General features: G+C 36.9%; 10 protein-coding genes, 3 long non-coding RNA genes and 1 other non-coding gene across 19 annotated transcripts in view; 7 read left to right on the top strand and 7 right to left on the bottom strand.

The window, feature by feature from the left end:
• The first annotated feature begins 23,680 nt into the window (after nucleotides 1-23,680).
• Nucleotides 23,681-28,131, top strand: LOC115926593. Of its 3 annotated transcripts, none has more exons than XR_004065149.1 (5): nucleotides 23,681-23,945; nucleotides 25,161-25,251; nucleotides 25,808-25,929; nucleotides 26,577-26,691; nucleotides 27,834-28,131. It is a non-coding gene; the product is annotated as an uncharacterized LOC115926593 (long non-coding RNA). The 3 variants fall into 3 exon arrangements; XR_004065148.1 differs by having other exon boundaries at nucleotides 25,158-25,251; XR_004065150.1 differs by lacking the exon at nucleotides 25,161-25,251 and having other exon boundaries at nucleotides 23,683-23,945.
• Nucleotides 28,132-37,105: 8,974 nt separating this feature from the next.
• LOC591949 (vacuolar protein sorting-associated protein 53 homolog) lies at nucleotides 37,106-53,166 on the bottom strand. Its single transcript, XM_030991425.1, has 19 exons — nucleotides 53,066-53,166; nucleotides 51,443-51,523; nucleotides 50,728-50,844; nucleotides 50,165-50,251; nucleotides 49,703-49,818; nucleotides 48,867-48,986; nucleotides 48,368-48,446; nucleotides 47,951-48,018; nucleotides 47,432-47,647; nucleotides 45,696-45,927; nucleotides 45,433-45,524; nucleotides 44,843-45,085; nucleotides 44,304-44,466; nucleotides 43,490-43,572; nucleotides 42,640-42,718; nucleotides 41,962-42,110; nucleotides 41,310-41,465; nucleotides 40,687-40,843; nucleotides 37,106-40,280 (listed from the first exon to the last, which is right to left on the bottom strand). Exons 1-19 carry the CDS (start codon nucleotides 53,162-53,164, stop codon nucleotides 40,116-40,118), a joined length of 2,502 nt encoding a protein of 833 aa, XP_030847285.1. The 5' UTR covers nucleotides 53,165-53,166; the 3' UTR covers nucleotides 37,106-40,115.
• An 815-nt stretch (nucleotides 53,167-53,981) lies between these two features.
• Nucleotides 53,982-59,507, top strand: LOC591926 (39S ribosomal protein L18, mitochondrial). The gene is made up of 4 exons (XM_030991424.1): nucleotides 53,982-54,156; nucleotides 55,704-55,962; nucleotides 57,482-57,713; nucleotides 58,376-59,507. The coding sequence occupies exons 1-4, from the start codon at nucleotides 54,057-54,059 to the stop codon at nucleotides 58,481-58,483; spliced, it is 699 nt and encodes a 232-aa protein (XP_030847284.1). The 5' UTR covers nucleotides 53,982-54,056; the 3' UTR covers nucleotides 58,484-59,507.
• Nucleotides 59,508-61,712: 2,205 nt separating this feature from the next.
• On the top strand, nucleotides 61,713-66,513 carry LOC756155 (cornifelin homolog B). The gene is made up of 5 exons (XM_030991423.1): nucleotides 61,713-62,074; nucleotides 63,163-63,276; nucleotides 63,758-63,845; nucleotides 64,459-64,595; nucleotides 66,203-66,513. Exons 2-5 carry the CDS (start codon nucleotides 63,166-63,168, stop codon nucleotides 66,308-66,310), a joined length of 444 nt encoding a protein of 147 aa, XP_030847283.1. The 5' UTR covers nucleotides 61,713-62,074; nucleotides 63,163-63,165; the 3' UTR covers nucleotides 66,311-66,513.
• A 5,515-nt stretch (nucleotides 66,514-72,028) lies between these two features.
• On the top strand, nucleotides 72,029-114,252 carry LOC585727 (myotubularin-related protein 4). The gene is made up of 16 exons (XM_785543.5): nucleotides 72,029-72,147; nucleotides 82,767-83,426; nucleotides 84,759-84,974; nucleotides 91,680-91,762; nucleotides 95,546-95,730; nucleotides 99,465-99,558; nucleotides 101,450-101,563; nucleotides 101,969-102,168; nucleotides 102,722-102,844; nucleotides 103,275-103,389; nucleotides 104,268-104,463; nucleotides 104,920-105,105; nucleotides 105,814-105,984; nucleotides 106,349-107,794; nucleotides 108,195-108,388; nucleotides 108,900-114,252. The coding sequence occupies exons 2-16, from the start codon at nucleotides 83,424-83,426 to the stop codon at nucleotides 109,078-109,080; spliced, it is 3,507 nt and encodes a 1,168-aa protein (XP_790636.4). The 5' UTR covers nucleotides 72,029-72,147; nucleotides 82,767-83,423; the 3' UTR covers nucleotides 109,081-114,252.
• LOC115926981 lies at nucleotides 85,409-85,516 on the bottom strand. Its single transcript, XR_004065397.1, has one exon. It is a non-coding gene; the product is annotated as a U6atac minor spliceosomal RNA (small nuclear RNA).
• Nucleotides 114,253-115,286: 1,034 nt separating the features above from the next.
• On the bottom strand, nucleotides 115,287-126,975 carry LOC585743 (replication factor C subunit 2). The gene is made up of 9 exons (XM_785557.5): nucleotides 126,770-126,975; nucleotides 123,223-123,334; nucleotides 122,734-122,840; nucleotides 122,073-122,174; nucleotides 121,269-121,434; nucleotides 120,802-120,894; nucleotides 120,215-120,280; nucleotides 117,218-117,412; nucleotides 115,287-116,749 (listed from the first exon to the last, which is right to left on the bottom strand). The coding sequence occupies exons 1-9, from the start codon at nucleotides 126,871-126,873 to the stop codon at nucleotides 116,636-116,638; spliced, it is 1,059 nt and encodes a 352-aa protein (XP_790650.2). The 5' UTR covers nucleotides 126,874-126,975; the 3' UTR covers nucleotides 115,287-116,635.
• Nucleotides 126,976-131,876: 4,901 nt separating this feature from the next.
• Nucleotides 131,877-149,272, top strand: LOC756125 (protein spinster homolog 1). 3 transcript variants are annotated; one of them, XM_003723441.3, is made up of 12 exons: nucleotides 131,877-132,421; nucleotides 134,156-134,364; nucleotides 135,409-135,560; nucleotides 136,489-136,555; nucleotides 138,406-138,545; nucleotides 138,951-139,073; nucleotides 140,247-140,442; nucleotides 140,894-140,959; nucleotides 141,583-141,681; nucleotides 142,088-142,265; nucleotides 144,064-144,113; nucleotides 147,013-149,272. In XM_003723441.3, the coding sequence occupies exons 1-12, from the start codon at nucleotides 132,046-132,048 to the stop codon at nucleotides 147,022-147,024; spliced, it is 1,668 nt and encodes a 555-aa protein (XP_003723489.2). In that variant the 5' UTR covers nucleotides 131,877-132,045; the 3' UTR covers nucleotides 147,025-149,272. The 3 variants fall into 3 exon arrangements, with proteins under 3 accessions (XP_003723489.2, XP_030847278.1, XP_001193605.2); XM_030991418.1 differs by having other exon boundaries at nucleotides 144,064-144,117; XM_001193605.4 differs by lacking the exon at nucleotides 144,064-144,113 and having other exon boundaries at nucleotides 131,878-132,421.
• A 1,211-nt stretch (nucleotides 149,273-150,483) lies between these two features.
• LOC756117 (TBCC domain-containing protein 1) lies at nucleotides 150,484-161,012 on the bottom strand. The gene is made up of 17 exons (XM_030991420.1): nucleotides 160,892-161,012; nucleotides 159,828-159,961; nucleotides 159,047-159,171; nucleotides 158,526-158,617; nucleotides 158,071-158,179; nucleotides 157,455-157,530; nucleotides 156,858-157,027; nucleotides 156,365-156,431; nucleotides 155,944-156,061; nucleotides 155,550-155,607; nucleotides 155,126-155,174; nucleotides 154,728-154,807; nucleotides 154,259-154,381; nucleotides 153,492-153,667; nucleotides 152,850-152,947; nucleotides 152,165-152,314; nucleotides 150,484-151,591 (listed from the first exon to the last, which is right to left on the bottom strand). Exons 2-17 carry the CDS (start codon nucleotides 159,918-159,920, stop codon nucleotides 151,517-151,519), a joined length of 1,659 nt encoding a protein of 552 aa, XP_030847280.1. The 5' UTR covers nucleotides 159,921-159,961; nucleotides 160,892-161,012; the 3' UTR covers nucleotides 150,484-151,516.
• Nucleotides 161,013-167,943, top strand: LOC100893631. 2 transcript variants are annotated; one of them, XM_030991422.1, is made up of 5 exons: nucleotides 161,013-161,086; nucleotides 163,323-163,894; nucleotides 164,228-164,342; nucleotides 164,789-164,934; nucleotides 165,379-167,943. In XM_030991422.1, the coding sequence occupies exons 2-5, from the start codon at nucleotides 163,323-163,325 to the stop codon at nucleotides 165,542-165,544; spliced, it is 999 nt and encodes a 332-aa protein (XP_030847282.1). In that variant the 5' UTR covers nucleotides 161,013-161,086; the 3' UTR covers nucleotides 165,545-167,943. The 2 variants fall into 2 exon arrangements, with proteins under 2 accessions (XP_030847282.1, XP_030847281.1); XM_030991421.1 differs by having other exon boundaries at nucleotides 161,020-161,108.
• Nucleotides 167,944-169,843: 1,900 nt separating this feature from the next.
• Nucleotides 169,844-173,932, bottom strand: LOC100891945 (uncharacterized protein K02A2.6-like). Its single transcript, XM_003723446.2, has one exon. The coding sequence runs from the start codon at nucleotides 173,930-173,932 to the stop codon at nucleotides 169,844-169,846; it is 4,089 nt and encodes a 1,362-aa protein (XP_003723494.2).
• A 10,840-nt stretch (nucleotides 173,933-184,772) lies between these two features.
• On the bottom strand, nucleotides 184,773-192,728 carry LOC585239 (thioredoxin-related transmembrane protein 2). Its single transcript, XM_030991417.1, has 6 exons — nucleotides 192,474-192,728; nucleotides 191,760-191,934; nucleotides 190,705-190,781; nucleotides 189,484-189,656; nucleotides 188,770-188,899; nucleotides 184,773-187,833 (listed from the first exon to the last, which is right to left on the bottom strand). Exons 1-6 carry the CDS (start codon nucleotides 192,627-192,629, stop codon nucleotides 187,714-187,716), a joined length of 831 nt encoding a protein of 276 aa, XP_030847277.1. The 5' UTR covers nucleotides 192,630-192,728; the 3' UTR covers nucleotides 184,773-187,713.
• Nucleotides 192,729-195,966: 3,238 nt separating this feature from the next.
• LOC105446488 lies at nucleotides 195,967-199,427 on the bottom strand. The gene is made up of 4 exons (XR_004065146.1): nucleotides 199,146-199,427; nucleotides 197,544-197,641; nucleotides 196,959-197,098; nucleotides 195,967-196,029 (listed from the first exon to the last, which is right to left on the bottom strand). It is a non-coding gene; the product is annotated as an uncharacterized LOC105446488 (long non-coding RNA).
• A 30,543-nt stretch (nucleotides 199,428-229,970) lies between these two features.
• The window catches only part of LOC115926592, a 1,067-nt gene continuing 478 nt past the window's right edge, over nucleotides 229,971-230,559 (top strand). Inside the window, exons 1-2 of the long non-coding RNA XR_004065145.1 lie at nucleotides 229,971-230,020; nucleotides 230,533-230,559. The exon at nucleotides 230,533-230,559 is cut by the window's right edge and continues 478 nt beyond it. This is a non-coding gene — a long non-coding RNA (uncharacterized LOC115926592). The remainder of the gene's footprint in view (nucleotides 230,021-230,532) is intronic.

Here is a 230,559-nt window from a genome sequence, read left to right as displayed (position 1 = left end):
TTCAATGCAAATTAATTTACATGTCAAATTTGCAACAAAGGAATATTTTCAACAGTTTGTGTTCATTGTTTTCTTTCTCTTCAACAAAAAAGACTATTGTTTAGATTCAAATGATGTTCAATAAATGTTCATAATTCAGTCTTAAAACTAAAAACAGAATGCATAATTCCATGAAGACTCTGAAGGAGAATACCAAAACAATTCAATATAAAGTAAAGTATGATCTTGAGACAAAATATACGGGTCTCTATGGTAGTGACTCAAATTTAAAAACAATAAGTATCTACATAAAATTACAAGCACCTGTACAGTAGATGCTTAGAAAATTATATGTATAATTTAAAAAAAAGAGGTTTCTTAGCTTGTTGTTAATTTCTTCAGACAATCCTAAAGTGTAATGACACAATAACAGATCAGCCCACCAGACTGCTATAACTATCCTTATCCTGACGGACCACTACTGGGTAAGCCATCTACTCCAGTTTTATAATGATATCAATTACTAGGCCTACATGTACTTCTTAAAATATATAACCTACGGTAGTCAAATAATTAAGGAACATGATTTCCTAAGGGGAAAATGTAAAGGTATTTTCCAATTTAAAGATGTAAAATTCTATTTTTATTATTGATATATTCTTCTGGCATACATGTACAGCATCAATAATCAAATGAAACTAACTTTGCTGGATGTTGGAAGTCATGGTTTAAAGCTCATTATTTTATTACTTTTACATCAAGTTTCACACTAAAAATATATGTTAAACATGGCATGAGACTTAGAAAACAAGCCTATCGCAAACAAGTCATTCTTACATAGCTCTCTGATACTCTCATCCTGAAGTCTACGCAAAATCATGCTACAATCTATTTAAAAGAAATTAAAGTTACCTCCCCTTTAATACAAGTTCATCAAAGGGTCCGAGGTCTCAGCCCAAACAAACCATAATATTTCTCTGTAACCAAACACGTATGATCAGAATCTAATAATGAACGAGGTAGAAACTGACAAGAAGGATCATCCGGTCTGGTCAACGATGCGTCATGCTGTTTGGGATATGTTTAATCGGGCTTAGAAACCGAATACACGGAGGGAAGTTTAGCTGGATCAAGCTGGGATAATCAAAATATATCCATGGCTTTAACCTCTATGCACATGTGGGTCATCTTAATTCATTATTGGTGAAACTTATAGTGCCTTACGTTGGCCACAGCTAAAATGAATACAGAAGCATGTAGTTTTCAGGATATCCTTCTTCTTTCACAACACACTTAAGATTTGGTTTATTAATAATGGGAAAATCAGACTACTGCTTTAGTTTTTGTTCAATATGTATCAACAACAAAAAAGCTCAAAACCAGAGGAGATGAAGGTTAGTTTGGTATCACATAACATATACTTTGTGTATTCAGCAGAAGTTGCAAGGCCAGTGCTATGCTTTTTTTTTTTTTTTACCATTTGTCTTTGATAGGTTCTAAATTATTTTTCATCTTCATTACAAAACTGAAATACCAGTATTGAACCAAAAATTGACAAAATTTCATGTTCGTATCCTTCTGCCAAGGACAAACAAATTTACTTTACCAGTATCAGAACAGATTACACAAGTCAATATTTACTGAAAGAAATTTAAATATACAGAGCCAAACTGCATCAGTCAAGAAAGGGGCAAATCAGATAATATTCTTTGAGGTTTACTGTAAATACAGAGATGATGAAGGGGCAGTTTGAGTAAATCATGTAAACTAAAGAATCACAGGTTGAAAAACTCTTCAAATTGCTTCAATTGACTGAACTGGAAAGAATCCCCTGCATTATACATGGATCTAGCCAAGACAATTAGTGAGAAGCAAACCTGAGAAGCATTGCTAAATTTCCCACATATCAATCACACCTAGCAGTATAACATTTAGAGATCTCCGTAAGCTAATCAGGCAAGGATGAGATCCAACCAATTGGATACACACTGGTTCAGTGTACTGTGTGTACAAGATACTAGCAGGGGAAGATGTGAAATTGGTCAGCTCTTCCTCTCTCGATGTACATCTCTATACAGCTCTCCATCTCTCTCTCTCTTTCCCTCTCTTTCCCCTCTCTCTATCTCTCTCTCACCCTCTCTATATATTTCTCTCTCTCTCTCTCTCTCTCCCCCTCTTTCTATATATTTCTCTCTCTCTGTCTCCCTCTTTCTATCTCTCTCAAGCGTTGTCCATCTCTTTGTCCCCTCCTCTCTCTCTCTCTCTCTCTATTATATTCTCTCTGCCAGCCTTCCTGTCTCCCTCTTTCTTTCTTTCTTTCTATCTCTCTATCTCTCTCTCCCCCTTGCTCTCTCTCTCTCTCTCTCTCTCTCTCTCTCTCTCTCCATCTCTATTCTATTCTCTCTACCAGCCTTCCCCTTTCTCTCTCTCTCTCTCTCTCTCTCTGTACATCTTTTCATCTTCTTCTTTTTGTCTTCTTATCATTTTCAGCTCCACCTCCTCCTTCTTCCTCCTTGCCATTACACAGGCCTACTTCCATAAATATGAGGTTAAACCCTCTCATTCTTTAATATTACCTAGATTCCATTTTGCTTTCTACATCACAGAAGCAACTGAAATTTTTTCTCAACATCTTAATTCCACAGAAAACAGACAGTGATTAATTCAATGTTAGCTAGTTAAATACAAGAATGATTTTGCTAGTGACCTATGTACAATCATTTAATTCTAAAATAGAATATAACTGTAAAGCTAGGTTTCGTAGGTTTACCTATCTGTGTGCAGAGAGATCACAGCTCTGGGATATTTTGCATTTAACTGTCCACTAATTTGGGGGACAGATTTAGAAATATAAGATGATCTTTTGTCCTCCTCTTCACAAAAGTGGGGGAAGCAGGGGTGTGTGAAAGAGATTATCCTTCTTTTATTGAAAGGATTAATCTTGAAAAGAACAGTTTATACACTATATCAATAAGCTGGCAATTGAGGTTGATAAATAAGTTTACTTTTGTTCAGAATCTCTTATGCATGATAAAGAGGAAAAAGTTGGGATATGCAAAGGACCCATTGGCCTATATCTTGCATCAAGAAGGAAGAAATGCTTGTCTAGATATGGCTTCTCCTTCACATTTCCTTCAGTTTGTCTTCTTTCATCTTTCTTTTCTCATCTTCTTCCATCTAATTTCATTGTATCTTTCCACCATTCTCTCAATCTTCCCTCTCCTCCTTTTAGAACGCTCATTCCCCATTACACTAATTTTCATTCCAGCAGGATTATATAAGCAATACTTTATATTCGCCAAATCCTCTTTGTAAATCAATATCAAGTTTCTATTTCAGAATTAAGCAGGGTAATTAGAAACCCATATTTCTCAGATCTTTCAAACTGGAATTAGTGACACAAATTGTAAATTGAACTATTTTAAACAATGCATTTTTAATAAATCTTTGAGATGACATTTGAAGCCACTTCGGTATTTTGTCCTTCTATTCTTCACATAATGTCACCTATTACATTCAAGATCATCATCGCATCAATCTTCTCATTTTCTTAATGACCCAGTCTGTCTCGATGCCTTGTTAATCACGGATCTGACGAAAGACCGCCTCGGGAGAATTCTCCATTCATGTGAAGTTGGAAAACATGTTCGGCTGTCAGCGAGAAGAGACGCATCAAAGGGGAAATTGCACGGAACAATGCCTTGATAATGATGGATAACATGCAAAGTTCAATTTAAATCTGCTCCTCCAGGCTCTAGGCTCGGGAATGATTTATTGCACACCTATGACACTAGATAGTTTTCATTCTAAACCTCTGTACATGTACAAGCATATGTCTGTCATACACACATGTACAAGTGGAAAAAATAGAGATCTAAATTTCTGAAAAAGGTTTTAACAATTAAAAACAAATGGTTGTTCTCACCTTCACAGTCTGTACATCTTTTATTGCAATTTTAATTACTTAATCAGGTTATCGTCTGCTGAGAGCCAGAAAGGGTGTATGCTCATAACAATTCACATACAAGTACCGGTAGTATTATCCCCCTTCTGACTCCCAACCAACATATGAAATTGTTTGGGTCTAGAAAGGCATTAACTTACATGTACTGTGGTTGTCGCTGGTCGCGTTAGACAGGTGGTCATTGTGGACAGGTTTTTAACTACATGAAATCTCACAGGGGGAATTCAAGTGGTCGCTACAGACAGGTGGTCGTTAACTTACATGTACCTAGTTCAATAAATGAACATGAAAATCAGTGACTACCTACATGTATATCACACATTCAAGAATTCAATTCAATTCAATTCAATTCAATTTATTTCATTCAGTTTTTTAGACAACATTTCATATAACAATCAGTTATATAACATAAAATACACATCAAGAACATATTGGACAAGGACATCAAATAAACTGAATAGGTTACAACCTGACAGGAAACATAATCCTTATATAAAGGTTGACCCTTTCTTTATAATAAAAATATGAAATATCTTTGTTACTATTGATGAACGAGGAAGGCAGCTTAATTAATTAAATGTAGGTCTCAATTTTCTAATAAAATCTGCCTACCAATAAATGAAAGTCTCTACTACATAAGAACATACATCATAAACAGACAACAGATGATGTTCGTATTGATCCAATGATATTTCATGCTGATCCCTCCCATACACAATTGAATCTTACTAATACAAATACATATCCTTGAATTTCAAAATTCAATTAGCCCTCTTGTCTTGTCCTTGTCAATGAACCTGTTCTTTCATCCGAATCAATGTGAGACAATATCAAATTAAACCCTTGTCTACAGGAACTGGGTTGTTCCTGTATTAAGCCTACATGTAGTCAGTAGGTTAACATATTAACACCAAGCTATACCCAATATACTAAATGTATGAGCTGTATTCATCCCTATTATAATACTACCTCAATAACTACAAGTACCGGTATATTCTTTGCTGGCTGTTTTCAGCAGTTAAATCTTGCTACCTAAAAATGTATTTATAGCCAGTTACAAAGTACATGCATATTCAACTTAATCACCTTGCTACGTCTAAACTTACATGTTGATAATCTTTTTTGACTTTGCATTTTTTTTTAAACCTTTAGACCTGCACAAATTTATTTGAAAGAAAAGAAAAATAAATTTGTTCAATGGATAATCTGTAACACTGTATTACCATTTGGTTGACAGTCTGCATAATTTAAAATTTAGACCTACACATCTTCCCAGAGGTACCTGTATGTGATTAGATTATCACTGGGAAATTATGTCAACATTTGGAAATGACTAATCAATCTGAAAATATGGCAAGGATATTTGTTGCATTCACTGCAATATTCAAACCTGCACTTCAAAACTTCAAATACCATAAAATTGTATTTACATGTACAAGTATGATATTACAGTTCAACCTTACAACTGACTCCTTCCCAGTACATACAGGTGATCCAGATTTGTTTTCACATCATATTTTACGCTGGTTAGAGTCACCTTACAATGACAAATAACACGGAAGAAGAAAAAGAAAGAGAAGAAAACAGGTCGGACAATCAAAAGAAATAGAAGAATAGGATCCAAAGCAAAAACTTCCTGAGGTAATAGTCAATAAGCGACCCTGGATTTTTTGTTTGCAAAGATGGAACTTCTATGTACTCTTTTTGACCTCCCTCCCAGCCCCCCACCCCCCCCCCCCCAACTTTTCTTCCTCTAGGAGTACACAGATAAGGTTGCTAAACAATTCTCCATCAGAAAGAGACCAACAATGTACAATAAGGAAGATGAGTACATGTAGCTTTGAAAGGAGTCAACAATAATACCTGAAAAACAGGAAAATGTCAAGCCAAAAGCAACACATGTACCAAAATCTTCTCTGGATTGAGGATATACATCAAAATTCTTCTTACAGAGCTGATAGGGTCACAGGACCACAATTATGCTTTAAGCAACACAATTGAGAAACTTTTTAGTTGATTGGTGTCTCTTCCCTAACTTTGGGAATAAACGACAAACCTCATTTGTGAATTCGGGCCAATAAGTTCTGTCTTCTTCATTAGAAATCTACAGTGTACACAAAATCCAGACATGTACTGCTGTTGAAAAGATCCATCAGATCCACCATTATACAACATTATATTCCCACAGAATCTATTGTGTCTCTGCAAAAAGCTATATATACTTTCAAAATGAACACCTGACCTGTACCCCAGGGAAGGATTCGGTAACAAAAAATTCAATTTCCTCTGCTTCATGAGAAATTACAAAATGAAAATGAAAGTAATGGTGATCCTTGTACAACATATGCACATTTTAGATACATTTAAAATAATGCCAGTCTGACAAGAGGTAATATTATGGCTTCACACAAATCAAATATAAGGTATGGCTCAGTGGTAGGGTAATATCCTTGTGGCCTGGAAGGCCCAGGTTCAAAACCCTAGTTGATGCCTTAGCGCCATTTGGTAAGACATTGATTTTCATTAGACCGGTTTTCATATTCCTATTTTATGCATACCTTTTAAACCAAGATTGTTCCTGAAAACCTAATAGCTTGCCCGATATAGCAACAAGTAATTCACATAGACTGTATTTCAAGTAGTTTAGTTCATTCATTAAAGTCCCTCTAAAGTGTTGGGAGCCCCAAAAATTTGATTGCAAAATTTCACTTAAACTGTATCTTAACGTGAAAGAGGATGTCATTTAAGACACACTTCTACAAGAATTTTCAAAACAAATGTGTTTAAATTTGAATGTTGATGAAAGAATAAAAAAAAATAGGTATTCTGCAAACAATACGAAAAGCCAAAATACGCATTCTTTTATTATCATTTGTCTTGGGGGGGGGGGGAAATCTTTGCAGAAGTGTGTCTGAAATGACATCCTCTTTCACATTATGGTACAATTCATGTGCAATTTTGCCATCAAATTTTTTGTGAATTTGGGGCTCTGAACACTTTAGAGGGGCTCTAATAACAGGTTAATGAAATAACTCATCACTAGGTCCCCAGGAAAGAAACATCCATAAAATTGAATATGCTAGTAAACCAGTCTACTGCTAAGTCTCTCATATAGGACTTGAATCTGTATGCATTCAGGTATAATTATCCAAGCATTCACCTATTCCTATTCACAACCAAGGATCAAGATGAAATGAAGTTAATCCACTGTAGGCCAGGATCTCATTTAAAGGCTATTAGTTTATTGAGGGGCTTATGTGATGTAATAGCAAAACAGTCAGATTCTTCCAAGGCTTCACTGATTAAAAACCCTCTCCATCATGATCTATTACAATATTTTCCAAACATTTGTTGCCTTTCTACAATACCCAAAGAATCTGGCAAATAAATCCTGATTGATGATACCTTAAAGTAACAGGTCCTAATCTCCACCTTCATCCTCCTATAATAGATCCTGGACTGACTTATAGACCAATTTGCTCGACTAGTTTTAAGGTTTCATATGCTTTCAGTATCAGTTGGTATACATTGTAGAAAAAGATGGCTATACATGTAGTAACCCAGATCTTAATTATTTTTTAAAAGAATTTAATAAGGTCAGAAATTTCAAATCAAACAGATCATAGATGGTATCACATGAAAAGATTTGAGCTGTGATGTTAAGCTGTTGTCATTATTTTGGATTTAATTTCATTCAAAGCCAAAAATATACAATGTACAGTATAGCAACTATGGAAGTACTATGGCAATTATGGAAACACTACAACGCAAAATGGAAAAAGAAAATGCAATCAATACAACATGAAAAGGCCCTAATAAAATAGGGGTCACTATACACAAGTTATAGAAAAATAGCCTACCGGTATCTATCCCCCATGATAACAGAGAATGGGAGCTGAATGGGAGCTGAAATCTCAGTTTACTGACATCTTTGACACATTGAATTCTCAGTCACAATCTTCAATTGATTTCTTTACAATTGAATAGCTCTTTATTAAAGATGGGTTCTAAAGCTTTTTATGGCTTCTCAGCGCTCACCTCTCCATTGCTCCAATAACCTCTTTCACATGAATGAAGAGGGTCAGACTTCTCTCTATTGTAGTTCGTCTGGAAAAGAGAGTTTTCGTAATCCTAAGGAAATTGCACTGCATTGTAGCCTAATTTTATCAGCTGTAGAGAATCACACACACACATAAAAACCCTCAAATCACACCTCCCTACTCTAATGTAACAATGACATGTTCATCATTATTTGCTAGTGAGGGAGAAAAAAGTAATGGATTATGTTTACCTGAATGTTTGGTTAGGAATCCAAAGTTTGCTCTAACTATATTCCATATTTAAAGGTACTATGTCCCATTTGCAGGCCAAAAAAATGAAAAGGATAAATTCCAACTGCATTTGAAAGATAATACTAATTTAGAACTTCCCTAAAAAAGGTGGGGCTTGAAAATGTCTTCAAGTGGGAAAATAACGACTATTAGTTGTCAAATCGACTTTAGGGCTATAGAGCCCAAAAGTAATAGTCTTGATTTTCAGACAATTGTACCGAATGGTCATACGTTTTATGCTGCGCAAAGATTCAATCAGTTTAATCTTGGCCATCACAAGAAGTGGGTTATTGATGTAGACAAATGCTCATGTACCCTTTACAACTCTTTTCATGTATGTTATTACCAAAGAAGAAAAAAATCCAGTCAGTCACTCAATAGTGTCTGACAGTGAAGTCTAGCAAGTAAACGAGTTTCCTTGCATAATTTGAAAATGAGGACACTGCTAAAGTTTAAATTTCACAGATAGGACATACATGACATATTCATAATTCCTGCAAAGTTCTACAAAATTTGAGGTTGGCTGCAAAAGGGACATAGTACCTTTAAAGGTGCAAATTTTAACACTTACCCGGTAATCTGTTTTCCCACTTTCACAAATAAGGATACTACAATGTATTTGTTTATAATTCAAAAGCAGCATAAGATCAAAACAAACTTTGAAATGAATAAAAGTTAGTTTTAAAAATAACAATTAAATAAAAGTACCGGTACAAGTATGCAAGTGGGCTATAACTAATAAAAAAAAATTAAAAAGCAGAACAAACTATAGAACGAAACATGATTAAAGATTCAGCAAAAGAAGTAAAGTTAACAAAACACACACAAGGGAACATTCCAAAGAACAAATATAAGAAAAGGTTACAAGTGGATGTTGAAATTACAGATTTACGTAGAACATCACAAACAAATTCTAACCTCAATCACATAATTGCCCAGTCCACTTACATATACAGGTACATTACTTTTATCAGTTAATCATCAAAGTAATTTGACAAGTTATCCACAATGACATCATCAAAACCACACCACAAATCTCTTCCTCAAATATGCACCTTTTGACATGTTAAAGGGAGCAAATTAGAGTGGACAAAGAAAGAGAAAAAAGCTTGGCTTCTTGATAGGTTCAGCACTGCAAAGTATGACAGTCTGGTCTATGCAGTCTAGTAAGGAAATCACTGTGTCAGTTCATGGTTAAATAGTGCCTTTAAACTCTTATGACAATCTAACCACATGACCACATTGCCTTTATTCCTTTGTTTCTGACGTAGTTTGATGTCATGCATATGGTTCAATCACGACTTAAAAACATTCTCCATAATGGCAATCTTAGCTCAACGGTCATACTTAGTAATTAGAGGAAGTTGTGTAAACTAATAGCAGGAACAAACCAGTTATCAAAATCGTCCAAGACGTGTCTCTTCCTTTATAGATTCTTCTCTTTTGAAAAAAAATCTTGAAAATTGTTTCATCTTTATATGGTAACATTTTTTCTCTCTCTTCAGTTGAGTTCTGGGCTTTGGCCCTCAGTAACCAAAACTGTACATGTAAGAGTAACCATAAAAAGAACTTGCAAACCTTTGATCATGTTTGTATCCAGGTGAGAGTGGTACGAGAAGTTTTCTTGAATGTTTGGAATGTAAAATGTCTATGAGTTCTGAAACCCCCTAAAGGTGTTCACACTCATATCATTTTACATAAATGTGCCCATTTGGCACTCAGCATGTGCCATCAAGCCCACGACTCTTGAAAGCATGGAAGGTTGTCAAGGCATTCAAATGTATTATAATGTAGAGGTATGCAACTTTAAGTTGCATATAACCATAACATGACATGCCTACATGTACACTTATATTATTGGTTATTAAATAAAGGTGTGAGTAATCTCTATAAATATAAATATATTCGCAGCTTAAAGGTAATACAAAGTTTTGGTATGGGGTCATGAATTTGGTTCAAATGAATATATTGGAAGCATCTGCGATCCTACAATATTCAGTGATTGTTGTCACGGTTGTAATCGAGTCTAAAGTTATGAAATTGTAAATAATAAACTCTGGATGTTGTATAGCTCCCTCTCAAGGTCAAGATATTAATAAAGCTATAAAACAATGTTTCTTGACTAAAATCAAGCGATTAGCTATTCCCATTTGGAAATTATATATCACAACTACATATTCTGAAATTCTCACGGTCGCAGCTACCATTTTACAGCCGGAGGCGCTATTTGAAATTTATCAAAATTTACTGGGAGCACCAGTAAATTTGTATATTCAATTTTTCTCAAAAGCAGTAGTGTTTTAGAGGTTACATTTTCTAGTGCTTATAATACATCCACAGGGGCATCCAAATATATCAAAATTGTAAAGAATCACTATCCACCCAATTTTCAAAATTTCCCAAAACTTTGTAATACCTTTAATAAGATTATTTTAGCAGATGTTTTAACATAGGTGTAAAGTCAAATGATTGTATTTTGCATCTGATTTAAGTTATTTCAGTGATTTCATGCAACTTAAAGTCACTATTCCCTTCACAAGAAACTGTTACCAACTTTTCATTTTAAATTTAAATTTAAATCTTTGTATTTAACTGAAGAGAAAGATGAAAATTAATGGTTCACAGTTGTGAGTTGCAATACCTGACAGCATAGACCAACTGTCTGTTTCCCCATGAATAAATATTGACATCTCACTTCTGCTTTTTTGTGGGTCAAAGGTAACATTTATGACTGTTTACAAATCAAATGTAGACCTAACAATTGGACAGGAAGGACAGAATGTTACAACAAGCATTCCATGTCGTAAGACTAAACACATTCACCTGTTTGGGAATGTTAACTCTATTTAATCAACTTAGGAGGGGGAGGGGGTCAACAGTGGCACGTGCTCCCCCCCCCCCCCCCCCCAAGAAAAAGCAGAAGGAGAAAGAAAGAAAAGAAGAAAGAAAGAAAAAAGAAAGAAAAGAAGAAAGAAAAAAAAAAAAAAAAAAGAAAAGAAGAAAGAAAGAAAAGAAGAAAGAAAAAAAAGAAGAAAGAAAGAAAAGAAGAAAGAAAGAAAAAAAAGAAAGAAAGCAAAGAAGAAGCATGGGCTGATAACATTTCTTTCTTTTTGTGCTTGGTAGAGAATTTTGAACTAAATCCTGGATCCGCCACTGATAGTGATAGCTGGGACCATATTTGTCCATAAAAACCCTACAGTATTTGTTTTGTGTTTGAATGCACAAGGTTTAGGCCAAAAGGCACAAAGTATTGTGGAACCTCACATACCAAAATGATATAGAGTTATTTTTTCTTACTTTTTCAAAATGACAATCATAAGAGAAACTGCCATGCTTTTTATACATTTAAATAGTACACAAATCATAGACATGAATCATCTTGTCAGGATTCCTCAGTAGCAACATTAAGAGAAACATTAAGTCAAACAAGTTAAAGGTATTACAAAGTTTTGGTATGGGGTCATGAATTTGGTTCAAATTAATATATTGGAAGCATATGCGTTCCTACAATATACATTGATCGTTGTCGCGGTTGAAATCGAGTCTAAAGTTATGAAATTATAAACAATAAACTCTTTATGTTGTACCGCTCCCTCTCAAGGTCAAGATATTAATTAGCTATGAAACAATGTTTCTTGACTAAAATCGACCGATTAGCTATTCCCTTTTTGAAATTATATATCTCAACTACATATTCTGATATTTTCATGGTCGCAGCTACCATCGTACGGCCATAGGCGCTATTTGAAATTTATCAAAATTTACCGGGAGCACCAGTAAATTTTTATATTCAATTTTTTCTCGAAAACAGAAGTGTTTTAGGGGAAAATTTTTTTAGTGCTTATAATACATCTACAGGGGCATCCAAATATATCAAAATTGTAAAGATTCACTATCCACCCAATTTTCAAAATTTCCCAAAACTTTGTATTACCTTTAAAGGCCATTAAAGTATAAACTGTCTCCATACGAACAGAATCAGTTATCTCAGTTGGGGAGCACCTTCTTGTCTCTTTTCATTTAATAGAATTTTACAGAATTCCTGAAAGTACCAAGTCCAAATAAATATTATATAAGTAGCCATGACAACAAACATCTGGAAGCAATATTTCTTCTCTTTCCTGCGATTGTTTAGTCATCTTTTCATCTCTGCCTCTCTTATTTTCATCATCAGCTGAGAGCCAAAAGGGCATTAACTCTTATAATATGACACAGAGTTACTGCCCTTCTAACTTTAAATAAATGATTTTGTCTGTTTGGAGCCAAAAGGGCATTAACTTTGTGTCAAATTATATGAGTAAACATCCTTCTAGCTTCAAACAGGCAGTTTTTGTATCATTTTCTTTTAAATGCAGCCAAGACTTCAATAAACTTTATCAAGTAAAATAAAATAAATAAAATAAATAAATAATAGCCTAATAGTCCACTCCCAAATTTTATTAAACCGAAACAGAAATTCTTTTTGCCCAATTGATCGTGAGCCCGGCAGCCACTGAGCAGCGCCAGATCAACGTTGCTCTATCCCTTACTATTGAACGCCTAACAAGGTAGCAACAACTCCCATCTTTTAACGTCTTTTGGTATGACGCGCGAAGTAGTCTCACTCTTTATCACAAACCACCAATTTTTCAGATATTTCTGGAATTTTTATCCATGAAAACAAGGACCTACCCACCCAAAAGTCTTGGCCAGGCCCACAAGTATTGGTAAAGCCTTATTTGGAAAGAAGAGGTAGAATTTCCTGACCATGAAAAATGATATGAACAGGTTGATAAAGTAGTGTTTGTAAAGGACGTCATTGTTAATTTGTTTTCTCAAAATTCTTACGCAGGTCTGAAAATCTTGTAATTGACTCAAGTATTGATTTCAATCCCTCTTCTGTAACAGCAACCTGTCTACTTTCATCATAACTTTTGCGGTTTTATCTTTGTGAAATTATTTGGTCTCTATTCCAGCCTTTTCTACTAGTATTTTGTCCTGTTTTCTATTAAAGACATGTTCTTTCTCTTTCAAGGGAAAATTTGCACAGAAATGCTAGATAATATTACTCTTATTTTCAATTGTAATGACGCTTACAATTTCATTTATAATTTACACTCCCTTCTCGCTATCTTCTGCAAAGTTATGATTTTGTTGGATAGTTTTAATCATTATACAATAAGATAAATTTTCTTCGTGTAATTTAACCAGCATTGTTTTATTAATTTTGACATATATATTTAACACACCAAATATAGAACTTCCATGTTTTTGCATGTACAGTACCACCATCTGTTTTCACCGTATTTGTATACCTACTTCTATAGAAATACTATTTTGACTATTCCCTTTAAAAAGAAAATCAATGTGAGCTAGGAATGCCCTTGACATTGACTGAAGTTCAAGCAATCCATTAAATCTCTGTCAAACCTCTATAAATTGCATCACAACTTCATCATGTCGTAAAATTGTCACTTTGTGTTTACAGATGTTATGCACATGCCTGTGGCCTTAGCTGTACATTCTGACGCCCAGAGTGGTGATGAATAGTGCAATCTACCAGGTTGCTGAAAGCCGAATCTCATCATTATTAAAGTTATCAGCCATGCATGTAATTAGTATTAGACCCTCGCTAGCTGTCTGCCATGGACCAGTGAGGTTCAAAGCTGGTCATAAGTCTTTTAAAAACAGCAGATTAAATCCAGGGTAGTTTTTATTCACTTCAGATTGGAGAAGAAAAATGAGCACTGGTAAAGTCACTTGGTCAAATCATAATTCTCTTTTAATCCAGTGCTTCAAGTTGATTTTTCTTTTCTTCTTATTTCTTTAAACAAAATGACCACCCTAATCTGCTTACATCAATACATGCTAAATGAAACTAAATGATAATCTTGTGTGATTATTGTTCTGGAAAAGTTTTTATTTGGGTTTGCAATACAAACTTGTACTTTTTTACTATTCCTTTGGCCCATATTTCAAATTTTTGCTAAATTGTGGGCGAATTTATTGTGGTGGTGGATATTTTACCTAAATGCCAGGAGTAAGATAAATAAATCATCTGCTGTGTGTGATAATGAGGGTTACAAGTTCATGTTCCTATGGCTTTCAGCACAATCAAATGTATTGCCTGCTGAGCGCCAAAAGGACATTTACTCTCCATGTATGTTAAAGGATATGGTTAGATGCCCTTCTGGTTTTCAATGGAAGTGAAAACAACAAAGCCATACACGGAATGAATCCAATGAATATATTCAGTAAAATAGTTTTCAAAATGCCCTTCTCAATAACCTCCTGCCTCTCACATCCCACATTTAGATGAAGAATGTAGATGACCTCTGTGAAAGGCAAGTGCTTTGGTGTTATAAAACAATACTTCTAACTAATACATGTACTCATCACTTCCAAGGCTGGTACATATGATGTTTGGTGATTCCTAAGGGTAAAGTGAAGGCTACCGATTGAGTACAAGCTCTCACGATTCAGGTACAACATGGATGACCTTTGTGAAACTTAACAAAACACTCATTACATCTTCTATGGCCACTCTATGCAGGCCATATAAAATTTAAACATGTGAGTACAGTTCACAGGATTCTACAATTGATGTACATGTGTAGGTTGACCTCTACAAGAAGCAATTGTTACAAAACATGTCACAAAATGGCCATTCTATTCTCTATGGTCATTCTAAGGTCATTCCAGGCAAGAGGAAGGTTAGACCAATGGCCTACACAGGTCAAGAATAACCAAGGATTCATTGCAAACAAGAATGTTTCATATTCAGAAAGAAGGTCAAAATAATACCAATTACAAATATCCAGAGATTCCATTCCCCAATAGGCCAAATCAAAAAAGCATATACATGTATACCATATTTACATGGAAAAGGTCTTGCCTTATTTCCAGGCAAGAGGATGCAATGTTTGCCACATCTACATGTACATCAGTTGCCATAGGTACTGTTTCCTAACCTAATCACCTTTTGGGTCAACTAGAAGCAAAAAAAAGCGTAACGAAACAGGATGTATTCCATATTTACTTCTGCCCTACATTTTAAATACAATAAGACCAAGTAAAATTGATACCTAGTTTTTTTGTCTGGATATCTTTTGAAATGAGGAGAATGTTCTCTGTTATCTGATGCTTGATGTTTCATCATACAACTGCTGCATTTATGGGGTCAACTTTTAAACACATATTTCTTCTTAATATCAAACAAATAGAAATAACTCTATATGTATATGTTAATTATTTTTTCCGGATTCATATGATTAATTCTCCTGACATTGGTTTATTCAACATCACAAAAGGGGAACATTAATGTGTACATGTGTGACATTCAGCATTCATCAGCTCTGTGTACACAACGTGAATACAGAGGGACAAAAACACGTAACCTCAGACTGAATTGACCTCCATCTTGAGGTGATACCCTCATCTCTTACTTCTTCCAAAACAAGACGTACATGTAAGAGACCGCTCAAAGATCACGTTTTTGTGACCGCGGTAAACGAAGGAAGAATATGAGCCTTGGTGTCAGACTGACAATAATGAGTGAATGGTACTGGTAGGGCATGGTATAATAGATTTAGGCAAGATTAATCACATCATAATGCACACAATAAGTCATCTTCTCAATCTCACTCTCATTCAACAGTTCATTTTTATTCAATACTGGTAGCTCAAAGAGTAGCTGGTGGAAATGACAGGGTAACAAAACTCAGAAGAAAAAAAACTTGATACCAATTTACTGCATGGGGGAATCTATCCATGACATTTTGTAGACAAAGTGAACTATCTAGTAATGAAAATGTGTCATTCACCTTCAACAGAATAATTGAATCTAGAAGAAAATTCTTTTTAAAAGCTCTCAAAGGCAATAACAAACTATCTATTAAAACATACCCAACCCCAACAAGAAAAGCAGATAGCTTTACACTAAAATCACCCCAAACTAATTATTTACATCTGTAATATAGGCCTACAACAATAAATCAAATTAAGTAATAAATCAAAGCACCAGAGAAGATTTTTCTCGCTCAGAGAATAAGACAAAAACAATTTACTCTCAGGTACATGTATAAACATTGACCCTGCAAATAAGTTCTTCTTAAATTCCATCCACACCCAAACATTCATTATAGAAATGCAGGTAACAACAGTCCAATAATTGGTCATTAGCTCCCAACCCTCTGCCCTGTTAAAAGAAAAATCCCTTATTCCCTGGTTCCGTGCTTATTACTACTTGGCTGTCGTTTCGGATTCCGGTCTCTGGTGTTTCGTGAAGACATTGGCAGCGGGGTGCATAGTTTTTCTCATTCCTCAGCCAGTATGTGGTCTAATTGGTGTTTTTTAGCCCTGCCTACCGACTTGTGCATACCCCTTTGAGGTAACGGCTCGTTTACAGGTGCTTGTAATGAGTTACAGCACACATACCTGACCAATTGTCTAAAGGCTATGTGGTAAGGCCCATGCTTTCTGTATACCTTTGTGAAACAAATGTTCTAGTCTGAAATACATGTTCTAGTCTGATACATTTATTGAGCTTTTACTGCAAGATCACACGCTAGCAATAGCATAAATATGAAGGAAAAAATAAGAATTACAACAAATTGAAGACTACGTGTATCAAAGAAATTACTGTATGGAGAAGTAGATCTTTCTCTTTTTAATTGCCTTTACCTGATTAAGGTTGATGAGGTAGCTTGTCTGATTGATTACAATCTAACTCAGATATCACCTGTTAAGAGCTTAAACTCTACGTTAAAGTAATATGCACTCACATGTATAGCAAGTAACTCCATTCTGGCTCTGGGTTTCATAGCCAGATGATCAAGATAGAAAACTGATAAATCATCAAATGTTTGGAGCTAAATGTGAACAATCACTGACCGCATTTACCTTTATGGTCATGAGAGCATTGAAAATTTAATTCAATTGGAGAATGTTTGTTTGATCTTAATTGATGTCTTGAACAGCTGACTTGCACATGAAAGAAAAAATAGCTGAATGTTCTTGAATCTAAAAATATTCCTTGATACATTCATGTGTCACACGTTTCAAGGCCAGAATAATAAAACGCTAATATCAGAACTGTTGGTTTGGGCCTGAATGAAACTGCAACTTTTTTCACTGATGGATGGAACAGAAATTTGAAGCTGTAAATAAATGTTGACTGTGCAAATCATTAGAGCTGGAAATCAATATTCAATAATCTATGTGATTTCCAGAGAATCTTTGCAATTCTTGCAAGGGTCATGAATATCCATAACATGAGATTTTGACAAGAAGTTGTAAAGGAATGTTGTTGATTATCATATCATGGAAAGCAACAACACAAATGGTTCATGAAGAAAAATTGGGATAGTTAAATGTAAAATTACCACAGTTCAATGAACCTTTTAATCTCTGCATGTAAAGAACTCATGTACATGTACAGTATCTCTGTCAATAAGAGCAGAGGTCTTGACATTCAAAATGTAGGCTACTCCAAACTTCCTTGATAGGCAGTATTCCTCCCACATACAATGTCTGACCAGGCTAGTAACTTCTTGGTCTGACTAACATCCAACATCACATCATCACTATTTACTGGCTAAGAAATCACAAGAGAAAATTCTAGTCAACCACTCAACACCTTCTCAACTGCTCCAAATTCTGGCAACTCACTTTCACTTCTGTCTAATATTCCTGGAAATTTTACAATCCATGCAGTCATTTATACGAATAAACAAAAGTTTGATGTTATGTTATGCCTATAAAAGACATCAAATTCGCCCACTACTGTATACCAACGCACCACATTGTCTCAATTCTCACGGTACACTTTATGTACTGAGTAAAGTTAACCCCATTTTCAACCCACACGGAACCAGGAAATTGTGGGAAAGTTGAAAGAAAAGAAAAAAACTGTATGTACAGTAGTTGGTGAGGACTGTGCACCATTAAATGTCAGTTTCGCTAAAACATTGCAAGCAACATTTACCAAAGTCCATATGAGATTTTAAAAGCACTCTGTTGTAGTATTCTAAAAAGTTTGGAATTGGAGAGTGAACAAAATAAATTGCTTAAATAGCAATCATCTGAAAAAGTTCTGGTTGCAAAAGGACAACATAACAACTTATTGAAACCAATGATAAACATTAAACAGTGTCCAATTATCCATCCCTTTCACACATGTACCGGTATGCATCTTCATGTTTATGATAATCACTGTTCTCAATTTATGAAAATATGAAGTATGGACCTTGTGACAGATTAAGCTCTATGCTTAACAATTTACCCAATAAAGTCTACAACATGTTCTTTTATTACGTATCCCTCTTGTCTCTTAATTGATATCATGAAATGTTGACATTTTTATGAAAGTCCTGGCTTTGAATGAAATATCAAGTCAACATGCTGGCAGTAAGAAATGAATAGATTGAGCACAAGAGATCAAACGTTGCATAATTGTTCCGAAATCTTCTTCTAACTGGTACCCTGCAATAAAAGGTAGTTGTACATGCATGAAGCTTAAATTCACAAGTTTTGTGAATGGTTATGGAATCTCAAAAGTTTCTTGCCAAAATAAATAATGGTCTTTGTCAATCCTTGACACTTTAATGTCACAAAATTGTCTTGTTTTTACAATTTGGCATGTTCTTTTCTCTCCATCTGTGGTCTTTACAAGCAATATATTTTCTGTCTACTACACTGGTATGGGTGGGTACCTTTTCTTTCTTTTTCTCACACTCCCGGAGGAGAACTTTTGACATTGAAAATAAACGTTGTGAGTTCAGGATCACTTAATGGCTCAACTAGGAACTTACAATCTAAACAATAACATGATATGGCTGTTGTTTTGATAGCAGTAAATCCATTATAACCGTTCCCTAGTATCAAACTTTTGATGTAAACTTTCAAAGATTCTTTATCTCCTGCACTGTCCCAACTTCTGTGTGATTTTCAAGCAAAACTTCTGGTCAGGCATGAAATAGTAAGATGTGAACTATCCTTAGATGAAAATTTCTCCTACATGTATTCTATTGACTCTCAGGCTCTATCTCCCTAACACCATTTTTAATACACACCACACACACAGGAATTTGAACCCAACCACTACATCGCAGTGCTCTGCAAGTGTAAGCCTAAAAGTAACATGCAATTTACCATGAAACAGAAAATTGAAAGCTTTTAGTGACCAAAGTGATCCCATTTGAAGGGATAGATCTAAGAGATAATGTCAGATCAGTTACCATGGTATAATGTGATTATCCTGTAAACCCACACCTGTCCAGACTCGGAAGGTTTTCTGAATTTTCTTTAAAGGTATCCTCAAACCTAGAAAAACAGAATAGCAGAAAAACATCAGCAAAATATGGCAATTTTCACTAGATTTAACAGAATATTACACCTCGTCTTATCTACATGTACGTACCAAAGCCAGAAAGGAGGGGGGGGGGGTTCACTTGATGTACCTGTTTAAACATAATAATCTTATGTTCAATCCATCTATGAAATTAATCTTTATTTATCAGGCATACCAAATAATCTCATAAACTTAGATAATGATACTATAAAAATCAAGCCTAGCACAAAAGAAATTCCATCCTTTAAATATCAAAGGACACAGACCTGAACGAAGTTCATTTATCCATCATCGGGAACACACAATTTCTTATAATTAATGTTGGGACTGCAGATGCATCCCTTTAAACAATAAGAGAAATCCTGAAGGTTTGAGAGGAAGAGATAGGGTAACATCTTGGGTAATAGAGGAGCATGTTCTAACCTCTTGTTCTCACGGACTGTATTCCATCATCGCCACGGTAACCTGACGGAGGATCATCCCAGGCATACCGACAGGGAGATCTTTTCGTGACGAAAATTAATTTGTCACGATCCCCTGGACCAGACGCTCTATGACAGTAGTCTACCATACACACTTTACACAGACTCTGATCTCTTAGATAATTATTGCACAAAAGAGATATATATGCAATAAAATAAGATTGGGGATAAATCCTAGATAATTCTGAAAAAAGAAATTCTCTCACTTTGCATTCGTAAGATCTGCAAGCCTTCATGGAAGGTGCTTTAAAAGTTTAATACTGAAAGCTATAAATTTTACTTAAGCATGTTTTAGTTCTGTTCATATTGATTTTACATGATAGCATTTTTTTGTGATGACTTTATGGCATAAACAAATAAAGCAATTCATTATTCTAATTAGGGAGTACTTCTAATGTGCATCAGCACTTGAACCGAAACCATCAGAACATTCATGTGCATAACAGTCACACTAAGTGTACACAATCATAATAATAAGAATCAAAAGGCAATTAGACCGCATATTAGTTGTTATGAGTAATAATAACTGGCAAGCATAATGTTATCATTAAGACACTGTGGGTGAATAAAAACCAAAATAGTCTTGGACTCATCTTTATTTTAAATATAGTGGACTCCGGGCTCAACCAAGCAGGCAACCCATCTATCAAACCACAGGTTGATTTACAATTTTAAAAAATTGAATGGGGGGGGGGGGTCTAAGAAAAGAGACTTAAAACTTCTCAGTACAAGTGTACAACAAACTCATGGTTGAGTGTTAAGCCTGCATCTATGGCAGTGAGTAGTAGTAGTAGTAGAAGTAGTATAGTAGTAGTAATAGTACTACCCGGTACACAAAGATGAAGAGATATCTCCATGAAAATAGCATATTTATTGATCACACTGATTATACTATCTAATTTTAAATGGTCTGAGGGAGGAGACTAACCCTTCTCAGTACAAACTCATAGCTGAGAAGCAAGCCTGCAGGGATGACAGCGAACAGTGGTAGTAAACAAAGATGACAAGATCTATCTACACTACATCAAAATAGAATATTTATTGATCAGATTATCCGATTTTAACTTGTACGACAACTTCCATATCTCTACACTGCTTTAAAGCAGGCTATGTGGTGGTAATGGGGGTTCATGGTCTATAAATAGATGTCTTGAAATTAGACGATTTACAAACAATTCTGGTAGGCCCATAGACCTTCTAAACCCTCTGTTTCAATATGTGTGGCTAAGCCTAAAGAAGCTAATGCAAAAACAATTAAAATATTGGCATCCCAAATAACGGATTTGATTCTGTGACATTTAACCAATGTCCAATAGATATACTCAGCCATAAAATAAGATAAATGTAAAGCCTTTTATTCCTGAAATTGGAATACAGACTAAAAAGTTGCAACAACCTCCCAGATCATTAGTATTAGTGAATGAGAAGTTAATGCCACACCTCCTGTATTCATCATGACAGTTAGACCTTCAGACAGTTCTTGAATATCAATGAACCATGTACACATCTTCAATACTGAATCTCTCATGCATGAGCAATCTCATTGCTGATGATCCTTTCAGCAAACTTGTAATTATATGCTCCATTAAGTCAGCCTAAAATAAAGTCTGTGGCTTTTCATGCACCATGGTGGTGCGGCACAGGTGAGTACCACAGACACCTGTATTGATCAATCGGTTGCAGGACACTAACATTACAAGAACGGGGCAAAGGCCATCCCCCATTTTATGAGCTGCTATTGTGCAGTGAATGAGTCACAGGTAGTGACTCTCTTATGAAACTCATCACTGCCTTGATTAAGTCTAGTCAGCTACAGTAAGCAGCTGACATCTCATCTTCCATTAGCTGCTAACATTAAAAGACATTCAAGGTCAGCAATGACAAAAATTAATTCCACAGAACGTAACACTTACTCAGAACATTCATGACTAAAAATAGATGATGTGCACTAAAGACTTAGAGAGAACATTTATAATAGCTTCAGGAGTACATGTATAATGTCCCAGTAAATATTGAAGAAATCTAGCTACATGTAGTATTCCCGACCCACATTAGACTTAAAAGGATACTTTTAGAGTTAGACAAATAGTAACCGCAGCATATCATCCTTTAAAATGTACCAATGTAAATGGACAAAATGCATGAAAATATTTGTTTTCAGTTAAGAAAAACTATGCTGGCTACTTATTTTACACATTCCATCCTCATCTGATACACATAACAATGACAACATCCATGTACATGCACAGTCAGTAGTGGATTTTAATTTGCTCACTACAATGATATATTTGCCATTGTGTGCTAGAAAGTAATTAATTGTCTGTCAGGCAGTCACCTACTTTTATACAGTGTTAACAGATAACTCTATCCACGGAGTTGCTGAGAGGGAGACGCTTATTTTTCAATTATGTAGATTGATCTGGATTTTATAGTTGATCATGTACATGTGGGTTCAATCAACTATTTAGCTACTTAGAACCTTGTGAACATATTGTACACTGACCACATTTGCAGGCAGGCAAAAACCTCATTGTAAGGCATCACAATTATACATGTAGGCTACAGCTTTAATACCAGGCAAGAATAACTCCCTCATAATACTAGTACAAAAAATTTATATTTCTAAGAAATCAATGAAATCAACTATTGGTAATACACAAATGTGCAGATTATATATATAATTCCAAAGTAAAAACATCTCTCTTACAGTACCAACACCTGCAAATGTATTATAAGAAATTAAAGTTCATGTCATAGTAAATCAGGGCTTCACACTAACTTTTTGGAAAGGGGATCCGGATTTGAGTTTTAAAATGTCTTGTACATGAGCCCTATAAAAGTTTTAGAGATTTTAGGGGTACAGAACTAGATTTTGGGCACCCAGGGTAAACTATGTGTAAGTTCATTCTACTTTACAGTATTTGCCAAGCATCTCTCTTTCTCTCTCTCTCTCTCTCTCTCTCTCTATCTCTCTCTCTCTCTCTCTCTCTCTCTCTCTCTCTCTCTGTCTCTCTCTCCCTCTCTCAGACAAGCAAACAAATTGCATGTGTATCTTACATACAGTGTACATCCTGTTTCTCTTGGCAAGGCTACTGTTGTATCTCATGTGATAGCTGCTTCATTAAATTCTTCAGCCAAAAAGCAATTCCATCATTCACCACCATGCATTGTGCAACATTTCAAGTATTTTTTTCATCTGACCTGCAGGCTATACAGTCCTGCATTCTATGGAAAGCACATAGTAGCTTAGCACATAGTATTATTTCCTGTTATTACAGTGTAGTGTATCAACACAACTTGAAAAGGGAAACATTTATACAATCTACATGTTTGTAACTTCAATCCTGTTGCATTAAACCTTTCATTTCCCTTCCTGAACCTTTCCTTCCGCAATCATCTTCAACATTTCCTCCCGATCAACTTGACTACTCCTTCATTTTCTCTTCTAGATTTGAAACAGTACACTTGTTTATTGTTTATTTGTCCATATAAGGCATACAAAACCATCTCTCAACTTGACCGACCATTCCTATACATATCGTCACCGTTTTCACGAAGTGGCCTCAGTGGCCAAAATCGTTGAAATTTTTAATTTCGAGTTTTGATCGTTTTTGAGCAATGTATATAAATGTCTACAACTTCAGTAATTTTCAAAGTCTAATCTTGCTTAATTACGTCATACGTGACGTCACGAAACGTATCACAAGCGGTACAACTGGCAAACACCGTTTTCACGAAGTGGCCTCTTACGCGCAAATGTAGTCTGCTATTGATAATTGTACAGGAACCGGCTCCGCGAAGCCTTTGTCACAGATGCCGGTGCTTCTGGCGGAATTGTTAGAGGAATCTGACAGCCCTAGGTAATTATTTTCACTTATTTTAAAACAATGTTATGCATCGTTCAATAATATCGTCTGTAGCAGTATAAACAAACTCATATTCTAAACGGATATCAAGTTACGAAATGGCGAGATAGGTCATTACAGTCCCACGCACTGTTTTCTGCGTGAGTTGTATTGTCGGTCTACTAGTATGCAGATCTAGTAGTACTATCAACAGAGTGCTACTAAGTATTAAGTAACACAGTATCTTAGATAAGCTTGAACATGTATAAGTGCAGGAGCAGTTACATGCAATAACAAGTCACAAGGCGAATTCGCTGAAGAGTGAAGCCCATGCCAGGGCGCGCAATTTTTTTTTACACGCTAGCCTGGCCATTTCTATGATAAACACCATTGAAACGACTAATATTAGTCTAGCAGCCTACATGCGAGGAGCATGATGATAAACATGTACATCGTGCATGACAATCATCAGATAAAGACATAGCTGGCCCTTTTAAATGAGACGGCCATCTCAGCCATTGGGCGATGGAATTCAAAAACTTAATCTATTTTAATTTAATTTAGGAACTTTACATTAATCTTGATCTAAGCTTGAGACACGAACGACCGAACGTTCAGCTAGAGAGCAATCAAGTTAAACTGCGGTAGGCCTAGTGCATGCCTATATGTAGGCTTTACCTCCAGCGCACTTTTACTAGTATTACGGCGAAACTGGCCAGACTAGCGTGTAAAAAAAATATTCGCGGCCAGGGCAGGGGAGATATCATTAATAATAATTTTACATTAACTATGTTAACTGATTAAGCAGTACCAGCCCAAGCCTCCAAGGCAAGGCCCAATTAGCCAAGGGCACATTTTGGTTAAAATTCAATGTCAATGTTGATATGACAATGCCAAATCATAAAATGGCAATTGCGACGTAGGAGTTGAGTCTAGGCTCGAGCGCGAGCCTAGAGTCTAGATCTACTACGTTAGTACTTACGTACTCGTAGTACTAGATTTAAATGTTACATGACCCCCTCGTAAGCTCTTTCCATGTTCATGTTATAAATACGAGACTGAGACTTGAATAGTAAAGCCAGGTATGCTTGAATGAATAAACAATTTTGTGCTTGCTAATAATTTAAAGGGAAATCCAACCATGAGAATTGAGATGAAGTGGCTTAATTTCAGCAAATGCAGAAAAATGAAGCAAATACATTTCATGTTTCTTCCCGGTTTTACCAGTAGAATAGCCGGCTGAGAGGACCATCACTAGCACTCCCAGTGGCTGATGTCTAAGTAGGAGTTTGACGTGGAGAGCTTTAAGCATGTTGTTGAGGTACTAATGGATGGAGGGGGGGGGTCAACCTAGCATAGGCTGGAGCGGCTTCTTATACACTCGGCTTTATGCTCATAAACGCATGCCTGCTCTTAATTAATTTGCTTTAAAGACAAAGATACAGCTGATGGTATGGGAAGACGTCCACTACAAATTCCTCCCTCTTTATTGTGCATGATAATTTCATTTTGCCACCAAAGTTGTGGTTGAGCTACTTAAGGTGTACCTTTTGCCTTGGACTTAGACGATGACAGGCTTTTTGTTTTGTTGGGGGGGGGGGGGGGGGGTTGCCTATAATAATAGTACTACCGTAGTTGCTTCTGGTATAGCGCACATGTCCGTCACGTTGTGAGGGGGGGGGGGGGAGTTAGCACTAATTTGGGTTGTTTCATCCCATGTTTGCAAGACTGAGACTTAATTATGCAAGGTCTTCTTAATTGCTTTAGATAATGATGTGCTTGCTAATAAGTTAAAGGGATATTCAACCGTGAGATGAAGTGGCTTGTTTGAACAAATGCAGAAAAATTAAACAAATACTTTTCATATTTTTTCATAGTTTACCAGTAAAATAGACAGCTGGGATACGCAAGAGATGAGGGACCACTAGCACCCCCAGTGGTTGATGTCCATGTAGGAGTTTGTGCAGCTGATGTGGAGAGCTTTTAGCAAATTGACAAGGTATGTGTGGTAAGGAAATTAGCTCCAAAAGAAAAGTTATAGATTGGGAGCTGGGCTGGCGAGGGGGAGGGGTCAATCTTTAGCAAACAAATGAACTATTTTCATTTACATAACAATGATCCATGGACAAAACTATGCTGGGAAGTAAATTTCTAATGTGCGCAAAGTGGTGGGGGTGCTAGGAGGGCCCTCCAAAGATGACGGGTTCCCAAACACTCAATTTTTTTTCATAAACGCATGACTGATCTTGCTTTGAAAGGTTTTAGGCAGTTGATGGTATTGTAAGGCATCAAACACAAGTTCTTCGCTCTTTAATGTGCGTGACAGACATTCATTTTGCCAACATGTCATGTTTGAGCTACTTATGGTGTATCAACTTACAAGATGACAGGCTTCATCTTATATTTTGTATTTTTCTTATTGTCTTTTTTTCATAGGGGGAAGGGGGTGAAAAAGGAGAGTTACACTAATTTGTGTTGTTTCATCACAGAAAAAATAAAATAATATGCATTAACCTGATGCCTGTAATTTTTTGAAGAGATGCGCTTTTAAAATCATATCATCCCAGTATAACTTCCTGTACGAGCTGTGTTGGGGGTTTTCTGCATCCATCATGAGTTATCAAATATATTCTCCTTTTAACCCAGCATCTTCACCCTCTGCCCTTGAACTGATTGCTTTTCCAATACCATGGTTTGGAGGTCAGACCAAACGACTGACAGACCGACCGACTGAATAGCTAAGTCCCCTCAGTCATCAAAGGTAAGTTTTAACCTAATTTGTTACATTTTATATTGTTTATATATGAAATATTTTTATAATTTTGACTGGCTTTAATGGGAATATGAAACTATATTGCCCAAATATAATCATATTGGCCGGGTCAAAGACGAGGGCAATATGGTTATGTTGAGGGCAATATTGTCTCATATCAACCAAAATGTGAGCCAGTCAATGTTATTATTATCAATTATCCTCTTCTTATATTTCAAGTATCACTTATACATGTATCATGTACAAGTACCCAGATGTGAAACGTATGGTAATATGCTCTTATATTACCCGCTGCTACATCACGCGTGTCTTTATGCGATAATTGCACCATAAATAATAATGAATGATATTATACGCTTGACTAACTTTGAATATTGATCCTTATTGAGTGGTCTTTCTGAAAGTTGATATAATAAAGTTTCTTTCAATCTGACAGACAAGTACATGCAAGTGCATTCATTGTTACTTACTGGGTTTACAACATTCATCACAAATTTGCTGATAACCTGCAGATTTTATATCTTCTTTAGATATGAACATATCAATTCAATGAATGACAACAAACCCAGTAATACATATGGAACCCTATCATATCATCTTCAGTGGTTGATAAATACTGTATAGATGTCCGCTACATTTTTTATTGAAATGGAATACAATAGTACCATACAGACCATGGAGTATGCTGTCACAATTTTTTAAACAATATACCAATCCTCCCAACCTAAAAGGTTGAACACAGGAAAGCCATTCATATTTTTAAATAGGAGTTATACCACTCTGATTTCCTACCAGGAATTTAGTGCCACAATGTCACAAATTGCATTCTAAGTGAATAAATGGTGCAACAGTATTTATAAAACAATTGCAAATCTGCTTTTCTACTCGGTGCATGCTTCGCTTTTTTTCTGTTAAAAGTAGACCTTAAATTCATATTCTGATTTTCATTTATAGTTACTGTATATTTCAAAATATCAATTTAGGACAGAGTAAAACCACTTTTTATTTAATACCCGTTTCTAGGTTTCATTCCTGTTTTATGAAATAAAATTACTATGTCCTCTCTACTTATCATTGAACAGAGTTATTGATAACTTGATTGTAACAATCTTTTGTCAATTACCTCTTAGGATGGACAAAAATACAGAAGTTATTGTTAGGTGGGATCGTGATGGAGAGATCAATTGTGGCAAGAAACGAGATCTTCGATATAACGGAAGGCTTAGGGTGGGTTCAAGAGTCACTATGAGCTAGATGGATGTGGACTGGACGGGGACTGCAACGCTGACAGGAGACTCTGACTCCGAATGTGCCTCCATTTAGAGGTTTTGTGGTCTAGTGGATAAGTCGTTGGACTGTGGATCACAGGATCCATGGTTCAAGTCCCGCCACAGCAGTAATGTCTTTTGGCAAGATATTAATCTACATTTGCCACTCTGCTGTGAGCACCGAAAGCGGCTGCCTAGCAGAGCCAGGGTAATAGTTGGAGCGCCTTGAGCATATTGTTATTATTATTTTGACAGTGACAACCTCCCTCCTTCCTCACTAAGAACAGCACAGACTAAGGTCATCCATCATATGAAAGTTGCATGTAAGAAGTTTTAATCCCATAAACTTACAGTGTTAATCCCATAAACTTACAGTGTTGTATGTTTTGGATTTGGCATGTAGGACTAATATTAATTGCTAATAGTTTATATTTCAAAGGGCAATCCAACCTTTGTAACAAGTTGATTTATGTTAAAGCAGAACAAAATGAGTGTAATAGACTGGGGAAAGTTTGAAAGAAATCAGACATAGAATAAGAAATAATGTTTGAAAAGTTAGATTACAACATCTATGTAAATCTCAGATCTGCAATTTTATGAGGCAACAGGGACGTATGCAGCTGACAACTTTGTATGTCATACACAAAAAATATAAATAATTAATGATTTTCTTTTAAGCTCCTCTCCCATTGTGGCAGTACTCAAACTATATTGTAACCCTCCCTCCCCCTAATCAGTGGCCTTGTGAATTTGCATTTCAGAATACATGTTGTATTTTTTGCCATGAGTGTGGGCTACAGTTAAATAAGTTGCAATTTTGATATTCAAACATGATTCATTACACCGGAGTGTTGGCTCAGTCAGTAGAGCGTCCGCCTCACAACTGGGAGGTCGTGGGTTCGAATCCCGGCCGCGTCATACCAAAAGACGTTAAAAGATGGGAGTTGTTGCTACCTTGTTTGGCGTTCAACAATAAGGGATAGAGCAACGTCGATCTGGCGCTGCTCAGTGGCTGCCGGGCTCACGATCAATTGGGCAAAAAGAATTTCCGTTTCGGTTTAATAAAATTTTGAGTGAACTATTAGGCTATTATTATTATTATTATTATTATTATTATGATTTATCAATTTTTAATGATTGTACATGTAATTGTGAAATGAACTGTACAAAAACGATTCCAGTTACTGTATATTGCAAAGAAATAAATGCAGTCATAATCAAGACGAAAGTATTAATCTTAAGATTTGATTGCTTTGTGCTATTCAACGTTTATTCTTATTTAGTTAGATTTGTTTATAGGAGAAATGTGTCTGAGAGAGTAATGTACTAAAATGATAATGACTTATGTGACAACAAAGAGGGGTAATAAACGACAAAAAGAGAGATAAAGAGAGAGAAAGAAAGAGAAGGAGGGGGATGTTCTTGTTTGCATGAGAGAGCTAAAGAGGAGAGAGAGAGAGAGAGAGAAAGAGAAAGAAAGAATTGAGAAGAAGTTGTACATAGTGCTTGGTGTGCCCCCCCCCCAAACAAAAAGTATGCAAATATGCTATTGATCATTGACAAAAATATTCAATTAAACTTAAATCACATATGAAGCAGGACAGTATATACAATTTCCATAACAGGCATTCAGAGTCACTAACAAATTATTGCATTTCCTGCATTATGTGAAGGATTCAAGATGAATTTCTGGATGGGGCAGAGTGATGCGAGTCTAACATTGAATATAGTGCTGTGATTTCGAGGAAACAGAATCAGCTAGGTATGACAAATATATTTTTATGGGTGGGGGGGGGGTACGCAAATGGGCATTGCTTTGCATGTAGCGCGCACGTCAACTGGGACGGTTCGTAAAAACGAAATTTCACATAACCAACGGGGAAACGGGGCCGCGTAAGCTGCGGGGCCACTACGTGAAGACGAGCCTAAGCGTGGATGTCAAGTTTTTCGTTTTCACGAACCGTCCTCTGACTGTCCTCTGTGATTGAGGTCTAATTATTGTTTAAATAAACATTATTTCCACGTAAAACTTATATCATTTCATTCTGTAGATAGTGTACTATCAAGATATCCAAAAAAATGAATACCATCACATACTTTTTCCCCGTGAAAACAGCGATTGTAAAAAAGTGAAACTTTAAACGCGTTTATCTCAAAATTTGTTTCTGTACGCTAAAACGCTCTTGGGACACTTCGTGAAAACGGTGACGATATAATCCAACAACTTTTCTTTTCAGTGAATGAGCAATGAGATCTTGGGGGCAAACACATTCTATCAATTCATCTGCAAACAATGCAGGCCTACCTAATAGTCGTATACTTTACTACTTGTATCATCTATTCCTGGAGTACTTAATTATATTTGATGCAAAATGTCAGTGAGTTCCAAATCCAAATATCATAGAATCATGTCAACTACATTCAGATTTCAGAATGATTCACAATCAGGAGGTCATCTCAAAGACGGGTCGTGATTATAAATCACAAACCACTTCTGCCCTTGGACTCTCCAACTCCCACCCCTCCCCTCCCTCAGAATCTAACCCCAACCTCCTCCAAGGAATTGATGCCCTCTTTCATTGTCTTGTCTCCCCCCCCCCCCCCCCCCCCCAATTGGATGTGCTCCTTCCCCTGCTTCACCCCGCTACCAAGTAGTACCATGACAGTAGGGTGGTTGGGGGTTATTTATAGTCCTGTCTGCCCTATTAGTGAACTCCTGTTCAGTGTTCAGGAATTAGAGTAATAGAGGTAAACATATAACATGTGTACCACTCAAAATCATATTAGCAAGAAAGCTGCATTATGGAGAGAGAGAGAGAGAGAATCTAGGCTCACTGATAGCTTCTCATTAGTACATTGTGATAGTCATTGTGTAAAATTGAACAATTAACAGCCAAGCAGAGCCATCAATTTCATCAAATTATGGGTCATAATGGGTATTGAATTACTTCTAGTTTCTGATCTAGCCTTAATGAGAGAGGAAATCTATTGTTTATCAGCATGGAACAAAATATGAAACAATTATCATTACTTATAAAATCAGAAGTGGTTTCAATTTGTGCTTACAGTTATACTTTAACATATCAAATTATGGCAAATAGCTGACATCTTTGCTCAAACCTCTGAAACTATTAAGTAATATTTACAGTGTTGCTTTAAACAACATTTTTTGTAATACACTTTATCAAAAATGATTTATCCTTACATGATTGATTACAAAAATAATAAAATGTATAACATGGTTCAAATACAAACAATAACATTTAAAATGTAATGCCAGTCATAAAGAATGATATATACCAGAAATATAAGGAAGAGAAAGTAGCAGATGAGAGGGTAGATGATAAATAAGAAGAGAAGCAAGAGCAATTAAGAGAATCAATACAAGAGTCAAACTATTAAAGATGAGAAAAGAAGAAAAGAAACCGCAGATAGGAAAGATTGTGTAAACTGGAGAGAAATAAGCTGTAAATGTCTTCAAATGTTTGTGACATTTTACCATAATCATCCGATTAGTTGCATAAAATAAAATGCTAGTGCATGTATTCGTATGTGGAGTACTTTAAAATCAATAAAAATGACATCTGTCAACCTTCTGGCCTTTCCATTTCTATCTACCAGTAGATTTTACCACTAGATCTATAAATATTGTGATGGGGATACATCCAAATTCAGTTAAAATATATAACCTGCTTGTAAACAATTCATATTGCACGTAGCAATTACTCCACAATCATTGTCATTGAAGAGCTCATTTTAGAACATAGGATTTATAACCAAACAACGCAAAGAATATAGCACGAGCTGAACACGGAGAACGTGAAACACCTGCCGCCCGAGTTACCGGCATCATCTGCAATCAATGGTTCGCCCATACGGCCCCGAGATATCGAGATTGAAGGGCATCACTGACTGATTGTTACTGGAAGTTCACGACTTCTGAATATAGGAATGCTAAAATGTCATACACTTACCAATTTTCGAAGTCCTATCTCGTCTAGTCCCGCATAGGAAGACATCTTGCAGGTCAAATCGGGCAAATTATCCTAAAATAATCGAAACAAGTTTTTAGTACTGAGTTTCTAGTTCACGAGAAGTTCTCTGCTAAAGTTAACGGGGAACAGGTTTATTATCACCAACAATAACACCGTGTATGAGCCATTCTTTCTCTGTGAGCTCTTTACACACTCGATAGAGTAAACACGGGCCGTTCCTTTGTGTGTATTGTGTGTGAGAGTTTTTTGAGTGGCGCGCCGTTATCTTTTCTTATTTAAATTACAGACATGGACGAATCGACCTGAGGTGTCGGCGGACGTCTTCACAGTTTAATCGATATTGACTGTTTTTGTTTTCATCTCATTAATATGAATACACTCCAGGCAAAAACAATGTGAAATCAAGCTTGACATTTATTTGCTGACTAAATATTTGGCCTTAATGATTGTGTGGTGAAGCGACGAGTCTGCGGTGGCTAACGGCTTTCGCCCGCTACCCACCCCACTCCTTAGTGAACGAATCCAAAAGTGGGCGTGGGGAATGAAGTTGGAGAAGCAATCAATCCATCTCAACCTGCGAAAAATCTCAGCTTCCTTGTCAAATTTCGCAACGCTTTTGTGCAAATCTCATTGCCACATGCCCTACTTTTCAGGTTGTATCTGTTACATTAAAAAACTGATGAAGTGTCAAGCAGACGGATTTGAAATTGAGTGTGACGTCATGCAGGAGAGAAACATGACCTCCACGCATCCGACTGTGATCGGTGAACATGAAAACATGTGGTTTAAGAAAACGAGAAGGAAATCGATGGAGCAGAAAATGAGTCTGACATCGAAAGAGATGGATTGTCCTGGAATGTTATTATCCATACATCAATGATTATACTGTCCATCCAGAAAATTTGGGAAATTCATCACTTTTTGAATAACTGCTCAGGCTCTTCTTCCGACTTTGGCATGCCTCAACAACAATTACTCAATGCGCCAAATCGTTATCAACTTTTGAACTCTCCATCATTTTGACAAATAGCCTGATATAAATTAATGTTCGAGATGAATATGAACTTTCATCTCCCTCCTTCGTCTCCACCCCTCCTTCTCTCGTTTTTTTTCTCTCTCTCTCTCTCTATCACTTATATATTAATAATAATAATAATAATATGGATATTTATATAGTTGTTTCATTTTCAACAGAAAGAAAGATAAACAAAGTTTTTACATGTATTATTACAGAAAGTATGAACAAAAATGTGTGAACGTTATTGATATTTTTCTTGGTAACTATACAAATACTCTTTACACATAATTAAATTATTACAAGAAATTCATAATTTCTAAGAAAATGGGGGGATCCACTTAAAAGCAGTGCTTGTAGTTTGTGGATCCCCCAGAAAGAAAAAAATTGTTTCAAATTGTGCTTACGAATACTTGGAAACGCACTCACTTACTCACTCTTTTTTCTATCTCTCTTTGTCTGTTCTCTTATCTCTGTCAGACATGATGAACAAATTTTTAAAAAGCTTTCATTCAGAATATGTGTCAAAAAGCAACAGAAAAGGAGGATATTCGATCAAGAGTGGGATAGAGGATGGGATCTCGTTTACCTATTAGTCTATATCTTCTCTCAACCCCCCCCCCCTCTCTCTCTCTCTCTCTCTCTCTCTCTCTCTCACTCTCTCTCTCTCTCTCTCTCTCTCTCTCTCTCTTTCATCTTGCTATTTATAAACTTGTGAAATTGAACATCTCAGTATTATAGGCCTTTCTACGCAATCTGTACAGTAATAAAACAACAATAAACTCGACAGATCGAAATTATTGATTAATTTTTGTTTTTATTTTGTTTCCCCATTTAATTTTTGATATTTTATTTGGTATTTTATATACATGTAAACAATATGGTACAGAATATTTGGGCACTATCTCCTATGCATGGTGACAAGTGATAGTTGATATTTTTTATTAGTTATAAATCAACTGCATGTTGAAGCCGATTACAAAAATGGCCGATGAAAATGTAATCATTCGGAACAAAATGTTACACTTGAAGCAGAATATTGAACCGTAATTAGACAAGAAAGGTTATTCTTAATACAGAACTTGATTTCACGCACGCAAGCGTCCAATGCCGTGAAGTCGGGCTTCAGGTTCAATTATTCCATGGACATGCCCCCCCCCCCCTCATTTTGGTTTTCTCTCTCTCTCTCTCTCTTTCTCTCCCCCCCCCCCCCTCTCTCTCTCTCTCTCTCTCTCTCTCTCTCTCTTTCTCCCCCCCCCCCCCCCTCTCTCTCTCTCTCTCCCTCTCCCTCGCTCTCTCTCTCTCTCCTTTTCTCTTCACTTGTCCCAGTGTCGACAAAGTTTGGGTGTATTGAACCTTTTGCTCCCCCCGGCCAAGTCACCTCCATGCAAGCCTGTACAAAATTATGTCTGTGTATAGGTGTTTCATCTTCACCATCTTCTTCTTCTTTTTCCTTTTCTTCTCCTTCTTTTTCTTCTTTGTCTACTCCGTCTTCCTCCTTCTCTTCTTTCCCCATTTGTCTTCTACCTCTTCTTCGTCCTTCTGTTTTCATAATAGAAACCCCTTTGGACGAAGTTGTTGTATTGCCCTTAAGGTGCCAAAACACGGGTAGGTCGGTCGGAAATCTGTTTTTGTCTTCTCCCTCTTTGGGCTATAATGTTTCTCAGTTTTGAATGCTCCAATATTTTTTTCAATAAAAAACGGTAAAAAAATAATTCAAAAAATAAAAAGCCGACCGTAGTTTTCAAGATTTTGGGGTCGGTCGCAAAGGGCAATACATAATTATTTTTTTTGTAAAGGCCTTATATGAAGACAGCATGACGTGGCTGTTGGTATTCGCATTTGTTAGATCTTTCTTCAATTCCATGTTTATTTAATTTCGAACAAGACGAATGCGTTGGCGTTTGACAAGCAAGTTTTTGAATTTCACTTTGTCAATGTCATTCATTGAACATTCTATTGTGATGTTCTCCTCTTGAACTTATAAATACAACCCCCGATAGCGAGTAATTGATATGTCATTCATGTCAACGCTACGCGATAGCGCGGTCATCATATCTCAAATATAAATTTGCACTTTATGGATTGTTCAAATATTTGTTCACTGTCTGCAGACGACTGTGCTATGATAACATTGATCTCGTTTGGCTTGTACTGAAGTGATTGAACTATACATGTCTTGTTCTTGACTGAGTGACTCTCTGATGTAAGAATGCCCGTCAATGGATAATTGTTTGTCTTTTCAATATTCACATGAAAGGGGGAATTCTTATTTTTAAAATCTTTATTGTATATCATACCATAGGTCGAAGTGTCTTCATTTCAATTTTGTTGAGACATCAAGGAGGGAAAAAAAGATGCAAATTATTCATGCATAGAAAATTTGAGCAAGGTGTCAATGGAAGCATCGATGTAATATCAAACAATAATTGATACATGAATCTAAATTGTAACATGCCAAGTTAAGAGGTGGAAAGGAGACGGGAAAGCGAAACAAATCCCCCCCCCCCCCCAAAAAAAAAAAAAAAAAAAAAAAATGCAACCAAATGTTCTTGAAATAAGCAGCTGGTATTATACAGTTCCATGAAGAAAGACAATATTTTAAATTGCTCGGAGCTTTCTTCTCTGGCGGAGGGAATGGAGAGCCATCATTATTGCCAACTCAATTTGAAAAATCCTTTTTGTCCCTGGTGGTTCCAACCCCCATACCTGCTTGCTTCGACCATTTTAAATCACAACGCGTTCAGCGCCTCTTCCGTTCTCTCCCCCCCCCCCCCCCCCCTCCCCAAACCTTTCTATCACCCCCTCTCTCTCTCTCTCTCTCTCTCCCTCCTTTCCTCTCCCTCTCTCACAACTGAATCAAATTTAATATCATTCTGTAACTATATATACATTCGTACACCCAACGAATTCTGTTACACAACCGAAATTCAATCAATTCAATATCACACCTTGCTGGCTATGAGAGCCTAACAACATTCTCATAGTTCATCGTTCGATTGCACTCGCATAATCTCCTTTTCTCTCTCCCGACACCCATCCACATTATTACTTTTGGTTCATGAACCCGGTAGACCGTGCTTCATCTCAAAATGTCAGACGGGATGTAGGATAAAAATAGAGGAAGAGCTTGGGAGTTAAGAGATATGTTCCCTAATCGCATTCGCGCGGCGCGGTGATCCAATAAATTCCAGGGTGTAAATTTCTGGAGCGCGCCCGCGAGCGAACATGATTATCACAAGCCAGGTTAATGTACGAGAGATGAGCAATATAGCAGGTAGTTATACAAATTGATGTAGTAAATTGTACTGTAATTGTTGTCTTCTTATTTAACTGAACGACTGAACTGTCTGACACAGATGGATAACTCTATCGTTTATCTTGCATAATCTGTCAAAGAATAATTTATTTCTGATTTATTCACCTTCTAATTAGTTTTCTCCATGTTTTATATTGTCTACATTTATTGTCATTATTTATTTATTTATTTATTATTATTTATTTATTCATGTTTTATTTATTACAATTGGTAAAACAGTGGAGGGTAGTCCGATTCAGTTAAAAGAAACTGCTTTCCAACGGAGCCCTCCACATGATACAAACAATAACATAAAACATAAAAACATAACATAAATTGAAACATCAATATAACTCAATATATAAAAACATTTATACATTTGTATACTATATATACATGAGGCGCACGTGGGATGCACGGCGAGACCCCCCCCCCCCCCCTCCCAGTAGGCCAGGTTCTCGTGTGTTTTTTGTTTGTTGTTAAAGCATGTTAGAGAACTGTTGTTTCATGTTGTTACATTGTTTCTTGGAATTGTTTAGTGACTTGCAATTTTGGACGGGCAATTTATGCTACCCTTGAATTTCCCATTCCCACTCGTTCACCTTTTTGTAAGATTATTGTATTTCCTCTTTCATCTAACCTTTTCTTACTTTCACTCTTATTCCTCACTTCCTCTATGTTTTTTCTTCCAACTTCCAGTATATTTTTCTGTATTTATCTCCATTGTTTAAAATCTACCATTTTCAAATACTTCACAGTTTCATTAAAGCCAGCATTGTGAGCATACACATCACACACTAAAGATACAATACAGAGATAGACCTTGTTCCTTGCATTATAGTTCTGCTTTAGATTTCATGGTTTTAATACTTATTCATTCTTATCTATATACATAATATTTGCACAATACACAGACGAATGAGCATATCTAAGTACCGGAATACATACCATTTACCCTTTTTAAAACAAAAGTTGCTCTAGAAAAACCGAAAGCTTGCCCAATGTTTGCCTGTCAAAGCAACAACTGATGTAGTGGATGTGGATTGATCCAATAGATACATTTATAAATTGGTCCATTCCCCCAAATTTTTACGCTGTATTACTTTTTAGGATTTTTTAGGATTTTGTTTCTCTCTCTATTTATTTAATTCAACTCGCACATCGGCCAGACTTGCACTTTAACCCATTTACTACTATATGTTCTTATTACCACATGCTTAATACAGGAGTAATCTGGTTCCAGGAGGGAATGGGTTGGTAAGGGTCAAGCAGATTTCTCACTTCTGAATGGTTGATGAGATGTATGGTCTGGGTAATAAGCAGGCATCCCAATATCTGCTGAGAGCCAGAAGGGTGTTGACTAATTGAATACTTAAAGACTCAATTAACCCATTGCTAACCAGAACTGGGTGGTCCCTGTGTTAAGCCTATGGGAATTAGGTAACTCTGTAGTCAATAGGTTAACTCACAACATAGTTTTAATGCCCTTCTGGCTCTCAACAGATGATATACATGAAGTAAGTGATATACATACTATACTCAAGATGAATACTTCATACAAGAACAGATGGCCAGAGCTGCCAACCTTGTACGACCAAAAAAAGGAACCACGATGGCAAAAAAAAGGAATTCATTAAAACAAACTTACAACCACGACAAACTTCCATTGCAGAAATGTCCATTCCTCATGCTGTTTTTTTGTATTAGGACCTATAGTTACAAGTAGGTATTTTGTTGTTGCTATTTTTCGTATTATCGGCGTTTAATTCTTTTTGAGAATATGTTTCTCTTTAAGTATGTTTTGACGATAGTTTCCTATTGAATTTGTGATCAAAATAAAATTTTAAGGACAGTTGTTTGACCTGCAGTATGTTAAAAAAAAAAAAAAATTATAAACAATTATTAAAAAAAAGCATTTTATGAAGAAAAACGTACTACCATAATTTAGAGGAATAAACAGAGTAATTCCGGGAAAAACGGAATGGTTGGCAGCTCTGGATGGCAATGACATAATCTTGGGGAATAAGCATAAATCTATTAATACATATATGATTAGTTCTATATAGAAATATATAAAATACATAACTTAGAAGGAATCAGCATTGACAAATCTACAAAACATAATAACTTTATGTATGGGAAAAACATATGTACAACAAGAAGCGTTTAGAAAAGAGCGCATTGAAGATATGATAATGCAAAGTAATAGTAAAAGCATTGAAATAAACAAGATGGGATATTAACTTCACTTACTTGTACTTTTGTTGAATGTCTACATTGTAACATGATTGCCCTAATATTCAACATCATAAGTCTTAAACTAGGGGTTAGTGACCCCTCCATTCAGAGAGTTTTGAGAGGGGTCATGGATGGATCATCTCCTGCATGAGAGCTGAACTATACGTAAACAAACCTCATTGAATGCTTGTTCGGCTCGCAGCAGCTGAAAAATTCAGCTTTGCAATCTTAAAAACTGTAAATGTTACTATTGGATAATTAGGTTCATCTATTTCTTGCCATTTACTAACTTTTGGCATTGTCATAAACCGTCTGCCGGGGGCCAGAAGGGCGTGAACTGTAAAATCAGTCTGAGTAAAATCACCCTTCTGTCCTTCAGTAGCTACAATATCCAATTGTTTTACTAAATAATATTGATTTATGAAGCTTGAACAATTTTATTAATACTTTCTATATGTATATTTATTTATAAATTCTTGTGGTTTATCATACTTTGTTTCTGTTGCTGCCCGCATGTATGTAACCTCCACAATACCTGAGCTCAATTATTTATCTGATATGCTCCTTTGTTCCATTTTGATGTTAAATAAATTGATGATTCATAGAAAAGAGACAATCCTATTTGAATCCATTACAGTTACATTACATGGAGTAATGGCAACAATGGAAAACTGCATTTAGGTTGGTAATGGCACAGACACGGAATGTCAGATGAGGTCATAGGGCCAGAAAGTTTAAGATCTACTAATCTAAAGAAATTAGTTGATGCATGTGCTGGCTTTTCCTTGAGATAAATGAAATTAGACATAACATACATTACAGGTAGATGAGCATTGTTTACAAAATTTATATATTTATATTTATGTAATAGTTGTCCAGGGTGTAGTCATTATGATACACAATCTCATAACAAATTACTGATTTACCATATACATATAACATCAAATCTTGTGACCATTTTCATTGGAATCATGTCACATGATGGTAGTACTATTCATTTCATTGATAAGATCAAATAAGATCAAAATAATTTACAACCGTCACAGAGCTATTTCTCTAACACTGCTGGCACATTTGCACTTTACCCCATAATCAATTTGCAATATTCTCTATTCAGACATGGGAAACAAAACCAAAGTTATTTTGTACGAATAAAAATATTCTAACAAAGTATGTTACCTTCAGCAACACCTCAAAAATAAATATTGAAGTTCTGAACTTAAAATGGAATCTCAGCGGAACATCATATTACTTGAATAAATCTATGAGAGAGAGAGAGAGAGAGAGAGAGAGAGAGAGAGAGAGAAAGAGACAGAGACAGAGACAGAGAGACAGAGACAGACATAGGAGGGGGCAGAAAGACATTCAGAGAAAAAAAAGTTAGTGTAGATTTTAATGTTAGAAAGCCAAAGACGTTATTATCTGCATGTTTGATTCAAACGGGAATAGATATAATTCAGTTTGAAAAATATGGCCAAAAAAAGTAAGTGAAACATCTTTGAGTGGCACACATTTATGAGATGTTGGTTTTCTCAAACATGCTACATTGTCAACAAGATGGCTTAATTGCAACTAAGAGTTCTTGAAGATTGTGTCTACTACAACTTTCTCTTGATAATTTTTTCAAGTCTTCGTATTCTACTGAGATCCTGTTGCTCTTGTGATGACGAGACGACTACTACATTCTGACCAGGATGATTGGTCGCTGACAGACGTGCCTTGAAGATATCCAGCATGGCATTCTGGTCGCTCCTCTTCAAACCCTGTGCAAATCAAATGGAGAAGAGATAGAGGACTGTTCAAGAACCAATGATAGCACATGGCCTACCTAGGTACAGATGAACAATGTGATCATGAGCAAATAATGATTCTTATTTTTGGTCTGTAAAAACAGATTCATGCAGTTAGGCACTGGTGAATAGAGTGAGAACAACACTGTATGATCATATCTTGAAAAACTCTTTGTTACTGCTTTCATCAAGTAAATGTACTTCATTTTAATCAAATCAAGCATCTATTAACAAAAATCCTTTTTCCCATTTCTGTTATGCTTTCTTTAGTGATAGTCATCTAAGTAAAGCACTCTGAGATTATAACTTTATTTTGCTCAACACAAAGCCTGTATTCATACCAATACATACAGCATAAAATGCTGTTTAAATTTCTTACCTTCATTTCTAGAAGTTTCTGGAAGTTTGAGGTGTCTGTATCAGCTATGAGTTTGATGTAGTTATCAACGAATGCTTCAGCAGGGTCCTGAGGTGACATCACAACCTTGAGGATCATCTCTGCTTTAGTCATGCCTTTCACAACTATTTTGGTATAGCTGCAGAAGAGATAAAACAAGGATTCATCAAGCTTGGGAGTACAAGAGGTCAGAGTACTAGCTCAAATTTTACCCCAAAAATATTGTTGACATTTCAAACATTTTTTGGTACATTGAGACCTTTACACAAGTTTCTAGAAACACTGTTTTTTAACAATTCAGGATTGGAATCTCCTTGTTCTCAGACCACACACAAAGTCATGACTTCAAAAGAGGTATTAGATAATCATGGAATGCTTCATCAAAGGCATTAATAGCACATTGACTTCAGCACCAACAAGTGATGGATATTAGGTCTACAAGCTTGATGGATAAATACAGGTTTAGACAACCTTTTACCTTCCATAGTCTCAGACTCTCGGAGAAGAAATCTTACCTATAGGGAGCTTTCCTAGAACCTCTGAGCCAACAGAAAGTAGGTGTAAATTTAACAATTTGAAGAATATGGGTCTAGAAGAACCCTTACCTGGCAGGTGCTTTCCTAGATACGTGAGATCCGATGGACGGTAGGTCTAGAAGCACTGTCTTGAGGGAATGTGTGTCTAAGAGAAGCTGCTCTGCACCCACTGTACTGATGGGTTTACATTTATAGATGTGGCTGACGAATCGTGGAATGAAAGAACTGAGGAAAAAGACAGAGAATGAATGAAATATAATAACAGGAGACACTGTTGGTTTGACATGTAATTGAACAAGAGATAAAAGAAGGATATATATTCTTTATCAAGAAAAAAAAGAATGATAAAGAGAATTAAATCCTATTCTGTAATGGCAGTACCTGTCTTGGACCACTTTTCAATTGAACATATGTAACATATTTTATCTTTTAGATAGATTTGTTTCTGCCAAATCCATAACATGAAAGGAAGGATTATAAGAGAATTATGGGGTAATCTGAACAATAATCACCACTATCCTGGACCATTATGATTTAAAATCTTTGTAAAAAATGTACATTGATATTAAATAGTCAGATTTGTAATACTATAATTTCTACATCACATGTTTTTTGTTTCACAAGTGTGTCTTGAGTATTTGCTTTCAAATGAATTCGGGGCCTTAGGTATTATTAATTACAATGAATAAATTACATAGAGTACAATGATTTCATGTCTTACTTGGCAAATTTGATGCAGAATTGAGTGAAGTATTTTCTAGCCGATGCTAGATTGTCTCGTATGACTGGTAATGCTTGTTTGATGTGTGTTGTAATGGCAGTCACATAACCACTCTGATCACCTACGGTCTCTACGGAGGACCAGTTCACCTATAGAAGAAACAACAGATAGTAACTTGTGTCAACCTTGTGTTATTCACAGTTCAATCATGCATCACATACACATTTTAATGATTCAAATAAGAGTTTTAAGTCTCTTGTTACACAGAGTACAAAATAACTTCAGCCCTATTCTTCTTTGTGCTTCAAGGAGAAAACCTCTTTACTTAAAACATGCTGAAAAATTTCTTCATAAGTTCTTCTTTATCCATCTCCTGATAGGTCATTAAATGGAAGCCCGTGTAGAAGATAGTCACCACCTTTGCACGTTCAGAGACCACTGCACTATTCGTATAAGAGTAGGGGAAACCCCTGTGTAGTGGTCCACCTGCAAACCCCAGTATACCAGTATACGCAGATGGACCTTGTGGAAGATTAGCCCTGTGCTAAACAAGTTATCCAATAGAGCCTACTACTACTTGAGTTATGAGAAAGTGTAAGTGATTGCGTAGTCAAATTCAAATGTACCTTTCTCTTTCATATTAAGATTTAGAAGAAAAAAATTAAGGTACATTCTTACCTTATTCATGGCTGTTAGAGCGGGATCACATGCTGTTTCTAGATCTTGCACTAACAGTTGAATACAGTTTGATATCACACTGAAGGATATAAATATAGAAACATAATGATAACATTACTAGTCTCTAGAAAACAAAGGCATAATGATAACATTACTAGTCTCAAGAAAACAAAGGCATAATAATTGACAGTTTACGTCAGAAGTCATCTTATCAATATCTATTAAGTATTGATTGGCATGCCAGTAACCACATATCTTAGGCATTCACAGTCTAATTACTTAACTGTTTCATGTATTCCTATACATACATGAACTGTTCACAAGTAACAAAATATTTGGATACCCACTTGTTGATTCTCCAGTTAAAACAGAAATGCAAATTCTTTCATTATCAACCATTAACCCTTCAACCCAAAATGTTTACATTAGATATTCATTTCATTCTTGACCATCTTATGTTTATCACAACATCTTTATGAATGACAAAGAAGTCATTAGATATTTATCTTCCATTCATTCATCAATTAAGTCAACCAATTACAAACAATTCCAGGGGGGTGTTTCACAAAGACTAAGATCGATTTTAAGTTAGACTTAACTATGGCAGGCCATTCATGCCCCTGGCTGTTCTCACCATTGGCCTCTCAATTATGATCTTTAGATAATATTTTTCCTTCAATAATGAACTATCAAAAAAGGTAAATTCTGTAGATTTGTGACCACAATTTATACGTCCCATGCCAGGAATGGTTTAGAGGAACTAGTGGCATGAATGGCCTGCCATAGTTAAGGCCAACTTAAAGTTGATCTCAGTCTTTGTGAAACACACCCCCCCCCCTGAATATCTTACTTGTGAAAGACATCCATTTCTCCATTGAGGTCTATCCTGCTAGCCATTGATGGGTTGATCTTTTCCTTTAATTTCTCTTCCAGCTGAAAACAAAGAAATAAAGTCATTATTTCAGAACTTCATAAAATGCATTGGCCCAAACTTATGACAAGAATGTTCTTTCATATCTACTTAGTGTTCTTTCAAAACCACATTTGACTATTGATTTTGTATCATGCTAACGTCAAATGATGTGCATCTGTGCAGAGTGTACCCTTCCAGCGCTGCAATACGTAAACGATTCTAAAATTCAAACAGTTTCTCAAACTTTTTCTCAAAATGTTACAGATCTGTTCCTTTGATTTCTCCTCTGCTTCCATTTAAAACAACTTGTGATCAAGGTTAGATTCTGCTCTTAAAGATAAAGCTAAGTTGTGGTCATGCGATTGCATTGTGAAAGAAAGGGTGTGGAGTCGATCAGAAAAGGTTGATCATCTAGCATATAAGTATTTGTGTGTATTGCATGGTTCTGGAATCTTCAAAATGATTTTTTTTTTAAATGGCCAAGTCTTGGTAAAGTTACAATCATTGTACATAGAAAGATGTATATGGGACTACACGAACACGTGGCGTAAAAATCTGTCCCGATTTTTACGATGTTACATGCCATATTTAGAATACGAAGGCATTTGAAGAGCCATGCTTTTCAGGGAGCATGTTTTATCTGATGCACTTGCATAATAACAGTGATAACGTTCACAAATTATTTCTCACCTCTTCCCAGAACTCAATCTTCTTTTTAAGGTCTTTTGTTTCATATTTCATAATAACCTACCTGCTGAGTAGTATCCAGACAGTACTCTGCTGTACACAGTATACTGCAAACCAAGTACTGTTCCTCAGGAGTAAACTTAGGTACATCTGACGAGGATTCTTTCAAACCTTCTTTGAGCAAAGCTGAGATGTTCAGACCACCAGCTGGAGTTGTAGTTTGTGACCTGTGAAATAGGGGCATCATACAGAGTAAATAAATGAGGTTATAGAAACATCTAATGAATAGCCCTTAGCGGCACATAATACAGAAATAATTACCTTAGCATAGGACCAATGTGGGTACAATCACAATAATAGCAAAGTATCATCCTAGACTTGGGTGTCCTTCATGTGACACAATTTGTTTATCATTTCATATCACACGTATAAAACATAATTACATATGTATACTAATAATGTCTACTATTATGTTAATCAAAAAATTGTATACGATTATCATGAACAAATCTCATAACTCATAACTCTATTTCCATGGATAAAATTCTTATCACGACTTGCGAATGACCATGTTTACAGGGAATGTCCATTGTCATAACTCACTTTGGTAGATTGTTTGTGAGAAGCCTGTTAGCAAACACCCTGAGGTATTTCTGGAAGGTTTGAGTCAAGTCCAGGAGCGGTGTACCCGTACTAAGCTGAGAGCACTGGACCATGCAGTTCTTGTAGTACACAAACAGGTCAGCACATGAGGGCAGCACAGCTCCGCTCTCTTCTGACTCAATTCGAGGAGGACCCTGCGTCTTGAAGGCCTCTACAAATCGATTGATCAGGTCTGATAAATTCCTGAAGATGGTAAAAAGTAGGAATTAATGACAACCTGTTTGTTTATCCTCACTCATGAGATCTCTCCTCATAATTCCTCATCAATGACTCATTAATCTTGTTTTATGTCTCCTTCTTTACCATACTGATTGCATTCTCTGAGTCTGAAAAATGTATCTCTTTCATGTACATAAAAAGAAGAAACTGTCTAAAATGAAACACTACTTTTCATATAATTAGTTAAAAAAACATTATTGTTAAAGATATAGTGATCATCATCATCATCATCATCATTAATATCACCATTAACATCATCACCATCATTCTCATCTTTATTATAATTTTGTTCATTATTTTACGAGACTTACCTATCTTGTGACTGGATGTAGATGTGAAGATGGGGTTCAAAACATTGACTTATGATACCTTGGAATGATGACAGCTTGGGTTTGGCTAAGGTCTACAAGAAAGCAGGAAAGAGAGAAAGAAATAAAAAGCATATTTTTTTGATATCTCATTTCACATAAAGGAATAAAGTGGATACCAAAATATATACATGTATTGATATTGTATCGCATACATTCATAATAAACACTGAAGGCTAGCCTGACAAGTGAATTGACTCTCCTACCTTCATTTCTGCTGGTTCCTCTTCCATCTCAAAAGGATTTGTTGAAACCATGTTTTCCTCTGCCGCTGTCACGTTTCCCGCTGAAGAGGTTTCACCTGGAGGTTGTAACGTGACACCGCTGAACCGTTTGGCAATGATGGTCTCAAAGTTGGTTGTTCTCTGGATGGCAAAGAGCAGTAGCTTCACGTCAATCTCGGACTCCCTCTTCTGCATGATCTTACCAAGTTCCGTCCTGTTGGAAGTACAAATGAATGGGAAAAACATTTGGATGCAGATTCTACTAATAACAAAGGACTGTGTGACTAAATCAATTCAACAAGGCATGCCTTCCTTGCACTAAGAAAGCACTGCACATGATAACATGAACAATTGTTACCCCTCACATTGCATGAGAGCATACAAGCCCCTAAAAGCCCTGGAAATGAGATTTCATCTGCCAAGAGAAAGCATGGTATGAACTCTTACTTTTACAAAGAGTTAATGCCTTCTGGCTCTCACCCAAAAACATATGACCTTGCAGAGACAAGAAGAAGAAACTAGATGGAACTTTGACTGCGCGCAGTCAAAAATGATGCCTCCGCCATAGAGCAATTTTACAAACCAAAACAGAAACAATTTTTAAATTCAAGTTTGATTGTAATCCATCTGTGGGTTTTAATGATAATGCATGCACAAGCTATTTTTGGCATACATAATGAGCCATGTGACCTTTGACCTTCGACCTGGTGACCCCAAAATCTAATCAGTTCATTGGCTCTGCAAGATACATACATGACTTGAGTTTGATAGTAATCTGTCTATTTGATCTCATGATAATGCGATCACAAGCTATTGTTGGATACATAAAGACCCCTGTGACCTTTGACCTGGTGACCCCAAAATCGAATCATTTCATTGGCTCTGCAAGATACATACATGACCTGAGTTTGGCAGGAATCCATCAATCGGTTCTTGAGATAATGCGATCACAAGCTATTTTGCATACATAATGAGCCCTGTGACCTTTGACCTTCGACCTTGTGACCCCAAAATCTAATCAGTTCATTGGCTCTGCAAGATGCATCCATGACTTAAGTTTGGCAGGAATCCATCAATCAGTTCTTGAGATAACGCGATCACGAGCCATTTTCGCATACATAATGAGCCCTGTGACCTTTGACCTTGGATCTCGTGACCCCAAAATCTAATCAGTTCATTGACTCTGTGAGATACATACATGACTTAAGTTTGGCAGGAATCCATAAATCGGTTCTTGAGATAACGCGATCACGAGCCATTTTCGCATAAATAATGAGCCCTGTGACCTTTGACCTTGGATCTCGTGACCCCAAAATCTAATCAGTTCATTGGCTCTGTGAGATACATACATGACTCAAGTTTGGCGGGAATCAACCAATCGGTTCTTGAGATAACGCGATCACGAGAACGGGACGTACGGACGGACGTACGGACGGACGGACAACCCAAAAACATAATGCCTCCGGCTACTTTGTAGCGGAGGCATAAAAAATATTTTGTTAGCACACTATGAGCTTGAAACTATTATCCATTACATGCAAGTTCGAGTTCAAGTGCTTGTTCCATCGATTATCAAAATAAAATGAAACATAAATCATGAGCGGCAGCCAAACAAAAAGTTTGTTTTCTAGCATAATTGATGTACCCTTCAATACACTGTATAGTCCCAAAAATTATAACCATTAATATTGTAACATAATATAAAATGGCAAACCTACCTTGAGACATTGCAGAATTCCACACAAATCCTTTCACTGACTTCCCAATCACGAGGGAACATATGGCCGTACTTTTCCTCAAATTCAACTTGCGCCCTCTTCAGCCAAGCATAGCGACGATCGATCTTGTCCAGCCAAGCAACATCCTGGCTCTCTTGGAAAAGCACCATGTACTCCTGGAGTTGTAGTGTCACAAACCACTTCATCAGATCTTTCCTAAATTCAAATGGGCCAGAAAAAATTCAAGAAAATGTAATCTTTTTAAACTTTAAGTAAAATAATAAAAAAATTACAACTTTAAAATTTTTAACTTTTCTATTAAAAGCGGGATTTATTTAGAGTGATGAATTTAGCACAAATTACAACTTTATATATTCAGTCCATAGGCAAAAAATAGTTGCTTGTTTATGAAGGTATCAATAGGGAAAACAAGCAATTTCTTTCAGACATAGTTTAATGGCTGACTTGAGTTTATCTTGTCATGTCTTTTTGTGAATAATAATTTTTAGCCATACTTACTTGACTTTGGGATCCAGAACCTTGACAACTAGGCATGCCTCTGCAAGCTCTCGCATGTTTCCAATTGGCTGCAAACAATCGTACAAGAGTAAATTTATATTTTTGTATTAATCAATTTTAGATGAAATCTGACAAGGGCATTGAAGAAAGTTGCTCTTGTGTATCACAATTTTGGAATATGTAAATATCTTGCCTTAAATGAAATCTGGTTTGATAAATTGATTACTTCCATAATAATAGTTATAACAATATTTTAATTTATTTTCAATTTTTAAAACGTAAGACATCATTTTTGTGTGTATTTTTGTGTGTATTTTTGTGTACTTATAGTTTTTCTTCTCCATGCGCCTCAAACACATTAGTCATGTGAAGTTGGTGCATTACAAATACTCTATATTATTATTATTATTATCTTACCCTGCTTCCTTGGTTGGCAAATGATTCTTCAAAATCTGCTAGAATCTGAACGCCAAGTTCAGACTGAATTTTGCGAACTCTGAAAAAAAGAGGAATGAAAATAACCATTCAACACAAGTAAAGTTAAACTGATATTTCAATTCTTTCTGAAGATAATTTCAAGTCTAATGCAATCCGTTTATAAGAAAAACATTAAACGGCGGTCACTTAAAGTATAAAATATCAGAATCACACAGTAATGAATTTACAACTTTATGTTTCGTTTTGTTTTACTATAAATCATTATGTTTCTATAAATTGTAAACATTAATAATTATGGAATTTGTATATGAAAAAATGGTAATAAATACGGTAAAAAAAGAAAGGCCTTCAGTTAAATATTCAGTAAATGAACAATAATCAAGCATGTAAAAAAAATCCTTGCTAGGGAATAATACATTAGTTAGGGGTTTTCTTGCGTTTGGTTCATAATCACTTCCTTTCCTGCATTAGAACTTACTTATCGCCAAGTTGTCTGATCTGTTGTATGCTCATGTATTTCTGGAAATGTTCCATCACATTGACAACTCCCTGAAGCAGATTAGCCACTTCACCATACTGCCTTCTTCTTGTCATGCTCCTGTTTATAAATAAACAAAAACTTTCTTTTCAAAATCATATCACAGAGAAAAGTCAAACATGACTGAATGTGCCACAAAGGTCAATCATAATAACACTTTGCATTGCAGATACGAGGGCAGTTTTCCTTAACTTTTCAATTATTTTCTAATTCTCAAAATGTAAAAGGAGTGTCTTTGGTCTTTTAAAAGAGTTACTTCATTGGTTATACAAAAAATAAAGTAGACAAGTAATTAGAGAAATTCAACATTTATTCAGGCAAACTTTGCCACAGGCTTTATCTTGTCATGGTTATGGTTAGGGTGAGCACTAAGAAGTGTTGGGTCCTGTTTGGAATGTGGGTAGTATAACGGTTTGTTTGCAAAGTGATTGTCACCAGATTATGTGTTGTACAGTAGACAGGTTAACTTACATATTCAAATTTCATGTTTACTTTTTTTAACAAAGGTTGTTCTTGATAGAAGCTTGCCTAACATAGTAATATATGCAGGCTGAATACCAAATATCGTAGTTCATTCATTAATAAGAGGTTAATGGAATAACTTTTCACTAGGTCACCAGGAATGAAACATCCATAAATTGGAATATAATGAATAAACTGGTCTATTATTTATCATATGTCCACATTACATCCTATGGACAGAGGTATGAAGATGTGCAATGTGGGAATCACTATTGCTTGAAGTATACATGTACAATGTTTTTTGGTCTACTTACTCTAGAGAATCCACTCCTCCTACAAGCATATGAAGATGATTGAGGGTTGTGATGGAAGAGGTCAGGTGACGTTTGGCATGGTCTAGCTGCTTGATGTCTCGAGTTATCTCTTTCACCTATAACATCAATTATATCAATCTTACATCATTAACGTTAAAAAGTCATAGGGTAAAGAAGGCCTCTGCTATTTGTATTGAAATTTGTAATGAAAACAAATACCACAATTTAATGTGGAACTATCCCAGAAAGATGAATTTTGATACATGTTGTTTTTAAAGTCATTTTCATAATTTTCATTTATACAGCACCATCGGGGGAGTTGATACTAATACATGATACGTGTTGTGTCATTTACATTAATTCCAACATTATCACCACCTATCAAAACAAAGAGACCAAAATAATCACTATCATGCATGTACGATTTATGCAATAAATGGAAATTGGATATAAGACACCCACCATCTGTTCAGACTTGTCAGCCTTTTCTTTGATGTCTTTTATCCTTTTGAAGAGTTCCTGAATGGCCTTCTGTGCTTCCTTGAGGGCCTGGAGGGATTTATTAAAAGAAACATACACAGCATAAAGAAACATTCCACTGCAGAGTTAAGCACAGTTACTTTACTTCACATAATAATTAAGGAACTATTGATGTTCAAACCAAATTAAAAAAGATTTCTATTAACCATTATAAAATATGGCAATGTACAAAAACAGAAAGTACAAAAAATAAACCCAAGAAAATAAAACACTTTTTACTCCAAAGTTTTTCTCAATTTGGCCCTCTTTAATAACTTTTACATTCATGCAGTTCAGATGTCATGCAATAGGTGAGTAACCTCTCAACATGGTTGATGAGGATCAACCATGAACACCAACATCTCTTCACCTTTCTATTTTACTATACAGTCCCAAAGTAATAGCATGCACCACATATATATATATACTCCATTAAAGCACACCTGTATAAGATCATGGATAATCCACCATCAAATCTTACAAAATGTAATATTTTTGAGACTTACTTCTCTTCCATCCTGGCCTGCTGTTGTCTGTCCTCTAACCACTGATCTGATTTCATCATCCAGACGACGTATCTTAAGCCTCATACGATTCACTACTTCATCTATGTTGGCAAGCGACTGTAATAAAACACATGAAACGATATATTGTGCTGTCCTATCATTGTATTTTAAAATTAACCAATCATCAAATTAGAGACAAAATAATGTGTGCATCTTTCAACAATAATTCAGACACGGATTTTAGTATCTAACATTGTAGGATACCAACTAGAAAATCAAAATATAATGAGCAAACCTTTTTTTTAATAATTGGATTGTTCCCTCTTAAAGTCTCTGATATAACATTTTAACCACTTCTTTTCATCTTTACTTTTTCAATTTCAGATAAATCATAGTCAGTCTGCATGACATCTACACCATAATTTGATCACCCAATTAATCTTTCATATTGAAGTGAGACATCTCTTCATCCTAAATTGTAGTTTTCCCAAAAATATTGCTAATCATTCTGGTGTAGTTATCTCAACTTTGAGTTTGACCTAAGTCAAAATTGACACAGTCCTATATAGATGGTACCATGAGTGCTGTTATTATGCTCTAACATTCAATGATTTTTCTCTTTATGCTACTTCCATACTCTTTTTCGTACTTCACTACTTCACAAATATAAATGATTGTCTTGCCTAGATCAAGATAGACAATTAAGCATTCTTACTTGTTCTGTTGGAAACAGATAATTGATGTAATCCACAGCATTGAAATCAGGTCTGTCCAATGGGTCTGAGGATGGGAGAACCTGCAGTAATAAGAACCATTGAATGGAATTGAAGGAGGAACATATGATGAATCCAAGACTTGCGTAGACAGAGGAGGCACAAAGCGTAAATGAAAAATCTCTATCAGCAATACTACAGTCAAGGCAAAAAAAAAATCTGACAGAATTTGAGCTGCCCTCTATGTACTACCGGTGCATATACAACAAGTAAATGCAATTTAATTACATGTGTGACTATGATGTAGGTTTGTTGCAGACTAGAGACTGGAGCATGATCACTTTCTTAGTAGGAGAGAGCAGCGTTCAACTGAGGTTTAAGAACTTTAATTAGTCTTTGACCCAACAAATATTTTCACTTTACAGTGGCGGGTGAGAGCAATTTTGTATTTGTAGTATGAAGGGGTGACCAAAGTTCGCGGACATTTCAGAACATATTACAAAATGTGATATTCGATCTATGATTTCTACACAAATTTATTTATTTCAATTACTACCAAATGGACGGCAAAGTTTTTTACTACAAAATTGTTCAAATAGAAAATTCATCGTCAAAGGATGTCGGAGATATCGCGATCTAAAAATTCGATGTCCGATCGTGTGTGCGCGCTGCATCAAAAAAAGTCATAAAAACAACAAGACCTAAGTTCACGCACCGGGGTTTACAGTTGATTTATCAAAAAAAGCGATCCATCAAAAATAAGGTAATACCATAATTTGCAAGACAAGATATCATACAATCAGTTGGTACCACTTTTTACTTACAATTTTGAGGAAATCTGCTCTCAAACTGAAGATTTTCAGACCCTTATCAGTAAGTTGATAATTTTTCGGAACGGACGCAAAAGATTGCAAAATTTGCTGATCTTTTGTCAATATTTTCACAATTTCGTACCCAATTCCGAAGAAAATTTCAATTCTGGGTAATTCTATGTTCCTCTTTCCATTGGTGATATCAGATTTTCGAAATCTTACTGATTTTTCGAGATAGCGAACTTAGGTCACGTGCGAACTTTGGTCACACGTCCATACACTTTTGTACGATACTGTATTCATCTTCTGTAAGCGCTACTTCAAAAACGAATTAGAGGGGGGATGCGTCTTTTCTATGATTTAATATATTACAAAACATTTATATTTCATTCTAAGTATTCAAACGAATTCTTTTCAATCTTCAAAGTAAAACAATTTCCTTTTTTTCAATTCAGAAAAAGAATATATCGAGCCTAGGGCTAGGCGCAGTCTAACTCTAATTAATTGGAAGCTAGGAAAGCAACATTGTTAATGACATTAACTTTAAACTTGATGATATATGTTATAGTCAGTCCCAAATAGCTCAATATCTATAATGAGACGGCAATGTTACTGTAGCTGAGCGAGTGGGCGTGACAATTTTCTGTCTGCCTACAAATTTAAAAACAACACAACACGAAAATGAATGCACGGGACAATGTCAATTCAATGCACACACAGTCAAGGCACACGTAAAACGTCTTATTTCAACTGCATAATCTCCCATCATAACATTCTTTTCTCATCCTACATAATCCTTAATAATAGCTTTACCTGTTCGATTGCTTGCTGTACATCTGTAGGGAAATTCAACAGAGAATTTAGGTGATCATCCTCAAATATCTCAACCTCATCTTCTTCTAAGGTAGCCATTTTGATACGTAATCAATCAGGGCACTGATCTGCTCTAATAAATAATTCAAGTTTTGAAATAATGTGATTATTTAAATGAAAAAATTTGTTATTTTTAAATAAAAATATATTATATCTTTTAAGATAATTCAATGCGTTTTTTAAGGCATAACACTAAAATATAATGCTTAGCTATAATGGAGCAGCGTGATCCGATTCAATCGAGGTCAAACCTAGACCGAATTTTCCGTCTCTTTCGTTCGTTAGCCTCTTATTGGGGTAGGGTCGGCTCTCTCTTTAGAGACGGAAGCCGTTTATACACATGTCCTTGCTAACGCCACGGCCAGTTCTGGTCGTAGCGTTTTGCCCCCAAAATCCCCCAAAATGTCATTTTACCTCGAGCATGTTATATTGTAAATTAGGCCTAGGCTATAATAAATCAGTTCCACTTACCAACTTGACTGAAATAATCAGTTTAATAGTCCCTTTTTAGGAAATTATGGGTCAAAATCGAAATCCATTTTGAAAATCTTTTTCAACATGGATTCCGATTTTGACCCATAATTTCCTAAAAAGGGACTATTAAACTGATTATTTCAGTCAAGTTGGTAAGTGGAACTGATTTATTATAGCCTAGGCCTAATTTACAATATAACATGCTCGAGGTAAAATGACATTTTGGGGGATTTTGGGGGCAAAACGCTACGACCAGAACTGGCCGTGGCGTTAGCAAGGACATGTGTATAAACGGCTTCCGTCTCTAAAGAGAGAGCCGACCCTACCCCAATAAGAGGCTAACGAACGAAAGAGACGGAAAATTCGGTCTAGACCTAGGTCAAACCTTGACGAAAAGTGTGTGGAAACGTGCTAATAAAAATACATTTTTCGTGTAAGTTTGACCACAAAGATAAAGATGGGTTCGATAAAGACATTACAAACACTTTTGTGGACGGGACTTGAGAATGGACTGCAAGCAAAAATGGCCAGGCGTGAATTTCTTTCCTTCAGAAAAAGTAAGTTTGCAATCCTCGTCACTTGAGTTGTGAGCGAATTTTCAACTTCGAGAACGCCCATCTCGGCGGCCTGGAAAGTCTGGTACGTCGCGGAGGGCTAGTCGCATACAGTTGATTTCACAAACACAGGACAGATCAGTCTCATCTCAGATTTGCTTTGCTTTATTTAGCCTTAATGCATCAATATTCAAATTATATGATTTGATTTGCCGAGTTTTTCATTTACTTTTGATTTTAGGTTTAGCCTTTAGTTGTTTTTTTGCTTTCAAAAATTAAGCTTTGCTCTTTAGAATCTGACAATGACATGTTAATCTCCAACTATCATCATCTTCATCATCATCTATACGGGAGTGTAGGATATCCTGTAGGTCTCCCGGTCAGATCACTTGGTACATTAAGGTCTATAAATCAGTGCATGTGTAGATGTCGGACTAGATCTATGCTATAACAAAGTGTTTGTTAACTCCGGGAAGCTCCAACACCAGCGCCGCAGGCGTCGGAGCTTCGGGTGGTTTTGTTGGTTTCTCGTGGGGGCTAGTAAAACAGCCGATAGGGTGATATTATCGTTAAATCTGCAAAGGGAGTACTTTCAATTTTTACATCATAGGGTGCACGACTCCTCAGGGCTCAACTCCAATCACTTGAATGTATAATTTGAAGAAGTCTTCGATGGGAAAAAAAGGTTAATTTGGGGTACTACACCAACGATTCTTCCATGTCGCAGCGTTGATTCAAAATAGCGATGAGAAGGTACGCATGCGCGGCAGTGGCGAAGAAAATATGAATATTCATGCTATCGAGCGCCGATCGCTCGAAATCGCTGAATATGCACGAGGTTGAGAAGGGCTCTGTTTGTTCGAGTCGTGCATATTCAGCGATTTCGAGCGATCGGCGCTCGATAGCATGAATATTCATATTTTCTTCGCCACTGCCGCGCATGCGTACCTTCTCATGGCTATTTTGAATCAACGCTGCGACATGGAAGAATCGTTGGTGTAGTACCCCGAAAGAACCTTTTTTTCCCATACATTCAAGTGACTGGAGTTGAGCCCTGAGGAGTCGTGCACCCTATGATGTAAAAATTGTAAGTACTCCCTTTGCAGATTTAACGATAATATCACCCTATCGGCTGTTTTACTAGCCCCCACGAGAAACCAACAAAACCACCCGAAGCTCCGACGCCTGCGGCACCGGTGTTGGAGCTTCCCGGAGTTAAGTGTTTGTATGACCAAAAAGAATCCAAGCTGTGTTTAATGAGTTGATGCTGGTAGCAGTTGCTAGAGACACTGGTAAACTGTTTCAAGACTGGATGACCCGTTTGCTTAAAAAGTTACTCCTGACATTCAATCGACAGCGAAAAGTGAATAACTTCAATGAATGGCCTCTTGACGGAATGTATCTTACTCTCAGATAATCTTGTACGTTATGAATCAATGATTCATCCCTTTGTAATTTAATTGAAACTTTTAATGTTCTATTTTTATTTGACTTTACCACAAAAAAGTCCCCAATGATAATTGCATTTTTACCCTTTCATTTTTCATCAGTTTTGGGAATGACGATGCCAGCAACATCATGCAGATGTTTGCATGCAAGCCAGGCCAATTTAAATTCAACAACACCACCACTACAGCAAACCCATGCTGAGCAAAGTGAGGAGGAGAATGTTTCAGAACAGTTGTCAGAGAATGATAGAGTAAATCCACACTTCATCAACCGTAACCCAAGGAATCTTGAGTTGATGACAGTGGCCAGGAAAGACAAGGGATGGTCTCAGAGTTACCCCAGGAAAGACTACTGGCATAAGTATGAAAATTAATTTATGTCCATGAAAAACTTATTCCTAGTTTCTCGTCCATAACTGCTCTCCATTTTTGTCAGCCCACCAGATTTTATGAGTGAAAAACAACTTTAGGAAATCTAGATATTAAAGGTACTATGTCCCTTTTGCAGCCAACCTCAAATGCTGTAGAACTTTGCAGGAATTATGAATATGTCATGTATGTCCTATCTGTGAAATTTAAACGTTAGCAGTCTCCTCATATTCAAATTATGCAAGGAAACCCGTTTACTTGCTAGACTTCACTGTCAGACACTATTGAGAGACTTACTGGCTTTTTTTCTTCTTTGGTAATAACATACATGAAAAGAGTTGTAAAGGGTACATGAGCATTTGTCTACATCAATAACCCACTTCTTGTGATGGCCAAGATTAAACTGATTGAATCTTTGCGCAGCATAAAACGTATGACCATTGGTACAATTGTCTGAAAATCAAGACTATTACTTTTGAGCTCTATAGCCCTAAAGTCGATTTGACAACAAATAGTCGTTATTTCCCCACTTGAAGACATTTTCAAGCCCCACCTTTTTTAGGGAAGTTCTAAATTAGTATTATCTTTCAAATGCAGTTGGAATTTAACTTTTTCATTTTTTTGGTCTGCAAATGGGACATAGTACCTTTAACATAAATCATTAATGCTCTCTCTGCATTCTCTAATTGTTTTGAGCCCTTGTATTATGTTCAAACAAATTGAAATTTATTTGAAATATTGTTTTGAAAAAATATTAAATCAGATAAGAAAATTAAAAAGAAACCTCATAGCCCCCTCATGAAAACATGAATCAGTAATAACTTGGTAAGAATTGATATTGTAATTTGGAAATATTTGGGCTTTATGTGATTGGAATTTAACTGTATTGGTCTTGTTGGTGACAATAAAATAAATTGCAGCAGTATCTTTGAAAATTACTTTGTGTTCTCACATTCATAGTCCAAATAGTAAATGGGTTATTGTGTATTGATCTTGACACTAACAGTCATCTGGGATACATTCACACCCAAAATGTCAGTCCATTCTCTCAAATTTGAAACTTTTTTTTCATTGAGCTCATTCATAAAGACTCTAGAAATCTAAATCAGATCTCTTTCAAAAGAAGTTAGTGTTGAGCTCTGATTTTTTTTTCTCTTTTCTTTTCGATAACCCTTGATAACCTTTACTCTATTTGGAATAATCCCTAGCCAGGAGAATTATATTAATGATTTAGTGTGTGCACCTTAGGTATATGATTGTCACCATAAGATCAAGATAAAAACGGTGGAAACTTAACGAGCTGCATTTGAAGAATGGGAGATTTTAAATACTAACACCGAGCATAAAAAATATGGGGCCCATATTTGGATGTAGAAATAATTTTGTAATCTGGGTGTGGCCTTCTAGATAATTTCAATATGCATGCCTATTGACTAATTCAAAGTGGAAAAGAGGAAGAAAAATGATGTTGATGTCTTCAGAACTAATCCATTTCTATCCCCCTCCCTCAGGTTATTTGTTACCAAGACCAACCGACACATCTCAGCACGCATTGAGCACATCAAAGGCGACATAGTGGTGCAGGCATCCACCAAGGAATGGGCCATCAAGAAACACCTCTACTCTACCTCAGATGTATCAGCCTCTGAGAACCTTGGTAGAGTGCTTGCTGACAGGTGTCTGGAGTCCGGTATTAACTTTGTACATAACAGCATGAAGAAGACGGATAAGGAACAGGAAGGGGTATGTCTTTCTCATCACTGCTTTTGTGACATAATTATGTATTAACAGTGCATTAATTATTCATATTTATTTATCTATTTATTTATTTCTTAACTTGTTCTGTACTTTGTTTGCTTTTTTAATTGTTTATTCATCAATCAAATTTCTTTGTCTGTACAACGAGGGAAACTTTGCCCTTTATCCAACATTATGGTATATTATTACTGAAAATATCAATAATTTCCATTCCAGAAATTGTTTTTATACATCGTTTTTTAGTTCTTCTAATATTTTCTTGTTCATTTGTTTTTTTCTAATAAAGTTGTTTAATTGCTATGATGACGATTCCTTTTCAAAGCTCTGTTGGAGCTGTCAAGGGCTCAATGACTCTTGTCTGTTTTGATTTTATGAGATCTATAGTTGTAGCTCTTTCCATTTAGTACAGTCAAACCTGCGTTAGTGACCACCTATCTACAAAGACCACCTGTCTACAAAGGTCACATTTGTTGTTTCCCTTGAAAATGGTTTCTCATTGAATCATGTAGTAAAGGAACCTATCTACAACAGCCACTTTTTGAGTTTCCCTTGGGCGGTCGCTATAGACAGGTTTCACTGTACCTGCTTTTGGCTATTATAAGAAACAAATCATTACCTAGCTGTCTGTCCTTTTATCTTTTTTCCAGATGGCAGTGTTCCTCGGTGCACTTGAAGAAGGAGGTTTGGTCCTTGGCGAACCCAGATCGATCGTGGATTTCAGACGGCCAATCAACTACTTTCCAGAAGTGGATTGACAAAGGATCATTGAAACTGATGAAACTCTATCTATTTTGTACACATGAACTGAGAGTTTCTCTGTTACAAGTTTCTACACTGATATTTTTTAAATGGATGCAAATTAGGAGCCCCTTTTGGGTCGCAACTCCAGCCTATGATGCTATCAACCATCCCCAGGGGGAACAGGGTAAAAGGATTCTTAATCCTCCTGGCTTGTATCATTGTAAAGTTGGTCCTGAATTAATGAATAAGTGCAGAGCTTTTTACAATTTCATGAATTATAATTCTAAGGGTGTAAATTGTCAGTACAACTGTGTAATCTAATGCCCACAACCATATTTTTCACTGAATTTTGAACCATTCTTCCAAATTCCAAAAGACCTAACCATTCAGGTCATTGAGGCCAAATGAGGGGGGGGGGGGGGGCAACACCCTAGAATCACATATACATTATTCAACATTCTTATGTGATTCCTTGTGGAAGGAACAGGAACCCATTTCACAAAACCTTTCATCAGTAACAAATGACAGTTTTTGTTATAAGCTCATGAAATCCTTGCTTCTGATTGGTTATCAGCAAATTTGTCACTGACTGTTGTCATTTGTTACTGAAAAAGGCATTGTGAAACGGGTCCCTGATTTTAGCAGTTGAATGTATCATTCCCATGTCATCCCCAAACCATACAGTAAGCAAAGATATTTACCAACATATTTTACAATTTCTTTGCACAATTATACCGTTATCTTGTTATTAGTCTACGGTAGTGAAAGTGATCATGAAGAACCATGGATAATAATGCTATATCCAGGGCTTTGCAATTACTTTCTACCAGAGGTTCTGGAGACTTGTTTGCGCTAGACCTCTATTCACCTTTTAACATGCGAGAACTTGGGAATGCTCGTTAAATTTTGAGAGTTCCTGCATAGCAGACATCTGTTATTGTGAAGCAGTTCTTGGTTTCGTTTTCTGAGTGCTGTAGATAAACAATATGAACATGAAAAGAAAAAAAAAACCATGACAATACCATCATGAATACCAAATAACATGGTTATGTGTTTATGTTTTACTGAGTGTGGAGGTATGTGTTTGCTTTTGAAATGAGATACATGTATACTGTTGATGAGGTAGTCTAGAGTTAGGTAATGAATTATTCTAAACTGGCAATCACGCAGTAGTATTGTTTGTCAGCAAAATGAAAACTAATAATACAATCAGAAAATTGTCTACACATTATATTTAAAAGCACCAACACAGCTAGGTGTGTAAAGGACTACATATCTTAAGATGGTCAAATCTTCTTGTTGTCCAGCAATGGCATTTATGGCATCTGTTCATTTGTAGTCTGTAATATTCAATGGGCCATTCCATGAGAAGAAGGACATGACATCAAAAAAAGAAATGTACCTCTTATGTTAATTCTTTGATTTATCACTAACCTTATGCCATGGATGTTCATAAAACATTAGGGCCTTTCAAATTCAATACAATTTTTTTTTCATTTTTGTTGATTTCCTAAGATCTCAAACTATCATCAAAAACGTACATGTGGGACTGTAGCTGAAAAAAAACAATTTATTGCAGATTACACAGGATTCTTGTAATATTTTTTCCTGAAAATTTCGCTAAATGGAAAAAGATGAATATATTTCCATATTCTAAGGGGTCCTGTGATATTTAATCTATTACATAGGGGTGAAAATGGCCTCCGGACAAAATGTAACGCGAGTTACCGTAACGTGAGTTACCGACATATTTGCTTCCTGCATTTTACTAGTCCATTGTTTCTTATCTTTAATATTGTGATCTTATAGTAGTAAGTCACAACCTACTATCAAATTAAAGTAGGAAAGATTTTGTCAAGATTGTCTAGTATGAGGAGAAAGAGGGTCTCGTAGAATTGACCACGTCCTTTTTTTGTAACGCGAGTTACCGAAATTCAATAATCCAAGAATCTAAAAATGTTTGTTCTTCAATGTTCTTTTTTGTTTCATTCAGTTGTTCTATATCTACCCTGTCCATGTTTGAAAAAAGTATCTTGTAGATCCTAGCAGTTCTAAAGATATAGGCACATTATCGTGTCAATGTACCCATTAAGTGTAACGCGAGTTACCATGGAATGGCCCCAATCTGAAATTTGTCATTACCAATACTCAAGACTAATTGTGATGACTTAAAGGGACAGAGGGAGAGCTAGAGAGAGACAAAGAACTAGTATGGCAGTGAAAAGAAAACCCCAACTGTTGTTTAAATCAGGTTTTTTGCAAAATGCAGTAATTGCCTTCAAATATTAGTCTCAAGAACAGTCCATTCTGCGGAAATGGGATGTGGATAATATATTAAAAGAAAGAGATTGAGAGAAGAAGTGCGAATTATAAGGATCAGTTAAGGAGACACAGGATGCGATGAGATGAAAGAAGAAAGAGGAGAATCAAGAAGATAGAGAGAGAGGGGAGAGATGAAATAAGGGAGGAAAGAGAGAGAGAGATTATATGGATATGGAATTCACCTAACTCTAGTACATACCGAGGACTTAAATGATATAAATTCTTTGAAGAAAAAAAGGAAGATGAAGACGACATATTTGAGAGAGGAGGAGGAGGTTGAATAGTATAGGGTAGTGTTAAAATGATCCTTTGGAACAATAAAATACAATTAGAGAATGGCGGGGGGGGGCGGGGTAGCTACCAGACTAGACGATCTGAATACACTATCGACATTTTCAGATTTATCTAAATATTCATTTGGCATACACACTTAAAAATATTTATCATTATAATTATGCTGATATAAGTTAGCAAATTATTTCAATTATATATTTGATGTTTTTTCTAACCAGACGATTGTCTTTTTAAAACTTTTGTTTAATTGGGGGGGGGGGGATAATTGACACAGCTCTCGAAGTGGGCATTATATCAACTTTATATGACAAAAAGCCTTTAGCCCTAGCAAATTGAAACTGGTGGAATGTATAAAATGCTCTGGCAGCAAACAAAATAATATATTGCTGGTCGTCGACAAAGGAGTTACAAAAGAAATAATACCCCTCACCTCGTAACGCCCACTTCCCCACCATTACAAGTATGTATCTATTCTGACGCAGAAAATATATAAATCCCTTTTCAAAAGAAACAACCCTCTTCGCTCCAGTGACGGAGAAGAAAGACCAGTGAATATGTTTGACGTCCCTGGCTGTGCGCTATTCACTTTCTTCTATTGTGTTTCCTGCAGAAGAATAGATAGATTTACACAAACAGAGAAGTAAAAAGATACACCTTCGCATGCAGGTCTGTTCGTCTGTAAAACACCACACAAACAGCTTAGAAGTGCTCAGACAGTGAAGTGGATGTTGTGATTGAAGTACCTCGAAAACAGATAGAAGTATCAATATTCTTGACGGGATAAAATGATAAATTGACAGCTAGAGAACGATTCTGAAACTTGCTTTAAGTGTTGAAAATATTTTCAGGTTGTTCATTATTATCCATTGCTCATGTTGTCCATCTTTTCGTCAACGCAATAACAATCTGGAACTTGTATACATTGGATAGAATACAGTGAACACTTTGTATCAAGCAACGAGTCTGTTTGGCTATTAACTTCGGAACCGGTAAGTGTACTTTATTCGAGTTTTGTATTTGCTTTTAGCCATCTTTAAGAGATAACGTGTGTATATACACCCGTAGAACTATACAGTTCCTATAATTCAGCGGTAAACAACGTTTCATGTGTTGTAATATATTGTTATTCTTCAAAGCATATATACTACGCGCATCTTTCCATTCTCATATCTCCCCTCCCTCACCCCTCTACCTTCTCCCCTTCCAGTGGCGGATCCAGGGGGGGGTTGGGGGGGTTGCAACCCCCCCCCCCCTTGGGCGGCCCAAAAAAAAAAAAAAAAAAAAAAAAAAAAAAAAAGAAGAAAAAAAGAAAAAAAGAAAGAAAAAAGAACGCACGCTTGAGAGAAACCCTTTCAAGTGCAAATATTGTGAGAAGATATTCAACTCATCTGGTAACTTAACCAAACACATGATAACTCTGGATATAACTATGTATTAAACTGTTACTTGATTTAAAAAGACGTTATCATGCACTGCTTTTTATGGTCTCCATTGTGTTAATAGATGCCAGGAAAACATCACTTACGGGGTTCAAATAAACACCCCCCAAAAAATCGGCTCGCCGCTTCGCGGCTCGTGGACGATGCTCCGCATCGTCATTATTTTGGTCAACCCCCCCCTTAGCAAAAAGCTAGATCCGCCCCTGCCTTCCCACCCTCCCACTCCCTCATGACCTCTTCTTTTTTCTCCCTAAATATCTCTTCTCTTTCTCTCTCTCTCTCTCTCTCTCTCTCTCTCTCTCTCTCCCCCTCTCTCCCTCTTTCTCTTTCTCTCGCTTCTTGCTCCATAATCTTCCTTATTCGTTGTTTGGCTTTAAACATGATTTAGCCAGTCTCATTATTTTTGGATAAACATGGAGAAGTCAGTCAACTCATTCATCCTTCCTTTGTGCTATAATTGGTTTCTCGTATCTGTCTCTCGTGTTCTTTTCTTTGCCGAAATGAAATCCAGAGAAACTGTCGCCCTAGCATAAGTCGGAGCACTAACATTATATGGTGCAAATTTGAGCCCTTTCTTTGTAGTGTTTTTTTCTTCTTCTTACAATCCCCCAAGTTCATACCTTTTGTTTTGTTTTTAGTTGATGTCGTCAGTAGCCATGTCCTTCGAGTGGCATCCGATCACTGCTCAACCCAGAAGAAGCCAAGAGCAGGTTGATATGTCACAAACATCTATAGATCGGCAAACCAATGAGGTAAACACAAATTACATTTTGTGTATTCAAAGCATCTATTCACAGTATTATATTCCAAAGTATGAACTTAATCAAAAAATGCAAAAGGTGTATATAGCATGAAAGACAACACTATTAATATGCCGCTTAGAGACTTCGGTGGAAATCGCTTGATATAAGCACCGTTTTTATTTATTATTATTGTATTGCGCAAACAAAATAATCTACAGCAACAACAACAAAAAATAGAACGATGGGGTAACTGATATGATTAGATCTTAGATTTTTCTATGATAAATGTTATGACTGATAAACACAAGCTGGCATTTAAAGATATTGATATTCTAATACTCTGATATTTGGATTAGCATGGCGTGTTATCCTTATCACCGCAATTAGTAATAATTAATGTTAGAATTGATGTAGACGAGACCATCTAGATAATATCTCTAATATCATACATGTCCTTCAAATAATTATTATCTTTTGTTATATCTTCTAGACCCCTCTCTACCCGTGGACATATCCTAATGGCAAGCGAAGACTGTGGTCTACTGGGCTCTTCAGTTGCACTAAAGATACGAACACATGTAAGTAATACTAAAAATGTGTTTTCAAGAATCATCCTTTTGCCTTTCTTTGCGTCTCTTGTTCTATATTTTTGTTATAAATTGAAGAGACGTCTGATCTGACGGACCCCTTCCTTTTGAGAGATGCTTTCTAGGGGAAGCTAAATTCTTTCCAACTCGTTCCCGCTGGCCTAGAATTAGGACATTTGAAGCGAATTCACCAGGAAAGAGATCACATACAAAAGCGTTTTAAGGACATTCATGGCTGATTTTCGGGGAAAGTATGCCAACATCAAGGGCAGATTCCTCAGATCTCGACACTTTTCTAAAAAGTATAAATATAAAGCTTGCAATTTTACGGACGAAAAAGATCGATTTGCCAACCAAAAATATTGGGTGGGGATTTAGCTTATGTAGCTTTATAACCTTATACCCTTACCTCTCTTTAGAGCGGCACCAATGTTTATCCTTATGAAAATTATATGGAATCTTATATTTTAACTTTGTGCTTTTTGTTATACCTACATGCTCTTAAACTACAATGCTTATATAATACTTGGTATTAGTTACTTTTGGGGCCTACATGTTAATTATCTTAAAACATTGTTCATGATACATTTCGTTTCATTATCAGGTTTGATGGGGACGTTTGTACCCTGTCACATGTGTTTCATAGCCTCATCGATGGGGGAGAGTCTGCTAGCAGGGGCATGTGTTCCTTTCTCAAACCTGATCCTCAGGACACTACTCAGGGGGCGACACAACATCGAGGTGAGTGCAGTGCTAGAATGGCGTCAAATTTCATGTTTGAGGTCGTGAAATTGGGCGAATGTATAATGTAGCTTCTTTCTCAGTCTGTTGTGGAAAAAGCAGATTGTTTCTGTCCCTCCTGTACTAAAGTATAACTCTCTTGTTCTGACATTTTGCTCTCACGACAATAATATTGCTTTGGGCTTTATGTCGTCAGAAGTTTAATGTCTGGGTTGGAGTTACCTTTGGGTTTTAAGTTAGGTTTAGGGTTAGTGTCGGGTCCAGGGTGAAAGTTAGGATTTCGTTTGGTGTAGGAAATTACACTGAGCGATTGTCACAGGAGCAATTGTCGTTAAACACCGCTAGGCCTATGTCTGCATGTCATAGAATATAGTATTAATGACTGCTTTGAGAGAAATAGTTGTTTTATTACGCTCAAGGGAAGGTTAGAATTGTGCTATTCCCCGAGGCTTGCCGAGGGGAATAGCCCAATTGTAACCTTCCCGAGAGCGTATGAAAACAACTATTTCTCGAATATTAAAGCAGTCATTAATACTTTTATATGCCGAAAAAAAAATAGACTAAAAAATAAAAAATAAAAAATACTTTTTTTTCTTGTCGAAGGTGAGAGTCGAACTCTTGCGTACAATGAGTGTTGAATCTTACAACAACGCCTTACACCACTCGGCCATCGCGCGCTATTCACATGCAAGGCAGTTTTGTACAATATATACATTAAAATGGATTGAAACCGGCTTCGGCGTGATGAATGCTTCGCAAAAGCACCCTTCTTTTACTTTTGCAATGCATATTGGCACGAACTTAGATCAAGATCTATCGGCAGATGTTGTTTTTTTTGTTTTTGGAAGTTTATTTTCGTCTTCATGTCAACAATGCAAGATAAAATTGTCGGTAAGATCGATCGAGATTCAATTGTATTGAAATTACCGACCAATCCTTCGCACACATACGGTATCCTCGATCGCTCAAACCATTTTTTAACATGTAAACCTATGGGGTAACCATGGAGGCTGACCTATTTTTTTAATAACCATGGTTATTAAAAATATTAAATGTTTTATGCATGGTTACCGGGAATTTTACAGGAACAGTTGAAGTTTATGAATGCAATTCGACCAATCAGATGGCTGGATTTCTTAAGTGAGGTATATAACATTTACTCTTGTATTCGATGTGTAGCAAATAGCAGCTCTTCTTAAAAAGTCATTAAAAGGGTATCGATTGTTGGGTGCATTCAATTACTTGATTCATCGGGTTTACATACTATTCAATGTTTGATTCTGATCAATGGGTGTGCTTCCTTCCAAGGTTATGAAATTGATCGACGCCCCCGAATGGGGATTTTATCTTTCCTTCTTACTATCATAGCTCAGTTCCTTTATTGATTTGTTCAATATGATCATCTTTCTTTCTATCCTTTTTCTTCTTCTTCTTTTTTTTTTTCTTCTTTTTTTCTTCTTCTTCTTCAATGGTAGTAGTTGTTGTTGTTTTTGTTTTTGTTGTTGTTGTTGTTGTTATCATCATAATTATCACCGTCGTCGTCAACAACAATCACCATTCTGTTATACTGTCAATCATATTCTTTGAATCTCTTTCATCATATCCAGGGTTCTGTAATGAATGACTGCGTGGTGACCACACTGTGTCCCTGCTGCGCTCAGTGTCAGCTGGCTAGAGAAATCAAGATGATACAGGACGGTGATGCGTTACCATAGCAACGGCACATCTTCACCGATGAATGACGTGCATATAGGAGGAGTCTCCTATAGCTCAGTGACCAAAGACATGTTCAAAGCTGTATTATTCTATTATTGTTTATATCTGACACCACTTGTACTCTCCTGATACAGAGGAGTGGGAATCTTCTATTCAGGACGGATTACTTCCTTTGGGGTTAAATCCACTCCAAATTATGCCGGAAACCGAAGTAGTGACTGAATTACTCTTTCGAGAGTGGATTCAGTAATTATGTGCGCATATTTCCGTTACAAGTAAGGTGGAACCCCTATTTATGTCTTTATATTTTGTTTTGCTTGTACATTTTGTATTTAAGCAGGGCTCACAAGGCATGTTGGCATCTTGGAGCCCTGGCCAGTTCTGTTTAAAATAAGTTTATAAATGTATTTATTCGTATATCTTTTAATATATATTGATTTATTATTGTATTCAGAACTGAATAAACGAATAAAATGAAGTGACCCCTAATTTGAACTACCCCCCCCCCCCCCCCACAACAAAAAATATCACCAATACATACAGAAAGTAGGATAAACCTATGGTACATTTTGCTTTTGCCGCTAACGATGTTGTATGTATGATATCTAATGCTATTAATGATTTGAATTTTAAGCAATTTTTTAAAATCAAAATGGATCTCATATATGGGATAAATATTATAATCCACTATATATAATACCGCATATGTACACAATATTAAATTGTTGCCTTCCACATTTGAGTCGAGCATATTATTTCACAAATGCAAGTTGATAACTTCAAAATTTGTTTGGCTTTCATGATATAATAATTCCTGGTGCGTAATGAGCATAATGAGTATATCTCCTTTACCGGTACCAAAAGTATTATGAAAGCTCATGTTTTTGCCGCAAAAGTAAGTATATGAAAAAAAAACAATTAACTAATTTCCATACTACATTAAGAACTCACATTACGTTTACAATTTATACAAACTATATAGCAATATCTTTTTCGATCGTTATGCCATCAGACAAAGTAACTATGAATTTCAAATTCTATAATTTAAAAGATCGTTACCGTGCTTCGTTGTACTTGGGCTAAGCCATTTTGTCCCATACGTCACAGACCACATCTAAGATTTTAGTATATCTGGGGAGTGTTCACAAAGACACAGATCGACTTTAAGTTGGACTTAACTATGGCAGGCTGCATGTTCATGCCACCACTGATTGCTCCGATTTACTGGTATTGGTCTCTCAAGGGACGTACAAATCGTGCTTCCAAATCTACAGAATATACCTTTTTTGATAGTTCATTATTGAAGGAAATATATTACCGTAAGCTCATAGTTGAGAGACCTGGTGAGAGCAACCACTTGCATAAGGTCTGCCATAGGTAAGTCCAACTTAAAGTCGATCTTAGTCTTTGTGAAACACTCTCCAGATCATTGCATTAAGTTATTTAATAGCCCTAATATATACCACAGCTGACCGTAATGAAGTTGAAAAGACACTTCTGATGTCAATTTACGTTCAGAATTCTACAGTGCTTGGTATCGTCCCGGGAGTCGTACGGAAAACAAATGGCCGTGGACTGGCCCGCTACAACTTCTTCACACCTATTCTCAAAATTAATGTTGGCCCAAGCGACAACTACACGATCCGACTGCGATCCGATTTTGAAAGAATTTACAACCGCATTTTATTTGAACATTAATACATCTTAATGACCGAGGAACGGATTAGTCATGTGATTAATAATAATCTACATTTTAGGGGATTTCAAGCTACCTTGAAGAAGGGGGGGGGGGGAGGGGTGATCTAAATCGGCTTCAAATCGTAGTGACGTCAGATTAGTAGTATACGATTTTCTACGATCTGAAGCCGATTCGGCATTTATTCTGTCTAGATAGATAGAATCCATTTTTTAAATATAGTATTCTTAACATTATTTACAATCTAAATCAAAATTCTTTGATCAGATTTCCATAGCTAATGCGATTGGAATTTGAATTTCTTCAAGAATCGGATCGCAGTTGGATCGTGTATAGTGTGCGCCGGGCTTTAGTCATTTATTGTTGAAGTGTTGGTAACAGTCGGTGTCATCGTAAAGTCCCATTTGGTTTTGCATTGCACTTTTCGCAGAAAGGGTATATTGTCTTTATTTCTTTTTAATCAATGGGCCTATTATAAAATAGTTTATTGAGTATTAATTTTGTTTATTATTGTGTATGGTCCGAAATTTATATCGACTTCACCGTTACTTGTTAGTAAAGTACACTCTAAAAATTGAAATGTTAAATCACCATTTAAAAGGGCCGAGGAGTGACCACTCTTTCAGAATGGCAGATTAACACTTTGAACATGCTGGATCCAACACTATAAAGGTTAAATCTAGCAGGTTAAAAGAAACAATCTGACATTTTGAAAGAGTGGTCACTCCTCGGCCCTTTTAAATTGCCATTTAACATTTCAGTTTTTAGAGTGTAAGTAATATATTATAGTATTTCGATTCTTTTCGTTATTCTTGCCCGTTTTTTTGTAAATATTATCATCGCGTATGCCTAACCAATGTGTTTTTATTAGCTAAACCTGCTGTGAGATTTAATGTGATATGATTTCGTATTTTTATAAAACGGTTTCATTAAAAAATCTATGAAAGTAACTTTCTTTCAATATTTTCTTTGCGTTCTGGCTTTGAGTTTTATAAAAATGAAAATGATTGAAGAGTATTTGATAGATTGAAGCACAACTATGATGAGAGTGACACAATATAGAGACACAAAGAGAGAGAGAGAGAGAGAGAGAGAGAGAGAGAGAGAGAGAGAGAGAGAGGGATAGGGGGATGTTAAAAAGGAAAGATGCCCACATCGATGTAATTAGTACACATAGTTTGGCCAACCCCAACATCAGACATTATAGTAATTCAATAATGTTCTTTAGTTATTATAACTACAATAGTTACATGAAATTGTAATTGGCCCGTTGTGGCCACAATTATCATTAACATAATTCATTCAGTAATAAATTTATAAAATTTATTTTTCTTTTCTTCTGTGGAAAAGTGCTAGCCCAATAAAGATAATAATTATGTTTACATGATTGTACGTCTTCTTTATTGTTTACGTTATGCAGGGCCTCCAAGTACAATAGTATTTTAACTACTAACTAGTAACTACCCTGTTGAAATAATACCAAATAACTAAATAAATATAGACAACCGAAAAAAAATGGAAGCGAGATGGACAATAGATGAAATTACACTCTTCTCTTTGAAAAAGGCACTTGTTGACTTTGGCTGTTCGCAATTCATGTTAAAGATAGGAATAATCGTACCTTATTGGAAGATAGAAAATGATCACATTAGGGAAAATCTCTACTTTCCTTTATAAAAAAAAAAATCATACGGGACAAAACGGCTGCCCCCTCCCCCGCATTGACGGCAAAGAAGAAGGGGAGCAAAAAGAAGAAGAAAGAGAAATGGAGAGAAAGAGGAGTGATGAGAAGAGAGAGAGAGAGAGAGGGAGAGAGAGAGAGATAGAGAGAGAGATAGAGAGAGATAGAGAGAGAGAGAAAGAGTGAAAAAAAAGAAGCTGTTTTCAAATTTCAAAATGTTCCGATGAAACATCCACCCCGGTGTACAGTGCTTTCAACAGTTTTCTGTCACATCAAAGAACTTATATGACATAATTACTTTATCTCAAGACTTTCTCAAGGCAGGGCAGGCGGGGTAGGACTATGTATACCTTACCTATATGCCTACCACTGGCGTCCTGGTGGGGGGGGGGGGGGGGGGTGAGGGGGCTTGGGAGGCTTCTTTCTCTAATAATTGAATGAAACGGCAAAGCTTCCGCGCTTCGCGCGGAAGGGGGGGGGGGGAACTGAATTCAGACTAGGGTTAAGAGTAGAGAACGGTAAAACGAATCGTCTTCTTTCTCTAATAATTTAATGAAACGTGAAAGCTTCTGCGCTATGCGCGGGATGGGCGAAAATGATTTCAGACAAGGAGTAAGAGTAATAATTAAATGAAACATCAAAGCTTCCGCACTTCGCGCGGGATGGGCGAAAATGAATTGAGACAAGGATAAGATTAATAATTTATTGTAACGTCAAAACTTCCGCACTTCGCGTGGGAGAGGGGTGAAACTGAATTCAGACAAGGATTAAGAAACGAACGGTACAATGATTCGTCTTCTTTCTCTATAATAATTAAATGAACGTCATAGATAATGCGCTTCGCGCGGGAGGGTCGAAACAAGAATTAAGAGTCGAGAACGGTACAACGGATCGTCTTCTTTTTCTAATAATTTAATGAAGTGTCAAAGCTTCCGCGCTTTGCGCGGAATGGGGGTAAACTGAAAAATAACTTAGTTCTTGGCCCCGGGATTATAGGGTTAAATTTGTAGACATTGGGACATTGAAATTAATATATTTGTCGGTAATTGGTGGCTAGATTTGTCGGTAATCGGTGGCCTCTACACCCCCCCCCCCCCCCTGGCGACAAAACACACTTTGTACACTTAAAATAATTTTTGCAAGTACTACTGGTGAACCGGATCACCGTCTTTGTGCATTGTGCAGTAACGAAGCATAAACGTGACAGATCACTTTTCTCTAACTTCTATCCAATCAGAAGGCCTCGTTTTTTCTTCTTCCAGGAAGTGCTAAATGTGGTTCTCAAATTACAAAAGATCCCTACTGTTGGAGGGGGTAAGAAAAAGCAATTTTACGTCATATTACTCCAGGAAGTGCCTGAAATACGTCTAATGTGGTTCTAAAATTGCAAATGCTTCCTACTCTTGGAGGGGAGGGGGGGGGGGGTGTCCCCTCCCAGATCCACCCCCGCTTGGTCGCTCCGCTCCCTCGCCGCTAAAGCCTCGCTCTGTCGCTTCATCGTTTCACATATATTTCCCCCTATATGCCATTTTGTGCCCCCCCCCCCGGGTAAGAAATTCCTGGAGATACCACTGATGCCCATACCCCTTGGGGCTCCGCTCCTTGACCCCCGCCAGGGCTTTGCCCCTAGACCCCCGGCTTTGAAAAATGTTCAGCGGGGCCTTCATGTAAGAGTGGGGTGGTGCGGATTTTTCGTCTGCCCCCCAAAAAAACGTTTTTGCCCATTACGCCACTGATGCCTACCCCCCCCCTCCGTTTATTATACATAGTCTTTCGTTAGTTCCTGGGACCCTTTTAAGCTAAATTTATTTCATTATAACCTCATTTTTTTTTATAGACATAATATGTCGTTTGTAAATAGAGTCTAGGTCCCCGACCTCTAATTAGAGCAATTAAATAAAATATAAAAAATGAGCATAAATGAAGAGATAATAAGTAAAAATTAGACTATAAAAAATGTATGACTTACTTTTGACAAAGTTTGGTTGATTGGTTTATCAATTTTCAGGGTCTTTTCAAAATGATGATTGCCTTATATCCAGATCAGATGAAGATGACAGTAATGATGTTGATTTACATGTATCCTGGAAGGCAGCACTCCGATCATTTTGTTCTTCTTTTTTTCAGCTGACTTTGGTTGCTTCCCACCCTCCCCCTTTTTTTGTAAGAAGACATGCGAAACTCGCATGCGAACAAAAGAAGATGAAAAACAAGAGTTATAAACGGCATGACAAAGAAACTACTTTCATCGATTTCTGTTTCTAAGAATTAACACAACAGTCAACAAAGAGGGCGTCGTAAGAAAAACTCGATTCGCAGCTCAAGAGACTGTACTCCTTTCTTATTGTAATAGGTGCTTGATAGCGAATGCTCTGTAATTATCATAACGTGATATCTGACACTCTTCGGGTCATCCTTCCGCCATATTCCGTTCTGTTGCTAAAGTCGAGCGAAAACCGGTAAGTTTAACCATTAATATTTCTCTCTTTACAAGTCTCTCGGAAAAAATGTTTTATATCTATGCGTAGATTATAATTTGTTAAATCTAAATTTCTGGTTAAGTTTAGTTTAATTTTCCAGAAAAGGTGTTTATTTTAAGCAATTTCCCTGTATTAGTCCGGACATTTCGCTTCATGTTTATTTACATTGCTGTAAACACAACTGTGTTGTGATGTTGAGAACGGAAGCGATTACTTCATTGAATCCGAACCAAAACATGCCCCACCCCTCTCACACCCCTTGGTATTCACCTTTCCTAAAAAGTCTTGCTTTCGTAATGATTTTAGCTAATGTTTTGTGTAATTAGGTAGGTTAAGAACTTCAGATTAGACTTTTATTCTGGTAGGCCTACAATACAAAGTGATTTGTCCTTTTCCATCCATCTCGCACTGACATATACAGTTGTACATTATCCGACTCGGTAGGACAGGCGTAGATCTAATTGGAATGGCATCATTTTGGACTCTCCTACTTAAGCTGGGAATCTCCCATATTTGAGATTTAGTTTACAAAAGGACAAAAGAAACAGCAAGACAGTTTTTCCCAGCCAAATGTTTGCGTCTCCCAGCCAAATTTTTGGCTTTTCTGAGGTCAGGAGCCCGTTTTTTTCATGATGAGTCTGCTTATCACCTTAAAAAAATTGAGCCAAAGTGGGCCTTTTACATCAAATATTGATAAAGGAAATTGGTATCCAAATGGGAGAATATTTCCCAATTTTGCTAGAAAAAAAATCAACTAATTATTTCAATGACAGGGACTGAGATTCGAATGCAAAGCAGTGCAGAGCTCAACACTTGATCTAGATCTAGATCTATAGTCCGGCAGCCAAATGCAGATTATTGGCCTAACCTTGTTTTAGGGTCTATAGTTTTTTTTTCAATGGATTTTGATTGCCTAGACCTTCTATTTCAAGAATCCGATTGCTGACACTCTGTCAGCCTTGAGCAATTTAAGATATATGACGTCATACAAAATGGCCGCCAAAGTACATGATTTTCCTTTAAAAATGAATAATAAATATATAATAAGGATTTTTTCTACAATTTTTGGCAGCCAAATGTCTGTATCTCTCTAGGACCATCACTAACAAAATGTTTTGTGATGTTGCATGGCCATAGATGACCAGCTTATTTGCATATTTTGAAATAGCGCCCTCTATAAACATATTAATTTAAATAAAATATATGTACCAGCCAAATGCCAATTTCTTAAATCTATGTCACGTTGAAATCATATTAAATGCTTTTTTGGGGCAACAATTGCAGTTGTGCTGCATAATCTTTCATCGTGTTTGGTGCAAATTTAGATAGGGTAGGTGTGGGGAATGGAAGACCCTAAAGCACATTTGCATAATTTACATAAACATGAACAATGTTACACATACAGACATTTTTGTATTCCCTTTAGTATTTTTTCTCTTTATTTTGTAACGAAATTGTGGTCATGATGTAACTGATTAATAAGATAACAATGATTAATGACGTCATCACCAAAGGTCTCTCATTACCTACATGTGTAGGTAATAAGGGACAGTTACAAATCAAGACATTTTAAATACAATTAGAATGAAAATGGGATTTATATAGTTAGTTCAAACATTTTTTGAAAGAGATATATATGGAGCCAATGAACTTACTGAAATTTTGAAACGATTTTAAAACAATGTGGCCCAAAATATTTCTGTAGTTTTTGTTTACAGTAATAAAGGTGTTCTCAATTATGTTAAAATACTTTCAGAATAATGTTCTGGCAATATGACTTTTACATTGATCAAACTCACAGCATAGAAACAACTTCTTAAAATTGAATGCATTCAAATTAGAATGGTGACACGTACGACCAAATATGTTTCATGATAGTGCCTTTCAACATGAAATGGACAACTGGGGAGAAGTAGGCCCCCATCTTGGACCTGGTGTCCCCAATTACCTACACACATTTCTGATCAGACACCATTCATAATGTGAATTGCAACACCCATTCACAACATACAATGGCCATAAGCTTTCTGTGATGGTTGGCACATTTCATAAACTTCCTTTTAAAACTAATTTTTAAGAGCCACCCCTAAATATCTGCATACACCACAACATTCAGTGAAAATTGTGTTTTTATATCAGAGCAAATTTTTACGATCAAAATTGCTAATATCTTGGTCAATTTTGCCAATTTTCTCGGAGAGAGAACGCATTGTAGTCTTCGAAATGAATTGGATATATGCAGAAGTGTTGTTTAAGGCCACATATGTCGCCATATCAATATTGGAGCCAACACGGACAGACAGTGATGGGTTCAAGCTTGGTGGTCTCCAATTCCCTACACCTACCCTACATATGTCAAGAAAAAAAATGGCTATGAAAGAATTCATTTTTCATCAAATCGGTGAGAAGTGGTTTTACGGCACACATTATTATTCAATTGATAGGCTTTATTTAGACCAGCATTGCTCCAACGTCAGTGAATGTGGATAAAGCAGTTGACATCTATACTAGACAGATGCATGAATTTCAAAAGATATTACCTGGTGGATTCTATGACACAATTTCCAAGAAAGTTCAAACCATGGCTGCCATGAAGAAGTCAATGTTGCGATACGAAAATCTATGAAAAGTTGATCTACTCCAGAGTAATAGGACTGCAGACAAGTTCAAGAGAGGTCAATATCAAGGACATTTTGTCATAAGAGCTTTCACCAGTCCCAACAGCACTTTTTGATGATTCTGGAAACGAGCACTCCCATGTCAAAGACGGACTTATAGAATTTGACAAAAGTTGAGATGTCAGCCAGGCATGAGACACTGGAACAACCTTGTACAGTCATTGATGGTTGTGCTCTGCTGTGGATGAAAATCTGATGATTTTTGCTTGGTATTTGACAGATCCGAGAGTATCTAGAGGTCATAACGGGTCGAGAGTCTTCCAACTGAGTCCCGCGTCACTGCTGCCCTCCAAGAAACTATCTCTTACTATTCGTCGTCGTCGTCGTTGTCATATAGATCATGGCTCACCATTGTGACCCGTTTGATGAGACCTTTTGATCGGCATCTGTCTCCTGCAATCCGGTAGAGTGTCTTTAGTATTTAGAGGGTGGCTAGTGATTTCCCGAAGGTCGTCAGTCCATCTGAGCTTGAGTCTTCCTTTGTTACGTGTTCCTTCAAAGGTACCTTGAATGATAATTTGTCAAGGTTGCCTCCTGATCTTCTGCTAACGTGACCAAACTATTGTAGCTTGTACCGTCAATCCTGGTAGCAAGTGGCGGTTGATCTCCGATGATGGACATTAATTGTGTCCATTGGTGTTGTAATCTCTTCATGATATCCCAAGTAGCTTCCTCCAACACCACAATTTAAAGGCAGATATTGCCGAGCTTCCACCCTGCTTGACAATCATTGACCCAAGAACATTATATAAACTTGTCCACTTGATCAACTTCTTCTCCATCAACCACCATGCTCTGTTGCATGTAATTAATTTCCACCAATCATGATCTAAGTCTTTTACCCATTGAGGTAGGGTCCAAATTATTCACTTGCATCCTTCACTCTTTTTTAAAGAGTTCTAGTAGTTCTTCTGATGTTCTTGTTATAAGTGTTGTCAGTGGCATACTGAGCAAAAACACTAAGAGGGGCAGAAAAACAATCTGCATCACCACCACTCATACATGTTACATGCAGGCCCCGCAGAACTTTTTTAAAATCGGGGTGGGGGGGTGAAGTATTTACGATCAGGAAGAGAGGAGCGCAAATTGGCGTGGTGTTCAAGGGGCACAGCCCCTGGAAGCTCAAGGGTTTCAGGCATTTATTAACTGTAAGATGAACATATTTTGATACCTCATTTCACCTCGGGTCCCTTTCTTTCTTTCTAGTTCTCTTCAACATACTTTATACAAAAAGTGAGGGGGCTCGAGTCCCCTGAGCCCCGCTGTTCTGCGGACCCTGACATGTAGGCTTTTAAATAAGCATATTTTTTGCTTGACTGTGAATTTAGGATTTGTCATTTTCCAACATACGCTTAACAAATAATAATTTACTAAAAAAGTGAGAAAAAACCCAGGAAAATCATGTCATTTCAGCAACATTTGTAAATCACTGGTATCGAATATATAGAAAAAACAGTTTGAATTTTGTTTGGGGGTTTAACTGTCCCCAACCCCCCCCCCCCCCCAACCCTTCCCCATCAATACGCCAGAGAGTGTTGTATTGTCGGCGTATCTTAGGTTGGTGATCGTTCGTCCACCAACAGAAACTTGACCATAAAATGCCTTTCTCATAATGAATACAGCATAGATGGTGATAGGATGCAGCCTTGACGGACAACTTGACCAATAGTGAACCTTTCGGTGTAGCCATTCTCTGTTCTTACTGTTGCTTCTAGGTATTGGTAGAGCGACTGGATGAGTTGAATTATATATGCTGGAAAGCCCATCCAGCTCATAATCTTCCATAGGCGTTTATGTTGTACGCAGTCAAAAGCTTTGGAAAGATCAATAAAGCTAGGGAGAGAAGTTGTTGAAACGTGTCTCTAGTGTTGCTAATTTCACTATCTTTTCATGACAACAAACTACAGTTGATCGACATCGTAATTATATGCGCGAGTCTGCAGGATGATTGGGTGCTCAGAAATAGGCAAAAGCACAAGCAGGCCTTTACCGTCAAGATGAGGTTCCTGTTGAAGTGATTCCAGGCAGTGATGTCGTGGCAAGGAAAGGTCTGTCCACAACATAATTATGATGAAGCAGGCAACATCGAAGTACAGCAAGCGATTTGAATTGATGCTAATGAGAAGATGTATGTTAGGGTCCTAGTGGATAACACAGACGTCTACGTACTACTTTTGCATCGATCATTATCTACATGACGGACTTATAAAACGCCAATGACCATGGAGACGCCCCTTCACAAATTGAACTGTTATTGATGTTCCTGCTAATGTAGACAAGTTAGGAGATATCATTCCATCGATGTTGGCAGGACATGCGTTGACGGGATGCGACACTCTTGGGGCATACTTTGGCATTGGATAGGGTACAATGCTGAAAGTGATGAAGCAGAAGATTCGACTCCCTTAGGACTCAGTTGGCAATGTTGATGCAGCATGGTCATATGTCATCACTCAACCTACTCAATGCTTTGCTTCATGTTATGGACAGTCAACAACCAACTGAATGTCAGAGGCTCGTATCAACGTGTGGCTATCAAGGGTCCGAAGACTAGGAGCTCCAAATACCCCCAAACCTTGCCTCACTACCTCAAACTACCTCAAGCGTTTGTAGAAAATGTTATTAAAAGAGAGCTCATTTGCAAACATGCGTGTGGAAGCACGCATTACAGTCACGACCTCACTTTGCAGAATTAAGTGTTAAATGACACCCTCTTCCGCATGGAATATTTTAGGGCTCCCAACACTTTAGAGGGCTTTTAAACAAATTTCAAGATTTTGAAGCAAACTTATAAACGGATATAGTCCTGTATCGTATCGGTAGTTCGTAATTTGTAGGTTAATTTAAAAGAATCTAGTACCTTAGAATACAAATCTAGTTTCTTAACGCTGTCACTGAAAATGGGCATTTATCACCATATGCCACCTCATATCTTTGGGACAGAGAGCATAAAATTCAACCATGTTTTCTTCGAGTATAAAATTACAAAATAAAAATAAATGTGCAGCACAATTTTTACTCACTGTATCCAGTGCATCTGACTCATGACATATGATAATCTCATGTTAGAAATTGGTATTTGACCATCATTTTGAACTATTCAAGTTAATGTGTTTATAGAGGGCGCCATTCCGAATTATGCAAATTTGCATATCATTTGTGATCATACAGCATCGCAATTTTTATTTAGTGATGATTCTAGAAAAAAATTAAGATATTTGACTGCCATTTAATGTAGTAAAATGCTGTTAAAACTTTTTATATCATTAATTTTGGTTAAAAAGGGGATTTTGGCGGCCATTTTGTATGACGTCACATATCTCAAATTGCTCAATACTGACAGAGTGTCAGCAATCGAATTCTTCAAATTGATGGTCTAAGGAACTATAATCCGAAGAAAAAAAAACTATAGACCCTAAAACAAGGTATATCGAGATGGCTGCCGGACTATAGTTCCATGTTGCTAGTTTAATAGATCTACCTGTCTGATGCCTGCATAGCTGGCAATTGGATGTGGGTAAGCTCTTTGCATACTGTATACTCCGAGTTCATAAAAACATGAACCGAACCAAATATAAAAAGATATCCCCCAATATCCCCCAGTTAAACCGTTAAAAATCTTAAGAATTTTTCTATTTATTGTACAAAAATATGACTTGCCGACCTAAAAAATGAAGAGTAAATCTCAAAATCTTTGAAATGGTGCAAATTTACAAACAATGGAAATTGCCTATCCAGTTACATGTATAGTGCTAGCCGGAATCGATATGATATCGGCAAAAAAAAAAAAGGCAAAATAGAAATGAAAGTGTGCCGGTGGTTGGCTGCAAACGCCATATTTATTATATTTCTATTTTGTCTTCGATGTCAACATGGATATTCTTTGAAAAACAAACAATCTTAAGATCCATTATATCCCACAAGGCCACATATCAGGAATCTTGCAACAAGAGTGGTCTACGAGTGGTCTACAAGTGGTCTATGTGAGGTCAGGTCACATGACATAATGATAGGTTGCTTATCTTGACGATTGCAGTGAAAGTAAAAACTATCACAGATATGATGGTATTTTTTCGCTGGTGCAGTGTATATGCTAGGAGCAATCGGTCATGGTTTTGTGAAATACACATACCTGTAGGCTATTATGATATGTACATGTAAATGTAAGGCAGTGCGTATCCTGCATGTATCAAGTAGAGGTGCCTCGATTCAGTATTCTTAAATAGGTCTATGTTATGGGATAAAGAGCAAATAATCACCTCCTTAACTCTGACAGGTTGACAAACTATTATTGCATTGGTGATCTACCCCGAGATCATCTCTGCGATGATAGTTTGTCCCATTGCCAGAGAAGTCTATAATCATTTAATGGGGGGGGGGGGGGGGGGGGGGTAAAGATTCATGTTGAATGATGGATTATTTTGTACAAGAACATGTATTTGCATTTTGCAGGATACATCTTTTAATTAGTAAAGATCATAAAATCCAAAGAAAATTATGTTAAATGCACATGTTAGCATAGGGCCTAGATATGTAATGTTTTCTGCATACAACCCTAGCATAAAGTACAGTATTTTTGACCACATTTTAACATGTAATGATATTATGTATGTGTATCAGCTGTTAAGCTACAGCGTGCATGTATTGTACTTTAAGTTCTTCAAAATGTCTTATACATGTATATAGCCTATTACCCATTCATATTTTTTCTAGCGTCTATTAAGTTATTCCTGCAACAAGGTTTTATCTATCCATCTTTTATGATCTGGAGAAGTAATAACAAAGGCTGTCAATTCAGGGAGAAAGGGCTTTTCTAAACTCAAGATTATTTGGATGAGCAAGGTGACCTAGAATAAGGTCTTTTATATCCTCAAGGATGACTAGTTTAAATGGCCCTTAAAAAGGCTTAAGACTGAATGACATATATGTACAAGTCATACATGTACATGTATACAGTATGTTGATGTACAGTGTAGTTCTATTTGCAAGCTCCATGTACTTTTTGCAAGAAAATGTAAAATTCTAGTACAATTCATACTCCATTACTCCAGCTGATATTGATCATAGACACAATCTTTGACTTTTCTCCTGTACAGTCTAGACTCTGCAGAATTTCCCTGTAAATACCGGTAGTGTAATACATGTTACTAAAGTGTACATGTACATCTAGCATACTGAACGTACAGTACATGTCTCTACATATACATGTACAGCTGTTTAATGTGTGTGCTGTGACTGATCTCCATGGAGACTTTCATGCAAGTCTTTTTGTATTAGATTCATTACACCATCAATAGTCTTGGTCTAAATTGTAAGAAGCTATTGTACATGTATGTGTATTTGTGCGTGATGTCTTATAATAAAACCAAAAGAAAACAAAAAAGGAATTAATAGATAATGAGGGAATTGAAAAGACTCGCATCAAATTATGCAACCCGTAACTTGCAGTTACATGTACAACGTCAACTTTATAGTCAGTGCTGTATGGAATTACTTGGGAAATCCCCTGCTAAATAGGGATTCTCCAAGTTGGCATGTATCATTCTAATGTCTCGTGAGAATGAGTGATGATGTAATGAGAATGCCCAAGTACTTTTACGCACCAGTTGTGTTGCAATATTTGAACTTGTGCCAATTTTAATATTCTGATTTGAAACATGATATGTACTGTATGTTTAGCATGCTCCATTGTGCATGATCTTGTATGCAAGTCATTGTCATCCATAAACAATGTTGTTTTTTGTAAAGAATGTTATATGATTTCCTGGAGTTAGCTGATAATATTTGATACAATTTATTTTGTTATCATTATCAATGAAAAATCAACATCTTTTTATCAATATCAATAAAAAAAAAAATTATTTCATGTTTTTTATTTATCATTTATTTTTTATTTCCATCAAACATAATTATTACCAACCATTTGTTTCATATCTTCCTAAAACACTTGATCTTCCTATTAAGACGTAAATTGCAAAATGAAATCTGCTAGGGGAGTTCCACACTTACCACAAGTACATAAAATAAACAACAAAAGCAATAAAAATGATACACAATGAACTTGTTTTGAAACCACCCCCCACCATTCTCACAAAAATAGATCAATTGTTCGGAAGTGGACGATTGTTATTGAGCAACAATTCTGTGTGTACCTGAACAGCGCATGTCAGGTTACATTTTGTTCACACACACATCAAAAGTGCTTGGGAATCCCAAGCTTTAAATAGACAATTGAAATACAATTATAGAAGTTCTTGAAAACACTAATCTTCACTCATATAGGGATTGTGACTCTCAGATTGAGGGTGCAATATAACCAAAACAGGTCATATAAATTTCTAAAGTGTCTGAATCATTGAGACGTTGTTGTGTGTACTACATGTACAATGATGTACTGTAGCTGTTTAGATGTGTTGTTCACTAAATTTCAAGTTGCTCTTGTACAGTACATGTAAGTATCAAATCTTTTATACATGCTACTAAAATATGAAGGCCTAGACATACAATGTACAGGTATGTACATGATGTAGCATTACGTGCCAAGGTTATATGGCTTCTTTTATTTCATAATGATTTAAATCAATGCACGGATATGTTTTGATGAATATAGTACATTCAGACTATGGTACCTTGCCTTCTGATTTTTGCCTAAACATTGCTGATGGTAAAGTCTTACCATGGACCTTCTAGTTTTGTTTTTCCTTTTCTTTTAAATAGGCTCTGTGAGAGAGTGTACAATGCACAGTACATGTACATTGTAGGTCTATCTCTTAACATAAAGATTTGGGCTAAAAATTAAAAATTCATGCCATCTACCAAAATATGTTCATGTTTTATATACCACAAATTTACAATACATGTTTACATGTAAAAGAAAAGGGCACTTTGTACATCATAATTTCATGTGTTAGTATTCCATGAAATGATGATAAGGAAGTAATTTGTGTTTTTGATGTGCACAGCTAGACTACGGAGAGGGTAATGTACATGTAGTCAGCTAGGGCAAGGTATGTACAATTTTGCTGGTACTTGCAGATGGTTATTGACATCATGTTAACATAATCTTTGTATGTACAACTGAATTATATACCCTATTTGTGCAAGAAATGTTACTTTTATTTTAATGTTTTATTTTTTTCCTTCAAAATGGACATACCTGAGTCAACATGTACAGTAGTACATGTATGCCTACTTCAGACTTACAGCATGACCTACATAATACATGTATATTGTGATATGTACATTGTAGACGGTAAACTTCACTTGACATGCAGTAACTGTGTTACCTGACACCGAGCCCAATCTCAAGTGTATATTGATACTACATGTACATGTACGTGTATGCATTTTGATTGATCATGTGTTACAAGCTGGTCACTCTGTGTCATGAATGATTACCACTGCCTTGAACTGATCCCATTTTGTCTGGTATTGAATGCATGCATGCTTGCACTGCAGTTAGTTCTAAATACCTGCAAGTTTCACAGATGTATATCCACAGAATTCTGAGAGCCATTGTGCGTACATTTACAATTACAATTGCATAATACAAACTACTTTCTTCAAACTTTTGCTTGTAAATACATTCAGGTGTATTTTATGAGTACCGATATGGTCTTTTGCGTTGTACCTGCTGCTCTGCTTGGACTTTGTGCATGTAGTTGCCATATCAACAAAAGCGACTGTATACTGTTTAATCATTTTCATCAATAGATTTACATGTACAGTAGGCAATCATCAATTGTACACTGTTAGATCATTTTCATCAATAGACTTCGGTGATCATCAATTGTTTGAAGTATTTTTTAACTATTATCAATGACTTGTTAATGTCATAAAGGCTATTCAAATGAAAGAATTCCTAGATCATCTTCACTGACTGAACTTATTAATTTATCTCTTTGTTATCATCCTGTGCAGGTATTGAGGCCTTCTTTAAACCAACTTTGTCTACCTCCTTGCTCGGCTAACGCCAGCCAAGGCAGGAGTAGCACCGCAATATCGAGTGGAAACAAGCCAGCGCTGAGGGAAGAGATCACTCTGCAAGCCTGAATGGGATGTCCGCTTCATTGCAAGCTGCATTTACACTTTCTGGAATATATCGTTTTGGAAACGTCTGATTATTTTGGAAGACGTGTCTGTGGGAGTGTTCTTTGTATTTGGGACTTTTTCACTGAGAAGACTCAGAAGAGTCCCTGTAGTTTTGCTAAGAGGGAGAGAGAGGAAGCAGAATTGATCAGATAAATCACAGTGCAAACACACCTTTTCTTGATAATCAAGAAGCTTGACTGAGGAGAGGAGGAATACATGTAGAACTGAATTGAAATTTGTTGTATTCACAAAACATTTCTTCATCAACTGCAAGGATAGCACATACTACAGAGTGAACTTGAAGCACATTGCCAGCTGTGAGATTGCAAAGTGATTGGTTCTGCTATAGGACTTATCTGTCCAATATCTTCATCCGAGTTCAAAAGTTTCTACAAGGAGGAATATTTTTCATCTTGAGACTAGGTTCTCAGAACTTTCAACTTTAAATAGTAGTAGAGAAGTTTTGCTTACATCACTGACACTGAAATGGTGAGTATTCATGAGATTTCATACCTCAGCTGTTTACACTGTTTTTAGGAAATTTCTTATAGCTTTTTAAATATTTTTTATACTAAATGTTTATGGCAAAATGAAAGTAAATGGGTGACTTTCTATTCTCATGCTAAAATATGTTTTTTTTGTATTTTTAGTGTTATTGTTCCAAAATGAAATTCAATAATCCAAAAGTGAAATGAAAGAGAAAGTTGCTCATGTGTGAAATCCAAGATAGTAATATTCAATGTACAGCTGTAGTACTGTGTGTACACCACATTCTAACTTCCTGCATCCAGGGATGTGTCCTTTACCAGAGCCTTGTTTATTTCCATCCTGAAGGCCAAAACAAGTTTCAATTTTACAGTTATAAACAGCATCGGTAGCCTTGTATGAAGGAAGTCTGATCAGGAAATACCTAGCTATTTTATCTCATTTAGCAGAAATGACTTATTGACCTATTAATGATGACCTGAACTCATTCTTCAGTCTACCAATGGGAGCACGTTATTTTATAGGCAGGAATACCAAAGTGTATCCCTGGGAAGTTTGTTACCCCTGAAAGGCCGTGATGCTTTGATGTGGTTCCGCTTTGCTCGCTTTGGTTTCCTCCTATTTATTTTTTTAATGAAGAGTACATTACATTTTTTTTTACAGTGGGGAGATAAAAGAGAATTTGCAAGTCACTGTACATTTCACATGCCTGGGAACTGACTCCTGGGAGTTGATTCATGCAGCTCAAAACATGAAATTCTTTCGTTTTAAACTTGTTTTTGAACATTTACAACAGTACATGTACAGTACATGTACCAAGGCTCCATACTGAAATTGGGCATATTGTTTCTTATTTTACTTGTTGTTGACTTGAATAGTCTTTTTGAGCTACAATTTCAGTTTAAATTTAATTTTTTTGAACATAGGGCATACATTTGTATGCATAATGTTCAATTCTACAACTATTTTCATAGTGCACAATTAGACATAGATGATTCAGGCACACATACAGTAACCGTGCCATTTAAAAAAGAATGCATCTGTATACATGTAGCTACAGGTAATATGTATTTCTGCCTTTTTCTGGTATGTTTTCTAATAAATAGTTAGGCTTCCACGCCTAGAACTGAGATTCCCCCAAACATATATTTTGATATACGGTACATGTAGCGCTTAGAGACATCATACATGTAGATGTATCAAGTGCTATATAAAAGCAGAATTATATGCTGACATTTTTATATGTATAGATTATGTCCTGAGCTATTGTAGGTATAATTTTCAAACACAAAATTGGGTCTCAATTTATATTGTATACTCTTGTTTATATTGTAGGCTGAGCCATTAGAGGAACTGGACAGCTTGGTGCATGTGAACCCCAGTGAAGCGTTCCCTAAGCGCCCCCTCCACAAGGATAACCCTTCCTTGGAATGCCCCTTCCCAGAGCTGTGTGGAGAGGGGGTAGAGTTCATAGGAGAAGCATCGGACGGTGCTGTCATTGTGCTCTCAAACTACAGGCTTCACATCTGCTATGCTAAATCATTCGTCAATGTAAGTATTTATAATTGTCTGTGGAAAGGGAAGGGTGCTTCAATGAGTATAATAGAGTGAGTGCTGTTGTGACTGAAGTGAAACCTTGTTAGAGTCAGAAATGTGTCTTTAAAGTTACTGTTTTTTCAATTATCTATTTTTGCAATTAGAAACAACAATACATCATTAAAAGATTCCTAGACTGTGAGTCAATAATTTCATCACCCTGTCCTTTTTCTTTTGGCTCTGTTATCTGTGTAAAAGAAAATACAGGAAGTATTAAAAATTGAATGGCAGGTACATGTACATGTATATGCCTATCAAGACAATTGTACAACTCCTAGAGAACTGGGTCACGTCACCACAATGCAAGATGGGTGATCAGACATTTGCTCTGGCAACGTTAGCTCAAGGATTTATTTCGCTAGAGTTACATGTATGGTTACTTTATTGGTATAAAAACGAGGTTAGATGCAACAAAGTAAGTGGCAATGCCTTAACCATTTGAATGTTATCACCCAAAGGTGAATTCCGTCCTTATAAATCAAGGGTTGCAAACTTTCAATTTGGTTTTTAATAGGCTAGGTCTAGGGTTCGATGTACATGTATAGTTGTTGGGTCCAGGGTTGAAGTTAAGAATTTTTTTTTAGGAATTGAACTGTGGATCAACTGTTGCAGGAGTATGCGTTATAATACAACCTACTAGATGATGGTATAGGAAACCTGCCCTCTACATGGATGGATGTGTCTGTCATTAGTTTGAAATTATCGACCAGTTCCACATTGGGTAAACTCTATTTACTTTCCTGAAGTCAAGCAACGGCCTCTTTGATTATCCCTCTCACAAGCTCTTCACATAAACAGCAGTAGACCTTCGTAGGTGTACAGGTACATGAACATATACTCTTCTTCTTCTGTCAAGATGTTCTGTATGATAAACTAACCCAGTTGCAGCTCGTCTGATAGAACCCCTCCTGTTCGTTGTTTATGTTTTCAACTATATATATTTTGTTTCTTTGATTGATTTCTGAAAGGAACCAGTTCATTGTACTCTTTGATTTGAGAGAACAGGGATTGGGTATGGGTTATCAGTCAAGGGATACACTATACAGTGTTTGCATATTAAACTGAACCATGTGCAGTTGAATTGATATTGTTTACGTACACACTGTAGTGTATGTCTTGTAATGGAGACAAGTTTGTTTTTTATTTTTTTACAAATCTTACAATTTTCCCTTTCCTTTCAGTGAATAAGTACATGAGAACAGAGAATGATTCAATTCTTGAAAGAGGAAAAGGTGCTTTGAAAATTTTATGTGGAAAATCCACAAGACCTCTTATGAACAACAACAACCAAAACAACGTTTTGCAACTGATATGAAGCTTGTGAGCTCATCAATTCCTTTTCTCACATTTTTGACCTACATGTACTAGTTTGTTTGCTACATACATGTAATGTATTAAACATACAGTAGGTATAGCCTAGTCAACTGACATGTACTTGAAGGGGATCAAGCTCAGTATCGCTACACTTAAAATTCTTTCCATTGAAATGTCAAGATGATTGGAAACAGATCATAACTCACCGCAAGGTTTGCCTTTAAAACCACCTGCATTGGCCATGGTGGGGAATCACAATGAAACTAAAGTCAGCTAAACACTGAGTATTGGATCTAACCACATTATTTCTATGAAAATGTTGACAGATACATGTAGGTGTGCATGTATATTTGTTGATTACTTAGTTATTGAGCGTAATGTGCGGTGTCTGCCTACCCAGTGTATTCAATGCAACATGTACAGAATAATCATACATGTAGCATGAAGCGCGTTTCTGTCTATTAAAGGGTTAGTTGAGTTCTGTTTACAGACCGCAAATGCCTTCAAAGTGCATGTTTGTTGCTCTTATTCTTATCTATGACATTTGTAGTGCCCTTTTAGGACCTAAAATTGCTATGAAGGTAATTTTAGACCCCGAAATGTGTGAAATTTAGCCAATACGATCCCAATTCAGCTCCACTTTCAAAAAAATATGGTGACCATTAATTAATTAATTGATTAAAAATAACAATACATGGGCCGGCTGGTTGTTATCTAATATTTGTGGTGGTACACAAGTATTACTATTAGAAATCGTTATATTTATGGATATTTCAGCTGCTCTGAACCGATTTTGAACAAACAAAGATGATTTTGTTATTTAAATTGTATGTTCTTTCGAATTTGACACTCAGTTTTTCATTATCGCAAAAAATTATTTTGTGTAGCGCCCTCTGCAACAGAACTCAACTATCCCTTTAATGTTAAAATTACACCAATGACTGTATCTGTCAGTTTGCTATAAGGAGGCATTTTCGTTAATGGTATAAACTTAGAAAAAATTAAGTGTTGAGGTTTGGAAAATTCATCTTCTATACATTGTAGTTTGAATTGGAATATGGCAATTACAGAGTACATGTTAGTATAGTAAGACTAGCCATCACCCCTACATGTTCATGTACATGTACTCATTACAGTGCAGCAATTTCATGCTCCAAATGCCCCAAAATTCCAGGTTTGTGATTTCAATTCCAAATCTATTGACTTGCTAAAATGGCATGCTGAATAATGAAAGAGTTCTAATTTCATAGCAAACACAATCAAATTGTAGTGCAGCACATAAAAAGCTTGACAAATTCTCACTCTATTTGAGGGGGCTGGGTTCAAATTAAGTGGGTGTGTCTCAAATAACAGGTTTTTATCAAGCCTGTCAAACAAGTGCTAAATTTCAATCAATAACTTGATACCGTAATCAATAGAGTGCAGTCACCTGATTGGAATATACATGTACATGTAATGATATCATTTTCTTTTTCAGGATCATCAATACCTTCGTCTATGCTTCATGCAAAATATTGACTATTTACAAACCCAGACAAACTGCATACACATAAAGTACAACATACACATACATAAACTGTATGTACACACTATTCCTAGTTTGGCCTGAAAAGTAGTCATTGACCTGAATTCTTTTTCTTTCTTCGATGTATTTTCGCTTGAAGCCTTATGCTTATCGCTCAAGTTTAGAAATATTTTGCTTTAATACACTGTAAGTCTGTGACACACAAAATGTAATTGTAAGTTGTACAAGTTGAGTTTTATGGGAAAAGCAAACTTCCCTTTTCAAAGTGAGTGTCTGTGATTGTCGTTGAACAAACAGTCGTCTTTGACCTCTAGACTTGGCTGTCTCTAGAGCTGGAGTCTCGGGCGGGCGCATGTGTGAACTTGTCTTTAATAACATTGTAATACATTTGTATACTGTTACATGACTGTAGAACCACACTTCTTGATCAGGTTCTATCTTAACCATGTTGTAGCTGTCCATACGATGTGAGTGTACAAGTCATGTTCCATAACATGTACCAAGACATTTCATATACAGGTATGACTATGAAGCCCACATTCACTCAAGAAACAAGCAAGGTTTTAATTGTGTTTGATGGGGCTTGTTCACATGTGAGACCATATGGAGCCACAACGGCGTTAACTCATGTACTTTACACAGAGTTAATACCCTTCTGGCTCTGAACAGACATTTATTTATTTGTTTAATATTTGTTTATCTTCTTTACTTTTGCCCGGGTCATAACACACAAAAAGCACGATTACAGTTTTTTTCACAAAAAATTGCACCAAAAGCAACATTTGAATTAAGATTAGAATATCACTAATTAGCTGAACATATATATATATATATATAGAAACAATGTACATGTTCATGTCTGGTTTGAAACATCCTGGCATGTTCTAAAACATACCTTGCGAGATTCCCAACATATGGAAAGTGATATAGATTATCCTGATCCAGTTGTAGAGGTTGGTGTAAATGCAGCATTTACATGAACATGTAGACATACACGTTGACAGTACAGTCTAGGAAGCCTGTCCCAAGTGGAAGGAGTTCTAGCTGAGCTGTGTCAATATTTGAATAGGTTGCATTTCTACTTTTTCTCACTGTATGTAAACTCCAAAGTGCATCATGCTAAGAAGTTCTGGTTGTGTGGCTGTAGTAACGGATCATCAAATACACATATGACCGGAATGCATGATTGAGAAATATGCAATATTTGCAAACAATTTTTTTTAATCAGACTTTTTCTTTTAATTATTTCCTTGTTTCATCTTACATGTATAACATGTCAATGAGTATTATTGAATTGTTCACAAATGTACATTTTGATAAATGTGAAGGACTACATCACTTAAAAACATGGCTTTTTCAAAAACATGCAAAGGTTTTGTTTGTCTGATTGATCTTTTAAATCTAGGAGACCTCCCGCACACAAAGTGCAAATATATCCTAAAGATTACCAATTGACTAAACCTTGATGTCTGGTTGGTACAAAACATTTTTATGCCTCCGCCACCGAAGGTGGTGCCGGAGGCATCATGTTTTCGGGTTGTCCGTCCGTACGTCCGTACGTCCGTACGTCCGTCCGTACGTCCGTACGTCCGTCCGTACGTCCGTACGTCCGTCCCGTTTGACCGTTATCACAATATCTCAAGAACCATTTAAGATTTAAACTTAAGACTCGGGAATAGTATTTATCACCATAGGAAGACGATCTGATTAGATTTTGGAGTACGTAGGTCAAAGGTCACAGGTCACAGAGGTCAACTTATGAAATTCCTTGTATTGAGTTTGTTAGCGCGATATCTCAAGAACCATTTGAGATTTAAACTTCAAACTTAAGGATAGTATGTATCACCATAGGAAGACGATCTGATTAGATTTTGGAGCACGTAGGTCAAAGGTCAAGGGTCACAGAGGTCAACTTATGAAATTCCATACATTGAGATTGTTATCATGATATCTCAAGAACCACTGGAGATTTAAACTTCAAACTTAGTGATAGTGTGTATCACTATAGGAAAACAATCTGAGTACATTTTGGAGCACGTAGGTCAAAGGTCAAGGGTCATAGAGGTCAACTTATGAAATTCCATACATTGAGATTGTTATCATGATATCTCAAGAACCACTGGAGATGTAAAAACTTCAAACTTAAGGATAGTATGTATCACCATAGGAAGACGATCTGATTAGATTTTGGAGCACGTAGGTCAAAGGTCAAGGGTCACAGAGGTCAACTTATGAAATTCCATACATTGAGATTGTTATCATGATATCTCAAGAACCACTGGAGATTTAAACTCCAAACTTGTTTAAATTGCTCTATGGCGGAGGCATCATTTTCGACTGCGCGCAGTCAAAATTCCATCTAGTTTTCCTTATACATGTACAGTATACTGATGTTTGTAGATAACATTATAAAAAGTATTCTGATCTCATTTTTTTGTAGTGATTGCCTCTGAAGGCTCTAAATTTTGTTAGCAAGTATGGATCTGTAATTTGGATTTCGGCCCTGAAAGTTGTCCCTAGTAATTCCCAGGCAAGCTGTACCCTTAAGAACAGATTTCTTGTTGAATTAATGACATTGAGTTGTTTCTTTGATTTACTTTCAATAGATATACATACTGTACATGTACACATGTATTTACTTCAATAACTTCTCTCTCTACCTCCCCCTGTTAAAAAACCAATGACCTGCATTTACATGGAGTGACGTTCATTATGATGCACTGCTTCTGAAAGTCATTCATCTTCCTACATTAGTTCGACATCACTCTCAAATATAATGGAAATATGACAGTATGGTTTCGTAATTATACTACTACAGTAGGTCAGTTTCTTTAATAATACTCTCACTCTGCCTTAGGATGAATGATGGTCTAGTCAAAGCGCTCGTTGTGTCTCCTGAGAAAGAAAGGTGATCTTGGTATTTATAAATCGTGAGCGCGCGGGTCTAGGGCGTGAAACCCCTACCAGATGAAGAATATATTGCCTCGTGACCTTTCTCGGTTCATGATGAATTACCAGGTCTGGCAGGCATTGAATGGGTTGCATAGTTTAGTAAATTAAGTTTGTTATACAATGTACATGTAGTACCTTTATAACTTATGTGATTCATGTTACACATTAGGGATATACATAGACATGAAGTGTTTGTTTAGTACGTGTGTCAGTATGGAGTATGAAAGGGAAAACCATTCAGACCTGTATTTGCAAATCAGTCACCTTGAGAGAGAGAGAGAGAGCAATGAAACCAAAACAGTGATGTACAGCAGTACATGTACATGTATACGTCAGAGAGGAGCACAAATTACTAGTGTAAAGCAGGGTTGTCATTTTGGGGGAAAAAGAGAGTGCAATATCAAGCGAGTTATTTACATATATATGTCAGATCAATAAATATTGAGTTGAATCACTGTTTTTAAAATTAAAAACCAGTCATTTGTTGGTGATTTAAGTCCCCCTCATCCCTGATTTTAAGATTGATAAAGTAGGATATCCACAATACCCACTAGCACCTGTATGTACAGTGTATGTGATAATTTTGATTTGAATCATCATTACCGTAGTAAGTTAACCCAAGAAGAGTGACCCAAGCAAGGGCCATGCTCACCATGGATGTTCCTTTTCCCCTCATAGGCACTTGTGATGTTGAATACTGATGACGACGATGATGATGATATTGGTGATAATAGATCCCTGTTTTTCGTGTTTATTTTTGTGTGTATTAATTTTCAAACATAATTCAATCCATTTGCTTGTATTAATTGATGCTGTTTTTGTTTAATCTTGTCAATCCAATATCCTTTGTTTTTTTTGTATAATTGCAGGTACCAGTTGGTTTGATTGAGAATGCTGAATGCAGAGATCAGGAGTGCCTTGTTGTCACCTGCAAGGATGGAAAATTGATCAGGTAAAAATCACATTTAAATAATCAACCCCTACCCTCCAAACAACCCCTCTCCTCTTTTGTTAACACAACATAGTAAACAACAAATATCTGTTTGAATTGCCTATTAAAGTGTAATGTGTTTTATTATGAAAAATGATACACATGAAAGATAATGAGGTACATGTATAAAGGAGAACTAAAAAAAAACAACAACAAACAAACAAACAAACAACCAGAGAAAATAGTAAAATATAAAGCTTGCATGTAGTGATGTTCAAGTATACAGGTGTATACCGGTATGCATAAATTCACTAAACACAATAGCCAGGTCCAGTTTTGGCCCAAAAGTAGATCATTTTATCAATATTATTACCCTAGATAGAAGCAGACATGAGCTACAATGTCGATGATCATTTGCATGTCAAGGTGTGTTAAGTGTGTGATCCTTCGTTACAGAGGTATTATTTTACAGTCATAATGGTACTGATAGCTTGCAAGGTAGGATGACATACATGTATGCATAGCCCATTAATCACTGTGTGTACAGTCTAGCCTGGTTAGCTATAAATGTATATATCCAGGAAAGATACAATACTCATTTCTTCAATAGTAAGAAATTACAAATTGTAGAGGTACAGGTATGGCTGTACTTTGCTCTAGTACATGTAATTATTCATGAATTCATTTTCTGAAAGTACAATTCAGTTGTAGGGATTGAAGTTTGAAAAGACACAAAATTCTGATCACAGTCACAAATAATTCTCTTCAGCAACAAATAATATTTTCTCTGAACTATTAGATATCTTATCAATAAAGGTTTCCTTTTATCTTTAGAAAAAAATATGAAAATATGCTCCATTCACAGTGCAGAAGTCTAGCCATATAAGTTTAGTATCAGCTACATGTATGTATTATAATTATACTCTTACATACAGTGTATAATAAGCTTTCATGTACATGTAGATGCACGGTAGAATCTACAGTGATGCCTCATATTTCTAGTATTGGCACTTACAGGCCGGATGGAGGGGAAAGCTGGTATTACTGATATCTACTAAATGTCAAACCTGCTTTAGCCACCAAATGTAAAGGAATACCACTTGTCTATAAAGACCATTTTCTTGTTTTCCTTGAGCGGTCTTGTATATATACAAATTAACTTGATATCTTCACAGACCTTTTTTTTTAAAATTCAGCAGTATATGCCCCCACCCCCTTTCCCCACTGAAAATAAAAGGAAATATAAACAACTTCCTCTGCCTTTGGTGAACTCTCCAGTCTCTTCCCTTTATTAAAATCAGAACTATTTCTGGTTTTATTGTTTTGTTTATGGAATCGTGCTCCATTGAATAATATCTCTTGGAATGCATACCAACAATGCAGAAGAATGGTCATCTAAGTTTGATACTCGACATGTATTGTGTTCCCTGATGTAGGGAGGTCACACTCCTCAAGGGAGTCGAGCAATTGTTGTCAAAAGTCTGTTTTCATGGTCAGTGATTATTAATTGAAATTGAAAGGGTTGGCATATCTGGAAGGTTTATTGAACTTCTGCATTTCTGACTTTCTGACTGTATCAAGAATTCAGATTGAAGTGTAGGTATATATTGTATGCAAATTAAAAAAAAAAGACCTACTTATGATGATGTATGTCATCAAAAATATGGACTATATTTGTGAAATTGTAAATGCCATTTTAACGTTTTATACAAATATCAGGTCTGAAATAGGTTTAAGGAGTAGACCTTCATTGTGACATTAATTTGTCAACAATTTTAAATTTATGAAGTCAGATGTGCCCCAAAATATAAACTACACATAACATTTTTTTTAGCCCCTCCCTTTTTTGTGGTTAGTTTAGATTTAAAATGCTCACAGATAATGCTTTGAAATGATACAGTATATGTGCAGGGCCTTATTTGCCAAATACCTTGGTGTTTCACTGAATAAGCTAATCTTGGTTTTGAAGGAAAAAAAATACATGAAAAAGAATGGAGCACATATGTACCTTGAAGTGCTGATGCTATCAGTAAATGAGGGCCATTACATTTAGATCACTGAAACGAGTATTTAATGGTTCTAAAGCAATTCATTCTCATTGAAAAGTATCCATGACCGGTTGATGGGTCCCATTAAAATGTCATATTAATAGTGAAGTTTGTTTGCACATACAGACAGTACTTTATTGCTCTTCAATAGTACAATTGACATTTGATTTGGTATGACAGACACTGCACTTTCAGTTATGATTATCCATTCCAAACATTGTACTTAAATTAATATGTGTATTGGGGCCTCAAGGCAATTACATTTCAATCATGTTTGGTTACATAGCAGCAAGGTCATTTGAGTTAGCTGAATTTGGGACCTCTCTCATTATGCAGGTTTCCATGGTGATTGCACAAACTATTTCATGAAAACAGCTGAGAGTAACTGTACAAAGCTGTTATTAGTTGCAAGGATGTTCTTTAAACAAAAAATGGAAATTGTAGTAAGGTCTGGAGAATGTAACAACTCACAAAAAATGAACTGGCAATGCAAGCACGAACATGTGTTGTACAGTAAGTAGCGTGGGTTGATTATTGCAAAACAATACCAGTAATTAATGGAAATGTCAGTGTCTTAGTCACCTGCCAACATGTTTGTGCATATAAACATTGGTCATATATATTATACTGTGCTTTCACATGCTACATGTACAGTATGTATTCATGAGCAGAACACAATTATGGTCTCTCTCTGCCAGTAAATCTATCTGAAGGCTACTAACAATCATTTTTAAATGAACTGGTTGTTGGTTTGTATATGATTGTACTGGCAGAAATAAAGGTCAGAAAATTACTATTGTAGCCATGCAGCTATAACCACATCCAAAACAAAAAAGGAGAAGATATTCATAGTGTTTTATCTTTAGCTTTCAAGCTTTTCCCTATCAACACTAAAATTTGACAATATTTTCACTTCTTTATGCAGAAGAAGAAAAAAAACATCGAGAGGGTGAGAAAAGAGAGAAGAAAAAAAAATCATCTGCATAATGAAAGCAACTTGAGTGGAAACTACATCATGTACTCAGCACTTATTTCTGAGTTTTATCTTTGCATTAATCTGAAATTGCACCGTCCCGTCCATCCGGTAGATGGGCAAGATCAAAATCAGCTTTGCGATATTTGTGTCATAAACTGGTGCAATTAGGCAGAGGATAGTGCCTACATACAGGTATCGTTAGTCATAAAACCGTAGATATCAATATCTGCTTTTATAGCATAGGTTGATCATGAGAGGAATGCAAACTGAGCTGTTATTATGCCTTGGTTATGACTTCCTCTATAGGATTTCTAATCTAGATATATAACTTCTTCTTTCCATCGTTACCACTATCCTCATCTCTTAATACTTCCTCTCTCTCTCCTCCATCAATCCCTACTTTTTATCATCTCACCTTCGTACTAAATACTACTAATTAAAAAAAAATCTTATGCACTTTACTTAATTCCCCACTTTTTTTGTTCATCCTTTTCATTCCTTTGTTTCCCTCCTCTCTCTCTCTCTCTCTCTCTCTCTCTCTCTCTCTCTCTCTCTCTCTCTTTTTCTCTCCTACTTTATCTCATTTTCTCTACCATCTGCCTCTTTATCCCATTGAATGCCATCACTCTATTTCATCATGCTTTTATAATGCTTTCAACATCAATCCCCTTTCTATTTTTTGTTTTTTTTGTATTTCATTCTTGACCTCATCTTCCTTTCTCGTCTACCCTCTCTTTCCTCTTCTTATTCTTCTTTTCTTATCACTCTTCTGTCCCTCAGATGCCAATTTGATACCAGTGACCAGTGTCAGGAGTGGCTCTACCGTGTCCAGAAGACGCTTGAGAGACCTTCAAAGCTAGATGACATCTTTGCCTTCTCCTTTCATGCTTGGTGTTTTGATCATATACAGGAACATCGTGAGCCTGATGGCTTTGAACCTGGCGTCTGCTTTTTAGAAGGATCTAGTAAGTATTTGTGTAGTCAGTATGATTTTACTTGTCTGTGTGTCTGTCTACCTGTCAGTATTTGTCTTCTTCTTGTGTTGTATGCAATTTAAAGACATGTGATCTGAGGACAATTGCCAGTCAATTCGTTAGAATACATTAAACAATTTTACATTTTCAACTCTGGACCCACAAACTAACCCAACCCTAAACCTAGCATTTCACTGAAGTAATTTGCATCCTGAGCCCTTATCCTTATCTACACAAAGTAAAGGCAAGAACAAATTTGGATAACCATACAGGAAGTTACAAACAATAGGATAGAACAAAACTTATGAAATTGTTCATGTCATTCATGTATTTGATCTGAAATAGTTTTTAAATATTTCCTCTTAACATTCAAGTGTAATCTCAATGGACTTTGTCCTTCTTGAATAATTAACAATTGAGCAATTAACTTTATTTCAATAGTCAATAAGTGGTGCAAGCTATTAGTTTAACAATATTCTTATTTAACCTCTAAAAATATTGATACATGTCTTATTAATAGAGCTTTGTTTTTGCATTTGTCCTCAAGTGAGGTATGAAAAGTAATTGATTTTTTCAATTATATACTTCCTGATTTTGTATTGTGTTTTAATAGCCTCTTCAATTTCTCTGTCATATTTTATGAGCACCTTTTTTGTTTCTTTTTATGATTACATATTAATCTCATTTTAAGAGCAGGTCAGTCTTGTTTGTTTATTGCCATTTCATTTGTTTTCTTTTACAAAGTCCCATCTGTAATTTTGATTAAGTATAGAGTATATTTTTCTACCAGGAACAAGGAAATTTCTTGAAACAAAGGAAATGGGTATTGGTCATTAGATCATGAGTCATGTTCTGTTAATTACATCACAAGTTACCAAATTATCATAATGTATGAAAGTCAGCTTTATCCTTCTAACAAGGGGTAACTGACGACTTTTACGCCATTACTGCTTTCTTTCTTCACTACATCTTTCTAAGAAATATTCGGCCTTCCTTTTCCTCTCATTTACAGATAGTATTGATTTGGAGAAAAAACATTGAAATATTTCAAAGCTTTCCTACATTAACATGCATTTATTATTACATTATTCTCAGGCAAACTTATGGTGAAATACAGGTTATTTGTGATAAATACATCTATGTTCATTAGCTATATTACAAAATGTGTTGTATGTTCAATAGAAAGAAACCATACAGATAACATCTTGATTATCATTCAGAACTTGCATAAACCCACACATGAAATGTTCATGTACAGTGGTCTTTTATGTTTTATTGGTTTCTTCATGTCTGCCAGACAATCATTTCTGCACACAAGCCATATATGTGGTCTCGTTATGAGTGTCTGTATAGCAGGAGAGACATGTGTATGGTGATGCGCTATCTGCTGTACGGCGGCATGAGCGTTAGGGCTAGAGATATCTGTCTGATGACTCATAGATAAAAGCAGATAGAAGTGATATGATTATTAATATTTAGTCAGATATCCAGGTCAAATTAAAGCACAGCTGCAAACAGGATTCAACAAGAATAAAAACAGATTTGTCTTTGAGTAAGAGAAGGACAACTGGAATCAATATCTCATCAAATATAGGGAGTTTTTTAAAACAGAAGTGTTTATGGAACAGGTTTTTGTACTTTTCATATCAGTACTCAAAAGACTTCTCAGGACATACTGTACATCAGTAATGAAAAGATAAATTTTAGATTAAGAAAATTTGGAATCACAACTGAAATCATCCAAATCAGATACTAGAATTTGAGAATAAACATATTGTTATAAATAATGCAGGATTTGTTTATCATCTATTATTCATGTTGTTATACAAGGCACTGATTGGTACATGAAATGAAATACAAAAAGAAGAATGGTACATGGTTCAATGTTTACTGTAGAACTGCGAAAAGGAAATGGCCCAGAAAATTAAAGCCAACACAATATATTGCATAGCCAATAGACTAAATAATCTAATTACCCGAGATACATCATACATCATACATGTACATGTCTATGTCCATGGACATCCAGGTTATAATTGATGTGATGGGGTCCCATTCAGGGTGGTTTTGATAGCAAATTTTTACTTTGTGTGAATGAGGCTATAGACTTTTGACAGTGTTTTTTTTTCCTTTCAGCTAGAGTAGTGTTCTTGGCAGTAGATTTTATCCATGGTGTTCCTCGTAATGCGAGCTGTATACATGTATCCTTGGTCTATTTAAAAGACAGGTGATTTTGACAGCTTGTCATCTATTGCGGGAGAATTTGAATGGATACTAACCATAAATCCTCTCGTCAATTTATACTTTAAAGTCAATCAGAAACCCCAATCCTAAAACAAAATGAAACTGCGGCATGTACATTGACAACATTTCAATCTTTATAATTACATTAAGTTTTGAAAATTAGGGACATATTTGTGATATGTGTATATGTATACTGTCATGTTTTGAAAATTATTTGCAATTTGTCTGCTTGATCTTGGTCTTACATATGCAGTGTAAATAGAAATATCTTTCTGTTGCTTGATGAAAATAGAACTGGAAAAAAAATGCAATTTCTTTCTTTTGTTTTTGTTCTTGTTTCTATTGCATGTAAGCCCACAGGTGGGGCTTTAATAGAATTGACTATTTATTTGGTGTCTTTTAAAATAATTTTAAAGATGTATTTCCGTAGAAAATATTTAAAACCATTTTTGGGGCTTAAAGGTTTGAGTACACATTTTGACACCTACAATTTGTGTACATGTACCTTTAAGTTTTGTTAGGAGACCTGACACCTGATCAGTCAGGTCACATGCTGATTGCCATTTAAACGAGAACCCTGGGAATATGAAACACCTCATTGGATGTCAGCTCATTCAGTAGGCCTTTCTCTGTGGGTAGTAATACACTCTGTAAACAGATATACATGTATGCTTGTATACAGTCGTTTAAGTTCTTTCACCTTCCTGCGAATATAGGCTATGATGTCATGTAAATATACTTGTGCTACTAAACAATTGCTTTCTATGAATTTGATAGGATTGAATAAATATTCCTGATCAAATATAATGTTATTTAATGGTTCTTGAAAGTGAGCAAAGTTGACTTTTTAGGTATCATTACATTTCTAAGATATTGAAATATATTCACAATGACATGATACCTTTTTATTGCATGGTATTGAATATTTATCTTTTATCATTTAAGCTATCTCCAGAATGAAAATTAATACCCTTCTTCAAATATTTACTTTTATTGTACAGTTGATAGTGTTCATTGGAGATTATGAAACTCTTAAGTACGTGATGAGATTGATTTATGAAGAGGGGTTGAGGAAGAAAATATTAAAGAAGAACAATGTACAGACTTGTCCTTACATGTCTATAAATGGTTTGAAGGCAATCATTTATTTTATTTGATGGTAGTTTTGTAAGGCTATTCTGCAGGTATTTTTTGAATATATTTTCAATCAAATTTGTTCGATAAATATTGCCTGATAGTTGGTCTATATGTGGTGGCTTCTGTCATAATATTATTTTATTATTATTACCAGAACACGTTTGAAATTTAATATCATGTTTGAAAAGTGGTCTTCCCGATGATAATATTATCTTACATTATATTTAGCAACTGTTTATGCGTATCAGAAAACATCTCAATACACTTTGGTGGTTTGTACTTGTGATCTGTTTTAATATATATTAATATTATATTTCTTCTTCCCTATCCTATTATCATTTCAGGTAAAGTAACACACTGTAAATTCGGAACAGAAATCGATCGGCAAGGCTTTGATTTGAAGAAAGCATGGAGGATATTTGACAACTCAGATTTCAAGTGAGTATTTAAATTGAAATTTTCAAATGATCGCTGAGTATTAATGTACCATTTTCTTTAAATATAATGAATATATGCTTTTTACAAATTTCCTCCAAATCATCCTTAAAGATAAAGTTGAGTTCTGGTCATGCGATTGCATTGTGAAAGAAACGGTGTGGAATTGACCAGAAAAGGTTGGTTATCTAGCATACAAGTATTGGTGTGCACTGCAAGGTTCTGGAATCATCAAAATGATAAGAAATTTGGCCCATTATTGGTAAAGTTACAAGCACTGTACACAGAAAGATGTATATGGGACTACACGAACATGTGGCGTAAAAATCCCACCCCCGAGTTTTACGATGTTACATGACATATTTGGAATATGAAGGCAATTGAAGAGCCATGCTTTTCAGGGAACATGTCTTATCTGATGTTCTTCCACACTTGCATAATAAGAATGATAACGCTCACAAATTATTTTTCACCTCTTCCCAGAACTCAACCTTCTTTTTAAAGTGAAATTTGTGTCATTCTAACAAATCATTTCTTTAGAGCAAGGATGAAATCATCCCTAATTTCTAGGAAGAGTTTCATTATGAACATGAAATAGATTATTCAAGTTTGAATCAATAGGATGGCTTTAAATTTAGAGTCACCCTCAAAGCTGGGTGTACATATTAAAGTCCATGTTTACAATATAAGGTTTATCTGAAATGTAGACATGTCATTATATGAATAGTAATATAAAAACCCTGTAATTACAGGGAGCGTACTGTATATGCTATGCCATGATCCCTGATAATGGTCATGTGACTGTAGACTTTGATTTTAGATGTGGAGTGGGGAAGGGGGAGGTGGCTGTTCATTTAAATGTAAACATAGACAATGTAAATACTGTCTGATGATCGATGTACATGTACGTATTTGAAGTGTATGTTGTGTGTTTACAGTGAACCAAACTTTTGTAGTTATCATTAGGAACCAACAAGCAAAATCTGGCTTGCTTCCAGTATTGTAATAAAGGTTCTTGATAAATGTACATGTATTTATTGTGCTGTTTATATTATATAAATGGCATGTGTACAGAACAGCCCTGGGGATGACAAATTTGTAACTTATTGCAAATAAGTTTGAAAAACAGTGAACGGTTAGTTTTATATAGCGTCTTAATGCAAGCCTACTATCCAGACCTATTCATAACATGTTTATTTAAGGAGCACAGCTGTTTGGGATCATTAGTATGCATGAATAAGGGTACAGGTAACCTGAGTCGTATGTCTGGCCAATGTCGCACTCGATCCTTCTATAGGATTTAATTAAAGCCTTTCTGAAGTGGTTAAAGTTAGAGTATCTTTTGATCACTGCCGATCGAATAAAGGACAAATGAGAGTATATGCCATTATCAGATAGCCATAAAATGTGTTAAATACTGGTAGTGAATTTAAGTGAACTCATTCAATACATGTGGTAATGATAAGTGTCATGTTCAGTGTACATGAATGCTCATGGATAGTAAATGAAGGAATGTGAGTCAGGATGAGAATTACATGGAAGCAAAATGAATTCAAAGATTATTGAAGAAATATATTCCTTTATGAGTTAAATTCATGTACCAGTTTTCTGCATTTTCCCCCAATAATTTTTTTTCTAAGTTTAATGGATGGTGCACATTTAAATGTTCAAGGCAAGAGTATTGCAGTTGCACTTTGTATTTGATTCAAGCTCATGTACTGTAAATAAACAAGTAGGCACATCTAAATGAAATTTCAACCATGAGCTGCTTTAAACCCTTGAATGTAACTGGAAATGCCTTGGATTTGCTGAAATGCAGTATTTTTCTTCTATTACTGCTGTCAACGTGAGAAATCTAAGTAATTAAAAAAAATGTTCTTCTTCTCCCCTTTAGGTACTGCACAACCTACCCTACTCAGCACATTGTACCAAAAGAGATTGAAGATGATGCCATGAAGAAGTCGATCAACTTCAGAACTTCAAAGAGATTTCCATCAGTTGTTTGGAGGTAATGATGAGTTCAAAATCTCATCTTCTATATTATTTCAATTTGTTTATATCACACCATGCTTTTAAACTGACCTATTTCAGTAAATGTGAAAATACGGACTTTATTATAGGAACCTGCTCCTTTGAATGGCTGGTAGCCAAAATATTTCACTTTATAAATACTGTGAATCATCATTATCATTATCATCATATCTCTTGAATGGGTAATTGACAATCCTGATTTATAGTACATATGCGTGAGTCTGCATTCATAACATTAATGTTGTTGTTTAAAGCCTTGTTCTCACATAACGTAAACCTTCTAGCAATGCTGCTGTGACAACATAAAATGACTGAACTTCTTTCTATACAATTAAATGTCAAATTGAACATTCACCGTTTTAATTTTTTTTCTGTGGAATAGACACAAGGGCAATGGGGCAGTGATCGCTCGTTGCAGTCAACCTGCCGTTGGTTGGCTTGGTTGGAGGAGTGAGGAAGATGAAAGGTTCATGTCGGCCATCTTGGATGCGTGTGCCATGGATGACCCAAGGAAGAACAAGAAGAGTTGCCATAGCAACGGCTATGTCAAATCAGAGCAGTACAGGGTCACAGATGATCAAGGTTTGTCAGAAATCAGTTTTCTTTCTCTGTCTCTACTTTTTACTCCTCATAGTTCTAGCTTTGAAAATAGAAGAACTAAAAATCCATCATAATCGTGAAATGTAGCTTATAGTACCTTTGGTCTTCAGTTACATATGGTCTACTGAAAACTAGAGGGTAATAACTTGTATTCTATAATACAGAATTGATGCTCTTCTGGTGGAGAGCTTCAATGCATCAACCAGTCTAAGACAATTCTCATCTTTTTTCGCTGCCCGTAGAATAACTTAAAGTTGTCTTGAAATAGCATTCTAAAAAAAGATATGTCAGATGTGGAGTTGCGACAAGAGTTTTTTTTTTGGGACAGCTGTTAATCATCTTGGCAAAGATAGTTTTATGGAACACTAGAGGACAAGTAGAGTGACAATGGCGAGATGTTGTTGATCTTGTACTTTTGACGGTTTCATGAAACGACCTGCAGGCCCACAGTCTGTTCTCGCAGATATTTTTTTGCCATAGAAAGAGATGTAAGATAAATCTCTAAATTGCTTTTGTTTTGTTTTGTTCATTATAGATGAGACGAGGAGAGGAGAGTATGAACATAGCAACCAATCCAAGACGATTCTGATCATAGATGCCAGGTCCTATGCAGCAGCCTTTGCAAACAGGGCAAAGGGAGGGGGCTGTGAATACCCAGGTAAAAGCAAACTTTCAGAATTAACAAACAGGAGACAGAAGCAAAGAAACGAAAGCACTGGTCTTGGAACATTATCCTAACTATTTCCCATCACTTTTTGCTCAGAAAAAAGGCACCTTTTGCTTATTTTCACATTCACTTTTTTAATAAAGTGATAATAGATTTTGCCATACACCTAAACAGGTGAATAATATCCATGCGTGAGTAGAGATAGCTTTGCATCGTATGCAGGCTTGAATTCCAATGAACAGGACACATGCATTGTAACACAAGTTAAGCGTCATGACATACTGAAATAATGTTGAAATGATTTATATATGTGGCTGATTATGTAGAGAAAGTTGAAATGAGCTACATGAATTCAAATGCTGACATTGTTTTTTGGAACCATATCTTTGATTGTTCTTATTTTCTTTCTCTTTTTTTTTAGAGTACTACACCTGTTGTGACATAGAGTTCATGGGTCTGGCCAACATACACTCCGTCAGGAAGAGTTTCAACACTGTTCATGCACTCTGTAGCAACAATAGCCTGGATCAAACCACGTAAGTTAGCCCAACTCTGTGATTGCCATTCATGTTTGACAATGAGACATCATGATGATGGCTTCTTGTATAGCACCGGTGTCCCTCTCTGATGGGCTCTTATAATAGCTTGTCAGTACATAACACAGAGTTCAAACAAAGTGTAAGGGATTCAAAAAATGACTTACCCCCCCAAAAGTGAATTACCCTTAAAATAAAGACCAGTTATGGTCATGCGATTGCATTGTGAAAGAAACGTTGTGGAAAAGGTTGATCATCTAGCATATAAATATTGGTGTGTACTGCAAGGTTCTGGTATCATCAAAATGATAAGAAATTTGGCCCAGTCTTGATAAAGCTAAAAGCACTGTACACAGAAAGATGTATATGGGGCTAACCCCACACGTGCGTGACACATGCGTTATATCTATCAGGTCCAAATAGATATAATAATTTACCAAATATATCAATTAGTAGGCGGTTTCTCAGCAAAATTTGTATTATCGAGTCTTAGTCAAAACATATTCTTTCACATGGTTGGTAATAAGAGCTTCCATTTCATATTTTGAGAGGGGGGCGTTTCCAAAACTGGTCTTTACCTTTAACGTAATAAATGTGTAAGCATCCTTTCAACTTGGATCGGTTATTTGGTCTTCCCAAACCACCCCTTGGATAATGTAAGGCCAGTTCACTTAATTTATACCAAAGATAATTAATTATCTGCCAAGACCACTGTAAATAGCACCCATACATGCCCTATGCCACTGATGTTCTGAACTCAGTCCAGTTTTTAATTACTTTTTCTTCTTCTGGTTAAGTACAGAACCCCCGTTGGCGTAATATCTTACTTGTGCTTGACGAGTGCCAAGATGAATATATTTTTTTTTAAATCGTTATAGGTGGTTATCCAACCTTGAGGCGACCAAATGGCTTCAGAACCTGTCCATGCTTCTCAAGGCAGCCATCAAGGTGGTCACTGCCGTTGATCAGGAAGCACGACCTGTTATCGTCCATTGCTCAGATGGTTGGGATAGGACGCCTCAGATTGTAGCCCTGGCAGAGATCATGCTTGACCCTTACTACAGGACCATGCAGGTAAGAAATCAGTAGTAGCAACTGATCATTAAATCTTTGGAATCGACCAACCTCTTGCTTAGATTTTAAATACATTCTGTAAAACCAGTTTTAGTTAGCAGCAGAGCAAGTTATATTTTATAAAAATCTTGTATGTTTTTAATCATCATGAAAGTAGTATTAAAGGTTAGTAGCATCATTGATATCTCTTATATCGGGGAAAGGCTTTTCTTAAAGACCTAGTTCCTCATAAAGGATTGGAGTAACATTTTTTCACTAATTTCCTTGTTGAGTTCTATAGATACCTGTGAAAAAATTATGAAGGACAAATTACAAACCAATGTTTCAGTGGTGTTTTTCTTCACACAAATGTCCCTAAAAGGGTGTGTATATATTTTACCGTTTTTCAAGAAACAACTAATTCAGTTAAAGGAATTGCAAACATTTACTTACTATATTATGTCCTTATTCCTGTAGGGTTTCCAAGCTCTTGTTGAGCGGGAGTGGCTTGACTTTGGTCACAAGTTTGCTGATCGATGCGGTCATCGTCCAGGTCAAGACGATGCCAATGAGAGATGTCCAGTGTTCCTCCAGTGGCTTGACTGTATTCATCAGCTTCTGAGGCAGTATCCTACAGCGTTTGAATTCAACGAGACATTCCTGGTATGTATCCCAGAGACCTCCCTCTCCGTATGTCTTGTTTCATTTGATTTAACCAAACTACAAGTATGTTGTATAGATGGGAGAAAGAAGGTAACATACATGCCAACTGTTCAGATTAAAGAGGAACATTCCTCTTTTTGGGAGAAGATAATTATCATTTTAATGCAGGTGTTCCTCTTCCTGTACAAATTTGTCTGTAGTATTGAATAGGAGAGTTAGGATTGTTCCTCTTTTTTTTGAAAATAGCATAATTTGTACAGATTTCTGATTTTCAAATGTTGGCATGTATGAGGTAATGATAATACTACAGCATTTGTTATGCGCCATCTATCTAGTAAACTATTTTGAGGCGCAGAGGGAGATTATAACCCTGACTTAAGCACGGCTGCCATTACGGCGCTCTAGTATTTCAAGGAATTAATTCCTGCCAGGTACCCATTAACATCACCTGGGTTGAGTGTGGTAAATATAGATCAATGTCTTGCCAAAGGACATTAGTGCCACGGCGGGACTCGAACTGCGGACCTTGTGATCAACAATCGGTTGACGTATCCACTTGACATTACATATCTACATGACATGAGAGTGATTGTAGATCAATAAGCAGTACAGTACCTTGATGCTGTATTTAAGAAATTATTTCTGGTAAGTCGTGGTCGAACCTCCACCCACTTTGAATTTCATGATATTTTATATTCCTTTTTGCAGGTGAAACTTGTTCAGCACACCTACTCTTGCCTGTTTGGGACATTTCTGTGTAACAGTCTCAAAGCTAGACTCAAGAACTCAATCAAGGAGCGGACCTGCTCAGTCTGGTCTCTCATCGTCGTAGAGGGTAACAAGTACAGGAACTTCCTCTATGATCCAAAGACATACAAGGTCAGTAACTGGAAATCTATGTACTCAATGTTTTTAATCCATTTATTTAACATCAAAATATGAAGTAAAAAAAGAAGTAATTTTCTCAATATTCAGAAAGGAAAGTGAAAACTGCAGTACCAAATAAGTTTATTACATGTATTGTATTCTATTTATTGCATATTTGTATTAATTTTTATTGAATTTTTTTTTTTAATGTAAAACAGAATTAGTAGGACCTTGATGAAATATTAGGAAAGCATAGAGGTCACCGTTTTAGGTGAAAAATAAATCATGCTGATGGATGTATTCAAGTAAGACTAAAATAACATGTGAATTGATGATTATAGTAGATAATGTTTTTTTCTTTATTTTTCTTGAATAGGTATTGTACCCAACATGTAACATCAGGGAACTTGACCTGTGGATTGCAGTATACCTGTCAGAGACATCTCACAGTATCTGTGAGGATTCAGGTCCTGCCCCTGTGCAGCAAGCATCCCAGTCAGGTGTCAACCCTGCAGAAAGCCCCAAGCTCTCAAGAACTCGGTCTTTTGACAACATTCACAAGTCAGTGAGCGAGGAGGAGCCAAGTCGTGGTAACATAGGAGGTGACACGCAGGGGTTGACAAGGACTTCAAGTGATCCTAACCTGAGTGATCTCAAGATGGAGTCCACGCTGGGGACATCCCCTAAGACTCGCATGATCCCACCGCTGCCACTGGATCAGAGGGAAGATCAGGATCCCAAGGACGATCAGGATGAACCAATCACAAATGGACATACTGAGGAAGATGGAAGTGAAAATGAAGAGGAAGAGGAAGGGCTCTCAAATGGCTATGAAGCAGAAGAAGAGAGTAGTGGCTCAGAAGCGCCACTGACTAACGGTGTTGATGGTTCCTCAGAAGAATGTGAACGGCAACAGACAAATGAGGGTGAGGTGCAGATCTCCAATGGTCATGATGTCAGGTTGAGTAATGGCTTGACTAATGGTCATACCGATGAGAACTTTGAAAAAGAGTGTCCGGAAGGTAGTCCTATGTGCTCAACTCCCAGAAAGTCAGCGAGATCGAAGCACATTTTGGATGTGCACATGGAGAGTTCAACAGAAACTGTCACAGAAGACCCATCTCCTGCACATTTAAAAGATGGTGATCCCAAGGTTCTGATGGGTCCAGGGGATTGCAATGGATTTGATAATTCTCCTGTTGAATCAAATGGTGAAAGCACTCCCAATGGAGAAATGTTAAATGGACATGCAGCAATGTTGAAAGGATTGCTGTTTCAAAGCTCTAGTATCAGTACTAGCACTAGTGACATTAGTAATTCTCACGTTGGGTACCCGGTTAAGAAATCTCCAAGTGTACCTCTCCCGACTGAACATCACATTCCATACTTGCCATCATCGGATGATGGGGACATTACACCTCTAGCGAAACATCTTAGCAAATTATCCTCAGGGGGTAGCCTTTCTAATGGACATAGCAATCACATCTCCCAGTCAGCTGCTGTGGGGTCAGAGCCATCTTTCTCTACATGCTTGAGTAGGACATCCAGCTGCAGCAATAGCAACGGCTTGGATGCAATGGGTGGTGATGCCTTAGGGGATTCCCAGAGGCAGTTGAAGCTTGGTCGTCACCTGGACATGGATGGACTGACGTGCATCAAGGATCCCAGGCAGCGTAGGATGCTAGGAATCCTGCAGGAGCAGCAGAGCAAGATGGAGGCCATGAGACAGAGGGAGCAGATCTTACTGGCTATCATTGAAAGATTGCGGGTCGCCAATGAAGAATGCAGTCCTGCCCTGGCTTGTGCATTAGACGAGTTAGAGGTAAGATTGTGCATGATACCAAATATTTTTTCCTGAACTCTCCTTGAAATTTGCATCTGAAAGTGATCATGAATTTGGTTCATTATAGTCCTTATTACATAGCAGATACATGTTATTCATCTAAAAATAGCTTGAAAATTGTATGACTATGCACTACAAAGGGAAGAATAATTATTGGGATATTGAAGAAATGTTTCATTGTGGTTTCTTGGTTGAAGTACACGTCACTTTAGGGAGAGGGGGGTGTTCTCCAAGTTATGATTGCCTTATTTGAGCCCTATGGAGATTAATACCCTTTTAGAATAAAACATATCATAAGAATGCAGGAGATAGGTTTATCATCTGCTTTTCTATTTCATCATAGTTAATCATTTTTCTGTAATTTTGTTCATATCTGCAGAACTGTAATCTCCTGAACCCTGAAGATGAAGAGCGGTCCCATTCACGCTGTAACTCCATCAGATCAGATGTATCCTGGGAGCAGATAGATGAGGGTGATACCAGTCGAACTCTCTGGATCCCAGATCATGCTGTCAGTCACTGCTCATTGTGCAATAGCAGATTCAATCTAGTCGTCAGAAAACACCACTGCCGGTAAGTATACTACACTACAGGAAAAGGGAAATGAGAGGAACTTAATCATGGTTGAAACAGGCGGATTGTTGTGCATGTTTCCATTTGTACAGATTTATCATCTTTCTTCAAATAAAACAAGCAAACAAACAAAACATGGGCTTTTTATTTGAAATAACACAGAATTTTTAGCTTTTTATGATTCAATGATTAAAAAAAATCCCAGTTGCTTTGCCGTGAGGCCAATGCTAACTTTATTTTCTTGTATATACCAGGACCTAAATTTACAAGGGTTCTGAACTTAGTTACTTTCAAACTCCAAAAATTCTGAAGTGTAATTTATCCTTCAAAATGTTGCTATGGACCCTTACCCTGAGGCAAACAATTATTCAAAAGCTTTACCTTAACCCAACATGCGTTTTTGTACATTTGAGATGGGTCAATTACTAGGAGAGAAGTACACCTAGTCCGTAATGCTTCTTGAATCTTTGAGCCTGACTGTTTGTCTCTCTCTCTCCTCATTGACTTGCAGGAACTGTGGTCAGATCTTCTGTGCTACCTGCAGTAACTTCTTCATAGCGATCCCAAGAGAACAGCTCTACCAACCACAGAGGGTCTGCCAGCCTTGTCATCAACGCCTAGAGGTCGACCTTCATAGACACGAACACGCACTAGAGGGCAGCAGACAGATGGGCACAGTACGCGACGGTTGATGCATCTGTCACTAGGTAGTCAGGAATGTTTGCACTTTTCCTAGGATGCAATATGTTATTCAGATGTTTATCAAAGATGGAATAGAAGTATAGAAGATGTATATTTCAAGTGCATTTCATATATAAGGTATTACCTAAGATGTAAAGTTGTTTTTGAAAATGTATCTTACTTGTGGCCCATGTTTCTCATTCGCCAAAGTTCTAGGAATTGTATCTTATGGGTAATGACTTGGCATGAGGTATAGGGGATATCATGTCAAACCTTGTGAACGCCCTCCTTCTCTTCTCCACACCATTGACTATTTGAAATTTATAAATGGAATGATACGATGTGGAAGTGTTGGGCTGGTTTCTCTGTAGCACAAGAGGGTTGCCATTTAATGACCATAGCTAGTTGATTTAGAGATAGTTGCGCCAGTGTTAGTCACTTCTGATTGGTCAGCCATTCGGTGGAGAGCTAAATAGTTCCCTCTAGTAGATATTATACGCGGATTGGAACTATTTGGAGCTACGCGATTGAACCTATGCACGCACTTGCGTGTACATACCCATCATGCACGTGATACAACTATCTTTCAATGCACTATGGATATGACAAATTATGAGAGGAGAAAGGGACGAACGTAATTTCTGACTCTTAATAACATCCTTGTAGGAATGTTCCCTTTTACTTCTGTTACAGTATCCTGATATATAAATCTGTATGAAACTTAAGTTCAGAGTACAATGGTTATAGCTATTGAGATATGTTAAAGTCATGCGAGTTAGCTTGGTGTAATGAGCAGCATGTAATGATGTATGCACCTTTCTGTTTTCCCCACTTTAATCTTCAAAAGTATTAAAAGTGTTTGTAAATACTCTCATAAAAGTAATATATAAACCTCTTTTCCCCAACGTTTTACCCATTCATTACTGAACGAAATAACATGTGATATTATAATCATTTCCAAAGCATGTAAAATGAAAATGAAAAACTGAACGAGATTGGTGATACAGATCAAAATCAGAATGAGCAGTCCATGACCTACTTCTCCATCCCTTCACCCCACAAACTCTTATTTTGCTTACTTTCTCATTTATCAAAAGATAGACATTTTATGAATTAGAACTAAATATGCTTGTGTAAACGCAGTCTAAGAAATCTTCAATCTTGTGTAGGCAGGTAGTTAAAAACTAGATATTGAGCTGCATTTGTGCAAATGAAAAGTGCCTTTATTTAGATTGTTGGCATTATATTAATGCTTATCAATTACTCTAGTTGGACCTTTTGGCAAATGAGGAAGATAAGTGAATACTGAAGCGTAAACAAAATGCTCTATAGATGTTAGGCATGGCAGAGGAGATGTAAGTTTATACAAATGTAGAAAGATTCTATTCTAGTATATATTTGGAATAATAATGCAGAAAGTGCTCTGTATTTTGGGTATAAAACTATAGATACACAGAATTAAAATAGTATTCAAGATAACTAGTTAGTTGTGATCCTATCCATAAAAAAAACTTAGCCAAATTAGAGTGATGAGTTTTTATTGTTGATTAACTTTAAAAAATACTGACCTTTTAGGAATTGTTACATGTAAACCAAGTAAATTGTAAGATCAATCCTGTAATTATGTGATAGTGAAATAAATGATTTTATGCCAAGAAAATGCCACCCTTCATCATCATTTAAAAAATTCTAAGATATATCTGAAATATTCTAACTAAATGTTCATTTTGAAGGGGAACAAAAATTATAATTTATCACACTAATTTTGAAGAATTAGCACGTAGGGTCAAGAAGTCTGTCTGTCTTTATGTATTTGTTGTTGTAGAAATGTAGTATATACATGTAGTGGATGATTTTGATACATAAATCATAAAAATCGATAATCCGTTTAAAATAGCTTACATTAATGCAGTGTGTGGACTAGTCAAATGAAAACATGTATCTATTTAATCTTTACATATTATGCGCAAAATAGTTAAAACCATGATACAAACCTGGAAATATTTATAAAGAATTTGTCCTATAATTTGTCTAATATTCTAACATGTATGTGTTGTCTGTTGAGAGCCAGGAGGGTTGAAACTCATGGCGCTTTACATTGAATTAACTCCCCTCTAGCCCTCAGCCGATGGTATGTGATGGTATTAATCTGTTTTTCAGTTATCACAGAAGTTTGCTGGATATTTATCAGTTCTTATGGAAAGTGGTTACCTCACTATATTCATCACATAAGCCATCTCTCCTAAATAAAACTGCCAATCCACAAGCAGAAATGAAGTAAATGTTTTAAACACGTCTAACCCCTCCTCTGCACGGATGCACTGGTAGAAGCTTGTACTTGATACCCTCTACTCTAGAAACAAAACAAGGAATCTTGTATAGAATATGGTTAAATTTGGAAACTCGACAAAGTACACTTTTTACATCTTGTATTATGTGCATGTATTATATATACAAACGGTATTACTTCATTTGCAGCTGTTGGCATAGCAATGCACATCAAATTAATTTCATTTTCAGGAAGCAGGTACAGTCAAACCTGTCTATAGCGACCGCCCAAGGGAGACATAAAAAATGGTCGTTGTAGACAGGTGGTCTTTGTAGACAGGTTCCTTTAGTACATGTTTCAAAGAGAAAATATTTTCAAGGAAAACACAAAATTTGGTCTTTGTAGAAGGGTGGTCACTAAAGCAGTTTTGACTGTGATTGTACAAAGATTGCATCTTCTCTGATTAAAGATCTGTGTAGGATACAGCCCTCTCTCCCCCCACAAAAACATTCACAAACACTCGCCTCCATCTTACATTAATATCTTCTAACCTAGTGTTTCGTTTCTGCTTGATCACACTGCTTCGATCAGACTGGGTCAAAAAGCGAATGAGAAATAAAAATTGCTATTAAGACCAAGAAACTTGAAGGTACTGATAATCTATACTGTAATATATACTGGCCAAGTGATGGAATGCTAATGTATCATAGTCAAAATTGATATTCCCATTTCTCCCAGAGTTCTCATATCAACTGCAATGTAACCTTAAATGAAAAGGTGATATATATTATGATATGCATGTATATTCTTATATACTGAAAGGCCTATCTATACCCATGTCTATGGTATCTATTCTACAATGTGATATTACCAATAGCAGCTCCTGGTATTATCTATGAATTCATATATCATTAAATATCTGTGTGTGAATTAGCCGTAATGTAATCGTTTCCTACTCTTATAATATCCCATGGACTCTTTTAAGCAGAGCAATTTAATACTGTATGGAAAGACCGTAGTATAAAAAGATTTATTTTCTTTGTTATTTACAGTGTGTTGCTATAACAATTGTAATTAAAGCGTTGATTTGCTTAACCTGTTTATAAAATTATGTGATATATGCCCCAAGATTCATTTAATTGTAAATGTTAGAGATTTGTAAACAAGTGTTAATTTAATATTATTTGTTCTTGTTTGATAATCATCCCATGAATATATTGTGATTGTGCGAATAAATTACAATTGTATTTGTCATGGTAATTAAACAATCTTCTGTTAATTTAGTAAACCTGTTCACATGCAAATGGATAATTCCTATATTGGACTCTATTCTTTTTATTAAATTGCAAGTATTGCATTTCCTCAGCTCTCAGTAAATAATTTATTTAGATTTCTCATGACCTATTGATTATCTTTCATATTGTATTTACCTTATTTTTGTTTCTGTCTTGTGTTTTTTGAGGTAATTAATGCATGGCTCTCAAAGGACAGCCAGGTTTTAAAAGAACTTACTTCATGTATAAAAGCTCTGCCACTATAAACATCCTTCTGCTGTACATTTGAAATTTTTTAGGAAAAAATAAACAACTACTGAAAAAACAGAATCCTTTGCATGTTATAAACTTTCGCGAGGGGTTCTGATTTTTAAACCTGCATACCGCAAAGTAATAGAATGACAAGTGACACAACTGAGTTTTTGCAATTCACGAAAGCTCCTCTCTGCAAAAGTAGCTATTTACAATTCACACATTATTCTGGTTTGACAGCAAGTCAAGATGCTCCACTGTCGTCTATTTGGAGCATGTTGTTTGTGTGGTCACATTCTTCCAGTCCATTGTTGTCTTGAGCATTGTATTCTTCGAGGATAAAATGTGTCTTATTGTGAACTTTTAATTGCTAGACATAAATATTTCCTTTTTAAATATTTAAATTCCATTTTGTTTTCAGTATCTAATACATCAAAATCTCATTTTTCACCTATTTTGTGACCTTATTCAACTTACTATTCATGATTTATGAAAATATTGTGTTTTGAAACTTGAACGTTATTTCCACATATCAGACAATCTCCCAAATTTTGTTTGCAATGTTTTTCTTAAGAGTTTTATACACAACCTCATTTATGGTTGCGATTAGAGACATATTGTAGAATACCTAAGCATATTGTTACATTAAGAATTTTTTTTTTTTTTTTTTTAGCCATAACAGACATTTGTTCCATTGTATAACTGCAGTTTTAGATATATCCAGAGATAAACATTCTTTTGCAAAAGTAGCTTTGTTATTTTGTGAACATTGTACGTAATATTAGGGAAATTTCTGATCTTTGGTAAAATATCAAATTTTATTTTGTGCAAAACATGTATCTGCTAAATTGCTATAAGAAAATAAGTATTTGATGATGGATGACCATCTTTGTTTACAAGGGACTTTATACATATGTAGTACCTAAACAGGTAAATTTGATTTGATCAAAGGATTTCTTTGTTATTGATAGCATCCATATTTCTCCATGCTTGTTATTATGTATGCTAGTCTAAATTTATAGCAATGTTTCATTTTCGTTTTCACAAAGAAACAATGGTATCTTCTTGCAGAGCAAAAACTTTAAAACATTTGAATATACACTTGTTGTTATTCCTGGGGATATTAGCAATTTTGACAAAAATAAAGGCTTACCTTTTCAGCTTTTTATGCATAAAATGCATAAATATTGATCTATATATATATTATGGTTTCTTTTGAAATTAAAGACAGATTTAGCAGTGTACAATTATTTTTAAATTTTGTTTTTCACCTGTATGTAAATGTATGTATGTATGTAAGATTGATATAAGAATATTAAATGTGTATTATCCATATTCAAATTTTCTGTTAATAAAAAGTATGAAGCGAAATAGCAAATATGTTGAAATGATTAAGATTCTCTCTAGATTTTCTATTGGTTTATTGTCTGGTAGTGTATGGATTAACAAGTGATGAATACCAAAAGCATCACAAGTACTTACTTCAATTTAAAATTGATAATTTGAGGAATAAAGGTATGTGATCAGTCTTTGAGCACATGCTTTGGTGGCATTGCTCCATTTCCTACTCTACCACACTAACAGCATTCATAACTTTAATCCTAGACCCAAACCTTGCCTAAAGCCCCAACTGCAACCCAGGTACTGGCTGCAATTTGATATCTTTGACAAATAAAAACTAGAGTAAATGTTGCATAGGTACCGGTATAGGGGTTGAGAATCTTTAAACTCTTCTTTAAAGGTATCGTTTAACTTTGTTAAATCTGAGATGCATGGCCCTAGGTGTTATCAGTGTATGTGGTCTGTAATATTGAAGCCTTACAAGTATTGCGCTTCAAGATGATCATGAAGTGCCTCAAAAAAGGAAAAATCTTTGAGTGACCGGTTTTACCATACTCATTTTCCCCAAAAGACTTTAGTGTTATGAAAACCATTAGGAAAACAAATTTTGTAATGTTGATTTCCAATCATAAATATCTTGATAATAAGACATGCAATCGGCTTGTAAAAGTCATTGGGTTCCTGACTGACCTAAAGGTTTACAATTATCATTGCAGCATGAGCTAAATCCAGGATTTTGTTTCAGAATTGAGACAAAGTTGCCCAATCCCTTTAAGTTTCAAAAGAGAGGAGTACACATTTTGTTTACATACCCATTGAAGATATTCAGTCTTTACAGAGACGGTTAGGAACTCGGTGCAAAAAGTAGGATGTAAAGCCCTTCTGGCTTTTATAACTACTTTAACAAGGAAACAACAGATAAAGCTGAAAATTGATTCCTGAATGTTCACTCTGTACAGACTCAATGGTAAAGAAGGGGATGAGGAGAGAGAGAGAGAGAGAGAGAGAGAGAGAGAGTCAGAGGGCAAGAAGGAGTTGGAGACATGTTCAAGTAGTCACAAATTAAAAATTTTGATCAAGATAAAATTGATATTGTGCTCCTTGTAAAGCATTTATTTACAAAATATAATACATAACATGATTTATGACTTCCAATGATATTGTCTGTACATATTGTATGCTTTGGTACAAAAGTCTGGCCAGCTATACTGCCTTTGATGCACAATATTCTTTTGAAACACGACCAACAAGTAGAATGATTTTGGTTTACCATTGGGTCCTAATGATCATCGTACTATGATCGTACAATACCCAGCCTTAAGCCTCGCAGGATTAAATACTTTTTTGTGTGACTTCCATCTGGAACATAGGGTTATATATAAACTTGACAAACAACTCATGTGTCCCCTATTTTCTTTTTGGTTGTTGGTAAAACTAGAATTTCTAGAAGTTCTTGACCTGCAGCACATCATACTAAGTCAGTGATTCATGGATAATACACATACGCAAACATTATGACATATGCTACTGCATTCCAAGATATGTATGAGACGGAGGCGCGAAAGCTCTGTCGGTAGAGCATTGGTCTCGTAATCCGGTGACCCGGGTTCAAAACCAATGCGCTAGTGCCCTTTGGTAAGGCATTAATCCTCATTACCAGGTCCCTCGGAGAGGACCTAAATCCGTCGGCCATCTGGCTGCTTACTTACAAGCATTTATGCTTTCTTGGCAGTCAGGTAAAATAACCACAACCAAAGTACATTTTTTCAGTAAGGTTAGGAAGATATGTAACATCTTGAAATCACATATTTCTGGGATAAGTTACACATTTGGTAAGGTCTGCAAGACAACATATCACCTAATGCTACACCATTTAGTTACATCTAGAAGCAGTTTCATCCAATTCCATGTATAATGAAAGAATGTTGAGGATGGCCACTACCATCATCAATGCCTAGGTCAGAGTTCAAAGCTTGCAGCTTTCAGGAGCAGTATGATCAGATATCAATAGAACAAGTCATTATCATAAGATAATGTTCTCAGAACATCCATGACAACTGAAACATATCTTGCTTCAAACATCACATGGTCTATTCATATTCTCCATATTTGTTCTAGTTTCAAACTTTCCATACCTGGGGCCTCTTGAAAAAGGAATTTAAAAAATCTATGTAACTTTGTTTTCAACCAGTTGGGAATGGGTATATGGGATTTACGTTTAAATGCAAAGTCCACTTTATACAAGAGGCCCCTGTTTTTTTTATGATTACCCATAATACCATGGGTAACAATTCAAGTGCATCAGGGAAATGTAACTTATGAAGGAAAACACGTTTCATGTATTTCTGCATGATAGTCCTTTTTCTTATAGGAGACAGTTTCATAGCTCATCCTTTTGATGCAAATATCCTGTGATTGGTGATGGAGCAATCACGCTTTGTCAGAGGGGGCAGCTGTTTTCTGGCACAGCCTTGCTAGGAGACCGGAGAGTTGAAGAATTGAGTTTACTCCCTCTGCGATCCTCATGTGTGTCATTCCAATTTCCTGAAAAGGGTAAAAAAAAAAGACATATGGGTTTGATAATATCCTACAGGTTTGTTGAAGATTTAAGCAAAATTGAAAGAAGAGATCCATTACTACATGCCAAACTCTCTTTAGAGTCTACACAGTTATTGATTACTTACTATATTTCATAATTACAAAATAGATTATTACAAATAAGTTTCTCTACAATAAAATATTAACGAACTGACATCACAATTTTAATCAGTTAAAGAGCAGACACCCACTGCTACATAATCACTTCTCTATAATATACTAAGAGATCATATAATCATCTATCATACTCTTGATGGCAAACAATTACATGAAACCAACTGCCTTCGATTTGCTGCTTTCAATTTGCTGCCTTTGATTCAAAGCATTAGATATATTCTACAGAATCAATACAATCCACAGTGATAAGAAATTAATCATATCAACTTCTATAGGAACCACCTAGTTTCAGCTTACCTTGATAAACTCTAGCTTGACGTATTCAGCCATCTGATGTGTCTTACAGGAACGGAAGATGTTAGTGATGATGTCATCAGCAGAGTAGCCCATGTGTGACATGTGATGCATGATCTCATAGGCCTTATCAATGTCCGCCTCTACGCAGTGGTCTAACATAGACTTGATCAGCTGAGGGTGGGGCTCATCACAGACCTAGGGGGGCGCGGGAAGACAATGGTAAAGTTGTGAAGAATAACATAGAGAGGTCAGTGACACAAAGACGTAACTCCGTTTTGGCTATTTTGAGAAAAAGTGGTTTATGTGTCACTGAGCACTTGGGCCTTAAAGCCTCACTGTTCTACTTGTAGTAGGGATGTTAGACTAAAAATTGAAGTCCATTAAATCATGACAATTTTGCACTGTATTTGGAGAACACAATTTATCATTCAATATGGAAAAAAAATGGAGTCAAAATATAAATCGATTCTCGAGATATTAATTTTTTAATATTTTCATTTAGGGGTATTTCCTGAAGTTTTTGCATAGGAAATTACAATGTAAGCATGGCACCGAGTGTAATTTAAGTACATAGTAAAGAGTACATACCTCAACATTGCAAGCATTGTTTGATGTGCCATATCTCAAAAAATATATCTTGTTTCTCATTGAAATTTCAACAGAACTTTTCTTCATTATATTCTTTTTATCAACATTTTTAAGAGAAACCTTGAAATTAAATATATTGTTGCCATGGAAACAAAACAAAGAAAATAAGAAAATATTTAAAAAGTAATATACTGGTATTTACTTTCCAGATCAAATTGCTACTCAAAACACTTTGCATTCCAAGATAATGGCAGGGACATCTTTCCACAACATTTTTAAAATTAAAATATAAGGTTGCCATGGCAACAAACAAAGAAAAACAAAGAAAAACGAAGATTAAAAAAAATATATATATATCACAGGAAAAATGTTTCCTGATAAAATTTGAGGATCGACTTGAGGATCTGGAGGATCGCTGATTTTCAAGTAAAGATTTTCAAATAATCAGCGATACAAATATAAGATGATATTTCAATGTAAACTTGGATTAAAATTCTGGCATTCATGGTGGAAAAATATATCAATTCCAAGTACATGTAAAATTGCTTTTTGATAAAGGAAAACAAATATGGTAAATGTCCAGAAAACCTCTTGTAATGTTACAAATGTATCAGGAGAATAACACCTGTATATTTACAATTACAGCTGAGTCACTAGAATTTCTCATTTCTACCTAATTTCCCTCGAAACAGTGTTTAGTTTCCCTTGAAACATTGTTTTAATAATTTCTTGCATTTTACCTTTTTTAAAGAGGGAGTTTGTACACTTAGAAGAAGAGCCACATGCCGGCGCTTACAATGGAAATTTCTACGTGCGCGCACGTGGCCATTGCGGCTTGATGATAACATCACGCTTTTCTTTCATTTATACTTCCTCCCGGCATTTCACTCGTACACACATTCAACATTTCAACTTCTTTTTCTATAATAAATACTGAGTTATTGCTTTAATAATGGAGTCTTTAATTATGAAAAACTTATATTCAACATTTGTAGTCGATCAAAATTCTCAATTTATCCATGGAAAGTAGTTTCTAGCTGCAAATATTTCGTTCGGTCCGTACGTGTTCAGCACAGAATCACCAGGGGTTGAGGGCGAGTGTCAAGACTTACGGTTGTTCAGTCTTGGGTAGTATACATCGGAAGTTTGTGATTATCTGTAGATGATCCTGAATGAATTTCCCTTAGATTTTTGGCTCAAAGATAGCTTGGATATCACTTATAAATATACTAACATTGACTTTTGCAAAAAGTTCATTTTTATAAGAAAAAGATCGCTATAAATTGGAACTTTTTTTTACTGCTCAAATATATTAAAAGTATGGGGTAGGCAAAAAAGTCAACGCGCATGGTCAACTTTTCTAAGTTTCATGAATGGCATGTCCAAATTTGGGCATTGTGTGACCCCGGGATCACCTCCAGATTTAGATGTAAACATGCGCAGTTTTTCAGAGAGTCACAGAAAAGCAGTGCCATGGCTGCAGCAATGCCTTTCAAACGCTTGCAAAGGGCCAATGGGCGAATTAGAGCTCATCTTTACTGCCATATTTTGATTGATTCTACGATTCTTCTTGTGAAGAAAATGCTTCCAATATTGGAATACAACTTTAATCTACGGTAATTATTAATCAATTAGTTTTTTCCTGCTAATTTTGATTTTTAATGAATTTTTAAAGATTGCATGTTTTTATTTCGACTACAATCACCGTTGGCTCGTACGCACATTGATGGCTCGATTTCAGGATTGCAGCGCGAGCGTCTGACATCCCTAATTGTAGCTACTTGCTCCCCCTATATAGAAACCTTCCTCAATCGGTGCCTGTTGGTCCCCCATGATCCTCTCTTTCTTATGTTAGTTGAGAGCTGAGTTAATGAGATAGCCACCTGTCAGTGACCTTGCTGTGTGGTCTAATCCCTTCTGACCCAGTAGTATTGATGGTCTTTAAGGAGTTAAGTCTATGTTTCACTAGCCATTGACTTCAATGGGGTGTTGGGTGGAGTTAAGTCTTTGTGTTTCCTTGAAAGCCCACATTTTTCTGAACATCTTGGTAAAATATGGATTTACGTTTTTGCCCTCCATATTATGTCGGTTGATTGAATGACATATGCTCCAGCGATGATTACAGTTTTTAAGATTAATCAAAGTCAACACTAGACCCAACACTGTAACTAACACTGAGTCTGCAGGAGTATGTGGCTGCCCCTACAACATAACATTCGTACAGTATGATTTCCATGTGGGAGTAAGGGACTCTGTGTTCATACCATACAACTTAAAATGAAAACATTTTACATCAATATGGTACATTATGTGAATGCTTCAATGAACTTAACAATGCTATTATCAATCTCCTGGGAATACTGCTTACATACACACTCACACTCACAAGACAAACATAAAGATTGTTACCTTGAAGACATTTTCACTGGTGATTGATCCAAAGCCTGCATATGTTGACTGCAAGTTATTGATGGCCTGTGGATAGAAAAATATATCAAATAAACATAAAGAGAAGTTGATTGAGTTTGATGGGTGGGTCATGTGTCGAGAAGGGAAGATGGTAAACCTGTGAAAAGAGCGTGGGATGTGGAAGTGGATAACATAAGAGGGAAAATCAAGACCAAAGAAAGGAAAGATATGGTGAAGAAAGAAAGCATTAAGGTTGATCTAAATGAGGAGGATGCTCGAGACAAGAAGTGTACTGAGGTCGTGTCATCTTAGCATGAAAGTCAGTTACCTCTTGTAAGAGGGAAAATACTGACTTTAATAAATGATGACGATCTGGAAGTGGGTACAAGGACTACTGGACCAGAGGTCTAGCCAGTTAACTTTTCTTTAATTATGCAATATAAGAAATTACCAAATAAAATACACATTATGGAATTTCATTTTACTTCTCATCTTCCTTCTTGAAACTGGATTCTGTAATACTATACTGCATCTATACATTATCTTCTATTGACCAAGCCATGTTCGTATTAAAGAGGATTACTTACTTGTCTCATGTCACCCTGTGCTGTGTAGATGATAGCTTCTAAACCATCCTCAGCATGATCAACATTCTCTGCAGCACAAATCTCAAGTAATCGCTAGATAAGAAAAATTAACAAAATCAACCAAAGGTCATTCAACATATATTAAACAATATCAAAATTACATACAGCATGCATCATTGTTAGGATAGCATGATCACCAATATCTAACATAATCATTTCTAAATATTATCAGTTTTTTAAAGCTCCTATTATTAATACATGTACCAGACTTTACATCATTATGGAACAACACATCAACTGAACATTTCCATGCAGTTCTAAAAATGTCAATAGTGTGTCATGAGGGAGATGTTCTCCTAAATTTTTTGTTATTGTAACAACTACACAGAATTAAGAATTTCCATTCTGTGGAGGACAAAATAAAATGTAGCAAACACAAAAGGGGAGGAAAAAGTACAAACAATCACCTTCAATATTTGTGAGTCGCTAAGTCGGGAATACCTCAGTACTGCACATCGTGACTGGATGGGTTCTATGATCTTGTCCGAGGCATTACAAGCGAGAGCAAAGCGTGTCGTCTTTGAGAAGACCTCCATTGTTCTACGCATGGCCTGCTGAGCTGCACCTGTCATACTATAGGAAGCAAGAACAAGAGTACCGGTATTAAATATCATGATTGAGATCAATTATTTTAATCTTCTTTTCAAAGTAATAATCTTTTCATCTTTAGAAGTCCAAATGCCTGGTAACTTAGCTTCTAGGCTAATTCGAGTTTATCCTCTCCAAATATAAATGATCAGGGGGGCGTTTCACAAAACTTGTCATCAGTGACAAATGACAGTTTTTGTTATAAGCTACTGAAATCCTTGGTTCTGATTGGTTATCAACAGATTTGTCACTGATTTTTTACAATTGTCATTGAAAAAAAGGCTTTGTGAAACGGGTCCCAGGACTGTATCCCTCCCAGTCAATGCAGGCTCCTGGTGAGAACAAGGGGCTAGTATTACTAAGAGCACAAGTCTTGTTCATTCCATAGAGTATATTCATTACCCCCTAAAAGCCCCAAATTACCTCCTCCAGGATTATAACCCCGTGAGGTAAAAACTGCAGCCTTATTGACATGATCACAAATTTGATGTCACACTAAAGAAGGTAGAGCTCTAAAAAAAACATTTTTATTGAAGACTAGGAGAAAGGTTAACTGGTTTTAATCCACGTTATTAGGCAACATATGGTGTGAACTGTGAACTTCTTTGAGAAATGATAAATACCTGTCTGCTTCATCTAGAATGATGATCTTATGTCTTCCTTTGGGTAAGGTTACTTTCTTCTGGGCAAACATCTTGATCTTGTTCCTCACGACATCAATTCCTCTGTAATTATAAATTGTTTAAGAAATCAATTGAATCAATTTTGATTGTTTACACTATTTGTTTTAAACATTGTTTCTAACTGGGTAATTGCATGATCTGTACAAACTACAAATTCTAGAATAGTTTTGCTGAATACTGGTTCAAACTCATGCTTTAAAAAAAAATACATGGACAAGTTATGAAATAGAATTAGCTAGAACGTAAAAGAATATCACTACTGACTTTTCATTTTTCAATATATATCACCATTTTGTGCAAACATCAGAGTAGAGTTTTAATTTGCAAGTTAAATGTTTGTAAAATAGGCATATGTCAAATGAGACATGGCATTGTCCAAACACATGTGCATAATTTAAACCAAAAATATGATGAAGCACCCAAGTGACCGCATTGTGATTGTAGTTTATGATTACTCAAAAACCAATCTTTGTTAATAGTTTTAAATACCTTTTAAAAAAACTTTTAAAAAGGTTTCATTTCTTCTTTTCGTTTTTCTAATGAGGCATCCAAAATGAGCTATTGACAAGATGATTTATCCAGGGTACAAACAAAAGCTCACCTTTCATTTGATGCATTCATTTCTAGGACAGCATCTTTGAATGATGCTCCGAGCATGGTCCTGGCCAAACACAGAATACTTGTAGTCTTACCAGTTCCAGGGGGTCCCTGATCATTCACACAAAAACATGATACAACACATTAAATATATCCACATAAAAGGTTAGAGTATCTTTGCACTTCCATATCCATTACCCTTTTTTTTGGAGCATCCAGTATATAGTAACAAAAGGATTGAAAGAAATGTTTTTCTTACACCTACACATAATATAGCTAGGCAAGGAGAGATACTTGGATAAAGTACTTAGTCAGATACTATAAAAGCATCAGTTTACCATACAGAGTGAGTTAACGAATCACTGATTATCTTTCATTTATTATTTATCTTTATTTTTATTATCCAACTAAAGCTTTCTCAGTGCATATGCTACATATATGGCAGGCAACTCTACAACCTCAATCTAACATAAAAACTGCCTTGAATACTTACAGCAATAATGACATTAGGAACATTGCCTTCTCTGGAAAAGACTTCTAATCTAGAAACTGTCTCCTCGTTTCCAACGACATCAGACAGGCTTGTGGGACGATACTTCTCAACCCTAAACAAGGACAAGATTGAAAGAAAAGATGAACTAACAAAACAACTGTGTAACTAGTCTAAAATACATTTGACTCACTAATGTTATGTAATTCATGGCTGTGTCAATTTCAGCGGCAGTCAACCTCTAAGTAAGAAAAACAATAATTATTGGCAAGACTTTGTTGCCCCTACGGAGATCTAAAATCAATAATTATCAGCAAGACTTCGTTGCCCCTACGGAGATCTAAAAACAATAATTATTGGCAAGTCTTCGTTGTCCTTATCGGCAATAAAGTCTTGTCAATAATTATTAATTTAGGAGTTCCGTATCGGCAATGAAGTTTAAAAAACAAAAACAAAACACATGTAACAAACTGCACAAAAATAAACGGGAGAAATGTTAAACGGTTTTGATGAATGCGGTTGTTTATACGTCGGTTAAACATTTTGACCCAGGCTTACAATTAATTTTATAAAAATAATGAAAATAGCATAGCATCTAACTTCTTATAAACAATTTAATTGTAACTTTTCAAAATTCAAGTTAAAATATTGCGTCATCATTTAATTTATTTCTGATTTTCTGATTTTCGTTGCAACTTTCACTTTTTTTTTCTTCAGTTTCAACATCCACTTCCACTTTCTGTTTCACTTTCACTTTCACTTTCACTATCCTTTTTATATGTGTAGACCTACTACCAACACCTGCACCAACTGCAGTTCTCCAAACTGGAGGATAGTAAGCCAAGAAGAAGAAGATTCGGCGCTAGTGTAGTTCCGTATCCATTTTTTAGCAGTTTCATATCCATTCTTAGCAAAGGAATTTTAGCCAAATTTTTTACTAGTTTTAATCATAATCATATATTGCATTTTCCACCTGAATTTGGATCACATCCGACATCGGGAAACCTCCGTTTAGGGCTTCGATGTCGACGTCGTCGCTCAGTACCGTCTCTAAGCTATAGCTCTGCACCTCAAACTAGGCACATTCATGGGGCACTAGAGGGCGCTTTGCGAGCGTACGAAAATCTGAATGGCCTTGCTGCGGTGGGTCGGCAATAATCAGCCCAAAACTTGGATATGGGAGGGTGGAAGGATATATCTTTTTTATAATGTTATCTGGTCTTACCCTTAACCATCCTATGTTTAATCTATGTAGAAATAACATGCGAGTACGATAAGAGAAACATCGGGCCCATTACTGATGCAACTTCTGAAATATTAGCCTAGAAATGACCACCAAACGGAAAAAAATGACATTTTTTCCCGACAAATCTTCATAAAATCTGATTTATAAACGAGTAACATCTAGGTACACTAATACAAATACGATTTTCTGAAAATTCAGGTATTATTTTTTAAGTTTCTTTCAAGTATATTTCTGCGCATTGCAGCGCCAATGTTCTTCACTGCTTCAAAATCACCCTTGAATTTTTTTTTTTGCAACGAATTTGTTACGAGGTCAGCGAGTGTTCCCCGTTCCTTGCGTGTTGAAAGTTTGGTAATAGTAGTTTACATTGACTCGCGCACGAAAAAATGGTCGAAAACAAAATGTCAAATGAAGAAATAAACAAGCTTTTGTATAGTTATAAGAGTTCTACCGAGGTTTCTTTGTCGATTTAATTTATTATATAGTCTCAATTAGAATTCAGAATTATCTCACTGAAAAGTTAAGAAACCGACGATGTTCTCGATCGTAGTTATTTTCATTTTGCCAGCAGCCGATCTAGCGTTGTTTGGGCAAAAAGCTAGGCCGCTGCCTTCCCATCGCAAACCTTTCCGAGTCCCGCTAAAATGGCGCGCTGTGGAGCTCCGAAGCTGCGTTGGTATCGCTGCAAACTCTCAGCCGGCTAGCTCCCCAAGACGGACCATTCGCGGTATGGTGAGAGTGTGTGTGTGAGGTATGCTTTTGGATTCGAGAACGCACGTAACGCAACCGTGCGCGTCATTTAGAGCTGTCGAATGTGTACGACCAATTTTACATGTACGATTTTTAGTACAGATACTTGGTCAGTTTTCTTCTTATATCTTTGGTTTTACAACATTTAAAAATATAATTTCTTCAAATTTGCTCCTGACTCGGTTCAGACTAATTGTGTGATGTGTTTTCAAGTCAATTTTTTGAATATATTTTTTTGCATGAATTTGCCTACTCAAACTGAAGTTATCAGTCCAAAATTATGCAAACTTTTTGTATGGTTTATGGTATTACGCATGTGCACGATACCATAAACCATACACAAAGTTTGCATAATTTTGGACTGATGACTTCAGTTTGAGTTGCAAGCATAGTCGTAGAGACGGTACTGAGCGACGACGTCGACATCGAAGCCTTAAACTAGGGTCCCTAATGACCGCATGAGGGCGATATTGCAAAATCACCCTCTGGCTGCATTGGACTCTTTGTCACCAGCGAACATGCTTTTGTGCAGTGTGTGCCAATACGAGGGGCGGATGAATTTCACTTTCTTTATTTGTGATTCACCTCTCATGAATATTTATAAGCACTTACCTTATTTGGAAAACTTTACAAAGCTTCTGACATCAGAATCACCGTCAACCCGATCTGTCTTTGTCTTCAAAATCACCTTTGAGCTCAGTAGTAAGAGCAATTTTGACCGTGTATGAGCGATTATTTGTGCTGTTTTTACGAAATTAACTATGAGACCGGTAGGGACCACCTTAAAGTGTGGTATTATCGGAAAGCTTATGTAATTTGTGATTGAATGTTGACAACTCCAGAGGCCCACAAGCTTTCAGCGATAGAACATACCAGTGCTAATGATACCCTTCCCGCCCCGGCCGGGTTCAATTTTGAGAGATTTCGCGTACGGAAGTGGGCAATTAGTGGCAGTGCCATTTTTGGCAAAAAAAAAATCTCTTTATTAATTAAATTTGTGATTTAGGGTAAGTTCTCAGTGAATTTGCTTTGCATATATGATGTATAAGATAAATCAGTATACATCTATCGCCATTACGGGAATTTTAATTGGAATTTTATTTTTTCATAATTATGACTACTTAAACGGAGGTTTCCCGATGTCGGATGTGATCCAAATTCAGGTGGAATATGTGATATATGATTATGATTAAAACTAGTAAAAAATTGGGCTAAAATTCCCTTGCTAAGAATGGATATGAAACTGCTAAAAAAAAAATGGATACGGAACTACAGTTAGCATTGGTTAGCGCCAAAGATTCAATCATCAGGTCATTCAGGCCAGGATGATTGATTTTGCTTGTTTTTGTTTTGTAATCTAATTTCTGAGAAAAAAAAATTGACATTCAAACCAATTAGAGTTTAGACGTGTAGTAGGCCTAGGTTTTCTTATGTACATTAGAAAAAGTCAATCTTAGCAGAACTGACCGATCAAAATCACATCTTCATTCATAACTAGTGACAGTGTAGGCAACATATTTAAAGGTGAATGGGACCAAAATAGAGAATACTTACCATGGCATTTCATAGGATGCCGATTTTCCAGATCCTCCGGCTTTCACAGACTCTCCTGACTTGGATTTGAGATCCACCGCAGGGCTTGATTCTATTTCATCCATTTTAGAAGATGTATTGTTACTAATTGAATAGTACAAACATGAAAAATAATACTTATTTTCACACAACTTTCGCGCGAGAGCGAGATAGAGGCTCGTTCGAAACAGTTCGAAATATTGTTTATAAACTTTAAAGAAAAAACATACAGATTGACTGCAGATTTCGAAAAAAACTATTTGGACAAAGAAAAATATTATTTACATATAAAAATACATCATTTGTATTTTTATCTTCACAAAATTTACAATAAATCTTTAGGGATCAAGCTAGCAAAGAGATGCTACTCTGTCCAGATTATTGTTCATTTCTAGTTACATCGGCCTGACGCAGGCGTGCGCACGCAAAAGTTAGCCTCTAATTTGTGTTCACTCGAAGAACCCCCCCCCCCCCCCCGGGGGGGGGGGTGTTTAGATTTGGTTAGAACGGGGGGGGGGGTGCCGCTCAAGTCTCGAAACCCCTACCCATTTTTAAGGGTAATTTGAGGGGATTTTTCTCGAAATAAAAAGGCCCATTTTTCACTATTTTCGGGTGTTTGCCATAAAAACGGACCATGCATGTTTAGGGATATTATTGTTAAAATTGGGACCCATGTTCAGAGATTTTTGTGTGAAAAAAGTGACACATTAGAGCGGCACACCCACGTATGTCTTAAAATGTGAGTACCCCCCCCCCCCCCTCTTCCGGGACTAAACAAGCGATTTTCCAACTAGTTTCTTGTGCCCTTCCAACTGTTCCTCCCCAAAAATAAGATAGAAAAAATAAAATATGGAGGCCCCTTGCATTCCCATTTCGTGGCTACGCCGCTTTACCACATGCATCATTTAATTCAAATAGGGAGAGCAAAAATCACCCGCATAAAATTATAGTTAACCAAACTCTTTCAATCAATTAATAAATAGGCTACAAGAAATCATACGGTCTTTAATAGGGCATGGGATCCGGCTGCAATTATAGGCCCATCCCCAGCATCATGGGCGTCAATCCGGGGGGGGGGGGGGTTCCACGATTTCCCATGTTTTGTCAGAAAAAACGGAGCGATTTTCACATTTCCGGGGGCAAAAAAAGAAAAAAGAAAAAAAAGGGTTTTGCTGGAATATTTTGAGCCGTCGAGACTCCGACCTTGAGCAGATCCATTGGCCTTGACAAAATTCAATTTTGGAGACCTTACGCCAACAATTATTTATTCTATATAAGACCAGGGGGGTGTTTCACAAAGATTCTAAGTCAAACTTAACTCTAAGTTGGACTTAAAAAATATGGAAAGCCATTAGCATCTTTGAAAATATTTTGTAAAAGTTATTTTGAAAGGCATTCATTGTTTATTGAAATCATTCATATTTTCTATCATCAAGGAGATTTCATGTTCTGGATGTGGAATTAATAAAAAGTCTAAAATACTTGAATTTCTGCTTTTGAATATATTTCATTTAAAGACTCCAATGGCTGTCCATAATTTTTAAGTCCAACTTAGAGTTAAGTTCTACTTAGGATCTTTGTGAAACACCCCCCAGGGGGGGTATTTCACAAAGATCCTAAGTTGAACTTATCTGTAAGTTGGACTTAAAAATTATGGAAAGCCGTTAGCATCATTGAAAATATTTGGTAAAAATAATTTTAAAAGGCATAAAATGTTGATTCAAATCATTCATATTTCTATTATCTTGGGAGATTTCATGTTCTTGATGTGTAATTTATGAAAAGTCTAAAATACTTGAATTTTGCTTTTGAATGTATTTCATTATAAGGCTACAAATGGCTCTCCATAATATTTAAGTCCAACTTAGAGTTAAGTTCGACTTGAATCTTTGTGAAACACCCCCCATGGGAGATATGAAAACCACTTGAATATGACGCTAATTGTAGCCGTTGTTGTTTTATTTTTAACGGCGCGTATCATTCAGTTGTATTGATTTAAATAGCCCAAATTAGTTAATTAATTAATTGGTACATCAAACAAATCTAGGATGATGAATGATAATAGTCATTATAAGAGATTATATTACAAAAATGGTTAGGCCTATCATACTTTCGGTTTCATAATTATAGTAGCCTATCTAAAGTTTCCATTATTACTTATAATAACAAGGTGATTAGAAACAATAATAGGTTCATGGTAAAGCAGTTTCAAGTCTAATTGTTATTCCAGGGCTTTATTAAAGAAGAGAAAATCAAATATTGTCGAATGTCCTGAGCTTGTAGGCAGGGGCGTCGCCAAAGGGGGGGGGGGGGGGGGGGGGGGGGGGGTGTGGGGTGTGGGGGGTGTGGGGGTGCGACAAATTTCGGTAAAATTCGGGGAAAAACAGAAAAGGGGGAGGGAAAAAAAAGAGAGGGAAAGGGAAAGAAAAGAAAAAAAGCAAAGGAAAAGAAAAGAAAGAAAGGAAAAGAAAGAAAAGAAAGAAAAGGAAAAAAAGAAGAAAAATGAGGAAAGGGAAACAAAAGAAACGGGGGTGAAAGAGAGGAGAGAGGGGAGGTAAGAGCCTGAGAGAGGAGGAGTGGGAGTAAAAGAGAGAGGGGTTTGTTGGGTGGAGTCGTCTCGTCAAGGGAGCAAGAAAGACACGGTTAAATATGTTGCTGTGTCGATATTCTTGCTCGATCCTCTTGTCCCTTATCAATGCAGAAGTTTGAAGCCCGGCCCCCCCACTCAGTGTTATTTAGGGTACGCATATGCTCGTTCCCTCTTTTTGAAAGCACCCCCTATCTGAGGACTGCCAACATTTCCGAACCCCCCTTTCGCGGGCTTTTCGCGGGCTTTTCCTGCCTTGGAGACCCCCCTAAATCAGAAAAAATGCTCAATGTACCCCCCTAAATTCGGAATAATTTCTCAGGAGTCCAAAGAGATGAGAGAAAAAAAGAAAAAACACCCCCTTTTTAAAGAAATCTCCGGGTGAAAAGTCAAATACACCCCTTTTTTTACAATTCTCGGGCCGGACTTTGTCGCACGAAAAGTACCCCTTTACCGGACATTTTGGCAACACGCATGCGGTCATTTCGAAACCTGAGTGGGGGGGCCGGGGTTTGAAGTCGGTGAGATGTATAATTATTGTCGGTCGGCCGACAAGATTTTTCCCTACGAACTGTGACTTTTTATCCGCTGTGACGACTTCGAGAGTGACTACAACTTGTATGTTCTCGAAGTTTCACTTTTCTATAATATCAGCTAAAGAAATCAGAGGTTTACAATTTTCGGGGAAACTAAATTCAAACAAGAGTCAACAACGGTACGACGAATCGTCTTCATTTCTGCATATTTTGAAGAAACGCCAAAAATTCCGCGCTTTGCGCGGGAGGGGAAAACTTCATTTAGACGAGTCGAGAACGGTAGAACGAATCGTCTTCTTTCTCTAATAATTTAATGAAACGTTAAAACTTCCGCGGAAGGGGGAGAAAATGAATTCAGACAAGGATTAAAGGTATTACAAAGTTTTGGTATGGGGTCATGAATTTGGTTCAAATTAACATATTGGAAGCATATGCGTTCCTACAATATTCATTAATCGTTGTCGCGGTTGAAATCGAGTCTAAAGTTATGAAATAATAAATAATAAACTCTTTGTGTTGTAAGTAATTCTAATACATGGCTTGACCAAGTATCAAGTTATGAATAATCATAACATTTTATTTGTGTTATAAAGCCCCGTATATACCGTACATGCTATATAACACAAATAAAATGTTATGATTATTCATAACTTGATAATATAGACACACACTGATAGCAGGTTGTCTTCCATCAGTGAACACTTCATTGCCACATCACAACTATTAAGTTCACTTTATGTGCCATGACCTTCGAGAGAACACCGTCAGCCTTTACTATGAAACAGCGGGAGAAAATCAAACTCAGGCGGGAGAAAGAGAGATTTGGGGGTAAATCACTCCTTATAGAAATTGGGAGAGTTATGGAATGTGGTCAGTCTGGAAGGGTTTTTTCCGGCCCAACTTTTTTAGAATGTATTTGTTGTTAACTCTCCTCTCATCATGTTTATGGAAGTAGATCACTTGCAAAAGTAGATGATTTATTATGGGAATAAAACAAGGGGTTTCGAAACCTTGGGAGGTGACACACTCAAAGAGGGACTTGACATATGAATTTTTATGTGAATTTACATGTAGCCACTTCGCTTTACAACATCTGAATAAATCAACGAATATTTGCACAACTTGAATTAACCTTTTCATTTATCAACTTGGAGGATTGAACACAGTATGCAACAAATCAGTGGGTTGCAAAATGATAAACTAATTAATTACGACAAACAATTATAATTTCAACATCGCACAGATTAAAAAACGAAAAACGATTAAATTGAAATTGAGTCGTCTGCCGAGAGCCAGAAGGGCTACAACTCTGGCCCTGAGTTTAAATATAGAGGTAACACCCTCTTGCCGAGGTGATTTAAAGAACTTATATGCAAACTTCCCTTAATACAGTTGCGGATCCACGGAGGGGGGGGGGGGGTGACGGGACCGCCCCCTGACCCCCCAAAAGTTTGACAATATTAAAAAAAAAAATTAAAAAAAGAGAATTTCTCACGAATTGGGAAGAAGAAAAAAAGGAGAAGAAGAGTGCTCTTACCCTTACCCCCTCCCCCGCTTATTCACCGGCTGGCTGTGTCACCGCTCAATATTTTCTCACGGATTGCCCCCCCCCCCCCTCTTAATTGCCGCCGGCTGGATCCGCCCCTGGCCCTGCCTTGATAGTTTTCAATTTTTAGTTCTTAACAATGGAAGTGCCAAATGATGTTGTCGTCGTTGTTTTTTTTTTTGTTGTTGTTTTGTTTGTTTATTCTCTCTCTCTCTCTCTCTCTCTCTCTCTCTCTCTCTCTCTCTCTCTCTCTCTCTCTCTCTCTCTCTCTCTCTCTCTTTTTTTTTTTTCTCTCACACAGGTCTTGAACAGTCTCAAATGAATTTGAGAAGGTCCGTTTGAGAAGGACGCACTAAACCGTCCGTGCGTCCACACTTCAATACTTCGCAGTGTTATCAATCTTGTTATAAGTCTGCGTATAGATCTATGCGATGTACACAGGAAATCTACACGAAATTTCATCGCCAGATGATACCTTGGAATTAGTCAATATTTCGTAACAGTACTATAAAGTCCCACCGTGATCTCGTGATCGGATCCATCCGGTCGAACTTTGTTCGGTATTAACAAACACAAAGCATAAACATCGATGATACCACCGCCAGCAGCAAGGAAGAATTTACATACGGACACAGACGACATTCAGCCTACGGCTAGACGGGACTCTGTAGAAATGGCTGACACTTCGGAATGGTCAGGCGACAAGCGCCGGTTGCTTCGGGAGGAAGAAGAGGAGGAAGATGATGGGAATACGGAGGCAATGGATTATGCACAGCGTTCCAATTTGCCATTGCCTGTGAATGGAATCGAGGGGAATGTTCCGAATGTTAAAACTGATGACACTGGGGAGGATCCTGTGGCTATTTCTCCTGAAGATAAAAAACCACCATGTACAGCATATATGACTGTAATGGTACTCTTCTGTGTGAATCTTCTCAATTATTCAGATCGTTACACAATTGCAGGTACTTTGGCCACAAAATCATCATAACTTCCTTGACATCGCATCCTTGAGATCATGATTTAGAGATTTTTAGAGAGATATTTGCTTTTGCCTGTATAATGCATTATAATGTTGAGTGTAAATGTTGTGGTATTGATGTTTGATTGATTCATTCAACAAAAAAAAGTTTAAAAACATTCTTTTATTTTCACGTCTTTCGGATTGTGACATTAAAGGTCGCGTCCCCAAACATAAATATTCATATCTGATTGATAAACTTTGACATTTGATCCAAACCAGCATTAACCAAATCATCAATTTTATTACTTTTGGTTGATATTTTGAAAATGATAAAATCACCTCCTCTAGATCTAGGCTCCACTCATCTATTTCTTTTTTCTTCAAAAGGCAAGATGCAGGAAGCTCTGTTCATTTTTCTCTTAAATTTTCAATTGTATTTAAACAAAAATACCTACCCTAGACTATTTACTTTCTGCTTTCGAAACAAATATCAAAATAATCAAAGTGATTTTAACCATGAACACCTGTGAGGTCACAAGTTTGAAGTAATCAAGTAAATAATGAAAATGTGCCAAACTGCCAACTCTACAAGGATTAAGATGCTTCTTATGACCTTATTAAACATTGGGCCTGGTTAGTAATTATATCAAGTTGTGCAGTCTAATGATAAAGAAGAGTATACTGGTCAATGTCTGTTTACAGTTACAAGGTTGCCAGTATGTGTGTATTGATGATTGTTGATGACTAACATGATGTTACTGTATCATAGTTCATACATGTCCCTCTCTAGAAGATAGGTTTAATTTGTGCAGTAGAGTGTCCATGGATATTGTTTTCTTACTTTGTTTGAATATGAGTGTTTACAACTCAAGATCATGTAAAAGAAAGGAAGAAGAGCCACAGAATTCTATTTCTAAACAGAATACAGATTGGAATACTGAATGTAAGAGTCGAGTCAATATCAAGGATTAAAAAAAAGATGTATACCGTAGTTGTTCCCCCAACAAAACTATTTTTCATTTGATTTAACCTGAATAAGAAAATTGTTGAAGTCTCATTTTTGTTATTGAAATTTTTTCCATTTGTGTCTTCCAAGGTATCACAAAGTGCATGTTTATATGTCCTTGTTTACATTTACTTCTATATCAACATTCAATGGGAGAAGGGGAGGTGGGGTCGTGTAAAGAATAGAATACCAAAAAAATGGAGAGAAGCTTTCAGACTGCAGAGGTAATCACATACATGTACACATACATCATACATGTTGTTGCCAATTTGTGCAGTGATATGTTCAGTAAGTAGAAGAAAAATATTACTTGAATGTTGACACAGGAAGTGACATAATAGAACATCAATCAAAGATGTATCACCATTCAGCATAAGTGCTGGACGTCTTAGCCATGTATTTCATTACGACAGACATTTAAAAGTTTTAGTAGTTTAACATATGGACTGTTTTTTTGTGTACACGGTATGTACATTGTACATTGTAAAGATATGGTTTCCAATGACAATGAATACAAAGTGAAAATGGTCATGTGCCTTTTAACCTTTGACTCTAAAAACTGATTGTTTTGTCCACTCTTTACAATCTGTTATCAGAATGATGCCACAATGCAGTATATATCATGAATCATCTACCTCTCCATTTTCTGTTCCTGTACATCGATATTAATCCCTCTCTCCTTATCTCTCTCTCTCTCTCTCTCTCTCTCTCTCTTTCTCTCCCCAACAGCTAATCTACCTGCCATACAGAAATATTTCCTAATTGAGGATAACAACAGTGCGGCAGGTCTCCTGCAAACTATCTTCATCGTGGGTTACATGGTGACATCACCAATCTTTGGCTATCTTGGCGATCGTTACTCTAGGAAGCTCATCGTAGCCTTTGGTATTTTGACCTGGTCTGGGCTAACCCTTGCTGGTTCATTCGTTCCACCTGATGTAAGCTTTCTTTGACTGATTCTCTACAATTAATTTAGATAAAATGAATGAATACATAGATTTGAATCCTCTAGAATCAAAATGAGAAGCAGAATTTTTCATAATATATATTTCCATTGTGTAGATTAGTTTTATTTTATATTTCTCAGTTATGATTCTTAATCTTTTTAGATCTTAAGTATTGATCCTTAAACTTTTTGGGATCATTTTTCAAGTGTTATGTATTTCACGTAGAAACTTGACTTCCACCAATGCTATTTACAGTAATGATTGAAGAACAACAAACAAACAGTCTCTGATGTACAAACAAAGCGGACTCTTATTATGATTACATTCAGAGATAAAATTTGATTATATTAGTTTGTTTCCATTCATTCAAGATTCAAGATTCAAGATTCAAGATAATTTATTGTCATGTAAAAAATACATAAAATTTGCCTTCGGACATTTAAAGGTGCTTTACATGTACATACAAATATAAATATATAAATACAGACAAAATAATTACATTTCAACATAACATACCAAAATAAAGGACAAATGGTAAAAAAGAACGATAAAAGCGAAACTTTGTGCAGGTGCAAAAAGAGTCCGTAGTCGCCGCAGTTATTATGGATATGACTATTTGGGTTAGTATGTCTTATCTTAAAGTACAATTATCATACATTCATAAACTAGGTCAAACTCCAAAGAATATAATGCTACTAGTTGAATATTTCAGGGATCACAGCTAGGTGATTACATGGAGGGACTTGATATGTTTTATACATTTCAATATTTGTTAAAATGGTGAAATCAGCTTTTAAAAGTTATTATTATAACCTCTTATACCCCTCCCTTTCATCTGGCCAATGTACATTGACAACAATAGGTTTAATAACCTATCTACGCATTTATCCTTTAGAAAAAAATTATTTTACTTTATTTTTCTTCTTTCCTATTTGTTATCATCCATAATCCAGTCAATAACACTTTTTGTTAATTTGAAATCAAATGCCCTTTGCTTTGTAAAGATATTATTTCAATTTTCTTTGACCATTGCAGAAGTTCTGGGTCTTTCTGCTCCTCCGAGGTCTCGTTGGTATCGGAGAAGCAAGTTACGTGACGATCGCTGCCACTCTGATCGGAGATCTCTTTGTGGGCAACAGGAGAACAAGGATGCTCATGGTCTTCTATTTTGCTATTCCAGTAGGCAGGTAAATGATATTTTATTTATTTAATTAGTTTTATTTAAGATTGCTGTTTGATTGCTTTAGCACAAAAATAGTTTTTAAAATATACAGAATAGATAGGTTTGAGATAAAACATTGAGTGAGGATTGAATTGAAAATAGTACAGTCAAACTTCCTTTAGTGACCACCTGTCTACAACAACCACCATTCTACAATGACCACATTTTTTGTTTCCCTTGAAAATGGTTTCTTATTGAAACATGTACCAAAGGAACCTGTTCATACAGACCACCTGCCTATAAAGACCACTTTTCTTGTCTCCCTTGGTGGTCTTTATAGACAGGTTTCACTGTATTACCTTAAAAAGTACCAATCACCAGCGAAAATAATTGTGTGTATCTATAGGTAAAATGTATGAAATCAACCTCAAAACACTTGACCTGGCATTCTATAGGTAAATGGTTCAGGAGTATGAAGAAAATGGAGGATAACATAAAGCCCTGCATATAGGGCACATGCAGAACCAATATCAGATTTGGGTTATGTGTGCGCCTTGTTCTGCGCGAGTTTGTAAGAATGCATTAATTAGTCCACTCAACCAGACGTTTTACTGTTTACTGGGAGTGTATTCAAACTGCAATATCTCTTTGTATAGTTAATATTTGAAGCTCATAGTTTGACTGCAATATAGCAACATGGAACAGCTTACATCAAGAGCAAAAGACGTTTTGGTGATTGGTACTAGGCCTAATTGGTATACTTTAATCTAGATGTGTAAAGTGGTCTGTTCAGAGCCAGAAGGGTACTTGGTCTGTATTAAAACTATATAAGTAAATTGGTTACTGCCCTTCTGGCAGGCTCTAAAGAGACAAAGTACAGTCTGGTATCAGTCTATACAGTGGATTTTATGATTGTATCTAATTATGTGTTTCTTTATTCTTTTTTTCCCCAGTGGTTTGGGCTATATATCTGGCAAATTAGTAGCAGAGTTAGCAGGTGATTGGAGATGGGCTTTAAGGGTGAGTTCAAGATAAGATGATGTTTAGCATGATTGGATATGATATGAGAGATACGTCTTGTTTGGTATGAGGCTGCAAGGAAAGTCAAGCAATTCACTCTAGTTCTTGTTTAGTTTAATGTGATAATATATAATGGTAGGTCACATGATCAAGGAAAAGGCTGCGCCCATGTCATTCTAAAAGGCATCATATCATACCAAGAATGTCTTCATTCATATATATCTCTTGTAAACTTTTGATAGCAATAATGTACATCAAATCTGCCTAAGTCCTTCTTACTGCCACTAGTGAAACCCCCAGGCAAGCATCCACCATAGTCAAGCCTGGAGAACTAAAGTGTGACAATAACATTGTGACATGTTTCTTGATCTAAGTACCTTCTGAGGCGAGTTAGGATATATTTAATGAGGAAAATGATTTCTTCATGTGACTTGTCAACTGAAGAGGTCTATGACTAGTGAAAGTGAAAGCAGAGCTGATAAATACTCCCATTATCTGATTACAAGGTTTGCAAAGCAAATAAAATTAATCAGTCATAAAATCTAAACTTGATTTCATGTCATGGCATGGCATTACATGTCAAGAGAAAATATGGCTTCAAAGTACATGTATATTACATAAATTGTATGATCATCCTATCTTTACTACACATAGTGAGACTGTATGCTTGCTTCATATCTCTATCTTTCTATACTGATTCCTCAATTCTCTTTGTAATCCTTATCATGATTGATTTCATTAGATTCTATGCAATTTTTTTTCTTTCACTTTCTTTCTTTTGTTGTCCTTACCACCCTTATAATTATCTTCAAATTAAATAGTGTTACATGCGCGTAAAAGCCTGACCTTGAAGATGGTTGGTTAAGTGTATCTATTAACTAGGAAAGGGCAGTTATTTCCTTCCTAATTACGAAATGAGAGTGACATTGTTAACAAGTAAATAGTGATAGTTTCCTGTAAGAAGCTGGTCAGCTTACACTTAAAATAAAGACATACAAGAGAGAGAGAGAGAGAGAGAGAGAGAGAGAGAGAGAGAGAGAGGGAGAGCTCAATTTTATTTCCTGTATGCAGAGACACCCTTGATTAAAACAGGAGACAGTGGTAACTGAGTTTCAATGTTAAAGTCCTGGTACTGTAACTATGGTTCTGCATCATATGGTCATGTAGGTTTCAAGGGAGGGATGAGAGAGAAGGGGTGATTATGAAAATGTTATAAAGGAAAAGCTGATTAAAATTCTAATGTTGCATTACAGGGGTTAACAAGATAGATTGTCCAATGGGGTCATGGTGCTAAACCACTGCTGTAGAGTATCTGATGTACATGTCCGGAATATATGAAATAGTGTGTCATATTAATGTTACAAGCAGTGGGAGGACTGATAGTGTTATACATGTAGGTTGTGAGGTAATGTGAGAGAGAAAGGAAGAGAGAGTGAAAAGAGAATTTCTTGTTAGAAGGCAAAACACACATGCACACAAATTCGCAGAACATTTCTGCTAGATATAATTTAAATTATTAGGATACTGACATAAAGACATGTTTGTCATTCCTTGTGCTATTCCGTAGAAGTACACCTTTTCATCTGTATGATTACTGGTGATGCTGAATATATTACAACTAAGATTGCATAGCTTTAAATGAAATTGATGTGTTTATTTATATTTGACGGTTCAAACCTCCACTGGTTACTCATTTTTATTATGTACTATTATAATATGGAAGTGATTAATTTGTAAAATGCCTATGAATGTATTTTTGTTATTTCCTTGGAAGCAATAACAGTTTTAAATATTTTTAAAAAAAATGCTTAGCTTGAAATGAAATTGATTTGTTTGTTTTGATTTGACAGTTCACACCTCCACTGGGCATTGTGTGTGTGATCCTCATTCTCTTCCTGGTCAAAGAGCCCAAGAGAGGTCAAGCTGAGACTGGTGAACACGCTATGGCCAACACGAGCTACATCACTGATATCATGGCATTGGTCAGAAAGTGAGCACATTCTTTGACCTATTATTCTGGGTAGTTGTGAGAAATTGCTTTTTTACTTGTAGGCTTGTCTTGATCTTTAGAAGTCACAAAACCTGAGGTAGAAAATGAATCATTATTCAAGCATACTTGATACAATTGGTACAAATCGTATTTTGATATCTAAGATTTTACATGCTGTGTTTGATTTTAAAATATTGCTTGAATTTATGAAGTAATAAGTTAATAACTTGTTTGCATTAATCTAAACAAGTTGTAGGGGCTAAAGTTTCAGAAAAAGTTTGAGTAAATACATGTGTATCATGTGCAATGTGAACTTTTAAGGCAGTTTAAAACACTGAATCAATAGTGCTACATTTATTTGTGTGCATTGTTTATTGTCTTTTTTAATTTTTTATTGTGTTGCAGTAAAAGCTACATTTGTTCCACCTTTGGACTTACGACTGTTTGCTGGGTAACTGGAGCACTGGCACTATGGGCTGTGACTGCTATAACAGACGCTTATGAGATTCTTGGCACTGACTCCACAAGGTATCTATCTTCTTTTAGTTCACTTTTTTTTTTTTATCATTGTCATAATTTTGTTTGCATTGTAAATGTGTAATGATCTAATTTTATGCTCTATGTGACATTTGAAAGAAAGACAAATAAATATCTTATCTATCTTATCTCTTTTTTCTTCATAAGAGCATTATTGTATTTGATGAATAGGTATGTTGGTCGAGTGGACAGGTCAACAGATTGTGAATCACAAAGTACAGGGTTCAAATCCCTGCCATAGCATTGAAATCCTATGACATGATATAATTCTACATTATAAGCGTTTGCCATAATCAATGTAGGTGGAGTAAATGGATACCCTTAGGAAGAAATGCACTGAATGCTTCAGTGCATTATGAGGTCACTTAGGCTAGAGCTGGGGGAATACCCTAGAGCAACTAGAGATAGTGTACACCTGTGTGCAAGACTTGTACACCCATTAATACTATTTCCACCAAGACTGGTGTCAGTGAATTAAGATCTATGACACATGGAAACTGACTACTGTCTCCCTTTAAAATTACTGAATAGAAACATTCCATCTAAGCCTGAGGCGATACGGTTGGTCACACCAAATCCTGACCATCCCCATCGAGTCCCGGTTTCATTTTTTTGAAATCGGCACTTTGATAAAAGTAATGAAATATATAAGAAATTGCAGTATTGCACACCACTAAAAATCTCATCCACCTTAAAATTCTAGAGTAGCTGTGCGAAGAAATATCACAAAAATTCAAAATGTGCCAATTATACATGTAAGGAAAGCTTATATCATTGAGAACACGGATCATTTGCTTTACAGTTGTGTAAATATCAATTAAACACTTCAATAAGTATTTTCCAAGACCCTTCTCAGAACTTCAAGTCCTAGCTTGAAAGCGAAAAATGTATCCACGCTAGGTAGCATACTTTTAATGTAAAAAAGGGAGAAAAATATTAGGACTGAATCGACTATATTGCCTAGTTTTGTCGAGCAGTTTAGTTTAGTGTGTGTAACTCTGTATGTACACTTATGATATGCGCTATTTATAGAGGCAAGTGACAGATCCTGCTAGCTGATTTTGGGACACTGGTTCCCGATTGGTGCAAGGCCGTCAGGACCCGGTTTATATCAGGCCTAATTGCATCATTGACTGTAACCCTGTCTTCTCTTCTCTCTACCAGTGTTCCCATCATCTTTGGTGTGGTGACTGTAGTGGCAGGCTTCTTAGGTGTAGGGATGGGAACCACCATAGCTCAGCTACTGAGGAAGAAGACCGATCGAGCTGACCCCTTGGTGTGTGCTGCTGGAATGTTGCTTAGTGCTCCGTTCCTCTTCATAGCTCTAGAGGTCTCTGATCAACAGGTCGGCATTACCTGGGTAAGTCACAAGTTTTCTTTTATACAGTCAAACCTGCTTTAGCAACCACCTGTATAGAAAGACCACCTGTCTACAGACACGACATTTTTTGTTTCCCTTGCAAATGGTTTCTCATTGAAACATGTACTAAAGGAACCTGTACATAACGATCATCTGCCTATAACAAGCACTTTTCTTGTCTTCCTTGGGTGGTCTTTATAGACAGGTTTGACTGTACTTGTTTTGAGTGTGGCATTGTTTTGGTTCAATGTATTTACCCTTTTTTGTCAAATGGGGAGGGAGGGGATTTGGGGGTTGGCTTGGAGTTAGAAAAGAAAAAATGTTTGTTTCTGATTTCATCTTTGTTTGATTGGTAGTTTCCCTTAAATATTTTCTTCTCAGATTTCTCCAAATTTTGATATAATCCAGTTCTTTGTTTGATCATAACGATTTGTTTTCCTTCTTCTTTCAGACTTTTGTATTCATAGCTGAAACACTGATTTGTTTGAACTGGGCATTGGTTCCTGATATTCTATTGGTATGTATCACTTCATATTAAATTATAAGTACAGTTTACTATCCAGCATTACATGTAAGCAAGCTTACATACATTGCAATACAATTAATACATTGTGACATCTTGTATTAATGGTATTTCATTAGCACACATGATGCAGAATAATGTACTTGTTTTCAAAAGTAATTGTCAAGATATACAAATACCACTTCTTAAACTTCTTAGATTTCTAGTGTTGTCTTAAATGACCTTGATCAATTTGATCATAAAATGTCAGATTTACGGGAACCATTATGAGTTGTACAATGTATAAGCCTAACTTAAACTTTATTAGATTTATCTTTAAAAAAAAAATTGGCACCAAATAGGTACCTTCATGTAAAGACAGAATAGAAACAGAGAGAATAAAGAATGATTTATAAATTTTGCTTGCATTATCATCTTGAATGGAAGAACCCAAATAAAACTGATTTCTTTACATACTTATTACTTTAAAGGTAATTGGATGTGAAAACCAAAAAACTAATGAAAAAGCAGTGAAAAATGAATCATGATTCAAATCTTATTTGTCCATGTGTATGGGATGCCCTCCTGTTCTCTGCTTTAATTTAATTTGTCAATATATATCTCATATCCCCTTTCAGGCTGTGTTAATACCAACCAGGAGATCAACAGGCAATGCTATTCAGATGTTGATATCACATTTACTGGGAGATGCCCTCAGTCCATGGCTTGTGGGAGCGGTAAGAGCATGATAAAAAATTTGAAAATATAGAAGAACAGAGCAAGAAGATGGTAGCATAACCCTTCATAATTGTCATAAAATTGCATGAATATGATATTAAGAGAAATATGGATGTATGATAGTAATGAAATCAGGAAGTTGCATTTTAAGAAATATTGGAGATGTCCTTCTCCATTTGATTTCAGCTACGTAAAGGAAAGAACTAGTGGAGAAGTTCTTGAATTTGTCAACAGATAAAGCTGTTTTTACCATGCTATGTAGCAGCTTCCATAACTTTTCTGCAAAGCATGAGATATTGGCATGAAGATTGCCACAGTACAGGAACACAGCATACCAATCGCACTCTACAGGACATGATATGTTATCAATTTATCAATTGACTTATTTTCACAAATCCTGTCTAGGTTTCTGACTCCATAAGAAACAGTCATGAAGACAGCGAGAGCACTGAAGCCAAGTATACTAGTCTCATCTTCTCTCTCTATACCACCTGCTACGTAACCGTTCTTGGAGGGGGATTCTTCCTATGGACAGCACTGTACTTTGCAGATGACAAGAAGAGGGTCCAGACCATCGTTTCAAGTGAGTATTTTCTTCATAGAAAAGCTTGTTTACAAGATATTGCCCAGTTTCTTGCTCTGACATGTTCCCATTTTTAGACTTTTTATGCTAGATTTTTAAAGAACGTATTGGGATCTATAATGCAGGGGTCTCTTTGTAGGCTATATGGATAAAATCTTTAAACCCAGCTAATAGATTTATATACCTTTTTCTGGTAGGGTTGCTTAAAACCAGGGTAAATAGAAAAGAACCTTAACTCAGCGCATAGTTTAAGAACTGGGATCTGATTTGTGGAATTACAATCATCTAGTTGTATTGAATTATTGGTTAGGAAGAAATTTGATAGAACATGCAATCGTCTGTATACATGTATGTTAGCTGCTGAGTGAATTCATGAAGTTATTTCTAAAGCGTTTGAGAGACTGCTTGCCATCCTTCAGCTGCATTAACTTCACTTCAAGGACAGATCTTGCACAAACTTTTATGTTTTATTTCTACAGAAATCATCAAAATGGAGGGGGGGGGTGGTCATGTTAATTTTGTTGTAGTGAGATGTTTAGGGTCCTTGTTTATTTTCTAAAGGGTAATCTGCCTGTGGGACTAGTAAGTGTATAGATATGTATGAAACCACATAATCAATCCATTACGACTTGCATTTGATTTTTGTTTGCTGTGTATCATCACACATTCAGTGCAAGAGACATCTGTATATATGTGCCAATCAGAAAATTCAGGCTGAAGTCACAAAACAGAATTGCAAATGTTTGAGTATCGTGGCTATAAAGTAGAAGAAGAAACGACAGGAAATTAATGTGAAATGATTTATGTATGTATAATGGTCCAGTTCTGCCCAGATATATGCTATTCATTTCAATTTAAATGACCCACAGAGTACTTTCATTTTCACAAACGACCCCTATCTTATTTACTACATTTCTATCTGTAGGATGATGAGTAATACAAAGGAGGAAGTGAGAAAAATTATCTTGTGATAAATTATGATTAGATTGATCATCATTGATATGCAACTAGATGGCTAAGTTGGTCATTATTGCAAATAGTAATATTATTATGAGGAAGAAGTGAAAGACAGATTGTTTAACTACAGCTGCATGACGTACTGTTTAAAAAAATGATGATCACTTTATACATTAAATATATTTGCAACCACTTATACCATAGCAATCTTTAGCATTGACATCATGAACCATTATCAACTGATATTCAACTGATATTCAACCAGCGCATGTATTCAGATTACCAAATAACAAGCCAGTTGTGTTTAGCATTAATCTAATGTAACCGATCATGTTTTACATATTCACATTCACATTCACAGATGAAATTTACATTCATTTAGGAATGCAAATGACAAATTTGGAAGTTTGAGGTCAGTGGAAGAAATTGGTCCATGGTCTTTTATTGTTTTGTCCACAAGTTGCATAAGTTTCTTATGTAGGAAGCTGCAATCTTTATTTTGTTGCTCCGGGCAGAATTGGATCATTGTTTCCTTGTAAAGTAGAATTGTGCTAATTGAGAATGAACATGTACCCCATTGTACATTTATTGACATAATACATCTATGTAAAAAGTTATGTACATGCCTTTACATGGTATGAAATGTAACTCTTATTTCCTCCTTCCCTATTTTGTGTTTGCTTTTCATGTTCAGTTCTGTTTGTTCCCCCTTGTAAACACATTTGTTATAAGTTTGATGCTGTTCACGTGCAAGATTTTTTTTAAAAATGTGTCTGCCTTATCAGAATTATTCACTGGTTTGGTATAAACTCCTTGTCACATTGCATTCATTTATCAAAAGAAATGAAATCAGGCAACGGCACAACAGCGTCATCAGTGTGTAATGTTGATGTAGGTTTGTATTTATCATAAAATCTTTTAAAAATTGTCCACTGGATGCTCATCTAATCATAATTCTGATAGAAAATATAAGGATTATCATAATCTCAAGCTTGTAGATTCTTAATGCTACCCTGTCATATATAATGCCATGCTTGCTGTATCATATAAAAGAAAGAGATACATTTTCAGAGAAATTTATATATAAAATTAGACAAATCACAATGCAAATATTCCAATTCTTGGAGTCTGCTTGATGCATGTCAGCAGCTAGAAACGGTGGTGGGTGGATCCTTGATTATTGGACATTAGGTGTTCACATTAAACAGGTGGTGTTCACATTAAACAGGTGATGTTCACATTAAACAGGTGATGTTCACATTAAACAGGTGGTGTTCTCATTAAACAGGTGGTGTTCACATTAAACAGGGGGTGTTCACATTAAACAGGGCGTGTTCACATTAAACAGGTGGTGTTCACATTAAACAGGTGGTGTTCACATTAAACAGGGCGTGTTCACATTAAACAGGTGGTGTTCACATTAAACAGGGCGTGTTCACATTAAACAGGGCGTGTTCACATTAAACGGGGTGTTCACATTAAACAGGTGGTGTTCACATTAAACAGGTGGTGTTCACATTAAACAGGTGGTGTTCACATTAAACAGGGGGTGTTCACATTAAACAGGGCATGTTCATATTAAACAGGTGGTGTTCACATTAAACAGTTGGTGTTCACATTAAACAGGGGGTGTTCACATCAAACATATGCTGACTTACATGTAGTTAACAACTATGAAAATTGATTTGTCCTGATTAATGTTTTTTGAGAATGGGACATAATAAAGCTTGCAGCTAAAAGTATTCAAACTAGTCCTCCTTTTATTCTTGAGTAACAAAAAACACCACAAAAAAACAATCAAATTTACAACGGTATGAATAATTAAGTTGTTAATTGTATCTATAATATACTTGTAGTAAATGGTAGAATATTCATACATCATGATTTCATGTCTTTACATAGTAACAGAGAGACTTGGAATATCCTCAGTAAATGCTTATCCATGCTTCATTTGCAGTGGATTATTAATTTTTATAAGACGGGTTCTAGAATCTAAGCAATCCGATCGGTCAATTGACATCACATGGGTGTGCATTAATTTTTCCCACCGTGCAAAAAGGCTCCCATCAAAAATTGATAACACATGCTCGATACCTGCTGATATCTCTTTCGCGTAATTCAGCCAAATTTAATTTGTACACCTATATAGATCTAGATCTAGAATAATCTAGGCCTAGATCTAGTTAGATCTAACTTAGATCTAGATATAATATCTATCTATACTCTAGATCTAGACTATATTGCAAAAATTTATTACCGATCCGTCTTATAAAACAAATAATGCACTGTCTCGCTCATGTGTTAAGGCAGTTTAGTCCGTGCGATATCCATAACGCACTTGCCTTGCGGGGGCATGCATTATCACTATGGGCACTGACTAAACTTCATGCACTGGCCCTGCCCTAACACACTCGCAACAGTGCATTATTTGTATATTGCTGCATGAAACATACCTCCTATCACTTTAGCAATGTTTATTTCTTCACACTGTCAAGGTCAAAATTGTGGTTCTTAACAATTTTGTCCCATCAATCCCATTCAAATTTCCTTACAGTGCACTTGCATGTATTCCTAAAATGCAATCCTTGGTCTTGGTCAGTGCTTACTGCTAGTACCCCATGTAATGCAAATCTATATATTCAGTCATGCACATGTAAAATTTGACAGCAGAACAATGAGAGAAGCAGATCAGTGAAAGTTTGAATAAAATCGGACAAGAATTAAGAGTGTTATAAATTTGTGAAAGTTATAATCACTATGCACAATGGGTACTTCAAATTGACTGACTCGGCAGTGTCCTTTGTTCCTACTCACAAAATTACTAAAAATGTACATTTGTCACGATGTATATAACTCAGGAGGGGTTTTTCTTTTGAGAGATCCTTTGATAATATGCTGCCCACAATATATTTTGTGATTGCCTCAAGGGAGAAGGCACTTAGTTAGGAGAAAAACATACATTTGTTGTACATGACAAATAAGAGTGTTTTCCATAAATACATCCCCATGCAATGATAAATTGCGATTTGCATAGATTTAGTGATCTTATATTGTAAACACTCGTAACTTTCTTATTATTGTTCCGATTTATTTCAAACTTTCACCATTCTGGTTTTCGTATTTATCTGCTTTCATACAAATGAAATTGTTACGAGAGTTGGATTGCACTTTAATCTTGAGATAGCTAGTATTCATACATCACGCTCTTATTCAGCATATCACGCTTTTATTCAGCACATATCACTGCTTGCCCTATATTTGTGGTCACAATATACATTCACATTAGATTGTATGTCTAATAAGTAAGTAGTACCATGTATGTCATAAACATAAACTGCATGGTAATTGGTAACTTTCTTTATGAACAGACGTTCTTACTGAAAAGGCACTTTAAAATGCCCTTATTTTAGCTCATTATAACAGGGGTCTGTTTACTTTGCTTTTATTGGTCTTTTAGTTATGAAAATTGGCTTTTTGTTGCTTAAATATGCCTGTAACTGTGTTTAATGTTTAATGTGTTAATGTAATAGTTTTTACACTGAGAGCATTCACTTGTTAAAAAGCCTTGTATTCATAATCAAGAGTGAATTGCATTACATACAAGGGCATGGAGTTGATTTCCCTAGATACAGTGTATCTTGTACAGGTCTGCAAATAAAGATTTCAACTACATTACAATTGAGATATATGATGTACAACTAAATTGAGTTTGATGCATACTTTTACATTCATTTCAGTATTTCATAATGTTTTATGTTATTTTGTAAATTTCTTTTCATGTATCCTACAGATGAAAGATTAAAAGCCAACGAAGTTCCAGTGCAAGTTGATGCTGCTATCATATAATAGGGGAAGTCCCTACTGTGAGAATGACGACGCTCTACTCTGGAAAGCTCCCATCCAACAGGATTTATATTAGGTTACATCGTAGGGGAAGTCCCTACCGTGATGATAACGACACCCTCCCAAATCAATGAGATTTTCTCTGAACCTCACCACATACTAAGGCCTCCAAGATTATGACCAAACTTTTGAATGAAAATCATTGTTAGATGAGGAGATGAATATTCCTTTTTGTGGATCAGAAAATGCAAATGCATTGTAGAATCTAAATGAACCAAATAGGAAGAAAGAAGAACCAAATAGAAAGAAAGAAGTCTAGTCAGTTTTAAGATAGTGACGGTGGTGGATGTTATCCCAATTTACAGGTACTTAGGCAGTCTTTTGGTTTGAAATGTGTGCTTTGTCCATCAGGTGGATCCTGGTTTCACTTTCCTCAAACTTGGTTGCAGTCCAATTGAACTATGGGAGTTGGGATATATATATGGTCTACTGCAGTGTCTTCTCTATAACAGCTACATGTACAAATTTATTCGCACATTGGTTTTAGATTGAGCTGGAAAGTGGGAATGATGTGATTTAGAGGTATACTTCATACCTTTTCATGACGGATTTTATCATTTTTACTCTCTTCAAAATCCTGATGTGTCATTCCTTCAAGACAAGTGAAAAATATGGTCATGTTTTCTAGAATTTGGCATGACCTCACTTTTTTTTCCCCTGAAATATGATTGCAGGGCCAGCAGGGCCCTCAGGGAGAACAGTATGAATACTGATGAGGCTACCCTGGGTAAACAAGACATATTATTATTATTATTATATCATTCCTAGTTACCTATTGGAAGAAGCTTTCAGAATGCATCCATAGATAGTATGTCAGAAACTCAGAATGCATGTTTCATAAAATGTGTGAAAGTATATCAAACTAGAACTAATTAATATGACCATTAGCTTAAGTTTGATAGAGAAAATGATACATTCAAGTCCATCAAAACTAACTTGAAATGGGATGTTATTTCAATAATTGCCTGGATTGGAAAGGATATGTATGTGATACTACACTGCCTGGCAGAGATCTGTTTATATAACGATAATGATATGAACACTTAAAATGTGCCAGTATCCATCACAATAGTGATGCTCATGGTGCAGTAGAAAATAGAGTACCGGTAGAAATAGTCACATGAACATGAACATGAGTACAAACATTAAGCATGAAATCATATTTTAAAAAAACTTTACAAAAATATTCCCCTAAGGTTGATTTTTTAAGACTTTTCTTCTTAAATCATCTGAAATACACTATGTGAATGCATAAACAGGTTTTTGTATGTTGTAAGGTGCTATTTTGTTTAATTTGTAGTGTCATCGCTTACATAAATTGATACTTGTATACATGCCCCTAGATAAAGGCTTGTTCAATCAATTTGAATTTTGTTTCTCTTCATTCTTTTTGAATAATGTGGAAATACAGGTTTGTTTTTTAAATGCCTTACCACTACATTGATGTCTGATTATGTGGTCACCAGCCCTGGTGGTCACTAACCTTAGTCTGAGTTTTAAAAAAAGAAACAAGACTTACCCATTAGTCTTATTCATTATGCAAACCCAGGGGGTGTTTCACAATACAAAGACTAAGATCGACTTAAGTTAGACTTGAACTATGGCAGGCGATATATGACCTTAAAAAGTCTCGAACCAGATGTAAAAATAGAGGAAAAAAAACCTTAGAAATTATGATCTTTAGATGTTTTTTCTTCAATAATAAACTATCAAAAAATGTGAATTCTGTAGATTTGTGATGTCCCTTGAGAGACCAATGGTGAGAGCAAACAGTGGCATGAATGGCCTGCCATAGTTCAAGTCCAACTTAAGTAGATCTTGGTCTTTGTGAAACACCATCCAGAATACACAGGATATTCCTAGTTTCTGGAAATATTTCAAATAATTGTGCTAATGCCATCCCCCCTCTCATTCTCTTTGAACAGAGATGAAGTAGAGTAATCATAAATAGTACATGAAAAATATTGATTGAATGTTCATTTAACATTCATATATATATATATATATATATATCTTATGTTAAATTTCAAATTGTATGTACATGTTGGATATGTAACATTTTGTAAAAGGGCATTGCTGGAATTGGATTTAGTTATTATCTATGACAGACTTTCTTTTCATTTTTGCCTGAATTGTATGTAGGCTGAGTGACATGCCATTGTCATGACAGAGGCTGTGATTGACATATTAAAGGGTACAAAATGAGTTACAGAAATAATTGTAAAAGGTTTTATTTTGCCCTCTTTTTGTATAGAATGATTCTTGCAAAATTGAAACTTTTTTTTATAGATTTATTCATCTTATTCATCTTACATTAGTACCAGTAGTTATGTTTCCACCCCCAAAAAAGAAATGAAAATAATTTTGTGCTTATCTTTGAAATTTGACCTATTGAATGTTTAAATCATAGAGATTATTTTGTGTTTTATGCAAATCTTGTGTGTCAATCAACTCTCAGATGAGATTTCAACCATTTATTTTGGAGGATGTCAAAAACCAGGAAGGAAAATAGATTGCAAACAGTAATTGATAATACTTGGTTGAGTTTTGATAAAATGAGAACAAGTTTGAAAATGTATGACTAATTCACCTTTATTTTTGTCCAGTCCATTATGATTCCCAAAGCATTGCCTGGCCAAGCCATGAGCAGGTAGATAGAATCAATATTGATATAATAATAATTCATAAGATTTGTAAGGCGCCATATCCACTTGACATTCTAATGCTCAAGGCGCAACTTGTGCAAAAGATGAAATACATGATAACTAGAAAAAGGTACAATAGATACGGACATGAAAGGTAATGGTAATCAATTATAGTAATCATAATGGTAATGTTATCACTCAACAGTGAATGTATGTATGCATGTATTCTGGATTGATATTTAAAAAAAGATATTGTAATTTATGAGATAAGTTTGAATATTTTAAGAGGTTATTTGTTCAAGCACATTGAAAAAGAGAAACAGGTGCAATCTCATAGAAACTATGCTTCTCAATCTATACATTCTTCTTTCTGTATGATTATCATACTCAGTTTCTCACGATCTAAGCTTTACTTTGAGCTTTCCATCTTCCTATTTCTGTCTCCCTCTTATTATAAATACAAAATTGTAAATGCTTCCTTCCTTGCTTGTTCTCTCTCCTATCCATCGTATCCATAGTTTCTCTGCCTTTGTCTTATGACATTTATTGGTCTCTTCCTCCCCCTCTTTCTATCTTTCTCTATCTCTCTCTTGCCCCCCTCCCCTTGCTCTTTCTCTCTCTCTCTCTCTCTCTGCATCTTTGTGCACCTCTTTCTATTTCTTTCGCCAACTCCCAACTCTATGAATTTAAAAAAAACATGACAAGATAGAATGTTTAAAAGTAGTAAAGAAATCTGATTTTATTTCTCAAAGAACTTGTCACATACTATAAATAATTGTACATTTCCAGTAAACATGTAGTCAATTTTCATAATATATTTCTGGCAATCTTTATTTTATACATATTCATGGAAATTATTTCTTGAACAAATGGCCATTTTTTTCTATGTGTAGATATGAAGTCAAATGTACAATTGTTCTTGAGGAATAAATATTGCTCATTTTTGTAACCTGGATACGATTGAATAAAATGATTTTTAAAAACATTGGCTTTGTCATCCATTATTTTCTTGTGTTCAAATCAGGAGTACTGAACTTAAAAAAGACCAATTTGCTGTTTCTCAAGTGTTGCAACAGATCATATGATTTTAAAGTAAAATCTATCACTTCAAAGAAATAGTATCGACTACATGTCCCTTTTATACATTACATTGCCAGTAGTTTATGAAATAATCTTCATTATAATCCTTTCTAAGGAGAAGGCTAGAATAGAAAGTGTGCCCCCCAAAAAATTAAACTCGCAAGAGATTACTGACAAGATTTAAAAGAGATCAGGTTGCGTCTAGCCAGAATAAATGCAGAGTTGTATCATGATAAAATGTTCAAGGTCATGCAAGTAATGTTTTACCTTCAACTGTTTTACTTAATATATTTCTAATATTTGCTTCATATATAGGCATGTAACATGTTTTTGCCTACTTGATCTATGTAAGAGCTCATCTTAGTTTTATTTACTCTTGTGAAGAAAAACACTTTATTCTATGTAAAGTAAGCAGAGATTGCAAACAAGCTATTAGTCTTATTCAAGCTGACCACTATAACTAGGTGAAAAAAAATCCACACCACACCAAAAACACACACAAGACACTTTTAACATTTACAATTTTAAACAGGTACTGTTCATAAAAACACACACTCAATATTGCAGTAGAGATTTCAAGGTATTCATAAGTACTTGACATTAACATAAGATACGACAATAAATAAAACTGGAGGGCAGAGAAAAGAGAAAGAACCTTGGAGTGATCTATTTTCCAGGAGAACCACCACTGGGTACTAATCCATCTAGCTCCCTCTTGTGTCCAGTTTCTGCTAACCATATCTGTTTGAGAGGAGAGACAAACATAAAGATAAAAAAATAAATAAACATAAATGAGAAATCTATCTAGAGGGACGTAGTTCATAACAAATTAGTGCATGGATAGTAACAATGATGGATTTGGGAAAAGATGTGGCAAAAGACAGAATATAGAAAGAGAGAAATGATAACTTCACACCAGGACAAAAGTAAGACTGTCAGGCTATGTGATGAATAGCTGAGATTTGATGGTGAGATGCAGGGAGTGGAAGAGGTTGAAAAAGTAAAGTGTACGCATTGTACATGTGCAGTATATCCCCAAATGAATTTACAACAAAATTACAGAAAGATACAAATATTACTGAATTTGTAGTGACATTGGAAAGAGGGAGATTGAAATGTAAAAGTGGGGATGAGAGTACTGGAAAGAAAGAGAAATGTGTGACTGTAGAAGAGACTATAAAATTGAAATAAACTGATACAGAGTGCATGAGAGAGAGAGAGAGAGAGAGAGAGAGAGAGAGATAGAGAGAGAGATTGAAATGTAAATAGACAGTAAAAGAGGGAACATTACAAAGTAAAGAATTCAATTTTTACCTGGAATTTGTTCTCGACTAGTATTTGGAATTGTTTCTTCTGCTCCACGTCCAGTCCAGCATCCTTGACCGCTTGTTGCCAGTTGTTGATCTGACCCTCTCTGTCTACCAAGGCACGTTCATAACGAGATGGAAGCCCACCGGGAATCTCCTACAAGATATGACAGATAATTAGAAATCATACTGTTGAATGCCAACACAGACACGCATATATGGGACATGTATTGAATGTTCAACTTAACTTCTGTTTATAGTTTAGGGCTGTCTTACAAAGAGTTGATATCAACCGCAACTTATTTGCGATTGATATCAATCACAACTATGTACATAAGAGATAGGAGACTACTAACTTGCGATTGATTGGAGGACTTGCGATTGATTTGGATCAATCGCAAGTCTTTGTAAGACGAGGCCCAGATATACAAAACTATGCTACATGTACAAGCAGTCACCATCTATGAATTCATTTGTCCTCAAAGGTTGTCCATCACTTACATACCATTTGGGACATGATATAATAGCTAATCAAGCTTCCATGTGAACTTTATGTAACTTTTCTCTAGAGGATGTGAAAACGATTATCTCTCTTCAAGATGACCTTTCTACTTTATACAGGATAATGCAATGGGTAACACATCAATCAATACCACATAAATTATGGAGAAGAATGGTATTTCTCTACTCACTGCAGTAATTCCATCCATATCAAACGGAATGACAAATGTGAAGAACTCCTTTGGTGACATACATCGGTGGACAGGATGCTCTTCCGTGTGATCAGGACCTAGCCAGAAACAAAGAAAGACAAATTATGAAATATTTACATCAATATGCTGATTGGAAGAGAGTTGGGGTGCTTGTATGACCAAGGGTTAGTCACTTTCTTCAATTCCCAGCCAAGGGAGATGGGGCCGGTAGAGGGCTTCAGGAATGAAACTCAATGTTTAGATAGAGCTCTTCATCATCTCAAGTTCTTTGAATAAACCTGAAATAAATGTTCCACAATTTAAGACACATAATTTCTACATTGTGTACAGTTAATATGTGGAATTTCTTTTTTTACACACAGTCTCTAACTAATGGTTCATGGATGAATTTGGTATTTAGATGTAAATGGCTCAAGGCTCTAAATTTACTGAAGCTCGGAGCAGTAAAGAATTATTCCCAAGAAACATGTCGCCAAACTGAGCATGGTGGGAGGGGTCTATTTACTTCAACTTAAACTTCCAAGTCCTTTAGGTTGAAGTACATGTAGTGCAACATTACCTATTTTCCTACTACCCTGTGTTGTCATGACAAAGACTGCAGACAAATAAGATTCCACTTACCAACACAAATAGGGCTGTTCCAATGGTTAGGTTTCTCTGCTAGTCCCACTGCAGCCATATGCTGATGTAACATTGCGTAGTGTGTGTGATAGGGAGCTAGGGTGATGCTATCATTACCTCCCAGAAGCAAGGGTCTTGATGGAGTCAGCATGTGTAGAGTGCATAACGTTGAACCACTGTGAGGGATGGGGTTCAAAAAGAGATGGAAATTTACCTTGACCTGAAATATTGGGTAGATTTTCACTGTGTGGAAGCAGCTATATCTAATCAGATAGGCATGGAAATGACTACTGGTATGTAATATGATCTGTCCCATAACATGTTGGATACAGTTTGATTTTGATTTAACCCATTGCCTACTGAAATCGGGTGGCCACTGTATTAAGCCTATGGCAATAAATAAATTTAGTAGTCAACATGTTTTCAACAGAATCCAGCATAAGCTATTTACGGTATCAGTAATCACCAGGACAAAAAGAGTATTGAGTTCTGGGCCCTCTTTCATAAAACTTATCATCAATAACAAACTGTCACATTCCTACAACAAATTTACTAACAGTCAATCAAATGTAAGGATTTCAGTAGCTTATAACAATTGTGTGATCCACTTATGAAGTTGGTTGTGTGATTTGAATGTAAAATAACACCCGCAGCAATCGCCTATTCCAAACCAACTCATGTCATAATTCAATCCATGTGAGCTTCAATCCACATACAGAAATAATGTAGCATTCAGGATATGGCTTAATCATGTTTAATCTTCATACCTGACAGAGAATCTGCCAGCTGCTGCTATGACAGTGACATGCTCACATCCCACAAGATGTACAGCCGTTTCTACTGCACCCACTATGATGGTAGTGTGACGACACTTCTCTATACTCACAGATCTGAAATAGAGATTGATTGGTAGAAGCATTACTGAGAGGATGATTGGACTGAAGCTTGATCAAATTTGAGTCATATTGCCTTACCATTCATAGTTTTTTTTTCTCCATAAGTACAGTAACAGAATGTTAAATAGATAAAATAGTTTTACTTTGATAAAAACTGAATGACATTCTTCAGCCTGAAACTTTCCAATGCGTTTTTCTAAGCAGCTTGAGTCAAATTTATGCACAAGTGAACTCCAAGTTAGTACCTTTTAAATATTTAGATTTTCATCATAATTTCATTACTACTGATTGATATTATTACAGAAATCGACAAACAGAGAGAAAACATAGAAAGATTTACCTGACTGGAGATAAGAGATAGATGAATGCATAGTGACAGCGATGGATTTTGATCCGAGAGTCTACAAGAATTTGAGAGCTCTGCAGGAGAAGAAATGCGAAATTAACAGTCGTCAACTTTCAGTTCATTTTATCATTCACTTCAAATCTTTGACATCATGTGACAAACTTGGACAAAGATGTTGCATTCATATTCCAATCTAGACTTCAACAATAAAGAGTCTAATGACACGCTAAATACATATAAGTAGAGACCATCTATTTTAATTACATACAAACTTTCCCTATGTCTTACAAGAACCCAAGTCGTTAACATTCTTTACAGAATCCTCAGTCAAGTTGATTACATTTTCTTCATGGTTTCAGCAAGTAATACAAATAATAAGATATGGGTCTTACCTTCGCTAATGTCTGCTTTGAGATTTGTGAAAGAATAACCAACTGGGAACTGAATAAGAGAAAACATGCAATCATTAAACTGTTATTCTGTACCCCACAATTGTCACAATTCATGAATAACACGGTTTTGTCATGTTTCAGGGTAATCAAGTGCATGTGCAAAGACATATCAATTGCTCTTCAAACTTTCCGAATGTTCTTAATTTTCCATATTTATCAAGTTGATATAACATTTCTTCATAAAAATGAAATTCAATGCCCAAAACATTATTCCAAGAATTTTTTTTGTTTAAACACTCATAAAATGTATTGTTTTCAGTGAAAGATTTTTTCTGCAGGATTAATGTGCTGATGAGCTGCATGCTTCTTCAAGATTTTAACACCATAACTTCCAACACTGGTAACATCTACCACAGTAGCATACCTTTTGGGTGCTTTATTGCAGTTGGTTGCCACTCTACCCCTCTTGGCACCATCTTCACCTGATATGGGGCAAATTGAACATAGGAGAAATTAGTTTGTAGTTTATAATCTGACAGCACATCATTCTGGGGCTCTATTTATATAGAAATACAGAATGAATAATTTAACCAAAAAACAACAAACAAACAAACAGGAATCTGATACAGAATTTGTCTGTTTCATGATGATAATGAACCTGTACCTAACTGTCTCAAAGACATGCTTTCTGGTTGCATAAATAAGAATCAAGAGCAGATTTTAATACTGAAGTTTGAAAAACTCATTTCCAAACTTTCATCAATCACTACATCTAGTATACCCTCTTCCCCTCAAAAATCCTCCCTAGCTTCACTTACCTGATGACCACTGTAGTCTATGTCCACTTGCTATACAGCCTGTGACACCAAAGGGGCTGTTACAAAGACTACTCCTCAACCAAGACTCAAAGGTCTTGAAAGAAAAGGCTTGAGTAATCTGGAATAAATTTCAAATAACAAGCTTGAAATGTAAATTCATTAGCAGACTGATAAATAGGCAAAAGTTAAGTAACACATAAATTGTATTGATGATGCATTGTGCATTGTGTTATAATAGCATTGGAAATATAAAATATATATGTAAGGTATAATTTACAAGACACTACACTAATATATTTGCTCCCTTGCTTCATGTAGATATTATTTTGGTGACGAGCGGAAAAAAAATCAATTAACTTGTTGGCAAACGAACAAATTCAGTCACAAGATATACAAGGAAACAAAGAAAGAGAGATCTCACCTTCGAATATCCACTCTTGGCCTGTGTTTGTTGGTGCAATGCAACCTGATGGACGAGCTGTACACTCCTGTAAAGCACAAATCAAGACATGAGATAAGATTGAATCTATGGATTCTCTACTGTATATTCATCCAGGAGGAAATCAGCTGTACTCTGTATTCTTTTCCTGATCAAACCCGTTTGTGGTTCTGTCAATGTTACTTCACTAACTGCATTTTACTACTGTACATATATTTCAGCCTCAATATAATATTTGCGCTGATATATCCCCGCTTCTTCCTATAACAACCTTGATTATTCTGCTGTGTAGTGGGCTTCACTGGCTAAAGAGAGACAATCAAATGGTATTCACTGAATCTACAGCAAACAGAAAGAAATACAGCAACAGGTTACAAAAAACAGCTTTAAAATGTGTTGCTTTCTTTTTGCACAGCCAAGATTTAAATTTGTCTACATTCAAGAAGAAAACAGGAGAATAAAAAGCACTACTAACTTGTTTTTGTTCACAGATCCTTCAAAGAGCAGCCCCAGCGCCTCAACAGATTGGACAGAGAGAAGAACATCATTAGCTGTACTTGAGTAGGAGTCTGCTTCAGCTAAGAGTCCTAAGATATCACTCAGATGATTCAATACAAACACCTGCTGGTTGCTTTCATCCACACTCTGTAATGAAAGAATTAAAGACAAGATGTAATGATCAACATTAACGGACTATGTGAAGAAAGGAGCATAATTTTTCGGTGGTTGGAAAGGGGGTAAGGCATAGGACCACACTGTAGCAACCATATTAATATCGAATGTAAATATATGAAATCAGAGATGTGAGAAGATAAATTTAAAATATAGCTTTGGGTTATAGAGTTGTGATAGAATAGTATTCCTTTGGAAAGCTGTTCAGAAAATTTGTACTGGAATCCAGAAATAAATTCAAATTTCAAATTTTAAAAAAATTACGGCAATGAATGCTCTGAATTATTCAACTTCACAAAACCTATTCATAAAGATCAAGAGTGTAGGCATTAGCTGCAGAGCTCTTAATGTAAGATTAGCACCAATTCAAAATTCTTCTATTTAGTAGAAGACAACTTGCCTTTGTTGAGGAACCCAGTCCAGGTGATGTTCTGCCATCAATGTCAGGGGATGGGGATCGCGCTCGAGATGGCCATCTGGTAGATTCATTTGTTAAGGACAACTACCAGTTCTGTTTATCATGCTTCAACATTATTCCCTATTTCTATTCTACTGTCGTAGAGAATAGGACAAGATCACAAATTTGAAAACAGAAGCCGATAAAAGCCTAGTCCTCAAGAACAGACTTTAATTGTATCTTAGGACAAGCCTAACCCATCTCAACAACAGCAAGTACAGTATATGACCTCCATGTAAATAAGGTTCTGGGTACGCTACACTACAGTGGTATAAAACTTTCACAGATAGTGAACAATGTCTATTTTCATGGCATCAAACTTCTCCTATTGTATCAGCAAGCTCTGCTGCATATAGATGAGAAACAAGTGAAAGAAGAAACTCAAGGAAATGGGACAAGATCTGAAAGTCCAGTCTACTGCAATTCTGGTAGCACCTCTCTAGAGCAACCACGCCATTTCTGGTTCATAATCAGGTATGCTGCTCCACAGGTAATAAGGCCAGGTGTTATATCATACAAAAGAATATACATCATGCAAATGATAAATTGTAAAGGATACTCTTCACCAGAAACAAGTGATGATCTGAGAGATATCTTGTGCAGTTGTTGGAGGTACAGATACAGCAGGAACTGCAGGGTATCAACGCTTTGAATATTTTTCCACGTATCTGCATCGGGAAAGAAACAGTTTTCAAGTATTATTAGGCCATCAAATGATCATTAAGTAGCTGAAGTGTATCAGATATTTCACTGTATTTTTTTCCCTGCTATCTAGGAATACATTATCAATATCATCCTCACCAATACCATCATTACCATCATCATCATTTTCAACATAATCCTTACGACGACCATCATCATCATGTGAGGAAGGGGAAGTTTTGTTTGTACAGGAGTATTTCATGTTGAACTAGACACACAATTTACTGTATCTTAATGCAGGAAAGCCAGGAATGTCAATGGTCTTATATTTTTATCTTCTAAATTCCAACACTGCAGATCAATCTCACTTACCAATATTCTTAGCATGGCGAACTGCATCTTGTCTACGTTGTAGCCTTTCTTCAGGGCTGTACTCACACAGCATATCAAAGCCCTCAAAGTACCTAGGGATAAAAATACAGTCAAGAATCCAATGTATAAGATTATTGTCTTTTATTAGCATTTATTTTAATTTCATAAATTTAGGTTTAATTACATCCAAAATAATAAATGCATACTGTTCGAAAAACCCCAGCATCTCAACATATCTACATGTACATTAGTTAGCAAGCATAGGCTCATAGTTTTACTCTAAAACATAATTGTGTCTCAAGGGAATTATTGATATAAATACAACTTTCCTATATGTTCCCAATAAATATGTAGGATCCCTTTTGTTGCATTTTACAATGTTACCCAATTCCCACATCCATCAATTCTCTCAATAAAGGCATGCAATATTATGCCAATTGTAAACTTTACGGAGTTGGGATGGCTTGCAACAAGCAAGAATAAACAACACAATTGACAACATTCTAGACTGATCGACTTACATCCATGCCAGATCCTCTAGCATGCCAAGTTTGTTGCAGGCAATGTGCTTCCATGTGGAGTAGGCTAGTCTTGGGTAGCCAGCTTTTCCTTTGTTTTTAGCATATAGAGCTATCTTCTTGAGATACTGTGTGTATGAGTTAACAAAAGAAGACAATTAAGACATGCATGTATTCTGGAATAAATTAAAATCATAACAAGACTAGAAGGAAAAAAAGAAGCCTGGAGATTAGCAAAAATATATGTCTTCTATAACACCACCTTATGCTCATTATACAAACAAACTAAATTCATTATCTTTTAAACAACTCATTGCTACAAGACATGTTACTCAATGACCATTTTTGAAGAGTAAATATCTATCAACATTCATACCCTTATAACAAGTCCCAATATCAAGAGCAGTATCAAACACAAAGTAATTGAATTGGACAATTTCCCTGCATAGGTTTCACTAGACCTTAAAATATAATGTTATAAATTTATATTGCACATACCAGTAATAGTTACAACCAAATTAACTATGCACTTTATATACAATATGTTAGTTACATAAATATAAGAAAAATAAAACCCTTTAAGAAAAGGTAGGTCTTCAGAGCGGTGTTTTTAGTATCAATACACGATATATTCCTAGCTGTTAAAGGAACAGAATTCCATAGAGGAGGTGATGATATAAATTACTTTATGAAGGACCAGCCACCATACATTAAGAAAGTTTAACCTTTACATGACTGGCACTAAATAAGCATCAAGTCATCAACCCTTTTAAAGTTTACTTACATGTAGACTGAGCTTAGGATGAGGTGCCACAGGTAGGATGCCGATATTAAAGGTATCAAACTTCAACCACAGATTAGCAGATGCATGTGCCATGATGATGGTGCTCTTTTCCCTTCTCTATGGGGCTCTGTTTTCTGCAAAAGATATTTGGATTTGCAAAATTGCAATTTAAATATGAAGACACAATTTGAATGTACATTTTGAGTCTTCAGAGATTCTTCTACCTTCATGTTTCATATTAAAACAAAAATTAACAACATCAAATAAAACAGGGGATGAGAATCAGAAAATTAACTTCAAAACGTACATAAAATTACAAGCAGTATGGACTATGGTTAGATCATGGTCCATGTGCATGGCTAGAGTAATAATACTTGATTTTCTTTTCTTATTTATTTATTCTTACTTTCTTGTACTTGATGTTAACCTCAATCTTTTCACTTGTGACAAGATTGCTTGAGTATTAGACTAATTGCAGTAGTTAGCTCTCATGATATGACAAGAGGTGCTGTCAATCACCAGAATTAGCCTTGAGTTTTATGACCACCAGGCCTTATCATGTAACGTAGACCTCTAGTGTGTTTTCCATCCATTCCCCCCACATGGTAAAGTCACTATTTATCTCACTTTTCCGACACCAGAAGACTCTCGATAGACGAGGGGGTAGACATGTATTTCTTGATTGGCCAACGGGCTCGCTGCTGTGTGCAGGCCAAATACCTGTACACACGTTAATGATTTTTATTATCCACCAAGTCTGGTGTCAGCGAATTATGGCCTTCTGTACAAGGAAACTGACGAGTGACTCCCTTTAACATGCAACATTAACCCTCTAACTCCATGGAGCTCCCACGCCGATGCATCGGCGTCGGAGCTCCCTGGTGTTAGCAACCACCCACTGAAGTCTCAACCGACAGACAGAGAGACGGAAACAGACACTCTTGTATTGTCATGACTCTACTCTCAAAACAGCGTGCAAGTGTACGATTTATCGTCATTGGAAGCAATAAATGATATCTCAATGAAAATATGAACAAAATCTCCGATTATAATGTTTTACATACCAGTTCCAACTCTTGATTTGTACGAGAAATTTCAACCGATTTTCTAGATTTTATTGCTACGGTGTCTTCAACCCAACAGATGAATTGAAAAGAGAGCAGAAACTAGAACATAGAACTTTGAGTTTGACTTTGAAGCGTCGAACAGATCAGAGAGAGCAATCCGGTTTAATTTGTCCTGGAGTCTCGTCAGCAAACGTGAGTGAATTGATGTGAAACGGTAAATATCTCTGAGTGTATCTAAGATTCAATGATAAATAAGTGATGTAATAAGTGATAAATAAGTGACCCTGGACAGCTGTCAACGTAGCTTTTTGGGTGCAACAAATTCAAGATTCAAGATTTTGTGCGAAATTTTTGGGCCATGCAACTGCAAGGCCAGGCCTAGGCCAGGCCATGGCCTGGGCATGTGCATGGGCCATTGCCATTGCCATTGCCATTGCCACTGCACTGCAGTGATATTTGCCCATCTTGAAGTTGCACTGGCATCTTCTTCTTCTTCTTCTTCTTTGCTTGGAATAGGCTTCCTCCAGTTTGGAGAACTGCAGTTGATGCAGGTGTTGGTAGTACTATACAAAGGATAGGCAGGGTTATGCATCACATACATGTGATGTAAGGTCTAGGCTAGTGGAACATTAACTAATAACGTGGAGGTCAAGTCAAGTATGAAACTGAGAGAGAGATTGTGAAAGAGTGAGGGGTTGATCCAGTCGGAAAGAGAGGTGTGAGAGCAGGATTTAAGTAGCGATAGCTTTGTGAAGCATTTACCCTTCGTTTTCATGATGTCAATGATTTTTTTGTTTTTGTTTGACTTTGATACAGTTTTAGCTGTATAGATTTCTAGGCGCTAGTGTAGACCTATACTTTCGTATCCATTTTTTTTTTAGCAGTTTCATATCCATTCTTAGCAAAGGAATTTTAGCATAAGTTTTTTGCTAATTCTAATCATATTGATTTGTATCGCATTTTCCACTTGAATTTGGATCACATCCATCATCGGGAAGCCTCCGTTTAGGGCTTCGATGTCGACGTCGTCACTCAGTTCCGTCTCTACGCTATAGCTCTGCACCTCAAACTGAACCTATCAGTCAAATTATGCAAACTTCTCGTATGGTTTATGATATTGTGCATGCAGAGAAAAGAGTTGGGTTGAATGAATTTGAAAAAGAAGTTGACTGTTTAGTTTAGGAAAAAGTGAAATACTGTGGATGTAGTCCGGGGGACCGTTTCTCGAAACCGTCATAACTACAAGATCAACGACATCTCGCCACTGTCACGCAACTTGTCAGCTAAGTGTTTCACGAAGCCGTCTTTGCCAAGATGAGCGACAACTTCCGCGACAAGCGAGTTGTCGCTGCTCCGAACCCGTCATATCTTTTTAATTGCTGTAAAGCGCCATCACAAGTCAGTTTGTTGCCATTCCATGGGCCGCGAAATGGACGATTAGTTTCACTATCATTTTGAGAAAAATAAAGACGAGTTCGGTACGTAATTCTCTGGGATGCGAAATGCAAATGTACAAAAGTGAGAATACAAATTATACAGAAACTTTAAAAAGCTGAATATAAACATTAAATCACAAATCATTAAACTATAACATATAAATAAGAGAGGTAAGAATGTTACACACCGTTTTCCATAGTCGATCCATAGTCTTTTCTTAGGATACCGTCATACCTTTGGGGCCTATGTGTATTATTATTTCCTCTCTAATTACTTCTTTCAAATTATATTTTCAATATCAAATCAATTATATAACGAGTATTTATGAGACTCTAGAATAAAAACTGGCTGAAAAAAGACATTTTGCCTAAAATTCCTCGTCACAATAAACAAAAAAGTATGTATTGATAAACTATCACATTACGGTATCCTTCAACCAACTTTTGATTCGACTGTCGAAAAAAACACTCACCGGTTTTTCTTCAATTTAAGAATCTTTACAGAAATATGCAAATCGTTTGATGATGTAAATATGATAATGACACTATTTATTATTTATTTTAGGAGAATTTATATGTATATATTTCTTTTTGAACAATTTTAGCCCCAAAACTTGTTTTGGGTTATTCTTGATAAATCAAATGGATCCTGACAAAGACTATGTTCTTGAGCTGCTAGCATCGCGATATATCGATATCATGTCTGTCATGGCTTTGTGAAACGGTTTATCCGCTTCATGACATCTCCGTAGGTCGCCGACAAAGATATGACTGTCATGGAGTTGGTTTCGAGAAACAGCCCCCCAGAGGCCAGTTTCTCAAGACTTCTATTAAAGACAAAGTCTATAAAGTGCATGGGCAAACGAGCATTAAATACTTGATGCCCCAGAAGTTAGATTTCCATCAATTTTTTATACAAATTGTACAAGTTGTCTAATTTCTTTCCCTCTCTCTCTCTCTCTCTCTCTCTCTCTCTCTCTCTCTCTTTGCAGATGGAGCCACACGATATGATAGCTATCACAGTGAATCAGGGAACTTCTATGATAGACTGCATTTTGTTTCAAAAGCCAACTCCTGATGATGTCAGCGCAACAGATTCTTTCGCCTCGTTTGACCTGACCCAAGATTGTCTGAACTCCAAGTCCAACCAAATTCCCAAATCAGCATCCTCTGGACTTTCTTCATGCACTGAAGATGGAAACCAAAAAGACTCTGTGAAGGAGAAGTGTATTTCAGCACAGGAGTCGGCAAACCAAAGAAACATTGTGAACAATCAGAACAATGAACAGATCAGAGGAGGAACACAGCATGACAGTAGGCCTACAATATCCACCAACGCTGAATTCATACAGCTGGGAACAGACATAGATCCAATACTGGCATCATGTTTTATGTGTGAAATGAGACATTCCCAAGTCTACAGACAACTCTTTATGAAGAATCTTTGCACATGGTGCTGTTCCTCCAAGAGAACTACAAAAGAACAGAAGAGGTCAACTGGTATCAGGTTGGCTCTGCATTTGAGACAGTCTAACTTATTCAAAATGGAGGCAGACATTCGATGGTAAGGAAACAGCAATATGAAAGAAAAGATAAATGACAATCTTAAAATATCTTAAATCAGTTTTATAAGAAGTTTTTAAAATATTTTCTAGACTAAATAATATTGTCTTGCGTAACGATTCTCGTATTTTAATACATAAGCCAACAAAAAAAATGTGGTAACATTACAGAATGGCACCCTTTAGCAGAGCTTGCTCTAACTTTTAGGGAAGTGAGAACGATAGTTTCTAGCACGCTTAGTCTTACAGCATTTTTCAAGAATCTGTGGTCATTACTCATTAGGTCATTTACCCCCTGATCATAACCATAGTTTTTCCTTGACCTTTCTTTATAGGAGTGTGAAGATGTTACCCCTGTGGCTTGCCCGTATTGCCATGGAAGATTCCTTCTCCTGGCTGTCCACTCTAGGAGGAGCTTACTCTGCCCTAGGAGATGACTTCCAGAATTTTGTAAGTTTGCTTCATCTCTTTATTATTCATAACTGTTAATATATGGGGTAATTGTTAGAAACCACCTGTGAGGCTGTGACCTGTCTATTAAGACCTAATTTTTTGTTTCCATCTTGCAGGGTTTCTTGTTGAAGCCTGTCATAAAAAGAGCCTGTACAGAAAGACCATGTGCTCATAAAGACCATTTGTTTTGTTTCTTTTGACTTTGAGTGGTCTTTATATAGAGATTTCTCTCTATTTTAACAATATTATAACATCAGTAGTTGTCTAAATTTTCCTGAAACCCTTTTTAGTCCATTTCTCTGTTTTGTTTATAATGCTTGTCCTTTAACATTTAATATTTTAAAGACAGAAAAATGATCAGATAAATGACAGATGTAATGAAATGTGAAAATATATCTAAAGAATATCTGTGTTGAGCAACCTTTCATATTTCATTCATTTAGGCAGAGAAGGCAGGCAGAGTTTCTATCCGTCAGATGAAGCTAGCCTGTCAGATTGGTGATCCCATCTTACTAGCTCGCTGCAGGGTCTATATGGCTCAGAGTCTCATGCAAAATGGTTACATTCAACATGCCATGTTTATTGTCAGGTAAGAACTGTGATAAATCTAGTTACAACTTAATCTTATAAAAATCCAAATGCAACTCTTAATGGTAAACAAATTTCTCTCTTGCTCTCTTGTTCTCTCTCTCTCTCTCTTTCTCTCTCTCACTCACTCTACCCATCTCTCTGAAACGATTGTGCACAAGAAGCAAAATTCTTGACCCAAATAGGAAACAGTTTCATAAAGGTCATGGGGTCAAATTTTCCAAGCATGTGTGTATTTTGAGAACTGACATCTTGTGAAATATGTCCTCCCAGTTCTCTATCCCATGGCCATGCTGTTATCTTAGAATACTAATTGTTATCCATGAGGCATTCTCCCCACCTTCTCTTGCCTTTGTATTGTGTGTTCAAAAGTACTCTGTTTTTCCAACTGTAACCTTCATATCTTCATTGGAACTGTGATCCGTATGCTTTTAATATCACACAGGGCACAATATCGTTTTGCCATATCCCTTGGTGAGAACACGGACCAGCGTCTGATTAACATGTGCAGAGGTGTGTGGAGCATCATACAGTACATCCATATACGGAAGAAGGAGAAACGCAGAAAGAATGGGGTGGGACTACATCGTGAACACGGCAAGGCCAGATGACCCGCTGCACTATGAGATGTTTGTTCAGAGGTGGTTGTGTTGATGTATAACAGCTCTGATTACTTTGACAGTTGATTTGATGTTGGTATATGCAATGGTTGAATACATGTATGTAAGTGCAATTTTGTAGCCACATCAATAATGTACATCGAGATGGTCTTTCTGGGTTTGAATAGTAAATACGTGGCTAGCGAGAAAAATACTTTGTTGAGATGGTGAGAGATATTGCCCAATGCCAGCCCGAAAGTATACAAATTATTTCCTACTTGGCTCTCAGTAGATAATTGCATGTATGTGTAGTTTGAAATTACTTTGAAATCAAGGGTAATGTTTTTTTTGTCATGAAATGGTTGACTTGAATACCTACTGACTGTTCAAATGGTGAAAGTCTTTATGAAATGATATCAATCAAAGCTCTTCTGGTTTTAGCAAACGTTATCCAAAGTGTATGGCCTATCCATAATGCTGTATTGTCTGCTGAGAGCGAGAAGGGCATTAAGTCATATCAGAGTGCACTAAGTTGATGCCTTTGTAGCTCTCAACACACAGTATCTCACATCCAGATTATGATTAAGAAAGTAATAAAAAGCTAGAATAAGGCAACACAATAAGAGATTTCTTTGGAGAAAATATAGGAATGATTGGCAGCTCTATTGTATTTGAACAGGGATGTAAACTAAGTTCAATCATGCGTACAGGCTTCCTGATATTCTTGCTTTTCTATTAAGACAGGGAGTATTTTAAAGGATAATACCCAAAGACATAATTGTGATTACTGCTGTATAAATATCTATTAATAATTTAATATCTAAATATGAAATGGGTTCCAAGAATGTAGCCAATAAGAAGTATCGAATGCCACATGAAAACTTTTTGCCCCCTCATATACTCATAGGGAATCACGATAAACCCAGGATGTACTGAATATAAAGCAATTCTGATGCTCATCAGCAGTTAAATATCTTGTCTTGAATTACTTGAGTTACTTGAATTGGCCACCTTTTGTGCAAAAAGCACATTCTGGCTTCCTGAGCTAAAATCGATGGGTACATCAGGCCATGAGGCGATGGCTGATACCGATTGGATCATCATGTCTTACGTCATAATTGTCGGGCACAGCTCTGACAATGCTCTAGCCCATGTCCATCTTTATACCATATGGTCCTTCGTCGTTAGGGGCTGGATTGACGTAATGAAATGTCGATGCTCTGGCATAATCATACACAATAAGAAGTCTGACTTCACAGTCTTGAAGTGGTAGACGATGAAGACCGAGTTCCATTAAATGGGGGATGTCGTGAGCCGTCTCTGGTGTTGGTATGTGCTCTCTGTTTGCAAGCATAATATCTCTCGTGTAGGCAGGCGGGATATCAATCCTGTATCACTGTTAGGCCTAAAACGAAATGTCCTGGGTTGGTTGGTCAGATTGTTTCCCCCCCCCTCAAAACAGCGACCGTCGCCCCCAAAGCTTTAAAAAACCCGGGAACTTTGCCCAAATCTCCCTGGTTTTTAGCGGTGCAGTGCATGGTATTCAATTCAAATTTTATTGTCCAATTATTGGAAATTTGTTTCGTTTGCATGTCAATACAAAAAATTACAAAAATCTTCTCTGGTAAACACACTTGCAAAGAACTCATTCAGAACTTTAGCCTTCTCTTCGTTGTAACATACTAACATGGTTGCTACTGTTAGATGCGTATATGAGATAACTCAAATAAGACAAGCAGATGAATCAAGTTTGAACTCAACATGGTACTTTATTCAGCTTTCATTATTCACGTGTATTCTTATGCTGCTGAATCTAGCAGCTCATTTCTGATTCTGCATTCTATGGTATCTTAGAATACTACATCCCTCCCCATGTTATTTGAAAACATGCATTACAATGAGAAAGCATATTGTGACATAAAACTGAAATTAAATCTTCTTTAAATTTAACCAGAACAATGTTTTCACTTGCTGTGTGAACTGTTTTCTTTCCTATGTAACATTTGTATGTGTGGCAACGACTATCAGGCGTATTTCTCATGATCGCCCTAATTGAATGTGTGAAACTATGTACACTTATATACACTAAGGATCGAACACTTTGGAGACTTACTTTCAGAGTAAGTTTCTTCAGATACAAAGTTTTCCTTATCAACCCTGAACGACTTTGAATGGTATAACTTTAAAACTTTACAACAGCATGCAGCCCTGAAAACAAACATGGATTGTGTTTGAAAACACAAGTCAAAAGTTAAACATTTTGAATAACTAAACACTAAAATGGCTAAACTATTGAATACAATGTAAACAGCCTATTATTATAAAATGGCTAAACAATTGAATACAATGTAAACAGCTTATTATTATAAGATCACTTACACATACTGTTGTAGTTTGTCAGTACGCCCAAAAGGCATGCAATCCCATAGGAAAGTGAAAAGTATGCCGCAGACCTGCCGCAGACCTGCCGCAGATCTGCCGCAGACCTGCCGCAGACTTTTAGTCTGCGGCAAAGAGTATGCCGAAGTATGCGGCAGAAAGAAATTTTGCTGCAGACTTGCCGCATACCAGTATGCCACAGGAACAGTCTGCGGCTGATCTGCGGCAGGATGAAATTTTGCTGCAGACTTGCCGCATACTAGTATGCCACAGGAACAGTCTGCGGCAGATCTGCGGCAGGATGAAATTTTGCTGCAGACTTGCCGCATACTAGTATGCCACAGGAACAGTCTGCGGCAGATCTGTGGCAGGATGAAACTTTGCTCCAGACTTGCCGCATACTAGTATGCCACAGGAACAGTCTGCGGCAGATCTGCGGCAGGATGAAACTTTGCTCCAGACTTGCCGCATACTAGTATGCCACAGGAACAGTCTGCGGCAGATCTGCGGCAGGGCGAAACTTTGCTCCAGACTTGCCGCATACTAGTATGCCACAGGAACAGTCTGCGGCAGATCTGCGGCAGGATGAAACTTTGCTCCAGACTTGCCGCATACTAGTATGCCACAGGAACAGTCTGCGGCAGGTCCGCCACAGGAAATCCCATTAAAGTCTAATAGGGCCAATTGAAACCAATCATCTCATGCATATTCATTATTACTTTACACGTGTGACAGAAAAATACATTTATCATGATTTGTTAAGCAAATTAAGACAATGCACATCATTTTTGTGATTTCTATTTTCCTTTTGCCATTATTAACCAATAGATTATTTTGTCTGATCATGTTACAATTACATTCACGTTTAAGCAATAGATATATTGATTACTAACCAAGAAACTATGATTACTAACCAAGAAACAATATACATATTTAGTATATATATGTGTACGAGCCTGTGTCACTTTAAATGTTACTCTTGAATACACTTCAAATGATCAATGTGATGAAGTTAATACAATTGAGAATAGAATATACCTAATTGGTAATATCGATATACATTGGTATTACCTAATTGGTAATATCGATATTGCCAATATCGATTATGAAGTATCAATCAGTTTATCACTGGTTCTTCTACATGCATACTTTATTGCCATGTACTGGATATGAAAGAGTATGCGGCAGGTCTGCAGCAGGTCTATATGAGATATGAATATTCATGACGAAGAGTCTGCGGCAGGTCTGCAGCAAGTCTGCGGCAGACCTGCCGCAGACTCTTTATCATACTGATAGAGTATGCGGCAAGTCTGCAGCAAGTCTGCGGCAGACCTGCCGCAGACCCTTCATCATACTGATAGAGTATGCGGCAAGTCTGCAGCAAGTCTGCCGCAGACCTGCCGCAGACTCTTCATCATACTGAAAGAGTATGCGGCAAGTCTGCGGCAGACCTGCCACAGACTCTTCATCATACTGAAAGAGTATTCGGCAAGTCTGCGGCAAGTCTGCGGCAAAACTAATTTGCATGTGAAAAAGATGACTGTCTGCGGCAGGTCTGCTGCAGATCTGCGGCAAGTCTGCCGCAGGAGTATGCGGCAGGCTCATTTCTTTCCTATGGGATGATTTGTCAAAACTAAAAACTAAATCAGCAAAGACTAGGACTGTGACAATAGCTGACTTGCTATTATATGCTTTAAAAAGAAAACGTTTCCTTTAGTTTGTATAGTGTGTAAGTACCGTACAGGCTTTCGTGCTGCAAAGTAGTAAAACATCAAGAGTACATATTTATAACTTAAAACTATTGAATATCTCTGTTTTATTACAGACTGTTGTTGCATACACATTACACATAAATGATTAACAAAATAAGATGGATGATGTCGTATCATTACTTAACACTTTTGATGAATGTTAGTCTTAACATGTATCACGCTACTTCTTGACCTTAACTTTGGTTACGTAGTCTTTCAAGTAAGCTGGAGGGTTTCGAGTACGGCTCGAATACCTCTCAACGTTAGGGGTAGTCGGATTGGTTTGTTCATTGTCATCTGACAAGTCATCAGGAGCACTGAATTGTTCTATTTGCTCTTGTTCAGTTTCTACAAAAACTGGTTCAGCTGGGAGGTATTCCTTCAAGGCTTTGAAGAAAGACGTGTTGCGTGTTATCTTTTGTGATCCACGACTTGCTGTGACCATCGAGCCTTTGACATCGGTGACTACCAATGGCTCTAGCTCATAGGGTGTCATTGTTTTAGTAACATACCCTTCACGCTTCACTAGAACCGTGTCTCCTATACAGAGGGGAACACGTCTGAACGACATGTGGCGTTCAGCATCAGCTTTCATGGTGTTTTTCTTTGCTTTGTCGCGTTCGCGTAGCTCTGAGTCGCTTCCTTCACGTGATATCTCTGGCAGGCGTGTGCGCATAGGTCTCGAGAACATTATTGTTGCCGGAGGTTGTGCTGTGGTTGTGTGTGGTGTTGCACGATAGTTGCGAAGAAATCGATGTAGCTCTTGCCTCCACGATTTGGATTCGGCATGTGCAGTGCGGAGGACTTTCTTCAACGTGCGCATAAACCGCTCTACCTCACCATTTGCACGTGGCCATCGCGGCGTTATCTTGCGATGGGTGAAGCCTAGGTATTCTGCGAACTGCTTAAACTCATCGCCGTTGAATGGCGGACCATTATCGGATTTTACAATCTGCGGGACTCCAAACAATGAGAAAACTTTATCGAGCTTTGGAATTGTAGCTTTCCCTGACGTCGACGATACGACTTCTACAACTGGGTATCGACTATAATCATCAATAATCACTAAAAGATGATCTCCAGAGGGCAAATCAGCGAAATCTACACTTACTTCTTCCCAAGGACCATTCGGCAGGTCAGACATTTGAAGTGGTGCACGAGGACTTGGCCCTACTGTCGTGGCCTGGCCTGGTAAACACTGACTTATTTTACGCTCAACTATGCGATCAATTCCAGGAAACCACACTTTTTCTCTCAGAAGCTGCTTGGTTTTCACGACGCCTTGATGGCCTTCATGTGCAATATCAATTACGCGATCACATAGGGATTGTGGGATGACAATGCAATTTCCGCGTAACACAAAATCATCACTGGGTGCGATTGACAACTGGTCGCGAACATTGTAGAAGCTCTGAAGGCATCTCGCTACATCTGAAGATGAAGTGGTTTCTATCACTTCTTTCCAATTTCGCGATCTGAGAGCTTGCATACAAAGACTCAACGCGACGTCTTGTTTAGTCGCGTCTTGGATTTCGCTTAGCTTCATTGACTTTGGTACTGCATTTACGCTCACGAAGTTGATATGTTGCTCTGCCGCCTTCTCTTCGCGGCTTGTGCGCTCAGTAGTCGGCAGCGGATGGCGGGACAGGTAGTCTGCTGGGTTAGACTTTCCAGGCTCATACACGACAGTGAAGTCGTATTCTTGAATTTTGAGGATCCATCTCTCAATTCGCGTCGGAGGCTTGCTATGAGCGTTGTTAAATATAGTCACCAGAGGCTTGTGGTCGGTGACAGCTTCGAACGTATTGCCATACAGATAGAGGTGGAAGTGCTGAATGCCCCAGGTTATCGCCAGGGCCTCCCTCTCTATCTGTGAATACCGCTGTTCTACTGGCGTAAGTGATCTGCTGGCTAATGCGACTACGGAGGGCTCTCCATCTCTGCTTTTCTGTGCCAGCACAGCACCGATGCCAACTGGGCTGGCATCTACGAGAAGTTGAGTATTTTTGTCTGGGTCGTAGAAAGCATTCGTGCATCCTGCTGCAAGGCACTGTTTCACGTTAGTCATGGCTTTCTGGTGATCTCCTGTCCACTGCCACTCTACCTCTTCTCTCGTTAGATTGCGTAGAGGAGCAGACAGCGTCGCAAGATCAGGGATGAATCGTCCGCAGTAGTTAATTAGTCCCAGAAGACTGCGCACCTCTTGAACATTTGATGGATTCGACGCATTGATGATGGCTTGTACTTTCTTGGGGTCAGGTGATACTCCTTCTGCGCTCAGAACATGGCCAAAAAATTCCATCCTTTCCTTGCGGAATTCGCATTTGTTTTTGTTGAGAGTGAGGTGATTGTCTTGCAGTCGCTTCAGGCATTGTTCAAGCCTGTCGTTGAGTTCCTCGGGTGTACGGCCATACACTAGAATATCGTCGCTGATATTCAGAACTCCATCAAGACCACTGAGGGTGGTTTGTATCGTCTGCTGAAACACCTCTGCTGCGGAATTGACTCCGAAGTTGAGTCGCTTATATCTGAACAGGCCAACATGAGTAGAAAAGACAGTTACATAACGCGACTCCTCAGCGAGCTCTATCTGGTGGTAACCAGCGTTGAGATCCAACTTCGCGAAGTGTCGAGCTCCATTTACTTTCGCGATGATCTCGTCGATAGTGGGGGTCAAATGGCGTTCTCTCTGAATAGCTTTGTTAGGAGCACGCATATCCACGCAGATGCGGATCTGATTTGGACTCTTGGGTTTTTTGACAATTAGAATCGGCGAAACCCAAGGTGTTGGCTCACCACCAACCCGTTCAATGATATCCAAATCAAGGAGACGCTGCAGTTCCTTTTCTGTCTGTTTGCGAACGTGGAATGGAATCCTGCGATGGGGCTGGACTACTGGCTTTACAGTGTCGTCAATGTGAAGTTTACACTTCACGTCCTTGAGGTTTCCTAGCCCGTTGAAGAGATCGGCATAGCTTGATGACATGTCGTCAGCTGTTACGGCATACGTGAGCTTGACGATGCCTAGCGATTCTGAAGTGTCACAGCTCAACAGATTATCAGAATCTCCGTAGACCACGTAGAAGGTTGTTTTAGCAGTGTTGTCTCTGAAGGTCAATTCAGTTTCGAAAGTTCCACGAACCTTGAGAGGAGTCTTGCTGCCGTACGCATAAACGCGTACTTTATTACTCTGGTCTAGTGTTGGGTGCTTTGCCAGCCGCTGATAGCAGGTGTCCGTTATTACATTGACGGTCGACCCTGTGTCGACGAGCGTACTAATGTCGGTGTCTTCAAGTGTCATGGAGACACGGGGTCGTTTTCCTTTCACTTGCTTGATGCCAAAAGTATATTCGCAGTCTCTACCATATTCCTCTGTATCGCCTGCAGCATTACCCATGGTCAGTTCGCTAACTTGACCGCTGACAGACTTGGAGTTATGGGCTTGCTTCCGTGACTTACAAACTTTTGCAAAGTGATCAAGTATCCCGCAATTACGACATTTCTGTCCTCTAGCTGGGCATTCATTCTGATGGGGATACTCGCCTCCACAGTAGAAACACTGCTTTGCATTATTAGACAGATGTCTGGACTGAGAAGTCTTGAAAGTTTGTCTGCGATTTGGCGTGCGCTCATGGCGTGTGAAGACTTTGTTGACACTAGCACTACCAGATCTTTCACGCCCGACTTCTGCAGCTCTGGAAGCAGATAGCGATAATGATCTAGCAAGTTCAAGGAGATCGGTCAAGGACATATCCCTCTCCAGGGCTTTGCGTCTTAGCTGGTCAGAATTACAGCCTTCGATGATCTGAGTTTTGAGCTCTCTGTCAAGGTTACCAAATTCACATTTGGTTGCTATCTGCCTAAGGCGTGTGCAATACTGATCGACTGACTCATCGCCTTGCTGGGTTGTACGCCTAAATACAATGCTTTCATATAGAATGTTCTTCTTCGGAGTGAAATAGTTTGTGAGGGCACATTTAGCTGCTGTGTACTCACGTTCATCTAGTTGAGACTGACTTGGCGGGTCTGTTTGCTGAGAATCCACCGTTCGCTGCTGCTGGTTATCAGTGTCGAGAGTCTCAAATATATCTTGGAGTGCTTCTCCTCCAAAATGAAGTAAAAGAGCTTTCTGGCGCTTGAAATCAGTTATGCCAAACCCGACCATAGCTCCCTCGAATCTGCGTAGCCAACGTTCCCACCGCACGAGAAGAGACGTGGGATCCGACGTTGGGTCGAAACACGGTAAGCTCGGCATGCCTTGCGATGCCATGGCGAAAAGTTAGCAGTCAGCGAGTAAAAATCAAACTAGAACATTTCACAATCCGTTTTGTCCACAAGCATCCTCGTCGCCAGTGTAACATACTAACATGGTTGCTACTGTTAGATGCGTATATGAGATAACTCAAATAAGACAAGCAGATGAATCAAGTTTGAACTCAACATGGTACTTTATTCAGCTTCCATTATTCATGTGTATTCTTATGCTGCTGAATCTAGCAGCTCATTTCTGATTCCGCATTCTATGGTATCTTAGAATACTACATTCGTCACTTGTAGTCTTACTTCCATCTTCTTTAATGAGATCACTTATGCCACTCTTCACCTTTGTTTTTGACCTGACGTAGTTCCAGAATCCCTTGGGATTCTCTTCGATTTCTTGTGCTATTCTTCTTTCAAACTGTATGTTAGCTGATCTTACGCCTTTCGTATCCTCGTTTCTGAGCTTAATGTAAGCTTCGTAATCTCTTCCAAGCATGGTATATCTTCTTGACTTTGGCCAATGCTTCTTTGCACATCCATAGTGGTTTCTTCTTCTTTGTCTCTACTTTAGTATGGCAGGGCTTAGATCCATCGTTTCCTGTATTTCAATTTATAATTCAGATTAAATTCAATTCACAATTCAGATTCAATTCAATTCATAATTCAGATCAAATACCGAATGGCCTGTACCATACAATATTAGTAATGCTTAGAACAAGAGGGTATCCTATTTTCGAATGTAAAAAATCATAAAGTTATTTATCACTTCATCAGCTTGGGAGCATTTAATTAAGACTATTAGAGCATAGAAACACGAAAATAGCAACAGAACAGGTTGCTCCCGTCCTCCTTCTTCACGAACACGATCAGAGATGCGTAGGGCGATATTGATGGTTTGATGATGTCATACTCTAACATCTCCTTGATCTCGTCCTTTACAACTACCTTAAAACTAAAAAGAAAAAAACAAAACAAAACAAACATACAAAAACACAGCAGCAATACATTATACCATAAGCTGATACAATGAAAAGCTAAACATGTCCATAATAACACAACTTTAAATACAGCAATGTGTTTTTAGTCATGGTTGCCATCGACAAAGCCTTTGTACTTGTTGACATCGTTGGGAGCTGGGTAACCCCGACTGACATGCAGAACAACACATGGCAGCACTACCCTTCTATTACCAGCTCCCAAGCGACCATGATGAATATAAGTAAATTGTTTATAAGCGTAGTGGCGATAGGAGTCGTTGCTTCTTGGAATGTTGTGGGGTAAGTTGTCCCTGCTTGCGTGCATGGCAGCGACAAGCACTGTACCATTGGTTACACCGTCTGAAAAGTTTTGAGTTGATGTCACACAAGGATGTAACCTGCAACAAACATTTTCTACTTCTGTCGGCATCGGTCGACATTTGGTACAGATGCACCATGGAGCTGCCACGTCTGTGTGCAGATGGGCACTGCAGGCTCAGACTGGTTCATAGCAACAGCATCCATATACCCCTCCGGGAAACGGTCCAGAAGTGTGACTATAATCCTCTCCATCTGGTCTTTATCCAGGATGACAAGAAATTTCTGAAAAGACATTAAAAAAGATGTACTTTCATTTTACAAATGAATTGATTTTACTCAAAGAAAAAATACATGGGCTAGAAGCCTAGAAATCCGCTAAGACAAGGTGTCATATTCATATTCATCCTCTTGTACTCCATGAACTCTGCTTGCGCCACATACCTTGGAATCTCTGAAATGATTCTTTTTGTGGCACGCAGAGCAGGTTCACCTCCACTCTGGACACTTGTCCTATATAATTTGGTGAGTGCGGCAGCAGAATTTGCATTTCTTTGGTTCAAATGCATCCTTTCCTTTGTTTGATTTTCTCTGCTTTGGTTTGCCGGCACCCTTCTGTTGATCTCTATGTTTCTTTGAGAAGTGTACCTTATGCACATTTTCTTCCTTCTTCAGTGCCTTCATCTATGTGGTTGTAGCCTCCACAGCTTTGCATAGGTCAATTGCCTTAGTGAGATCCAGGTCTTGAGTTGCCATCATTCTTTCTCGCATCCAATCATCTTGGACTCCCAGTAAGATACGATCCATTAGGAGTTTGTTCTTCATGCATGAGCAAAATCCAGAACTCTTGCTCATTGGAAAAAGGAAGAAAGGTTTCTTCCTTTCATCTTTCAGACGTTTGAGGTGGTCCAACTTGTTCTTCCGCTTCTGTATCACACGCTTCGAGTAGTCTTCCGATACATGAATCTTTGCACCCTTGAACGTGTTATCCTTAAGCTTTGAGATGCAGGCCTTCCTCACTTACCCCTTTTGCTACATACATGTATGATGTGAAGGCCACGTGTATAGGGATAGAGCAACATCAATCTGGTGCTGCTCAGTGGCTGCCGGGCTCACGATCAATTGGGCAAAAAGAATTTTTGTTTCGGTTTAATAAAATTTGGAGTGAACTATTAGGCTATTATTGGGCATATCCAATGAAGATCTTATCGAGGCAGAGCCGGACGGTGTTCGATGACATCTCTCTATGGGGGAATCTATCTGATGATATGCCTGCAAAATCCAGTAGTAGCTTGTATAAAACTAATGAAGCAACTTCCACAAGCATACATTTACAACTGAATATATATACCAACTCCACAGATGAACTTACTTGATTCTTATTTGAGAAAATGGCATGTTTATAAAGTTTGCTTTGGGCTTGTACCTACCATTGAGCAAACATCTGAAACTGACCCTACCATGAAGTTTTGGTGTTGCACTTTGAGGATTTGCATAACCAGAGACATCCATGCACCAATCAAGGGTGTACAATCCTCTTCAACCACAACAAACATTAAATCGTACTTCAGATATGGGGTAAGCGTCAGCCCATCTTCTAAACCGAACGATACAGGTTAGCATATAACAATATGTAATTATACGAGACTTATTAACCGCTTCCAATGTTATCTCCGAACGTGCATGCCGTTGGTTGTCACGTGCAGATGGAGTGATTACGCTCACTTCAGCTCCAGTATCAACTAAAAATTTAATACCACTGATCCGGTCGTGAATGTAGACTAAGCGACCGTTCTTAGCACCAGCACGATCGGCTGTCTACCTGCATTGAGATTTTCTCTCCTCTTACCACGAATGTAGCCATTATTTTGTCTTTGTAGGCCTCATCCCCAATTGTGTTTAGGACTAATACCTCTTCATTATTATCTTGTACAAGTTTGCCACAAGGTGGCACCATTCACTATTAACTTTGGGACTTAATGACTAATCTCATCACACCGTGCACCGGCTTTCATCGAAAGGGTGCGGTGCGGTGCGGCGCGGTGTGGTGTGCTCAACGCACCCATTCGATAAAAGAGGGGGGCCTTTTCTCGAAAGGGTGCGTTGAGAGCGGAGTACCGTTTTAACACACCCTTTCGATGAAAGCGGGGGGGCTTTTCTCGAAAGGGTGCGTCGACTAGTCTTTCGCATCAGTCGTTTAAAATGAGGATCTCGGACAGAAGGTAATAGTTGCCAATTTAAGTATATCGAAAATGTATTAAATAAAATGGAATGGTCTTGATTACAGAGTGGTCTCTTTGATGGGGGAGACAGAGAGAAGGAAAAAAGGGAAAGGGAAGATAAAAGGAAAGAAAGAAGAATAAGAAGAGAAGAGACGGGGGGCGAAGGACTCTTGCCCCCCCCCCCCGCCAAAAAATAAATCAGAGAGAGAGAGAAGGGAAAGGGAAAGGGAAAGAGAAGATAAAAGGAAAGAAAGAAGAGGAAGAAGAAGAAAAGAGGGAAACGGGGGCAAAGGGCTTTTGCCTCCTCCCCCCCCCCCCCCGCCAACAAATAAATAGTAGAGAGAGAGAGAGAGATAGAGAGAGAAGGGAAAGGGAAAGGGAAAGAAAATATAAAAGGAAAGAAAGAAGAAGGAAAGAGGGAAACGGGGGAAGGGCGAAAGGGAGAGAGAGAGAGAGAGAGAAAGAGAAGGGAAAGGGAAAGAGAATATAAAAGGAAAGAAAGAAGAGAAAGAAGAATAAAAAGAAAAGAGGGAAACGGGGGCGAAGGGCTCTTGCCTCCCCCCCCCCCCCGCCAACAAATAAATAGGAGAGAGAGAGAGAAGGGAAAGGGAAAGAAAATATCAAAGGAAAGAAAGAAGAAGAAGAAGAAGGAAAGATGGATACGGAGGAAGGGCGAAAGGTTCTTACCTCCCTCCCGCCAAAAAATTAAATAACGGAGAGAGAGAGAGAAGGGGGAGGGAAAGAAAATCTAAAAGGAAAGAAAGAAGAGGAAAAACAATAATAAAAGAGGGAAAGGGGGCGAAGGCCTCTTGCCTCCCCCCCTGCCAACAAATGAATAAGAGAGAGAGAGAGAGAGAAGGGAAAGGGAAAGAAAATATAAAAGGAAAGAAAGAAGAAGAAGAAGGAAAGATGGATAGGGGAAAGGGCGAAAGGTTCTTACCTCCCCACCCCCCCCCCTCCCGCCAAAAAAATAAATAAGAGAGAGAGAGAGAGAGAGAGAGAAGGGAGTGGGAAAGAAAATGTAAAAGGAAAAAAAGAAGAGGAAAAAGAATAAGAACAGAGGGAAAGGGGGCGAAAGGCTCTTGCCTCCCCCCCCCCGCCAAAAAATAAATAAGAGAGAAAGAGAGAAGGGAAAGGGAAAGGGAAAGAGAATAAAAAAGGAAAGGAAAAAGAATAAGAAAAAAAGAGGGGCTCTTGCCTCCTCCTCCCCCCCCCCCCCCCGCCAAAAGATAAGTAAGAGAGAGAAGGGAAAGGGAAAGGGAAAGAGAAGATAAAAGGAAAGAAAGAAGAGGAAAAAGAAGGAAACGGGGGCGAAGGGCTCTTGCCTCCTAGCCCTCCTTCCCCTCCCCCCCCCCCCCCCCGCCAAAAAAATAAATAAGCGAGAGAGAGAGAAGGGAAAGGGAAAGAGAAGATAAAAGGAAAGAAAGAAAAGAATAAGAAGAAAAGAGGGAAACGGGGGCAAAGGGCTGTTGCCTCCTCCCCCCCCCCCGGCAAAAATATATAAGAGAGAGAGAGAGAGAGAGAAGGGAGAGGGAAAGAAAATATAAAAGGAAAGAAAGAAGAGGAAAAAAAATAAGAAAAGTGGGAAACGGGGGCGAAGGGCTCTTGCCCGTCCTCCCTCCCCCCCCCCCCGCCAAAAAATAAATAAGAGAGAGAGAGAGAGAGAAGGAAAGGGAAAGAGAAGATAAAAGGAAAGAAAGAAGAGGAAGAAGAAGAAAAGAGGGTAACGGGGGCAAAGGGCTCTTGCCTCCTTTCTTTCCTATTCTCCCTCTTTTTCGTTTTTCTCTTTCTTTCTTTTCTTTCTTCTCTTTTCTTTCCTTTCTTTTCTTTCTTTTCTTTTTTTCTTTTCTTTTTCTTTTTTTCTTTTCTTTCCCTTTTACTCTCTTATTTCCCCTCCCCCTTTTCTCTTTTTTCCCGACGGCATCGCAATTTTACCGACAATATCCTGACAGGTGGGGGGTGGGGTGTCGCACCCCCACACCCCCTTTGGAGACGCCCCTGCCTTCGCCACTGTTGGCGACCACAAGGCTATCAATACAAATTAAGACATATTAATGAAGATTCTTTTTTAATGTTGCAGAGAGATAAGTATTATCTCTATGAACTTGTTTAAAGGACAATAAATAATATTAAAAACATGAATACTATAGCGGTATAATGATGAGAGAGATGATTTAAGTCATACTTTTTTCAATGTGATTGGAGTGGACTTGAGGGTGGGGGGGGGGGTCCCCCTAAGATCTCGGCCGTTTCACAGTCGATCGCCGCGAAAATGCATATTTATGGTAATTTATGCAAACAAGGTCAGAGAATTCACACTTTTACTCATAAATCATATATAATTCATATTCGAGCGTTCTTTTTCACTTCATATATTCGTTAGAATAATAATACGACAACAAAGTTGGAAGAGCCAGTTTATCCCTATGTTATCTCTTGTTTTGATAATTTGTATTTATGTATTATATTATTTTGTTATTTCATTTCATTTCTAACCACAATTCAACTATTTTTACCCAAAATCAAACACATTAACTTGAAACAAGACCAAATAACCAATGTTTTCTCTTTTTTTAAAATAATAAATGGTATTTCCATATGTTTGGTACATAAATCACAAAATGAGCGATTTTAAAATGAGCGATTTTAGGGCTGACATGCAAAACAAAAGGTCACGTGACTCCGCAATTATACGTCCGATTTTCAACAAAAAAATGTTTCAAAAGATGCGTAAGACTCGAAAGAAAAAAGTCATGAAAGAAAAACTTTATATCTGCCGCGGTTCCGGAGTAGTCGCGAAATTACTAGAGAGCACTAATCTTTTTTGGGGCCCTCAAAAATTTGAAAAATCGTACCCCCCCCCCCCTTGAACGCCAGGGGGGGGGGGGGGTATCTCCCAAAAACGGTAAAAATTAACGTGTTTTTTTTACACGTTTTTTTCACAGGGCGGAGCCCTCAGAAGCTCAGGGGTATTAAACATCAAAATTAACGTCGGATGCGCCTAATTTTATACCTTATTTGTGACAGTGGCAGGACACAATTTGGTGTTGGGTCCAGGGGGCCGAGCCCCCAGAAGCTCAGGAGTTTTGTCCATCAAATAATTATTATTTTATACCTTATTTGTGACACAGGGGTCACGAATTGGCGTGGGGTCCAGGGGGTGGAGCACCCGGAAGCTCAGGGGTTTTGGGCAATAAATAACGGTCAGATGAGCATATTTTTATATCTATTTGTGACACTGGAAGGACACAAATTGGTGTTGGATCCAAGGGGCGGAGCCCCAAGAAGGTGAGGGGTTTTATACATCAAATTATCGTCAGATGAGCATATTTATATATATTTGTGACACTGGCAGAACACAAATTCTTCTTCCTCTTCCTCTTCTTTCTTTCCTTTTATCTTCTCTTTCCCTCTCCTTCTCCAACATAAGATGCAAGACGGAAATATATCGACTCACCTTCTTCCCAAGAACCATACGGGCCTGGAATTTACTTCCCCCCCCCCCCCCCCCAGCATCTTTGCCTGCGACGCAGTCGATACCGTCAAAGCCAGACTCTGGGAAGCCATCCAAGGGGGTAATATAATCATAGTCCCTCCCCACAACTGCAATGTGATGGGACTTAATTCTAAAATGTTCTAGAAGCAACAGACACTCTCTCTCGAACGATAACGTTCTTATTGGTCATCTTTATATCCCTCTTGAGGATCAGGACCAGGATCAGAACAGATTCTCTCTCTCTCTCTTATTTATTTTTTGGCGGGGGGGGGGGGGGGGAAGGGATGAGGCAAGAGCCCTTCGCCCCTGTTTCCCTCTTTTCTTATTCTTTTTCCTCTTCTTTCTTTCCTTTTATATTATCTTTCCCTTTCCCTTCACTCTCTCTCTCTTATTTATTTTGTTGGCGGGGGGGGGGGGGGGGGGGGGGGAGCCCTCCGCCCTTCCCCCGTTTCCCTCTTTCCTTCTTATTCCTCTTCTTTCTTTCCTCTTATATTTTCTTTCCCTCTCCCTTCTCTCTCTCTTATTTATTTTTGGCGGGGGGGGGGGGGGGAGGGCAAGAGCCCTTCGCCCCCGTTTCCCTCTTTTCTTCTTCTTCTTCCTCTTCTTTCTTTCCTTTTATCTTCTCTTTCCCTTTCCCTTCTCTCTCTCTCTTATTTATTTTGTTGGCAAGAGCCCTTCGCCCCTTTCCCTCTTTTCTTATACTTTTTCCTCTTCTTTCTTTCCTTTTAGATTTTCTTTCCCTCTCCCTTCTCTCTCTCTCTCTCTCTTATTAATTTTTTTGGCGGGAAGGGGGGGGGGGGGAAGTAAGAACCTTTCGCCCTTCCCCGTATCCATCTTTCCTTCTTCTTCTTCTTCTTTCTTTCCTTTTATATTTTCTTTTCTTTTCCCTTCTCTCTCTCTCTCTCTCCTATCTATTTGTTGGCGGGGGGGGGGGGGGGAGGAGGCAAGAGCCCTTCGCCCCCGTTTCCCTCTTTTCTTCTTATTCTTCTTTCTTTCCTTTTATATTCTCTTTCCCTTTCCCTTTCCCTTCTCTCTCTCTCTCTCTCTCTCTCTTATTTATTTTTTTTGGTGGGGGGGGGGGGGGGGGTGGGGGAGGGCAAGAGCCCTTCGCCCCCCGTGTCCCTCTTTTTTTCTTTTTCCTCTTCTTTCTTTTCTTTTATCTTCTCTTTCCCTTTCCCTTCTCTCTCTCTCTCTCTTATTTATTTTTTTGGCGGGGGGGGGGGAGGGAGGAGGCAAGAGCCTTTTGCCCTTCCCCCATTTCCCTCTTTCCTTCTTCTTCTTCTTTCTTTCCTTTTATATTTTCTTTCCCTTTCCCTTTCCCTTCTCTCTATCTCTCTCTCTCTCTCCTATTTATTTGTTGGCGGGGGGGGGGGGGAGGAGGCAAAAGCCCTTTGCCCACGTTTCCCTCTTTTCTTCTTCTTCCTCTTCTTTCTTTCCTTTTATCTTCTCTTTCCCTTTCCCTTTCCCTTCTCTCTCTCCTATTCATTTGTTGGCGGGAGGCAAGAGCCCTTCGCCCCCGTTTCCCTCTTTTCTTTTTATTCTTCTTTCTCTTCTTTCTTTCCTTTTATATCCTCTTTCCCTTTCCCTTTCCCTTCTCTCTCTCTCTCTCTCTCTCTCCCTTTCGCCCTTCCCCCGTTTCCCTCTTTCCTTCTTCTTCTTCTTTCTTTCCTTTTATATTTTATTTCCCTTTCCCTTTCCCTTCTCTCTATCTCTCTCTCTCTCTCTCTCTACTATTTATTTGTTGGCGGGGGGGGGGGGGGGGAGGAGGCAAAAGCCCTTTGCCCCCGTTTCCCTCTTTTCTTCTTCTTCTTCCTCTTCTTTCTTTCCTTTTATCTTCTCTTTCCCTTTCCCTTTCCCTTCTCTCTCTCTCTGATTTATTTTTTGGCGGGGGGGGGGGGCAAGAGTCCTTCGCCCCCCCCGTCTCTTCTCTTCTTATTCTTCTTTCTTTCCTTTTATCTTCCCTTTCCCTTTTTTCCTTCTCTCTGTCTCCCCCATCAAAGAGACCACTCTGTAATCAAGACCATTCCATTTTATTTAATACATTTTCGATATACTTAAATTGGCAACTATTACCTTCTGTCCGAGATGCTCATTTTAAACGACTGATGCGAAAGACTAGTCGACGCACCCTTTCGAGAAAAGCCCCCCCGCTTTCATCGAAAGGGTGTGTTAAAACGGTACTCCGCTCTCAACGCACCCTTTCGAGAAAAGGCCCCCCTCTTTTATCGAATGGGTGCGTTGAGCACACCACACCGCGCCGCACCGCACCGCACCCTTTCGATGAAAGCCCCGTGCACCTATCTTAGGCCATTTGTCTAGCCTATCACGAAAGGCATTGAAGATGGTGAACTGATCACCACATAAATCATCTAACGTAGTTCCTTGCATCATACTACCGGTAGGCAGCATCGTTACCCAACAAAGAAAATCAGTTCCTTCGGTTAGATCATACTGTGCATGCATTAATTTTTACCATATGCACAGGACTGCATTTTGGTGATAACAACCATGCAAAACAGTGCAATGACCCATTTTATAGAACAAATAATATGCAGGTTTTTGTTCGTGACGTTATGGCGATGCGCCGCTATTCACAATGGCACAAAATGCACTAAAAAAAAGATGTTGTATTGCCCTTTGCGACCGACCCCCAAATCTTGAAATTTATGGTCGGTTTTATTTTTACCGTTTGTTAGAAGAAAAAAATGTATTAAAGCATTAAAAACTGAGAAATATCAGCCCATCGAGGGAGTAAAAAAAAACAAAAAAATATCTCCAACCGACCCACCCACCCATGTTTTGGCACCTAAAGGGCAATAGAACATCTTTTTTTGTTACCGGTAGGTCCAATGCACCCACACCTGTGTATTATAATACTGTAGCAAACGTTTAATGTTGATTGTTGCCTTATTCTAGCTTTAATTGCTTATGAAGGTTTATGTCCGTTTATGTCTAATTGTGAATGTAATAGCATACATGTATGTGCTCTTCTTTGCAATGTATATTTCAACCTTCTTTTCAGTAATGTGAATTATTGTAAAGTTATCAAGTGTCTTTTCATTTATGTATGAAATAAAACTATATATGCTCCAATAATGATATCGTATTTGATGGAATAAATAAAATCCAAAAATATTTTTGAAACGTTTGTTTGCTTTTTGCTTTGTAACGTCTTGGCAAAGTGTTATTGTTAATGTGCAAAATCTTTGGTCATTATAGTGATGCCCAGACTGTAAGAAAAATACTGTTTGATAACTGTTCAACAGTAAATATAAAATGAAATGAATTTTAGTTGTGTAAGTCATTTAAATTTCTATAAAATCTTTTCCATACATAGAAAACTTATATTCAGTGTGAAACTGTCAGAAAGAAAGAAAGAACACAACTTGGGCTCATGGAATCGTGGGTCTGAAAGAAACAGGTGGAAGTGGGAGAGAGAAGTGGATTGAAGTGGATGGATGGGTCATGTGTTGAGAGGGGAAGATAATGAACCTGTGAAGAGAGCGTTGGATCTGGAAGTGGACAGCATAACAGGGAAAGGAAGACCAAATAATTCATGGAAAGGTTGGTCCATCAAAATGAGGATGCATGAAACAAGAAGAAGTGGAAGGAGAGAGTGTCATCATGGCGCAGAAGTCAGTAACTCCTCATAAGAGGGAAAATGCTGACCCAGCTAAATGATGATGAATGATAATGAAGGCAAGTTCAAGGCAATTTTTTCTCCATGCATGCATCCCTAATTCCATTAATTTTTTTAATGTACTTGGAAGCCACTGGAAGCCAGTGTAGTGCATATATTAGTACAAACCATCAAGAAAGATCAAGTGAGAAGAGAAATTGTGTTCAGGTGTTTTATTGCTCCATATAAATACAGTTTCAATAAACACAGCATAATACATGTCATACCATTGCTCTCAAATATACATAGAGAACAAGCACCAAAATAACCCCCTGGGCCCTATTTCATAATTTTTTTTCTTTTTTCTTGAAACAGGTTACAATAACTGATATCAGATACTTATATTTCTGCACTCGATTGGCTACAAGAGAGTATACATTTATCTTATTGAATCGTGCCATTTTAGGTTTTCATGAAACCAGACACCGACCATTACAATCTTAATACACTGTTCAACAAATTTATCAATCCCTGTCCAGTTTTTCTTACCATTCCAAAGAATTATTTGTGCGTGGACAAGTACAAAATATATTCCCATTTTAATATTTAAAAAACATTTACAGCTTCCACATAAATTGACTCATCTTTTACACCATACTGTATATATATTGTAGGTACAAGTGACCACTATTATGAAAAAGTGAGTAGCATGAAACATGTACATCGTAATGGTGACAATGATTACTATGGAACATTTGCGTGGTGGGAGGGATTCGTTCTAAAATATTGGCTGTATTCCCCAGTGGTATGATCTGCTTTGAGATGTGCACAAGAATGGAAAACAGGAACAAATATATATAATTATGTTACAGGAGGGATGAGAACATGCAACGTTCAATTTACATGAAGCAAATCCATCACCAGGTCATTTTCTGGCCAACGTGAGTACACCTTCATTCTTTTCTTGTAAGTTATATGACTGGCAAGAAGATAAAACAAACTTCAGAAAACAGACACCGAGTTAAATGAAACCTTGCCCTGCATCCTTCCAAGTTCCAACATCACTCAACAATACTGTCCTATACGATGGGCATACCAATTCCCTTCATACACCAAAAGAAGGTACCGGGTACATGTCAAAGATTATTGTCCAATCTGTCAAAACTGCAGACATAGAGCATCACATACATACATTATAATCTCATGTATTTATTTCATATCATTCAAAGCACTTCCTTTGTCTAATTTTACATGGTTGGATTAACCCCCTATTCCCAATCCCAGTCCAGAAAAAAAAGATATCAAAATATTTTAGCCTCTGCAAGTAGTTTATAAAGGGATTTGCTGAAGTGGTCAATGTCGATAGAAAATCTCATATGACTAGACTGAACTCTTAATCATTTGAAAGTATTGCACCTTTCCTGGTGCACTTAGAAATAAAAGTATATTCTAAGCAAATAACTACTGTTGGTGAAGGTGATGGGACAAACTATCACTTCCGAGGCGATCTGATGTAGCTATCTTTCCGAAGATTCAGATCGCCAAGGAAGTGATAGTTTGCCATCGCCTAAAACCAAAAGGTGATTATTTGCTTTATATTCCACATCAGAAACATTTCACTTCTTCCATCATTTTAGAGCAACAAGTCATCAATTATCAGCTAGCAAACGGTGTATGAAACGTGCAGTGCATGTAGGTGTGACGTGACCATATAGTTCGCGCATGGCCAAAGTTTGCGTACTAACACTAAAAGCGCTTACCATAAAGAGGAGAGCAATACGCAGCGTATACAATTACATTAGTGTGTTGCCCTGTGTAGATAGGACTTCCATCTTTAGTGAAAGTGCGTTGCCCTGTGTAGATAGGAGCCTATCTACACAGTGTAACAAACTTTTCGCTTCTCCCAGCAATGATGGGTGAACTCTCTTTCATCATGTGATTTACTTTTTACCAATCGTAGAGCAAGATTCTTAATATGTAGAATATAATAAGTAATACCTTCTGGTATAAAACTCTCTTGATTCAACAAATGGGCCAAATTGGATTCTATACAGGTCCACATTGATTAACAATTCACCAAAGATAATTATTTGATTAAACTAGGACCATTTTCCACTTCTGGGTATCAAAGTAGATAATATTACAGATTTCAAAGATGAAACATGATGGGAACTTCAAATGCTATAATATTCATTGTTCACTATCTTACAAGGTTTGCAAATAAATGTAGATGAAAAGTGACCGAAAATAATACATTGTGCCTCAATGATGCTGATATAATATATTTTTTGGCAAACATACAAATATATTACTTTAATAGTTTACTTGTGATATACTATCCCTTAAACCTTTTGGAATTAAAATTCAATTCAAATATCAAGAATTATTCAAAAGAACTGGGAAAAGGATACTGAACAATCATTTCCCTGTTGAATAATTTGACATATAACTAATGAAAATTACCCCAATTTACTCCTAAAAGTTCTCATGTTACTATAGGTCAGAATGGCATAGAACAGGAATAATTTTCGAAAGTTACAGACATGTCTTCTTTTTTTAAGCAAGGAAGAAGACTTTTTCTTTCAAAGATATGAAAACGGTAAGCATCACTTCTGGATTACGAAAGAACACCTATCTATTTCAATTTATATTCAACCAATTTTATGGTACACACTAAAATCTGTTTGCAAAAACAATATATATTTCATCCCCCTGCATATCATCTCCAGCACATCAACTCCTAGTTACCTAATGTTCTCAGAAGTATATACTTATCTTGTAAGTATCCCCCAAACAATAAAACCTGCAGCAAATAGCACTATTCACAACTGTAGACTTTCGGCATCAACCAGGGGTGGTAACCTTCCAAAAAGACTGTTGATGGCATTACATTAAGCTATCAAAGAGTGATTACCCACTCGCAAGCAATGCCATCTTCTCCTTCCAATAAACATTTCTTCCAGGAATTGGCTTGGGAAGGTCTACCTCTGCACTTCTAAGAGAAGCTCATTGGTTTTCCAGAAGTTTGTGAATACATATATGTGAACTCCTTCACTGTGAGACATGGACAACCTTTAACCTGTTGGATATATGACTTGAGTTTGAAATAACAAGCATGTTCTGTGGCTAACATATATCTTGAGCCTCATATTCAACGGATTAATTCTCTTTCTTCTCCTGTTCTTGAGCCTTAGCTTCTTGTTTGTCTGCTTTCTTCTGTGATTTACTCTTTGTACTCGCAAACAGTCTGTCCAGGTCAAAGTCACGGATAATGTCCGCCTGTTGGTGACAAGGAAAGGGGGAAAAATAACAATAAGAGAATGCTATGCCAACTTTCTCATTTGATAGTAGATCAAACAGTGTAACTGAATATTTTTATCATAAAACCCTGTGATATTTCACACTAGGCCATTCAAAATCTAATCATTTTCAACACAACTAACTACAAGTATACAAATGATGCATACGCATGAGTTCATTGTACGATCTATCCACACTCGAGTTGAGGCTGTGTGTATCTATCCCACGAAGCCGTTAGGCTGAGTGCAATAGATACACACAGCATCAACAAGGGCCGATAGACTCTATAATGAACGAATGAAAACGTGCATCATTTGTTTTATACAATGAAACTCCTAGATCCTTGTTATTTGATGTAAAATGAATTCATTCAAGATTGTTTTGTGACAGATGGCTGACAAATAAATCTCAAGTTTTATAAGGCTTAATTTTGTGCGCATACATAGCTATAGATATATAGCAAGCGCACTAATTACCTCTATACCCATTTACGCATAGTGCTGCGCAAGAATAGGCTCATGCTCACGCAGTATTAACCTCTACGCGCACTACTGCGCTCTGAAAACGAGTTCAATAATACGGGAAAATATTGCACTCCTTTTCATGAAAACGAGAGCAATAGGCTCAGTAAATGAATCACACGTGACCACGCATGACCAATCATTTGATTAAGATCTGGGAGCGAGTTGTATAAAACATGATAACAATGAAAAGTGTGACTTTCAGGACATTTGATGGACCTTTCACTGTTTTCTATTTAAATCACAGAATTTTGCTGATACATAAATGAAAGTGAAATGTCTTCTAAACATTTACTTTAAGTGATCTATGAAAATTGTGTTTCTAATTAAAGCATTTGGACAGCTAAAACCCATGATAAATCACAGACATGTACAGTAAATCAATTTTCTTTACCTTCTTGAATTCATATCTGACAGTCTGACCGTTCTTGTTCCTTCCTGGTTTTCTCATCACCTCCTTGCCTCCTTGGAACAAGACCATTGTTGGAAGTTGCTTGGTGAGAGATGAACTATCCACTTGGAATCTATAATGGGAGAAAGAGAGAGAGAGAGAGAGAGAGAGAGAGAGAGAGAGAAGAGAGAGAAGAGAGAGAGAGAGAGAGAGGAAGAGAGAAAGAGAGGGGGAGAGAAAGAAAGAGAGAAAAAGAGGGTGAAAAGTTGTACTAGATATTTGGAACATTTATTAAAAAATCAAATAAAACTGGTAAGGATTCCTACATCATCACTCCAACAAGTAATAAAAAGTAATGAAATCATCTTTTAATCTTAAAAGATTTATGTTTCTTTTCTTTTCACTGATTTCAGTGACAATGTTTATCTTTTTAGCCCAAGGATTCATGAGAAAAAGCAGTGACTGATTGGCATTGTGAAATATTGGTTGCTCTTTGAATGTTTAATTTCTTACTTTTCATATTTTGGAACAATCAGAAAGTTAGCTTTGAATGCGAGTCATCCTGGGAGTGATTTCATATTGTAACAACATTTATTTCAGAATAAACAAAATTAATCAGAAAGTTGGTCATCCAAAATTAAAAAAACATGTTGCACTCATTTTACATTACAGGACTAAAAAGAAGAATAACAATTATATCTCCATTGAAATACTTACATTTCAGCTATTTCAGGATACCTGCCAACATCCAGCTTTCCAAATTTGAGATGATTGTGTGCATATGTTGTTGAGAGTTCTGCAAAGGTTGGTGCAATATTATGGCAGCTAGCTGACCATGTGGCCATAAACTCTACAATCCAGGTTGTCCTAGGGTTGTTCTTCAGTTCATCCTGTAAAAAATGCAATATCTCTTATAAGTCAGGAATGTTTTATTAGAAACTTTTCATTTTTAAGGTCTATAATGATTGAATTATCCTTGAATTTAATTGTAGACATGTTTGTCTTTGGAATGTAGACGAATAACATACTCAAGTTCAAGACAAGAGTGATTTTAGCATTGAAAAAGAGTGAAAATGATATTGATTTCAATAATCATCACATTAATAATTAAATATTATTTGCTTTTTTTAAAAGATAAAGACCAGTTATGGTCATGCGATTGCATTGTGAAAGAAACGTTGTGGAATCGATCAGAAAAGGTTGATCATCTAGCATATAAGTCTTGGTGTGTACTGCAAGGTTCTGGAATCATCAAAATGATATTAAATTTGGCCCAGTCTTCGTAAATTAGTTACAAGCACTGTACTCAGAAAGATGCATATGGGACTACGCACACGTGCGCGACACGGGCGTTTATCTCTCACAGTCTAATAGATAAACTAATTTACCAAATATATCAATTAGTAGGCGGTTTCCCGGCCAAATTTGTATCATCATGTATTAGTCAAAACATATTCTTTCACATGATTGGTAATAAAGAGCTTCCATTTCATTTTTTGAAATTGGGGCGTTTCCAATACTGGTCTTTACCTTTAAAACTTCTATTTTGTTATAGTTCCTCAGAGCTATAGCGAGAAATGAAATTCTCTAATAGCATTCTTTTTTTAAAATAAATTTGTTTACCCTTCATAAATATAACATTTTAAACTGTTTCTCTGCTAAAAAAGTATGAATAGTTGTAAAACCTTGGGCTAGCGTATATTTTTTTTCCTTAAATGATATTGTAATTTTCACTACAACAACTCATATTTCAAAGTCAATATCTTTCAACTTTGATAAAGTTGTCTGTCTTCTGTACAAGAATGACAAGAATGACCCAAACCAACCTGGAAGCTCATCTACGTGGCGGGTTGAGAATGGGTCTGAAATTCTCTAAATCCAAAGTGTTAACAAAGAATATTTTATGGCCTAACAGGAAGAGAGGAAATTAGGAATTACCTCTAATGCATCTCCTTTGAAGTAAACGATATCCTGTGGTCCGATATAGGCTGGCTCTGGGAAAACAACCATACATCCTACAAAAAGAGAATCAAGAAAAAATCATTAACGGATAGTAATGACTTGCTTTTCGTTACTGGTGCTAGGTTTTCTCTTAGTTACAGTGCAAATAGATACAAAATACATGTTATACCAACTTCGCAGAATAACTGAATGGCTACTTATACATTAAGCTCTAAACTATCAAGTATTGCCCTTTTCCTTATTTATTATTACATTTTTAAGATTCATTTCTGAAACAAGGGTTGGATTTTCTGATAAAGAAGATTGTCTCATTGATTTTCTTAATTACATCCAGTAATGGCCATTCATGTATATCAAAATCAAATGACTTCATGGTTGTTCATTCAACTATTTAATCAGACTTCATAACAAAATTTAGGAACATTTCCAATTTCAGAATGAGATGATATTCTTCTCCTATGGCCCCACCTTCCCCCCAAATATTTGCACTAATTTGCCTGAAGTCACTACCTAAAACCTCATGATGGGGCTTGAAATCAACTACAACAAATCCACATTTACTTTAAAATCCACTCATAATATTGATTCTAAGAGTATATTTGTCCTGAATGGATCAAATAACACGAGTTAAAATGTTTTCCTATAGCTTTAAAAGCTTTAAACCTGGCTACCCCACAACAAACTCTGAAATATTCCACTATTCTGGTTGCTTATTCTTAGCATTTAGGTAAACTGACCACCACTACTAATACTACTACTATAACCCTGCCTTCCCCTTTTTTTCGACCTGGGCAGCGTTTCATGAAGCCATCATAAGTACAAGTTCACCGACATCCCATTGAAACGCACCCTCTCTCTCTACCGATGCATTTATGCCCAGTAGGGCCCTGCATTGTACACATCCAGATCCAGATCCAGAACGTGGGTTAAACTTAATACACACATTTCTATGGGATGTCAGTGAACTTGTACTTATGATGGTTTCGTGAGACGCTGCCCTGAGTGCCATCATGAACACCAAGATTCCCTACCAATGCAGGCAGCAGCAAAGAGGATAGCCAGCCGAGGGTCAGTCATGCAGAAGAGAATGGTGTTGGCGACCTTGAAGAACATGAAGACCTTGACTACAAGTTCCTTCAGGGGCGGTCTCTTTCGGTTCTTGATAGCGATGGTACAGGCAAGGAAGAGGAGAATGTTTGACTCGTTCTGTAAGAGACAATCGCACAAGAAAATAGTTCAAAATCATTTTGGCCAAGCATGAGATGAATTTAGATGCATGAAATGAATCTTCCCTTAGACTAGTAGGAGATCATGGCATTTATATTTAGAGATGTCTAAAGCTGTCAATTCATAGTTACTGCTAGTAAATTACTAATTTTCTTTCAAATTATCATTTATTTACTTCAGAACAAGAGAATGAAAAGTGACATATTTTCAGCAGAGATGAATTTACCCCCAAAATGGTGCCACTTTTTTTTTCCCTGAATCAGCACATTTTATGCCAACAACACTCAACAACAGAATTCAGTCTAAATTAACAAACCACACACCACTAGAAACTCACTCATGACAAACACAATTTCAAATGCCCACCGAGATTCTATCTCTATTCCTAGGCAATAACATGAACAAATTCCTGGCAACATGGCCAAGTTAAGTTTAATACATGGCCTGACATGGCACAAAGAGCGAGAAAAAAAACCTACATAGATTGCTACACGTGGGGCAATAGTTAAGTTGCTTACCCAGTTGAAAGTGCATTCTTTGGTATCATACTCGGTCAGCGGGAATATGGTACAAAATGGTCTCACAGTTCTCAAAACTATGAATGAGATTGTTAAAATGAAATTCACAACGTGGTATGAACTACAGTAGTGCCTGTATTGCATTAATTTCAACATTTTGGCAGGATTCTCGAGCAGTACAATGTATCCGATATTCCTTGTTAGAGGTAGAGGACGCGGACGTACATTTAGAAGTGAGAGAAAAAAAAATATTTGGCAGATATCTATCATCAGGCGCGGATCCAGGATTTTCCAATAGGGGGGGGCCGGAAATTTGAAAATTGCGCAGACCATTTTTTCAACTCAACATACCAATACTGACAAGGTCATATTAGAAGCACGATACCGGTAGAATTTTTTGACATTTTCATCGGGGGGGGGGGGGGGGGGGGGGGGGGGGGCTATAGCCTCTTGCCCGGATGGTAATTTTGGTTTCACGATTCGAAATAGTGAGCGAGAGCGAGCGAGCGAGCAACAATAATTTGTGAAAGTGTTATTTATCACCAAAATAAACGAGAAAAGATATCAAAAACTCATATTCGGGCAGCTCGCTGTCCCCCCCCCCCCCCTCCATTACGCGCGAAGCGCGGAAGCTTTGACCCTTCATTAATTGTTACTAGAGAAGGAAGACGATTTGTTGTACCATTCTCGACTCTTAATCCTTGTCTAAATTCAGTTTCCGCCCCGCCCGCGCGAAGCGCGGAAGCTTTGGCCTTTCATTAATTATTAGAGAAAGAAGAAGATTTGTTGTACCATTCTCGACTCTTATTACTTGACTGAATTCAGCCCCCCCCCCCCTTCCCGCGCGAAGCACGGAAACTTAGGCTTTTCATAGTTTAATGAAATTATTAGAGAACGATGATTCGTTGTTCCATTTTCGACCATTAATCCTTCTCTGAATTAAGTCCCCCCCCCCCCCCCCCCTCCCGCGCGAAGCGCGGAAGCTTTGGCGTTTCATTAAATTATAAGGGAAAGGAGACGATTCTTTGTATTATTCTCGAATTTTTATCCTTGTCTGAATTCAGTTTTCCCCAGGCCCCCCAAGCTCCGCCATTTTGTCCGGATCCATTAGAAGCCAAAATAAGCCCCCTTGCATAATTCATGAGCCTTATGAATTATGCATTCTGTAGGATGCTCCCCGCGAAAAGTGTACTGTAATGATGTTTACTACATGGTAAAAGACAATACGCGTATCAGCATAATCAGAGAGGTCAAATAATCTACTGTACGGAATTATGGGTAATTTATTCATCACGCTGCGCGCTAGCAACGCAAGTGATTCAGCGAATCAGCGTGGATTATTCTGATGCGATCACCGTTGGGTGAAATACGCGCTCGAACTTGTATTATCGATCACCAGTATAACAGCTGGTGTACCCAGGATGCATCGGGAAGTGGACCTTAAAAATTCCACTCGTTGTGTTGTTGTTGTTTTTAAAGTTTTAATGGCGTGTATCATTCATAATATGAATATCTACGCCGACTAACTGAGCCTTTGAAAACATAATTACACCTCTACTTATTAATATTCCAGCATAAAATTTTTCTGAAAATCTCTTTGTTGACCAAAAAATGATAACCATCCATTTTTCACAGATCTCAAGCTTGCTAAGCTCCACCCCTCATACCCAGAATGCATCGCAATATGGGGGAGTGGCCTTAACTTCATTGAATAAGAAATACTGATATTCTTAATGTCTCGATCTTATTCCCTTTTTAGTCTATCAATAACTGGGTCTGTTTTTGTTTTATTAAATAAAACATGCTATAAGCCATATAACAACACATTCTCTGGCTATGATTATACATTTTAAATATACTAATGTATAAAGTTTCCTTATTTTAGACAAACAAATTATGTGGCACAGTGGATGGTTTTTCTCCACCCACTCTCATCGTACCTTAATGATTCCCTTTCTCTCTCTTTCTCTGGCTTTCGTAAATTATCTTCTGCAACTAACGGTTTGTTGTCTTGACTGCAGGCACGTAGCCAGACTTTGATGTTTGGGGGGGGGGGGGGGGGCACAGGGCACATACAGTAATCGATCGAGGTAAAAAAAAGGGGTCTAAAAAAGTTCAACCGATCGTGGAATTTTCTTTTTTTTGGGGGGGGGGGGCACGTGCCCCCCCCCCCCCCCGTGGCTACGTGCCTGCTTGACTGAACAACCTGTTGCAGTTCCATTCTGTCTCACTTTCAGTCGTAGTTGTTATTACCACTCATTTACGTTTACTCGTTATCAACTACGATCAACCATTCCATATTCACTCCATTACTGTACACATTTCACTTGGATTAACTTCACTTTTCCTTTTTGCAGCCTTTGCAGGAGCTTTGAACATGTTTAATGTAGAGACCAGAGAGATCGGAAAATATGTTAATCATTTTATTCAAATTTTCTAACTTGAAAACGGAAAGTGAAACATTGTTTTTCAACATCTTGACATAATTTTTGTTTAAAGACAATGGAATTTAACGCTGGAAATTTTGAATTGGGTTGCCCCCCTCCCCCCCCCCCCCCCAAAAAAAAAAAAACAACAACAGCAACAAAACAACAACCCAGAAGTGGTTTGTTAGTTAGGAGGCCCATGTCCTTTATAATTTTATTTTTAAGAATAGTTTTCTCTTTTTTTATTAATTTTACATTGTATACCATTAATTTCACTGGGAAAACCACCCCATTCCCTTACACATCAATACTGCCGTTACTTCTAGCAACAGTAATTCTATAATTCAAAACGTTTTCATTTTCTAAATCCTTCTAATATAAACATATAACAAATATAATATTGTTTACACTTTTGCAACCTGTTACATGGTCCATGTAGAAACAGCACCAGGAAGAGGATAACAAGCCCCCCCCCCCCCCCCCCCCCCCCCCCGTTTTCTTAAGCTAGGAAGTATCAAAACATGATTCTATTAAAATTAGCAGTTTGGATACAAAAGGCAATGATGATTAGCAGTTTCCATATTTAGTGCATTTAGAGGGTTGTCTTTCAAACCTTCTTACATACAATACTTGAAGCAGCAATAATGTAATAATCTACAAAACTTCAAATACAGAAGTCCATAGACTGAGGTAAATGAATTTCAACATGTATAATTATAATTAAAATATCATTGATTAATTCAATCTTTGATATAGACTGATAGATATTTATCACTCAAATTTCAAGGAAATTTCTTTCTGCCCAGCCCTCAGTTTCATCCTATAAGATGGTAGTTGACATTGTTAAAATGTTAGTGTTTATTCATTGATGATTAGTTATCTTTAATTATTTGAAAGTTGACAAGATGATAAATTCATTAGCTTTTTTTAATGTGGTATTCTACAAACATATAATACAAATAATAAATAAATAGTATGTAAATATTCAAGTTTAAACCCATCTCTACTGTCCTCTTTCATTATATGAGGGTGGCATCTTTAAGACGTAGTCCCATGTAGATGTCTTCTGCATTCATCAATGAAGTTGTAGGCTAGTTTTCAGAAGAAAGGGCTGTGATGATAACCCAAGTCTGTTGAATGGAAAATGAAATAAGATACAGTGTATAAGAAAATAAAGAACAACTAATAACATGCACCCTGATACCTGCTCTGACAAAAAGAGGAAGGACTAATATTCACTTGGGATTCTAGTGGGCAAACCTAAACTATTTTCCTACAAGACTAGTTACTGACCACATGTTAGATTATTTCTGATGATCCCATTAAGACAATAGGTCTGATGGAGCTTGGATCAGACAAGTATGAAATAAGTAATACCGGTACATGTACAATGTACTTGTAATGTAAACTCGCGGTCAAAATTGAATAATACTCGGTTAAAGGTAAAGACCAGTTATGGTCATGCGATTGAATTGTGAAAGAAACGTTGTGGAATCGATCAGAAAAGGTTGATCATCTAGCATCTAGCATCTGCAAGGTTCTGGAATCATCAAAATGATAAGACATTTGGCCCATTCTTTCGTAAAGTTACAAGCACTATACACAGAAATATGTATATGGGACTACCCTATATCTCTCACAGGACCATGAGAGAAACAAATTTACCAAATATATGAATTAGTAGGCGGTTTCCCGGCAAATTTTTTATCATCATGCATGTATTAGTCAAAACATATTCTTTCACATGATTGGTAATGAGAGCTTCCATTTCATTTTTTGAAATTAGGGCGTTACCAATACTGGTCTTTACCTTTAAGTATGGGACATAAAATGACCCAACAACTTGGACCAGTGAATGTGCTGGAAATAATGCTACTGAAGCATACGTAATGTAGACTTATATTTCATCTATTTCGACATTTTATTTTAAATCTAAATCACAATTTTGATATGCAGTCAAGTATTCTTTTACAAGTAACGGACAATGAAAAATATCTTTGTCAGATCTATAACTTTCTGCATGATATGTGTTCTACAATAGTTTATTGGGGGTACCTACATTGTATATTAGCACACTTGCTCGTATGAAGTGTAGTAGGCCCACATTTCTAGATATGATTCTGTCAATATCTGTTCTTTGTTCCTCTCCTGGGTTTGTAACCAGCATGCCTTCATCATCCACCGTAGAGAAGCATCATCCTACATAAGAGAAAACAATGTAGGTACTTCAATTAAAAAGTGATAATAATAGATACATATCAACCATAATACATCCTATAAACAGACTTTCATTAATCTTATTTTGTGTTCTTCTTCATCTTCATGGCTCAATAAGTGAAAGGACCACTTACAAAAAAAAAGTAATGAGGGGTCCTGTGTATACCCTACATGTATGATCATGGAGTGCCTTGAATGTGCATTAGACATTGTTCTTCTACACACAGGACCTCCTGTAAATAAGGACAAATTCCCTTTGTAAACAAAGAAAGGAAAGATATCAATATTTGTGTGCTAAGTGCAGAACTAGAATAAAATATACCCTCCACTTTATACGCTTGCAACATAAACTTAGTTCCATTTCCTTTTTAGTGAATTAATACGTGGTCGTTTAATATTTGTGTGCTAAATATCCTGAAAATGTTACCTGCATGGCATTTTCAGCTTCATCTTGCATATATAAGAAATGCTGTAATGTCTACTCATCAGTTAACTCCTTCCAGCTTGATCTTCATCAGTTTCAATCTGTTGGAACAAAAAGAAAACAAAATCAATATGACAATCAAGGCGTCACTTTCTCCTTAACAAAATAAAAATAGATCTAGCATAAAAGCTTTTTTTCATGTCATGGTTGGCCTTAATTTTAATATGGTTTGGAAATCAACATTCCAATTTAATGGACCACAGTATACAAATAAAAATTTAATGGAAGATTTAACTTGTGCTTCAAAAAGTGCTTCATATGGCCTATACATATAAAGTAGTCTTAAGTAGAATTGGTGTATTAAGACAAGAAGAAGTGGACTACATAAGTAAACATAATTGTGGACTAGGGGTCTTCTCTTACACAAATAAATAGATTAATCAACATGAACTGCACAATTTGAAGAAAAAAAAATCTCTAATATATTAAAAGAAGTAATAGGGGTCAGGCGCGTATGCAGGGGGGGGGGGGGGGTGGGGTTAACCCCCCCCCCCTCCCCTTGAGCTTTTTATGTGTATGTTTTTCTGGAAACCCCCCCCCCCCCCTTTTTGAGTGTTGATTTTTTTTTAAAATAAAATTAAAAAAAAAATCCTAATGGATGACCTAAAAAAGATGACTCCCCCCCCAAAAAAAGTCCTCTTACCCCCCCCCCCCCCCCCCCCCCGCCTTTTCAGCGGCTGGCTAAGTCGTTGCGAAGTTTCTGGCCCGATTTCAAAATGTTAAACCCCCCCCCCCCTGAAAAAATCCTGCGTACGCCACTGATAGCTAGGGTCTAGATCTAGTAGGCCTAGGCCTAGACTCTAGTAATACTCAGTATAATGACAACTTGACAAGCACGCTGGACCCACACAAAATCTAAATATAAAATAAACAAATCCTAGTGTTGATGTTTTTTAAATATATTTTATTAATAAGTTTCAGGTTTACATCTAAATGAATAGGATTTTGAGTTGTTTGATTATCAATGGTCACAGATAATTTTGGTCTAAATAAAGTTGACACCCACCGCATGACCGCGTATGCAACTGAGCGAACGGATGGCACCGATATTGATAAGTAAAGCCATCATACTCATAGTCCACATCTACTAAAGATTTTAACAATAATTAATCCACTTGGATTATCAAAAAAATCATGCTTCGTAGATTATTTTAAGGTGTAACGTTAAATCTAGATTTAAATTAAATCGGTGATCGGTGAATTAGATTCATGATGACGATCAAATCTCAAATAAAACTTGATTAGAAAGTTTGATCTCGATGCAAATGAGCACCGAAATTCTTTGGGGTGGGCCTGCCGGAACCCCGGGGCCCTAACTGGAGTACTAGGGTGAAATGACGGCAAACCGCAGTCAAACTACTTCATGACGATGAAAATCAAAGTGCAATTTCAAGAGCAATATTTTACTAGTCTTTTCCCCAAAAATCTGTTGAGAACTGTCTCCAAATGTAACGAAATTACCGTACATCACGAAGACTATTGCAGCTTTTTCAAAATTGATGACTAAAGTCACTTAATCTACTCATATTTCAATCAATTACTCACCCATTCTCAATGAACTAACTCTTCTCAGTTTGTGCGAGTGTCGTAGCGTCGTGCATAAATCTGCATAATTAAAGTGACGCAATGAGGTCAAATATATTATCCGGTTTCTTAAACGATACTATCGATAAAATACATATTCATGAGGCTCATATCCAATCAAAAAGCCGCCTCCGGTGCTTATTTTGTCTTCAAATGATCCAAAAGAGGCGGAGCCTAATCCCATTCGTCTGCATGGTTTCCGCGCGTGCTGCTTTCCGTCTAGTAATTATATTTAAACGTCTTTGGTTTTCCCCTCCCGCGCGTAGCGCGTAAGCTTTGACGGTTTATTAAATTATTAGAGGAAGAAGACGAATCGTTGTACCATTCTCGTCTCTTAATTCTTGTTTGAATTCAGTTTTCCCCCTCCCGCGCGAAGCGCGGAAGCTTTGACGTTTCATTAATTATTAGAGAAAGAAGAAGATTTGTTGTACCATTCTCGACTCTTATTACTTGACTGAATTCAGCCCCCCCCCCCGCCTCCCGCGCGAAGCACGGAAACTTTGGCCTTTCATAGTTTAATGAAATTATTAGAGAAAGATGATTCGTTGTTCCATTTTCGACTCTTAATCCTTCTCTAAATTGAGTTCCCCCCCCCCCTTCCGCGCGAAGCGCGGAAGCTATGACGTTTCATTAAATTATTAGAGAAAGAAGACGATTCGTAACTCTTAATCCTTGTCTGAATTGAGTTCCCCCCCCCCCTCTCGCGCGAAGCGCGGAAGCTTTGTCGTTTCATTAAATTATAAGGGGAAAGGAGACGAGTCTTTGTACCATTCTCGACTCTTAATCCTTGTCTGAATTCAGTTTTTCCCCGCCCGCGCGTAGCGCGTAAGCTCTGACGGTTCATTACATTATTAGAGGAAGAAGACTAATCGTTGTACCATTCTCGTCTCTTAATCCTTGTTTGAATTCAGTTTACGCGCGAAGCGCGGAAGCTTTGACGTTTCATTGAATTATTAGAGAAATAAGATGATTCGTTGTTCCATTTTCGACTCTAAATCCTTGGCTGAATTCAGTTTTTCCCCGCCCGCGCGTAGCGCGTAAACTTCTGACGTTTCATTAAATTATTAGACAAAGAAGACGATTCGTTTTACCATTTCTTGTCTGTTCTCAGTTGCCCCCCTCCCGAGCGAAGCGCGGAAGCTTTGACATTACATTAAATTATTAGAGAAAGAAGACGATTCGTTGTACCGTACTCGACTTGTCAGAATTTTTTTTTTCTTTGTCTGCTCCTTTTTCGTCCTATGTCCTCTTCCTGTCCCTACCGCCCCTGGCTACGCGCCTGCTTTAAAGGGAAAATGAAACAATCATGATTGTGATAGCACACAATAATTAGTAGAAATGAAAGGGAGAAAAGATCTATTACACTAACCATGGATAAATCACGGCCGGGAGCGTCATATCATAGTTTTGTGTTATCGGGCGAGGGCCGGGGCGTAGCAACCAAGCAAGATTTTGCAATGTTGAAATTATGCATTCTAGAAAATTCCGCTATATTTCTTTCTAGCTATATTTCTAAATTTCCTGGGGGACGTGTCTCCCTATCGGGCCCAGGATTGCCGCCCCTGTCCATGATTACTACCAACATGAGTTCAAATACAAACACGAGCGAGTTGGTATGAGCTGAATCCAAATGAAGGGCAAAATAAGAGTAATGAAGCAGCCCAACTGCTAATTTAAAATTTGACTGTTGAGCATATAGCTTCTATTTAAAAGACATCCAAAATATTGTGCCCTTTTCAAATTTCTCACTAAAGAGTGATGACCTTTGTAGCGCAGGGGGCTGTTTTTTACGTTTAACTTTGAATCCGCGGTTCGAGATTTTATGCGGCCGACCCGGCCCCCTCTATTCAAGAACGTTTGCCAAACCTTCTGGAATGACCCCAAATCTCCCGATTACAGTTCTCCCTTATTCGTCGTTACTGTCACTTAGCGCCATTTCCTTGTCTTTCCCCCTTTCTCACCGAATCCCCCCCCCCCCCCACCCACTTACTATAGGGTACGCACATGTATGATCCCTCTCTTTGAAAGCACTCCTCTATCTCCGGTGTAAGTCACTACGGGCCGTATTTTTGTGTATTACGGGCCGGACTTTGTTGCGTGAAAAGTAACTCTTTATCGGAAATTTTGGGAACACAAATTCGGAGTGGGAGGGAGGGGGAGGGGGGGGGGGGGGAGTTGGGCTTTCTTCTTTATATTTTCTTTTCTCTTTTCTCTTCTCTTCCTTTTTCTTTTCCCTTCTCCTTTCTTTTCTCTTCTCCTTTTTTTCTTCTCCTCTTCTCCTTTTTTTCCTCTTCTTTTCTTCCTCTTTTTTTCTTCCTTTTTTTTGCGCCGCCAATAGGGGGGGGGGGGCCGCGGACGTTTCGGCCCCCCCCTGGATCCGCCACTGTATTTGAATTTCCATTTCCCAGCATTATTTTGAACTGTCCCGAAATTGTTTTCCTTTCTTGAAATCAGACTACAGCCCCAGCCTATTCTTTTCTTATGCATGGGGATATTGAAAGGCCTTGTCCTCCCAGACAAGGATAAATAGCTTATTCAGCAGGCTACCTTTAGGGACAATACTTTAAAATAATGCTGTCATCGTTGCAATGTCAGGAATGCTATTATTACCTCTTTGGTAATCCACGTATATTTGCCAAAAGTATTCGCTCAATGAAGGGAGGGTCGGATTTTTTTTCTTCAATTCATTAATTGATGCCATGTCTGAAAGAGCTGAGTAGTTTGTTACGTAACTATTCAAAAATTGCAGGTGCAAGCTATTGAAAAGCCAAGCTTCCTTTATTCATTGGTGCCCTTTTATAGAATTCGTAGCGTATACTAAATTGAAAAGACCCGTGTTCTATTCATTATGTCAGGGCAGTAACCTATTGTCATATCACTTTAAGTTAAAGTCAGTAGTTTGCAGAATAAATGAAAATAACATAAAACCTCCCTAATATATCAGTAATATCAGTAACTGAAAGAAAAAAATTAGGGGCAATCTTGACAACATCGGACTACAAAAATAATAATATATATGCCTCCCGAAAGCGTGAAATCAGTAAATCGGCATATTTTGTAAAGTCATTAACATGCAGAAAGTGTTAACAACAACAAACGAACCAGAGAATAGAACTGAGGCAACGTGGTCTTGTGGATAAGACTGATCGCATCACAACACAACTGTTTAGCCATTTTCGCGAAAAAATTCCAAGAAGTGCTCTGGTAAAAGAGTCTAAGTCATCAGCGCACTTGTGTGCAAGCATGTATACCCAGGGAAGGGAAGATGATAGAAAGGGGAAAACAAGGATAGTTGAGAGGATATGGAGAAGGAAAACAAGGAAATACATGAGGAAAGAGAAGAGAATCATAGATCTAGACTACAAGGAGAAAGGAAATCTATCAGATTAAAACATAGAAATAGATGACGAGGAGAAAAGGATAGATTGAAGGAGAAACAAAGAAATACATAACGAAGGAGAACTGGGATATAGATTGAACGAAAATCAAAGAAATATATAACGAAGGAGAACAAAGGATAGATTGAAGGAGAAACAAAGAAATACATAACGAAGGGATATAGATTGAACGAAAATCAAAGAAATATATAACAAAGGAGAAAAAAAAGGATAGATTGAAGAAAAAGAAGAAATACATGACAAAAGAGAAGAGGATAGATTGAAGGAGAACGCAGAAATACATAATGAAAGGGAAGAGAGGATAGATTTAATCCGAAACAAATAACGAGTATGTAGTATCAGGGATGTGAGTTTGTGCATGTACAGCTCCAGCAATCCAACAAAACTGCTTTATAATGCTAGACTCTATCTCTAGTCGTTTGCACAGTATATTTGACTAAAGTGGTTCCATGACACATGCTCCGCCGACGATTGCTCCGCCGACATTTACTCCGCAAAACGCGACAATTGCTCCGCGACATTTGTTCCGCGACATTTGCTCCGACGTCAAATGCTCCGCCGACAGGTGCTCCGCCGACAGTTGCTCCGCCGACAGTTGCTCCGCCGACAATTGCTCCGCCGACAGATGCTCCGCCGACAATTGCTCCTCCGACAATTGCTCCGCCGACAATTGCTCCGCCGTCAATTGCTCCGCAAAACGCGACAATTGCTCCGCCGACATTTGCTCCGCCGACATTTGCTCCGCCTGAAGCGACACTTGCTCCGCCGACATTTGCTCCGCCGACATTTGCTCCGCCGTCAATTGCTCCGTCGACAATTGCTCCGCCGACAATTGCTCCGCCTGAAGCGACAATTGCTCCGGTGACATTTGCTCCGCCAACAATTGCTCCGACGACATTTGCTCCGCATGAAGCGACACTTGCTCCGGTGACATTTGCTCCGACGACATTTGCTCCGCCCAAAAAGTGTCCCATTAAATACAAATGCTACTAGTACTACGACAAATGCTTCGCCGACAATATTTTTTTTTCACGGGTTGTTTTTGTTTCTTTCTTTTTTTCTTCATTTTTTGAATGCATTTCATGACATTATGTAAATGAAATGAAATGAATGAATGTTGATAATGTGGGAGGAAAAAGCAGTTGCCTAAAAGTCATTTCGAATATACTAAAATAACTTTCCATCTATCACTGTACGTCCCACATAATGTACACTAAACACTCATTACATGTCATGGGAAGTTTTTTTTTTTTTAAAGTAGAGCAGCAAGCCACATTCCCCAATACGCGCATACCTCCTAGTTAATTTCAAACAGCTCATCAATATGTAAGACCTGAAATTACCTCAATGAAAGAAGACTAATAACATGAGAGGAAAGAAAAGAGCAAAAAAGACAACCGTTTTTTGCTATTCCCCATAATGTTTGATTTAAAAAAATAAAAAATAAAATTATAGCTCCTTACGCAAGTTCTCCGGCGAAAGATAATTACTCCGCTCAAAATCTGTTTCAGGTATTACTCATTAGCTGATCCAAAGCTCAAGGCTATCTCTCTCTCTCTCTCTCTCTTTCTCTCTCTCCCATGCTCCTCCTTTTCCTGTTTACACCGTTTTCTTGTCTTCTTTGCTCTTTTCTTTCCTCTCATGCTATTAGTCTTCTTTCATTTCCATCACTTCTTCTCTGCTCCCCCTCTCGAGTTCTATTTCTCTCGTGAAATTGAAACGTAAAGTAATACAATCATGTAGTACATTCTTGTTTAGAATAATATTTTCAATAATATCCAGTCCATTTTCTAAAGGTTTCTTTCCTTTAGTTAAGTGTATGTAGCTTTAATATATATATGTTAGTGTGCAAAACACTCCGTTTCATTCGAGTACTTTGTTTTCACTAAATAATTTAAGGGACTCACGAAGCCACCGGAAGAAGAGCAATTGGCTTATCATGAAGAACTAACATCAAACTGCAACAAAATGATTTGTATAAATGTGAATAAGCAGAAAAGGCTGCCATCTCATTTTCCCGTCTGAATTGGTTCTCTTCCTTACGTATATAAATGCCCTTATTTTCTAAACTTTTTTTTTTTTTATATTTGTGTGTTTATTAAATTTTCAATCATATAAAAATTACATATTTACAAGTCATTGGTAATAATTAGACAAACAAAAAAACCAATATGTATAAGAACAACTAACAATAATGAAAAGACAAGAAAGTTATAAAAAAAAAACATTATAGTAAAAAAAAAAAAATACACTGTACACATATAAATCATAGTTTGAACTCCAGTGCATAAAGGGGAGTGAGGGGGCACAGGAATAAAAGTTAAATCAACATGAGTATCATAAGTCAAATCGCCATTTCTTAAAATGCGAAACAAGCTTGTTCCTTTTTTTCGCTGAGAAATATTCAATATCTTTTTGTTTCTTTATAAAACTCTTAAAAAGATCAACACTTGGTAAATCCCCCTTACTTATTTTCTAAACTTCCATGATGACCTATTACATTGTATAATGCTTTACCTAGTAAGATGCATTGATCGAGGTAATTTCAGGTATTACATATTGATGAGCTACTTGAAATTAACTAGGAGGTATGCGCGTATTGGGGAATGTGGCTTGCTGCTCTACTTTTTTTTTTAAACTTTCCACGACATGTAATGAGTGTTTAGTATACATTATATGGGACGTACAGTGATAGATGGAAAGTTATTTCAGTATATTCGAAATGACTTTTAGGTAACTCCTTTTTCCTCCCACTTCATCAACATTCATTCATTTCATTTTATCTACATTATTTCAAGAAATGCATTCAGAAAATGAAGAAGAAAAAAAGAAACGAAAAAAATAGGTGTAAAGAAAATATTGTCGGCGAAGCATTTGTCGTAGTACTAGTAGCATTTGTAGTTTATGGGACACTTTTTGGGCGGAGCAAATGTCGTCGGAGCAAATGTCGGCGGAGCAATTGTCGCTTCAGGCGGAGCAATTGTCGGCGGAGCAATTGTCGGCGGAGCAAATGTCGGTGGAGCAAATGTCGGCGGAGCAAATGTCGGCGGAGCAATTGTCGCTTCAGGCGGAGCAATTGTCGGCGGAGCAAGTGTCGCTTCAGGCGGAGCAAATGTTGGCGGAGCAAATGTCGGCGGAGCAATTGTCGCGTTTTGCGGAGCAATTGACGGCGGAGCAATTGTCGGCGGAGCAATTGTCGGCGGAGCAATTGTCGGCGGAGCATCTGTCGGCGGAGCAATTGTCGGCGGAGCAACTGTCGGCGGAGCAACTGTCGGCGGAGCAACTGTCGGCGGAGCATTTGACGTCGGAGCAAATGTCGCGGAGCAAATGTCGCGGAGCAATTGTCGCGTTTTGCGGAGTAAATGTCGGCGGAGCAATCGTCGGCGGAGCATGTGTCGGGTTACCGACTAAAGTGGCTAAACAGTTGTGTAAAAAAAATATGCGCATCCGGTTCGACTCCCAGCTTCTCCTTTATTTTTGTTTTATTATTTTTTTTTTCTTCACCCCATGATATTGACTTTCCATCTCTTTTTTAAAGGGAACACCCCCCCCCCCCACCTTCTAAACAAAGGATTAAATAACAAGTGATACTCTTTTTTTCCCTTTTTTTTAAGAGCGACTTTTTGAATTACTTAGTCGTTAGAATACATCTTTTGCTACATCTACAACAATAAGTATCAATATGAAAAAATACATAGAGATTGGCAGTGTGACGCATTTAGTCTAGTGGATAGGCAATTGCGTGGTAACTGTAAGGTATCGTGTTCGACACCCAGCTAGTGTCTTTTTTTTAATCTTTGAAAAAGAAAAACGTCTTTTGCTACATCTACACGATAAGTATCAATATGAAAAAATACATAGAGATTGGCAGTGTGACACATGAGTCTAGTGGATAGGCAATTGCCTGGTAATTGGAAGGTATCGGGTTCGACACACAGCAAGTGCTTTAAAAAAAATCTTTGTAATAGAAAAACTTATGTTAAACCCCTTTTTATCTCACTCAAAGTCCATATTTATTGCTATTCTTTTAATTGATTGATACAATTTTTTTTTATTATTTTTTTTTGGGGGGGGGGGTAGCTGGCGGTCATCAGCTAGCTGGCGGTCGTCACAGAGCCATGTCCATTTTTAAAACAAGATTCAAGAGCCTAGCTCTTATTGCCAGGTCAACAACGTTTTTTTTACATTTTCAATCCTAATTTCCTCGTTTAAATCACTCTCTACTGTCCCGTACTATCCTTTTCCAGTCTGTATACAACTTATTTGTAGCATGCATGCAATGAACGGTGTTTTACTCCTCCTATAAATTTAATAAAAGCGCCCTAATCTTGCACGAGGTGAGACAAAGGGCCTTTTACATTGAAAGCATTCACCCCACCTCGCCTGTATACCCGAGCAAAATTAAATAGTGTTCAACAATAAAAACCCACAGTCTTGGGTCAAGAGGTCTATATTTGTTTGTTTATTTAGTTATTTGTTTTAATTGACAGTGTACTATTACATATCAGGTATATTAGATACTCTGTTTTAAATACAATCAATTAGACTGTCGAGCAATGAATTATCTTCTGATTCTTGTCCTAAAATCATATCTAATTACTGGTTTTTAAAACGGTATCATTTGAATTTCCATTTCCCAGCATTATTTTGAACTGTCCCGAAATTGTTTTCCTTTCTTGAAATCAGACTACAGCCCCAGCCTATTCTTTTCTTTTGCATGGGGATATTGAAAGGCCTTGTCCTCCCAGACAAGAATAAATAGCTTATTCAGCAGGCTACCTTTAGGGACAATACTTTAAAATAATGCTGTCATTGTTGCAATGTCAGGAATGCTATTATTACCTCTTTGGTAATCCACGTATTTGCCAAAAGTATTCGCTCAATGAAGGGAGGGTCGGATTTTTTTTCTTCAATTCATTAATTGATGCCATGTCTGAAAGAGCTGAGTATAGTTTGTTACGTAACTATTCAAAAATTGCAGGTGCAAGCTATTGAAAAGCCAAGCTTCCTTTATTCATTGGTGCCCTTTTATAGAATTCGTAGCGTATACTAAATTGAATAGACCCGTGTTCTATTCATTATGTCAGGGCAGTAACCTATTGTCATATCACTTTAAGTTAAAGTCAGTAGTTTGCAGAATAAATGAAAATAACATAAAACCTCCCTAATATATCAGTAATATCAGTAACTGAAAGAAAAAAATTAGGGGCAATCTTGACAACATCGGACTACAAAAATAATAATATATATGCCTCCCGAAAGCGTGAAATCAGTAAATCGGCATATTTTGTAAAGTCATTAACATGCAGAAAGTGTTAACAACAACAAACGAACCAGAGAATAGAACTGAGGCAACGTGGTCTTGTGGATAAGACTGATCGCATCACAATGCAATGTATCCGGTTCGACTCCCAGCTTCTCCTTTATTTTTTTTTATATATTTTTTTCTTCACCCAATGATATTGACTTTCCATCTCTTTTTTAAAGGGGACACCCCCCCCCCACCTTCTAAACAAAGGATTAAATAACACGTGATACTCTTTTTTTTTTTTTTTTTTAAGAGCGACTTTTTGAATTACTTAGTCGTTAGAATACATCATTTGCTACATCTACAACAATAAGTATCAATATGAAAAAATACATAGAGATTGGCAGTGTGACGCTTTTAGTCTAGTGGATAGGCAATTGCCTGGTAACTGTAAGGTATCGGGTTCGACACCCAGCTAGTTTTTTTTTTTTTTTTTAATCTTTGAAAAAGAAAAACGTCTTTTGCTACATCTACACGATAAGTATCAATATGAAAAAATACATAGAGATTGGCAGTGTGACGCTTTTAGTCTAGTGGATAGGCAATTGCCTGGTAACTGTAAGGTATCGGGTTCGACACCCAGCTAGTGTGTTTTTTTTTTTAATCTTTGAAAAAGAAAAACGTCTTTTGCTACATCTACACGATAAGTATCATTATGAAAAAATACATAGAGATTGGCAGTGTGACACATTAGTCTATAGTGGATAGGCAATTGCCTGGTAACTGGAAGGTATCGGGTTCGACACACAGCAAGTGCTTTAAAAAAAATCTTTGTAATAGAAAAAATTATGTTAAACCCCTTTTTATCTCACTCAAAGTCCATATTTATTGCTATTCTTTTAATTGATTGATACAATTTTTTTTTTTTTTAAATTATTTTTTTTAATTATTTTTATTATTATTTTTTTGTTGGGGGGGGGGGGGTAGCTGGCGGTCGTCAGCTAGCTGGCGGTAGCCACAGAGCCATGTCCATTTTTAAAACAAGATTCAAGAGCCTAGCTCTTATTGCCAGGTCAACAACGTTTTTTTTACATTTTCAATCCTAATTTCCTCGTTTAAATCACTCTCTACTGTCCCGTACTATCCTTTTCCAGTCTGTATACAACTTATTTGTAGCATGCATGCAATGAACGGTGTTTTACTCCTCCTATAAATTTAATAAAAGCGCCCTAATCTTGCACGAGGTGAGACAAAGGGCCTTTTACATTTGAAAGCATTCACCCCACCTCGCCTGTATACCCGAGCAAAATTAAATAGTGTTCAACAATAAAAACCCACAGTCTTGGGTCAAGAGGTCTATATTTGTTTGTTTATTTAGTTATTTGTTTTAATTGACAGTGTACTATTACATATCAGGTATATTAGATACTCTGTTTTAAATACAATCAATTAGACTGTCGAGCAATGAATTATCTTCTGATTCTTGTCCTAAAATCATATCTAATTACTGGTTTTTAAAACGGTATCATTTGAATTTCCATTTCCCAGCATTATTTTGAACTGTCCCGAAATTGTTTTCCTTTCTTGAAATCAGACTACAGCCCCAGCCTATTCTTTTCTTTTGCATGGGGATATTGAAAGGCCTTGTCCTCCCAGACAAGAATAAATAGCTTATTCAGCAGGCTACCTTTAGGGACAATACTTTAAAATAATGCTGTCATTGTTGCAATGTCAGGAATGCTATTATTACCTCTTTGGTAATCCACGTATTTGCCAAAAGTATTCGCTCAATGAAGGGAGGGTCGGATTTTTTTTCTTCAATTCATTAATTGATGCCATGTCTGAAAGAGCTGAGTATAGTTTGTTACGTAACTATTTAAAAATTGCAGGTGCAAGCTATTGAAAAGCCAAGCTTCCTTTATTCATTGGTGCCCTTTTATAGAATTCGTAGCGTATACTAAATTGAATAGACCCGTGTTCTATTCATTATGTAAACAAAGGATTAAATAACACGTGATACTCTTTTTTTTTTTTTTTTAAGAGCGACTTTTTGAATTACTTAGTCGTTAGAATACATCATTTGCTACATCTACAACAATAAGTATCAATATGAAAAAATACATAGAGATTGGCAGTGTGACGCTTTTAGTCTAGTGGATAGGCAATTGCCTGGTAACTGTAAGGTATCGGGTTCGACACCCAGCTAGTGTTTTTTTTTTTTTTAATCTTTGAAAAAGAAAAACGTCTTTTGCTACATCTACACGATAAGTATCAATATGAAAAAATACATAGAGATTGGCAGTGTGACGCTTTTAGTCTAGTGGATAGGCAATTGCCTGGTAACTGTAAGGTATCGGGTTCGACACCCAGCTAGTGTGTTTTTTTTTTTAATCTTTGAAAAAGAAAAACGTCTTTTGCTACATCTACACGATAAGTATCAATATGAAAAAATACATAGAGATTGGCAGTGTGACACATTAGTCTATAGTGGATAGGCAATTGCCTGGTAACTGGAAGGTATCGGGTTCGACACACAGCAAGTGCTTTAAAAAAAATCTTTGTAATAGAAAAAATTATGTTAAACCCCTTTTTATCTCACTCAAAGTCCATATTTATTGCTATTCTTTTAATTGATTGATACAATTTTTTTTTTTTTTTAATTATTTTTTTTAATTATTTTTATTATTATTTTTTTGTTGGGGGGGGGGGGGGTAGCTGGCGGTCGTCAGCTAGCTGGCGGTCGTCAGCTAGCTGGCGGTCGTCAGCTAGCTGGCGGTCGTCAGCTAGCTGGCGGTCGTCAGCTAGCTGGCGGTCGTCAGCTAGCTGGCGGTCGTCAGCTAGCTGGCGGTCGTCAGCTAGCTGGCGGTCGTCAGCTAGCTGGCGGTCGTCAGCTAGCTGGCGGTCGTCAGCTAGCTGGCGGTCGTCAGCTAGCTGGCGGTCGTCAGCGTGGCCTGCGGCCGGTAGCGGTAGCCACAGAGCCATGTCCATTTTTAAAACAAGATTCAAGAGCCTAGCTCTTATTGCCAGGTCAACAACGTTTTTTTTTACATTTTCAATCCTAATTTCCTCGTTTAAATCACTCTCTACTGTCCCGTACTATCCTTTTCCAGTCTGTATACAACTTATTTGTAGCATGCATGCAATGAACGGTGTTTTACTCCTCCTATAAATTTAATAAAAGCGCCCTAATCTTGCACGAGGTGAGACAAAGGGCCTTTTACATTTGAAAGCATTCACCCCACCTCGCCTGTATACCCGAGCAAAATTAAATAGTGTTCAACAATAAAAACCCACAGTCTTGGGTCAAGAGGTCTATATTTGTTTGTTTATTTAGTTATTTGTTTTAATTGACAGTGTACTATTACATATCAGGTATATTAGATACTCTGTTTTAAATACAATCAATTAGACTGTCGAGCAATGAATTATCTTCTGATTCTTGTCCTAAAATCATATCTAATTACTGGTTTTTAAAACGGTATCATTTGAATTTCCATTTCCCAGCATTATTTTGAACTGTCCCGAAATTGTTTTCCTTTCTTGAAATCAGACTACAGCCCCAGCCTATTCTTTTCTTTTGCATGGGGATATTGAAAGGCCTTGTCCTCCCAGACAAGAATAAATAGCTTATTCAGCAGGCTACCTTTAGGGACAATACTTTAAAATAATGCTGTCATTGTTGCAATGTCAGGAATGCTATTATTACCTCTTTGGTAATCCACGTATTTGCCAAAAGTATTCGCTCAATGAAGGGAGGGTCGGATTTTTTTTCTTCAATTCATTAATTGATGCCATGTCTGAAAGAGCTGAGTATAGTTTGTTACGTAACTATTTAAAAATTGCAGGTGCAAGCTATTGAAAAGCCAAGCTTCCTTTATTCATTGGTGCCCTTTTATAGAATTCGTAGCGTATACTAAATTGAATAGACCCGTGTTCTATTCATTATGTCAGGGCAGTAACCTATTGTCATATCACTTTAAGTTAAAGTCAGTAGTTTGCAGAATAAATGAAAATAACATAAAACCTCCCTAATATATCAGTAATATCAGTAACTGAAAGAAAAAAATTAGGGGCAATCTTGACAACATCGGACTACAAAAATAATAATATATATGCCTCCCGAAAGCGTGAAATCAGTAAATCGGCATATTTTGTAAAGTCATTAACATGCAGAAAGTGTTAACAACAACAAACGAACCAGAGAATAGAACTGAGGCAACGTGGTCTTGTGGATAAGACTGATCGCATCACAATGCAATGTATCCGGTTCGACTCCCAGCTTCTCCTTTATTTTTTTTTTATATATTTTTTTTCTTCACCCAATGATATTGACTTTCCATCTCTTTTTTAAAGGGGACACCCCCCCCCCACCTTCTAAACAAAGGATTAAATAACACGTGATACTCTTTTTTTAAATTTTTTTTAAGAGCGACTTTTTGAATTACTTAGTCGTTAGAATACATCATTTGCTACATCTACAACAATAAGTATCAATATGAAAAAATACATAGAGCTTGGCAGTGTGACGCTTTTAGTCTAGTGGATAGGCAATTGCCTGGTAACTGTAAGGTATCGGGTTCGACACCCAGCTAGTGTTTTTTTTTTTTTAATCTTTGAAAAAGAAAAACGTCTTTTGCTACATCTACACAATAAGTATCAATATGAAAAAATACATAGAGATTGGCAGTGTGACGCTTTTAGTCTAGTGGATAGGCAATTGCCTGGTAACTGTAAGGTATCGGGTTCGACACCCAGCTAGTGTGTTTTTTTTTTTAATCTTTGAAAAAGAAAAACGTCTTTTGCTACATCTACACGATAAGTATCAATATGAAAAAATACATAGAGATTGGCAGTGTGACACATTAGTCTATAGTGGATAGGCAATTGCCTGGTAACTGGAAGGTATCGGGTTCGACACACAGCAAGTGCTTTAAAAAAAAATCTTTGTAATAGAAAAAATTATGTTAAACCCCTTTTTATCTCACTCAAAGTCCATATTTATTGCTATTCTTTTAATTGATTGATACAATTTTTTTTTTTTTTTAATTATTTTTTAGGTGGTCTGTCGATGACAGATCACCTATTGATTTCGTTAGAATTTTCTTTCTTTATTCTTTATTCTTTCTTTATTAGGTGGTCTGTCGATGACAGATCACCTATTGATTTCGTTAGAATTTTCTTTCTTTATTCTTTATTCTTTATTCTTTATTCTTTATTTATTTTTATTTCTTCCGTACACTTTTTTTGTGTATACGTTTACTCGAAATCGACTTGGTCAATTTCCTTCAAATTTCTGATAGTCATTAGGCCCTATAATATCAAGTTCCCGAAACCTTTTTCAAGTTCATGGGGTCATCGTGACGTCATCCAGGCGCCATTTTGTAAAAATCAAGTCATTATCATATCTCGATAACGAGTCTTCAAAAATAAACCATATTTGGTATACATCAACTTCAGGTCAAAGTTCAACTAAAAATGTCAACAAAATTTGCGCGCGCACCTCGACGCGCACGTACGCGCGCATTAAAATTTTAAAATGCTCAAATTCGTTCCAAATTTTTTTTGCACACGTTTCAGGCCATTGTAAGCATTTTCAAGATTTTGCGCGAGAGCACTTTTTTGCGCGCGTTTCCGCGCGTAAGTGCGCGTACTGACATTTTACAACATGGAAACGCCAAATTTTCTCTATCATATCAACCACATTTTTCCAAGCATTTTGATACCTTGTTCACCTTTTTCTGACCAGTGATAACGCAATGAGCGTCCGTCAAAGTTTACAGCACACGCGGATCTGCATTATCCCTATCCACATTACATGTGCAAAAACAAGCCTATACAAAATTCATTTTAACTCTTCAGAATGGATAGATACCCCCAATTTTTTTCATATTTAGATAGATCATGAGTCGGAGATATGATTTCATGTCTCATTTGACCTTCAATTAACTCATGACGTCATCATAATGGCCTCCGAACTTAAAATTTCAATTTGCATATTATGACGTTAGCAGATTTTTGGAAAATTGATTGTATCTCTGTAAATATTGATCAATTTTCTTTCAAATTTTGATATGTTTTAGCTGAGAATATTCTCTACGAATGTATTTGCCACGATATTTCATTTGAACAATGGCATCATGGCGTATTTTTGCGATTAAAGGAGGCATGTCAATTTTTCACATTTTGCGTGTATTCTCTATGGGACATGACTTTTTCTCAAAACTGGTTTCTACATTCTTGTCTTTCGCGAGCAATATCTCCGTCGTTTTATCTTCGTTTACGCTGAGCTTTGAGTATGTTGTAGCTGAGTCAATATGCTATCGTTAGTGTGCCCTTTAATTTTCGATCAGATGCCGGGATCATGCTCATATTTCACTTACAAAGTGGGATTTGATAATTCCATTTTCCGTTTACGTGTAATCTCTATGGGAAATATTTTGGTACATCGGTAACGCACTTGACTTCCGACCTCGAGGTCCCTGGTTCGAGTCCGGGCGTCTCCAACAATTTTTTTCTACACTTTTTTTTTCTTTTTGACCTTTCACTGTACCTTTTCCTTTGCTTATTAAAACACGTAGAATCACAAATAATGTTATAAACAACCATGTTTACTTTATTATTCCCCTATTATCACTTGATCCATTACTTTTTGAGTGTAGTCCCTATGGGAGATGACTTTTTCTCAAATCTGGATTCTACATTCCTGTCTTTTGCGAGCAATATCGCCGTTATTTCCGTTTGGTTTTTGTTGATTTTGGAGTATGTTGTAGCTGAGACTATATGCTATCTAAATGTTCCCTCATTTTTTTTCAATCAGATGTCATCATGGTCTGTTGATGATCATCATCAACATCATCATGATCATCATCATCATCATCAACATCGTCATCACCATTACTATCAAGATCATCATCATCATGATCATCATGATGATCATCATTGTTTACATGTCTATATAACTTCTCCCTTTCTCAATATAGTAAGTATTATAATCTATCATAAGACTTGAAGACAGACCACCTTAATCGTCCTCGTGACGATTTAAATTCTAGTTTATTTTTATTTCTTCCGTACACTTTTTTTGTGTATACGTTTACTCGAAATCGACTTGGTCAATTTCCTTCAAATTTCTGATAGTCATTAGGCCCTATAATATCAAGTTCCCGAAACCTTTTTCAAGTTCATGGGGTCATCGTGACGTCATCCAGGCGCCATTTTGTAAAAATCAAGTCATTATCATATCTCGATAACGAGTCTTCAAAAATAAACCATATTTGGTATACATCAACTTCAGGTCAAAGTTCAACTAAAAATGTCAACAAAATTTGCGCGCGCACCTCGACGCGCACGTACGCGCGCATTAAAATTTTAAAATGCTCAAATTCGTTCCAAATTTTTTTTGCACACGTTTCAGGCCATTGTAAGCATTTTCAAGATTTTGCGCGAGAGCACTTTTTTGCGCGCGTTTCCGCGCGTAAGTGCGCGTACTGACATTTTACAACATGGAAACGCCAAATTTTCTCTATCATATCAACCACATTTTTCCAAGCATTTTGATACCTTGTTCACCTTTTTCTGACCAGTGATAACGCAATGAGCGTCCGTCAAAGTTTACAGCACACGCGGATCTGCATTATCCCTATCCACATTACATGTGCAAAAACAAGCCTATACAAAATTCATTTTAACTCTTCAGAATGGATAGATACCCCCAATTTTTTTCATATTTAGATAGATCATGAGTCGGAGATATGATTTCATGTCTCATTTGACCTTCAATTAACTCATGACGTCATCATAATGGCCTCCGAACTTAAAATTTCAATTTGCATATTATGACGTTAGCAGATTTTTGGAAAATTGATTGTATCTCTGTAAATATTGATCAATTTTCTTTCAAATTTTGATATGTTTTAGCTGAGAATATTCTCTACGAATGTATTTGCCACGATATTTCATTTGAACAATGGCATCATGGCGTATTTTTGCGATTAAAGGAGGCATGTCAATTTTTCACATTTTGCGTGTATTCTCTATGGGACATGACTTTTTCTCAAAACTGGTTTCTACATTCTTGTCTTTCGCGAGCAATATCTCCGTCGTTTTATCTTCGTTTACGCTGAGCTTTGAGTATGTTGTAGCTGAGTCAATATGCTATCGTTAGTGTGCCCTTTAATTTTCGATCAGATGCCGGGATCATGCTCATATTTCACTTACAAAGTGGGATTTGATAATTCCATTTTCCGTTTACGTGTAATCTCTATGGGAAATATTTTGGTACATCGGTAACGCACTTGACTTCCGACCTCGAGGTCCCTGGTTCGAGTCCGGGCGTCTCCAACAATTTTTTTCTACACTTTTTTTTTCTTTTTGACCTTTCACTGTACCTTTTCCTTTGCTTATTAAAACACGTAGAATCACAAATAATGTTATAAACAACCATGTTTACTTTATTATTCCCCTATTATCACTTGATCCATTACTTTTTGAGTGTAGTCCCTATGGGAGATGACTTTTTCTCAAATCTGGATTCTACATTCCTGTCTTTTGCGAGCAATATCGCCGTTATTTCCGTTTGGTTTTTGTTGATTTTGGAGTATGTTGTAGCTGAGACTATATGCTATCTAAATGTTCCCTCATTTTTTTTCAATCAGATGTCATCATGGTCTGTTGATGATCATCATCAACATCATCATGATCATCATCATCATCATCAACATCGTCATCACCATTACTATCAAGATCATCATCATCATGATCATCATGATGATCATCATTGTTTACATGTCTATATAACTTCTCCCTTTCTCAATATAGTAAGTATTATAATCTATCATAAGACTTGAAGACAGACCACCTTAATCGTCCTCGTGACGATTTAAATTCTAGTTTATTTTTATTTCTTCCGTACACTTTTTTTGTGTATACGTTTACTCGAAATCGACTTGGTCAATTTCCTTCAAATTTCTGATAGTCATTAGGCCCTATAATATCAAGTTCCCGAAACCTTTTTCAAGTTCATGGGGTCATCGTGACGTCATCCAGGCGCCATTTTGTAAAAATCAAGTCATTATCATATCTCGATAACGAGTCTTCAAAAATAAACCATATTTGGTATACATCAACTTCAGGTCAAAGTTCAACTAAAAATGTCAACAAAATTTGCGCGCGCACCTCGACGCGCACGTACGCGCGCATTAAAATTTTAAAATGCTCAAATTCGTTCCAAATTTTTTTTGCACACGTTTCAGGCCATTGTAAGCATTTTCAAGATTTTGCGCGAGAGCACTTTTTTGCGCGCGTTTCCGCGCGTAAGTGCGCGTACTGACATTTTACAACATGGAAACGCCAAATTTTCTCTATCATATCAACCACATTTTTCCAAGCATTTTGATACCTTGTTCACCTTTTTCTGACCAGTGATAACGCAATGAGCGTCCGTCAAAGTTTACAGCACACGCGGATCTGCATTATCCCTATCCACATTACATGTGCAAAAACAAGCCTATACAAAATTCATTTTAACTCTTCAGAATGGATAGATACCCCCAATTTTTTTCATATTTAGATAGATCATGAGTCGGAGATATGATTTCATGTCTCATTTGACCTTCAATTAACTCATGACGTCATCATAATGGCCTCCGAACTTAAAATTTCAATTTGCATATTATGACGTTAGCAGATTTTTGGAAAATTGATTGTATCTCTGTAAATATTGATCAATTTTCTTTCAAATTTTGATATGTTTTAGCTGAGAATATTCTCTACGAATGTATTTGCCACGATATTTCATTTGAACAATGGCATCATGGCGTATTTTTGCGATTAAAGGAGGCATGTCAATTTTTCACATTTTGCGTGTATTCTCTATGGGACATGACTTTTTCTCAAAACTGGTTTCTACATTCTTGTCTTTCGCGAGCAATATCTCCGTCGTTTTATCTTCGTTTACGCTGAGCTTTGAGTATGTTGTAGCTGAGTCAATATGCTATCGTTAGTGTGCCCTTTAATTTTCGATCAGATGCCGGGATCATGCTCATATTTCACTTACAAAGTGGGATTTGATAATTCCATTTTCCGTTTACGTGTAATCTCTATGGGAAATATTTTGGTACATCGGTAACGCACTTGACTTCCGACCTCGAGGTCCCTGGTTCGAGTCCGGGCGTCTCCAACAATTTTTTTCTACACTTTTTTTTTCTTTTTGACCTTTCACTGTACCTTTTCCTTTGCTTATTAAAACACGTAGAATCACAAATAATGTTATAAACAACCATGTTTACTTTATTATTCCCCTATTATCACTTGATCCATTACTTTTTGAGTGTAGTCCCTATGGGAGATGACTTTTTCTCAAATCTGGATTCTACATTCCTGTCTTTTGCGAGCAATATCGCCGTTATTTCCGTTTGGTTTTTGTTGATTTTGGAGTATGTTGTAGCTGAGACTATATGCTATCTAAATGTTCCCTCATTTTTTTTCAATCAGATGTCATCATGGTCTGTTGATGATCATCATCAACATCATCATGATCATCATCATCATCATCAACATCGTCATCACCATTACTATCAAGATCATCATCATCATGATCATCATGATGATCATCATTGTTTACATGTCTATATAACTTCTCCCTTTCTCAATATAGTAAGTATTATAATCTATCATAAGACTTGAAGACAGACCACCTTAATCGTCCTCGTGACGATTTAAATTCTAGTTTATTATCAGGTGGGCTGTATAACGTACAGACCACCTTATAATTTCGTTAGAATTGCCTTTATTTATATATTTTTCTTATTTCTAACCACTTTTTTGTGAACAAGATAACTTGGAAATGGCTCAATCAAATGCCTAGAAATTTGGCACACATATGTATAGACATATGTACAAAGCACAATAACGTTTTCAACATTGACCTTGACTGATGACGTCATCTAGGCGCCATTTTGTAAAATTTTACGAAAATCAACTCCTGATCATATCTTCATAACCAAAAGGTATTTCTGATTCATATTTATCATGATCAGGGTCAATATCCGTCCGGTCAATTTCAGGTCAAATAACGCGCGCGTGCGCGTACGTCCGCGCGTCAATGCGCGCGCAAAATTTTGAAATGCTCAAAATCGTCTCAAAATCATTTTGCATACGTTTTAGGCCATTCTAAGCATTTTTTAAAAAATCGCGCACACGCGCATGCGCGCGCGTTTTCGCGCGTAAAACTATTAGACACCATAGAATCGACATTTTTTTTCTTTCATAATATTCCACATATTCTTACAAACAAATTGATACCATGTTTGTCTCTTTATGACTATAAATAATTGAATAATCGACCGTTTAACATAAATTTCAATGCGCGCGAGCTCTTGTAATACATAGCATATATGGGCAAAAACATGCCTATGCAAAATCCATTATAGCTCTTTAGGATGCAAGGTGACCCCAATTTTTTTTCATATTTTGAGCGAGTATAAATCAGAGATATGATTTCATGTCTCATTTGACCCTCAATTAACTCATGACGTCATCATAATGGCCTCCGAACTCAACATTTCAATTTGCCTATTATGACGTCAGCATTTTTTTGGAAAATTGATTGTATCTTTCTAAAAATTGATTAATTTTCTTCAAAATTTTGATATGTTCTAGCTGAGACAATTCTCTACAAATCCAATTGTCACAATTTTTCATTTTGACAAAGGCATCATGGCGTATTTTTGCGATTAAAGGAGGCATGCCAATTTTTTCACATTTTGCGTGTATTCTCTATGGGACATGACTTTTTCTCAAAACTCGATTCTACATTCCCGTCTTTCGCGAGCAATATCTACGTCGTGTTAGCTTCGTTTATGCTGAACTCCGAGTATGTTGTAGCTGAGACAAAAAGCTATTTCAAATGTACCCTTTATTTTGTCTCAATTTTTTGTTGGATCAGCCCACCTATACTTGTTCCAAACAAGTATTACAAATCTAGTTCTTATTTCTAACCACTTTTTTGTGAACAAGATAACACGAAAATGGCTCGATCAAAATCCTTGAAATTTGGCACACATATGTAAAGGCATATGTACAAAGCACAATAACGTTTTCAACCTTGACCTTTACTGATGACGTCATCTAGGCGCCATTTTGTAAAATTTTACGAAAATCAACTCTTGATCATATCTTCATAACCAAAAGCCATTTCTCATTCATATTTATCATGATCAAGCTCAATATCCGTCCGGTCAATTTCAGGTCAAAGAATGCGCATGTGCGCGTACGTCCGCGCGTCAATGCGCGCGCAAAATTTTAAAATGCTCAAAATCGTCTAAAAATCATTTTGCATATGTTTTAGGCCATTCTAAGCATTTTATAAAAAATTGCGCACACGCGCATGCGCGCGCGTTTTCGCGCGTCAAACTATTACACAACATAGAATCGCAATTTTTTTTTCTTTCATAATATTCCACATATTTTTACAAACAAATTGATACCATGTTTGTCTCTTTATGACTATTAATAATGGAATGATCGACCGTTTAACATAAATTTCCGTGCGCGCGAGCTCTTGTAAAACATAGCATATATGGGCAAAAACATGCCTATAGAAAATTAATTGTAGCTCTTTAGGATGTAAGAAAACCTCAATTTTTTTTCATATTTTAATAGAGTATGATTCGGAGATATTGTTTCATGTCTCATTTGACCCTCGATTAACTCATGACGTCATCATAGTGGCCTCCGAACTCAAAATTCCAATTTGCATATTATGACGTCAGCATATTTATGGAAAATTGATTGTATTTCTGTAAATATTGATCGATTTTCTTCCAAATTGTAATTTATTCTAGCTGAGACAATTTTCTACAAATGCAGTAACTTTTTTCTTCATTTGACAAAGGCATCATGGCGTATTTTTGCGATTAAAGGAGGCATGTCAATTTTTCACATTTTGCGTGTATTCTCTATGGGACGTGACTTTTTCTCAAAACTCGATTCTACATTCCCGTCTTTCGCGAGCAATATCTACGTTGTTTTAGCTTCGTTTACGCTGCACTTTAATCAACTCATGACCATATCTTCATAACCAAAGGTTATTTCATATTCATATTTATCATGATCAAGGTCAATATCCGTCCGGTCAATTGCAGGTCAAAAAACGCGCGCGTGCGCGTACCTCCGCGCGTCAATACGCGCGCAAAATTTTAAAATGCTCAAAATCGTCTTAAAATCATTTTGCATACGTTTTAGGCCATTCTAAGCATTTTATAAAAAATCGCGCACACGCGCATGCGCGCGCGTTTTCGCGCGTAAAACAATTACACAACATAGAATCGCCATTTTTTTTCCTTCATAATATTTCACATATTTTTACAAACAAATTGATGCCATGTTTGTCTCTTTATGACTATTAATAACGGAATAATCGACCGTTTAACATAAATTTCCGTGCGCGCGAGCTCTTGTAATACATAGCATATATGGGTAAAAACATGCCCATACAAAATCCATTGTAGCTCTTCAGGATGCAAGGTGACCCCAATTTGTTTTCATATTTTGATAGAGTATGATTCGGAGATATTGTTTCATGTCTCATTTGACCCTCAATTAACTCATGACGTCATCATAATGGCCTCCGAACTCAATATTCCAATTTGCATATTATGACGTCAGCATATTTTTGGGAAATTGATTGTATCTCTGTAAATATTAATCAATCTTCTTCCAAATGTTGGTATGTTCTAGCTAAGACAATTTTCAACAAATAATATAGCCACAATTTTTCATTTTGACAAAGGCATCATGGGGTATATTTGCGATTAAAGGTTGCATGTCAATTTTTCACATTTTGCGTGTAATCTCTACGGGACATTACTTTTTCTCAAAACTGGGTTCTACATTTCCGTCTTTCGCGAGCAATATCTCCGTCGTTTTAGATTCGTTTACGCTGAACTTCGAGTATGTTGTAGCTGAGACAATAAGTTATATTATATGTGCCTTTGATGTTGTCTCAATTTTAGTTGGATCAGCCCACCTATACTTGTTCCAAACAAGTATTACAAATCTAGTTATTATTTATTTTTATTTCTCCCCGTTTTTTGTTCATCGGTTAACTCAAGATCGGTTGTGTTAATTTCTTTCAATTTTGACACAGTCATAGGTCATTGTCATGAGACGTGACAGTAACCTTTTCAAGGTCATCAGGTCATCGTGACATCATCCAGGCGCCATTTTGTGAAATCACGTTATCCATCATATCTTCATGATGCATAAGCAAAGGTCATTCATATTCATATCACATATACTTCAGGTCAAGGGTCAACAAGTCATGTCATCAAAGGTCACATAAAGGTCATGACGCGCACGTACGCGCGCGTCAAAATTTTAAAATGCTCAAAATCACTTAACTATTAAAGGAGAGTACGAATCAGGTCATTTTAAGCATTTCAAAATTTTCCGTTCGTAAGTGTCACCGCGCGCGTTGCGCGCGCTCATAACGCGCGGAAAAGGTCAAATTCAAATTGTTTACATGATTTAGATTCTTCTTAATGTAAATGACAATTTACATTAATTTCAGTCACTCTTGACCTTTCATAAGGCCGTGAGCGCGCGTCAAAGTTCAAATTCCGCGCGTGCTGCTATGGGCAATATAATGTAAATTTGATCAAAAACATGCTACTTTATAAATCGAAATAGCTCTTCAGATAGTCCGTCGACCCCCAATTTTTATATCATGGTTGGAAAGAGCATGAGTTGGAGATATGATTTCATACCACCCTGACTCGTACAAAGTGAAACAAAATCTTCATATTTGCATCTAAACTAAAGAAAATGTATTTTGTTGATGACGTCATTGTTGTCTTTGTTTAATTGAGATTATCTCGCTTATCAGTGATCAATTTTCTCCCAGATTTCGATATGTTGTAGCTGAGATAATTCTCTACCAGAAAGATGCCATTTATTTTTCATTTGGATGACGTCATCATAGTTAAATATTTGATTAAAGGCGACAATGCATAATTTGTCATATTTGCGTGTTACGTCTATGGGAGGTCACTTTTGTCAAAACATGTATCTGCATGACAATGTGTTTTGACCAGTATCTCGGTTATTATTCAACAGTTTTCTCCCAAATTTGAATATGTTGTAGCTGGGACTATTTGCTATCTAAATAATCTAAATTCATCATGATTAAGGTCAATATCCGTCCGGTCAATTTCAGGTCAAAAAACGCGCGCGCATGCGTACGTCCGCGCGTCAGCGCGCGCGCAAAAAATAAAAATGCTCCAAATCGTCTTAAATTAATTTTGCATACGTTTCAGGCCATTTCAAGCATTTTGCAAAAAAACGCGCACACGCGGATGGGCGCGCGTTTTCGCGCGTACTGATATTTTGCAACATAGAATCGCTGAATTTTTTCTGTCATCATGTTTGACACATTTTTCCAAGCATTTTGATACCTTGTTCACCTTTTTCTGACCAGTAATAACGGAATGAGCGTCCGTTTAAGATAATGTCCGTGCGTGCGAGCTCTCGTAATACATAGCATACATGGGCAAAAACATGCCTATACAAAATCCATTGTAGCGCTTTAGGATGCAAGTTGAACCCAATTTTTTTCTCCATATTTTGATAGAGTATGAATTGGAAATATGATTTCATGTCTCATTTGACCCTCAATTAACTCATGACGTCATCATAATGGCCTCCCAACTCAAAATTTCAATTTGCATATTATGACGTCAGCAGATTTCTGGAAAATAGACTGTATCTCTGTCAATATTGATCAATTTTCTTTCAAATTTTGATATGATCTAGCTGAGACAATTCTCTACAAATGCAGTCACCACGATATTTCATTTTGACAAAGGCATCATGGCGTATTTTTGCGATTAAAGGAGGCATGTCAATTTTTCACATTTTGCGTGTATTCTCTATGGGACATGACTTTTTCTCAAAACTGGATTCTACATCCTGTCTTTTGCGAGCAATATCTCCGTCGTTTTAGCTTTGTTTACGCTGAACTTTGAGTATGTTGTAGCTGAGACAATAAGCTATCACAAGTGTGCTCTTTATTTTTCGATCAGATGCCGGGATCATGCTCATATTTCAATTACAAAGTGGGATTTGTGCATTCCATTTTCTGTTTACGTGTAATCTCTATGGGAAATGTTTTGGTATATCGGTAACGCACTTGACTTCCGACCTCGAGGTCCCTGGTTCGAGTCCGGGCGTCTCCAACAATTTTTTTTCTTCACTTTTTTTTCTTTTTGACCATTCACTCTACCATCTCCTTTGAATATTAAAACACGTACAATCGCAAATAATGTAATAAACAACCATATTTACTTTATTATTACCCTATTATCACTAGATCCATTACTTTTTGCGTGTAATCCTTATGGGAGATGACTTTTTCTCAAATCTGGATTCTACATTCTTGTCTTTTGCGAGCAATATCGCCGTTATTTCGTCTTGATTTTTGTTGATTTTTAAGTATGTTGTAGCTGAGACTATATACTATCTAAATGTTCTCTCATTTTTTTCAGTCTGATGTCATCGTGGTCTGTTGATGATAATCATCAACATCATCATGATCATCATCATCATCATCATCGTCATCCCCATTACTATCAAGATCATCATCATCATCATGATCATCATTGTTTACATGTCTATATAACTTCTCCCTTTCTCAATATAGTAAATATTATAATACATCATAAGACTTGAAGACAGACCACCTAATTCGTCCCCATGACGAATTAAATTTCTAGTTTTAATTATTTTTATTATTATTTTTTTGTTGGGGGGGGGGGGGTAGCTGGCGGTCGTCAGCTAGCTGGCGGTCGTCAGCTAGCTGGCGGTCGTCAGCTAGCTGGCGGTCGTCAGCTAGCTGGCGGTCGTCAGCTAGCTGGCGGTCGTCAGCTAGCTGGCGGTCGTCAGCTAGCTGGCGGTCGTCAGCTAGCTGGCGGTCGTCAGCTAGCTGGCGGTCGTCAGCTAGCTGGCGGTCGTCAGCTAGCTGGCGGTCGTCAGCTAGCTGGCGGTCGTCAGCTAGCTGGCGGTCGTCAGCTAGCTGGCGGTCGTCAGCTAGCTGGCGGTCGTCAGCTAGCTGGCGGTCGTCAGCGTGGCCTGCGGCCGGTAGCGGTAGCCACAGAGCCATGTCCATTTTTAAAACAAGATTCAAGAGCCTAGCTCTTATTGCCAGGTCAACAACGTTTTTTTTTACATTTTCAATCCTAATTTCCTCGTTTAAATCACTCTCTACTGTCCCGTACTATCCTTTTCCAGTCTGTATACAACTTATTTGTAGCATGCATGCAATGAACGGTGTTTTACTCCTCCTATAAATTTAATAAAAGCGCCCTAATCTTGCACGAGGTGAGACAAAGGGCCTTTTACATTTGAAAGCATTCACCCCACCTCGCCTGTATACCCGAGCAAAATTAAATAGTGTTCAACAATAAAAACCCACAGTCTTGGGTCAAGAGGTCTATATTTGTTTGTTTATTTAGTTATTTGTTTTAATTGACAGTGTACTATTACATATCAGGTATATTAGATACTCTGTTTTAAATACAATCAATTAGACTGTCGAGCAATGAATTATCTTCTGATTCTTGTCCTAAAATCATATCTAATTACTGGTTTTTAAAACGGTATCATTTGAATTTCCATTTCCCAGCATTATTTTGAACTGTCCCGAAATTGTTTTCCTTTCTTGAAATCAGACTACAGCCCCAGCCTATTCTTTTCTTTTGCATGGGGATATTGAAAGGCCTTGTCCTCCCAGACAAGAATAAATAGCTTATTCAGCAGGCTACCTTTAGGGACAATACTTTAAAATAATGCTGTCATTGTTGCAATGTCAGGAATGCTATTATTACCTCTTTGGTAATCCACGTATTTGCCAAAAGTATTCGCTCAATGAAGGGAGGGTCGGATTTTTTTTCTTCAATTCATTAATTGATGCCATGTCTGAAAGAGCTGAGTATAGTTTGTTACGTAACTATTTAAAAATTGCAGGTGCAAGCTATTGAAAAGCCAAGCTTCCTTTATTCATTGGTGCCCTTTTATAGAATTCGTAGCGTATACTAAATTGAATAGACCCGTGTTCTATTCATTATGTCAGGGCAGTAACCTATTGTCATATCACTTTAAGTTAAAGTCAGTAGTTTGCAGAATAAATGAAAATAACATAAAACCTCCCTAATATATCAGTAATATCAGTAACTGAAAGAAAAAAATTAGGGGCAATCTTGACAACATCGGACTACAAAAATAATAATATATATGCCTCCCGAAAGCGTGAAATCAGTAAATCGGCATATTTTGTAAAGTCATTAACATGCAGAAAGTGTTAACAACAACAAACGAACCAGAGAATAGAACTGAGGCAACGTGGTCTTGTGGATAAGACTGATCGCATCACAATGCAATGTATCCGGTTCGACTCCCAGCTTCTCCTTTATTTTTTTTTTATATATTTTTTTTCTTCACCCAATGATATTGACTTTCCATCTCTTTTTTAAAGGGGACACCCCCCCCCCCCACCTTCTAAACAAAGGATTAAATAACACGTGATACTCTTTTTTTTTATTTTTTTTAAGAGCGACTTTTTGAATTACTTAGTCGTTAGAATACATCATTTGCTACATCTACAACAATAAGTATCAATATGAAAAAATACATAGAGCTTGGCAGTGTGACGCTTTTAGTCTAGTGGATAGGCAATTGCCTGGTAACTGTAAGGTATCGGGTTCGACACCCAGCTAGTGTTTTTTTTTTTTTTAATCTTTGAAAAAGAAAAACGTCTTTTGCTACATCTACACGATAAGTATCAATATGAAAAAATACATAGAGATTGGCAGTGTGACGCTTTTAGTCTAGTGGATAGGCAATTGCCTGGTAACTGTAAGGTATCGGGTTCGACACCCAGCTAGTGTGTTTTTTTTTTTAATCTTTGAAAAAGAAAAACGTCTTTTGCTACATCTACACGATAAGTATCAATATGAAAAAATACATAGAGATTGGCAGTGTGACACATTAGTCTATAGTGGATAGGCAATTGCCTGGTAACTGGAAGGTATCGGGTTCGACACACAGCAAGTACTTTAAAAAAAAATCTTTGTAATAGAAAAAATTATGTTAAACCCCTTTTTATCTCACTCAAAGTCCATATTTATTGCTATTCTTTTAATTGATTGATACAATTTTTTTTTTTTTTTAATTATTTTTTTTAATTATTTTTATTATTATTTTTTGTTGGGGGGGGGGGGGGTAGCTGGCGGTCGTCAGCTAGCTGGCGGTCGTCAGCTAGCTGGCGGTCGTCAGCTAGCTGGCGGTCGTCAGCTAGCTGGCGGTCGTCAGCTAGCTGGCGGTCGTCAGCTAGCTGGCGGTCGTCAGCGTGGCCTGCGGCCGGTAGCGGTAGCCACAGAGCCATGTCCATTTTTAAAACAAGATTCAAGAGCCTAGCTCTTATTGCCAGGTCAACAACGTTTTTTTTTACATTTTCAATCCTAATTTCCTCGTTTAAATCACTCTCTACTGTCCCGTACTATCCTTTTCCAGTCTGTATACAACTTATTTGTAGCATGCATGCAATGAACGGTGTTTTACTCCTCCTATAAATTTAATAAAAGCGCCCTAATCTTGCACGAGGTGAGACAAAGGGCCTTTTACATTTGAAAGCATTCACCCCACCTCGCCTGTATACCCGAGCAAAATTAAATAGTGTTCAACAATAAAAACCCACAGTCTTGGGTCAAGAGGTCTATATTTGTTTGTTTATTTAGTTATTTGTTTTAATTGACAGTGTACTATTACATATCAGGTATATTAGATACTCTGTTTTAAATACAATCAATTAGACTGTCGAGCAATGAATTATCTTCTGATTCTTGTCCTAAAATCATATCTAATTACTGGTTTTTAAAACGGTATCATTTGAATTTCCATTTCCCAGCATTATTTTGAACTGTCCCGAAATTGTTTTCCTTTCTTGAAATCAGACTACAGTCCCAGTCATAGACAAGGAAACAGAGCCTCTACATAATAGACTTCGTTCGTACGCCATTTGCTTTGAATATTCATTCATAGTATTTCGATAGCATTACGTCATCTTTCATACGCCTGTCCGGCATGCATTTCGAGGAACTTGTACTTTTCTATCGGTAGCGTACATAGAGATACATACTACTAAGCAAAGAGATTTGATCATACACAGTATGTCCTTCGTAGGAGGACTAGAGGGCCAACTAAAATCGTGACCTTTGACATTTCATAGGTTTTGCATTGGATGCATTATTGGGGTTTTGTCCGATTTGAACGACGGTTTTGGAGGGTCAATGAATATTCATGAGCAATTACGTAAAAAATACGCCAACTACTATTCGTTGATTGGCCATCGACAACATTTTTTATGTATTAGGTCATGCATAAAACATTTTTTTCATTCCCAGAATTCCCTACGATTTGAGCACGAAAATGGCGGTTGTATGAACTGCGACTTTCAAGTTATTCAATTACGAACAATGAAACATTTTTCTTTTAAGTGAATTTCTATTATAATAGAAGTTTGTCAAGTACATCTCAGTGAAGCAGAAAATCTTCAGGCGAACATTGACATCGAAGTGATACCCTATGATATCAAGAAAAGTAAGTAAAGATCCATTTTGTTTGAAGGTCTCTGAAATTATTGTGATGTGTTCGTCATTGCAGTGAGCGGCTCCCCGCATTGTCACAACGTATTACCCGGTTAACCCCCTACCCCATCCTCTTTTCTTTCTTCTGACCAAAGAATATTAACTGATTGAATGAACTCTAATTTAAGTCATCGACGGTAATATTTTTAGAAACAATCAGGATTTTACCGTAGGTTATTTCATTAGAGCGCATCTCGTAATTTTAAGTTTAGTTCATAGCTTGATTACCGATAGTAATCGGTCGTAGATGTGGACCTGTTGTAGACTGCGCAAATGGCTCATTGCTAATCGAAGCCGATGAGATCTCGTCGAGCAGAATGTGATTTTCAATCCGCCGGTGCTAGCCGGCTGTAACACCAAGAATCGACTGCGTTTCCTGAGCTGGCGCGGCTATGACTTTACAGTGTGTTAGTGTTACAGTAAAGCCTAGATCTAGACTAGTATTCATAGCATATTCTAGCCTGAATTTTCTGTCTCTTTCGTTCGTTAGCCTCTGATTTGGGTAGGGTCGGCTCCTCTCTTTAGCCGACCCTACCCAAATCGGAGGCTAACGACGAAAGAGACAGAAAAATTCGGGCTATGCAGGCCTAACTTTGTCTTTAGATCTAGCAGTTGCACTGTCTTAAGTAGATCTAGAAGTCTATAGAATTCTAGACCTAAACAACATTTAACTCCGAATCTAGTATAGATCTAGGCCTAGATGTAGATTCTACTCTAACAAAAAATTCTAAATAAATTCTAAATGCCTGATGTAGATTTCCTCTAGATCTAGGTGGATCAATGTGGAAGTTTAATATGGAGGGGGGGGGGGGGGGTGCACAATCATTTTGTGCCCCCTTTTTAGGATGTGGCATAGCCATAGGGACGGGTCTAGATCTAGGTCCAGAGCCACCTACTTATAATATTAAAAATAGGCAATTAGATCTAGATCTATAGTTGTAGCAAAGACTTCCAAAGCCATGGGTCTAGGCTCGTTTTTGATCCACTAGGCTAGACTAGTCGTGCACATGTGTCATTATTGTGATCCAGGTCCAGATTCAGCTTAGTTTGAATGTAGATCTAGGCTAGATCTACCAACGACAACAAAAACAAAACAAAAAAGGTGTCTCCCCCCCCCCCCTCCCCACCTCCCACTTCCCCTGATTTCGCTCTTAGTTATGTCATTGTGCCTTGTTTGAAATAATTAGTTTATTTTGAGGATTTTATGCCACTCCTTAGTTTTATGTTGGTGAGAATTCTGGATCCAACCCTACATATGACATGGATATTTCTTTCTCTAAAGGACATGAACAAAGTTATAAACAGATAACTTATGCATGCATTATGATATTAGCAGGAACCTTACTAAGTTTCTGTTTTCTTTTAATTGTAGATGCTATGGAACAAAGAAGCAGATAATGATCACAGAAGTGCAACAAAGAGCACCAGGACCTGATCAACAAATGTATCTAATCAGGAACAGGACACCTAAGACCTAAGTTGAACTTTGGCAAGGTATGTTTGTATGAAGTTCGAAAATATTCAGGCTGTATAATCTAAGCCCATGCGAACACCACACTCGACTTGGACTATATACAAAGATTTGGGGAACTGTCATCTTGTGTTGCATTATATCTTGTAATTCTCAATTATTCTCTAGCTTTTTATTTAGGTGACAAACTATGGTGTTGCTACAGTTTATTCTCTCAGCATATTAAAAGATGTACTGAAAGGTACTTTTCCTAAATATTACATTATATCTAACAAACTTTTGTTCACAAAAGTCTAGCAAATAATAACTTAAAATAAATTTGAAATTACTTTTAAAATAATTGGAAATACATTTAAACCTTTACTCTTCTCTTCAAAAAAGGCCCTATCAGATAGACATAAGTTTATCATTTTTTAATAAAATTAAAATGCAAGACCTAAAAAAAGTGGGGAGGTACTATTTCTCAAAATCCAATAAAATGCAGCAGTTTTAATCTTATTGATTTCTCCTCTCTTTTTGTTTTTTTATTATGCAGGTTGTCCCATGCAGAAGGTTTGATTCC

This window comes from Strongylocentrotus purpuratus, unplaced genomic scaffold (genome assembly GCF_000002235.5).
Source record: "Strongylocentrotus purpuratus isolate Spur 01 unplaced genomic scaffold, Spur_5.0 spur5_scaffold_2, whole genome shotgun sequence".
In the NCBI taxonomy this organism is placed as follows: Eukaryota; Metazoa; Echinodermata; class Echinoidea; order Camarodonta; family Strongylocentrotidae; genus Strongylocentrotus; species Strongylocentrotus purpuratus.
Note: the sequence above shows the minus strand (reverse complement) of the source record. Positions and strands in the feature narration are given on the sequence as shown.

Excerpts from the sequence above, each read along its gene's own strand:
- LOC591949 (XM_030991425.1), bottom strand. The coding sequence starts at position 53,164 with ATGGCTACCTTAGAAGAAGATGAGGTTGAGATATTTGAGGATGATCAC. Across the intron at positions 45,525-45,695 it reads AGGAACCAGCAGAAATGAAG|ACCTTAGCCAAACCCAAGCT; the intron begins GTAGGAGAGTCA and ends GCTTTCTTGTAG. Across the intron at positions 40,844-41,309 it reads TCTAGGAAAGCACCTGCCAG|CTATACCAAAATAGTTGTGA; the intron begins GTAAGGGTTCTT and ends TCTCTTCTGCAG.
- LOC591926 (XM_030991424.1), top strand. The coding sequence starts at position 54,057 with ATGGGTTCGATAAAGACATTACAAACACTTTTGTGGACGGGACTTGAG. Across the intron at positions 54,157-55,703 it reads ATTTCTTTCCTTCAGAAAAA|TTTTGGGAATGACGATGCCA; the intron begins GTAAGTTTGCAA and ends ATTTTTCATCAG. Across the intron at positions 57,714-58,375 it reads CGGATAAGGAACAGGAAGGG|ATGGCAGTGTTCCTCGGTGC; the intron begins GTATGTCTTTCT and ends TCTTTTTTCCAG.
- LOC756155 (XM_030991423.1), top strand. The coding sequence starts at position 63,166 with ATGTCGTCAGTAGCCATGTCCTTCGAGTGGCATCCGATCACTGCTCAA. Across the intron at positions 63,277-63,757 it reads TAGATCGGCAAACCAATGAG|ACCCCTCTCTACCCGTGGAC; the intron begins GTAAACACAAAT and ends TATATCTTCTAG. Across the intron at positions 64,596-66,202 it reads GGGGGCGACACAACATCGAG|GGTTCTGTAATGAATGACTG; the intron begins GTGAGTGCAGTG and ends CATCATATCCAG.
- LOC585727 (XM_785543.5), top strand. Across the intron at positions 91,763-95,545 it reads AAGGATGGAAAATTGATCAG|ATGCCAATTTGATACCAGTG; the intron begins GTAAAAATCACA and ends TCTGTCCCTCAG. Across the intron at positions 105,985-106,348 it reads ATGATCCAAAGACATACAAG|GTATTGTACCCAACATGTAA; the intron begins GTCAGTAACTGG and ends TTTCTTGAATAG.
- LOC585743 (XM_785557.5), bottom strand. The coding sequence starts at position 126,873 with ATGGATGAAATAGAATCAAGCCCTGCGGTGGATCTCAAATCCAAGTCA. Across the intron at positions 122,175-122,733 it reads ATGAATGCATCAAATGAAAG|AGGAATTGATGTCGTGAGGA; the intron begins GTGAGCTTTTGT and ends TTATAATTACAG. Across the intron at positions 117,413-120,214 it reads CCAGTGAAAATGTCTTCAAG|GTCTGTGATGAGCCCCACCC; the intron begins GTAACAATCTTT and ends GCGCCCCCCTAG.
- LOC756125 (XM_030991418.1), top strand. The coding sequence starts at position 132,046 with ATGATACCACCGCCAGCAGCAAGGAAGAATTTACATACGGACACAGAC. Across the intron at positions 132,422-134,155 it reads AGATCGTTACACAATTGCAG|CTAATCTACCTGCCATACAG; the intron begins GTACTTTGGCCA and ends TCTCCCCAACAG. Across the intron at positions 141,682-142,087 it reads GTCCATGGCTTGTGGGAGCG|GTTTCTGACTCCATAAGAAA; the intron begins GTAAGAGCATGA and ends AATCCTGTCTAG.
- LOC756117 (XM_030991420.1), bottom strand. The coding sequence starts at position 159,920 with ATGGCACATGCATCTGCTAATCTGTGGTTGAAGTTTGATACCTTTAAT. Across the intron at positions 157,028-157,454 it reads GACTGGGTTCCTCAACAAAG|AGTGTGGATGAAAGCAACCA; the intron begins GCAAGTTGTCTT and ends CTTTCATTACAG. Across the intron at positions 154,808-155,125 it reads CAAAGCAGACATTAGCGAAG|AGCTCTCAAATTCTTGTAGA; the intron begins GTAAGACCCATA and ends CTTCTCCTGCAG.
- LOC100893631 (XM_030991422.1), top strand. The coding sequence starts at position 163,323 with ATGGAGCCACACGATATGATAGCTATCACAGTGAATCAGGGAACTTCT. Across the intron at positions 163,895-164,227 it reads ATGGAGGCAGACATTCGATG|GAGTGTGAAGATGTTACCCC; the intron begins GTAAGGAAACAG and ends CTTTCTTTATAG. Across the intron at positions 164,343-164,788 it reads GAGATGACTTCCAGAATTTT|GCAGAGAAGGCAGGCAGAGT; the intron begins GTAAGTTTGCTT and ends TCATTCATTTAG.
- LOC100891945 (XM_003723446.2), bottom strand. The coding sequence starts at position 173,932 with ATGGCATCGCAAGGCATGCCGAGCTTACCGTGTTTCGACCCAACGTCG.
- LOC585239 (XM_030991417.1), bottom strand. The coding sequence starts at position 192,629 with ATGTTGAAATTAATGCAATACAGGCACTACTGTAGTTCATACCACGTT. Across the intron at positions 189,657-190,704 it reads TCAAAGGAGATGCATTAGAG|GATGAACTGAAGAACAACCC; the intron begins GTAATTCCTAAT and ends CATTTTTTACAG. Across the intron at positions 187,834-188,769 it reads TCAGATATGAATTCAAGAAG|GCGGACATTATCCGTGACTT; the intron begins GTAAAGAAAATT and ends TGTCACCAACAG.